Source organism: Tamandua tetradactyla, chromosome 11 (genome assembly GCF_023851605.1).
Source record: "Tamandua tetradactyla isolate mTamTet1 chromosome 11, mTamTet1.pri, whole genome shotgun sequence".
Lineage (NCBI taxonomy): Eukaryota > Metazoa > Chordata > Mammalia > Pilosa > Myrmecophagidae > Tamandua > Tamandua tetradactyla.
The window spans coordinates 84,763,892-85,048,112 of record NC_135337.1 but is presented as its reverse complement, the minus strand read 5'-3'; the positions used below and the strand labels follow the sequence as shown (position 1 = coordinate 85,048,112).

The following is a 284,221-nucleotide window of genomic DNA, read 5'->3' as shown; positions in this document are numbered from 1 at the left end:
CTTGGGGTGGAGGAGGGGAGAAGGAATTGGGCTGGAGACCAGGGTAGAGGTGGAGAGGGAGGTAGGGAAGGGCAAAGGAAGCTGGGGGGAGATAATAAGCTGGGTCGGTTTGGTGCCTGCTGGAGGAGTGGGCAAGACCACCGAAAAGAGACCACTCGGCTGGGGAAGGCTTAGGAGCAGACCGGCAGTCGTCATGGAAATCTGGTTGGGGGGTGCTGTATCCTCAGGAGGCGTTTTCTTACCACTGGGAAGGTCAGCACACAAGCCAGGGGCTTAGTTCAATCTGAGTTCCAGAGTAAGAGTCTTGGAGACCCACAGGGAGGCACGAACAAGTCTGGACCTAGAAAGAGAGAATGTGTGTCCATGAAGTTAAACTGAGGAAAGCTGGGGTCAGATAATAAGCTACCCCTCATACAAACTATGCCCAAATTGTATCCCAAGATTTCCTCATTCTGTGGCCAGAGTTTCACACTTACCCATCCATCCATCCATCCTCATCATTCACCTACATTCATCTACCTAAGTTCAACCACCTACACTCATCTTGTCATGCATTCACCCATCCACTCACTCAACTGGTCTATTTACTTATCCACTCTCTCATCCAGGCACCCCTCTCTCCTGTCATTAAAACAACTCATATCCATCCATTTATCCATTCACCCGCCATTTTATTTATTTTTCCATCTACTCATTCATGTATCCATCCATCCCCCCATCCAACTGAAACATCCTCCATTCATCTCTCCAAATGTCCATGCGTTCACCCATAGAGTTATTATATATATGGTGCTTTTACTAAGAACCAGCCCTTTCCATTTATATATTCATTCATTAGTCCCACCCATGCACCCACCCACTCTTCCATTCATCCAACAAATATCCCTACACTTTGCCAGTCATTCTTCCATAAATCCATTCATACATCTGTAGGTTCATCCATGGGTCCATTCATCCAATCAACAAGAGGTAATTCTTGCAAACTTCTCGTTTGCCTAATGTGGAGAAGAGTATTAAGAATGTAGGTAAAGAGGAAAATCAAAATCATTAGATTCCCAGCTCCTAGGGTGGAGCGCAGAAAAGATGCCCAGGAGACATCCCCATCCCCAGCCGCCAAGGATGATGACCACCTCCTTTGCCTTAGCCCCATTTCTTGCATTTGCTGTCCTAAAAATTCTAACACATGGTTGACTCTACCATTCACATGGGTCCCCTGTAACTAGGACATTATCACCTTCTGTGATTTTGACACAAAACAGTGGTGGAGAGCAAAATCACAAATACCACAAGGTGTGAAGATTCTGCTTAGAAAGTCAAAACAGTCTTCAAGAAAGAGAAGACATGAAAGGCTGGCCTCTTTGTTCTGAAAAACCCGTAACTGTAACTTCCCATCAGCGCAGGCATGTGTCTTTCTTGTTTAACACTGTATCCTTGGTACTTAGCATTGTGCTTGTAAATAGGAGGTGAAATAAACATTTGTTGGAGAAGTAAAGGCATGAATGAACAGATCAATGAAAACAGAACTTTGTTCAGCTGGGGAGTGCTTTGCCCTTCTGTGAAACTGCTCTGTCCCCTGAAAACTGTGAAACCCAACGTATTTCCCTATTTCCTATAGCCACCAGGAAACTCCACATTTAGACTCGGGCTAACCTGCAGTAGCTTTCTTGAAGTATGCATTTTCTTCCCCAATGCATATGTTTACAGCAGCATTATTCACAGTAATCAAAATGTGAAAGCAACCCACATGTCCATCAACAGATGAATAAATAAATTCAATGTGGTATATACATACAGCAGAATATTATTCAGCCATAAAAAATGAAGTTCTGATATACACTACAATATGGATGAACCTTAAGACATTATGTTGAGTGAAATAAGCCAGACACACACACACACACACACAAAAATATATTGTATGATCTCTCCTATATGAAATAGCTGGAATGACAAATTTCATAGAGACAGAAAGTAGATTATAGGTTACCAGGTGCTGGGGAGAGGGAATGGATAATTATTGCTTAATGGGTGCAGAGTTTCTGTTTGAGTATTATGATAAGTTTGGGTGATGGATTGTACAATACTGTGAATGTAACGTTTACTACTGAATTGTACACTTGAAAGTGGTTAAAAGGGAAAATTTTTAGTTATATGTATACAATAAAACCTTTAAAGGAAAGTAAAGAATGGGTGTGATGATAAGGACAGAAAGAGACCCAGAGTTTGTCATCTGCCCAAATCACACGGTAAGGCAGTGGCAGGACTGAGACTTGAAACTGATTTGTCTAGGTGTGCATCTGTTCTGCCACACACATGGCCTGCCCATATCTCTGAGTGATCACTGTGTCTGCAATCTGGGCTGAGCTTGGAGAATAAAAGGCTGGTGCATCTCTGCAGTCATCCATGTGGGTGAGAATTCCTGGTCACGGGGACTTCAGTGCCCATGCCTGGGACCCCGTCTGAGGTCTGGGGGCCCTCCCCACCTGCTGGTGTTGACCTGAAGCAGTGAGCACCCCCAGACCTACCCACAGGACAGAGGCTGGGGAAGCCTCTGCCCCCACGTGGGGGCTGGTCCACAGGAACCAGGAGAGCCCTGGAGCTCCCACCTGTGCTTTGCTCCCATCAGCTAGACCAAGTGAAATCATCTTGCCCGGATGTTCAGGCTCACTGACCTCTTTCAGACACCTAAGGCCATCCCCAGCCAGGAGTGTATCATCCCCACGTGCACTCAGGAAAACTGAGACTCAGGCAAGTGAAGTGCCTGCCGCAGGGAGGCTCAGCAATTCCAAAAGTAAACCCACCATCTCCCTCCCATCCTTTGCTTCCAAGGTTGAAAGTGCCGTTACCAACCCAGAGCTCCAAAGCTGCCATGAGCATCCTTTGCATCTTCTTCCCACTCAACCCCACCCCACTAACCCCCTCACTACACAACATCCGGCCCCTCTTCTGTCCCCACCACCCTGGCCCCAGCCCATAGGGCTTGCTCCTATTCCACCTTGACACACACCAGCCTCCACCTTTTCCCTCTACCCCACCCCTCCTATGGTCCAGATGTGTCTTTTAAAGCCCCATTTATCAGGTTATCAGTGGCTGAGAAAGTTCAAATAGAGTTGAGAGGCCACTCTTCTGGAAACTTCAGCTAGGTATTGCTATTTATCATGGTTTGCCAAACTCCAAACAAACCATTCCTGCCAACCCCCCCCCCCCAAAAAAAAACCCTAGAGCTGCATCTGGGACTCCACAAAGCTTCCATGCGTTATGATTATTTTCCAGAAGCCTACAACCTCCAGATGGGTTCTTAGGCCGGAAAAGTCCTAAACTCCCAAAGGGACCGGCCTCTCCAGAATATCAGCTAGTTCCATCCCCCATCCTATATTATCCTCACCCCTTTCCCAACATGAAAAAGTTAGAATGGGCATAACCAAAATACCCCTAAAGATAGGGGGAAAGATCAAAGAAGAAGGTGGCATTATAACAGAGAAGATAAAACTTAACAAATGAGTATGACTGCTGACTCATTATATTGATATTTCTTTTAGTCTCCAGTGTCTTGGAGCAGCTAGAGGGAAAAAAAAACCTAAAACGGTGAAACTGTAACCCATACCAAACTCTGAAATCTGTTCTATAACTAATTGCAGCGATGTGCTTTAAAATGTATTGCTTTTTTTGTATATATGTTATTTTTCACAATAAAAAAGTCATGTTCAAAAAAATTAAAGGTCTATCCCTGGCTTAAAAATCTCTGGGGACTGCTCATGAGTATGCGAGCTTCTTAGACTCCTAAAAGCAGCACTCATCTGCTTCCAGTTGGCCCCTCTCTCCACCCCCGGGCCAAAGGATAAAGAAGACACTGCACTCATATTTTCTAGAAGGAACCAATGAACACCTGAGTGTTCGAGTGAAGTAAAGAATGAGTGATGCCTACCCTAACACACAAAAAAAAACACATCTTTTTTACCTTTTGCAAGTCATATCAGTACACAATTCCACGAATTAAAGCAGTTTCCCTTTATATACATAGTTTAGCCTGGTAAGCTACTAAATTACTAAAAGCAAATGTTACAAATTAAATAGGAACAGTGACCACTTATTTTTATAATGGGGATAAGAAAGAATAGTCAGCGAATTTTCCAGCAAATGAATGAATGGGATGAGTACCTCTATTCTCACATTTTAACAAACCAGGTAAGAGATGAGAACTTTTTTTTCCCCTCACCTGAATTAGGTCTATCCATTCTTATTTGCAGGATCAAAAAGCACAGTACAGTCTGATTCAGAATAGAAATTTAAAACTATATCAAAATAATTCATGTTAACACACATAAATTCACATTAAGGAATATCATAGAATTAACTTTTGTATCAGAAGAGAGACATACTGATGCTTAGCTTCAGAAGACACTATCATCTATTAAAAGAGTCAAACCTCCTAAAAACGAGAACAGAGTCTTTTGTTTTTTAATCTTTGAGTTTCCTTTAAAAAAATATTTTTTATCACAATTGTCATTCTGTATTGGCTTTTCTTTTGATCTGATGTTCAAGTTCAAGCAAGGGACACACTACGCGTGCAGCTGAATTAAGATGGTGATGCCGAATGGAAAGGGGCCATCCCGAATGCAGCAGCAGAATGGAGCTCAGAGCTCACACACCATGTGTTCTCTAGAGGGAAAGGAGGAACACTTTTCAGCAACTGTACTGGCAAAAAAATGTATTTTTACAATATTTTGTTTGTGTTTTAGGGGAAAATGTGTTCCATGAAGCATGTGATATGCTTGCTTTGCAGTTATAGGCCATTAATGTTTTTATTTAAGGACTAAATTAAAATGGAAATGTTTATTTCACTTTTGGTTGATTTTCAACTTTCCTTAGTTATTAAAATAACAATGGTGGGTAACATTCCCTGTTCTGCAAAAAAAAAAAAAAAGAATGAGTGATGTACAAATCAGTAAATGAATGATGAGCAGGTGGAGCCGTGCTGAAGTGGTCCAGGGGCGGGGGCTGTGAGAGGGGGCTGCTGCAGGCGAGCCCGAATGGGTCCTCTAGCCCAAGGAGTTAGTCTTCTACAGCCAGGACAGCTCATCTAAGCCTCAGCTCCCTCTCCCCAAGACAAGTCTTCACTCGGAGACCCTTGTCCCACTGGCCACAGCTCCCTTCCACAGCCTGCCTGGCCATGCCTTAGGAACCTGCGGAGTGGTTTCCAAACACCATCCCAACCAATATCCCAGAGCCTGGACACTGCGTCCAGAACCTCAGCCATCACTCTCACCCGGGTTTGTGAAGAAGGACAAGTGGCAGGCAAGCCCAGAGATGTCTGGACCAGCTGGACTGGACAAGAAAGGGACCTCGGCCCAGGGGTCTTCAAAGAGCAAGCCAGAGTCAGCAGATACTTGAAGAGGGAGGTTGAGCGTGGGATGGTGGTCAGATAGAAGAGGGACTGGCCAGATCCACTCTGGGGCAGAGGCTCTCACGCCAAGTCAGAGAAAGAGAGGACAGCTTGGCCGTGGTCTAACACACCCTGCTCAAGTCTCTCCTTGCCCTGGCTGTCCTGAGTTCCCCCTAACCACCGCCCCTCACACCTGCACAGGAACCCAGAGGGAGATGAGGCAGCAGATAGCTATCCTGCCCACATTTATTTAGAAAAGATGCAGTCAGGGCTTTTCTAAAAAAGCCTGGGCTGAGCCTTCCTGTGGTCACAGAGGAAGTACTAATGGAAGGCTGTGAGTCAGGGGGCACTGCTTAGGAGGTGGCAGCCCGGGAAGGGGAAAACAAGCAAAGAGACATCTCCCTCAGAGATGTCCCAGGCCAGCTCCACCCTGGCCCTATCAGCCTCCACAGCCTCTCCAGCCAGTGGCAATCAAGGGTCTTCTTGGTTCTCTTAAGTGACGGGGAACTCATTCACTCTAAATCAGCCCCTGTCAGGCTGGGTGAGCTCTCCTAGCAAAGAAAGTTTTCGTGGAATAGAACTAAACTCCACCTTCCCTGAACTCTTCCCTGTTAGAATGTGTTGTCTCTTCGCATCTGTGGAGAACCTCTCCTCCCTCAGCCCTGGAACTCTTTGGGGATTTGACAGATTGGCATCAAACCCACCCTATCCCGACCCCAGTCTGCTTTCCTCCAAAGAAGAAACTGATATTTATTGAGCACCTACTATGTGCCAGGCACACTCAATTGCTCACTTCGCATTCACCCCCACCCAGAGAGGTAGGTACAATTATTATGCTGTTTGTCAGATGAGGAAACTAAGACTCCAAGAGGTCAAGTGACCTGCCTGAGGCCACAGGGCCACAGGCCCCAAATCTACTCCTTTCAAATTCAAATACACCGCATTAAACCTTCCCTGATTTTTTTCACTTCTTCTACTCAGGATATAGTTTTGAGTTAATCTGTTCTATCACTACTCATTACAGTGTACTTCAAAATCTATTGCTTCTTGTACATATATTTCACAATAAAAAAATGTTTTAAAAAAGACCATCCACAGAATGCAGATAGTAATAGAAGCTATGTTATTAGTTATGTAAGGAAGAAATGGGGTAGTGTGTGCTGAGAGTCTGATATACAATAAAACAGATGATCAACAATGGCTATTTTTATTTGTTGTTATTATTTTTTTTAGATTATTTGGCAAGAAGCACCTACCACTGGGCTCCTTCTGATGACAGACTCTGTGTTTACCTGTGCTGACAATATACATGAGGACCCTTGGAAATCATGCCAGGCAACCGTTTCAATTGACAGATAAGGAGATAGAATTTGCACTCAAGATGGCAGATCAACCACATACTGAAACCTGCCCATCTCTCCAAACACTTAGAAATGTCAGGAAGACTCTAACAAAGCAATGGTGCCTGGGACATGGGTCAAAGTCCCCTAACCATGGAAGGGTGGGACCCATGAAGGGCAGTCAAATCTGTGAAATTAAGAACACACACTCTCAGAAAGCCTGACCAGAATGCCCATGGGGAAAATGTCTTGGGGTGATGATGACCTCAAAACCACTTCATGAAGTTCCCACGAACTCCCCTACTAGAAGAATTGACATCTGATGAAATAGAGAATAACAGTGCAATCTTAAAAGAGCATCACAATGAATACATTACACGACTCAGAAGGACAGGGGATTACAGCCAGAAAACAAGAACAGAAGATTGTGAAACAAGAAAAGAAAGTCACTGAAAAAAAAAAAGTTGGCACTCAGATGTGAAATTACAACCGCAAGAATAATGACTAATGGAAGGGGAAACTGAGTTATAGAGCTGGAAAGGGACTTACTGACATCACATGGGATTTTAGTGGCAGAGAAGGAATTAGAATCTAAATTTCAGAGTTCAGCTACCCAAAACCAAGGCTTAACTCGGCAGTTTAGCCACCCAAAGCCAAGGCTGAGCTCATGAGTTGAGCCTTGGGGCTTTCATGGCTCTCCAAGGGTTATCTGTGGTTTACCCTTCCTCCTTCCTGTTTTTCTTTTCTTTCCCTGCATTGTAAGATTGGTGCTAAGCTAGACTCCACAATCCCTCCCTAATGAAAAACAGTGCTTGCATTCCCTGACCAAGCACAGCAGGCCAATAAGTATGGAGAACTGGCCAGTCCTGTCCTCCAAAATTAGAGGTAAACTAAATAGAAGCTTAATGTCAGAAAAGGACTTGATTGAGTGAAGCCAAAAGGAACAGCCAATATTAGCATTAGATGTTGGGTCGGACTTCATGTCTCTGAGCCTCAGATTCCTCATATATAAAATATATATATTCTTCATATATAAAATATATGTATATATATAATGGGTCAAGGTCGGTGCACTGATGGTTCAGTAATAGAATGCCCACCTTCTATGCAGGACCCAGATTTGATTCCCGGACCATCTACCCCCACCCAAAAAAGGGGGGTGGGTCAAGAGTCCCCACCACATTCAGATATTCTGATAACTAAATGGTAAGTCATAGGTATAAGAGGCCCAGCATATTAGGATAATCTCACACAGGACACCTCCTTGGGACTTGGCAAACATTTTCTTTGAGCCCAAAGACCCCAGTTGAAGAAGGAGCTGCAATCATGTAAGAACTGGCCTCTAACAGAGGAAAGAGAAATTAAAAACTGTAAAACAGCAAAAAAGGTGAGAACAAAGACATATAAAAGGAAAAGGGAGAGGCTGCATCACAAATTCCCCACCCACATGGCCAGAGGGCAGCCCACAAGCTTTCCTTTTGTTCCGTGCAAAGAAAGGAGCCACAGATGACCGCAAACTCTCCAGTGGATGAGACTATGACACTCACAGACAAGAAGTGACATTTGTGTGGCCAATGCATATCTGCAAATATCGCTCAACCTTCTTACTTACCAAAAAAAAATGTTGGTTTGTTTTAATTTACACAATAAGATACCAGTTTTCCATGTGAAAATGACAAAGTTTTTTTTTTTCTTTAATGATTGCACCCAATGCTAGCAAAGATACGGTGAGATGGGCATTCATGGAACTAAAATGCTTCCTGGCAAAGCAATGAGGAAATATGAAATAAGGTGAATCCATATTGTTTGAGGACCTCCTTCCTAGGTCACTGTGCCAGGCTTTCTCCTTTTCCTTTCTCTGACCTTTGCAGCCCCCATATCCTTCTTCAAACACATCCTTCTAGCCACTTAGAACCTCTTTCATTCCCTGAGAAGAGGTTCTTTCACCCTCGCATACTGTTCTATCTGCTTGGAACACCCTTCTCTCACCTCTTCCCCAGTCAAATCATATTCATCCCACAGAACTCAGCTTTTATGTTACCTCCTACAAGAAGTCTTCCAGATTGATACCTCTCCGACAGCTCAGGAGGCCTCTTCTGGGCCCCATGGGTTTTCACCATCCCTACCGTGATTTCTGGGTCTGTGGACACCCCTCCACTTCTGACACACATCTCCAGAAAAGGCACTCCATAGACACAGGAGTGAAGTATTTGGAGACAACGGGTGAGCCCTGCTGGTCCCCAAGCCAAGACCATGGAGAGGGGAATAAGGGTACAAGTTGGAGGTCAACATCTGAAAGAATTTTCTAAGAATTTCAGTTCACTAATCCAGCAGGTGCAGGGTTGATAGGTAATGAGTTGCCCGTCATGGGAGGTATGCAAGTAAGATTCTTGGGTCCCTCTCTCTGACTTCTCAACACTTCCCTGCCAGATTCTGGGAGCCCAGGCTGAGGCCAGTCCTCCTTCAGCCCTTTGTCAGGGGCCCTCCTCTTCAAGCTGTTCTATGTGTTTCAAACCTCCTCTGACTCAAAGAGCACCCAGGGAGGATGGGGGACCCGCAGCAGTTGTTCCCACGGCCCCAAGAAGCCCAGCCTATTCCTCAGAAGACCCGGGGTGCCCTGAGAGGCCACTCTCTCACAGGACCATGAAAGCCCCCGCAAAACCGATCTTTAAAACCGAGAACCCTCTGTGGGAAACTCAGATTTAAGGGGAAAATGCAAGGCACTCTGGGACTGCGGCAGGCCCTCTTCCTCCCCCCAGCCCCCTCCTGGGGCCGGAAGTCGTTGGCACCTCCCGGGGCCCAACCCACAAGCCTGCTGGAGTCCCCGGCACCCAGGAGCAGGCGGGGTGAGCAGGAAGTGGGGAGCAGTGATGTCTGCAGCCACATGGCTGGGGTCCAGTCCCCCCAGCTGGGATCTGAGACAAGTGGCTACTTTCCCTGAGCCTCGATTTTTCTTGACTGTCAAGTGGGCACAGGGCAGGTGCAAGGGATGAGCAGGTGCGTGCTTAGCAAAGCCAGGGAATGTCGTGGGTTCACTTCCTGAACTCTGTGAGCTTTGGGGAAGTACATGGAACACACGGGGGCTGGTCCAGTGGCAAGACCGTGTCATGTGTGAGCACCAAGGAGATGGAAATTCACCTCCCGCAACTCCAAGTGAGAACTGAATGCATCCCAGGACCTCAAGCCCCCAGCTCCTGAGCAGACAAGGCCCCCTGGGCTCTGCCTCCCCTTTCTCTAGCCCAAACAGGAACAAACTTCTACAAGGAGACACGCCTACCCTCCCCTTTTTCTTCCTGGGTGCCAAGGGTGGACAGGCTGGAAACCTCGGAAAGGCCATTAGTAAACTCAGCCTGGGGTCCAGCTGCCTGAGGAAGCTGGGACACCCCTGACCAGGGGAGTAGGGGGTGCTTGGCCACAGTCCCCAAACAGCCCCAAAAGAAGCTCAGAGGTGCTCTGTGTCCAGCCAGGGGCCAGGACGCGCCCAGCCCCTGCTTCGGCTCACATGGGACTTTCTCCCCCTCCTGAGCCCACTGAGCCCCACAGGTACCATCATATTAAATCCACACCAACCTCAACAGCCTACACCTGTAAATTCCAGCGGGCCTCTTCCCCAGAACTCGGCATTCATGTGACATTTGCCTTCTCTGAGACCTGGGGTTCTCATGGGGATCTCACGGCCAACATGGGGGTGTCCAATCTCCACCCCACCCCACACCACCCCCGAACCGACTTCTCCTCCATCTTCCCCATCTTCTCCTCAGTTAACAGCCCTCCCAGGCACTCGAGGTCACCCTTGAGTCCTCTCTTTCTCTTTCCCACACATCTGCACCCACATCAGAAAACTGTTGGCTTCACCTTTTAAACCTACCTTTGTGAAATCTATCCACCTCTCCCCGCTCCTCAGCCCCAACCCAGTCCAGACCCTATTTTTTTTGCTTACTGGGACCAGTATAGTCACCAACTCCCCGGTTTGGGGGGCTTCCAGCCTCCCTCACTCTGCACCAGACACAGGGAACTCTTTGCTGTTCCCCTAACTCGCCCAGCCTGGTACAGCCTCAGGGCCTTTGCACATGCTGTTCCCTCTGCCTGGAACACTTTTTCCCAGACACAAAGATTTCTCCCCCTTCTTCAGGTCTATCCTCAAAAGTCACCTCTTGGAGTGGCCTGCCCCGATGCCTAAGCTAAAATTGCCACCCCCACCCCATTCACCCCCTCTCTTCCCTGTTCTTTTTGGGTATTCAGTCCACTTAACATTACTTCCATCTTATCACTGACTGATCTGTGTAAATCTGTCTCTGCCTTTAGAATGCCAACCCCTTGAACACAGGGATGGTTTCCACTATGTCCCCAATGTCTAGCACAGCACCTGGTATACAGTAGGTGCTAAATAAATATTAGTCAAGTGAATGAATGGATGCAACCAATGCTGCTTTATCCTCACAACACCACAGGAAGGCAGGTTCTTTACCCAACTCATCACGTGCAGGTTTGGGAATCGGGCACCCAGTCCCCAGGACCCACCTTCTCAAGCCCTGAGATGGGACACAGAACTGTGAGCAGGACCTTTGAGGCCAGGACACAACTCCTCTGGAAATGGACAGGATTCGGTGCCTCTGGAGCTCAGGGCCTAAGTGAGTCCCTTTTGTGAAACAGGCCTGGTTATCTCAGAGAAGGAGTGCACGGAGACAAGTGGCTTCCGGCCCTTCCCCTATGCCGAGGAGAGGCCACCCCTTCCCCCGTCTCCAAAACTGCACTCAGGGGCATCCCACTTTCCCACCCCAACCCCTTCCAATCCTGGGAACCTCCACGCCTCCTGCCTTCAGGCCAGGTCCCTGACAACCTCGGGAGGCCCAGGCCCGGACCCAGTGATCCTCTGCATCCTGAAAAACCCGCTGGCGTCATGCAAGCCCTTTCAGGGGTGCCCAGGACTGCCTGCAACTAAGCATTTTACAGCCATTATCTGCCAGAGGAATCTTCTCACCATGCAAATCAGATTATGCCACTTTCCTGCTTAAAACCCTCAACGGATCAATACCGCACTCTCTCTCCCCACCCACGGGGCCCCACACGGTCCAGCATGAGCTCATCCCCTAGGCATTCCAGTCACGCCGGCCTTCTGACTGCTGGGGCATGTCACAAGGCCTTTGCACATGTGGGCCCTGCTGCCTTCATTCTCTGCTTGATCATCACTTCCTCCAGGAAGCCCTCCCTGATTTCCCTGGAGCACCAGGGACCTATTGAGCACAGGGGACTTCTACTTCTTAGCATTTATTACTGTAGTAATTTTACATTATTCTGTGTAATTATTTGACTAATATCTCTCCTACTCCTACAACGCCAGGGGCTGTGTTTCTTCTCCCCAATACATTCCCACCATGGTGCCTAGCACACAGTAAGTGCTTGACGAATACTTGGTGCATGGATGAGTGAATGCACTGAATCTTTGCATCATCTCCAGATTCCCATTCTACAGACGAGGAAACTGAGGCTTGCTTGCCTGAACCTGCACCAGAGCCCGTGACTCCTCTCCCTGTAGATCTTGTCCTCTATGTCTCCCAGGCAACAATCTCCCACCCACTCTCCTGCTTTGGAATAGTGGTTCTCACTCTGGTCAGGGAATGTTCGGTAAAGTCTGGGGAAATTTGGGGTTGTTCCTACTGTGGGAAGGGTGTGCTACTGACATCTCATGGGGCGAGGGCAGAAATGCTGCTAAACATCCTAAAATGCACACCAGAGCACGCTGGACAAAGGTTTATCTGGCCCCAAGGGTGGGAAACTGCTTTGTGAGTTTATGCCCATATCTGACCCTGAGTTACAAAGACATGCACCCCAGTAGGCCTGAGCCCAGGAGGTGCCTGCCCAGAAATGGTAGGGGTTGTAATACTGGATCCCCAGGGTGTCTCCCCTGGGTCCAGCTGCCACTGTGCGAGCCATAAAAAAAGGACGCCATGCAGGGGACCCAGTCTGGAGCATGTACTTACGGTTCCACAGAGCCCAGCACATGTCTAGCCTCCCACCTCTCTCAGATTAAAAGCCAGAGTCCTCCCCGTGATCCAGAAGGCCCAGCATGATCTGTCCTCTCACCTCCTCCCACTCTCTCCCCTTCTCTCACTCCGCTCCACTCACTCACCCATGTTTCTCCAACTCCCCAGGCATGGCCCAGCCTCAGGGCCTTTGCACTTGCTGCGCCCTCTGCCTGAAATGCTCCTCCCCCAGATATCTTTATGGCTGATTCCCTCTCTCAATGCCCAGAACCTTCTCTGTGCCCCCAGGGGAGAGTCCCACAACCACCCAAGCCCACGCACCCTGCCAAAATTGTCAGCCTTGGCCTTTACGTTTGGGGGAAAAGGCGTGGCTGATCAGATGGTCTCTGAGACACAAACAGCCAATCCTTTTGCTCCTGGTGAACTGGTGATTCCTGTCGCAATGTCAGCCACAGTGGGGGAGGAGGGAGGGCTCCCCTTCTCTTCCCATCTGAGCAGGACCCCGAACCCCCTGCTGCCTGTAGAAGCTCAATATGTTTGAATAAAAGTGCAGTATGAAGGGACAGGGAAAGAGAGGTACAGATGGGCGGAGACAGGGAGAAAGGAACAGAGAGAAAGAGGCAAAGAAAGCAGGAAGGGCAGAGGGGAAAGAAAGAGGGAGACAAGCGGAGAGAAAAAGATTGTCGATGTCCACCAATCTATAAATGACAGCCCCACACCCAACAGTCGGACTCCAGATGTTTGCAACCACCAATAAGCTGCAACAAATAACCCATTTTCCAGGGCCACAGCGACCTCACAGCAGTCACCCCAGTGCCCAAATAACCATCCTGGAAGGAGAGGATGCTCCTAGAATCCCCAACAGCCACCTGCAGGCAAGAACTATCTCCCCGGCAGCTTTACCCACTCACTCTTCCACAGCCAGACCCTCACAAATCCACCCCAGAGAGGTGCAGCAGCCAGACTCCTGCAACAGCTGCGGCCCAGAACTACCCCCAATTCTTTACAATCGTCAAAAACCCCCATAATGGACAGATGCAGACCACAAAGACCCCCCAGGTCAAAACAACAGCTAAACCACCAAACCACCAGAGAGCCACGACAAAGCTGTACTCGCCAATAACAAACTAAACTTCCCCAACAGCCGGACCCTAAAATTAGGGACCACGTAACAGCCAGTCTCAATGGTGCCCGAAGCACCCTCTTCTGAGACCTTCAGAGCCCTCTCCCTAAAGCCCTCCCCCCAAACCCCCCACAAAAGGTTGCGGTGACCCGGACAAGCTGCAGATATTGGGTCCTTTTCAGAATTGCAAGTTGCCTGCAGTTTTTCATTCCGTTAGTGGTAGGAAGGCAACTGCTGGCTAAGCATCAGAGGCCAGCAACTGCAGCATGTGTGGGGAACAAGCCCAGGCGGTGGGGAAGACGCCAAAAGAAGCAGCAAAGAGACAGCAGAGAAGGTCGGTAGCCTGGTGGTGAGAGAGCTTGAGGAAAGAATGGGAGAGAAAGTAAGCTGCAGAGAGAGGGTAGGTTGCAGAGAGCAAGTGAGCTGCGAAGAAGTCAGCATTGGGTTCCATGGAAGGGGCTGCACTGGACACCTGGCTCCCAGCTGTCCACTCCCCCCTCCCCCGCTCCCGGCCCAGCCAGCCCTCCCTGCCCCTTCCTCAGGGCACCGTCCTCTCTCTCTCTCTCTCTCTGGGGGAAGGAGAACCCCAGAGGGAAAGGGGGAGGAGAGGACCAGCCTGGCTTCCCCTGCCTGGAGGGTAGGGGTGGAAGGGGGAAGACAGAGAGAGACACAAAGAGGGGGGACAGGGAGAGAACCACGCAGAGAGAAACCCAGTGAGAGACAGACCCTGAGAGAACTAGAGGCAGGGAGAGAGACCAAGGAGAGAAAGCTGTAAGAGAACAAAAAACAAAAACCCAGACGGGGAGCACGAGGGGCGCGGGAGAGGGGAGAAGCAGAGGGGAGAGGGGCAGAGCGGGGGAGGGGCGGCGGCCCCCCCGGACCTGGGCCCAGGTGGGCTTTACCTGCACAGGATGTCCCTCCTGCGTCGCTGTCTCCCCAGTGAGCTGCGGCTCGGCGTGTGGCCACAGCGCTCCTCCGCGGCTGAGGGAGTCGTCCGTGCTTCCGTAAAGGTGACACCCTGGCCCCCAGCCTGCCGCTCGCGGCTTTCCCTCCACGGCTCCCCACCCCCATCCCCCACCCCCACCCCCCGAGACCAAGGAGACCCTCGGGAAGCAAGCAGCCCCACCAGGAGGGTGGGGGGCTAAGGAGGGGCTCCGGCGGAACGAAGCTAGAGCCTCTCATTCCCACCTCCCCTCTAAGAGTCCTGTGAAACGGTCACAGGCGGGGCGGGGGCAGGATTCTCTCCTTACAGGCCAGTGCACACTCCTGCTCAAGCACCCTCTGTGGCTCCCCATTGCCTTTTAGATGTTCCAACTCCTTGCCCCCCTGGATTTACTCTGCACTCTACCCATCAGAGGAAACTGAGACAGAGAGATGAGGTAACTTGCCCCCGGGGGAAACGGGAGGTAAGTCTATAAATACAATATGAATTTTCCAAATGGGCACGAGTCATAGAGATAGAAGGAAGGCCTTCCAAGCTGCGGAAACAGCACATGCAAAGGTCGAGGTGATATTCTCCATGGATATGTTTGCAGAACCCTGGAAGGGGTGGAGGGAGAAGAGGTCAGAGCTGCTTGTAGGAAATATCCCACCTGTGGTCCCCGGGGCGAACGAGTTGCAGAGGACAGCACTGGGGACCTGGAGATCAGGGAGGAGCCTGGGTCTCGCTCCTGGCGGGAGAGGAGCTGTCCTGAGGTGGGGCTGAAACGGGTCCGGATTTTAAAAAGATTTGATCCGGGTTGGAACTGAGCCTGCTGGGACTCGGGAATAGCGGCTCCTGGTGGACACTTTGTGGAACTACACCCTCCTTCCCGGGTTCCTTAGAAGACATTTATTGACAAGCGTACATGCACATGTGTTCATTGAAAGTAAATTTCTCGCGTGGAAAAGTCACACTCTGATTCTGCATGCAGTTTAATTTTGTGTATTTCCGTGGAAAGGTGAGATCAGACTGACGGCATTGTCAGCTACATTAAACCAGAGTCCTCCGTGAAAATGGTACTTTTTCGAGTGTGAGAAAGCGACTCTGAGCACTGGACTTTGGTGAAGGTGTCATCATGCTTATCTTGTTGTGCGTGTAAACCCAGAGGGGGACAGTTCCACCTGAGCTGTTGACAATGCAGCCACTGGAGTTTGTGCACGTAAACGATGGAGCTGTAGAATTCACCCAGGAAGAGTGGGCTATGCTGGATACATGCCAGAGAAAGCTGCTCTGAGATGTGATGCTGGGGAATATTAGTCATCTTCATTCATGGACCTTCCCTGTCTTCCACCGTCATTGTAGCACATGTGAAAATGGAGATGTTTTAAAGACAAAGAAGCTTGGAATACCGACCATATGGGGAGAAATCTACTTCAGAGTCACAAGGGTATAAATGAGAGGGTTCAACAATAGCATGGTCATGGTGCAGAGAAAGGTGAAGAACTTGCCATATTTTTCTTTTTCCTTTTTTTTTTTTTTTTGCATAGGCAGGCACTGGGAATCGAACCCAGGTCTCTGGCATGGTAGGCGAGAACTCTGCCTGCTGAGCCATATGGCCAGCCCACTCGCCATATTTTTAAGCAAAGTGTTCTTAGGTTCTGTGTAAACCATTGCATCTGTCCCATAAAACATGAAGAGCACAAGGAGGTGAGAGGAGCAGATTGCAATGACTTTCTGCCTTCCCTCCTCTGACTTGATTTTCCCTATGGCATGAGCTATGGAGCCATAGCAGTTAGAATGAAGCCCACTGGCATGATGGTGCAAAGGACAGCAGAGATGTTTCTCTGCCAATCATTGCAGGAAGGGTCTCCACAGGCCAGATATATGAGCACAGGCACTGCACAGAGAGAGTCAGCCATATGGTGGGGGACACAGAAGGGAAGCTGGAGTGTGATGGGGGATTGGATCAGAGATTCTTCCAGGCCAGAGACTGGACCATGAGGGCAGGTTTCCCACAGAAAAGAGGGTGCATGATGATGATGCAGTATAGTGGCTGGCAGACAGCTACACAACTGTGCCCAGAGAAACATATCCATGGAGAATATCACTTCAGCCTTTGCATGTGCTGTTTCCTCAGCTTGAAAGGCCTTCTATCTCTATGACTCATGCCCATTTGGAAAATTCATATTGTATTTGTAGACTTACCTCCCGTTTCCCCCCGGGGGCAAGTTACCTAATCTCTCTGTGCCTCAGTTTCCTCTGATGGGCAGAGCGCAGAGTAAATCCGGGGGGGGGCAAGGAGTTGGAACATCTAAAAGGCAATGGGGAGCCACAGAGGGTGCTTGAGCAGGAGTGTGCACTGGCCTGTAAGGAGAGAATCCTGCCCCCGCCCCGCCTGTGATGGTGGTGCCATCACCACCAGCAAAACACCTTCTGTATGGCACAGACAGAGAAACACACAGAGTTGGATAAGACAGCCTTTATAGGTGATAGTCTTGTGTGGCCACCACAAATCTGACAGCATCTGCAGCCTGGTGATTGTGGTGAAACAGAGCTCCAAGAAGGAATGATTACTAAGGAAGAAGTACCTGGGGGCATAGAGGTTCAGGTGTATGCAAGTAATATTCCGTAAACTGATTTTGTAGAATGGATATCCCACAATTTGTTTAGAGAGGACAATATTATTTTTCCAGGCACAGAACATATGGATATTTTCCCTTAAATTGAACCAATGAGGCATATTCTCCTTTTCATAAAGCTCTATCATGTACACCAAAAAGACATCACTAAGATACTAAGCCTTGGAATTTATCTTAAAAATCTGTAATCACGACACCCACAGTCACAGCCTCCTGATTACTTTTAGTTCACTTGCATACTTTGCCTAGTCTGTTCTTTCAGTCACATATGATATATCAATTTAAAATATTTATAAATAAATGCCAAACTCAGGTTTTAATTTTCAAATATATAGTCCCCAAGAATAAGAGGGTATTTTGCAATGTTGTGTGATGCTAATAGGACCATCTATGATGGAGATAATCTCACCTGCAAGGCCTTCTGCTCTCAGTGGCTGATGACACAGCCTCAAAATTAAGACCCTGTCCTAATATCATTCATTGAGTGCCTGAAAACACACCTTGGCATAAGAGACATACTGGCTTTTAAGTAATGCAAACCTAGGTTGGATACTTGGTTATCTTTTTTTTTTTTTACCTTATATAAGTTCATTTAAACTGCTTTTTTAAACAACTTAAAAATCCTGAATCACTATTTTCATCAGCAAAATGGTTATAATAATTCCCACTTTACTATTAAAGGCCATAATCACATAACCATTCCTGCTAACTTTCATCACAGCACACTAAACACTACTAAAACTACTAGAACAGGCATCATAATTGTTATTTAATTTGTGCCCAACAAATATCCATTATTGTTAGCCTAAATAATCAACAAAATCAACCAAGCACCATCCTTTAAAAAAATGAAATGAAAATAAAACGTCAAACACCTGAAATCTGGAATTACTTAAGGCTTTGCTTTATGAACAGGAGGAAAATGTGACACAAAGGCATTAGTTAAATATTTCATTGGACATCGGTTTCAGGGAAGATTTTCATGGAATAGTAATTTTCTATCTTCAGAGATTGCCAAAAAGTTTAGAGAAAATAAAGAGAATGGTAGGCACAAATTATGCTGTAGGTGGAAGAAATTTGAATCATAGATGGTGAAAATTAAATTTTGAAAATATTAGAGCTAGGCAAAATATGAAGAACATTACTTTGTAGTATGTCCATTCAATAGCAATTTCCTTCTTATTTATTCAATGTCTTCTATATGCAAGCATTATGCTGTGAGCTTGGCATTGACTGTGAACAAGAAAAATGAAATTCCTGCTATTATAGATTTCATGGGACCTAGAAGGCAGAAATAGCAATAAACAAACGAGCAAATAAAAAAGACAAGAATTCAACAATTTCAGATGATACGTTTTATAAAGGAAAAAAAAACACAGGGTGTTAGAATTGAAGATAATACAGGATGCAAGAACCAGAGGAGAAACATTTCACGTATAATGAAGAGGTAAAACAAAAAGCCTCTTGCAGTAAGTGTGTGTCAGTGATAATTTGCTGGTATGACTGGGGAAAGCGAGTGCATCCGATGAGTGCAGCATCTCTGTTCTAACCTCCCAAGACTATTCTCCTGAACTTATTTCATTTTTTTCACTGCAGGGTATGCTGAATTAATTAAACAGTGTCCATTCTGACTCCATCGGGCACTTGTTCCTTTTACTCAGCTTCTACACACGCATTTACTTCGTTCACTTACCTAGCCTGGCTCATAGTGCAATATTGTACTAAATTGTAGAGTTTGGGCAAAAATATTTAAGTTGTACATCTGTGATTTTGTTTTAAAAATACAACATTTTTAGGATATTTCTTGTGTAAAGAAAAAATAAACTCAAGCCAGTGTAGTGTGGTATTTTGGGGTTAAAATTAGACTGAATTATATTTTTAAATATTTCTCTTTTTTTTCACTCCACAAATGCATTTTATAAGCACTGTAGATCATTTAAGATACATATGAAACAAAAAGCAGAAACTAAAAAGCAATCCATAATCCCATCATTGATTATATCTACTATGAATATTTGGTTTCTTATTTTCAACATATTTTGATTAATAAATAATATACATTTACATGTAGACATAGTATTTCCTATATGTGACATATGAAATGTATAAGATTTATCATTTGTATCAGTCTGTATATGGCACTAAATTTACCTAAATATTGTAATTATGCATATGTTCTTACACATTAAAGTAGTTTGAGAAAGATCTCTCTTTTGAATATAATTTAGTTTCCTAACATTCCGTCTTAAGAAAACTTATATACGAATTTCCTTCCTATTTTGAATGTAAGTTTCCAATATTTTTTGTTAATCTAAATCATTACTGAAATGAATAGCTACACAGAATATTCCTGTATGTATCCATAAGCACATTTTTCATTATAAAAGGTAGTAAACCTGTTTGATTCATGCACTCAGCTACTTTCCATCAAGGGTTTACCAAAACCATATATCACAGACATATGTACCTGGGAGCATCTTTTTTTACTTGATTCACAACATCTCCAATGATCATTGATTTTTCTTTACTTAAATTCAGCAAGTAAAATATATTACCTCATTTTTGGTTTAATTATTTGTACTTTTACTGTTAATGCATTCTTTTGGATTTACTGGTTATGTACAAATTCTTCTTTACTGATATGCTTCCTTCTGCCAAGTTTCTTTGTTCATTGATACGTTCATCCTTTTCTGATTAAGTTGTACGAGCTTGTAATAAATTAGTAATGTTTACCCCTTGCTTTTTTTAAAAAATGTGGCCCACAAAAATACCCCAATTAAAAAACATCTTATAAATTTTTTAAAAAAAGACATTTATTGCACACTCAGTTGAAGATACTGGGGCATCAACACATAGAGGGGATCATTTTTTAATACCTTCTTCCTATAAAATATAAATTATTTTCAATTGTAATCATGAGATGAAACAAATCATAATAATGACTGTAAAAGAAACTCGGAGAGTGGAAATTTGGTTACTATCTCATGTAATAATTAAAGAATCATCCAGGGACAATAAGTGAATGTTTAGAAAACTGAAATATCAGCGAACAGCACAATTTGAGCAGCTGCTAAATCTTACCACAGAGGTAACATTTTTTTTTCTTGATTGATTCTTTAGTGTTAAAACAATGGACGATTTTAAAAATAATGTTTCCATCTAAAAGATAATATTCAAATTCAGTACCGTAGCTGAGCTATAAACTAAAATTTACACTTGCCAACAGAAAAATATTGCATGTCACAGTTTTCAGAGTTTCACTCTTTTAAAAATCTCCAAGTGGTCAGACAGAAGGATAAGACTGAAGTGACTCAAGTTTTGTGCCTCTCTCATTACAATAACTGCTTTCTCATTAATTATTTCTAATCTAAATGCAGGAAGATAGAGTATGAAAGGAGTAGAGTAGGAAACACTCAACAATTCCAAACCACTGGGTTTCTCAAAACAAAAGCATGTATCTCAGTCCAAGTGCGTTTGGGACTGATAATATAACTGGAGGTTCTCTTGAATTAATTTATATGTAGAACACAAAGTACATGAAAAAATAAGTAAGAAAAAGGTGCGAATTTGAAGTTTATATAAAAATTATTAAAACGCAACAATAACTGGTGAAATCCCAATAAGGTGGGTACCTGAATTAATAGACTAGTAATATCAGTGCCTGGTTTTGACAAAAGACTGTAGTTATATAATATCATTACTGGAGGAAGCAGGATGGAGGATACGTGGAAACCTTTGTACTATTTTTTCTTTAAACTTTTTATTTTGAAACAGTTCCGAGCTCATGGGAAAGTTGCAAATGTAGTACAAAACCCATGCAGAGAACTCCAAATACAACACCCAGATCCACCAATGTTAAAATTTTACCACATTTTGCCATATCATTCTATCCATCTCTCCATCTATCGTCTGAACATTTATTGTCGGACATCATGCGCCTCCAACACTCTATACATCCATGTACATTTCCTAAGACCAAGGATATTTGCTTACATAACCACCTTAGGTGCAGTTATCACATTCATCAAATTTAACATTGGTATAAAGTTTGCAGTCTATAGTCCCATTTCTTCATATGTCCCAATAATTTCTTTTTGGGCTTTTCCTCCTTCGTTATTCAATACCATCTAATATCATGCACTCCATATAATTGTCATTGTCTCTTTAGCTGCTCTTTCTTTTTCCTTTTTTTACTTGTGGAGACATATATACAACATAAATTTTTCCCTTCTCAACTATAGCCAAGTATACCATTCAGTGGGATTAATCACATATAACGTGTTGCAGAACCCTCACCCCCATCCATTACCAGAACTTTACCATCCTCCCAAACAGAAACCTGACACCCAATTTGCATTAACTCCCCTTTACCCCTGACTTCTGTCCTGGTAACCTGATCTCTACTTTCTGACTCTGAAAGTTTGCATATTCTAGCTATTTCAATAAGTGGAATCCTATAATATCTGTCCCTTTGTGTCTGACATTCCAGTCAACATGACATCTTCAAGGTTCATCCATGCCTCAAAACTGCGCTCTTTTTTGAGGCTGTATAATATTTCTTTGTATGTATATACATTGTGTTTATCATTCGTCAATCGATGGGCACTTGGGTTACTTCTACCTTTCTGCTATTGTAGATAATGCTGCTATGAACATCGGTCAGCAAATATTTATTCGACTCTTAATATTCTCACAAGCAGTGGGGACAACCAAAGCAATAGGCTGAGCCTCCAATCTTGGGGTTTGTTCATATGAAACTTAACCCCACGAAAGATAGGCTAAGACTACTTAAAATTAGGCCTAAGAGTCACCCCCCAAGAGAACCTCTTTTGTTGCTCAGATGTGGCCTCTCTCTCTCAGCCAACACAACAAGCAAACTCACTGCCTTCCCCCTCTCTACGTGGGACATGACTCCCAGGGGTGTGGACCTTCCTGGCAATGTGGGACAGAAATCCTAGAAAGAGCTGGGGCTCAGCACCAAGGGATTGAGAAAACCTTCTCAACCAAAAGGGGAAAGAGAGAAATGAGACAAAATAAAGTGTCAATGACTGAGAGATTCCAAACAGAGTCGAGAGGTGGCCCTGGAGGTTATCCTTATATATTAAATAGATATCACCATTTTAGTTAAGGTGTAACAGAGAGATTGGAGGGAACTGCCTGAAAATGTAGAGCTGCGTTCCAGTAGCCATGTTTCTTGAAGATGACTGTATAATGATACAGCTTTCACAATGTGACTGTGTGATTGTGAAATCCTTGTGTCTGATGCTTCTTTTACCTACCTTATGGACAGATGAGTAAAATATATGGATTAAAAATAAATAAATAATAGGGGGAACAAATGTTAAAATAAATTTTGTAGATTGAAATGCTAGTGATCAATGAAAGGGAGGGGTAAGGGATCTGGTATCTATGAATTTTTCTCTGTTTTCTTTTTATTTCTTTTTCTGAATTGATGCAAATGTTCTAAGAAATGATCATGATGATGAATATACAACTCTGTGATAAAAAAAGAATTTCATATTGTATGTTGATTGGTTTTATTAATAAAAATTAAAAAAAAAAAACATTTAGGGGTGAGCAATAGTGGCGCGGTGGCAGAGTTCTCGGAGACCCAGGTTCAATTCCCGGTGCCTGTCCATTCAAAAAAAAAAAACAACACTTAGTAGATGAGGTGAGGATCTTGAAGGAAAGGACAAAGTTCCCTAGAATTTTATTATTATTATTATTTGCTGCCTGTGTAACTTAGCAGTACTGGTCTAGTCACTTTACACATCCTAACCTCATTTAATCCTTCCTCAAAACTGTGAGTTATATACTATTCCCATTTTACAGATTAGGTCACTGAGGCACAGAAGAAACAAGGTACTGGCCCAAGATCACACAGAAAAGAAGTGACGGAGCCAGAATTTGAACCCAGGTCAACTGCCTGCAGGGTCTGTATTGTTGACACCTGGGCTCTGTCGGTCTACAATGGGGTGGAGAGGGACAGGTCAGGGACCACTTCCTTGAGGACATGGCATCTGCTCTGAGCTCAGGAGGAAGAGAGGAATTAGGCGGGAGGAGTGGAGGGAGGGCATTCCAGGCAGAGGGAACAGCAAGTGCAAAGGCCCTGAGGCAGGATTGAGCTTGGCAAATTGGAGGAACAAGGAGCCAGCCCATGAGGCTGGAGCACAGGGAGGTGGGAAAGCAGTGGGAGGTCATAGAAGGGGCTGCATTGAACAAGCTGCTGACCACAGCTTGTCTTTAGTCCAGAAGCTTCAGGGAGCACTAAAGGCTCTAAACCAAGAAAGAGCAACCCTGATTTCTTCTAGCCTGTTGTGCAGCCTCAAGAATCACCTGGAATTAGTTGAGGCTCCTTTGAGCATACATGACAAAAATAGGAGGTGGAATTCCATACAGTGTGATGGATCTTTGGGCAAGTTGCTTGACCCTTCCGTGCCCCCGTTTTCTCATCTGTGCAATGGAGATTATATAGCCCTTACCTCAGAGGACTGTTGTATCCAGGGCTTAGAATGAGAGTCTGAGGGCTAGTAAGGGTTCCATAACATCACATGCTATTATCTTAGTTATCATGAGTGTTATTAAACAATAAATGTGGACTTGCTTTCCTGAAAAGCCCAACAGCTTCAGGTGAGGTTTGATCCAGCAGCTCATATGACTTGACCGAGGCTCCTCTCTGCTATCATGAGTTGCCTGAGCTTTGTGTTCTGGTTGTACATAACTTCTAAAGCCCCAGTCCTTCCCCTGTTGTCCCCAGAACAGCCACGGCCACTTCTCTCACTTTCAATTTGCACTATATAGAGCCAGAATCCCCAGCCAAGTCTGCTTGCCTCTCATTGGTTCTGAGTGGGTTACACACCCACCCCTGAGCCAATCCATGGCCAAGAAGAAGAGGTCTTGGTGGGAGTTGAGGATAGGGAGAGTTCATTTAGAAAAGAAATACAGAGTTTTAGCTTCTCTTCACCTGACCTGTCGGGTTCCATACTGGAGTCAGAGAGGCTCCAACATTCTAATTTTCCAAGTTGGGAAACCAACACCACAAGAGTTTGGGGACTCAGTGGAATTGATGAAGCATTTGGAGATACAAGGGGTGAAGAACCCAGCTGCAAATGTCAGGGCCCAGGGACCAAGCTGGGGGCAGGCAAGTGCAATCTATGTGCTGGTTTAGAATCTATTATGACCCCCAGAAAAGCCTGTGCTCTTTTAATCCAGTCTTTCGGAGGCAGACCTACTGTTGGGTGGGGCCTTTTGATTAGGTTGTTTCCATAGAGATGTGGCCACATCCATTAAAGACGGGTCTTAATCTGCTTGCTGGTATCTTTTAAGGGAGAGACATTTTGGAGAGAAGCTAAGAAAGACAGAAATGCCCCAGGAGGAACAAACAAGGACACATAGAAGCTCAGAGACATTTTGGAGAGAGCGGCCAGCAGATGCTGCCATGTGCCTTCCCATGTGACAGGGGGATCCCAGATGCCAGCAGCTTTTCTTCAGAGTCAGGCATCTTTCTCTGGATGTCTTAATTTGAACATTTTCATGGCCTTAGGACTGTACATTTGTAACCTAATAAATCCCCTTTGCAAAAGCCAATCCATTTCTGGTATACTGCATTCCAGCAGCTTTAGCAAACCAAAAGAGCAGTAGAGTCTCCAAAAGAGACATTAAAATGCACCAAAGTATTTCACTTGGTCTGGGAAGGGGTGGGTGGTTACATTTGCCAACACCCCTCTAGGTGACCCTAGCCTGAGGCCAGCATGTAGAACCACCCACGCCACGCTCATGTGCTCATGATTGTGCACATTTGAGGCAGACCCCTGGTGAGAACACTCCATCCACTTGCCCTGTCCAATAAAGACCATGATCTTGGCCCTTCATCCTCTAGACTGGAGCCAGGACCTATTCTCTTGCACCTCTCCTTTCCACGCCATCCACACCTGCCTTGCGGGACTTCTGCCCACAAGAGGAGCCCTCCCACAAAGCTCCAGCCCTCACTGCAGCCAGAAGTGAGTTGATGGCAGGAGACCATTTACGCAGTGGAACAGTCACCTCCCTCCGAACGGGCTTGGGAGGTACAGCAGGAGGTGATGCCAGGGCTGAGGATGCCTTTCCTAGCTGGCTGTGAGTTGAGGACCATTCCCAGCTTCTAGAGGGGCATCACATTCCTTGGCTTGTGGCACCCTTTCGACATCCTCAAAGCCAGCAGTGGCAAGTAGGGTCCCTCTCAAGCTCTAATTCTCTCCTCCTTCTTTTTCCATTTCATCTCACTTACCCAGCTAGGAAAGGTTTCTTGCTATAAGGACACATGTGATGGCATTGGGCCACCCACATAATCCAAGATGAGAAACTCAGCCAAAGTTTGAGAATTGGCCTCATTAACAGAATTAAGGGGGAAAAACACATGGTCATCTCTATTGATGCAGAAAAGGCATTTGACAAAATCCAGCACCCCTTCTTGATAAGAACACTTAGAAAAAGGGGAGTAGAAGGAAACTTCCACCACATGATAGAGGGCATATGTATTAGTCAGGGTTCTCTAGAGAAACAGAACCAACAGGAGATATCTGTAAATATGAGACTTAAAAGGTGTCTTATGTAACTATGGGGATAAAAGAGTCTAAAATCTGTAGGGCAGGCCATGAGCTGGCAGCTCCAACAAAGGCCCCCAATGAACTCGTAGGAGAGGCTGGCTGGCTGGAGTGGAAAGAGGGATTCTCTTTTCTGAATTCTCCTGAAAAGCCTTTGGGTAAGTGATTTGAACAGTGAATAAAAAAGTATTTGCGTTTTTAATTAATTAATTATTTATTTTTTTTAAGTATTTGCAAAATCCCCTTTGGGGAATGTCAAGAAAGGGGAAAAATTCAACTTCCATATTTGGAGAAGGCCTGATATTTTTGCAATCAGTGTGGACAACCAAAGCAATAGGCTGAGCCCTCAATCTTGGGGTTTGTTCATATGAAACTTATATCCCCACAAAGAATGGGTTAAGCCTACTTAAAATTAAGCCCAAGAGTCACCCCCGGAGAACCTCTTTTGTTGCACAGATGTGGCTTATCTCTCTGCCAACACGATAAGCGGACTCACTGCCCTTCCCTTCTCTGTGTGGGACATGACTCCCGGGGGTGTGGACCTTCCTGGCGGCATGGGACAGAAATCCTAGGATGAGCTGGGACTCAGCATCAAGGGAGTGAGAAAACCTTCTCGACCAAAAGAGGGAAGGGAGAAATAAGACAGGATAAGGTGTCAGTGGCTGAGAGATTCCAGAGTCAAGAGGGTATCTTGGAGGTTTTTCTTATGCATTATACAGATATCCCCCCTTTAAGTTTAAGGTGTATTAGAGAGGCTGGAGGGAAGTGCCTGAAAGTATGGTTGCAGCACTTTTTAATTTGTAGCACTGTGTTCCAGTAGCCACGTTTCTTGAAGATGATTGTATAATGATATAGCTTTCACAATGTGACTGTGTGATTGTGAAAACCTTGTTCTGATGCTCCTTTTATCTACGGTATGGACGGATGAGTAAAAAATATGGATTAAAAATAAATAAATAATGGGGGCGGGAAACAGCCTTTGGTGATTATATTAAGTGTCACTCATTGCCGAAGGCACGCCCCTTCGCCAACTGCAGATGTAATCAGCCATGGATGCAACCAACGTGCTCATGTTTTAAGTCCATGAAATGTCCTCACAGCAATAGGCCAGTACTTGCTTGACCAGACAACTGGGTACCATCACCTGGTCAAGTTGACACATGAACCTGACCATCATGGCATATATGAAAAATCCACAGCTAACATCATACTTAATGAAAGTATTTCAACTCAGATCAGGAATAAGTCATGGATGCCCACTGTCACCACTGTTATTTAATATTGTGCCAAAAGTTCTAGCTAGAGCAGTCAGGCAAGAAAAAAAAAAGGCTTCAAATTGAAAAGAAAGAGGTAAAACTTTCCCTATTTGCAGACAACATGATCCTATATATAGAAAATCCCATAAAATCCACCACAAAGCTACTAGAGCCAATAAACGAGCTCAGCAAAGTGGCAGGGCACAAGATAAACATGCAAAAATCAGTAGTGTTTCTATACCCTAATAATGAGCAACCTGTGGAGGAAATCAAGAAAAAAAATGCATTTCCAGGGATAACTAAAAAAATCAAATATCTAAAAATAAATTTAACCAAGTATGTAAAGGAGTTGGCATCTGGGGTACAGCACAGGCTTGCACCAGCACAGCAATCAGAACAGCTCGGGTCTGGCAGAGGGACAGATGTACAGACCAGTGGAATCAAATTAAGAGTTCAGTAACAAACCCTCACGTTTTGGCCAACCCATCCTTGACAAGGGTGCAAAGTCCACTCAATGGAGAAAGAATCCACTCTTTAACAAAGGGTACCGGGGAAACGTGATATTTGCAAAAAAAAATGAAGGTGCGGCCCCTACCTCACCTATACACAAAAATTAACTCAAAGTGGATCCAAGACGTCAATATAAGCATCAAAGCTCCCTCCCCAGCAGCCCATGGAGCAGCGCCTCTGTCTCACTTTTTCTTGTTTTCTTCCTCCCCTTTCCCCTTCCTTCCCTCCTCCTCCCTTTTCTTCCCCTTCCCCGCTTTCGCCATTTCCTCTCCGAGGTGCTTTCTCTGGGCAGGGGCAGAACCGGTCCCCTCCACCCCACCCCACCCCCGCCTCTCCCCCGCCCCGGCACCCTAAGGCGAGAGGGAGCCCCCTCTCCACTCGGGCACATGCAGCGGCGGTTGGGGAAATGGGACAGGCTGTGGCGGCCTCAGGTCCAGGAACTAATTCGCTGCCCGGTCCACCCGCCCCAGCCGCGCGTCCTGCTCGATCCCCAGCACCCGGGTTCCTCAACGGGGTTCCCCCCTCTTCTCCCTCCTCGGTCGGCCGCGTCCGCGCCCCGCGCGCCCCTCCGCCGCGCGCTTTGGAAAATGAAGTTCGGGCCTTTGGATGACTCTCAGCGGAGAGGCAGTCAGTTCTGAGGAGGGGGAAGGGGAGGAGAAGATAGCTGGGTGGCAGACAGACCAAAGGATATCATGAAGTTTCCAGGACTTTGGAAAAGCAGAGATTGTCCTCCTGTTGAAAAAGGCAAGCTCTAGGGAAGCCCAGATGTGAAAGGTGAATATTTTCCATCAGGGAGAGGCGAAATGATTCAGTGACTGGGCGAACTCAAGTACCAATTCACCCTTTACCCAGAAACATTTGCTCAGGCTAGCAGTCTTTTGGACAGGTTTTTAGCTTCTGTAAAAGCCTCACCCAAAATACTTGAGTTGTGTTGCAATCAGCTGTTTTAAGTAGCTGCCAAGGCTGTTGCAGAGGATGAGAGAATTCCAGTTACCCAAGGTGTTGGCAAGAGACGGTTTCTGTGGATGTTCTTCCTTTGAAATTCTGAGAATGGGGAGAATTATTCTGGATAAGTTGAACTGGAATCTTCAGACAGCTACAGCAATCTTCCCATTTTCCATGCCATTGCAGTGTCCAGTCTTCAGTTACTCTTCAATCTACCCAAACTGAGCCCATCTCAACATTTGACAGTTCTTCCCAAGCAATTACCTAGGTGTATGACTGGCAACCAACTCCTGCGATGCAAAGGATCTATGTTTGCCCCGGCCATGGCTAATTTGGAAATGGAGAAACTCATTCCTGATTGGCTTTCTCTTACTGCTTTAGAAAGCATCGATGGATCACTCCCAGCTGACCCACTATCAGAAGATTGTGGCACTTCTCCTTTCTACCCTGAGTCTTCTCTGCCTCTAAATTCCGTTTGTTTACTGTCCCTTCAAGCACACCCCAGTGACCTGTGACAAAGGAGTGTTCAGATCACATCCCTTCTCTGTCCCAAGTTCAGATTTCTCCAAGGGCAATGGCAGACCAGAACTGCCCGTCAGAAGTAGAGCAGTCTTCAACCATCATCTCCCACCAGTAGGTGGATGCAAGCATCCCTCTGCTGATCGCAAAATAGATGTGCATAATTTCTATGATGGAAGCAAATGGCTCTATAATGAAGATGATGCTTCAGAAAATGTGGGTTCTGCGTGCAGCACTGATTTATTAAGGCAAAAGGGACATGCTTCACCTTGCCCACCTCTGCAGCCTGTTTCTGTCATGTAATTTCAATAAATGTTACCTTCACATGCAGAACTAAGGTTGTCTACTGTGGGAATGGAAACATGTAAAACCAGGAAAGAGGCTGTATAAGGATATAAACCTTAACAGGCTAAATTGAAGTGAGCCACAAAAAAAAAAAAAAAAGCCTCATGTTTGCTTGTGCAGCTAATTATAATTCAACATTATTTAAGCACTTAAAGACAAAAAAAAGTGTAAAAATTACAAAAGACCCAAAAACTAAAAAAAAAACTTGAAAAGGGGGCAAAAAAATCATTTGTAGCATTTGCCAGTACCACTGTTTTCTCCACTAAATTGTTACTTACCCCCCATAAATTCATATTTAATGTTTTTTTAAAACGTTCCAAAATGTATAGACAGCAAACCTTATCCCCAGCATCCTGATTAGTTTTCCTTATGCTTTTGCTTGTTCATTGAATACTCAATGAATTTTATGCATTTTGATCTATATCCTGACCTCCACCAAATAGGAAATCCCCACAATGAGTTTTAAGCAATTTAGTGAACAAATTATTTCAGCGTGACAGCTACATTTAATCCATGATTCAAATTCAAATTGGTCTGAAAAGGGTACTTTGAAATTGCCCCATATAAATCAGAGATAATAAAATTTAAAAAGGACCACGTTGCATTGATTTTTCATGTTTGTCTCATTTTGATCTCTAGAGTATAGAGACAAAATTACTGTTGTCATGTTTTGTTTAAGGTGAAACTTAGAGGCATGTAATTAGGAGTCTCAAACTTGTTGAATTTTTACCTTTGTATAAAATAACTTGTGATAAAGTTTATATATATCCAGGGGTTCACCAAAGAAACATGTAACAACTAAAATTAACTTTTTAACTGATCAGAATTTTCACTCATTTATAAGCAGTAGGAAACTGTTTAGAAGGTGGGGCAGTTCTATGATTTGAGTCTATAACACGTAATAATTGAATTCAGTACACAAGTTTTATGTTGAGCTAAGCTATTAGGCTTTTTTTTTTTATAAAAGTCTCTTGCCCCCACCCTCCACCCCAAATTTCTCTGGATGACTTCTGATGATAAAAGCCTCTGGAAAGTAATAAAAAACGGTCTTAAAAAAATAAAAAAGAACCAAAGCTAAAAACTTAAGATAGGTAAGTATCTTAAGTACCTTGCTTTAGGCAAAGCTTTCTTAGGCTTGACACCAAAAGCCCAAGTAAGAGGAAAAGTAGATAAATGAGAATTCATCAAAACCAAAAGTTTTTGTTCATCAAAGAACTTTATCATGAATGTAAAAAGACAACCTACAGCATGGGAGAAAATACTTGGAAACCACATATCCAACAAAGGTTTAATATCCAGACTATAAAAAGAAATCTTATAACTCAACAAAAAGACAAGCAACCCAATTTAAAAATAAGGAAAAGACTTGAATAGACATATCTCCCAAGAAGATACACAATGACCAATAAACACATGAAAATTTGCTCCACATCATTAGCCATTAGAGAAATGCAAATCAAAACCACAATGAGACACCACTTCATATCAGTAAATAGTTACTGCTTAAAAAATGGAAAATAACAAGTATTGGAAAGTGTGCCGGTTTGAATCTGTTATGTACACCCAGAAAAGCCATGTTTTAATCCTGATCCAATCTTTTGGGAGCAGCCATTTCTTTTCATCCTTAGTCAATATTGTAGATGGAAACTTTTGATTATGGTCTCCGTGGAGATGTGAATACCCAGCTGTGGTTGTGAACTTCTGATTAGAGGGTCATGTGACTCCACCCATTACAGGTGGGTCTTGATTAGTTTACTGGAGTCCTTTAAAAGGGGAACATTTCGGGGAGAGCAGAGCAGATGCAGTCACTTGGAGAACAGCTACTTAGAGACTCCGATGTTTGGCGATACTTGGAGCGCCCACAGAGAAGATGGCTAGACACAGGCAGAGCCCAGCAGATGTCGCTATGTGCCTTCCTATGAGTTGCTAAGTAAGCCAAACCCTGAGTTATGTCCCAAAGAAACTGAATGAAGACCCACAGAACCTTAGAGAGGAAACCACTGGTATCAGAAGCTGGAAGCAATGAACAGGAAACAAGGAACAGCAAATGCCAGCCTTGTGCCTTCCCAGCTGACAGAGGTATTCTCTTGTCGGTGCCTTAATTTGGAAACCTCTCGTCGGTGCCTTAATTTGGAAACTTTCACCTCCTTAGAACTGTAAACTTGTAACTTATTAAATTCCCTTTTTAAAAGTCATTCCATTCATGGTAGATCACACTCCGGCAGCTTAAGCTAATACAGAGAGGACATGGAGAAATTTTGGAACCCTCATCCATTATATGGCGATGTAAGATGGTGCAACTACTGAGGGAAACAGTTTGGAGGTTCCTCGGAAAATTAAGTACAGAATTATCATATGACCCAGCAATCCCACTACTAGATATACACCCAAAAGAACTGAGAGCACAGACGCGAACAGACACTTTCACACACCGATGCTCACAGCAGCATTATTCACAATTGCCAAAAGATAGAAGCAGCCTAAGTGTCCAGCAACAGATGAATGGATAAACAATGTATATACATATGTGCTGTTTTTAAAATGCTGTGTACTCCAGAAAAGCCTTGTTCTTTAATCTTGATTCAATATTGTTAGGTGGGATCATTTTTATTAAGTTATTTCCATGGAAATGTGACCCATCCAGCTGTGGGTGGGACCTTTTGATTTGGTAGTTTCCGTGGAGATGTGTCTCCACCCGTTCAAGGTGGGGTTGTTTACTGGAGTCCTTTAAGAGGGAACTATTTTTGGAAAAAGTTTCAGAGCCATCAGAGTCAACCCGAGACCCAGACGTTTGGAGATGGAGAAAGTAAATGCCCTCGGGGAAGCTGTTGGAAACGAGGAACCACACAGCCCGCAGCAGATAACAGCCGTGTGCCTTCCCAGCTGACAGAGGCGTCCTGGCCCCACTGGCCTCTCTTGAGTCAAGGTATCTTTCCCTGGATGCCTCAGTTCAGACAATTTTATAGCCTTAGAACCGTAAACTTGCAACTTAATAAATTCCCTTCATAAAAGCCATTCCATTTCTGGTATATTGCATTCTGGCAGCTAGAACAGACCAAAACAACATATAATGAAATACTATTTAGCCATAAAAAGGAATAACACCCTGCTACATGCAACAACATGGAGAAACCTTGAGGATGTCCTGCCAAGTGATATAAGCCAGCATAAAAGAACAAATAATGTATGATCCACTGCTATGAAATCATCAGAGTAAACAAATTCAGAGTTCAGAAAGTAGCACAGAGGTTACCAGGGGTTGGGGGAGAGGTAAGGAGTAGGGAGTTAATACTTCACTGGGACAGAACTTCTGTTTGGGGTGATGGACAAGTTTTGTAATGAATGCTAGTGATGGTATCACAACATTGTGAACATAACTAACAAGACTGAATTACTTATTGGAATATGATTAAAAGGGGAAAAGCTTAGAGTGTATATGTGTTACCAGAATAAAGAATTTTTTAAAAACCATATGGGGCAGGCCACGGTGGCTCAACAGGCAGAGTTCTCACCTGCCATGCCGGAGACCCAGGTTTGATTCCTGGTGCCTGCCCATGCAAAAAAAAGAAAGAAAAGAAAAAAAACATACGAGTTATTAAGAAAAAAAAGTCAGGAGGTTATCCTGGAGGTTATTTTTATAAATTATATAAATATCTCTTTTTAGTTTATGGTGTATTGGAGTGACTGGAGGGAAGTACCTGAAACTGTAGAGCTGTGTTCCAGTAGCCTTGATTCTTGAAGATGATTGTATAATGATATAGCTTTTACACTGTGACCGCATGATTGTGAAAACCTTGTCTGATGCTCCTTTTATCCAAGATATGGAAGATGAGTAAAAATCAATAAATAAGGATAAAAGGGGGGAGGTAAAGGGTAAAATTGGGTAGATTGAAATACTGTGGGTCAATGAGGGAGGGGTAAGGGGTATGGGATGTATGAGTTCTTTTTTTATTTTTATTTCTGTTTCTGGAGTAATGTAAATGTTCTGCAAATAATCATGGTGAAGAATACACAACTATGTGATGATACTGTGAGCCACTGATTGCATAATATGACTTGATTGCATGTGCGTGGTTATTTCCCAATAAAAATATTGGGGAAAAAAATATGACCACACAATGCAAACAGTGAACCTTAATATAAACTATGAACTAAAGTTAATAGTACAATTATAATAATATTGGTTCATCACTTGTAACAAAGCTACCACACCAATGCAAAACGTCAATAATACAGAAATCCAGGAGGGGGAGCGAGGTTTTTATGGGACCGGTATATTTACTGCATGACTTCTCTGTAAATCTATAATTTCTCACATAAAACAAAAAATGTAAAGTTTGTGTAATGGATGTTGGTGATGGTTTGTGATGGCAGAACAATGATGAACGCGCTTAACACCACTGAATTCTATACTTAACAGTGGTTCACAGTGGAAATTTTGAATTGCCTATGCTTTTATTATAATACAACGTAGTTCTCTGTATGACAGGTCAAAGCTGGACAGTTCTGGTTGAAGCACGGATAGGGGCTCAGAATCCCACTTCCTCAGTCCTCCACTCACTTCCCCAGTGGAACGGGGGAGACCGTGTTCAAACCATCAAAATGTCAGAATCTTAGGGAGGGGCGCTGCCTCTTCTTACAGGGGCCAACGGGCCATTGGGGCACACGTGCAAGAATCACACACATGGGTGATCTCGGGAAATCAAGTAAACAAGACCGGTTCCCCAATGGGCTGACTCGGGAAAGGTGGGCCTGGGTGAGGTTTCAGCAGCCAGGAACTCAAGCCAAGAAGCAACCATGGGAATAGAGGGCCTGGGAACCCACAGATGGCTCCAGGAGGGCACTGGGCTCCCTGCAGGTCATGGGAGAGAGGCAGGCGCCAAATCTCCGAGGCCTGAGTGACCCCAGCTGACATCTGGATAACATCTGTTAAACAAAGGAGCCATGTCCCAGCCAGAGCAAAGCAACCCCAGCAGGGCTTCCAAACACCCAGCAGGGTTTTTTTTGTTGTTTTTTTTTAATCGCTTTAGAGGATTCTTTCACAACCACAGTCTTGCTTGCAGCCACGGGACTCAGCTGCAGCTCAGACACTCACGCCTGCCCACACATTATAATACCCTAATATTGAATGCTTGTTTGGACACTGTGCTATCACTATATACATATTAATTCATACATCCCTTGTAACAACTCCCTGGGGAAAGTAGTATTATCAGCACGGCAACCAGAGGAAGCTGTTTCAAAAGGCTCCCAGGTTTCCCACCTCATTCAGGATAAAAGCCAAAGCTCCAACCCAGCCTACCCAGGGGCACACACGGCCCTGCATTATCTGCCCTTTCCTGCCGTCCCCACCTCTCACTACCCCTCTTACTCACTCTGCTTCAGCCACATAGGCCTCCTCGCTGTTCCTCCAACAAGCCAGACAATGGTCCTGCCTCAGGACCTTTGCACTTTCTTGCTGTCCTCTCTGCCAGGAAGCCTCTCCCTCCCAAGAGCTGCATAGCTCATTCCTCACCTCCATCAGCTATTTATTTTGTGGGGGAGGCCTCCCAATCTGAAATTGCAACCCCCTCTCCACGCACACATCCCTTACCACCATCTGACATGATTTATTCTGCTTGATTGAGGATTTGTGTTGTTCCATTCATTTCCTGCGACCCCAGGGCCTGGAACGGTGCCCCAAATGCAATAAGTGCTTAATAAATATTTGGCGAATGAATGAATGCACATCATAAGAAGAAATCCAGGCAGGGAGAAGGTCAGCAACCTGCCCAAGCCCTGAAGTAGCAGAAACTCAATTTGAATCTGGACCTGCAAATCTGCAGGCTTCCTAACCACTGCACTTTTCCCTATATGCATCTCTTTGCACACCCACAAATGCACATAACAGCTAACATGTATACACTCATGCACACAACCACTTGGGCCCACAGGCACCCGTGCAGGCTCACCCACTCACATCTGCCCTCACCCACCCTACACATTTAGGCTTGTCCCCAGCCTGCCAGCCCCAGGCTCCAGACCTCCCAGCCCTGACCTCCCCAAGCCCCCGGGCCCCAATCCCTCCCAGGCACTGGCTGGTTGGTCTGCCTAGAGGAGTAATTTTTTCTCATCCTCCAGGCACATCAGGCTGCTGTGGTATCAGGGAAATGAGCCTTTTCACCCAGTGTGGCCGACTGAGTTATGCACCCCAGAAAAATATGTTCTTAATCTTAATCCATTCCTTTGGCTGTGAACCCGTTGTAAACAGGACGTTTGGGAGATGTTCTTCTTAGTTAAGGTGTGGCTCAGCTGAAGGAGTGTAGGCTTTCATCCAGTTGACTGGAGACTTTTATAAGCAGAAATTCAGAAATAAAGAGAGAAAACCAGAGACAGAACTGGAAGTCAACAGAACCCGGAAGAGAAAGGAGAAAATGCCGCCACATGCATTGCCATGTGACGGAAAGGCCAAGGATCCAAGGATCGCTGGCAAACAGCCCCAGGAAGCCACAGTCTTTGGGAAGAAAGCATGCCCTCAATTTTGGCCATCTCCTAACCTCCCCAAGCCATCAGTCAATACATTCCCATTGTTCAAACCAACCCATTTCATGGTATTTGTGATTGCAGCTGGGAAACCATGATATACAAGGTCCAGCTTGATGATGGGCAGGTCCAGTTCCTCGCACTGGGAGGGGAGGTAATGGGTGAGCATTGCAAGTGCAAAGGCCCTGAGGCTGCAACCAGTTTAGCCATCAGAGGGACCTTGCACCACAATCATTCTTTCTTCCTTTTCAATTTTTACTCCCAGCCTTAGAAAATACCCTTCATAATGAAAATCCCTTCCTCATCCTGCTTCTCAGTTATCATGGACAAGTTTCTAGAAAGTTACGAACTAACCTAAATGTCCATCAGCAGGGGACTGGAATAAGGCGTGTAATAGGGAGTTGACATGAAAACACATCCACATCTATTTGTAAGAGAAAAATCAAATGGGGATAGGGAATGAAAGATACTTAAATATTCAGATACGTATCTGGTAAGGCAGGTGACTTAAAATTGTCTAGTCTCCACTTGGTGTTCTAGATTTTGATCTGGATGGGTTACACAGGTGTTTGTATTTCTCAGAACTTAGGGAATGTACACTTCAGATCTCCTCACTTCTTGTATGTAAACTTCACACTTTCTCCAATTATAAAGAAACAGAACATACTGAGCTCTAGTTTATGACGTGCATACTGACATATTTAGGGATAAAAGCTACTAATGACCCCAACTTACTTTGAAATGCATCCAAAAATAACATGGATTGATGGGCAAATTGGAAGATGAATGGACGGATAGTTAAGTGATAAATCGAATAGCGCAAAATGTTAACTGCAGAATCTGGAAGGTAAGCACACGGGCGTACAATTTTTTTCATTCTTCTGGATATTTGGGAGTTTTTATAATGTTGAAAGTTTTTGTCTTCCCATAGCAGCTACCAGCCATTTCTTTACTAAAGTGAATCCAGCAGGAACACTCGGGCACAGATCTGAGTTGGGGAAGGGTCCTTGGGGGCCCTCCTGAGTTATGAAAGTGAAAGGGGAAGTGGGTTAAGGAAGCCTTTGTGGATTGAGACTTGCTGCCACTTCCCTGAGTGCCCAGATACACACAGCGTTGGGTACTGGGATGAAAGGGACGATATCGGGGTGGGAATCGGGCAAGGTCTGTGTCAGGGCAGCTAGCGTTGGAGCCAGAACCTGCATTTTAACCATTCTCAGTTCTGACCTTGGAGTTGGAAAGGTGGGACTGAAGAAAGGTAATCCTAGAGAAGGGGTCTGGAAGTCTCAACAGTTAGAGGCAGCTGGGCAATCCACTGATCAGTAGGGAACTGCATTTGTGTCTTCAGCACCAGGAGAATCAAGTCCCCATTCCAGGAGAACCAGCAAAAAAGCATGAGCAATCAAATAAAAAAGTAGATTGGACTTCATCCAATTTAGAAGTTCATTGCTTCAAAGGACACTATAATAAAGTGAAAAGACAACCCACCGAATGGGAGAAACATTTGCGAATCATACATCCGGCAATGGATTTGTATCTAGAATATATAAAGAACTCTTACAACTCAACAATAAGAAGACAACCCAATTTTAAAATGGTCAAAGCCTCTGAAAAGATACTTCTCCAAAGAATATATATATATATATATAAACGGTCAAAAAAAAAAAAGCATATGATTAAATGTTCAACATCGTGAATCATTCTGGAAATGCACATCAAAACCCCATGAGATAGCACTTCACCCACTCCAGGATGGTTATACTAAAAAAGACAGACAGACCAGTGTTGAAGAGGCTGTGGGCAAACTGGAACTCTCAATTACTGCTGGGAGGAATGTACAATGGTTCAGCCGGTGTGGAAAACAACTTGCAATTCCTCAAAATGCTTAACAAAGAGTGACCATGTGACTCCACAAGTCCACTCTTAGATAGATGCCCAAGAGAAATAAAAGCATAAGTCCATACAAAAACTTGACCATGAATGCTCATAGCGACATTATTCACAGTAGCTGGGAAACGGAAACTACCCAAATGTCAATCAACTGATGAATGGAGGGGAAAAAAATGTGGTCTAGCCATACGATGGAATATTATTCAGCAGCAAAAAAGAATTAAGTTCCGATATATGCAACAACGTGGATGAACCTTGGAAACATTATGCTAAGGGAAAGAAGCCAGTCACAGGAGACCACATATTATATGATCCTAATTATATGAAATGCCCACAACAGGCAAATCTATAAAGACAGCAAGCCTAGGGCTGGTGAAAGAGAGGAAGGAAGCAACTGCTAAAGGGTATGGAGATCCATTTGGGGTGATGGAAATGTCCTAAAATTAGATAGTGGTGATAGCTGCACAACTCTGTTAATTTATTCAAACCTTTGCACTGTACACTTTAAATGAGTGAATTGTATGGTATATGAATCATTCTCAAAGCTGTTAAAAAAAAAAAAAAGAAGTTGGGAGGGCTCCTAGGTATTCACCCAAGTAAAATGAAAACTTACACTCACCCAAAAACTCACACATGAATGTTTACAACAGGGCTATGCACAGCCGCCAAAAATTGCAAAATGTCCCTCAACAGATGAATGGATAAATGTAGTACCTAACACGAAATACTCCCCAGCAGTAAAAAGAAATGAAATACTGAATAGGAAACATGAATGAATCTCAAATGCATTATGCTGAGTGCAAGAAGCCAGGCTCAAAAGACTACATAATAGGTGATTCTATTTACACAAAATTCTGGGAAAGGCAAAATTATGGTGATGGAAAAAACAGATCAGTGCGTGCCAGGAGCCGGGGGGGAGGGGAGAGGGATTGACTACAAAGGGGCGTGCAGGAATTGGGAGGAATATTCTGATTCATTTAGGTGGTGGTTACAGAGCTGTGTGCATTTGTCAACCATCACAGAATTCTACACTAAAAGGGGGGGCGGATTTTACTGCATATAAATTATACCTGCATTTTGTAAAAGGCAGAAAAGACACACCATGCATTAAAAAGAATAACAGAATGAGAAAAAGAGGGCTATCGACCTTCCCCAGTTTCGCTTCCTCCCCTGAATAAGTGGTTCATGTTTCCTTTGCTCCCCTGTCCTCTCCACCCCCCTTGCTTCTCTGGCTGCTGCATCCCCTGAGCACTGGACAATGGTGAACTCTCTCTGCTGCTTGACACTCACAGCTCTCCCGGGTCCTGTTCCATTTCCCGCTCCTGTTCTGTCTCCTTTTCCATCTCCTCCACCCCCTACCTGATTTTCACAGGCTGCCAACATGCCGACCACCCCCACTTCTCCCCACCCCCACCCAGCCTCGGATCTCTCTCTCTACAGGTCAATTTGTGCTGGCAGCCTTTGATCTCCACACAGTTTCGACAAACGCAACTCGGGATCAAATCCAGGACTCACCCACCCCTGCACTTGTGGTTGGCAGAAGCCCCAGTCTGTTTCCCACATGACCTGGGCCCTGGCGTCTCAAGAGGCTGCTTGGCAATTCTTCCCCAAGGCTGCCCTCACTCCAGAACCAGCCGTGGCTCCCATCTGCCCAGCTCACTGAATTGAAACTCCTTAGCCCACTGTTCCAGCCAGCCTGGGCTACTCGCGTTCCTTATAATGAATTTCTCTGCCTTTACCCGTGCAATGCTCTGCACCCAGGGTACTCTCCCCAACCCCCTCCACCTTCCCAAATCGGTCCAGCTCTGCCTCAGAGACCCGCACTGCTGTTCCCTGTAGTTGAGGACCTAGGGGAGGGATGGGAATCCCTGCTAAGCAGCTCTCCAGGCAGGAAGCGCTCACAGAACAGTCTGATGAGCTCTTAGCCACAACAGCCACTGGTAAAGCTTAAGTAGCCAGTTGTCCCAGTTTGCTAGCTGCTGGAATGCAACATACCAGAAACGGAATGGCTTTTAAAAGGGGGAGTTGAATAAGTTACTAGTTTTCAGTTCTAAGGCCAGGAAAATGTCCCAATTAAAGCAAGTCTATAAAAGAATGTCCAATTTAAGGCATCCAGGGCAAGATACCTTGGTTCAAGAAGGCCAATGAAGTTCGGGGTTTCTCTCTCAACTGGAAGGGCACATGGCAACGTCTGCTAGCTTCCTCTCCAGGCCTCTTGCTTCATGAAGCTCCGCTGGGGGCGTTTTCCTTCATCTCCAAAGGTTGCAGGCTGGTGGACTTTGTACTTCTCGTTTCTCTGGTGCTCTCGTCATTCTCCAACTTTTCTCCAAAAAGCTTCCTCTTTTAAAGGATTCCAGTAAAGTAATCAAGACCTACCTGGAATGAGTGGAGCCACAGCTCCCTCTAACCCAAGATTAATACCCACAGTTGGGTGAGTCACATCTCCTTGGAGATAACCTAATCAAGTTTGCAACACACAGTCATGAATAGGGATTAAAAGGAAGGGTTGCTCCCACAAGCTTGAGTCAGGATTGAAACATGGCTTTTCTCGGGTACATAAATCCTTTCAAACCAGCACACCAATGGTGGGTGACAGCAGTGGGGAGGGGGGACTGACTCCAGGAGCCCAGTCAAGGACGCATGGCTTAAGACGTCCCAAATCCAGGTTTGCCCCTTGCGCGTCCTTGGTTTTATCCCTGCTCTCCTGCCAAAAACAACGACAACGGTGATAATAACAACCACTCTGCCAGTGCAGCCAGGAGCAGCCAGCTCTGAGTCCACCCACCACCTCCCTGCACCTTTCTGAACCAGTCCCATTGGTAAGACACAGGGACAAAGCCTGGGGTGAACAAGTCCCCAGGACCCCCATGGCTAGAGGTGTTGGAGAGGCCAGAATGGGGGCTGGACAGAAGGAGGCCAGGGGGGCTGAGAAGCCAAAGCAACCACAGAACAGGGCAAAGACTTGGCAGCTGGACTGAGGGGAAGCGGGGCCAGCATCGTGGGTGTTTACTTTCGGAAGAGCCGGTCCAATCTGTGGTTTCCCACCGTGACCCTGGCCTCGTGCCCTAGGGGATCAGATGTTTCTGTCCTGAGCTAATCCCTGGACTGTGTCCTAAGGGACTCTGCAGCCTTCCCAGAAGATACACCCGCCCTGAGACCCTACCTCCCCACCCTCACCCAGAGATCAAGGAGGCTTTATCCCAGGGTGGTTTGGTTTCAGAATCCTGCTTCCTGCTTCTCAGTCCCCCATCAGCAAATCCATCCACACTCGAGCCCAGCCCCCAGGCCTGGCTGCTGACCCCAGCTAGCCTGCTCTTGAGTGCACAGTTTAAGAGATCCTAATTTGGCCTTCCCGGAGCTTGCAACTGCACTAGGCCACCCCAGACAGAGTCATGGGATACCAGTCTTGTTCTCCGAAGTCTAGATCCTGGGAGGAGGAGAAAAACCTTTAATGCTCGGCCAGAAGTATCTGCCTCAAATTCCACCATTCAAGCTTCCCCTTTGGAAGCGGAAGTCGTGTTTCCACTATTAAGGTAATGTTTTTCTTTGTCTGTTCCAGAGACCCACAGTACACCTCAAAAATGCCTCACAGGAAAAAGAAAAGCATCTAGAGGTCAAACAAGTGTGGGAAAGCTGCTCAAAGCCCATGAACGTATTAAAGGCTCCTAGAAGATCTGTATGGAAAGACCCTATTTAGCTTTGCTTAACCACCACACTCATTTCACGGGGTCTCGAAGGACCACTGTTCCATGGAACACAGTCTGAACATCAAAGCCCCAGTGAACCGCCCATAATGAGAGGCTGGAAGGGAGATGGGAGGCGATCAAGCTGCAGAAGGAATGGGGCCTTGGTAGGAGAGGAAAAGGGTGGCATAAACCAGGCCAAACACATGTCAGCCTAAGGCACTGGAAGGCGGGCCCAGCCACTCACCCGCCACCACCTTGGTCCCCAGCCCCACTCGTGCCTCTCTTACAAATCCCCAAACTTCTGCCCAAGACCTCAAGTCTCCCCTGAGTGTGATGTGACCTCAGGACCTTTGCACTTACTGTTCCTACTGTCTAAATGCTTTTCCCTTAGATGACCCTCACTTCTGTCAGGTCTCTATTCACATGTCCTCCAAGGGGTCTCTCATGTCTTGTTGGATTGTCCAGGTTAGTGTAAAGCCCCAAAGTATTCCAGAGTTGTTTGGCAGAGAATAAAAATATACATTTTTATTCAGAGTTCCCTTGGGGGACTGGGGAGAAAGGAAGAAATATTCAACTTTCCATCTGGGGAATTCCTGATATTCTTGCAAGCAGTGAGGACAACCAATTCAATAGGTTAAGCCCTCATTCTTGGGGTTTGCCCCTATGAAGTTTGTTCCTGCAAAAGGAGAAGCTAAACCTACTGATAATTATGCTTAAGAATCACCCCTTGAACAAATGTTAACATAAATTTAGTAGAGTGAAATGCTAGTGATCAATGAAAGGCAGGGTAAGGGGTATGGTATGTATGAGTTTTTTTCTGTTTTCTTTTTATTTCTTTTTCTGAATTGATACAAAGGTTCTAAGGAATGATCATGATGATGCATATACAACTATGTGATGATATTGTGAATTACTGATTATATATGCAGAATGGAATGATCACATGGTAAGAATATTTGTGTTTGTTGTTACGTTTAAAAAAAAAAAAGAGTCACTCCCAGAGAACCTCTTCAGTTGCTCAGAGGTGGCCCCTCTCTCTAAGCCAACGTGGCAGGTGAACTCACTGCCCTCCCCCCGCCCAGACGTGGGACATGTGTTCCAGGGGTATAAATCTCCCTAGAAACGTGGGACCTGACTCCCAAGGATGAGCCAGGACCCGACATCATGGGATTGGAAGAGTCTTCTTGACTTCTTGACCAAAAGGGGAAAGAAAGAAATGAGACAAAATAAAATTTCAGTGGCTAAGAGATTTCAAATAGAGTTGGGAGGTTATCCTGGAGGTTATTCTTACACATTACATAGACACCCCTTTTTAGTTTGTGGTGTATTGGAGTGGCTAGAGGAAAGTATCAGAAACTGCCGAACTGTGTTCTAGTAGCCTTGATTCTTAAAGACAACTATATAACTATACAACTTTTACAACATGACTGTGTAATTGTGTAAACCTTGTGCCTGATGCTTCTTTTATCCAGGTTATGGACAGATGAGTGAGAAAAAAAAAAAAGAAAGAAGGGTAATAAATAAATAAATAATAGGGTGAGATAAAGAGTAAAAAAATGGGTAGATTGAAAGATTGGGGGTCAAGGAGAAGGTGGGGTATGGAACATATGAGTTCTTTTTTTTCTTTTTATCTATTTTTCCTGGAGTGATGCAAATGTTCTAAAAATGATCTTGGTGAAGAATATACAACTATGTGATGATATTGCAGGTCATTTTAATATGGTTGGACGGTATGTATGTAGATATTTCCCAATACAAACGTTTTAAAAAGAGGCATCTCACGACCTTCCTGTCTAAAACAGCCTCCTCTCCCCTCTCTGTCTCCAACCCAACTTTTTTTTTTCTTCTCAGCATTCATCACCACCTGAAATGGTACAGATGTATTAGTTTATTGGCTCTTTGTCTTTTTCCCTGCATATTAGTCAGGATTCTCAAGAGAAAGAAAATTGATGGGATATATATATATATAAATATTACTGTTAAAAGATTTATTATAGAAACTGGCTTACATGACTGTGGGGACTGGCAAGCCCAGATTCTGTAGGGCAGGTCCAAGTTGGAAATGCCAATGAAGGTGAAGCTGAAATTTCCCAGGAGAAGCCGACTGGCTGAAACAGAGGCAGGAATTCTCTTTTCTGACTTCTGAAATCCTCAGTTCTCCCTTTAAGTCCACCGACTGATTGGACGAGCAGACTCCCATCTTTGCTGAGGACAATCTCCCTTGTTAATTGTAGATGCAATCCGTTGTAAAGGCAATCAACTGACTCATGATGTGAAGCCATCTATAAAATACTTTCACAGTAACAATCAGACCAGTGCTTGCTTGACCAAACAACCATCACCAAGCCAAGCTGACACGCGAAACTAACCATAACACCCTTCATAACATAAGAGCTATGACAGTGGGGACTCTGTCCTGTTCTTCACCCTGTACCAGCAAAGCATATAGTAGGGACCCATAAGTGTTTGTTGAATTGATTAATCAATATAAAAAGCATAGACCTGGGGCTTGTCGAGATGCCCAGGGGTGGGAGTGGGGGGTGGCTAAGAATCAGAATATCTTTGGGCAGGGGCTGCAGACATACAATACCTGGAAAGGCTTACCTTTGCAGCCTACTTTGAAGAGCAAGGTCACCCGTGGGTCTCCCTGGAACCTGGGCCAAAGGGAACCTGTATGGTCATAAGGGTGGGAGGTCATGTGGGTTTCCCTAGGATAGGGGGATGAATGGGGCAGGGGAGTGGGGCACTAATCTGGAGGAGCTTCTGCACACAGGCTGTTTCCCCTGCCCAGAAAAGCATCCATACCCCCTTCTCACACCCAGATGCTGGAGGCCCTAACTCAGTTGTCCCCTCTTCCAGAAAGCATTCCCTGATTCCCACTCCCAGGCTGAGTCCACATCCCAGCCAAGAACCCAAGAATACCCAATCTGCCCCATCACAACCCTGACGGCCACATATGCTCAGAGCCCTTTTACTCCTCTGTCTCCATCCAGGCTGAGCACCCCGAGGCAGGGCCCCTGGCTGTCCTGTTTCCCACTGGCCGGGGCTCCGAGCTGGACTGCCAGGGCTCAGGGGCAAGTCCCTGCACCCAGACAGAGCTCAGAGTGTCTGCTGACCGACTGAACCGCATCCCCTGCTTGCAGCAGGGTAAGCCCCTCCCTCCCACCTCTGCTGCCTGGATTCAAGGGGCCATAGGACCTCAGCCGGGAGCTCCCCTCTCTGGCCCTCAGTGGCTGTGCCTGAAAGGGGGAGATGGAAAATAGCTAGGGACCAGGGATGAGTCAGGAGGACGGAGCCTTTTGCAGACATGGGGGCAATACGAGGCTGAGCCCCACCAGAGCTCATCTAAGACGCAGCAGGGGAACGGAGCGAGGGGCTCCAGGGAAGGCTGGGGTGAAGGCAAAGAGAGACAGATTCCGTCTGGAGGCCAAAGGCACTGGACAGAAGCCGCCAGGCTCACGGCCTCGGACGATCTCCAACGATGGCCAAGCCAGGGGGTTGCCCCGAGACAGAGGGATGCCAACTGGCCAAAGCTGACCGAATGGGACCACGTGAGCCAAGGGGCTTCAAACAGAAGGCTCTGGGTTCTGTCTGGCCCCAGCAGGAAGGATAAAACTTGCTGGTTCACATGCTCACAGGCTCATCCATTGCCTGTGACCCTGGGCAACTTACAACCCCTGGGAGCCTCCAGGCGTCCGCTGGGAAAGTACATCAATGTCAACAGGTTCACTGAAGCCCTTCTTACCCAGGGATTTCCACTTATCGGAACCCCTTTCTTCATCTGGGCATCGGCCAGACTTGCAGTCAGCTTCCACTATCTTAGAGAGAAGCTGTTTCAGGAGGAAAGGGGGAAAAAAAAAGTGTTTGCATTTCTAAAGTTAGGTCACTGAAAGAATCAACGACCCAGGGCTGGAAGGGACACGGTTCGTCCCTGTGGACAGAAGACAACTGGACATCCGATGAGTGGTTCTCACCCCAAAACGATCCTGCAACGCCATCCCTATCCCCAAGAGACATTTGGCAATGCCTAAGGATGTTTAGGGCTTCCCTAATCGCCTACAAGAAGGAATAAAGTTCTGAGGCATGCAACTAGGGGAATGAACCTAGTTGCATGTTGAATAAAATGCCAGAAACAAAAAGACAAATATTATCATGCTTCACTCATATGGAGTAACTGTAATATAAAAACTCAGAGAATTGAAGTGGAGAGCATGGGTTATCAGGTTGGAGGCTATTGTAAAGGTTCCTAGATCGTAAGCTCTTATAGCAGTCATACCTATTTAGGAGTTGTAACTGATATTTCTAAATTCTGAAAAACTGGGCTATTTGTATATAACCTGGTCATTCCCTGAAACTCTGGGTATTTATGTGACAGCTGAGACTCAGAGTGAGAGCACTGCAGCTATGAAAGCCAGTATTACTCCATTCAGCAACTGTTTAAAAAGCTGAAAAAGGGATCAGACTTTGTCTAGAGATATGAATGAAGCTGGATAATACTAAGGTAAATCAGAATACTGGGTAAAGGATGATATGGCCCATATTTTTAAACTTCAACCTCTGTGTGAGACCAAAAGGAGATGTTTATTTGGTGCAAAATTTATATTTTGGGTAACACATTATCGAATTTAACTTGCATTGTCAGTTTACTTAAACACCACAATTACAAGGTCTTTTGAACGGGGCTGAGATCTTATTGGTTTGTACAGGTTGGTATGATGCCCTGAGACATCCCAGAGTATTTTGGGCAGAGAGTAAAAAAGTACTTGCAAAGTCCCCTTGGGGGACTGGGGAGAAAGGAGGACATATTCAACTTCCCCATCTGGGGAGTTCGTAATATTCTCACAAGCAGTGGGGACACGCAAATCAATAGGCCAAGCCCTTGATCTCGGGACTCGCCTCTATGACACTTATTCCTTCAAAGGAGAAGCTAAGCTTACTGACAAAGTATGCCTAAGAGTCGCCCACGGAGACTCAGATGTGGCCTCTCTCCCTAAGCCAACTTGGCAGGCGAACTCACTGCCCTCCGCCTACATGGGACATGACTCCCAGGGGTGTAAATCTCCCGGGAAACATGGGACCTGACTCCCAGGGATGAGCCAGGAGCTGGCATCATGGGAATTGGAAAGCCTTCTTGATCAAAAGGGGGAAGAGAGAAATGAGGCAGAAATAAAGTCTCAGTGGCTGAGAGATTTCAAACAGAGTCGAGAGGTTATCTCGGAGGTTATTCTTACACATTAAACAGATATCCCTTATTAGTTTATGGTGTATTGGAGTGGCTGGAGGGAAGTGCCTGAAACTGCTGACCTGTGTTCCAATAGCCTTGATTCTTTTTTTTTTTTTTTTCTTTTTCTTAAAAAATAGTAGCCTAGGGCAGGCCACGGTGGCTCAGCAGTAAGAGTGCTTACCTGCCATGCCCGAGGACCCGGGTTCGATTCCCGGTGCCTGCCCATGTAAAAAAAAAAAAAATAGTAGCCTTGATTCTTGAAGACCCTATAACTAAACAGCTTTTACAGTGTGACTGTGTGATTATGGAAACCTTGTATCTGATGCTCCTTCTATCCAAGACATGGACAGACGAATTCTCAAAAAAGATTAAAACAATAAATACATAAGAGGGGAAGATAAAGGGTAAAAACTGGGTAAAGACTGTGGGTCAGTGAGAGGGAGGAAGGGGTATGGAATGTTTATTTTTTTTCTTTTTCTGGAGTGATGCAAATGTTCTAAACTGATCATGGTGAAGAATACACAGCTATATGATTATAATGTGAGCCACTGATTGAATAACATAGTTGAACTGTACGCATGTGGCTATTTCTCAATAAAAACATCTTCGGGAAAAAACCTTTCCTCATCCCTTGTCCTTTCTCCCCAATTATTTACCCCTGATATTGCTGCAGTACTGTTGCTTCTTCCTGTTAACTACAGGCCATAGCATGCAATATTAGTTTTCCCCTTAGACAACTGCTGACTTCTATCTTCTCTTGTTCTTTTTTTTCAAGTTCTGCCACTCCTAGCTAGCTGAGCCATCTTGAGCAATTTACTCAGCCTCTCTGTACCTGTTTCCTTACTTGGGATATGGGGATGATAAGGGTTTCTGCCTCGTAGGGCTGTTATGAAATTAGGACGGGCCTCAGAGATTGTTCAGCACCGTCATCATTTTGATTGTCGTTTTCACTTTCCCTGTTTCTACCAACTAAATGAAATAATAGGATTCCGTCGCGCCCTCCTGTGGCCGGGCTGGAGTACTGCATCAGCAGTCTGCGCCTCTACTTTATCCTTGGAGTCAGCTTCACTGGCTCCCTACTTAGTCAACACTGAACACCAACTGTACACCAGGCCCTGCTCCAGGGTTATGCATACTGCTTTGGACAACACAGATGAAAACCCCTTCCCTTGCAGAAATTATATTCTGGTGGAGGAGACAGAGAATAAATAAAAATAAATGTCATAGAATATGCCAGTTGGTGACTTGTGCAAAAATGCAAAATAAATCAGAGAAAGGCAGAAGAGGCATGTGGGTATGTAATCTTGAAGCCGGGGAGTGGGTCAGGCCAGGCCTCCCTGAGGGGCTGATGTCTAAGCCAAGATTTGAAGGATGAAATGGAGCCAGCACCGAAGTACCAAGGGAAAGAGCATTCCAAGCTGAGAGTTCAGCAAGTGCAAAGGCCCTGAGGCAGACCTCCATGGGGTGGGGGCTGGGCCGATCCTGGTTGTGTCTCCAGTATTTGGAGAAGCACATGGCACAAAACGGTGCTCAATAAATACTGCACGGATGGGTGAAAAGCCTAGCCATGGGTTTCAGGAACAGCTTGCTCAGAGCACAAATGACAACCCCAGAACCATTCCCGGCCTCTGCCTGGTGTCTCCCCATGCTGTAGATGGCGACTCGGCTTCAAATCGCATTCAAGGGACAACAGTCTGTTTCCCAGGATGCAAATTCCCATCCTGTTACTCAGGCTAAATGGGTCATATGCCCATCCCCTATCCCATCCCCGAGGCCAGGGGATGGGTAGGAGTGGCAAAGGGCCAAGTCACATGCCCCACCCAGACTACAGACCCACGGGAAGCCTGGATCTGTGAGCACAAGGAGGAGAAAGGATACTGGAAGGGCCAAGAGGCAATATTCGGCAGAAGAATTCTATGAGCTAAGAGTCTTTGTTTACCTTTATACTGAGCATCTACTGCATGCCTGGACCCAGTCCAGGTGCACTGAACCTTGTCAACAACCCCCAAGAAGTAGCTACCTACCCCCCGCCCCCCAGTTGTACATATGTAGGAACTGGGGTCACAAAGAGGCATCCAATCAACTTGAGGTTTCACAGCTAGTAAATGGCAGAGCCTGGGAGTCCTGGCTCAAAACAGTCCTGAAAGCTGCAGTGCTGTCTGGCAGCCGGCTACCAGGCTAGGAACAGGTGGCTGTACCAGTCAGTAGGCTGGGGGCAGGAGCCCTTAGCATTACTGCAAATTGAGAATACAAAGGCTGTCATCTCTCTGATGGGGGAAGAGGGAAATGGAAGAGAGCCCAGAACAGGCTCCCAGCAGGCCTGCAGGTAACGGAGGGACTGCAGACAGAGGACAGAGGCTGTTTAAGTTCCTCAGAGGGCAGCTAGGAGGCCCTAACCCTGTGGTGGCTTGAGGTCCCCAAAGTTTGGGGTGAGGACGAAGTGAGCCTGGGGGTGCAACCTGGTGGGAGCTCCAGAGAAGGAGTCTGGTATTAATGGAGCCCCTACTGTATGTGTGAGCCCTGACACATCACACCACATTCAGGAGGAAGGTGAGGGCAGGAGGCTGCTCTATCCAATCGGAGCTGAGTCCCCTGCAGCCAGCACGCAGCAGGCATTCAACAAGTGTATGCTACTGCGTAACAGTCCAGTGGTCCAGTAAAGGCTGCTATTGCCCGCCCTGTGAAAGGCCGAGGCCAGGATCTGCCCAGCATCCTGGGGCCATTCCTTGAAAACGTCCACTTCAACCCCACTTATTTACAGAGTCCCCACCAGGAGTGATCACGACCCCCAGGCCCTGTTCTCACCGAGCTCTCACTCTCACCCCCTCTGGCCTCAGTTTCCTCCTCTGTAAAATGGGAAAATGCATGGTCCCACAGCACAGCGCAAGGGTTAAAGCAGAGGCCACGGGCAGACCCAAGGCAGGTCTGAACACCCCCCAACCCCTCCAGCAGAAACCTAATTATTCGCGGTCCCCCACCCCCACCCCCACCCCGGGGCACCGTGCCAGGCATACGCGAAGCGGCCAATTAATGCCTGTTTGAGAGCGGCCCACCGGCAGTCAGATAACGGCTGTGGTAGGGGCCGCGGGCGCCCGGGAGGGTGGGCTCTCCCCTCCCCCAGGCCTTCACCTCGTTCCCCCATCCCCCTCCATGGCTCCGTCCCCTTAACCCCTCCCAGATTCCCCTTCTCTTCCCCGTGCCCCGCCTACTCCAGCCCTCTCGGTTGAAATCTCCCCTCCCTCCAACCCCTCCATTCCTCTCTCCCCCCCCATTTCCCCTCACCGCCCCCCCCCAATTCTTCCTCTCTCCTCCTTTCTCCCCATCCCCCCACTTTAGCCTCTCTCCCCCTCCCCCACTCTCCCTGCCCCACCCACTCCCCGTGCCCCACAGCCCCGACGCGGGGCTCCCGTCCCGGGCGGGGCCGCCGCCGGAGCTCCCGGATCCCTGGCTCCGGTCCAGCCCGTGGCCCCGGCGCGGGCCGGGCGGCGGCGGCGGCGGCGGCGGCAGCGGGCGGGCGGGGTTTGCAGCGGCGCGCGGTCCGGGGCTTTTTTATAACCCTGGCAGGCTCCTCAGGAAGTGCTTTCCCCGCGCCCCCTCCCCCGGCCACGCCGCCGCGCTCGCTCCCTCCCTTCCTGCGCGCGCGGGGCGGCGAGACGGCGCGGCGGACGCGGCGGACGCGGGGCCCCCGGAGGCCGCAGGTAGAGGCGCGCGGCGGGCGCGGGGAGGGCCCCGGGGTGCCGGCCACCCGGCCCGGCGCGCCCAGAGTTTCCGGCGGCTGCGAGCCGGCCGCGAGGGTTCGGGGCGGGGCGGGGAGAAGGAGGGAGGGAGGTGATGGGGGGGACTTGGGGGGACTTTGTGTGTCTGCGTCGGGCGGCGGTGGCTGCGGGCCGTTGCACGGTGCCCGGTCCGGTTGTTGAGTGGGGGTTGTGTCGGGGTGCGATGTCCCTAGGCGGGTGCGACGCGCTGTGCGCCTGAGTTTGCTTGAGCGCCTGCCTGGGTTTTGTTTGCTGTGTCTGTGAGTGTGTGTCAGGGTGGGTGTGGGTATCCACGTATGTGACGTATGTGTAAATGGTTGTGTGTCTGTCTGCCTGTGTATGTGTGTCTGTGGAAACGTTTGGGAGAGTGTGAGGTGTTTTGTGGGTGTCTTGGGAGAGTCTGGGCTTTGGGAGATGAGGCCGTTGTGTGTCTGAGCATCTTGGGGTGTTGTGTTTGTGTAAGGATGAGTATAATCTAGTGTGAGTACGTGTTTAAATCTCGACCGCCTGGGTGTAAATGTCTGGGCGAGTGTGTGCCTGGATTTGTGTGTGTCCAAGCATCTGCGTGTTTGTCCCTGGGTGTATCTAAGTGTAGTGAGTGTGTAAGTGTCTGGTGTGTGTATGTAGGGCTAGGTTGGTGGGGCTTTGTGTTTGTCCTTGCCTTGTGTGTGCGTACATGTCTGGATACGTGTACTTGTGTGCCTGGGTGTTTGTGTCTGTGTTGCCTGGGTGTATGTATGGAAATGAGTGTGTATGCATGTGGGTCTGTGGGAGTGTGTAATATGTGTGTGTCTGGAGGTGGCAATGTCTTTTGTGGGTCGCCGAGCTTCTGCTCTTGGTCCTTGGATGCCCAGGTGTGGTCCCTCGGGTGTGTGTGTGTGTGCTGGTGCCGCTGTGTTTGTGTCTCTGAATGTTGGAGTGGCGCCGCCCACTTCTCCTGAGTTGGACAGAAGCCGCAGCGGTCTGTTTTGGGGTGTCTCCACCCGTCGGGCTCAGGGCTTTTAATTGGCAACTGGATCGGTGGGTTGGTGGGGGGGGGACCCCCTTCTTCCGCCAGCCTGGCCTTTGTCTGCGCTCCGGGCAGGATCTGCCTCCCGCCGGCAGCCGAGCCAGATGTGCAGCCGGTGAGTGGGGGGCTGGCGGCGGGCGGGGAGTAATCCCGTGGGGGCGCCGCGGCCTGCGTGCGCCCCAGGAGGCCCCAGGGTCGGGGCGTGCAGCCGCAGGTCCCTCCAGGATCCCCGGATGGGACAGAGACATTGGCGCAGGGCATTTCCTTCTCCAGCGACCGTACCCTCCCCCACGCCCTGCCTCCGCCTCCCTCCTGCCTTCTGGGAGGAGAGACCGGGGTTAGGATGGCCAGGGCTGGGTGCATGGCTGGCGCACACGCGTGTGCACACACACACACGTGGTGCACATGCACAGTCACACAGGTACACACACATTCACATGGGTACATACAGTGACGTGCTCACAAACCCAGTGCATAGATACACACATACCCAGTCACATGGGTACACACACCCAGTCACATGGTCACATGGATACACACACAGTCATGCACTCACACACACACATACACAGCTTCAGACACACACATACATATACATGCGCTCGGTCACCCGTTAAGCACCCATCAACACAACCATACATATACACACAGTCACAAGCTCACACAGTCACACAGCCTCACACCCTCACTCACACACACTGGCATTCACACTCACTTGCTTACATAGTCACATGCATTCTCTCTCACATACCCACTGCAGCATCCATCGCCTCATCCTCTCAGGTCCCTCTCTTGGCAGCCCTGGACAGACAGACTGACACCCTGCCCCCACCCCAACGCACCTCTGCTGGGTCCCTCTGCACTGTCCTCATCTGTGCCCAGGCCTGTTTCCCCTGCCCCCACCCCAGGGCTGAGCCTACAGCATAAGACAGGTGTGTGTGAGGCTGTGGGGAGTGAGAGGCCCAGCCAGGACAAGAGACAGATGGACAGACTGGCTGCTGAGAGAAGAGTCTGTCCCAGGGCTGGCAACGGGAGGAAGAGAGGGACAGGGCCGATGCCGGGGGTTTCCAGCCTGGCTTGAAAGGCGAATGTTGTCATCTTGGGTGGGGGTGGGGGTGAGGAGGAGAGCAGGCTGGAGGACGGCAGGGGTCACCCATCAGGAAGGCCCTTGGTTCCAGAGTCGGGTGAGGCCACAGGGAAGGAGTAGCTGAGTCGAAGCTATGCCTGAGAGGCAGAGGAGGCTTTCGGGAGTATGAGGCACAGGTGTGGACACCTACCAGGGGCAGGGAGATGGACACACTTTCCTCGGTGAGCCCTGAATTCCCAGACCCAGCTCGGCCCTGAAGACCAGTTGGTCCCCTCCTTTTAGTTCACTCCCTGTCCACCTCCTGCAAAAGAGGCAGCCAAGGCCCACAGTGGCTCACGCAGCTGAGCAGCCAGGGAAGGGTCTACCCAAGAAGCAAATACTGCGCTATCAACTGAAGCCCCCGAAAGGTAAAGAAAAAAAAATCATGGGGTCCATTCCAGCTCAGCTGAAGGGAGCAGCAAGGTCAGGGAATATCTGGGAGTGAGCTCCCCATCGCTGGAAGGATCTAAGCAGAAGTGGTACATGTTTGCTCCTGAGTCGGCATCTTGGAGTAAATCTGGCTCCCTGCTCAGGGGCTGAACTTCTCTGTTTGGGGCTCGACTCTTAGACTTGGCCAGGCTGCAAAAAAAGCAAGACAGCCTGTGATTAAAGGGGAAATGGCATGGAGGAGGAAGGCGGAGATGGAAGGCCTCGGGAGGAGGGCTTGGCACAAGGCGGTAATCCAAAGCAGTGTCTGCAGCAGGCTGGCCCCTGCTGGGCAAATGCCAGAGAAGCCAAGGCCTCCCAGGTCGGCCTGTTAAAAATTCACACTTGGACCTCAGCCTCCCTATTCGGTTGTTCTGCTCTTCCCCTACCCCTGCCCCTGGGTCACTGTGCTCCAGCCACACTGGCCTTTATGGACTAGAACGTCACTGCCACGGGGCCTTTGCACGTGCTGTTCCCTCTGCCTCGTGCATCCCTCTTCTGTCTGTTCACCCAAAGGGTTTCCACTCATCCTTTGCACCTCAAACCTCAGCTTCAGAGCCTCCCCGTTCTGTTATTTCCTCTGGAAAATGAGTCACAGTCTGAACCACTCGCATTTTGCCTCCGTGGACTTGTCTGTGGCCTGTCTCTGAGCTCCTTATGGGTCAGAATCTTCCTACCAGGGCAAGGGCCTTCAGGGTCCTCAGGAGTGAGGTGGTGAGACAGCCTGGGTGGGGGTGCCTTGGCTATGCTCGGCAGCAAGACCAGCCCTCCACCCCCCTAACCTGGCTCTCCCTTCCCAGGAACCCCAAGATGCTGCTCCGGCTGTGAGCAGAGCAGGCGGCACTGCAGAGGCTGCTGGCAGCCGGGGCTCGGAAAAGACATGTGGACACCTGGTCTCCATGGCTCCCGCCTGCCAGATCCTCCACTGGGCCCTCACCCTAGGGCTGGGCCTCACGTTCGAGGTCACACATGCCTTCCAATCTCAAGGTAGGGAGGCATCCGTGGGCGTGGGGAGGGATCAGTAACTGAGAAAGCCAGTCAGCCCCAGCAGAAAGAGGAGCCACAGGATCAGGACATGCAAGCAGAAGGGGACATCAGGAGAAGGTCCTAGGGTTCAGTTAAAAGCCAGAGTCTTTTTATAACCCTTGACCTGGATCCAGGGTTCAGGGAGGCCAGCATCACCATTTCCAATAGCCAGGCAGCTAGGATACAGGGGTCAGCCAAGTTGGTGCCATGGGTCAACCCCAGGGGTCTGCCTTTGCCCCTCTCCCGTAGATGAGTTCCTGTCCAGCCTGGAGAGCTATGAGATCACCTTCCCCGCCCGTGTGGACCACAATGGGGCACTGCTGGCCTTCTCGCCCCCTGGCCCCCGAAGGCATCGCCGGGGTGCGGGGGCCACAGCCGAGGCCCATCTCTTCTACAAGGTGGCCGCACCCAGTACCCACTTCCTTCTGAACCTGACCCGCAGCTCCCGCCTATTGGCAGGCCACGTCCTAGTGGAATACTGGACACGAGAGGGCCTGGCCTGGCAGAGGGCCGCCCGACCACACTGCCTCTATTCCGGCCATCTGCAGGGCCAAGCTGGCAGTTCCCATGTGGCCATCAGCACCTGTGGGGGACTGGTAAGCCGAGGGTCCTGGGAAGCAGGGAAAAGCACCCCATAGTTTGGATATTAAGAAATAAACTTCTGAATATCTCATAGATCAGAGAAGGAATCAGTGGAGATTTTTTTTAAGTTTTGTGAACTAATTGATACTTTCAAGATGTACCTAAAGCAGTACTTAGAGGAAAATTCATAGCCTTGGTTATGGACAGCTGAATATGGATGAGCAGAACATCCATCTCACAAGATGAGAAAAGGAACAGCAAAATGAACCCAGGAAGAGTAGAAAGAATGAAATCATAGAGATCCTGGGAACTGGAATCTGACCCCTGCCCCCACCCCACTCCCCAACCCCCAGCATGGCCTCATTGTAGCCGATGAAGAAGAATATCTGATCGAGCCCCTGCAAGGTGGGGCCAAAGGTGCCCGGGCCCCAGAGGAAAGTGGCCCCCATGTGGTGTACAAGCGTTCCTCCCTGCGCCACCCCCACCTGGACACAGCCTGTGGAGTGAGAGGTACGCATTTCTTTCTGGGGATGGGCAGAGGGGCTGCACAATGCCCGTACCTGGAGGCACAGGTAGACAGCAGGTGAGTAGGCAGGTATGCAGTGGGAGGAATGGAAGAACTGAGAAGGAAATAGAGGGAGTCCCATCAGTTCTCGGGGCAGGAAAACAGCCCGGAGCTGTACAGACAGCTAAGTGGAAAGCCAATGGAATGGTCCTTTCCTGCCACAGTGCTTGAGACAGGCAGGTGGTCAATCGTAAAACCATTCTGTCTTGCTAGGATCATTATATAATCATTCAGTTAGGCAATGACATGGTGGTATCAAATCCTCGAGCAGTTTTACCATCAAAATGCCAGGTGGGAAAAAAAATGACAAAAAGACAAAAAATTAAAAAAAAAAAAAACAGGTGGAAGAAGTGTCATGCCACCATCCAAAGGATCAGAGTTACAACCAGACTTGTAGGGCAAGAGTTGTACAGTTGCACATTTTGGAAACGGGAGAATAGGAGAGCCTCACAGCCAGAAAGTACTTAGTAGGACAGCCATCTGGTGAGAAAATCAGATAGATATTCAGTGGAAAAACAGCCGAGACGTGAAATCAGCTGTATAATCTGATAGTCTGTAAATTGAACATTGTGGCAACACCCTAGTCATTTGTACAGACGGAGTCAGATGGTGTAACAGCCAGACAGTTGTACTCACCGGTTGGGCTGTGGGGCAATCAGGTGGTAAGACAGTCGCAGAGGGGACAGTTGAATTGCTGTACAAACAGAGTTGGGAATACATTGGCCAGAAAGTTGCTCAGTTGGAAAAACAAGAAGTTGCACAACCCCACGGTTCAGACAGAGGGACAGACTGTAGCACACCAGTACATCTGGGCAGTGGGAGTGTCAGGAAATTGTACAACCATGCTGACTGGTAATGGAACACTGGAAACTGGAACTGGTGCAGTCAACCATTTTGGCAATGGGACAGTCATCAAATTGTTCAGTAAGACGTTTGGGCATGGGGATAACCAGACTGCCGAACAACTGGACATTCAGCCAGTGGGATGGCTGGCCTGTTTTATAATCAGACAGTGGGAATGTCAGGCTGTTACTCAACCAGACCACTTGGCAGTGGGCCAGTTACACCCACTCTGGTAGAATCAGGTGTCCAGGTAATGGGACAACTAGACACATGTATATTCAGAATGCCCGATAGCAAAACAGTTAGGTGGTTGACAGCCATCAGGCCAGTGTATGTCCACAGGTTTCAGAAGAATAATAAAATAACAGGCAGCAGAATGAATGGGTAGAGGGACAACCAGAAAGTCAAGGGGTGTCAAGACACGTGTTGGGGCTCAGTTGCCATACTGGGTCCCACAGACGAGAAGCCGTGGAAGGGGCGGCCCTGGTGGCTGCGAACCCTGAAGCCACCACCTGCCCGGCCCCTGGGGAATGAAACAGAGCGTGGACAGCCGGGGCTGAAGCGCTCTGTCAGCCGAGAGCGCTACGTGGAAACGCTGGTGGTGGCTGACAAGATGATGGTGGCTTATCACGGGCGCCGAGACGTGGAACAGTACGTGCTGGCCATCATGAACATTGTAAGTGGCTCTCCCTCCCCGGCCATGGAGTCCTGGGGGCCTGGAGGGGGTCTGAGGGAGGAGGGCTGCTCTTGGCATTGAACTTAACATGGCACAGATCTGGAGCCAGGCTGGCTTAAATCCCGGGTTCCCCCTCTCTAGCTGTGTACCATTGGGCAGTTTGCTCCACCTCTGTCCCTTGGTTTCCTTATCAGCAATACCTACCTCCGAAGGCTAAGGAACCTTTAGTGCTTAGGGCAGTGCTCGGCACACAATCTGTGTGTTAGCTACATAAAAACAAGCACACTTCCTGCAGGCACTCAACAAACTTGGCAGTTCACACATGGACACACATCTGTACACATGCAGAGTGGTTGCACAAGCACCCACTGGTAAATTCATACAGGCTCACCTCCTTGACCCACAAGCAAGACTCTTGACCACTCTGAACCTCAGTTTCCTCCTCTAAAATGGCGTTCTAACACCGTCTACTTCATAGGGCAAAGCAGGGTTGGTGGTAGTGAAGCCAGAAAGGGCATGAGGTTTGACGAATGGTGCTTGTTTCACTGCAGCAGAGAGGGAAGACAAAAAGTTTAGCAGACATGCAGATGACCCAGTCTGTGATACCAGTATGTTCCATCCCAGCGCTGACATCCTCCCTTGGGCTTTGAGAGTTTCCTAAAACCTCCCACTAGGGTTTCCCAGGGAAGTCCAGATAGAACAGCGTATTCATTTCTCCTGAATTGCAATGACAAACACCACACAGTGGGTTAACTTCAGCAAGCATGGTTTGTTGGCTGCCTCACCATCTCAGAGGCCAAAAGTCCAACTTCCAAGATATTGGCAAGATCTGCTTTCTCCTCGAAGACTGATGTTCTGGTGCTGGCTTGCTGGCAATCCTTGGGGTTCCTTGGCTCTCCCATCACACGGTGATGTCCTCTTCTTTTCTGGATTCCATTGGCTTTTGGTTTCTGCCTTCTCCCCGAAGTTTTCTGTGGCTGTACTTGAGTTTCTTCTCTTTATCAAGGACCCCATGAATCCAAATTAAGACTCAAACTCATTCAGTTGGGCCGCCTCTTAACCAAAAATAACATCTACAAGAGAACCTCCTTATATGTCCACGCCCACAGGAATGCAGGTTAGGATTAACAGTACATCTGAAGTGGGTTACATGATTCAGTCTTCCAGAAGGGATGACAACCCAGAGCTTCCAGACCTCATCACACAGCTTCCATCTGTGCCCCCCCACGGTCCCCTGATCCACTCTCTCTTTCCTTCCAATCACTCCGTCAAGTGATGCCCAAATTGGTACCTTCAGATTAGTGATGGAATGAGGTCAGATCTGCATATCTCAGGCTGCCTCTGGGCGGCCAGTGGCAGGTGGGCAGATGGGACAAGAAGACAGACCAGCCGAGCAGGGTAAGTCATAAAGATGTGTGCCAGGAGGCAACCAGGGCTTTGCAGACAGTCTTACCCAGACATGAATCTCACTTCTGCCACCTACCACTTGTGTCTTAACCTCTCCATGCATCAGTTATGTCCTCCGTAAAAGGAGGGTGATGATAGCACCTATTCATGAAAACCTGTGCAGTAGGTTCTTTTGTTCTGTTTTGTTTTGTTTTCTGGGGGTGCATGGTCCAGGAATCAAACCTGGGTCTCCTGCATGGAAGGTGAGCATTCTACCGCTGTAGGTTCTTGATTGAAGCAAGCTGCTGTCCTTGTTGTCTGGGTTTTTGTTTTTGGTTTCTGTTTGTGTTTTTTTCTTTTTTGCCCTGGACTCCTCTTAAGACTCGTTCTCTCTTGTTTCTTGGAGGTCAGGTTGCCAAACTTTTCCAGGACTCGAGTCTGGGAAGCATCATTAACATCCTCGTGACGCGTCTCATCCTGCTCACGGAGGACCAGGTGGGGCACCCCACCCCTTCCCCGCCACATCCGTGTTGCCTCCCGCCCTGGGGCACCTGGCACCCTTGCAACCTTGCTCTGTCCACCCCCAGCCCACCCTGGAGATTACCCACCATGCTGGGAAGTCCCTGGACAGCTTCTGCAAGTGGCAGAAGTTCATCGTGAACCGCAGCGGCCACGGCAACGCCATACCAGAGAACGGCGTGGCCAACCATGATACGGCTGTGCTCATCACGCGGTGAGGGGCGGGACGCAGGGTCGGGGCCTGCGGGGTCCAAGCAGGGGTTGCTTCTGCGGAGAGATGGGAGGGACGGGGAAGCTTCCGTCGCCCTTGGGGGAGCCAGAGGTAGGGAGGGGCCGCTGGGTGTTGGACCATTTGAAAACTGATGTCCTCCTGCACTTGCTCCCATTCATTCATTCATTCATTCACTCACTCACTCATACACTCATGTACCTCCAGCATCCCCAAGGTCAGCTGATTAGCTCCAGCTGGGACAGTTTGTGAGGCTGGGGGGCCGGGAGGTGGGGGGAACAGGCACCAGTACCTATGCAGAGCTCAACCCCAGAGATGGCTGTGGTGGGATCAGCGGGGCTTGGGGAAGCAACCCCAACCCTCTCACTGCCCTCGTCTCATTCCGCAGCTATGACATCTGCATCTACAAGAACAAACCCTGTGGCACACTTGGTACCCAAGCCCCACCTGTTTCAGGCACCTTTGAAGGCAGCGGGCTGGGTGGCCCTGGGCGGGGGGGCGGGGGAAGGGATGGAGTACAGCCCTGAGCCCCCAGCCCCAGCTCCCATCTGCCTGTTTCCCAGGCCTGGCCCCAGTGGGTGGGATGTGTGAGCGAGAGAGAAGCTGCAGCATCAACGAGGACATCGGCCTGGCCACAGCCTTCACCATTGCCCATGAGATCGGACACACGTGAGGACAGAGGAGGTGGAGGACAGGAGGGGCGGGGGGGGACCTCCCAGCACCCAAGCAGAGCCTGCACGCACCCCTCCCTAGGTTTGGCATGAATCACGACGGTGTGGGGAATAGCTGCGGGGCCCGGGGCCAGGACCCGGCCAAACTCATGGCCGCACATATCACCATGAAGACCAACCCGTTCGTATGGTCCTCCTGCAGCCGTGACTACATCACCAGCTTTCTGGAGTGAGGGCGACCCTGCCTGTCCTGCAGAGAGGGGGTCGTTCTCACGTGGGGGATGCTGGGGTGGGGTGGGGGGGCGCTCCAGAAATCAGGGCTGCCTCTGAGAAGGGTCCCGTCGCCTGGAGAGGTGGAGGGTGCTGCAGGGTGGCTCCCCGGTGTGACCGCTGCCTTCTCTTGCCCCCCTGCAGTTCAGGCCTGGGGCTGTGCCTGAACAACCGGCCCCCCAGACAGGACTTTGTATACCCGACAGTGGCACCCGGCCAGGCTTACGATGCGGATGAACAGTGCCGCTTCCAGCACGGAGTCAAATCGCGTCAGTGTAAATACGGGGTAGAGAGAGCCTTCCTGCTTTCCTTCCTGGGAGGGGAGGGTGTGGGGAACTCCACATGGGCACCCACCCCGGGCAGTGGGCGTGGGAGAGCCGGGAAAGGGAGGTTTGCCCACGTGGGGGGTTGGCAAGACAGAGGTGCATGGGGAGTACAAATGTCACAAGCAGCCGGACCCCCTTTGGGTACCTAGGATCGGATGCCTGATTTGAGGCCTGAGCTGGGGGGGCCCGCTTTCTGCCCAGCACATCAGCCACCTGTGGACTGTAGCAGGGCCATCTTCCCTGCCTGGCAAAGAACTCGAAGAACCTTCCCAGGGACACCCTGCCTTCCCTCCCCACGCCCCCCCAAGGACGGGTTCACACGCTGTCCTGGCCCTAGTCCTTGACTGGGTGGCCTCTGGGTTCCTTGGGCACGCTCCCTCTTTCCCATATTTCCATTGCACGTGGACAGAGCCAGGTTCCCACTCCCAGCTCCCCCCAGGAAGCTGAAGACCTTCCTGCCGCAGCCACCAGGGGTCCCCTGCTCAGCCAGGGTCTGCCAATCCATTGCCCACATTCCCCAGTTTCTTAAATACCACTCCCCCACCCCTCATGGCCTCAGCCATGGTGGCCCGAGGCCGAGCCCCACTCAAGACCCAAAGAAGCAGGGTGAAAGTTTGCATGGCTGTATCCAAGCTGATGCTGTGTCACCCCCAAAGAGGAGGGTGGGCAACTGTTAAAATGCCCACACTTCATTTCTCTTTGAATGGCTGCCAATGCAAGACCAGGAGACAAACCCTGCCAAGATTTATATTTAACTAACATTCCACTCTTGCCCTCCACCCTAATTTGGCAGATTACTATAGGGCCCTCTAATGAATTTCTAAAGAATTCTGAAGCTACTCTGAGCACCTACTGTATCCTAGATATCCTAACAACGATGACAGCTGACATTTACTGATCGCTCGCTATGTGCTAAGCATATCATCTCAAACTCAAGACCTATCCTTTTATCCCTATTTGCAGATGAAAGGACTGAGATACAGGGAGGTTGACTCACCCAGGGTCACAATTTGAGAATGAGGCAGGGGTGGGAAGGGATTTGAATCCAGGGAGAATTCAAAGTGGGGAACTGAGACGTGCAGACCTGCCATCTACCAATTGTGTGCTGGTGCTGGCTATAGGTGGAAATGCGACTTCTACTTTCCAAGGCAGCATTTTCAAGTCCCTCCTGCAACGGAAGATATTATTTACTACATGTAAATGTATTGATACATGCAAAGAGCTGGACCTCGTACCTGGTCCAGGGATAGTTGTGGTCCTTGTTGCCCAAATCGCAGGGCATTTATGCAAGCCCTTTCTTGCCCACTCTGTAACATGCCCCTCACAGCCTTGTAATGTAGGCAGGGCAGGCATTAGGCTGCCCATCAAGCAAATGAGTAAACTGAGACCCGGAGGAGGGGGATGCAGTGTGAGTCAGTGGCTCATTCATAGGTACCGTAGTACTTCCTTGGGGAGAGAAGGCCAAAAGCAGAGCCAAAGCAGGCTGTTCTCTTTAAGAAGTTTCACAAGTGGGATCGGGGCTGGGCTAAGGTGGTATTTTTAGAAATGACCAGGAGGATAAGGCCAAGTGAAGCCGGGAAACCAGGCTGAGTTTTTAGCTGGGAAGTAGCCCCTGCAGAAAGGAGCAGGAGGCCAGGATCCTCCGAAGGAGATGTGAGGGAACAGCTCTGAAGGTAACCCTCCACGTTTCTTGTGCGCAGTTGTCATTTCACAGGCTGACCCAGTGCGGGTCCCTTCCTACAGGCGCCAGTTATTCTAATCCCATATTTGCAAAGTTTAGAAGGTTTAGGTTAAAAGCGGACAGAAGGCTCTCCCTTTTTCTGTGGGAAGATGCTTGCAAGTGGCAGGATCTTATCCAGGGATATTAATCTATATCTAAAGCGTTCAGAGTGACTCCCCGGGGCTCCTGCCAGGAACAGGGCCTGCTGCCGGGGCCTGGACCAGCCAGCCCAAGAGGAACTAGGGCTGGGAGAAGATGGGCTGATATTTCACTGGAGGGGAGGAGAGGAAGTCCCACACAGACCTGTCTTGGCTATGTCCCCTCCCCAGTACCCGGTATCTGCAAAGCTTTGGGAGGCCTAACTGGTTTAGGTAGGGGAACAAAGACCCTTCAGATGGGTAGAATAGAGATGGGGGGCACTCATCTTGGGTCATTTTCCAGACCTGGGAGCGTCACTTATCCCCCATGCTGCTTCACCCATCTCAAAGAGGACACCAGCATTCTGCATGCTTTAACAGATCCCAAGGCGAGACCCCTTAGGAACTGCGAATTAGAGCCCAGTTCCTGCAACCGAATGTCTGGGTTAGAATCCAGGCTACTGCGAGTTACCTTCTCCTATCTGAGCCTTGGTTTTCTGCAGTAAAACAGGGATGATAATGCCTAAAGGAGTTTATGGCTCACGTAGGTGTGGGAGAAGTGCGGCTTACTGCCAGAGGAGGGGGCCCCCAGACCATGCCCCACGTGGGGACCCGAGAAGACGCAGGAGAGGGGCGCTGCTGGCCCGCTCCTGGCTGCAGCGAGTGTGGGCACGCCTGGGTGCTCCCCGGCCGGCCGGGCGGGCTGTCCGAGGTAGGAGGGAGGGAGGGCGAGCCTGAGCAAGGCGCCTCGGCCCGCAGGAGGTCTGCAGTGAGCTGTGGTGTCTGAGCAAGAGCAACCGGTGCATCACCAACAGCATCCCGGCCGCTGAGGGCACTCTGTGCCAGACGCACACCATCGACAAAGGGGTGAGCGGCCGGCCACGGCCCCTGGCCGGGCCGCACACCCCTCCCCCTGCCCTTGGCCAGCCTCCCGCGGCGCGGCCTGCTCCGGCCACGCCCCCCTCTCGGTCGCGGACTTCCAGGCCATGCCCCCAGGGTCCCGCAGCTGCCTGGCTGCGCCCGGGTCCCCCACGCCCCCCACACCCCATCCGCCCCAAACCAGAGGGCCTGGGACCTCGGAGGGGGAGCGGGGCTCACCTCTCTCCTCATTCACCCCCAGTGGTGCTACAAGCGAGTGTGCGTCCCTTTCGGGTCGCGGCCGGAGGGCGTGGATGGGGCCTGGGGCCCGTGGAGCCCGTGGGGTGATTGCAGCCGGACGTGTGGTGGCGGCGTGTCCTCCTCCAGCCGCCACTGCGACAGCCCCAGGTCAGCCTTCGAGGACCCCCTCCCAGGAGAGAGGGGCGGGTCCCCCCGTCTCACCTCTCCCTTTGCCCCATCTCGCGTCTGCCTGCCCCCACTTCCAGGCCAACCATCGGGGGCAAGTACTGCCTGGGCGAGAGACGGCGGCACCGTTCCTGCAACACCGACGTGAGTCCCCCCGGCACAAATCGTGCGCCCTTGGCGCCCCCTCGCCCTCGGAAGAATAGAAGCATGCATAGAGATCAGCTACAAAATAGCTTCAGTTGCTACTGGAGCGTGCAGCGGGCACCCTTTCCCTCCTGGACCGGGGTCCCTCCTGTTGCACCTCCCCACTCTCCTTGTAGTTCTCACGTTCTTTCAGCAGAGGGGTCTCTCACTTTGAAGCAATTCCTTGGCCCCCACAACCCTCTCCAGCTACAGCCCAGTCTTTCCCCTTCTCATCACAGCCCAGATTCTCACCCCCATTGCCCTTTGTCACCCCCCCAAAACTGTCACTGAGCTCCCTCTCACCAAGCCTACTAGCCAGTTTCATCCTCTGCGTCCTTATCTGACCGCGGACCCTCCTGTTTGAAACCAGCTCCTCACCTGCTCCTGCCACCCCACCCCAGCTACACCTGTTGTCTCTCCTTTTCTGTTTCTCTGCTGCCTCTCCCTTGAATATAGGGGTTTCCCACAGAGGGAGGAGGTGCTCAGATCTCTGGGAGAACCCACAGGTCCCTTACAATCATGAAGTTCAAAGGAGAACTGGACACCTTCCCCCAAAGCCTGCTTCTTTCTAGCCCCCCACCCCATCCCCACCCCATTCTTCAAGAATTGGCTTCGTGTCTGAACTCAGAAACCTAGCCACCATCCTGTAGCAGGCCATTTAGTCCCATCTCCAGTGCACCTGCCAGTCACGCCCTGCTGCATGTTCGCACCTGGACCTTCCCAGCCTCCCCCCTGGCTCAGTCCCCTCTTTCCCACCCATCCCTGCTCAGTTGCACAACTGGACTTCCAGATTCACCCCCACCTCGCTCATCTCCCTTTTGGAACCCCAGGACTGTCCCCCTGGCTCCCAGGACTTCAGGGAGATGCAGTGTTCCGAGTTTGACAGCGTCCCCTTCCGTGGGAAATTCTACACGTGGAAGACCTACCGGGGAGGTGAGCAGGGGCTCAGGAGGCACTGGGGGAGCGGAGGGAGTTGTAGGTGCATCCAGGGAAAGGTGGATACCCCAGCATGGAATCTGCCCCATCCCTCCCCTCACCAAGGAGAGCCCAGGTTGTGGCTCGACTGGCACGTCCACAGGACGCTGGGGTCCCCCTGCTCACCTTGCCCATCAATATTGGGTCTGGGGTCTGCCCCTCTCGGCCGCCCCCTCCGTGGTCTGATGGGGCCGTGCCCCCCAGGGGGCGTGAAGGCCTGCTCGCTCACCTGCCTGGCAGAAGGCTTCAACTTCTACACGGAGCGGGCAGCGGCTGTGGTGGACGGGACGTCCTGCCGCCCTGACACCGTGGACATCTGTGTCAGTGGCGAGTGCAAGGTGGAGGGAACGCCTGGGGAGAGGGGCCGGTGGGGGGCAGGGGCAGGAGGGCTGGGTGCCCAGCACCCCCCCCCCCGCAACCCCCTAACCGCCACCCTTCCCAGCATGTGGGCTGCGACCGGGTCCTGGGCTCTGACCTGCGGGAGGACAAGTGCCGGGTGTGTGGAGGTGACGGAAGCGCCTGCGAGACCATCGAGGGGGTTTTCAGCCCAGCCTTGCCCGGGACTGGTGAGAAACTCCAGGTTCCCCACCCCCACCGCGCCCTTGCCCCACTTGGGCTGGAATAGGGAGTGCCAGGGTGGGCCAGCGAGAGAGGTGAGGTGGGAGGGCCGCCGGGCCACCAGGGGTGGGTGACAGACGTGGACTTTGTCCCACGGGGTTGGTCAGATTAGGAGTTTGCAGCAGCCAGCCTGGGTGAGAGGGGTGGTGCCCCGGAGTGGGGGTAGGTTGGCGAAGGGGGACAAGAGAAAGAGGGGGGATCAAGCCCAACTCAGGAACTAGAACAATAGGCCTTGAGGACCCGTTGGATGACAGAGAGGGAGATGTCCACACTGACGTGCAGGTGGCCGCTGCTGGCCGACGGGGACGGGGACTGGAGGTGGGTGTAGGGAAGGTGCCGAGCTGGGCTCCAGGGAAGTCGAGGATGTCGTGATGAGACGGGAGAGGTAGTTGAGTGGGAGACAGAGATTGGGGTCCTCAGGCCTGGGAGTCGCCTCATCCTGTCGTCCGGGGCTCAGGAGACACAACTGACCCCTAGAATGGAAAACAGGAACGTATAGGGGAAGATGGGGCTTATAGGACCAGACACAGATGCTTGGGTGTGTGGGTTCAGGAGACAATGTGGGGGTCCAGACAGGCAAACCAGAACTCATCAGGGGGATGCAGGTGGGCTGGGTGAGGTTTGTGGGGGATCCAAAATCATCCGGGGGGGAGCCAGCTGCACCCCTAAATCAACAGAGCCGGGGAGTGGGTGACAAACACAGAGAGAGCTTTTATGGTTATCTGTTAAAACTGGGGGCCAGAGATGGTGGGTGGAGGCAGGGGGTGCGGGGGTGGGCTGGGGGGCGCAGTTACATCTGAGCACTGCTCTGCAGGATATGAGGAAGTTGTCTGGATCCCCAAAGGTTCCGTCCACATTTTCATCCAGGACCTGAATCTTTCCCTCAGTCACCTGGGTGAGCCGAAGCTGGGGTGGGGGGGTGCCGGTTGGGGGTCTGGCGAGGAGTAGGTGTGCCTGAAGTTCTGACCTCCGCACTTTTCCCCCAGCCCTGAAAGGGGACCGGGAGTCCCTGCTGCTGGAGGGGCTGCCCGGGACCCCCCAGCCCCATCGCCTGCCCCTGGCGGGAACGACATTTCAGTTGCGGCAGGGACCAGACCACACTCAGAGCCTAGAAGCCCTGGGACCCATCAACACTTCTCTCATCGTCGTGGTAAGGGCGGGGCTGGCAGCGAGGTGCAGGGGGACCCAGCCCTCAATTTGGAGGGCTTGACGGGAACCGCCGTGTGATTTCTCCGTTGCCCACCCCCACAAGGTGCTGGCGCACACAGAGGTGCCTGCCCTCCGCTACCGCTTCAACGCACCCATCGCCCGCGACGTCCTCCCCCCTTACTCCTGGCACTATGTGCCCTGGACCAAGTGTTCAGCTCAGTGTGCGGGAGGTGAGCTGCAGCGGGGCGGGGCCGGGGCCGGGCGCAGGCGCTGGTTATCTGGCTGGGGGGCGGGGCCCCACAGGGCTGAGCGAGGGGGACCCCCGTCACCCCCTCCCCGCCCCCAGGCAGCCAGGTGCAGACTGTGGAATGCCGCAACCAGCTGGACAGCTCAGCCGTGGCCCCGCACCACTGCAGCGCCCACAGCAAGCTGCCCAAGAGGCAGCGCGCCTGCAACACAGAGCCCTGTCCTCCAGAGTGAGTGCCCGCCAGGGGCCGGGTTGAGGGGATGGGGGGGGGACGGTCCTCCCTAGCTCGGGGTGAGTGTCCCGGGGGGTGGGCAGCAGGGTCAGGGTGACAGTGCACCTGGAAATAGGGTGATAGTGTGTTGCTGCGATCAGAGGGGTGAATGCTTCTCGGGTTGGGTAGATGGTGCTCCTTGGAATGGGGTGACAGCCTTCATGGGGGTGGAGGTAATATTGTGCCCCAAGGTGGGAGGGGGGTCTCCCGAAGTGACAGTTAAAATGTTGGTACCTCAGTAAAGCTAATAATCCAGGTAATTGTCTTCCCATAGGGTCACGCACCTACTCCCCTCCTCCCACAGTCTGGATGAGGGTGCAGGTTAACGAGGTGCCAAGGGTGAAGAGGGAGGGGGCTGTTCTCTTAGGGTCAGTAACGGTGTTCCTTGCCGCGGCAACAGTTCCCAGTGCCAGTTTGGATAACGAGGGGACCCGGGGAGGGCCCTCCCACCTTCTCCCACCCCGTGACTTCGTCCCCTCCTCCCAGCTGGGTGGTAGGGAACTGGTCCCGCTGCAGCCGCAGCTGCGATGCGGGCGTGCGCAGCCGCTCGGTGGTGTGCCAGCGCCGCGTGTCGGCTGCCGAGGAGAAGGCGCTGGACGACAGCGCGTGCCCGCAGCCGCGCCCACCAGTGCTCGAGGCCTGCCACGGCCCGGTCTGCCCGCCCGAATGGGCCGCCCTGGACTGGTCTGAGGTCAGCCGCCCTGCCAGTCCGCGCGCATCCCACTCCTCTCGCCAAGGCAGGCAGGGACGGGGGAGGGGGTGGAGGGTGCAGGAACCAACCTGGCGGTCCACTGAGACCCTCCTCCCGCTGGCCCTAGAGGGCCACCTAAGACTGGTGCGACCTGAGCCGTCCCCTCCCCGCTGCCCGCTGGGCCAGCACCCTCCTTCCACATTCCCAGCGCATGCAGGGCCGCGGCTGCCCAGTGAGGCATGAAACGCCCCCCTCCAACTGCAGTGCACCCCCAGCTGTGGGCCAGGCCTCCGCCACCGCGTGGTCCTTTGCAAGAGCGCCGACCACCGCACCACGCTGCCCCCCGCACACTGCCCGCCCACAGCCAAGCCGCCGGCCACCATGCGCTGCAACTTGCGCCGCTGTCCCCCAGCCCGCTGGGTGGCGGGGGAGTGGGGCGAGGTAAGCGGGCGCGCCCGGGGGTGGTGGGCGGCTGAGGGCGGGGAGGTGGGGACGCGATGGTGGCAGGGGCAGCGGCTCAGCGGCCACTCCTGGCAGTGCTCCGTGGAGTGCGGCGTCGGGCAGCAGCAGCGAGCGGTGCGCTGCACCAGCCACACTGGCCAGCCGTCGCGGGAGTGCGCGGAGGCCCTGCGCCCACCCACCACGCAGCAGTGCGAGGCCAAGTGCGACAGCGCGCCCCCTGCCGACGGCCCCGAAGGTACTTAGAGGCTGGGGGCTGGGCCGGGTGAGTCCAGGGCGCAGGATCATTCGCCCCATCTCGGGATTCTCGAACCACCGAAAGCTTTCCTCTCTCTCTGCCGGACCATGGGTTCACCATCCCTTCCCACAAACATTCCCACTGTGTGCCAGTCCCTAGTTCTAGTTCAAACGTTCCAGGCACCCATTCTTTCTGGGTGCACCAGCTTGGGTCATTCCCTCAACTACCTCCAGAACTTTTTGCTCTGTTGGTCTCTACCTGTAGAATTATTTGCCTAATATGTTTGCTTTAAGTGAGGGTTTCTCGACCTCAGCACTGTTGACGTTTGGAGGGGTCAGATGAATTCTTGGTAGGGACCGTCCTGTGCATTTTAGGGAGTGGAGAAACATCCCTGGATTCGACTCTACTGGATGCCAGAATCCCCTGGGGGCCGGCAGCATCTCCCTTTGAAAACCACTGCTTAAATACCCCCATTTTTTCTACCTAGGTAATTTTATTTTTAAAAGAGAGCAATAGATAAGCTCTGGCTGCTGAAACCAAACTCTGTGGGTTGCCATTTCCACCTTTCTCCCCTCCACCCCTGTGCCCAGATTTTCTCATTTAAAAGGGAGACAAGCAAGTATGTAAGCCCCAAACAGATAATCTCTCTTGGGTCTTATCAAACGGGTAATTGAAAAGGGAGCTCTTTTCTCACTTTTTAATACTGTGCCCGAATCTAGCCCAGACCCGGTGTTCTGCCTAACTCCTCAGAACAGCCTGATGGCGTAGGTATTTTCAGAAGCCCCCTTTAACGGTTGAGGAAACCTGAGATACAGAGAGGCGAAGTCACAGGCTTGGAAGCACTGTGCAGGCAGTGGTACGCGCCCCTGCAGGGAGGGGCGCTGAGACCTGATCACCCCCCAACTCTTTGTCCCGCCCCTAGAGTGCAAGGATGTGAACAAGGTCGCCTACTGCCCCCTGGTGCTCAAATTCCAGTTCTGCAGCCGAGCCTACTTCCGCCAGATGTGCTGCAAAACCTGCCAGGGCCGCTAGGTGGCGCGCAGTACTCGGAACCGCCGCGGGGCGCAGGCTGGGGGCGGGGCCTGCCCCTGGCCAGGCACCCCGCCATCCCCTCCCCGAGGGGACCCCAGGGGGCCGGAACTAGGGGTGAAAGGGCGAGATGGGAGCTGAAAGTTATTTATTGGGAACCCCTGCAGGACTCCTGGCTGGGGGCTGGAGAGGGACTGGGGAGGGATTGGTTCACCCCTGGGGGCTCCCTTCTCAGCCCCTCTCCCAATTCGCACAGTGAGACCCCCTCCAGGGTGGGTTTGGTGAGGGGACATCTGTTTACCCCAGCGCCCTTTTCACACACTCCCCCAAGGGGGCCGCCAACACTCCCTGCCTTTGATGGGAATATGTACTGTGAAGAGTGGGGGTGGGGAGGGGGCCTGTGGGTGCCCTGCCCCCCAGCACTGCCCTACCCCCCTTTCTGATCTTGGGGAGTGGGGGTCTACACCCACCATGGAAGAGGGGACTTATACCACCTCCCTGACACCCTCCCCCTGATCACGCCAGCTGCGGGGGTGGGGGGGGACATAGGACTGGGAAAAACCATCTCAACCTCTGCCCTGCCTATCCAGGGGACCCCGACATCCAGGCCACCCTGTCATGGTGCTACAGGCCCTGTCCCGGGGCCCACACTCCTCTCGCCAGGAAGCCCCACATCAATAAAGTTCCGTCTTGTGTACATTTCCGCGCGTGGGTGGGTGTGTAGCTGTTTCTGGTTCGCCTCCAGCCCACCCCTTCGCCTCCACCCCCCCCCCCCGCACAGCCTGAGCTAGGAAGCAGCCCACAGCCCCACAGAGGTCACCCCAAACAGCCAGAAAGGAGGTGGGGGGTCTTACCAACACCAGCAAGAGCTCAGTGATATAAGGGCAAATGCACAGCTTCTCACAGAGGTTCTCAAAGCCAGCCCACTGTGCACCCATTCCCTCTGCGTGCTCCAGGCACACTGGTATCTTTGTAAGTCCTCAGTTTCACCTCCCTCTTCCCATCTCTGGGCCTTGGCTTGAGCTGTTTCCTCTACAGAAACACGCTCCCCTCTCCTCTTCACCTGGTTAACGCCAACTCACCCTTGCATCTCAACGCAAAGGCTGCCTCCTCCTAGAAGCCTCCCCTGATGTCCCCAACACGATAGGGCCAGCCCGCCCCTTTATTCGCCCTTAGCTTCTGAAGGCATGCTGTGGTTTTGCAGGCACCAAGTTCGTTTGCAAACTGGCCCAGGTGATTCAGAGACAGGCGGAGCCCTCCCAGCTGTGGCCACCAGGGGGGCCCCTCATCTTGGCAGGATGTGGGTGTGCCATCCGGAGAGCCAGGATCTCCCTATCCTGTGCTGGGACCAAAACGCTTGTCTGAACACCGGTCCCTGCCAGGCTTTCCCAGGGTCAGGTTCTGGCTGGGCTGCCTTACTTTGAGACATGGGAAATGACACGTCCTCAGATGTTAAGAAAAGACTAGTGCCTGGCTTCCAGAACATGGAGCCACACCTAGGAGCTCCCACTGTGTGCTGGGCATCCTGGGGTGCCAGCACCCTCGTTCCACAATGGGCTCATGCTGGTTCAGGGAGACCAAAGCATACAGGAAGTAGCCCAGCTAGGGGTTCAGTCCAGATCTGACATTCCAAGTTGCCCCCAGCATCCTCCCCCCAACACAAACCTAGCTCCCACAGACCACCCTGGAGGAAGGGTCCACAGAAATGACTCTGGAACAGAGGTCTCCCAGAAAAGCAGGGATGCTCCGAAAAGACACATCGGAAATGCTGCTTCCCTCCGCTGTCCCCTTTGCTTCCTGCATTTGCCCTGAAAAGAGCCATCAAGCTCAGGAGCTAGCAATCTCTTGTCACTGCAGTCCCTGTCCACAAGAAACTGGAGAGAGGGGCTTCCAGGGCCCAGAAGCACTTGCAATCAACCCCGAAGCCTCTCCCTTAAAGCCCAGAGCCCCAAACAGCCAGCTCCCCAGGACCATGATGCAGCCTGGGCTCTCTCCCTGCCCCCATGCCCAGCTTCCCTCCACCGTGGCCACAGCCCCTCCCCGCCAAAGGAAGTGAGAGGGGGCTGGCGTAAGAGGAACTAGGGCTGGGAGTTGGGTGAAGGAACCAGGCCATGCCCCAGCCGCCCCCCGGAGCTCCTTGAGCCCGTACCCCGACCACGACTCATCACGTGTCCCCTCCACCCGGGACTCAGGTGCCAAACTCCAACATGGTAAGTCCTTCATAGGTGGCCCTGGAAGTGCAGGGGGTGGAGAGTGCTGGCCAGGTGGAGGTGTCCTGGAAGCCATCAGAAAGTGGGGTGATGGGGAGGGGTATGGCTGACCCTTAGGCGGTCCCTTCTCTTGCCTTAGTGCCCGCAGTTCGGGTGCCCCAGAGTCCCCTCCCAGGGACCAAGCTCCCATCCGATGGTGGCCAGGATGCCAGTGATGGGGATGGAGAGGAACTGGGAGAGAGAAGGTTCTGTGGCCCTGAAGGATAGCCCAGCATCCATAGGGGACATATGCCCCTTTCCTGGGGGTCAGGGGGCCCAGTTTCCAGCCCTGTTCAGTCCCTCATCTCACTTGGGCAAGTCACTTCCCCTCTCGGGCTGAGTTTCCACATTTGTCATATTTAGAAGTCAGTCTAAATGTGGAAGATGTTCATTCTCTGGGCGCCTCTTCAGTTGCACCTTTCAGAGGGTCTGTGGATTCGGCCACTCTGAGTCTACAACTGGGCAGGGTGATTGTCAAATGGACTCTTGTGGAGCGGTGACAGTGTAGTGGGTGACATCCCGCAGATGTCAGGGATGGTGTCGCTGTACCAGTTACAGAGGCAGGAGCTGGTGAGACCTAATGTGTCTACACCAACCCCACCAGTAACTGGGACAATGGCAGTGGAGACACTGCAGCCAGAGGCATCACTGCCTGGTGAGATGGAGGCCGATGGTGACAGAGAAGGGTTTGGAGAGGCTGTCACAGCTGTCAGTCTAAGCTCAGGAGCATCTGGCTTATTCCATAAGGGGCTGCCTGACCTGGCTATAAGAGTCACCCCCACGGCTCCACACACCCTCGGGCCACTTCAGCTTTCACTTTTTGTCATCCTGTCAATGAGAACTGGGGGTTGGAACTGGGTCCATAATGGAAGTGGTGGTGAAAATTGCAGTTGCAGCACACAGCAGATGCTCCTTATTTCAGAAAGCCGGTAACAAACTGGACATCGCTGGTCAGGGACCTCTTGGGATAATTCAGCTCTCCGGGCTTGGAACTGAAACTCTGCCAAGCCAGGAAGGATGGAGGGCTCTTATAACTTTGATTATAAGAACACCGGAAACGATTTGCTACTTGAAAGAAAATCAGCCCCTCCTAAGGAAGCCGTACAAAATGCTTAGTCAACAGTTTGCGTGGCAGGTGGGATTTGGGAGGTGAAAAACTCATCCAAGAGGACACTGGAGGAGAAAATGAGCAGAAGGCAGGATGTCTGGGACGCCAGTACCTCTGTCTGGGGTGCTGAAATCTTCGTGGGGGGTGGGGACAGGGGAGAGATGGATGCCAGGGAAATGGCTGGAAGATTCAATGAAATCATGTTCATAAAATCCTTTATGGACCATGTAATATGCACTCAGTTCTCAGCAGCTGCTACTGAGAGTAGTGATTGTTCGTTGCTAGGTTTAACAGCGGGGCTAGAGAGTGGTGACTCGCTACTGTTTATTGTAGAACAGTCGCTGTTGGCTGTTCATGGCTGCTGCTTCACATTGAGTTGGTGTAGTTGGTGGTGAGGTGGAGGCTGCTGGGTTTTGCAGGTTAAATGTAGGAAGGCTTGTGGGCAGGTTGGCATTGCTGGTTATTTTGGGTGACAGCTGTTGTGTAATGGTGGTGTTTGGTTGTCTTCACTGGCAGGGTGATGCTTGGCAATTGGTGACATGACAGCAGTTGGTGGCGGGTCACGGTGGTGGTGTTCCTTTGCCATCATTGTTGGTTTCTGGCGATGGTGATGGGTGATGGTGGTGGTGATTCGTTGCTTTGATGGTGGTATTGATAGCTGTTCCTGTTTGAGGCTGGCTGGTGGTGTTAGCAACGGGGTTCACCAACCGTTGTTTAACGTGGTGGATGGCGGTGGTAGAAGCAGCGATTGGTTGTCCTTGGTTATTGGTGGTGTCGTGATAGAACGGGGGTTGTTTTTAAGGTACAGACATAAAGCAGGGCAGCCAGGGAGGTGAATGGTCCGGGGCCATTTGCCATGGGGACAGATAGAAGAGAATGGGAATCAAAAGAGATTTGGGGGGAGAAATCAATACAATCTGATTGGAAGTAAAGACTGAGGAAGAGAAGCAGTCACAGATTCGGGGTTTCTAACTCGTTCATTCTTTCCTGATAAGCTGAGGGAAGAGGGAGGTCACAGAGTCAGGCCAGGGTTCCTTGGCAGCTCAGGGTCACCGCTCCCCAGCTCTAGACAAAGGGCCCAGCTCCAGAAAGACAGGGATCCCCACATGTTGGATAATAACCTCAGGCAAAGCCAAAAGGAAATCTGGGGTTGGTAGGGGGGAGACCCTGGGAGCCTTAGGAGGTGAGAATGATGCAAGGTGCATCCTCAGAACCCCCTGGGCTGGGGGGAGGGCAGGACTGACACTCCAGGGGTACCCTGAGGGCAGTGAGCTGGGTCCGGCAGCCACTGCAGCAGCTTCACATCTCCTCCCAGGCAACCACAGCTCTCATTGTGGGGAAGGAAGTGGCTGTTTTCTTGCTCTTTCCAGCCTGGGTCTCTGCTTGTCACCACCCAGAAGTGAGGAGGCTGGAGCATTTGGGGAGAATTGCAAAAGCACTCGTCCAGCCAGCCATTTCTCCTGCCCCCTGAGCCCTGGGCCCCGGGGACCAGCAAGCATCTAGCATTGCCTCACTGAATCTCTACAGTAGCACCCCGAGATCTGTGGCCCTCAGTAGTCCCATTTTGAGGAAACTGAGGCAGGATGGTTAGGCAGGTCGCCACACAGCCTAAAAGTAGCAGAGGATTTCCACGCAGTGTGACTCCCAAGGTCACACTATAAGCTGTTACCTTGGCCACTACTTCCCCCCACCTCCTGCAAAGTGAGAGGTCCCCAGGGACCCCCTCCCCACGTCCCAGACTGCCCGATCCCATTGTGAGCATTCAAGGCCCTTCAGTGACCCCGCCCATCCCTCTAGCCTCATTTGGATGTGGACTCTCCATTCCAAAGGAATCAAAATCCCGGTGTCCCCTCCTGGCCCATTGATCCCGCTGCCTCCACTGATGATGCCTGGAAAATTCATGTTGCAAGTTCCACCTCCTTTCCGGGAGCCCTTCCTGAGCCCTCCACCTCTCTTGAACACCCTCCAGTGTGGATCCAGTCTACACTGGCTCCCCTTTTCACCCGCTCAGGGCGCACTGAGCACTCGAGAGCAAAGGTCTAAGCCTGGCCCACCTCTTTACCTCTCCCCGCCCCACTTCCCCCACACAGAGCAGGGGCTCAGGAAATGTGGTCGCTGCAGAACTCGAATGCCCCAGCCCCGGAGGCAGCCCTTGCCTTGGCTACAAATGGCCCCTCCTTCCTTTGGCACCAGGGAAGCCCTCCCCTCCCCCTCCACTTGCCCTCTGCCTTGTCATGGGAGGACCTCTCTGAAGAGCTGAAGAAAGAAGCTACCCTCCTCCGTCCCACCCCAGCCACCTTGAACCTCTCACTGTCTTTCACAAGAGCCTCACCAGGTTGAGTCATACTTGGCTTGTGGTCAACGGTGACCACAACCTCTTTGTTGCACCCCCACCCCCCAAGGAAGGGACAAACAGTTTCAACTTGACCCGTGGAGGCCTGGGGGCCACAAAGAGAGAGAGACCCATGAGACAGTACAGGGAGCATTCTCCTCTGGATGGTACTTTTTTTTCATTCATTCATTCATTCCTTCACTCACTCAAGTATATATTGACCAGCTCCTATTTCCTAGGCCCTGTGTCAAATTCTGGTGATATCAGTTAAATCCTCTCAGGGCCACCAGCCACCATTTCCTGAGGCACTTTGGTTCACCTTTCTCTGCTCACTCAATCTCCTTGGAGGTTCTGTTCATTTTTGTTAATTGGTTGGTTGGTTTTAGTTGGTTTTGGTTAGTTTTAGTTTTAGTTTCAGTTTTTTGTTAGTTAGTTTTAGTTTTTTGGTTGGTTAGTTTGGCTAGTTAGTTTTAGTCAGTTGGTTAGTTTTAGCTTTGGTTATTTGGTTGGTTAGTGTTCATTTTAGTTGGCTTTAGTTAGTTGGCTTTGATAGATCTGGGAAGTCTATTTTACAGACGGGGAAACCGAGGCTTGAAGAAGTAAAGTGGCCTCCCCAGGGACACACAGTTGTTGATCTGTCATATGTCCAAATCCTGGACTGTCCTCCCACACACTTGAGCAAAACCCTCTCTCACTCCAAGGCAAAACACTCCTGGCCTGACAACTCATGGTTCTTGTGACCAGACAGAGCTAGGAGTGCATCTGGAGAGATCAGGGGGCCTGGGGGAGAAGAGAGAAAAGAATGGCAGGGGCTGGAAGAGGGAGAGGGCTGCCCCGCCATATCAGAGAAGGGGGAGAGGGACAGAAAGAGGAACCGAGTCCTCAGGGCCAAAAGGACCAGATGGAGCCGGTAGGAGGCCTCAAACCGAGGAACTCGGGAGCACAGTAGATGAGACAGTGCTCATCTACTCATCTATCGGGACACCCTAGATGAGACAGTCTTGTCCCCTCCCCATCTTTGTCTGGCCTGGAAGAAGCACCAACCCCAGCCACCTCTGGCTCAGACTGGGCTGGATATGGATAGCTTGATGGGTCCTCCCCCAGTTTCCCCTTCCTGCAGTGCCACGCTCCTGCTCTGTGACATTGGGAAGGGCACCCAACCTCTCTGTGCCAGAGCTTTCTCTCTGTAAAACGAACCTGATGGTAGCACTGGGCTCCGCCTGTGAGGTGATTCACCTAAAACCTTAACCCAGCACCTAGCAAAGGGTAGGAAAGGGGGTGTTAGCTATTGCTGCTGTTGTGCTAATTAGTTAGTTGCTTGGCTGGTTAGTTAGTTGGTTTTAGTTAGTTTTACTTCATTTTACTTTAGTTGGTTTTAGTTAGTGTCAGTTTTCATTTATTAGTTAGTTTTAGTCAATTAGTTCGTTAGTATTAGTTGAGTTTTAGTTAACGGGTCAGTTGGTTGGTTACTGTTCATTTTTGTTAGTTGATTGTTTGGTTTTAGTTAGCTTGGGTTAGTTTTAGTGTATTTTAGTGTCAGTTTTTTGTTGGTTAGTTTTAGTTATTTGGTTGGTTAGTTTGGCTAGTTACTTTTAGTCAGTTGGTTGCTTTTAGCTTTGGTTATTTGGTTGGTTAGTGTTCATTTTAGTTGATTTTAGTTAGTTGGCTTTGATTAGTTTGTTTTAGTTGGTTTTCATTAACTGGTTAGGTTTAGTTCGTAGATTAGTTGGCCAGTATTCATTTTGGTAGGCTAGTGTTCTAGTTTGTTAGCTGCTGGAATGCAACACACCAGAGACGGATTGACTTTTAATAAAAGGGGATTTATTTTGTTAGTTCTTCAGAGGAAAGGCAGCTAACTTCCCACTGAGGTTCTTTCTTACGTGGAAGGCACAGGATGGTCTCTGCTGGTCTTCTCTCCAGGCCCCTGGGTTCCAACAACTTTCCCCAGGGTGACTTCTTTCTGCATCTCCAAAGGCCTGGGCTGAGCTTCCAGTGCTGAGATGAGGAATGCCAAGCTGCTTAGGCTGTGCTACATTACGCTCTCTCATTTAAGCACCAGCCAATTAAGTCAAACGCCACTCATTGCAGCAGACACGCCTCCTAGCTGACTGTAGATGTAATTAGCAACAGATGAGGTTCACATACCATTGGCATATGTCCGCAGCAACAAAACTAGGTATGCTCACCTGGCCAAGTTGACAACTGAATCTAACTAACACAGCTAGTTTTCATTAGTTTGGGTTGGTTGGTTAGTGTCCATCAGTTTTAGTTAGTTGGTTGGTTTTGGTTAGTTGTGTGGTTTGCTAGTTTAGTTAGTTTTAGATGCTTAGTCAATCATCTTTACCCTCCAAGGCCCTAGCACTCTAACCCCAGGGAGACTCCACTTTCTGACCTCTCACCCACTTACACAGCTGTACTTCTGCCCCCTTCAACCACTAGGTCAGGAAATGGGCAGAACCCCCACCTGCCACCACTGGGGTTGTGAATAACATCTTTTTTCTCCCAACTTTCACCATCTCTTCTCAACAACACCCTCTCCTCTTCCCGTATTGAGAACAGGAAACACACCCTCCCCTAACCCTACCTCTCCCTCCAGCCTCTTTCCCTCTTCCCCTTAGTACCCAGATTCTCCAAGAGTCATCCTCCCTCTGTCTACAGAGGCCTCACCTCCCACTCCCACTTCTGACACATAGTAACAGTGTTCCTGGAAAATGCAGAAGGCATCAACCGTGCAAAAAAAAAAAAAAAAAAAGAGAGAGAGAAAGAAATTCTGTTAATGTATACAATAGAGTTTAGTTCTGGGTTCCAATGGTCATCAACAGGTTTATCATGTGTGTAAATGGCTGGGAGGGGGGTGGGATGGTGAGCTCCAGGCTGGACAGTGATTTGGACGTAAATTTGGCACCCAAAACCACCTACACCAAATGCCAGCCATGCCCTTATCATTGTGACATCCCAAAATGCTCTCACAGATTCCTAAACTGTCCCCCAGAGCATTTTGCTCCTGCTGAGAGCCACTGGTTTATACCATCTCACCCTCCCTGCCTGTTCTAATTTGCTAGCTGCCAGAATGCAATATGCCAGAAACAGAACAGCTTTTAAAATGGGAAATTTAATAACTTACAAGTTTACCATTCTAAGGCCATGAAAATGTCCCAATTAAAGCAAGTCTATAGAAATTTGTCCAATCTAAGGCATCCAGGGGAAGATACCTTCATTCAAGAAGGCCGATGAAGTTCAGGGTCTCTCTCTCAAGTGGAAAGGCACATGGTGAACATGGCTTCTGCTGGGTTTCTCTCCAGGCCTCTTGTTTCACGAAGCTCCCCGGGAGGCATTTTCCTTCTTCATCTCCAAAGGTCACTGGCTGGTGGACTCTGGTTCTCTCGTCCTTCTGACGCAGTTCTGCAGCTCTCTCCTCGTTCTCAAAAGGCCCCCTCTCCAAAACGTCTCCTCTTTTATAGGATTCCAGTAAAAACTAATCAAGACCCACTTAGAATGGGTGGAGACGCGTTCTCTGTCTCATAAAGTTTAATATCCCCCCAGTTGATTGAGTCACGTCTCTGTGGAGATAACCTAATCAAGTTTCCAGCCTATGATACTGAATAGGGATTAGAAGAAACCGTTGCTCCCACAAGACTGATTAGGATTAAAACATGGCTTTTCACTTAACCCCACAAAGAATAGGTCAGGCCTACTTAAAATTAGGCCTAAGAGTCACCCCCGAGAGAGCCTCTTTTGTTGCTCAGATGTGGCCTCTCTCTCCAGCCAACACAACAAGCAAACTCACTGCCCTCCCCCTCTCTACATGGGACATGACTCCCAGGGGTGTGGACCTTCCTGGCAACGTGGTACAGAAATCCTAGAATGAGCTGAGACTCAGCATCAAGGGATTGAGAAAAACCCTAGAATAAGCTGAGACTCAGCATCAAGGGATTGAAAAAACCTTCTCCACCAAAAGGGGGAAGAGTGAAATGAGACAAAGTGTCAATGGCTGAGAGATTCCAAACAGAGTCTAGAGGTTATCCTGGAGGTTATTCTTACACATTAAATAGATATCACCTTGTTATTCAAGATGTAATGGAGAGGCTGGAGGGAACTGCCTGAAAATGTAGAGCTGTGTTCCAGTAGCCATGTTTCTTGAAGATGATTGTATAATGATATAGCTTTCACAATGTGACGGTGTGATTGCGAAAACCTTTTGTCTGATGCTCCTTTTATCTACCTTATCAACAGTCGAGTAAAACATATGGTATAAAAATAAATAATAGGGGGAACAAATGTTAAAATAAATTTAGTTTGAAATGATAGTGATCAATGAAAGGGAGGGGTGGGGGTATGGTATGTATGATTTTTTTTTCTGTTTTCGTTTTATTTCTTTTTCTGAATAGATGCAAATGTTCCAAGAAATGATCATGATGATGAATATGCAACTATGTGATGATATTGTGAATTACTGATTATAAATGTAGAACAGAATGATGAAAAATAGGAAAAAAAACCAAAAACATGGCTTTTCTAGGGTATATAAATCCTTTCAAACCAGCACATTGCCCAAGCTCGTCCATCCCCCTCCCACCCGCCCCTCTTCCTTTACTTCTAGTCCAGATGACAGCTGTCACCTCCTCTCTGGCTTCCCCACCTACGGAAGACAGGGGCAGCCCTGCCCGGGTCTCCTCGCCTTTGAGGACTCAGTTTTTCTACCTTCCTGTGCAGCTCCATCTCTCCCACTAAACACCCCAGACTCGTTAGCCCCTCTCCCCTGCTCTAAGCTCATACCATGCACAATCCTGGCCACTTTCCCTTGCTTGACATTCAAAGCCCTGGGAGCCCTTCCTCCATTCGTGCATTCCTTCCCTCGTTCACCCACCACGTGACCCCAACACCTTCCTGCCCACAGGAGCTCGCAGACTGCAGGGTGAGATGGGTGGGCAAACCCAGAGATGCCAGAGGGTGGTCAGGGCTGTGTGTGGGGGTTCACCTGGGGCGCTGCAGGGGACCCAGAGGAAGCACTTGAACTGACTTGGAGGTCAAGGTGGTCTTCCCTTGAGTCTTACACAGAGGTTGGGTTTAAGAAAGCAGAAAGGACATTCAGGGCAGATGGCTCAGCATCTGCAAAGGCTTGGAGGCGACACAGCGGAGGGACTGAAACTGTCCTTCCTGGAGGCCTACTAGCTACTGGCACACAGCAGGGGCTCAAGGATCCTTTGTTAGTTCACTCATGCCGGAGCAGAATTCGAACCCTGCCTCCTCCCGCTATCCCCTTTGCCCTGTGTTCTGGGCACACTTCCATCACACAGTCACACCTCTGTCCATCCTGAGGGCCTTTCTCCCCTATCTCAGCTTTCAAGTCCCAGCCCAAACACCCCTATGGGGTCCCAGATACTTCTGGGTATGGCGGCAAGAGCCTTTGCTGTCAGCGACCCCCTTGGAAATAAAATAGCTGTGTCCTTAGTCAAGCCACTATGCCTCTTGAGCTTCGGTTTCCCTCTGAGTCTACGCAACACTGAGATGCCATGAGGACTCCTGATGATATTCGTGAAGGGCTAGCCCAGTGCCAGACAGGGGTTCTTGGTGGATGTTAATGCCGTCAAATGACTCCCTGCCCAGCCCATCCTTATAACCGCTCGGGCTGGAGGGAAGGCATAGAAGAGGGCATAGTTTGGACAAACCTCCCTCCCTGACCCCGTGCTCTCTTTCACGCTTCCCAACTGAGGGCACTGGGGAGCCATGGTAGGAGTCAAGCAGGGAAGAGACAAGGTCAGGTCTGGCTATGTGATGAAGCCATGCTGGGAGGGGTGCAGGGAGGGGGCTGGGTAGTCATCAGCCAGGACCAGGCTGAGGCTGCGTGACCCCAGGGAGACTCAGGAGTTCAGGGGGCAGGATGGTCATGACTTAGTGACGGGACCATACCAGGCGGGCTCAAGACAGAGCTGAAGGTGGAGACCCAGGAGAGGTAATTACAGGGAGGAGGACGCCAAGTGTGAATAGCCTGCACAGTGTCCGGGGGGTAGGAAGATGCATGGTGCAGCTCAGGAGAAATGTCAGGCCAGATCCAACCTCCAAGATCATATCTGCCCCTTCCGCAAACCTCCTCCACTGAACTAGCGTCACCAGAAGGCACCAGCCCACCCTTCAAAACATTTAAGCCTTGAATCAACCCTGGGAAGTAGGGCTGCTTCTCCCCATTTTACAGATGAGGTTTTGGAGGCTCGCGGCAGTGTGAGGGAAATTGTTCCAGGTCACCTAGCCAGGATTTGAACCCAGATCTGTCCCACGCCAAAGGCTGGGTTCATTGAAGGTCCATGGGCATTCTTCAACCAATGCCACCCCCCCACCCACCCCTGCCAGGCTTTCAGCATGCTCCTGCTAAATCCAGAATCTGACCATGTACCTCTCCTGCTCAAGAGCTTTTCATGGCTCCCCAGTGCCCCAGGAGAGTCCGGGTCCTTAGCCAACCCTTCATAACTAGCCCTGGACTCATCTCCACTTTTACACTCAGCCATCTGGGCCCTTAGAGTTGCTCACACCGACCCTCCCACTTAATCCCAGCCTATGATCCTTCTGCCCAGAGCCCCCTTCTTTCCATTGGATCTGCCTGGCAAACATAGCCATCTCTTGTAGATTCGGCTTCAGTGCCCAGCATCCTTGGGCCTTTGGATTTTCCTCTGCAGCTGGCCTCTTTCTTTGCCCTTATTCCCGGTTCACTGGACAGACCTCCCTTCTGCCCCTGTCTTCCAGGAACCCTTATATTCAGAAGTTTCCTGAAGGAGACCATCTTATCTGAGAATGAGGTCTTAGGGTCACAGCCAGGCAAAGAGGGCAGAGGTCACAGCCACGTGGTGGCCAGGAGGTGCTCAGAGGGATGGGATGAGATGCATGACCATGAGTGAGGAGGAAGAGGGCAGTAGGAGGAAGGAGGATGCCTCGTGGTGGAAGGCGTGGGCAGGCGGGTCAAATGTCCTCGCTAAGTCGGGGAATCAGCGTGGGCCTGGGAGCAAGAAGAGAGTCGGGGAAGTATGGCTGGGAGTCTGGAAGGGAAGTGAGAACCAGGGAAGGCGGGATCTCCATAAAACTTCCCCTGGCTCCCTCCTCCCCTCTCACAACCTGCTGGAGCCCCCAACCCCACTGGGCCCCGCTGGGGCTGCCATCGCCGCCCCTTCCGCAGTGGGGTGTACCAAGTCGAGGAAATAAGTGAACAGAGGGGCCCAAAGAGAAGGCTCAAAAGATGGATCTGAGATGCTAGAGTCCAGCCATCCAAGGGTTCCCCGATCGGGCCTCCTCCGGGAGGTGGAAGTGAGGCGTGGAGGTGAGGATGGATGGGGTGGCTGCAGTGGGGCAGGATGAGGCGCCAGTGATGAAGGTGAGCCAGATGGACGGTCTTGGGGCTCCAGCCCACCCCCACCGTGCAGGGGCTGACCCCCTCCCCCATCCCACGGCCCCCACCCCCAGGGCAGCAAGGAGCGGTTCCACTGGCAGAGTCACAACGTGAAGCAGAGCGGCGTGGATGACATGGTGCTGCTGCCCCAGATCACCGAGGACGCCATCGTGGGCAACCTCCGCAAGCGCTTCATGGACGACTACATATTTGTGCCCTTGGCCGTGGGCGGGGGTGGGGGGGCGCAGGCAGACAGGTGGGGCAGGCGCGGAGGAACAGGCGGACGCAGGGCAGAGGGATGGGAGGGTGGCAGATGAAGGGATTGAGGGATGATGTACGGATGAATGGAGGGGAAGTGGGGGCAGAGGGATGGCAGCACACAGGGGCAGGGACACCTGAGCAGTAGATGGGGACATCCGACAGGAAGCCCCTGCTCCCGGGGGGGGGGGGGAGACTCACTTCCTGTTTACGGTCCATTTGTCAAAGTATCCTCCACTGGCAGTGAGTGAATGAATGGTGAGAGGAGAGAGAGAGTTCTAGACAGTAGAGTAGAATGACGTAGAACATGGGGGGTAGGGTGTCATCTGTGGTCTCCACTGCTCCCTCTGTCCTGGGGTAGCTCAGCCACAGCATATCCCATATCCCCGGCTCTGGCCCCAGCCCTGTGTTCTTCCTAAGAGAACTGGGGCACATCTAAGTATCTCCGTTTCTTCCTCTGCACAGCAGGGCTCTGGGAAGCCCCCAGGGTAGGGGGGTGGGGAGTACAATAAGGGGACAGAGGTCCACAGGGGACAAAGCCTGCCTGATCGCTGCGTGGTCCTTAGCCTCCCTGTTCCAGACCTACATTGGCTCCGTGCTCATCTCCGTGAACCCCTTCAAACAAATGCCCTACTTCACTGACCGTGAGATTGACCTCTACCAGGGCGCGGTGAGGCTCAGGGCTGGGCAGGGAACACAGCCCCGGGATCCTTGACCTCCCCTCACCCCACCCCAGCGCTGGGCTGAGACCCAATGTCCCCCACCAGGCCCAGTACGAGAACCCCCCGCACATCTATGCCCTCACAGACAACATGTACCGGAACATGCTCATCGACTGTGAGAACCAGTGCGTCATCATCAGGTATGGGGCAGGGGGCCCTGGACCCTCCTGGACACACCTTGCCCAAGCATCACTGTTCTAGTTTGCTAGCTGCCGGAATGCAATATACCAAAAACAGAATGGTTTTTTAAAAGGGGAATTTAATAAGTTGCTAGTTTACAGTTCTAAGACGGAGAAAATGTCCCAATTAGAATAAGTCTATAGAAATGCCCAATCTAAGGCATCCAGGAGAGATACCTTGGTTCAAGAAGGCCGATGAAGTTCAAGGTTTCTCTCTCAAGTAAGAAGGCACGTGGTGAACACAGTCACAGTTTCTCTCTCGGCTGGAAGGGCACATGGCGAACACGGTCAGGGTTCCTCTCTCATCTGCAAAGGCACGTGGTGAACACAGCGTCATCTGCTAGCTTCTCCTAGCTTCCCGTTTCATGAAGCTCCCTGGGAGGCATTTCCCTTCTTCATCTCCGAAACATTCACTGATGGCCTCTGCTTCTCGTGGTGGTGTCATTCTGTCTGCTCTCTCAGAATCTCCCGCTTTCTCCAAAATGTTTCCTCTTTTATAGGACTCCAGAAACTTATCAAGACCCACTCAAATGGGTGTACACACCTCATCACCTAATCCAGTTTAACAACCACTCTTGATTGGTTGTATCATCCAGGGAGATAATCTGATTATAGCCTCAAACATACAGTATTGAATAGGGATTATTCTACCTTTATGAAATAGGATTTTGATTAAAACATCCCTTTTCTAAGGGACACACATCCTTTCAAACCAGCACGATCACTATCCCACTCCTCCCCCATTCCTATTTCATTTTCCCTGTCACCACGTGACCCACGTTATATTTTACATCATCATTCTGTGTTCTTCATCTGTCCCCTCTGAAAGTTAGCTCCACAAGGGTTGGGAATTTTATCTGTCTGGTATACCCCCTGCTAGGGAAAGTGTCTGGAACATATTAGGTGCTCGATAAATGAATGAATGAATGATCAGGACAGAGACCAGTGAGGCACTAGGAAGGGCCCCGCCCCTTCCCGGACCTCTGGCCAATCCTTCCCCGCCCACCCCCAGCGGAGAGAGTGGCGCAGGAAAGACGGTGGCAGCTAAATACATCATGGGCTACATCTCCAAGGTTTCCGGCGGGGGCGAGAAGGTTCAGGTGAGGAGGGGAGGCCAGAATGAGGGGCTGGGTCTCCCCACTTTGGGGTAGTTCGCCCGTCCCCCCAACGTGCGCCAGCCTGAACGCTCTTCACCCCCGCCTTCCGCAGCACGTCAAGGATATCATCCTGCAGTCGAACCCGCTGCTCGAGGCCTTTGGCAACGCCAAGACCGTGCGCAACAACAACTCCAGCCGCTTTGTGAGTCTCTGCAGCCCCACTGGGGGCTGCCCTCCCTCCGTGCTGACCTGGGCCTCGATACACACGCACATGGCCCCGTATTCCCTAGACAAGAGCCGCAGAGCGCTGCAACAGGAAACTCCGCTCCTGGGTAGGAGACACACTTCCTGCCTCTGGTCCGTCTGTAAAAGTGGCCCCCAGAGGCAGAAATGCGGAGGCCATGACTCTTCTGTGCAGCATCCTAAAACACTCCTTCGGCTACAGCCCTGACACATCTGTTCCTATCACACATTTCAGGCCCAATTTATTCCTTCGTTCATTCTTTCATCGAAAATTCTTAGCCTCCTTCTTTGTGTCAGGTGCTGTGCTAGGTCCAATAGGAAGCAAAATAGATAAACAGATATGCATTTCGGTCTGGTTCTGCCACTGGTTAGCTGTGTGGCTGGGCAAATAAGTGATGTAACCTCCTAAGGCAACTCTGTTTTCCCATCCAAACAATGAAAATGGTGATAATATCCATCTCACAGGCCTCTGTAATTTCAAGCATATAAAATATAATGCCTACATGTGGAAAGGGTTTAATAAATTCAACCCACCACAAGGATTTTTTATTTCCCTAAATATTATTGTTTGTTATTCAAGAGTCTTGTTTTTCTAATAAACTTATATTGTGAGAACTTTTCCCAACATTTTAATATGAAAATTTTCAAATATCCAGGAATGTTGAAAGAAAAAATTGTTGAAAGAAAACTGTGTTCCCCAGCACTTAGATTTTACCATTAGCTTTTTACTCTACGTGCTTTGTCATGTCCATCCATCCATCTCCTTTTGTGATTCATTGCAAAGTAAGCTGCAGACATCGTATCTGTTCCCCCAAACACTTCAGCATGCATTTCATTAATTACAGTTCAATATAGGTTTGCAGTTACCTTTTGTTTCCTTTAAGTTAAAATTTGCATGCAACAATATACCTAAACCTAAAGCCCACCTGCTTAGTTTTTAAAAATATTTTTATTGATAAAACAAATACAAACATACAAACATTCCATACATGGTGTACAATTAATGGCTCACAATATCATCACATAGTTGTGTATTCATCACCATGATCATTTTTTTTGGACATTTCACCCACTGAGTTTTGACAAATGCATTTGCCTGTGCAACCCAAACCCCTATCGAAAAACAGAGCATCACCATGGCCCCCTGGAAAGTTCCCTCTTGGACTTTTCCAGTCAATCCCTGCCCCCACCCCACCTCAGAAGCAAGCACTTGTCTGATTATTTTCACCATAGATTCATTTTGGCTGCTCTAGAACTTCCTATAAGTGGACATAAACAGTATATGTTTTCAAACTACTGATACATCATACAGAAACAGGGATAGATCTCAAAAACATGATTTTTAATTTTTATATATTTTATTATGCAATAGACTAAGTGTATGTGATATATTGTAGTTCTTTAATTGTGTAGCACTATGATGTACTTGTATTGTTGATTACTTATGAAGAGATGAATGGAGAAGGCAGAAATGAGAAGTTAGAGGGCTTCTCTGCCCTCTGGCTTCTAGCCTGATCAGAAGAACCCAAAGGAGGTCAGAAACCAAAGAAGGAGTCTGTGGGGCCCTTGCAGAACATATGAGAGACGTACTGGAATCAGTCACATCCCATAGACGCATGGAGGCCTCCATGTTGTAATGAAGGGATTGAGAAACTGGTCAATAAAACATGATGCTTCCATGCGCCTGGCACAGGGCTGGGTGCACAAGACGCCGATTCACTGTTGAGGTCTTGGATCATTTGATGAGGGAAGAGAAGGCATTCCTGACCAGACGTGCAGCTTGAGCAAAGGCTGGAGGGAAGGAGATGATGAAAATAGCAAGCAATAAATAAGTGGAAGATGGGAAGAGAATACTAAGCTGAGCTCACACAGGGGAGAGGGAGAAAAAGACTAGCTTCATAAGACCCACCCCCTCTCCTTGCTCGGCCCAGCCCGGGGACCCTCGGTGGCTGATTGTGGCTCTCTGGGGCTCAGGGCAAGTACTTTGAGATCCAGTTCAGCCGTGGTGGGGAGCCGGATGGGGGAAAGATCTCCAACTTCCTGCTGGAGAAGTCCCGGGTGGTCATGCAGAATGAAAATGAGAGGAACTTCCATATCTACTACCAGGTATTGGGAAGAGGGTGCTGGGGTGGAGGGAGCCCCATTTGGAGCCCGGGGGAGACTTTATGAGGGGCGATGCCTGGGAGCCCATGGTGGGGTGGGTGGGGTGGGTGCCCATCCAGGCACCTGGTCGTGACTGTCATCTACCCTCCAGCTGCTGGAAGGGGCATCCCAGGAGCAGCGCCAGAATTTGGGGCTGATGACCCCCGAGTACTACTTCTACCTCAACCAGTCGGACACCTACAAAGTGGATGGCACCGATGACAGGAGTGACTTTAGTGAGACGCTGGTGAGAACCGGCCGCCACTCCAGCCTCCGGCCAGACCCCTCGGTCCCAGGGCTCCCCCTCATGTTACAGATCAGGAAACTGAGGCCCAGAGAGGAGCAGGGATTGGTCCAAGGTCCTGCAGCGGGTGGGTGGAAGGGGCAGGACAGGGGCCCGAGGGGCGGGGTGGGGTGGGGGTCAGGACGCGGGGCACAGGCTGGGGCCCCTCGTGTCCGCAGGGCGCCATGCAGGTCATCGGGATCCCACCCACCGTCCAGCAGTCCGTCCTGCAGCTCGTGGCTGGAATCCTGCACCTGGGGAACGTCAGCTTCTGCGAGGAGGGGAATTATGCTCAGGTGGAGAGTGTGGACCGTAAGTGTGGGTGCTGGGGAGGGGTCCCCAGAGGTGTGCACAGGGGGTGGCATGTTGGGGTGGGTGGGGGTGCGGAGCTTTCTGTGAGCAACACCGGGGTTTGTGCACGGGGGCCGGGAGTCTTGGGTATGGGGACTTGGGGGGGTTGTATTTGGAGATCGGGGGGCCTGTGTATGGGGACCAGAAGAGCTTGTGTATGGGGACCAGAGGGGCTTTGCATGGGGACCTGGGGCTTGTACATGGGGACTTGGGGCTTGTACATAGGGACCAGGGGGCTTGTGCACAGAGCGCTGGGCGCTTGTGTACAGATGGTTTGGTGGCTGCATGTGTCATATCAGCGTGAGTGGGGCACATCTGCCAGGTGGGGGCGTGTGCAGGGGAACCGTTGCCCCTCATTCAGCACCAGACCTGGGGGGCCTGGGGGCCACAGACCCGCGAGGACCAGATCTGGGTCTCTGCGCATGAAGGTAGGGGGCAAAGGGGTCTCCTGCGCCGGGCCCCTCAGCAGCTGCCCCCGCCCCCCGCCCTGCTGTCCAGTCCTGGCCTTTCCCGCCTACCTGCTGGGCATTGACAGCGTGCGGCTACAGGAGAAGCTGACCAGCCGCAAGATGGACAGCCGCTGGGGCGGGCGCAGCGAGTCCATCGACGTGACCCTCAACGTGGAGCAGGCGGCCTACACCCGCGATGCCCTGGCCAAGGGGCTCTACTCCCGCCTCTTCGACTTCCTCGTGGAGGCAGGTGGGGCCAGGGCTGGGGGCGGGCCGGGAGCTGCAGGGCCGAGTAAGGAGAGAGGCTGCCGGAGCCTTCCCGACCTGGGTGGGGGATGTAGGAAGACTGAAGAAGGGCGGGTGCATTTGCCCGCAGCGAAGAGGGCTGCCGAGGAGCAAGGCGATGGGATCATTTGGGGGTGGCTGGGTGCGGGAGGAGTCAAGTTCAAGGATGGTAGGAACAGTATGAACATTTATAGAGTGTTCGGTGTGTGCCAGGCACTGTTCTAAGTGTTCATGTATTTAATCTTCACAACAACCCATGAAGTAGTTGCTATTGGTAACCGATTTTGAAGAGGAGAAAACAGAGAGGCTTGGCGGCTTACTCAAGGTCACACAGCCAGGAAGTGGTAGAGCCAGCTCCTGAATCAGGAACCCCAGTGCTGTCTGGCACCTGGGCTTCTAGTCAGGGTGGGGGTGAGTTGGGGGTGGGGGTGCACACAGAGCTGGGGAAGGCGGTAGAGAAACTGGTGGGAGGGGACACAGCCCCATGAGGTTGGCCGGGGAGCACATCAAGAGTGCGGCAGGCTGGGTGTGAGCCTGGCCGACACCCACTGTCCCTCTGTCCCCATGCGCAGGCCATCAACCGTGCCATGCAGAAGCCGCAGGAGGAGTACAGCATCGGCGTGCTTGACATCTATGGCTTTGAGATCTTCCAGGTGTGGCTTCTGCCTCCCCGTGCCCGTCCTCCCACCTCCCGGGTGGCCCAGCAGCCGCTGGGGTCACAGTGCGCTTAGGAAAGGACCCTCCCTTTCGTTCTGCAGAAAAATGGCTTCGAGCAGTTCTGCATCAACTTCGTCAATGAGAAGCTGCAACAGATCTTCATCGAGCTCACCCTGAAGGCTGAGCAGGTGGGCCGGAGTTGGGGCGCACAGTGGTGGAGGGGGGCATGGAGAGGGGGCCCATCAGGGTCGCTGAGCAGCCGGGAAGCCTCTGTACCTGCCCCGCATCCCCACCTCTCTCTGTCTTACCCATCCAGGTTCCATCATAAGATTTCCTTCATAAGCTCCGACAAGGGCTAGGAAATGCCCTCTTTTTTTCATTCACTCAGCAATTGTTTATTGAGCACCTGCTGCATACCAGGGACTGTTTTAGGTGCTTAGAACAAGATACACAGAAATCCCTAGGATTCTAAATACGGACACACCCAAAGCACAGCCTAAGACAAAGATTATCTGGGAGGTAACCCCCGGAAGCAGCAGGAGGGGAGCGAGGTAGTGAGACTGGGCAGAGAAGGAGGCCAAATGGGAGTGTGGTGAGCAGGTGTCTTGGTTGCCCACACGATGGGTTGGCTGAACAATGGAAATTTGTTAGCTCATGGTTTCAGAGGCTAGAAGGCTTGTTTCTCCTGGGTTTGGTGGCATTCTGGATGGCTGGCAATCCTCGGGTTCCTTGGTTTTCCTATCACATGGCAACGTCTTCCCCTTTCTCTCCTGGGTTCCGCTGACATCCACCTTCCAGCTCCCCTCCACCCCGTGGCTTTCTCTACGTTGGAATTTCTTTTCCTTATATAAAGTCCTCTAGGCATCTGGATGAAGACCCATCCAGATTCCATTGAGCCACACCATAATGAAAAATCACATCTTCAAGAGGTCCTCTTTTCAGTGGGTTCACACCCGTGGAAATGAGATTAAGAGGATGTAGATTTTTGTGTGTCCAGGGTACATGACTCAGTCGCCATCGCAGGTTACATGGCAGGGGCTCAATTCTGCTCAGATCCTTAGCACAGTGTGTACGATCCCAGAGGAGGGAAAGAGCGTCATCCATTGTCAAGAGCTTCCCTGATATTTCCAGCCTGCTCCACGCCAGAAAAGTTCCATTTTGTTGCCAGAGAGGGTGAGATGAGATTGAGATTGAAGTGAGATGAGATTGAGGTGAGATGAGATTGAGATGAGAGGAGATTGAGATGAGATGAGGTTGAGATGAGATGAGCTTGAGATGAGATTGAGATGAGAAAATTGAGATTGAGAGGGAGATGAGATGGTATTGAGATGAGATGGAGATGGGATTGAGATTGAGGTGAGATGAGATTGAGATGAGATGAGATTGAGATGAGAGGAGATGGTATTGAGATGAGATGTAATTGAGATGAGATTGATCTTGAGATTGAGATGAGATGAGGTTGAGATGAAATTGAGATGAGATAAAATTGAGATGGAGATGAGATGGTATTGAGAGGAGATGGAGATGAGATAAGAATGAGATGAGGTTGAGATAAAATGAGATTGAGATTAGGTTGAGATGATATAAAATTGAGATTGAGATGGAGATGAGATGGTATTGAGATTAATGAGATTCAGATGAGATGAGATTGAGATGAGGTTGAGATGAGATGAGATTGAGATGAGGTTGAGATGAGATGAAATTGAGATGAGATAAAATTGAGATTGAGATGGTATTGAGATGAGATGAGATTCAGATGAGATGAGATGAGGGTCTTACAGGTGGGGCACCAGCCCTGTCTCCTTCACCCACCCCTGTGGAGCTTGCATTCTAGAAACACATACACGCATACCTTTGCCCAAACATCAACCCCATCCCTGCCCCCTCTCCTGCCCCCAGGAGGAGTATGTCCAGGAGGGCATCCGCTGGACCCCCATCCAGTACTTCAACAACAAAATTGTCTGCGACCTCATCGAAAACAAGCTGGTGAGGGCTGAACTGGGCAAGCTGTGGGGGTCTCTCTGGGCCCTGATGCTGGGAGATGTGGGCAGAGCGGGCTTGGTCACATGCTCTGGGCACCCCCATCTGGGAGGGTCACATCTCCCACAGGCCCTTCCCTACTCCGACTGCCAACCCCCAACTTGGGCAGATGGAGCATAAATGAAATACCCCACCCCTCCCACCAGCTCACCATTCATTCATTACCTCCCAGAGGAGAGAGCTAGCGGGCTTCCCGCCAGGTACTCAGTCTGGGAAGGAACGGAGGCCTGAATGCCTTAGGGAGTACGTCCCCTCTGTCCTTGCTTCTACAGCAGTCCCCAACCCCCCGTCCCCCAAAACACACACACTGCCCCTTATCCCCCATCCTTGCCCCTGCCATGAGCCCTCCCTGCTCACAAGCTGGAAGGGGCCAGGGCAGGCCCAGACCAGACCGAGCCCCCCCCCCCCGCCACCATGCCCCTCTACGCAGAGCCCCCCGGGTATCATGAGCGTGCTGGACGACGTGTGTGCCACCATGCACGCCACAGGTGGCGGCGCCGACCAGACGCTGCTGCAGAAGCTGCAGGCGGCTGTGGGCAGCCACGAACACTTCAACAGCTGGAGCGCCGGCTTCGTCATCCACCACTATGCCGGCAAGGTGCGCCCCCGGCCCAGGCCACAGCCCCCCAACCCCATCCAGAGCCGCGGAATTCCACCTGACCTGCTGGTCCAGGATCAGCCATTTCCCTGCCCCCATCCGGCCCCTGGTCAAAGCCACGGTCCCCCTAGAAACCCCCACTGACCCCAACCTGGACAGCAGACCACCAGGAGACCACCTGCAGACTTCTGGCCTCTGCTGCAGACCCCCAAGCCCCCCAGTTGGAGCTGCAACCCTTTCCAGCCTTCTGATCCTAACTTGGAGAGCAACTTCCTAGGGAGTCCTGCCCCATGATGCTGGTCCCTGCCCTGCAAAACGGGCTGGAGCTCTCCTCCCCTCAGACCTCTACCCAAGAGCCCACTGACCACACACACACACACACACACACACACACACACACACACACACACAGTGTCTGGACTGTAGACTTTCCCACTGGCCTCAACATGCCCTGGGGACCTCCTGCCTAGGCTGGAAGCCCCTATTTCCGGCAGCCAGGACTACAGCAGGTTCCCACACTCCATAGCAGACCCCTGCTGAAGGCCTCTGACCACTGTTACAACCCCCCTGCCACAGCCCACAGCCCCACAATTGACCGGGCCATGACCACCCAATCTAACCTTCTGTCTCCAATGGAACAGAAGACCCCCGGGGATCCCCTGCCCAGGCTGAAGCCCCTGTCCTCCGACCTCAACTTGGGCATCAGACTCCCCAGGGACCCCAGGCCTGTACACCCCATCCTGAACCATAGCCCTCCACAGACCCTTCCTCCAACCCAGGCCTCGAGCCCTCACTCCTCTCGATGCCCCCCGCCCCCGTCCCGCCAGGTCTCCTACAACGTCAGCGGCTTCTGCGAAAGGAATCGAGACGTGCTCTTCTCTGACCTCATAGAGCTGATGCAGGCCAGTGAGCAGTGAGTGGTCCCGGGTGTGGGGGCCTCTGGGTGGGACCCGGTCCACCTCATCTTCTCCAGAGCTCCCATCACGGCACGGACTCTGGGGGTAGGGCTGCCGTCTATGTGGCTGGGTCAGTGTTTCATCGACTGGTTCCGATGCAAACGGTCACTCAAGGCCAGTGGCATTTTTTTTTTTTAAAGCCAGAACGACCCACAGATCCTTCATTCTTGCCTGACACGGCCCCTGCCCAGAGGGAAACCCTGGGCCCAGTTTCTTATGTCCCTTCAGAGCTCCACGACAAATGCAAGCATCCTTAAGGGGTGGGCCATTTCCTTTCCCCACATCGCACGACATGCAGTTTTCTCTAAATCCACACCTACGGGCCCACCTCCCTGTCCACAGGGACATTCCACATCGTTTGGCTTTCTACACCTCCACATTTTATTAAAGCCCTGCTGTTTTCCTGGGTGCCTTTTTAACCCCCAAGGGTGGGGGAGGGAACAAATCAGAGGATGCTGCTGCCCGCATTGAAGTGAGAGTCATGTGGGGAGGCGGAAGTCAAATTAGAACCCAAAGACAGAGAGAATGTAACACCAGGTGGTAAGAAGGCAGCGTTTGTCTCAAAGTGGGGTTCCAGGACCAGCAGCATGGGCACTGCCTAAGCAGAATCTCGGGCTCACCCCAGAATCACACTCGGCATTTTAACAGAATCTTGCTGGAATCCACATGCAATGCGCATTCGGATTTGAGAACCAGTGGACTAGAACAGCGTTGTCCAACAGAAATACCATTCAAGTCACATATGTAATTCTTGATTTTATTTATTTGTATGCTACAAGGTGGGGGTCACATTCCATTTTTTTTTCCATGTGACTGTCCCCTAATCACAGCACCATTTGTTGATTTTTTAATTTTTATTATTATTTTTTTTTTTTTGCGGGCGAAGTGCATGGGCTGGGAATCGAGCCTGGGTCTCCCGCATGGCAGGCGAGAATTCTACCACTGAACTAATATATGTAAGACTTTAAAAACGGTTTTATTGGGGATATAAATGCACCCGCTTTAAGAAGTATAGAATTTGATAATTTTTAGGGAATTTAAAGAGCTGTGCAACCGTCACCACAATCCAATTTTTGGACATTTCCATCACCCCAAAAAGAACCCTTGTGCCCATCTGCTGTCAAGCCCCACTCCCGCCACATGTATAATTTTAATTTTTCTTGCAAGAACAGTCAAAACGTACAAAGGAATAGGTGAAATTAATCGAATGTTTTATTTAACTCAATTTGCCTCAAATGATCATTTCAACATAGTCAAGATTTAAAAAAAAAATTCTTAATGAAGAATTTTTAATTCTTTTTTTCCATACTAAATCTTTGGAAGCCAGTTCCAGTTTGGAATAACAGTTATGACACATCTCAATTTGGACTGGCCACATTTTGGGGGCTTGGTAGATGTGCCTCCAGCGGCTACCGTCTTTGAAAGCATAGAACTGGAGATGTGGTCCTCAACGGGGCTCTGGGCCCAGTGTAATCAGCATCCCCAGAGAACTTGTTAGAAGTGACTGGGCCGCATCCCAGATCTGTAAGTGGGAATCTCCAGGGGGTGCAGCCCAGCCATTTGTGTTTCAACAAGCTCTCCAGTTGATTCCAGTGCCCGCCAATGTCTGAGAACCACCGGGATGAGAGCTATAAAGCAAAACCAAGCAGAGAAAGGCCTAGAGAGGGGAGAGAGCGTTCATCCTTTTGCTTTTAACTTTTTATTTGATTGGGGGAAAAATACTCATAGCATAAACATTACCTTGATGGCCATTTCAAAGTGTACAATTCAGTGCTATTAAATACATCCACAAGTTAGGCAGCTGTCACTTCTGCCTGGTTCCAGAATGTTTTCATCGCCCCAAATGGAAACCCCGTGTCCCTGGAACAGTCCATTCATTCTAACTTAGGGTGGGCAGGGAAGGTCCATTAAGATCGGAAAGGAGCCATGAAGGTACCAAAATGTGTGCAACCATTTGTCCCCCTTTGATGGGCAGTTGGGTTGCCTCCACCTTTGGCTCTCGGTGACAGTGCTGTGGCAGCGAGCAGTCTTATACCGATTTCTTTGCCCACACGTGCGATGATACGCGTGTAGGCTAGTTCCAGTCGCCCAAGATGCTGCATTACGTGATACATCTTAGTCCTTACTTTACCTTCGTTCTATTTGACTCGCTACTTGAGTCATGTAGGCTCATGGAGGAAAAAGTACAAAAATGCAGATACATCAGAGTACCGAAAGGTGGGAGTCAGTGCCCCCCTGCCTCCCGTCACCCCCCCCCCCCCAGCAGGCCCTAGGCAGCCTTCCTCCAGGAAGGGCGCTCTGGGGTCCAGCTGCAGTGCTGACTGCGCCCCCACCCCCAAGGGCCTTCCTCCGGATGCTCTTCCCCGAGAAGCTGGATGTTGACAAGAAGGGCCGCCCCAGCACCGCTGGCTCCAAGATCAAGGTGGGCTTGGGGTGGACGGGGGGTGGGGGGTGGGGTGGGGCAGTTGGACGTGAGGAAGTTGACTCTCACCTTGTCCAGGCCCCTGGGTACATTTCTCTCCTCCTACAGCCTCTCCCCCATCCCTGGGGCCTCTGTGCAGCCGGGCTTCCTCCAACCCTGGGTTGGGGACCTGGAATGGCTTCCTCAACATGCTCCCCCAGCTCCCTAAATCCAGAAGTGAACCATCACTTGTCATATTTTAATAGCTATTTACGGAGCATGTACTCCATGTGGGCAACACACACAGGGCCTATCCTCGTTTCCCGGCAGCTGAGACAAACATACACGATGGGTTGGCTTCAGCCAAGGGGAGCGATTGGCTTGTGGTTTCAGGGACTAGGAAGCTTGCTTCCTCCGGGGGCCAATGGCATATTCTCCTTGGGTTCCTGGGCTTTCTCATCACATGGCGATGCCCTCTCCTTTCTCTTCTGGGTTCTGTTCACTCTTGGCTTCCAGTTTCTTCCCTTGTTTGTTTTCTGTTGTTGTTTTCTCACTATGTCTGAATTTCTTCTGCTTATAAAGGGTCCTAGTGAACCAGGTTAAGGCCCAACCTCATTTGAGTTGGACCCCATCTTAACTAAAAATAATATCATCAAAAGATCCTATTTACAGGGGTTCACACCTACAGGATGGATTAAGATGTATAACTTGCTTTTCTGGGGTACATAACTCAACCTGCCCCGGGACCTGTGTGGGTCCTATTTTAGTCCCCTTTAGATGAGGAGAGCCAAGTTCAGAGGGGGGCAGTCACCTGTCCCCATGGCACAGCAGAGCCGGGATCCATGCTTGGGATGTTCTGGCCCCTTGAGTCCTCCTGCCTGGAGCAATGAGCCCCCTGGTTCTCCCTGAGGGCTGGAATGCAAACCCAAGCCTCAGGAGTGTGTCCTGGGCACCCAGGCACACACACAATGGAGCTGTGCACAGGCCACGGGCCCCTGACACAGGTGGCAGCCCCTGCCCCCAGGATGCTCTCCATCTCCTGGGTCTCATCTCTGTCCCCCCCCCCCCCCGCCCATGCCGCCCTCTGTCTCACCTCAGAAACAAGCCAATGACCTGGTGGCCACACTGAGAAGGTGCACGCCCCACTACATCCGCTGCATCAAGCCCAACGAGACCAAGAGGCCGCGCGACTGGGAGGAGAGCAGGTGACCCCACCCTCTGGCCACCCACGCAGCTCGGCCCTCACCCCGAGCCCCAGGGCCCACACCAGAACGGACCCGGCTGACCTCCAGATCCAGCCAAGACCCTGGAGTTCTTCCTGGGACTAAGATCCCCCCAAAATCCAGGCCAACTGTGCGATGACCCGGGGACCAGCACAGCCCCCCAACTCCCCAAATCCCGTGACCCACACCCCGCAGAACTGACTCCCTGGCTGATCCCCCCACCCCAGACCTCAGAACTCACCCCCCAAACTGCCTCCCCCCCACCCCACCCCCAGTTCCAGCTTGCTCTTCCCAGCCTCCCGGGTGCCCCCACCCACCCCGGAACTGTGCAGACCCCTATCAGGGGACTCAGGCCACCTTCCCCTCCAGGGTGAAGCACCAGGTGGAATACCTGGGTCTGAAGGAAAACATCCGCGTGCGCAGGGCGGGCTTTGCCTACCGCCGGCAGTTCTCCAAGTTCCTGCAGAGGTGAGGTGCCCTCTGCCCGCCCCCACCCCTGGCCGCCGCGCCCCGTGACTGCCGGCCAGTCCTGTCCGCTCCAAACCCTCTGTCTCCGTTTCCCCGGGAGGCTGGAAGGAGCCCCCACAAGCCGGGTGGCTTCGAACCATGGGAGTTTGTTCTCTCATGCTCCTGGCGGCCAGAAGTCCGAAACCCAGGAGTCAGCAGGGCCGTGGCCCCCCTCAAGCCTTTAGGGGACCCGTCCTCATCTCTTTCAGCTTCGTGGTGATCCCAGGTGGTCCTCAGTCTTTGGCTGCATAGGTCCGACCTCTGCCTCTCACTCTAGAAGGCCTTCTCCTCTCTGGGTCTCTGGGTCCAGATACCCTCTTCTTTTAGGGCCCATGTATCATCTGATCTAATTACATCTGCAGAGCTCCTTTTTCCAAAAAAGGTCACGTTCACAGGCAGCAGAGGTTAGGACTTCAGCATATCTTTGCATGTGTGTGATAAAATATGAAATTTGTCAATTTAACCATTTTTAAAGGTACAGCTCACTGGCATTCGTTACATTGATAATGTCGTGCCCCCATCACATTTCATTACCATTTTCATCACCCAAAACTGAAACTCTGCACTCAAAAAGCAGTAACTACCCGGTCCCTCTCCCCTCAAACCCCTGACAGCCTCTCATCTTTCTCTTTCTATGAGTTGACTTTTTCTAGATACTTCATTTAAGTGGAATTGTACAATATGTGACCGTTTGTGTCTAGCTTCTTTCGCTTGGCATATTTTCAAGGTCCATCCTCTATGTTGTCGCACATATCAGAATTTCATTTCTTTTTATGGCTACGGATTATTCTGTTGTATGGGTGGGCCCCGTTTTGTTCACCCATTCATCTGTGGATGGACAGTTGGGTTGTTTTCACCCCTGGCTATTGTGAATAATGCTGTGATGAGCACTCATGAACAAGCATCTGTCCCTGTGCCTGCTTTCAATTCTTTGAGGTCTGCATAGAGGAGCAGGATGGCCGAGTCATACGGCAATGCTATGTGTAACCGTTTGACGAGCCACTGAACTGAAAATATCTTCCTGGGGCCCACAATTCAACCTGCACCCTGCCCCGCGCCCGGGCCTCTGCCTCTAGGTACGCCATTCTGACCCCCGAGACGTGGCCGCGGTGGCATGGAGACGAGCGCCAAGGGGTCCAGCATCTTCTTCGGGCGGTCAACATGGACCCCGACCAGTACCAGATGGGGGGCACCAAGGTCTTTGTCAAGAACCCTGAGTCGGTAAGCGTGTGTGTGTGAGAGAGAGAAAAGGAGAGAGAGAACGTTGGGGGTAGTGTGTATAGGGGGGGTCATAGAGACAGGAGCAGGAGCTAAAGGCCATGAGACAGAGAGATGGAGAGTCAGAGATCCAACAGGTCCAAGAGAGGCAGGAACTGGGGGCCCCAGAGTAAGGGGAGACCACAGAGACAGAGGGTCCAACTGAGAGAAACAGAGAGAGGCAGGAAGTGGTGGAGGTAATAGAGACAGAGAGAGAAACCTCCCTGCATGGGCTGGACCCTTGCTCTTCAAGTCACCATGTGACCTTGGGCAGACATCCTCACCTCTGAGCCTCGGTTTCCCCGTTAGAGAAATGGTAGAGTAACAGCCACCAAGCAGGACTGGAGTGAGAATCAGACAAAATGGGAAGCACCCTGCCCAGAGCATGGCACCCAGGTGTTCAAAAAAAGCTAAATTAATTCTACAAAGATTCCACACACTAGGGTAACTTTCCAGAAACTTATAACCTCCAGATGGGTCCCTGATCCAGATAAGTCCCGAAACCCAGAGGGCCCAGCCTCTCCAGAACATCAGCTAGTTCCATCCCCCTATCCCATATTATCGACAGCCTCTTCCAACATGAAAAATTTAGAATGGCCATGGCCCAAATACCCCTAAAGAATGGGAGAAAGATCAAAGGTGGAGTTATACAGAGAAGATAGGGTTTAAATGAATGTGATTGCTGAATCATTATATTGATATTTCTTTTAGTCTCGAGCAGCTAGAAGTAAAAAACGAAAATTGTAGAATTGTAACCCACAACAAACTCTGAAATCTGTTCTACAACTAATTGTGGTGCTGTGCTTTGAATTTTTTTGGTATATATGTTATTTTTTACAAAAAAGGAAAAAAAGTCAATTGTAGTGATAAAAATATATATATTCCTTCTAGCCTCCTATATTCTGGAGTAGCTAGAAGGAAAAATCTGAGAGCATGGTATGGTTGTCCATGACAAACTCTGGGATCTGTCCTGTAACTACTTGTTGAAGAGTGCTTAAAAACTACTGCTTTTTTCTTTCTTTGCTTAGTATATATGTTATATTATACAATTTAAGAAGTTAAAAAAAAAAAGCCCCCGAATTAGTTCTGAAGAGGAAGTTAAGGGTGTTTGTTTTCCCTCCAGAACTAGTAATTCAAAATTTTTTTTAATTGTGTCTTGCCAAGTTTTGAAAACACAAATGCTTGAATTATAGTACTACAATGGACTTAATTTTTTGACATTTTTTCTTTGATATTTATGAATGAAGTGTTTTTTAAATTTAAAACTTTGAGACGTTACAGTTCATTTTATAAATTTTAATGATTAAAATATCCAAGTACAACCAAAAAAAAAGCTAAATTAGCTGGGCAATTGTGGTGTCCAGAAAGTCAGGTATAACAATGCATGGCAGTCAGTGTGTGGGTGACACAACATCTTGAAAGGGATAAGGATATATGGTTTCTCCAGAACATCTTTTTTCCCTCTTTCTTTCCTTCCTTCCTTTCCTCCCTTCTTCATTTTACCTTACCTTCCTTCTGCATTTTCTTTTCTTCTCCTTCCTTCCTCCTCTCTTCCCTTCCTCCTTGACTATTTTCTTTCCTCTTTTCTTCCTTCTTTCCTTCCTTCATGAACACATGGAGCTCCTGGACCTGAGACTGATGTCGAAGTGAGAATCGTCTTACCCCAAGACCAGACTCGAACCCTTATATACCAAAGACACACCTCAGCCCACAAACTCCACTTGCAAATTGTCCCTCCAAAGCATTAGCGTTTGGTCTTTAATAAAAAGACTGGAAACCCTACTGAAAATGCAGCCTCTACTTTTAGGGGGGAAAAATGAATAAATAAATAACAAGAACAAAAACTAGAGCAGGGAATTCCTTAAGGGCCAGCAGGGACATGTGCTTCCCGGGAGAGCACATCCCCAGGTTCCTGTCTCATGAGGCATGCTGCCCCACCAGACTCCTAGGCTCCAGCAGTCAGGACAAGCTGAATACTGGGGAAAGGTTTGCCAGGGACAGGGGTGGACAGCCAGACCCAGCCGGATGCCCCAACACACCTGCATACGCACGCCTTTCCTGGCACCTGTTCTAACAGGTTCTAACAGGGGCTGTTGAAGACAAACAGGAGATGGTTGAGATGTTCCATGTAACTTAAAAAAACATCACCCAGTGGGGTGCAGAATCTAAGATATTTCATAGCCACAAAAATGTCCTCTGTTTTGAGAGGCTGGGGTTGTCTCCTAACCTTGTTATATATACACCCACCTCCTAGCCCTTTTCCCCACCGATGCACTTGTCTCTGATAAAGTCACCTGGAAGTGCATTCAAAGTAGGTATTACTGTTAGGATCAGAAATCAGAATTGTTCCTGAGTACAAACTGCACGTGGTACAATTCCATTTGTAACAGACAAGGGAGAAAGGAGGCGGGTAGAGACTGGAGGGCAGAGAGGGAGTGAATGAGACAGAAGCTCATCCTGCCGGTTAACTTGCAGATTGCAAAATGTGACTCTGAAGACAACAGTCAAAAATTGACTCTGGCAGAAACAGACAAAATTATCACTAGGTAAAATGATGGAAGGTAAATTCAAATCTTGACAAAAATTTCAGGCTGCAGATTTTAGTCTGGGGAAGATGGACTTGGTAGAAATAATGACACAGTAGTGACATTTTATAAGGACAAGAAAAAAAAGAAAAAACAGATCCTGGTATAAAAAAATAATTGCAGTAAAATGAAATAGACAAAAATAGAAACAGTTTAGCCACTGTTAAAAAACTCATCAAGGAATTAAATTATCTTGATGGAATTGGAGCTTTCCTCAAAAAACAAAAAACAAAAAAAAAACCACCACCACACTGTTGTTGGAATGATTCTGAGCTGGATTCTGTTTCTTGTAAACATGCGCTCAAAGCATCCTCAGGGTTTAACATCTTACATGTCTGTTGTTATCCTTTGCTGCCCTTGATCCCAGGATGCATGCACCTGCCCCTGCCCGCTGCAGCCTGAAGAAAATGCATTTTAAACCCCTTTAGGCAGGAAGATTCATTTCCCAAATTGAAAAGAGATTCTCTTCTCTGGACAGAAAGAAATACAGAGGTTGGGTGCACTTTCTTGTCCCACCTTCTCTGCACCCCCAGTTTGGCTGGCCAGCGTCCCTGCACGGCCACGTGTTTGCCAATCACATCACAATCCTATACATCAGATTTCCACGTTTCCTCTTTTTTTATTGGTTGTCTAAGATGCACATTGGTTCCCATTTCTAACATCTCTGAAACTGAGGTACACCTCCCGTTGGAAGGCATGCAGGAGTTTAATAGCAGTGTTAAGAACTGGGATGTTGGCAGGTTTTGGGCAAAGAGCAGTGAGGTTTCTTATTCTAGCAGAGTACATTTGGGTCTTCCAACAGATGGATGTAAAATGTCTCTAAGAAAGGGGCACAGTGGACACTGCAAGCCCCCAAACAGAGAAGGTTAAAGGTAACAAGAAATACCTGGGGGGAAAAAAACACTACTTCATTCTTGAATTACTGCTTTAATAGCACAAAGTATCATCTTGGCATATGGTCATTACTCTGAATTTTATGTGGCTCCTTTCCTGAATTTCTTTCTCAGGCTAAGGGTTATTTTCATTGGCTCTCTTGGTTTTTCCTTAGCAATAATAATAATACTTAAAAGGCATTTCTGGGGCAGGCCACAGTGGCTCAGCAGGCAAGAATGTTCGCCTGCTGTGCCTAAGGACCCGGGTTCGATTCCCGATGCCTGCCCATGTTAAAAAAAAAAAAAAAGGTATTTCTGAAAACATTAACACTGAGTTAGGGTTAATGTTTTTAAAGGGGAGGTGCTGTTATCATTGTAGAGGTGGGGAAACCGAGGCACAGAGCAGTCAAGGCAGCACAGCTAGCAAGAGACAGAGCTGTGAACGTAGCTAGACAAACCCCCAGTTAGAATTTAAATTCAGAAGCTCTGCACTGAATGAGGTGGGCCCTCTGGGACCATTCACTGGGAGGAAGAGAGAAAAGTGAGGCCACAGTGCGGGAGTGTGTGAGCAAAAGCAAGTGAATGGGGCGGCCCTAGGAGAAACGTGAGACTCTGAACCTCCTGGGAGACCCCAGGATCCACCGCTCCTCCCCACCTGCCCAGCTCTTCCTCCTGGAGGAGATGCGCGAACGCAAGTTCGACGGCTTTGCCCGCACCATCCAGAAGGCCTGGAGGCGCCACGTGGCGGTGCGGAAGTACGAGGAGATGCGGGAGGAAGGTGAGTGGCTGCGGGTGGGAGGTTGGGGTGGGGATGGGAGGGGCCAGAGGATGCTGGGCCACGACTTCTGTTCCCCCCCACCACCCCCACCACCACCGCCCCCCAATCCTGCACCCCACACAGCCTCCAACATCCTGCTCAACAAGAAGGAGCGGCGGCGGAATAGCATCAACCGGAACTTCGTCGGGGACTACCTGGGGCTGGAAGAGAGGCCGGAACTGCGGCAGTTCCTGGGCAAGAGGGAACGCGTGGACTTCGCCGACTCGGTCACCAAGTACGACCGCCGCTTTAAGGTGAGGCACTAGCATGTGGACATCCCCCCCACCCCCCGCCGCAGGTACATCCTCACCTGTCTGCACAGATTCACATCGCTCAGACATATACCTGGCACGTACTCCGTATCATGACCTTGAGACATCCTGTCCAGCTATACATCTGACCACCTCACCTCAGCATCCTCACCTGAACCATCCTACTTCACATGGCACACCTTCATCTAATCTGTACCTGTTCCCTGGTTCAGACGCTCCTTCTAATAATATAGTCTCACTTAACCTCCTTCTTTGTTTCCTATATACCTTCACCTGGAGGGACGCCCTTCCTGACCCACCCACCCTATCCAGTCTGAACCCCTATCCTGACGTTTCCACCTTCACCTGTCCTGCCGCACTACCTCTCTGCCCCAGGTGCTCCCCTGAGGCCAGGCTGCCCTCGCCCGGGGCTCCAACCACCACCCTCTGGCCCTGCATCCCCACAGCCCATCAGGCGGGACTTGATCCTGACGCCCAAATATGTGTATGTCATCGGGCGGGAGAAGGTGAAGAAGGGGCCTGAGAAGGGCCAGGTGAGGGAGGTCCTGAAGAAGAAGCTGGAAATCCAGGCGCTGCGAGGAGTCTCCCTCAGGTGAGGTCAGGCCTCCACCGGCCCCACAGTCATCTCACCTGCCTCCTTGCTAATCCTCAGCTGCCCTCATACCTGTGACCCCTTCTCCTGCGCTGACAGTCTTACCTGCTGCTATACCTGTCCCCTTCACCTGTGCCCAACCTTGAGACCCTTATTTGTCAACAACTTCTCCCTCCCACTCCCCAATCCATGCCCACCCCAGCCCCCAACCCTCTCACTAGAGTTCACCTGGCCCTTCTCTGGTACCACCTTTCTCAGCCCCACCTGTCACACCTCACGTGTCCCTTACCTGGCTCTCCCTTGCATCTCGCACGTCAGTTCTCTGCCACCCTTCCCTGTCTCCCTCACGTGTCCCTCTCGCTGCTTTTCCTCCTGCCCCTTTCCCAGCACGCGGCAGGACGACTTCTTCATCCTCCAAGAGGAGGCCGCGGACAGCTTCCTGGAGAGCATCTTCAAGACCGAGCTCGTGAGCCTCCTGTGCAAACGCTTCGAGGAGGTGGCGCGGCGGCCCCTGCCCCTCACCTTCAGCGACACGTACGGGGGTTCCTGCCACCACCCCCACCCCATCCCCCACCCTGCGGACCTGGCCGACCTGCGCCCCTGCCCTGCCCTGCCCCCCCCCCCTCCCCAGGCCCACCCGGCCCGTGCCCTCATAAGCTGCCTGCTCTCCCACAGACTACAGTTCCGGGTGAAGAAAGAGGGCTGGGGCGGGGGCAGCACCCGCAGTGTCACCTTCTCCCGCGGCTCCGGCGACGTGGCGGTGCTCAAGGCGGGAGGCAGGGCCCTGCTGGTCAGCGTGGGAGACGGGCTGCCCAAAAACTCCAGTGAGTCTGCGCGGACAAGGCGGGGGTCGGGGGACGGAACAAGGGGCAGGAAAAGGCGGGGCCGTGGAATGCGGCGCGAGGGAAGGGGCGGGGCCTGCGTGGTGACTAACGAATGGGAGAGAACCGCGTGGGGGCGTGGCAAGAGAGGCAACCAATGAACAAATAGATGGAGGCGCGTCCCAGAGTGGACGGACCTAGGGGCGGGGCCTGTTAGTGGGCGGAACGAGGGAGCCAGTAACTGATGGAACGGTGAGCCTCGGCGGCGGAGTCCTAAGGGGCGGAGCCACAGGGAGCTGGACTTATGGGCGGGGCCAAGACCTGGCCTGTTCGTGCCACCGCTCAAATCCATCCTTTTCTGCCCCTTTCAGAGCCTACACGGAAGGGAATGGCCCAGGGAAGACCTCGAAGGTCAGCCCAGGCCCCCACCCGGGTGGCTCCCGGGCCCCCCAGAGGTGAGGAGAAGCTCCTACTAATTGTCATCTGCCTCTTGAGACCTTCAGCCAACCGGCTCTAACAAGCAGAGTTGACCACGCTCTTCTCTCTCCAGAGCTCTCTATAGCTCCCCATCGTCCCCAGAATAAAGGCTAAACCTAGTTTGGTATTCAAGGCCCTTCAGGATCTGCCCCCCAGCTAACCGCTAACCTCTTTTTTTGTCCCACCCTAGATATATCTTGCAAGCTGCATCTTACTGTGTCAAATTTGTTCCCATCTCCAGGCCTTTGATTGATCTGTTCTCTCTGCCTGTTTCTCCTGTTCCTCCTCCACTTGTTGAGCTTCTATTCATTCTCCAAGATCCACCTACAAAAACCCTCTTAGCTTCCCCCTGTTGAGTCTCCCTTGTAGACCCTTCTGATCCCCCAGATCCCTTCCTCGGGCCCATTCCTTACCATATTAGGCTGAACAGTGCGTCTGTCTCCTTCCTTAGACTGGGAACTTGGAGCTGAGTCCTCCCCAAATCCTCCTAAGCATCCCCCTAATAAATGCCCTAATCCTTGCGCAGCCACAGGCCCGGACCGCAACTGGGTACCCCCCTGTGGCAGAGGGGGCAACTTGCCCCTGGATTTCCCATCTGGAGGGGGCTCCCAGCGGCCCCCCCGAGGCCCACCGTCCTCGGCACTGGGGGCCAGCAGACGGCCCCGGGCACGCCCCCCCTCGGAGCACAACACAGAATTCCTCAACGTGCCTGACCAGGGCGTGGCCGGGTAGGTGGGGTGGGAGGGCAGTCCCGGGAGGCGCGCAGGGCCCCAGGGAGTATCCGGAGCTGTGATGTGTGCCCCCTGTGCCCGCAGCATGCAGAGGAAGCGCAGCGTGGGGCAACGACCCGTGCCCGGCGTGGGCCGGCCAAAACCCCAGCCCCGGATACATGTCCCGCGGTGCCGGGCGCTGTACCAGTACGTCGGCCAGGACGTGGACGAGCTGAGCTTCAACGTGAACGAGGTCATCGAGATCCTCATGGAGGGTGTGTGTAGGGGCATCAGGGTTGGAGGGGATCAGAACTATGACAACATCCTGGCAGCCCACCCCCGCCTCCGCCCTCAACCCCCGTTCCTGCATCTCCTGCCAATGGGACTGCAGAAGGGACCAGCTCACAGCCCCCTCTTCCGTGCCAGTGGCTACATTGGGTACAAAGTCGTGGGAACGGAGGTCACCTCCTAAGCCACCCCGAGGGGGTGGGGGGCGCCTGGCCTTCCCGTGACACATCCATGGCCCAGGCTTCAGTTTTCTCACCTGTCAGATGCACAGACCCCTCGTGGGTAGGAAATACGTCATGCCTGGATGGCCCAGGTTACCTCCCACTTAGCCCCCTTGGCTGTACTCTGGGACTCCACCGCACCCCCTGCAGAGGGATGTGGAAGTCTTTTGGGAGTCCAGCAGTCCCGCACATTCCTGGATCCACCCTGGGGCCTGGGAATGGGTGGGTGAGGGTGGGGCGGAGCTTGTGGGAGGAGATGAAAAAGGGAAGAACACCGGAGAATGGCCTAGAAAATGACAGAGTGCGAGCCAGTGGCTAGGAAAAACAGGCGTCCTTCCTTCCTCCTGTCTGTTCATCTGTCCGTCCATCATCTCAGATGAATAAGACACAGAGCGGGTCTCCCGCACCCATGAGCCCCTTCTCTGGGGCAGGCCGAGGACTGGTTCACACGTGCCCTCCTCTCTCCTTTAGATCCCTCGGGCTGGTGGAAAGGCCGGCTGCACGGCCAGGAGGGCCTCTTCCCAGGAAACTATGTGGAGAAGATCTGAGCTGGGGGCCCAGGAGTCTGCCCTCCCCACCCGCCTGCCCAGGAGCCAGGCTCTGTGGGCGGGAACCTCGTTGGCCCTGGCTGTGTCAGCCAGAAGGTCCTAGCCCTGCAGCCTCAGCCCTGAGTCTGGGAGTCGCCACTGCAGCCACCCCCTGGGGGCTGAGCTCCCCACACATCACACCCACTGCCCAGGCCTCCATTTCCTTGTGTCCAATGGAGCTAACAGCAGAACCTACCTCCGGGTGCCTTCTGAGTACAAAATGAGTCGTTGACCTACCAGCAAAGTGCCAGGCACAGTTGGAAGGAGTGTGGGGGGGGGCACTTTCAAGTTTGGCTTTCCTCCTCCTCCTCTCATCACTGAGGCAATAAACATTTGCCAGATGAACGTGTGAATGAGCTTAACCTGGTGCCTGCCACAAGGCTGAGTGTTCCATTTTACAGATGGGAAAACGCAGGCTCGAAGAGGTCTGGACCGTGGCCACAGAGCCAGACTACAAACTCATGTTGACCGCCACCCCAAAGTTCAAGTTTGTCCCCCCACTTTCCCCTCCAGAAGCTGTATTCTAGCCTTCTTGTGGAAAAATGGTCTGGCGGGTTCTCTCAGCCCTGAATCTGCAGCCCCCAAACACATCTGGGACCTGGCTAGATCCTGCGGAGAAGGCAGGTTCCCCATGGCCCCCAAAATGTCCATTCTGGGCTCCCCCCGGCCCCTCTCCCTGCTCCCATCTCTAGGACGTGGGTGCTGATCTGCTGCACTTATGGGTGAAGGGGGGTCAGCCTGGCAGTTGACCTCCCCAGCTGGCTCCAAACCAGTCCTGGAGTTTGAGCCTTCCAGGGCTTCCTGCAGAGACAGCTGAAACCATCTGAGGTCCTGCACTGGGTTGCACCAAAGGCTCCTAATTTTCTGATATGGACACCCCATCTCTACTTTCAGTCCCTCAAAGAGCAGCCAGTCTGGGAAAGAAAGCCAGGCACAGACCCTCACATAATGGGGTCAGGAATGGGCCAGAGAAGGGACAGGGGTTGGGGGAACAGGGTGGAGAGCGAAAAGGAGCACTGCTGGAGGAGCCAGGAAGGCTGAGGAGGGTCGGTCTCGGCTGGAACTTAGTGGCAAACACAATATAGAATGGTCTAAACTGTGATGGGGGGGACGGGGGATGAGGTAACAAAAACTTTGCACCAGTGCCTCAGGCAGGATCCACGTGTTCTCCCTTGCACACTTAACCTTGGGATGCAGAGCATGGCTGGAAAAAAAAAACCACCCAGCCTGCAGACTGGGTCTCAACAGTCCTTTTATTGGGTAATTGTTACCCAAAAGGATTTTAACAAATTCCTTGAATATCCCTGGTCCTCGCCATCTCTGGTTTTTCTTCACTCCTTTGCCCCAATCACTACCTGTGCTGCTCTCTCTGCAATACTTAGCTGTGCAGACAGGCCTCAGTTTCCCTTCTCTGCACCCCAACTCACACCATTGCAGGCTGCCACTCCTCCAGGCACTCTGGGGTATAGCTGGAGGACATGCTGCAATGGCTGGCACTGCCCTCTGCAGGAAGGAGGGGCATCCATGCAGATGGACAGGCATGATGCTGGGGCGGGAGAAGAGACTGGGTTGGATACATATTCTAATGGGCTGTGTCATCTGTCCAGGCTCTAGGGCTTCAGTCCTCTACCGTTTCCCAGCCCCACAGCCTGTGACTCCTTGATACAATTTCTCTAACCAGGCCCCTCCTCTCCCTTCCTTGGGTCCCTGTCCTTTCTGAACCTCACCCCACCCTTCCCCAAATGATCGCACATCTCCCCTCCATATACCTCTCCTCCCTGCCTCAAAATTAATATCTTTTTTTAATTGACGAACTAAAACAACATACAAACACGAACATTCTTAAGATACAAACATTCCATACATGGTGTACAATGAATGGCTCACAATATCATCACATAGTAGTATATTCATCACCATGATCATTTTTCAGAACATTTGCATCACTCCAGAAAAAGAAAAAAGAAAAAACTCATACATACCATACCCCTTACCCCTCCCGCTCATTGACTACTAGTATTTCCATCTACCCAATATATTTTAACCTTTGTTCCCCCTATTTTTTTTCTATACCCCTTACCACTCCTTTTCATTGATCACTAGTATTTTAACCACTCCCTTTCATTGGTCACTAGTATTTCAAGCTACTCAATTTGTTTTAACATTTGTTCCCCCTATTATTTATTTTTAATCCATATTTTTTACTCATCTGTCCATACGTAGATAAAAGGAGCATCAGACACAGGAATAGCAAGTCTTTAACTGAATGAATGGTCACTAAAAAAAAGAAACAATTTTAAATCCACACAGCACAGAAGTGTGAAAAGTTAATATCTCTCACTTGATTAGAGAAGTTTTAAGATTACATGCGTACAATGTGACTGTGTGATTGTGAAATCCTTGTGTCTGATGCTCCTTTTTATCTACCTTATCAACAGATGAGTAAAACATAAGGAATAAAAATAAATAATAGGGGGAACAAATGTTAAATTTAGATTGAAATGCTAGTGATCAATGAAAGGGAGGGGAAAGAGGTATGGTATGTATGAATTTTTTTCTGTTGTCTTTTAATTTCTTTTTCTGAATTGATGCAAATGTTCTAAGAAATGATCATGATGATGAATACGCAACTATGTGATGACATTGTGAATTACTGATTATATATGTAGAACTGAATGATCATATGTTAAGAATGTTTGTGTTTGTTATATTTTTTAAAAAATTAATAAGTGAAAAAAAAGATCACGTGCATAAAATACAGTTCCCATATGCCACCCTATTATACCTTGCATTATTGTGGTATATTTGTTACAATTTATGAAATAACATTTTTATAATTCTACTGATAACTATCACCTATCATATACAACAGGGTTCACTGCTTGTGTTGTCCAGTGCTGCGCTTTCCTTTAATTTGATTTCCAGTAACAAATATACAACCTGAAATTTCTCCCTTTTAACCATATTCACATATATAATTCAGGATTTGTGTGTGTCCCTTTAATAATATTCCCTGCATATGAAAGCACATATGTATATCTTGTTTGACACAGATACGGTGCACATGAAATCTGTGCTAACCCAGAACTCAGCAAACGCTTCTTAAATGGTTGAATAATGTATTATAGAGATCTGAGATATAAGATCGACTTTGCTAACCCACCCCCAACAGCCCATCCTCAGGACAGCCAGTGTGCATGATGAGACGCTATACCTCCCATGCTAAAACTTTATCAGTGACGGGAATGGAAACCACACTCCACTCTGTCCACGGTACACAAGACCCTACGTGACCTGCCCTTTGCCTAGTTTCCTTTTTGACCCCCAAATCCCTCTCTGGTCCGGCAGTGCGCAGGTCTCCTCATTGTTCCTTGTAAAAGATAAGCTTGTCCCTCCCCCGCCAGGACGTTTGCGCCAGCTAACCTTACGAGGGCTACCAGTGACAGGGCATACCCAAGAGATGAAGGTGCCCATTTTGCAGACAAGGAGACTGAGGCCCGGAGAGGCTCCCCACCCGGGATCTCTGCGCACGGTCGGTCTTAAAGGTGCCTTTTGCGACTGCCCCCGGCTTGCAAGCTCGCGCCAGAACCCACGCTGCGATCCAAGAGGGGGTTGGTTCTCAGGCCCCTCCCCCTAGCGGAGTGCCCGATTAGGCCCCGCCCCACCCACCCGGTCCCGCTCCAACTCTCGCGAGAGCTAGTGGGCGGAAGATGGCGCCGACGTAAGGTCGCTCTCGCGCCGCCGAGAATCGCCACCACCGCCGCAGGAGCCACCGGAGCCGCCGGACAAAGAAGCCGAGCCGGGTCGAGGATGGTGAGCGCGGCGCCGGGGAACGTGGGCGTGGTGGAACAGCGTGGACTGGAGGGGAGTGGCTCCGTCTCGCGCGCACCCTGTAGTCGACCCCGCCCCCACATCCGGGCACTCTCCTGCTGCTGGCTGTCACTCGACGAGCACCCTACCCCTACTTCCGGGCCTGCTTCCACGCCCACAAGGCCCGAACTCCGCCCCCAAGCTTAACATCCGGTCACCCCAGCACCACCAAATTCGTCTGCGCATAACTTGAGCGCAAGCTGTGTGACACGTCCCCAGACGCTCCACTTGGCCACTCTGGTCCTGCCAGTATCTTGCTAGTCCCGCCCAGCCAGAGCCCCGCCCTCATCGCTCTTGCCATGCCTACTACCTCTAGGCCACGCCTCTGCTGCGTATGGCGCCCCCAGCAGCACAAGGAGGTGGGCGGGGAATACTTTCCTCATAGGGGTGATTAGCTCTCGCCAGGGGATAAGGACATAAGTGGTGCCCTCTCTTGATGGTAACTTCTTGCGTTGGGGGCTGGCTGGGTAATGTCTCAGGGGCAATGACTGTTTCTGGAAAGTTGAGCCCAGTGGTCTTGGCGGGGCGGTAGGGATTCTCTGAATAGTCCACACAGAGGGCTTCTTTCGCCTTCTTCCTTCTACCAGGAGGAGGAAACCGTGGGGCCCAGTCTGGACATGCCTGCCACTGCTGAGCCTAGCTCCAGTGACACTGAAAAGGAGGTGTTGTCCCCACTTGTGGCTGCAGCCGCCGCCGTCATCTCCTCCATAGGGGAGGAGACAGGCCTTGATCAGACAGCCACACCCCCAGCATGGGGACGTGGAGGACCTGGGGGGACCCAGCAAGGTGCCTCCCCAGTCCCAGACAGAAGCCAGCCTAGCCCTGGAGCCAGCCCTGGCAGCACAGTCTCCGTCACCATTGAGGACCTGCGGCCTCCCAGACGACGCCCACCACCAGGTGTCCTGCGATGGGACCTTCTGGGCTTGGGGGGTAGAGGTCACAGGCCCTGAGACAGTAGGAGTTAGGAATGCAGGATCTCTCCATACTTGGGGCCCATCCAGAGAGATGTGTATCACCATTTATCAAGCACAGCTGTATGCCAGGCTGGGGTACAGACATGGGTCAAGCCAACCCAGCCCCTGCCCACTGACAGCTCAGGTGCCTGCCGGGGAAGGCAGAGGGTAAAGGTCTCAATAGGCAATGAGCAGGGTAATTCCAGTCTCATCTGTGCCTGCTTGGGTCAAGTCCAGTGATGGGGGGGCGGGGGTCAGCATCAGCAGGGAAGAGATGGGTGACCCCCTTGTGCGTCCTGTAGGAAAGCAGGTACCCTGTTCCAGTCCTGGCTGCTGCCTCAGTTTCCCCAGCGTGCGTGATCTGGCACAGCACCTGCGCACCCACTGCCCACCCACACAGTCCCTGGAAGGTAGGGCCGGGGCAGGTATGGGGAGGAGATAGGGTGGGAGATATTAGGGTGGGGGGTAGGCAGAGGCGCAGGAGGGTCTGGGCCATCCCACCCACTGATTTGCCTTGCCTCTGGCCAGGTAAGCTCTTCCGCTGCTCTGCTCTGAGCTGCACGGAGACCTTCCCCAGCATGCAGGAGCTGGTGGCACACGGCAAGCTTCACTACAAGCCCAATCGCTACTTCAAGTGAGACCCTGATCCTCACCCCCGCCACCCCGCCCCACTGTTATGCCCCAGGCGGCTCCGCCCAACCCTGGTGTAACTAGCTACCGAGACTTGGGGGCTGGGGTGGGGTAGGTCCGGCGGTGGGTGAGGCCTCGGGCAAGCTCCGCCCTTACCTGCCTAGAAGAGACTTGCTTCCTGTGATTCGACCTGGTCTTTATTCTGGGAACCTAGTGCAGTGGCCGGGTGGGCGGAGCCCAGAAGTGGGGAGGCCATGCGTGGATGGAACCCCGCCCAATCCCGCTATTACCCCCAAGTGGAAAGTCTTAAATCAAGCTTGAGACGTTCTCATTTTCTCAGGGCTACAACCCAGAGGGTCCGGAAGGGTCACAGCCATAGTAGCGAGGGGCGATTAAGGCAAGACCCCCAAACCCTGCTCGGAGGTGGAGGAACTGCCACCTGGAAATTGGGTCCAGGTTCCCTTCCCACGCTTCCAAGGGAGGCCCCCAGGTGGCATCGGATAAACCCCCCCTTGTCGCCCAGGAAACTGAGCCCCACCCTGTGCCCTGTCTCCAGGTGTGAAAACTGCCTCCTGCGCTTCCGCACACATCGCTCGCTCTTCAAGCATCTGCATGTTTGCGCCGAGCATGCGCAGAGCCCAGCCCCGCCACCACCCCCTGCTCTGGACAAGGAGCCGCCAGCGCCCGAGCGCCCCCCGGAGTCCGACCCCTTGTCGGCGCCGAGCCTGCAGTTCCCGCTGCTCGAGCCCTTCACGACCCCCGCCCCTGCCCCTACGGGGCCTTTCCTGCCCTACTTGAACCCCACACCTTTCGGCCTAAGCCCCCCACGCCTGCGCCCCTTCCTGGCCGCCGCGCCTGGGCCGCCAGCCTCCAGTGCCGCTGTCTGGAAAAAGAGCCAAGGTGAGTGCGGGGACGGGCCGCCTGGAGGCGCGGGGGCAGGAGCGCGCCCACCTACTCCTCCCAACTCTAACCTCTGACTTTGATCCGTCCTTTTCACTTCAGGTGCTGGGGGCAGCCCCAGAAGACCCCAGGGCGGTTCCGAGGTGCCCTCAGGTGCGTGCAGGTGACCAGCAGGGAGGGATGGAGGGGCTCTGACGTGCCTGGCTGGGCCTTGGTGTATGCTGCGAGGTTGGCAGGGCCCGCGCCTTTGCCAGATGACCGGGAATGCCCCCGAAATACAGGATTTAAAAATTCCCGACACCTGCGCTTTCCTCCTCGCCGACTTTTCTGCATAAAACGCGCGCCCGGTTCAGCTCGGAGCCGTTCTTTCCCGCTTCAGTGAAACCGGGGATGGGGGGGGGGGGCGCGCGAATAAGCTAGGCTTGGCACCCCCTAGTCCCAGTAGTAAACAGCCAGAGATTCGGATCCAGCCAGGCCAGCCCCGGCGCCGAGGAGCTGGCAGGGGGAGGTCTGCCTCGCCCAAGTCCACCATCCTCCCGGGTAGATGGGTCCTCCGGGTTGGGGTCCCTGAAATGACGGGTCCCGCCTGCCCACAGGGCACGCGGCCCCAAGCCGCATCGTGTGGGAACACACGCGCGGCCGCTATTCGTGCATGCAGTGCGCCTTCTCCACGGCCTCGCGCCCTGCAATGACGCTACACCTGGAGGACCACCGCCCCACCGCCCTTGTGGCTCCAGCGCCTGGGCCGCCGCGCCCTGAAGCCCCGGCGGGTAAGGTCCTGGACCCCGCGGGTGGGGAGGACATGAGGGCTGCAGCGCCAAGCGCCGCTGAGACCCAGGCACCCCCTCTTCTGCCCCATCCAGACCCAGCCTCGCTCGCACCCATGGTATCGCCACCGCCGCTGCTGTCCGAGGGAGAGTGTCCAGTTTTCTCGCCACTCTGAACAGGGCCGCATGGATGGGGGTAGGGGGGGACAGTGAAAGGAGAGACGTCATGGTTTGTGGGCAATTTTGTAATTTGAGGGGGGCTGAGGAGATGAGGGAGGGGGGCACAATAAAGGAGCTGATGAGCAGGGCTGTGCCATGTTTGGGTCCCTTGCCTTTGCAGTCTTCACCCACACAGTGGGCCACGGTGTAGCAGTCCTGGGGAGCTCATGGCTTGGGAGAGAGCTCCTCGAGGCCATTCTGTGGGTACAGCTGCATCCTCACAGCCCACCTGTGTTGCACCTCAGCACTGGAGCCCAGGTCTCCAAGTCCCATGCCACCCGCTTCATCTGGGCCACTGTCTTGCCCTATGATTTCCAGAAACCAGATAGGATGGAATTTCCAGTTTTTTTTTTTTTTTTAATTCCACGACTCAGGAGGATATGGTAGGCGGCTGGTGCTGAGAAAGTGCTGGGGTTGGCCCAGGCTGCAGCTCCCCATATCCTAAGGCCAGTGCAGACTCCTAAGGAAGGGAGAATCCTTTGCTGGGGTCAGGCTGGATGGGGTTCAGGCCTGGTCTTCCTGCTGCTCACATCCTCCACGCCCTTGTCCCCTGCTGCCTTCTTCTGTGTTCCCCCACTGGCCCAGCTCTGAGGAGGGAGAAGGGAAGGGGTCAGGCCAGTCCTGGGGAGCCTTGGCTCCCTCCTTCCCCCTCCCCAATCTGTCCTCTTTCCAGTCATGAAAGCCAAGCCAAGATGACATGAAATCTGGTGCCACACTGCTGCCCTAGCCCTGCTTCAGCAGAACCCAGCTGGCCATGGCTCCTGAGCATGGAAGTCCTGTGTACCTGCTGGATGGTGGTTTTACCTCTGCCTCTATCTTGTTCCCATCCATCCCCTTCTCACCAGCCCCCATGGCCCCCCAGCCTGGGCCTGAACTCCCCCTCTTCAGGTACCCACAGCTACCCCTCATGCCCTTCTCCAGCCTGAGAGCCCCTGGAAACACAGGGGTCTCTTCTGTAAAGGATAAATCCAGTTGCACCCCTCCCCTGTCTTGTACCATCCATTGGCTCCCCGTGGCCCTCCAAATGAAGACACGGATCTAGTAGACCACAAGGCCCCTGGTTGAGTCTCCTCACCCACCCACTCCCAGGACCACACTAACCATCTCCTTCTATGTCCTCTTCATCTCATCCTCCTAAGGAGCAGAGACACCCCTGAGCAAGGACCTGAGCACCTCCCCAGCCTCTCCCCACCTCATCCAATCCCTTTCCTTTCCCCTGACCTCATTTTCTGAGGCCTCCTGAGTTGTCTATTCTTGTCTTCAGCTTCTGTGTCTATAGCTAACAAGACACCTGTCATCCCTGGGCTGGATCCGCAGCCCCACCCTTCCAAACTCTTCTTGTCTGCCCCTTACCGTACTGCCTGTCCTCTGCTAATGTGTCAGCCTCAGCCTCAGAGTTGGGCACCTCACAGTCCCCAGCATCGAAGCCAACCAGGTAGACGAGCAGGGGCAGCAGCTGCAGCATTACCTCGCGGTTGAACAGGTCCAGGCTCCACAGGCCCCTCCATTTCTGTGAGGAGCAGGACAGGGGATCCAGGTGCCCTTAGGACATGGCCTACCTGGTCATGGGGGCTGCCTGCCATCCCGCTCCACTCTGAAGGCCTCACCCAGGCCTTCAGGGCTGTGATAGCTGCCTCTGAGATTCAGGTGTGTCAGGCCAGGTGTCCATTCTGCCCACACCACCAGGTCCCTTCTAAAGCAGTTGTCACTCAACCCCAGCTTTGGGGCTGAATGGGCCATAAGACCTTCTGATTCTGAGCTCCTGCCTTCTCAGCCAGAGGCTTTGGAGCCATGACTGTGCTACCTTGAGGAAGATCAACCCTCCCTAGTCCTGAAAACTTGGTCCTTGTAAGGGTTAAAAAAGGGGGGTGGTGTCTGGGAGAGACGGAGAGGGGTTGGGATATGTCTGCTGAGTTAGTTAGCCACATCCCTCACTCACCCAACCAACCCATCCTGCCTGGGATCCTCCCAAGAACTGGGAGAGGAAGGGAAACAGGCTCAAGGGCCCATTTGACCAATGGGGTGAGGCCAGAAGGGGAAATTAACTAAGTAAGCCCTGACCAGCCAGGTCCACTTCCATGTCAGGCAAAACTCACCCACTGGGCACCACCCCAGAAGCTGGGCACATGTAGCCCTGCTGACTCTCAGGCAGAAAGGCCTGTGGGGCTCCTTCCCCTCTCCCGGACTCCCACGGGCCTGGGATTTTTGTTCCCCCGGTTCTAGCCCCAGGTTCTTCGTCATCTCCAGGGGATGGGCTCTGTGTTTCTTGTGCACCAGGCCTCCAACCCTGATCCCTGCATCAGGCCCCTCTTTCAGGCACCCAAAAATCCGGGTAATGCTACTTCCCAAATAACCTGTCTGTGCCTTTCCAGGGAGACCCAGAGTCAACACCTTGGTCCAGGACCCTCCCCTGCACCTGTGTACACAGAGCTGCCCTTCCCTCGGGACTATGAGTTCCCAGCTCCCCACTGCCCTTGGAGCCAGCTGGAACTCTGCCTTGGGAGCTGGGTCATGACCTGGACTCCAGCAACCACCCCATCCACTCCAAAAACTACATCCAACCTTCACCCCATCCTCACTCACTCCTGCCTTTGTATGCTTCTATGGGAAGCCTTCCTTTCCTGACCCCAGCACTCCCTTCTGGGCTCCTGCAGCCCTTGCCCTTCCTCTGGCCAAGCCATGACCCTATGGAGAGACACATCCCACCACCAACTCCAGGATGTCCCAAAGGCTGAGTCCAGGAAGGGGCGCCCTGGAGAACATGAATGAGAGGCGAGTGCAGTCCCGATCCCTGCATACACCAACCTGCTCCATGCATGGGAAGGCTGGCCAGAGAAGCAGGTTCATGTTGATTCGTGTGCCTCACTGAGCAGGTGTCCAGGACCAGCTCCGTCACCTGTGGGTGGTGGCTCGGTTACCTTCACCCCGGGCTGGAAGGGAGAAGGTGGAAGCTACTGGGCACACATCCCCAGACCCCGCTCCTGAACTTGGTCCGACCTCCACCCACCCCCACTAGCCTCAAGCCCAGCAGGTGCTGGGGCTCCTGCGCGGGGATCTGTCATGCCGGCTTCAGCTCTTATGCACAGTGGACCTTCTCACACCGAGGGCTCAGATCCCAGGCACCCCAATACCCAGACCCCTCCCCAGCCCGCAGAGTTCCGAACCCATGCCCCACACAACCTCCACTTCCCAAGGCAGAGCTCAGCCTGCGCTCACTTTTCTGGACTTCCGGGAACACAGCTCCAAATGGAGCCGCTTGTTCTTGCGGGAACTGCTGTCCACACAAAGAGGAGGTGAGGGGGAGCCTGCGCAGCCACCCCCACCTGCTGGGGCCCCTGCAGGCAACACAGGGACTTGCCCCAGGGAGTCCTGTCTGGAAGCAGGGAGTGGGCCTTGAGGGACGCCATCCCTATGAGTTTGGAGCTGGAAATGCCCAGGAGTGGCTGGGCTGGGAGCCTGGGAAGTCGCCAGCTATCATTCTGTCCCCCAGCTTACCTTCACTGAGCACCTAATGTATGCTCTCAACTACTAATTGCTTGTTCTTTCATTCATTCCCTCTCTCACCAAACACTATATGCTGTCCTCTTATGATCAGCCTGTGCTAGCTGGTGCGACAGATCCCAAGAGGGCCCAGACTTCGTCTTCCCTGCCTTCATGGGTCACCCCATGCAGTGCAGAGGCTCCAGAATCCCGAAGCTGTGCTTTTAAAGCAGATTTCCAAGCAAAAAGGCACATTTGTTTTCCCTTCTGCAGAGCAAGCAGTTGAAGGGCTCCTGCTCAGAATGCAAGTTCCTCAAGACAACCAACCCACCTTCCCTGCCTCCATGTTTAAATAAGCTCAAGAAAGCCCTTGCTGGGAGGCACCCCACCCCCACCCCAGCACTCTTGGGCCCGGGAGTCAGAGTTGTGCTGGGCTGTTTGGATGCAGTGTTCACAATCACATGCTGAAATGCCCTTAGCATCCACGACTCCTCAACTGCTGCCCAAGCCGAAAAGAAAAGGCTTTGTAAAGAGGCTTGTGCTTGGAATACCGTATCTCTGATTAAAAAGGCAACGACTTCAAAATACAAGGAGACAAAAAAGAAAGCCAGCCTCCATTCTCTAATAGTACTGGTCTTAATCACTGCCATCACTTCTTTGCTGACCTCCCACTCTGTCTCAGTTTTCCTCCCAATCTTCTTGTCTTTTGGAGTGATGGGGTGTCCTCAGAAACCCCTCCCCAGGGTCAGGAATTTGACACCACCCACCCACCACCGAGTCTGCCAGCCCTCTGTCCCGCGTGCCAGCCCTGCCCCGCTGCGGCTGGCTCATCTGCTGAGGGGCCTCACAGGCAGTTCCTATAACAGGGAAGTCCAGCTCAGATCTGGGAATTGGCCCACGGGGAAGTGTTGAAATGAGGCAGGCAGATGAAGCAAGAAGGGCAAACAGATGGGGCCTCCCCATCAGACCCCCCCCCCCCCCTTGGATCTCCCAGCCTCCCCAGCGGCCTCCCAAGCCCCAGCTCTGACCAGGTCCTTTCGGAGGTCCCCCTTGGGGGGCAGGAAGCCATCACGTCTGGCATCCAGTTCTCCCTGCCATCCCCAAATCCAGGACAAGCAGGGTATGGGGAGGGGGATAGCAGACAGTCAAGAAACTTGCGACTCAGTTGAGGCCCGAAGCTCAGGGTCAGTAGCAAGTGGGACGGGAGCTCAAGGGGGTTAGAAGCAACCAGCAGTATCTGGCAACTGGCTAGGGCAGTCCCCACCCCCTTTCCTTCCTCCTCTGCCCGCCCCACTCCACCGGCAGCCCCCACCCTGTGTGCTGGCCGGTGAAGCAGAAGCCACAGTTAACTTCCTGAAGACAGCAGACTCAGCTTGGGTCCCACTCACCCCATCGCCCATCACCTACTTGCAGCCATGGTGAGTGAGTCCCCAAGTTCCCAATCCCTAGGAGATCTCTGCACCTGCCAGAGGTAAGGGGTGGAGCACATGGAAATTGGATTGTCCAAGACAGGACAGGCAAAAGAGAACTGGGAACGAAGTTCAGCAAACAGGGATGCCTCATGAAAAGGCCCAGAGGCACGGAGCAGTGGAGACACCCGCCCCGCCCCCTCCCCCAGGACAGCTCGGGTTCCAAAGGGCCTATGGTCCAGATGGGACAGTCTGAAGCCACTCCCCTGCCCCCAGGCCAACATGAACTGATAGCAGGCAGATAAGCTTCCTCTGTGGAGTCAAAGTGGGTCAGGCTCCCACCACCCCCACCTGCCCTTCCCCAGGGTCATGACCCACTGACCGTGACTTATCTGACTGTATGGTCACCTCAGAGTCCTTGCCTTGACCCACCCAGTAGGGAAGTAGCCTTAAAAGGCAGTCTTTCCAAGGGGTGACCCTAATCCATCCTCTGGATGGGGAAAAATGCACAGAGGAGCAAAGGCCTGGTGGGTCCTTCCGGCACATTTCTGTCCTCTTCCCCCTAACTCGCTGACCCCAGGCGAAGCCACGTGTGGGAGAACTTGTAGGTCAGAGAGGACCTGGCCTACTTGTGCATCTGCCTGTCTCTTGGCATCCATGATCAAGCTCACGGGGCTGGTTGCGAGGGTGCCTGGGACATACATACTCAGTGTACCACAGTTGATGCCTATGTGTCAGTCTGTCTACCAGTATGTGTGCGCATGTGCATGTGCGTGTAAAAGAAACAGTGTGTGGAGTGCTGAGAAGAGGGAATTGATTTAAAGTAGGGTAACTGAGGATGGCACATCTAATAAGGACATTTGGAGCAGAGAGATGAAGGAGGAAGAGGAGAGAAGCACAAGGTGGGGAAGTTATGTCCCAGGAGAGAGGAAGGTCAAGTGCAGAGACCCTGAGATGGGATGGGGAAGTGCTCAAATGTTCAAAGACCAACAAGGAGGCAGGAGGGGGAACTGAGATTGGGGTTGGGAGAGACCTTTATGAAATCTGGGCTTTTACTGCGGGGAGATGAGGACCCCTTGCAGGATTCTGAGCAGAGGCACGAACCAACTAGGGGCTTCCTCTGGCTGCTGTGGGGGGGACTGAGCAGGGATGGTGAGAGGGAGGGTGGGAGCCAGGGGCTAGGAGACCGGGAAGGATGCTGTTAGGATGATCCTGGGATGATGGCAGTGGCCGAGGTGAGAAGCGGTTGGATTCCAAATAAAGTTAGAAGGGGTTGGGGATTTAGGGTGCAGAAGAATGAGGCAGTCAGGGGAGCTCAGAGGTTATCCGACAAAAGGAAGGACTGAGGGAGCAGCAGTGTTGGGAGGCATATGGGTAGCTCAGCACCGATGGAGAGGTTGGGATGTATTGGACACCAGAGTGGGGAGGGTAGGGGAAACTGGGGGGATGTAGTTTACAGGAGCCTGGAGATGAAACTGTGGGAAACCTCAGCCAAAAGCGATGAGGCCAAGGTCAGGGAAGAGGAGCAAGTCTAAGGGTGGATGTGTGTGTGCACACGCATGTATATTCCCACATCTGCCTCTCAGTGACCCTCGATGTACAGGAGTCCCAGCCTGACTAGCTCCCTGTCCTGCAGGAGAGCCATCAGGGCTTCCGGAGCCTCCAAGCAAAGTTCCAGGCCTCTCAGCCCGAGTCCAGTGAACCCCCCAGGAAATCTCTAAAGCCCGAGTTCAACAAACTCCCAAAGAAGTTTCCACAGCCTGAGTCAAGCGAGCACCCCAGGAAACTCTCACCACCTGAGTTTGGTGCAGTCCCCAAGAAACCCTTGCAGCCCGAGTTTGGTGCCTTCCCCAGGAAGCCCCTGCAATCTGAGTTCACTGATCTTCCCAGGAAGCCCTCCAAACCCGACTCCCGTGAACTCTCCAAGAAGTTCCCACAGTTTGAGGCCAGTCCATTTCCCAAGAAACCCCCACAGCCCGAGTTTAGTGAGGTTCCTCAGAAGCCCCCAGAGCCCAGCACGTTTCCCCAGAAGCCCCCACAGCCGGAGTCCAGCACATTTCCCCATAAGCCCCCACAGCCGGAGCCCAGCACATTTCCCCATAAGCCCCCACAGCCGGAGCCCAGCACATTTCTCCAGAAGCCCCCACAGCCGGAGCCCAGCATACTTCCCCAGAAGCCCCCACAGCCGGAGCCCAGCACACTTCCCCAGAAGCCCCCACAGCCGGAGCCCAGCACATTTCCCCAGAAGCCCCCACAGCCGGAGCCCAGCACATTTCCCCAGAAGCCCCCACAGCCGGAGCCCAGCACATTTCCCCAGAAGCCCCCACAGCCGGAGCCCAGCACATTTCCCCAGAAGCCCCCACAGCCGGAGCCCAGCACATTTCCCCAGAAGCCCCCACAGCTGGAGCTCAACGACTCCACCAGACCACCCACAGAACCTAAGTTCAGTCCATTCCCCAGGAAGTTCCGGCTGCCTGAGGCCAGCGAAGCCACTCCAAAGCCCTCACTGCCTGACTTTAGTACTTTTCCCAAGAAGCCCCCACAGCCTGAGATCAATGAGCCTCCCAGAAAGCCCCCTAAGAAGTCCCTGACACAGCCCAACTCCTGTGAGGTCCCCTCAATGCCCTCGAAGCCCGAGTCCACTGAGCTCCACCCCCCATCCTCAAAACCCGGGTTCAGTGCATTTCCCAAAAAGGTCCTACAGCCTCACCAGAGTGACTTCCCCAAGAGGCTCCTGCAGCCCGAGTTCGGTGACCTTACCAGGACATCCTCAGAGCCTGAGTTCAGTGTATTTCCCAAGAGGTCCCAACAGCTTGAGTTCAAACCACTCCTTCACAAGAAGCCCCCACAGCCCGAGCCAAGTACCCTCCCCAGGACATCCTCAGAGCCCATGTTTAACATACTTCCTGGGAAGTTCCCACAGCCCGAGGGCCGAGGGCCACCCCGCAAGTTCTCACAGCCTGAGGCCAATGCACTGGCCAAGAAACGTCTGCAGGCTGAGTTCTTTGGTGATGTCCCCAGAAAGCCCCTACTCCCTGGTTCAGTTTCTGAGAGCTCCCTGCCCGCTGCTATCAAGGGCTCCGGTCCCAGGTTCCCGCTCAGCCCTGGTCCTGGAGTCCCTGGGATGTCCCACTCATTTGGGCGACGGAGTTTAGGGGCCCTTGCTCACAGTGGAGGGTCCAGGTTGGGCCTCAAATCCAGCTACCCACCCCGGCGGAGGCCTCTGCCCCCTGCCAGCAGTCTGGGACCCCCTCCAGCCAAGCCCCCGCTGCCCCCAGGCCTTGCAGATGTCAAGAGCTTTCGGAGACCCTTGGTGGCAGCTGCAGGTGAGTCAGGGTAGCACAGACCAAAGAGGGAGGTGGGGCTCCCTGGCGGTGCCTGCCTCCCTCTCTCCTGCTCTTCTCTCCAACAGCTCTCCAGAGGACTCGCTCTTCTGCTGGGACCATATTCCAGGCCCGACAATCAGAAGACATCCCGCAGTGAGTGTGGGAGAGAAAGGCGGACAGGCCCAGGCAGCGGGGCTGGAAGAGGCCTCATCTCTGTCTCCTTTCAGGGATCCAGATGAGATCTATGAGCTCTATGATGACGTGGAGCCCACAGATGATACAAGACCCAGTCCCAAGAGCACAGGTTTGTTGGGTACAGGGCCTGGGGCACCTCCTTGTGGCCCACAGCCAGACCCAGCCTGCCCCAGGCACCTGTGAAACATTCTCCCTGGCTCCTGGTGTAATGCCAAGCAACCATTCATCTCCCTGACAGCATCTGGGGAGAAAGCAGCAGGGGAGGGAGCCTATTAGAAAGGCCATGCCAGTTCCTGGTGGGAGGAACGGGTTTGGAAGGGGAGCCCAGAACCAACAGTCAGTGGGAAGGCTCTTGTTAGACTATGGTTTGGCACAGAGTGATTTGGCAGAATTCAGGGAGAACTGTGGAAGAATCCTGAGGTAAAAAGCCACTAGCAAGACTTGGAGTGGATTTAGGCAGGAGGGAGCTATCCTCCTTATCCATGTGGATAAGCCCCAAGTTTTGAACCTAACACTTGTGGATACAGGGGGGAACCAACTCTGAGCTGGGAACACAAGAGAAAAGAGCAGTGTGCAGGAGAAAAATGCCCGGTTCCATGTGTAGAACAGTTATGTTCAGGGGCCTGAGGAATGTCTCCCACTCTTCCAGTCTGTGGCCCCAAGTTCCAGGTCACCAAGTTGCTCTCTCCCTCTGCCCAGCCCCCTATGAAGACCTGCTTTCCTGAGCCATAGTCTCTGCTGGGTCTCCCAAGGGCCCTCCTCTTCCTTGTCCTGAGTCTCTGTCCTGGTGGGGACCACTTTACATGCCTGTTGCCATATTGGCACCACCACCTAGACACATCTTACAGATCATCTCCATTTTACAGAGGCGGGAGCTTGAGGAACTGAGAAGTGTCTTGAGCAAGCTCACATGGCCAGGAAACAGCACAGCTGAAACTCAAGCTGCTCCTAGATTCACTCTTGCCCCCATTCCCCCTCCTGCCCTTTGTCCTTCATATGAGTTTTCCCTCAGCCTTTGGAATACTACCACTCTCCCCACACTGACCCCAAAGGTCCTGATACAGAAAAGGAACTCAGCTGCCTCCTTAGTTCTAAGGCTCCTTCCTGGGCCCCTTGTGCTTCTCTGGGGCCTTTCCCCAGGAGCTTTGCAACACCTTCCAGTTAGCACATAGCCTAAGATGGGCCTCCAGGCAGGGCTCCCTTTCTCCTTCCGCTTTGGAGGAGGCTCTGTGGCTTAGTCTGGGGACCGATCTTGGAGATGTAGGACTATGGAGAAGGGAACAGTTCCAAAAGTCCCAGCCTTCTCCTGGACACTCTAGTTCCTGCAACCCTGGAGGCTCAGTAGGCCCACCCCCTACTGAGATTAGGAACAGCTCATCCCCACCTCTCCTCCACCTCTCCAGAACAGGCAGAGCAGGCCACCAGAAGGCAGAATGTAAATGGCCTACTTGGGATCACACTGCCACAACAGGGCCATAACTGCACCACAGTGCCAAGGGACACTTTCTTTCCTGCAGCTGATTTGAAGCACCAGGGGCCCAGGAAGCAGTCTTAGAATTAAAAGAGGCAGCCAGGTTCTTTCTCTGTACCAGACCTCTGGAGTGCAGGAGTTGGTCTGCTCCTGGTTGTGTGACTCCCATGGCTGGGGCAGCCTCTGAAAGTGGTGGGAGCAGTGGGAGGAACAGCATTCTGGGTGAGGCCAAGTATCCTGCTTAAGGCCTCGAGGGGCAGAAGAGCGTAGCATAGACACCAAGCATATTACAGCCCATGCGGGCACTGAACAAAATCTTCCAGGACAAAGACTGAGTCCAGAAGTTGGAATGTGATCCTGGATTGAGGCAAATAAGTTAGATTTCTGTCCTCCGTGTTTTTTCTCCGACTTGGGCCAAAGGACTGGATATCAATCTTGGTTTTCAAGACCCACTACTGGCAGGCTTATTTGTGACCTTGAATGCTGTGGAGAGGTGGGGAGCAGGTGCTGCAGCGGCTCCATTGGGTTGACTTAGCCAATGCAAGGGTGAATTGCAGTGAAAAGTCTCAAAGGTGGGAATAGCAGAAACTGGTTCTTGGATGACTTCAGGGTCTCTATAGTGTTCCAAGTCCAGGCTTTGCTAACAGACATTCAGAATGTCTAGCACCATGGTTTGGGACGATAAGAGCAAATTGACCAGTGAAGTTTCTAGGTGGCAGGTGGGTAGAAGAGGTCCAATATTCCCAAGCCTCGCAACTTCAAAGGGCAGCAACTCCCATCTTGCCTGAAGGGAGTTAGGTCTGTGCCCCCAACAGGGTACACTCACCATCCCTTTGAGGATACAACTAGGGATTAGGTCCCGAAGAAACAAGATGCTGTTTTGAGAGCCTAAGTCTTAGAAACGAAAGTGAACAGGCCTTGCACCCTCATGACTGGTAAGCCAGGGCCCTCAGAAACACACTATTCTTCAGTGGGCCACTGGTTCCTTGTCAGAGGGAACTACTGGCCTTAAGTGATGAGAGTGATGCTTTGAGTTGCTCACAGAGGAAACTAAAGCTGACGCCGTAAGTTCCAGATCCTTCACACTCAGGGTTCGAGGCTCTCGCTATAGGCCCTACCCTTGGACAGTAGGGCTCATATCCTAAAGGCTGGTCACTTGCTGGGAGGTGACATAGGACAGTCCTGACCCTGGGAGTCCCATCTTCAGCCATGCCAAGCCAAGAATCCCACCCTTCTCATAGAGAAGGCCCTTTTCACAGAGGCAGGCTCATTCGCCTGTAGGGAACACTTTTCTTTGTTTTATTTTTCACCCAAATCTCATTACAATTCCCAGAACTCAACCTGCCCTAGGAAGCAGAAGTGAAATGGCCTCAATCGCCTGCCAGTAAATGCCACCTCTACCATTTACTGCTGTGTGAGCCTGGACAGTTGGCTTTCCCTCTCTAGGCCTTTATTACTTCATTACTAATATGGAAATGCTAGTATCATATACAATCACATACAGTGGTTATGAGGACTGGAATGCATTAAGCACTTCCCACTATATCTGAAAATGTGACCATAGCTAAAAAAAAAAGAAAGGCAATCCACTAGACTCCGTAACCCGAGAGGAGTTGGAGAACAATCAGGGTAGGACTAAAAGGGGACCTGGCACCCAAAGGCTCGGGATTCTGGGGGCTTTCTTGTGAACTAATCCAGGGAAAGCCTTAGTACAGACTAAATCACCAGAGTAGAGAAGGGCTGAGCTTAGTCCCTGCCTGACTCAGTGTTCTGCCTGCCGCCAGATGAAGTGCCATCTACACAGCAAGTCTCCAGGAGGCCGCTACAAGACCCAGAGCCTAAGTAACGTGGGGCACAGGGGATGGGTGAGGGCAGAACAGGGTGGGGCTAAGCTCTTGGGAGGAGAGTGAAAGGTGGTCCCAGAGAGGAGCTCATCTTGCTCACCAGTAACCCAATTCCTTAGAAGAAAGGAGAAGGTCCCCCAGCCTCAGCAGTTGTTGCCTGCAGACCTGAAGAAGATCAGGAAGGCGGAAAAAGCTGAGAGGGAATTTCGGAAGAAATTCAAGGTTTGGGCACTATGACAAGCAAAAGTCCTGGGTGGGTTGGGTTCAGACTACCAATGCCCCATGAATTCCACCCTCAGACAGAGGACAAGGGTTCCCAGGGTGACTGCACAAACAAAACCACTCTCTTAACATCTTACCCCCAGTTTGAGGGGGAGATTGTGATTCATACGAGGATGATGATCGACCCCAATGCCAAAACCCGTCGTGGGGGTGGCAAGCACCTGGGGATCCGCCGGGGGGAGATCCTGGAAGTGATAGAGTTCACCAGCAAGGAAGAGATGCTGTGCAGAGACACGAAGGGCAAGTGTGAGTGAGTCCAGTCCAAGCAGTGCTGGGGAGGTGGGGGCTACTACTGGTTCTCCCAGAACTTACCTTCTGTCTTCTCTCTTCGCAGATGGGTATGTGCCTAGAACAGCTCTCCTCCCCTTGTGAGTGCTAGGCCTGGTGGGGGTGGGTGGGTGGGAGTGCAGTAGGCTGGGCTGGCCCTCGCTGACCCAAATATGCTCTTTCCCAGGGAAACGGAGGTGTATGACGATGTCGGCTTTTGGGGTACGTAGCCGCTCTGGGAAGACTGGAAGAAACCATGGTACCTTAGGAAGGATTAAGCCCATGTCCCCCATCCCAGACGAGGGCTGCTTGCTGTCCTGCTTATGGGGGAGGGAAGGGATTACTGGAAGCCATCCTTCCTCTGCAGACCCTCTGGAGAGCCAACCACTCCCCCAGGGACGATAAGGCTCGTAGGAGTGGGGGCCAAATCAACCCACCAACCCAGGAGTCCTGGATCCTAGCCTGGTATTCACTGAGCTGTCCAGGCTCCCATCTGCAGGCTTATCGGCACAAACCACATAAAGCCTCTCTTTAAAGTCATCTCTGCTTGTCTTTTTTTTTTTCCCTGCCAGAATGGTACACTTAGAGAAGCAAAACTGCAAGAAACTTACTAATCAAACTATTAAGTGTTCTGCAAGGTCGTCCCCCGCCCCATACTCCATAACTCTCATTCCTCAGGAATAAAAGCAAGGAAGAAGAAAAGTGCAGCAGGAAGAGGGTGGTGAGGGATCTGTTTCCAGTCTAGACTTCAATGTGGAACTCCTTGTAATCAGACAACCATGTCTGGCAAGGAAAGAGCCACCAGCAGTAGCTGTGGAACCGTGGTGAACTTAGCTTATCTATAATATAGTTAATGCCTAAGAGTTACTTCCAGAGGACCTCTTGAACAACAACAACCTTTTGTGGTTCAGATGTGGCCTCTCTCTGACCCTAAATCTGCAAGTGAAATCACTGCCCTCCCATGTGGGACATGATGTCCAGGGATAAAAGTTTCCCTGGCAGTGTGGGAGATGACTCCCAGGGATGAGCCTGGCCCTGGCAGCATGGGGTCAACAATATCACCCTGACCAAAGGGGGGAAAAGAAGTGTAACAAATAAGGTATCAGTGGCTGAGAGAGTTCAAATAGAGTTGAGAAACTGTTCTGGATGTCACGCCTATGCAAGCTTCAGTAAGATACTGCTACCTACCAAAACTCGCTAAACACCAACCAAAACCATTCCTGCCAACCCTAAAGAACACCTAGGCATTATAAAAGATTCTACAAAGGTTCCATGCACTTTGATTACTTTCTAGTAACCTATAACCTCCAGATGGGTCCCTGGACCAGGGAACTCCTGAAATGCAGAGGGCCCAGCCTCTCCAGAACATCAGCTAGTTCCATCTCTTTATTCCATAATAATGACAGCCCCTTCCAACATGAAAAAGCTAGAATAGCCATAGCCCAAATACCCCTAAAAAGTGGGAGAAAGACCAAAGGTGGAGTTATACAGAGAAGACAGGGTTTAACAAATGAGTATGAGTTTTCAATAATACTGATCTTTTAGTCTCCAGTATCTTAGAGCAACCAGAAGTAAAACCTAAAATTGTGGAATTGTAACCCATACCAAACTCTGAAATCTGTTCTACAAACTAATTGTTGAGATGTGCTTTGAAGTTTATTGTTTTGTATATACGTTTCCACAAAAAAGGAAAAAGAAAAAAGCTGACTGTGATGATAAATATACAGCCATATGACAGTATTATGAACCACTGATTGTACACTTTGAATGATGAATATATAATACATACCAATACATCGTATGTGAATATATAATATATATTACATAAAAAATTTTAAAAAGCCAGCTAGAATGCAGATATAGATGAGTAGGATACTCCCTACTCTCTGCAACCCTCCACATCCACCTAAGAAAACCAGCAAGAGCTGCTCCTCACAGGCCACAAACCCATCCCAAGTGCATGTGCGTGTGCAGAGTGGGACCCAATTCTTGAGGGAACACACACACACACACACAGAAACTCACCCACTGCTTGTTATGTTTTAAAGAAAAACAAAACTGGAAACAAGCTTGGAGACAGGCCTTTGCCCTGCAATATGTTACAAGAAGGAAATGGGAACACATTTTCCCCCATAGGAGCCACAGACAGGAGTGGGAGAACACTGGTGATCATGGCTCCAAGGAAAGAAAGTGGCTTGAACTCCCAAAACTTGGGGTGGTTGCCCCACAACACACACAAAAGCAAGCAGCTTTTCAGGAACTGGTATTTATTATCAAAGTCATATTCGATGTCAACAAGATGCCACAACTACAAAAAAAATTGCGCACATTGCAATCTCAATGCAAACAGTCAAATGGAACCCCAGTCATTAAAAAAGTAATTCAAATTACCCCAAAAAGCAACTGAATTTCTCAAACATCTTTATACATCCAGCCAACAAATTAAAATGGTTAACAAGAAAAAATACAAATTCAGAGGTCTGGTATCGATGTTTAGAAAAGGCAACTGCTTAAGCATTTCTATCGATTCGAACATCAATCTCTCGGCCACTCAGCTTCATCCCATTCATCATCCGGCAGGCTCTCTCAGCCACCTCTGGCGACTCAAACTTAACTACACCGCACCCCTTGGACTTCCCATTCTCCATCTTGATGTCAGCATACAGCACGTGGCCTGGGCACAGGGAGGGAAAAAGAGACCACAACTCATCAGGTAAACCCATAGCTCAGGCACAGTCTGGGCTCCACTCAGTTGGCACAGACTGGGCTCCACTCAGTTGTATTTTGGTTGACAGAATCAAAAAATGAAAGAGACCCTCATGCCTGGAGCCTAAATGTTCAGAAGACACTGGCTGGAACCCAGCTACTCCAAACCCTTCAGCTGTGTTGCCATTCTTCTGACCATACCTGCTGATAAGCCTTCCTGGCAGCTCCAAAAACATGTCTTTACGCTCCAGAAAGTTAATTAAAAAGTGACCGTGAAAGGCAATCTTCAGAGAAGTAAATTTTACAAAGGCTTGGTTTTCAACCCTCTTCCCCTTCACAAAGCCAGGGCCAGTAACACTTGAGTTTCTGTTCTGTCCAAATATAAGCCACGCCATATAATTAGCAAGCAGGTGATACATATTCATTCAAGCCTTTATTAAGCACCCAGGTATGTGTCAAACACTGTGGAAACAGCTGACAAGGTAAGAGCTACAGAAGCAAAGGGCTCTACTTCCATGAGTGCTAAGTATATGATAGTATAGACTGTGCTAGGAGCATTAACTCTGACTGGGAAAGGGTCTGACACCCAGAGGGCTTCTCATGGGAAAGTTCTGAAAAAGACTAAGTACAAGCTCATCAGAAGGGAGACACTTGTTGATAACAGCGCGCACACGCACGCACACACACACACAACAGAGCCTATCTGGGGACAGGAAGAAAATGAAATAGGAAGGGGCCAGGTCTTAACAAGGGCTTATGAATTCGAACTTTGTCTTGTAGGCAGTGGCATGATCTAATTTTGACTTTTTGGAATATCTAGCTACAAGTGCAGAAAATGAAGAGTAGGCAGGCTAAGACCCAACAGCTTACTCCAAGAGAAGAACGAGGGAGGAAGAGCAATAATGGCAAAATCAGAGCTGCTATAGAAAGAGGAGAACAGAGAGCCCCAAGGAAGACTTGATCTAGAAAGCCAACCAAACCTCTGGCATAGGGCTGTGGTCTCATTTGGTATGATTAAAAAACCAGAGGTTGTTGGGAAAGGGGTGGGAGTTCGCTTTAGAGGGGAGGGAAAGAAGACAGCCAACTTCTTATTAGCCACAGGGTGAGCTCTCCACAGTGCTAGACCAGTGTGCTCCACAACACAGGGCAAGGAGCAGCCCAGGAAACCACAATCCTTAACCTTATTCACACACAAACTGCTACATGTCTGGAGCCTGCAAAACCTCATACTTGGTACCTGTTGGGCAAGTTAAAGCACTCAGAGGCACTGAACCAACTGTGGTGTTGTGGAGCGCAGCCTTGTTTCGGATGTAATTATTTAGTCCCCACGTACCTGGGAACCTGACTTTGCCTAATTCATCTGTAAAATGGGTATACTACTGTCTCTTTTCAAAAACCAAAAAAGGAGAAAAAGAGAAAAGGATTAAATGGGAACACAGATGGAAGTGTCTGACACATAACAGGAAACTCAATAATCTGCTTGAATAGCTACATAGACAGAAAAATGGCAAGTCCCACCAACCCTCTAGATGGAAAGTGGCTGTGAAGACTAAGAAGTTTCACGGCTCAGCTCAACAAACTCAATCACCAACAAACTATAACTGATGAAAGTACAACATATGAAACCACCTAGAGACCTTTCTCAAACACTTACCACATTCGTTGAATTTGTCTTTTAACATTTTCCATGTAAAATCAAATGGAAGCTGAGGGAAAAAAAAACAAAAAACACCATTGTGTGATTCCATCAAACCCTAAAGCATTATTAACATTGTAAGTGTCTCTAAGGATAATTTTACATCTTACTAAGCAGAAAACTGTACAACTGACCTTTATAAACACTGACAAAAATGAGGTGAGCAAGTCTATGTGAAATGAGGTTCTATTCTAAACCAGCTACACCAAGTTCACTCCTGTGTCTGAGAGTATAATGCAGAGAGTAGAACATACCGGTGACCTGTACAGCGCACAGAACCACTGAACAGTGGCTCAAAGGGGCCAATTTCATAAAGATAACTCAGTTAAGACATTTTTTCTCTGCCAACATTTAGTTGTTTTTCAAACGAATCTAGAGTTTTTCTTGACAAGTCTGCTCATCCTAACATGTCTGTGCTTTCACAAAACTCACCCTCTTCTTGTTGCAAAGGTGCCCTAAACTGGCATACAGCCTCCTCCAACTTTCACCCTACTATTATCAAACTTTAGGGACAGTGGCAAGGTGTGCTCTCCATGCCACTCAGCTCTTCTGAGGGTAGGGTCTCTGCGATGACCTGCCACCCTTCGGTCTGACTTCCTGTCTCCCACCTGCCGTCAGGTATAACACCCCCACGAAGTTTCCAAAGAGCCACTTACATTTCTTACAAATATCTGGCAGGCCTTCCTGGCTACCCCTGGGGCATGGGCTCCAGCTCCACCAAAGGAACCAGCAAAGCTTCCTCCAAAATTGCCACGCTCCATCTCAATGGCACGGTCAAAGCTGGCGCCGCCACCGCCACCCATGGCCAGGCCCATGCGCTCAATGCCGGCGCCCAGAGCAGGGCCCAGGGCAGGGCCCATGCGCTCCAGGCTGTTGGCGCCCATGCGCTCCAGGCCCATACGCTCCAGGCTGTTGGCGCCCATGCGCTCCAGACCCATGCGCTCCAGGTTATTGGCACCCAGGCGCTCCAGGCCAGTGGCCATGCGATCCATCACAGGGCCCATGCGCTCCAGGCCAGCCCCCATGCCTGCAGGCACCATCCGCTCCATGCTCAGGCCCATGCGCTCGATGGCAGGGCCCATGCGCTCCACGCCTGAGCCCATGCGCTCGATGGTCTGGCCGACACGGTCAATGGGTGCAGCCATGCGCTCAAGGCCAAAGCCCATGCCAGCGCCCATGCGCTCCACGCCTGAGCCGATGCGCTCCATGGTTTGGCCCATGCGCTCAATGCTGGAAGCCATGTGGTCAAGGCCCAGGGGGCCCATGCGCTCGATGCCAGAGCCCATGCGCTCCACCGAGCCCATGCGGTCCATGACCAGGCCCATGCGCTCAATCTCAGAGCCCACGCGCTCCATGCCATGGCCCAGGCCTGCACCCATGCGCTCCATGCCAGCGCCCCCAATGCGGTCAATGCCGGGGCCCATCCTCTCAATGCCAGGGACACTGCCTCCGCCTCCACCTGAAATAGGGATACACAACAGAAGCATAAGTCAGAACTTTATTTCCTTTGTGCAACCCTTGCCAGGGTCATCAGAGTTCATAAGTACAAAACAGGGCAGGAAATGAGTCTCACCAATAATCTGTCATTCAACATAATCCTCAAATGCTGATAACTGTTAAAGCTGAGCCATGAGCTCAGGGGACTCCTTACATCTTACTTCTGTGCCACAAATGAAATATCAGTAATAAAATTTAAAAAGAAAACCCAACCTAGAGGACTTGTATTGACAATATTCTCCAAGTTGTTTCTCAAGTGCCAGCCCTGGTGACAAGCTTTGTGAGCCATAAATGTCAACTCTCAAAGCCGTTACAGCTTCTCCATCACCAGACATCAAGAAATGCTCTCGGGAGGGAAGGCACAGAAACCTCACGCTCAGCTGCCCACCCAATGTGGTGGTCATTATAGCTTTTATCTTACTTCTAACTTGCCCCTCCTCTAAGAAACCCTGCTAGTGTCCAATATGGCTGCATTTCCTGAGTACTTCCCGGGCACAAAGATTATACAGACACCCAAGAAAGCCAAAAAACCACACACACAAATGCACTGCAGAGTGAATCCTGGAGGAGACCCAGGATCAGTCTCTCATGCCCATGGTTCAGGCTGGATATATGCTGGAGAGCCAGCAATGGTGACCCCAGGATGCAGGCAATTTGGACACAGAGGGTATGGTATGACCACTACTTTCCACATGCCGAGCCTGAATGTCCCTCTTTCTCCAGCTTCACTGCTGCCACCTGCCTCTGCAACTGGGCAGTTGAGATCCTCAGCTAGTGCATTACTGACCAGTCCAAGAGGCAAAATGAAAAGAGGAAACTCAGCAGCTTCAGTAAGTGACCAACACTCTGACCTTGCATGAGTCACTCCCTCTGCTCAGTGCCTGTTTCCTGAGCTGAACAACAGTATATGAAGTGTTAAAAAAAAATAAATACATAACTTGAAGAGGCTTAGACTTTTAGAGAAGAATTCTCAAAAACGTTCTAATTTCTACACATTATAAAAGTAAAAGACCTAGAGAGGGTAGCTAGTTGGCATCAGAAACAAGAATGAAAGCCAGATGCCAAAAGCAGCGGAGGACAAGGAAGGAATGGTGACCACGAGGAGTTCTAAAACAAACCCAATACAGAAAGAACCAGCATGTGCAAATAACAAGAAAACACCATGAAACTCAGGGCCAGCAGGGCTGACAAAGTACATTAGCTTAAGTGCTTTTAATTAAAATGTGTATCAACAGAAGGGCATATATCAAAATGTTTACAGCATTTATCACTGGGCAGTGGGATTTCACATTATTTACTTTTTTATTCATTTTTTGAATTTTTATAAGTATTAACATGTATTTTAGAGTTAATCGATGTATTTAGTATGTACTTAGTGATATACTTTTATAATAAAAAAATTTACTATGGGAAAGAATATGAAAATAAGAGAGCCCTTCAAATTATATGAACATTATAATAATGACGTCAACAGTTATACAGCACTTATATGTAGAACTCTTTTATATACATTAACTCATTTACTCTTCACAACAACCCTATGAGGTAGGTACTATTAAATCCCCATTTTACAGAAGAAGAAAATGAAAAAGCAGAGAGATTAAGTAATTTGCCAAATGCCACAGAGGTAGCAAGAATTAGAGCTGGTTCTCAACTGGGCAGTCTGTCTTAGAGCTCATGCTTTTTACCACTACACTCCACTACCTCCTGTAATAATAGCCCGTTCTAAAAAAGAATTTTAAAATCAGACTAAACGTTTCCTACCTCCTCCCTGCTTTGCAATGATCTCTCCTCTCTTCAATGCATTACTTAGGATTTCTAAGGAAATCGGGAAAGAAAAAAAAAATTAGCTAAATTTCTCTGTGGTAACAGAAATTTGCTTATTACAGATTCCAGAAATACTACTACTAAGATGTGTGCATACACACACACACATGCACGCACACACACACGCACGCGCACACACGCACACACGCGCACACACACACACACAGAAAGGGGGGAGTTCAAGAAATATGCACAAAGAAAACCATTGTACTGGAAAACTAGAATAGTCCTCGATGACACGGTTATGATGCTAGGATAGAACGTTGCTCCGGAGCCTGAGGCCCAGATCTTCAGGGTGATCTGGGAATGCACCCGCAAAGGAGCCTGTGTATCCATAAATTGAACTTAGAAAGCCAGAATAAGAATGTGAGCAGGGGAAGCCATCAGCTCTTGCTCAGGGAACAGCTTTCTAAAGCTGTTCTAGACTCTCAGTACTGAGACTTTACTCACCAGGGTAGGAAACTGAGGCCTCTCCCTAGGATTTCCAGTTAAGACTGGAGCCTGGATGCATCTATCCAGATCTAATCAATACCTCATGGCTATCATTTAGAAAATGAAAATAAATACCCCCAACACACACTCAACTAGTCCAATACATAAAAGACTACTTGCCTGCTTGCCAACGGCACTTACAAACCATCTTAAAAATCTAACGCTATCTTAGTGTTCTCTTTTAAAGGCTTATTTTTCAGCTTTTTGTTATATAAAAGAAACTTCTATCCACCCCTCTCTCTGGTAGTAAAGCATGTTCAACGGCCACAGAGCCTATCTCACTCATACTATGACAATAGCCACAGAGATTAAAAAACTACCAAATCTATTCCCCACAGTGGTTTTTAGTACTGAAACTAACTGCCAAAGAAAGGAGATGGGAAAGTACATCTGGCCTGAACCAGGAAGTACGGGACTTATTCCTCCAGGCCTGCAATGCTGTTCACCATGCACAGGCCTGGGTTCATTCACCCCTTCAAATGGCACTTAGATCAAACTGTTTCCTGCAAAAGCCTCCAGCAGAAACACTAGTCTCAAGAGAAAAGCCAAACTCTTTCCATAGGCATTCACAGGTCTCCTGTGAGGACTCCAAACTCTAATCTTTTCTTCTGCACCTGATACCGCCTGATACACCCTCCACCTATGCCAAATCCTCCAAGATACCCACCCCCAACCCCCACCCCAACTCAGGTCACAGAGCTCCTGCTCTCTGATCACGTCTCCACCAGCTATCTAGAGCAGGATTTTTTCAAGTCTTGGCACAGAGAAAACAGTAACATCTGTGTGGTGCACATGGCTCCAGGACTAGGGAAATCCACAGCACCACACACAGCACCATATCTCCACACCTGCACTAAGTCCTTCAAGGTCATGGACCACAAACTGATTTGGAAGCACTGAGTACAGTTGTTTGTACTAAGTGTAAAGAAACACTGACTCGATAAAAGGGATACTGAGTAGGTTAAGCACTAAGAAAGTAGCAGCAGTATGATTCCAACTGTTAAGCGAAACTACACAAAAAAGAAATACCAAGAGTTGAATCTGAAAACCCAATCTAAACAAGTCTCCTCTTAAAACCTGACAAATATTTCTTGGCACACAGACCATTTTACTAATTTGGGTGTGATCACAAAGGAGGAGCAGGGAATTCCAGGGCAAATTCCTTTGCTTTTGCCTCGTCATTACTCTGTGAGTCCTCAGGAGAAACCAAGCCCCACAGATGATGTTTCTATTCAAAGCATGATAGGAACACTTTCCTGTTGCCAGATAAAGTAGCCTCATAGGCAAGAAGTTCACTTCCATCTCTCTGGATGCCGCTCATGTGCTACTGCAGGAACCTGGACTGAAGCTGATAGACAGCCTTATCCCAGAGGTGAGGGACACCACAAAGCCGGAGAGGACTGAAGGCTCAGAACAAGAAAAAGTTCCCAGGTAAAGTCATGGGTCATTCTGTTCTCATCACAGGTATTTACAACTTTTGGTACGTGAAGCCAAAAAATAAGTTTTAAAATATATTTTGAAATACCTTACACCATTCCAAGACACAAAAATGAAATCAGTTATATAACAATAAAAAACCTTTTATCCAACTTAGTAAAACATACTCACCCCCAAAATTCTACACCTTCAGCCCAAACTAAAGCCACAGGTAGTTATATTAAGCAAGTCCAGAACAAAGTAAACTTTACTAGTAGTCTATTATCAATTAAGTGGACTGAGTTTCTGTTTGGGGTAATGGAAGGTGGCAATGAAAGCACAACATTGTATTAGTGCCACTGAACTGTACACTTAAAAATGGTTAAAATAATAAACTTTATGCTGCTACAATAAAAATCCAATCATTAATTGGATAAAATTAAAATCATTCAAACATCATCAGGGAAAAAGAGATACAAGAATCTCAACCAAGTAACAGATTCTTTTCTGTGGGAAACAGCTTCCAATAGTTCCTGATTTTACTGGAGGACACAAAGATGGGCGTTCTGAAGATAAAGAATTAAGAAATCTATTCCACTGATGAGCTGAGAAAATAACCAATTTGAAGACTATCTTTCTAGAACCATCATAAGTTCTAGGAATATAGTTATATTATAAAATGGACATAAGTTTAAAATCCTCTTCTAGTCCCCAACGACAAAGTCCCATGAAGGTACTGCAGCTCTGTGAGGAAGTCATCTAGAAACCTTACAATCGAATAGGATGAGAAGCAAGAAGAGATGGGGAGGGAGGAACCTAGGCACCCATGCTCTAGTCTACCTTTCATAAAAACAACTTCAGAGTGCAAGAATGGACAATCTTCATGCTCTAAACTAATGAAGGAAAATTATGTTGACAGATTCTCAGAAACATCCGAATGCAAAAGAAAAAGATGACATGCAAAGAAAAATAGAGACTTTGCTCTGAAAACTAACCAAAACAGAAGAATTTTTCTGCATTTAGATATGCCCAAATTCCCACGGTCTTTCAAAATGTTAGAAAACGTCTCTCGTTAATCTAGATCTTCTCCAAAGGGATTTTTGAGACATGACAGATATTACAACGCATCAGCAAACACACAATTCCATCCCTGGATGCTACAACAACCAGAATAAAGAGAGACCCACGTTCCTACTTAGCACAGCCTTGGTTCACCCTACTACAGACAAGAGTCCCAACAGTGCTATGCTGGTGCAGCCATCTTGAGCCCCACAACACCTCACACCAATTTAAAAAATAAAAAAGCAACTTCAAACAGCTAAAAGAAAAAGGGTGCTATTGATAATTGAAAACTAAAGGACCAGAAGTTCTTATCTAGGTCTAAAAAATAGTTTTTTAAAAGCCTAAGGAAAAACAGTAGACTTTGCCTGAGAAAGAACCCCCAACATCCAGGGTGAGCCATGGCAGCATTTCAGTGAGGCACAGTGCCGGCACCCCAGGGGCCGGACCCCACCCTTGTGGGGCCCGCAGGGCCTTCTTACCCATTCCTCTGCCAAGGGGCTCTCCAAAGCTTCGAGACATTCCCATCTCGTTTCTGGCAAAGTCTCTCTCAAATCCTCCACCCATGCCACGCTCCATCTCTGTGGAAAAAAATATTACCCTAGGCCTTTCCAGAAACGCCATTTATATTATAGACATGAAAAACAAAAACTACAGACACACAACAACTACCACCAAGTCAACATTATTTATTTTTTCTAAAGGAAACCGTTATTCACCCTTCATTCCTTTAAAAAAGGAAAAGAGTCACCTCAAGTGAATCCTTGAAAACCTACCTTTACTCCATTAAGAGAGGACTAGATCACAATCTACATTACAGCAAAACAATGGATACACCAAAAAAAAAAAAAAAAACCCACACCTGCAGTCACTAGTGTATGATGGCTGCAACGCACAGAGTAAAGACAGGCTGCAAAGAGACTGCTTATGTAACAGCGGCAGCAACAGGTGCTATCAGCTGGGCACGGAGTACACGCCCAGTATACTGCCAGTGCCTTATGTGCATCATCATTTCACTAGATCTTCACAACCAGCCCACAGGCCTACAAGATTCTTCTCGACCATCACTCCCTTTATAAAGAAACTGAGGCTAAAAAAAAAGAAAGAAACTGAGGCTTTTTAGTAACTTGACCAAAGCCACCTACCTAGCTAGGTCCTAACATTTACTCTAAAGCCCATGTTCTAATACACAAGGCAGGCCCTAAAAAGGATATAAAAGGACTCCCATGCAGAAAAGATTTCTCTACTGACAACAGGAGTGGTTTCGCCTACAATATGAGGTTTTGGTAACTTCTTTCTTCTTTGTATTTTCCATATTGGCAGAAGTATTAGTTGCTTTTACAATATTTTTTAAAAAGAAAACAAAGCACTTACAGCTTTTGTGGGGAAAAGCCCACATGAGCTGTCATCTGCTTGAGAAAGCCTTTCATGATTCCTATCACTGTCTACTTCTTTCCTCATATACCCATGTAATGCAAAACTCAAAATGTGTGTTACACGTAGTCTCCCTCCCATACAGAGAGGTCCCTGAAGAAATTCTATTTTTTATTAATCTTGCGTCTTAGAAATATCAGGTAAACAGGTGCTATAACAAAGGACATCTTTTATTTTACAATGGCAACAACATTTTATATGCAGTCTGAGTGCCTAATCCCTTCAGTGATGTAAACCCATCTATTAAAGCTACCAACCACTCATTAATCATTTCAATTCAGTAGCTTTGGCAATAGTGGACTTTATATTCATGCCCTGAATCAACCAAAAGTTGGTGGAAAAATCCCATAGGTTGATGGCATGCATTCTGATGAAATATGTAATTCTCCCATGCCTGCTGGTATTGGGCAGGGATCACTCAGTTTCAAGTGGGCTAACAGAAATCCCAGCCTGGCATCTGAGTGGACCTCTGCTGCTCTCTGTTAGCACTTAAGCCGAGGAGTTAAATATCATTCTCACTCTTCAGATAAGGGATTTATATGCAGGCAGTATTAATGCAATGACAAAGGCCTCGATCTCATCTTCCCAGCTGCCAATACGGCACTAATGTACAGAGAACCCAAGTACGAACTCCAATCTGTGAAACTTAAGAGTTTCACTGTCAAATTATGGCAAAAAAAAAAAAAACACTCTGTAAAACGTGTCAACCTTGTAATTTCAAAAAATCTTACAACCATTCTATCAAAATGTGACCTTTACTGATTGGGCCAGAGACTGCTTTACTATCAGTCTAATGTTGCCAGCACCTGTGACCATAATGAACGTACTAGTCATTAACTAAACATCAAATTAAACCCAAAATTTCTTTACCAACTCCTTTTCTGATGTGAGTTAAACTTTCCTTGGATCTGAGGGCCCCAGGGCTCTAGAGTTCCTACATCTAAGAACAGAAAGTAAAAACACATACTCCATTTTGGCTCCTCACAGAAAATCAGCACTTTGAACCTTCTATTACCAGGCTCAGAATCATAACCGCTGGATTTCACCTGCCAGTTTACCAAGGACTTTGTACCTAAAGTTGAGCACAGCAACCACACCCACCCACTGCCTTGTTTCCACCTATTTTCTAAATCACACCATTCCACTCGTCAGAGTCACTACCCAAATCTCCTTTCAAAATATCCTGTTCTGAATAAACAAGTTGCAAAAGACAGATTTCTCAAAATCTCACTTTTTATTAAAACCCATTCATTATAACTCAAACTCTGAAATCTGTAACTATTTGTTGAAGTGTACTTTGAAAATTATTGATTTTTCTTTCCATACATTTCACAGTAAAAAACTTAAAAAGCAAAACAAAGCAAATATTCACACCTGAGCTACAGCAAGCCTGAAGAACACTGGAAACACAGATCTTTGTCTATTTATTACCAACTAATGTCAGAATCTTCTTACATCTTTTTACCATCATCAAAAAAACGGCATACCCCATGAAAAAGACAAACATGCTGTCTTCCTACTCCCTACTCTTGGAAAAAGGGCACTTTGATCAACAGGACTATCCCCTCAAGATTGCCAATATCTACCCCATGAAAGTACTTGCTTGCTCTGTACTACTTTCACTTTATGTGTTATTGCAGACCAGCAAAAAAACATTTAAACCCAAATTCTAGTGACTTTCATTCCAGGCAAAATTTTACCTATAAAGAAAGCAACGTTCCTGTAGGTAGAGGTCAAAGAATCAACCAAAATACAAAGGATTTAAAAAGAAATGCAAGTCCCTCTCTGTGCCTCAATTTCCAATGAAATAAATGGGGATAACAGCACCTACATGTCATGTGGTTCTTGCAAGGACTAAATGAAACAACACATTGTTATCACTGCTAACTATTATTAGTACTTCTATGAATAGGTTGGGGGCTGTAAGATTTGAATGATAGTATACCCAGAATTGGTAATGTTTGTGCAAATCTGCATTCCCATAATGCCTCTGCCCAAAACTCAGAGTCATCAGGGCAAATGATCAAGAACTCATCAATTACAGCACTCCTGGTAGACAAGAACTTCAAAAACTCCAAAGAAACTTTCATCTCTTACACTTGGAGACATTTTTTTTTAAGTGTATAAAACATACCCACAAATGTCTACAGGATGCTTTCTAGTGCTGGAGGCAATAAGAAAGCTTTAAAATGGTATTAGATAATTATTGGGGTGATTTGGGACACCACTTCTCAAGATTTTAGTGACTAAGAGAGTTAAGAGTTACCTATTAAGTCTACTTAAGTCTAGCTTTTGAAATACATATTGAACATCTGCTAAGCAATTCAAAGGCATCTGATTCAGTGAAAAGGGGGAAATCATTATTAAAAGTGGGCCTGAAGCATAAACACCACCCGACAGCCAACAGTCAGCAAAGGGTAGGTCTAAGCAATAAGAGGATAGAATTCTTACCATTTATTCTGCCCATGTTCATCCCAGATCCAAATCGACCCATGTTTTCCATACCACCACCAAAGGGTCCCTCCATGCCTGAAACATAAGTCAGCATTTTAGTATCATCTCAGCAAGAATGTTTAGATTGATGATAAAAATAAAAATGTTTTCACATGTTTCACACCTTGGGCATTTTCTAACAGGAACTTAATCACCAAATATAAGGGAGTTTGAAAAACAAAAATATTGGTGCCCATTTTTAAACAGCCATCTTTAAAAAGCTGATCTGATCCAACCCCCTCAATAGAGACAAAGAGAGGCCCAGAGAGATGGAGTAATTTGCCCAAGGTCACAGAACTAGTTAGTGAGAAAGCCAGAATCAAAAGCCAAAACACCCAATGGAAGGACTGACATAAGAAAAGTAATGGGAAACCAAACTTTTTCCAAACTTCTCAGAAACCGAAGCAGAATTTCATGCAGGGCTTATGAGATAAGGAAGAAAACAGAAAAAGAAAGAAAACCATACCTAAAAAGTGATTGCATTTGGACTACATTTGAAATTTCTTACCTCCCATTTTATTTATTCCAAATCCTATGCCTTCCATTCCCATTCCTTAAAAAGAAAAAGTCAATGCAAACTAAAATTATGTCAAAGCAGTAAGTAATGTATATTGTTTTAAAAGCACAAGAAATTCCAAGCCAGAAAATAAAAAATACCTCTGATGAAAAGGAATATATTTTAATTATAAAAAAAAGAAAAAGTCTCTACAATTCAACTGTCAAAAGATGACATTCCAAGAAAATTATTAAGCTTTTAAAATATGAGTCATCTTTTAAAAGATGAGTCTATGTAGATGAGCCTACACAGTTTATTAAATGACCAAGCCAGACAGCATTAAACATGAAACAATTATCAAGTACAGTCTAATAACAATCACTTTTTTGATGCTTACCACAGGGAAGAGAAATTTGATGAAAAAATTTACTTTTAAAAGTAAAATCCTCAAAATAAAATGCAGTTCCTAAAAGCACCAAAGCTCTCCATGCCCCCTCCACCCCAGTCTTTACACTTAGTGCTGTGGAAACACGGGGACAGGGACAGTCAGCTAGATAGAGCCAACTCGGGTGGTGGGTCAAACGGCAAGTTTACTGAGGGATATACAGATATCACAACGGTGCGGTGGCAGAGCATCCATCAGGTAATTCAAAGGATTCCAAAAGAGAAAAAGCTAAGTCTGCCATAAAATGCAGTCTTTAGTAGAGAAATAATCTCACTGCACAGAACTGAAAATGCTAAAAAGCAAAGTTTATTCTATACATCAAAACTTTCATTAATTAGCGATTCCCTGTCTTCTTGAACAGGACAAAAATGTTCATCACTTTTCTTTGTGATCTATGACAGGTATCCTGCCATGGAGAGACGCCCTGGATATCTTTTTGCACCAACTGATGCCCGCGTCCCCAGAACAAGCCACACCAACACCAGGTGAGAACCCATGGGGTTTTGTGTAACAGAAATATCAGGGCACCATGGCAGTGCTGTGGTCCCATGGGCAGGAAACCTGCAGTCTTTGTCACTAACCGATAGCGTGACCTTGAGCAAGACCAACTCTCTGGATTGCCTCCTTTTATGAAACGGCATAACTATCTCAGCTCAGAAGGTCATATAATGGCTTTGGAAAAAAAAGGTTTCAACCCAGGAAAAATATAGAATACTGTGCCTTTGTCAAATGGAAGCTGAAATGAAGAATCTTTCCTCCATTTTAACTATTCAACGTGCAGTTACCCCAATAATTAACCAGAATAACTTCAACCTCCCCAATTCCTGATGAAAGTGAAGTGCAATTCTAACCTGCAGGTCCTATGTTTCCCATTCCAATGCCTTTATTCAGGTGATTGGCATCAATAGGCTGCCCTCCTGGTCCTAATCCCATGCCAATACCACCAAGTCCATCTGAAAGGAAAGAGAAACTGTGAACTCCTTGTACTTAGAAACCTTGACCCTCACAAGCAGAAAGTCTTTGGTTACTGGCTTGCAGCTGTCACACTCCATCACACCCACCTCCACCAGTAAGCCCACAGCTTAATTCATAATTTAACACTGAAACACTTAAGAATCTCTTTTAGGGCATAACATTTTATATGCAAGCAGAGACTGGAATTTATGGTATGAATGAAGCAAAAGCAGTTTAAAAAAAAAAGCAGTTCATTTGAAAGTTACAGAAAAGAACCTAGGAACAACCCATTAACACAGGAGTCTCTGAGTGCACTTTTTTGTTTCCCTAAACGCGAAGTGAGGAAAGTTTGATCAAAAAAGACTCAAGACATCAGCGGCAAGCAGCACAAATAAGCAAAAGGACCTTTACCTTTCTTATGTGGAAAAAAAAAATGTTATAAACCAGCCAAAAGGCATATACTATTCTCTGAATCTGCTATGACTGGTTTTAATGATAATGAAGCTAACCCCATCAAGGAATGCATCTTCCTACCCATAAAGCTTACTAACCCAGCCCACACTCAACATCATGCCCACCAAAAAAAAAAGGCAGGTGGGGGTAGGGACACCAAAATACATATTGGTCTTTGGAAAGAGCTTTGAAATGCTCTTGGTAACCATGGTCTTTTGGGGGGGTAGGGGGTGGGGCACAGGCCAAAATGCTAGAAATTCATTTAAAACTCTGACTGCAGGTCCCAGGGATTTAATCTGATTTAACATTCTGTTTTGAATTGCATAGAAACAGTGGCAAGAGATTGCCAAGGTTACTTACTCCCCAAAGCATTTAAGGCTTTGAAGTCAACCCTTTGAAATGTGCCAGGAGACCATGATAATGGGCTCCCTAGGAACCAGACAGTACTGGCAGGGGTTATCAAGCAGTTCTTCTCAACATGTAAGTCATCAAGAGCCATCACCCTGACCCTGGGTGACCACTCTAAGACATCACACTGACAATATACATGGAAAAGGGGTATGTTACAAGGAAATGAGGTACTAACTTTCAACAGATAAGCTCTCTCCCATTCTTGAGACTTCCCCTCACCCCAAAATCTGCCTCAATTATGCTGATACACTTCAAAAGCATTGAAATTCAATTCAATTTCTAACAGACTTAAGTCCTAGACTTGAGTGGCTGTTCCTCACCAAGGAAGGCACTGCCTGGCCCACAGGCCCCTCTTATTAGGCTTCACTGTCTTACCTGACCTGACAGGAGATACTCCCTTGCACAACACAAGCAGGTCTCCCACCCCCACCCAGCCTTCCTTCTAGAGACTAGCCTGGCCTGTGAACTAACCCTTCACACTGCTTACAGGCTCTCTCTCACTGCTGCCCATGCTTGGGGTCTAGCAGACAATATCCGCTTGCCAGATGGAGTGCCTACCTTTTTGCCTACAAGCACCATCTCCGTCTAAGTGGTGACCAAACAACTAGACTTGCCTGCGAGAGATTTTCACATAAATGTAACAAATAACCAAGCTCTTTTTTCTCATAAAATGATGTTACTGATATACTTCACGTATCATAAAATGCATTCTTTTAAAAGTGCACAATTCAGTGGTTTTTAGTATATCCACAAAATTGTGCAACTACCAGCATTATTGAATTCTAAGAACATTTTCATCACCCCAAAAAGAAACCCTTTACTAGTTTGTAGTCACTCTCCCCTCCCCGCAACCTCTGGTAACTACTAATCTACTGTCTATAGATTTGCCTATTCTGGACACTTTCTATAGATGGAATCAAAAGTACATGGTCTTCTGGTTCTGGCTTAGAATTAGCACAATGTGCTCAAGGTGAAGCCAACGCTGTTAGCATGTTCCTTTGTATGGCTAAATATTATTCTGTTGTCTGGATATACTACATTTTATTTATCTATTCATGAGTTGATGGACATTTGGGTCATTCTACTTTTTGGCTACTATAATCATACTGTTATGAACACACATGTACAAGTTTTTGCGTGAGCTTTGTTTTTCATTTTCTTTGGTATATTTCCTAAGGGAGGAATTTGCTGGGCCATATGGTAACATCCAATCTATTTTGAACGTCAGTGCAGCTTAGCTTTAATTTCCTTTCCCGTTTCTGGTTTATCCTTTCTTCATGCCCTTTCAATATGCCCAACTACGTCCTCTACCATCCTCAACAGCCAATCTCACCCAGAAGTTAATTCTAACAATACATGTTCTTGATCTTGAGCTAATTAATCTCTCTGCCTATTTCCAATCCTGAATATCTACAGAAAGAAAAAAATACTTTGAATCTTTTCCTCAAGAACCTTACTGCTTTAAAAAAAAAAAAAAAGAACCTTACTGCTCAAAAGAACAAACTGCAAAATAACATGGCACAAATTCAGTGTAATTATAGAGTTATCTGTTTAGTATTAATCAAATAAAAGCTGAGACACTCACGGGGAAGTTGCTGGGGACGTTCGGGTGGGAAAAAATCCCCCTTTGGTAAGGCTCTCTCATCCTGAAAGAGAAAGAAAATGAGTAAATCTCAAGATTAACCACAGCATTGCTTGTGAGAGCAACAGATGGAGACAAGTGCCATCAACAGAGAACTGGTTATATTATGGCACATCTGTGCAATGGAATGATATGCAAATATAAAAAGAAATGAGAAAAGCAGTGCTAGCTACCTCATGTGTAAAGGAGGAAGATAAGATACACACACGTCAATAGGGGAAATGAACTGGACCTGGGCAAGAGTCAAGACTCTCACACTGTCCATTCTTTTCATTTCTGTACATGAATCAATCACTACCCCAAAAACAAAACTGAATGTTGAAGTAAATGAAACAACTACTTTGTAGTCCCTTTTCTCCTTTTCCTAAATTTGGTCCTAATTATATTACCCTCAGTATGCTCCAGTTATGATTCTATTAACTCTTATCATTGGCATAACCACAGTTGGGCTGTTTATAAAGACTGATGACTTTAAAAGTTGTCTGGATCAAAGACCTAATTATAAAAACTTGAAACCCGTGTATATAGTCATTCTCTGCAACTGACCACTTACTCAAGCAGGACAATCAACTACTTCCTGAGCATGCCAGTAACTAATGGAATAAATATTTGAAGTAGCAAGAGCTACAGAGCAAACTTATTTCACTCACAAATCTGCTCAACACACTGTACCTACTTAGTTAGATCTGATTCACAAATTTGGTATGGTAGCTATGTGCTCACTTTTTTTAATTAGAGAAATTATGGATTTACAGATCATGCATAAAATACAGCATTCAATAATCTCATATTTTTGCTAGATTTAAATTTGTGTATATTATGGAAAAAACATCCTATTAACTTACCATTTTCACATGCATTGGTCTATCAAATAGCAGCTGGCCATTAAACATAGCTGATTTGATAATTAAGGCTATTTCTTCCAATTCTAAAAGTATGCACAGCAGGAGAAATATATAAAGATGAAAACACTTCAACTACTAACCAGTCCCCTCTAAGTGGTAAATACATGAGTAATTTTTATTCTTCATTATGCTTTCAAGTACTCTTATTTTTACAATAAGCATAAAAGGAACAATAAGTGGAGCTTAAGGAAGAAAAAAGTTAGCCTCAGCATATTCCTCTTCAGTGTAAAGCTTCATTCATGTAATCAAACTTCTGAGTAAACCATCTTCTAACGTAGGGGCATCAGCATCAAGGTATTCTACGTGTGGCCAATAAACCAGGTGTCCTACTATTTATTTGTCATGCTTGCTAGGTAAGATGCTCCATGACAAACTTTCTAAGCTTATAATTGTGCTAAAGTGTAGTGCTCTACACTGATGAGACAACGTCTAGGGCAGGCAGCCTAGTGGTAAGTAGGGCTATCAGGACTAAGTGCTTCTTTAGAATGAGGCCTACCCGCTGGAGATAGAGGATCCTCTAAAGGTTTCATATGCAATAGTGTCCAAATTTCTCTCTAGTAGAATATTCACTGGACTCTCATTTTCAAATCTAAGACTCCCCTAAGCTAAAACACTGGAAAATGTGCCTGTTTTCTATCCATTCCTTTTATCAGACAGATTTAGAAAACATTAAATACATGCACACAAACATGTATTAATGACTACAACAGCATTTGGGCCAGACTGTTCACACTGAGTTGAATTCCTATAAAAGGATACATATAGCTTGCACGGCTTCAATCGACTGTTCAAAAGTAACAGTGCCTATTCCACGACTTTTTCCATCTTTATCCTCAAGAATGTCTGCTCGGACCACCACACCAGCCATACTAAATACTTCCTTCAGCTTCTTCCAGCCAACTTTATAATCCAGCTAATCAAGAGAAATGGGAGGGGGAAACTTCAATGTAGACATCATAAGAAAAACTTAAAATATTTTAAATACTTGAATGAGACACGCTCTGATTGGAAACAAGCATTAGAATATAAACTGCCACAAACTAATCGACTGCAGTAGCATTTTTCAAGTATGATTAAAAAGCTTGATCTAATCTCAGAAGGAACAGCTTAAGTCACCTCATACCTTCAAAATACTTATTTCCTGATGATTACAAAAAGATGATTCCCAGCTAAGGTTTACCATCATCCCATCCAAACTACTTTGTTTTAAAAATATCTCTCTTTGCAAATGGCAAAGGTATCCCAGACACAACAGGAAGAGGAAGGTGTTTGCCCACACAATTTTATCCTGTACCTAAACTGTACAAAGTTAACACCAAGCTGCTACTTAACACCTGCAAAACTCAGTCAACATGGCCACAATGGGCCCACGGTCCAGCCTGTGACATATGCAGACTATGACTGCAGTGATAACTAGGAAAAAGGTTTCCATTTACTTACATTTGCTACAAATACTGTGCTTCCAAGTCTTCCAGCCTGTAATGCATGGATAATCTCATTTGGGATGTTAGGATTATTTAGGATACTGGGTGGGATATTAATCATTCCTGGGCCACCAGGTCCCATACCCATCCCACCAGTCGTAGCCATCACCTTTTGCATTGCTCTCCTGGCATGTTCACCATCAGGATCCTAAAGCAAGCATAAAAGCATTACATTTAACAGACCCATTAATAACTAAAAGCATGTTTTGCACAATAACTGATATTCTCATTTCAGAAATTGAGATACTGTTTGGAAAGGATTTTTTAAATCTATAAGAAGAAACTCGAACTAACCACCAGCCTAGGAAGAGTTCCAGCTAAAGGAATGAGGAAGAATGTGTAAAATTTAATGCTGTAAACACACCCTCCATTTAACTAAGTAAAAAAAAAAAATGCAAGTCAGGGTTACAAGATTAGGTAACACAGTGTAGAATTTACAGCTTGAAATAAGATCTTCATGGATCTGTCATACTGAATCTTACAAATTCCACGGGGTTTTGTGATTTCTGCAAACCTCGTCAGTGATTTTTCCAAATGAAAACTCAGTTACAGATCACCAAGGTGTCCACATTCCTGTTTTTTCAGATGCTTAACACTTGTATGTAATGTGTGGACAGGTCTGTGAAACTCTGATGTTGCCATTATTCTTGAAATCTTTGTCATATTATTTACTGCCACCATCAACACACAGAGGCCTTAACCCTGCCATTCTTTCCCCACCAGTTCTGAATATACTGACTGATCTTCCTCTCCCAAGAAATAAGGAGGTATGTACAAGTTGAGGAAGGATTTAACCAGCAAAAAAGCCCAAAGAGAGAGAGAGAAGGAGAACTGATATGAGTTAGATATGAAAGGACATTCAAATTTACTTTAAAAAAAAAAGAAAAATGATGGGCTAAGAACAAGATTCAGAGTGGATAGAAGTGTGTGAGTCCCTATTTGCATTAACCAATCAAAAACCAAGGGCTGAGTTTGTATGTCCCTGAAAAAAAAAAAAGGCCGTTGGAAGATGAAACACAAATATTAAGGTAGCCAGGAGTCATTCAAAACATGCTCTTACAGGATCGACTACTGAACACTATGGCTGACCCTTTTCACAAAAACAGGTTGGTCTGTAATACACATAAAGGACTACTATTCTCTTTACCAACTCCAAAGAGGGACAACTTGGCAATTACAAAAGGTATCCACAAAATGTTAATTAAAACTTAATCGTTTTGTGATGATATTGTGAGCCACTGATTGTACACCATGCACAGAATGTTTGTTGTGTACAATAAAAATATTAAAACACTTACTTCTTTGACTTTCAGTGGTCGTCCACTCAGACTATGCTTGTTTAGAACTTCAGCAGCTTTTTTCATGCTCTCTTCCATCTTGAATTCAACAACACTATGAAGAGTCAAAAGGAAGTAAGTAAAAACAGTCCTATATCTCAGAAGACTCAATTGACATTAAGTAACTAGGCAATACTTACGCACATCCCTTTGGAAGAAACCAAAGACCAGTCAGAAGAGCAAGGAAAAGGGAAAAAGAAAAAAAAAAGAAAAAAAAATAGTAAGTATCAATGACAGTTAAAACAAACTTAAAAATATGATTTAAGTAACAAGGTTAGTTTTTTATTAATTGGCCCTTCTATGGGAAAGCTGACAAAAGTGTCTTGCCTAGCCATCCTTATTAAAAGATGGGCTCCTCATTTTCCTACACATTACACCAGCATTGCACTATAGTTTCTGAAGTTATAATAAGCAGACCTAAATTCAGGTTCGCCAAGAAATCGCACAAACTTTAGATCTGCTTCCCTCTGTACTCAATCAATTCCTTACCATATTCCTCTTAAATCCATCCCTTCCATAAATTAAGCTCATCCTACTGATTATTCTAAACCATTCTATTGCACGACAGAAAATAAGTTTATTTTCTCTTTAAACTCTGCCAATTTTAAATGTTCAGGTTTTAAATATTTGATTTACAATTTACTGGTACAAAGGCAACTTTTCTGAATCTTTGGTTCACACAACTTTCAAATTCAGCAAACAACCAAGAGTAACATTTTCTAGACAAGAACACACGTTTTACATTAATATACCACCGCTAAAATTCCATGCATAATTCACACACAGCCAATTCCTCTGTTAACAAAGAGACAATGCTGCTATTGGTCCCCAGTTATCCAAATTGGGCATCCAAACAGAATACCAAAAAGCTCATTTTTGGCCAGCCATTTGGAAAATCGGGACTCCCATTTGCAAATACCCTCCCACCCCACTCAAATGTTTGGCAAAATCAAACATAACTACTATAACGTGAGCACTCACTGCCTTCCTGATTTCATTCGATTCCACACTACCATACAGTTACATTTTTCATGTAGTAAATCCACAGAAGAAATTCTCTCAAACACTTACCCTTGACTTTCCTTCAGCGTCCATTAAGAGCTCCACGTATGTTACCTCACCAACTACAAATCAGTTTCCAGACGACACATAAACCAAGGGAGAAAAGCCAAGAAAACAATGGGAATTTAGAACAATCATCAGCAACCTTGTATGGAGCCTCTGCCTTATAAAGAAAGCCCAGAAACACTCCATATTCTCTAAACCACCAATCTAGGCATTACAGGTGTGCAGTAAAAATAGGTGAAAACTCATTAATAATATGTCCTTGATTTTCCTCCCACCACAAACAAAGCTATTTCCACGCCAATTTCCCTGTCTGGAATACTCATTCATGACTAGAGGCAATCCAAATCTACAGGAAATTAGTCTGCATGGTTGACTTTTTGGGGGAAGGGAGGAAAACAGTTTTTTTACACATATACTCTTACTGGTGAAAGAAGGTGAAACATCACACAAATTTCAAGGCCATTGAACTGAGCTCAAATGCTAAAGTACAATGTATATATGTCCATATATATGCTCAAAGACACACACACACACAGCCAAGGCCAGCTTCATGGGTGTGCAAACTATTCAATCACAAAGGGCCCCAAGCTCAGTTTAATGCTCTGCTGTTGCCATCTTAAGATTCTTAATAATTCTTTTTAACACAGGCCCTGTATTTTCATTTTACACTGGACCCTGCAAATCACATAGCCGGTCCTCTACACCACACTAGGCTTCACCATTATTAGAAGTAGGATGTTTGATTATACAAACACAAACCCAGAGCAGCACCTGGATTCCCTTCAGTGAGTTACACTAGGCTTTAGACTTGCTGCTTTCTAAATCTCCCCATTAAAGGACACAAAATCAAAATTAGGGCTCAATTTTTATCTATAACAGTTATACAGACTCTCATAATTCTAATCTACCTAAAGGGAAAAAAATTATCTCATAAGTTCAGCAGATTTTCCTCAAGGTTTGGATTGCCAATTCATGACCACCATAACCAGATTTAAGAATCCATCAAAAATACAACCACCAAAATGGCTGCTGAACTTGAAGATGGCAAGCATACAAAACACAGAAAACACAAAGCATTAACCTGGAGAAAAATCTCTGAATAGCTCTCCAAAGTCAAGGAAGGGCTTTTTTCCTCAGGAATATTTTTAAAGGATTATTTTTATGATGTTAAGGCTTTCTCCAAATGAGTTTTTAAGTTTAGCAGAACAAGGGTAAAAAAAAACAGCCCAACACTTAATGGGCCTTGACAGACCTGTTACCACTCCTGTGTTAAACTGATATAAAATTATGAGGTATTTTAAATTAACATGTCAGGGAGGGATTAAAATGAAAGATAAGATTAAAATCATTTTATTTTTAACAAGATTAACAATTTTAAGGGCATATTTATTAGTGTCTTTGCATGGTGCTTGAAGGTAAGAAGGCCAAGTGTTCAAAGTTTTAAGTCTTACCTTCCTTGTCCTCTCCTGAAATGTTACAGAACCAAACTGGCACTTTGCACAAACAGGAAGGAGAGAATTAGTGCAAAGAAACAATGAAAAGAAACAGGAGGGACCAGTAACGTTTAACTTTTTAAGTATGCACTCCTATAGGGCAAACTGAACAATAATCTGACATGATCAAAACTAAGTGACAATTGTACAAATTGGCCTTATTTTACCCTTACAAAAGCCAAGCAATTCCCAACAAGTGGCAGCTATTCCTGAGGTTATGTTAAAAGCCATTTATTTCAACAGCAGCAGCCATTCAAGGACCAACAACCCTTATCTCTACTTTGATGAAAATACCAAGTAATTCAAAATCGTGAAGACCATTCCCAAGCTTATTTCCTACAAGCTGTGAATCAAGCCTAATAATCTTTTAAAAATAAAAATCATACTAACTCAATACAGCTGTAACCATGTTGCCAGACCTCAAATACTGTTGCACTTCAGAAGTTTCTAGCCTGTGCCAATAAAGACACGTTACAAAAAAGCAGTTATTGCAACCTAGAAACCAATCAAGCAATACTGAACTTTTTCTCTGGTCATAACTATTTTAACAAAAAGCCAGGTTTAGAATTTAGCTCTTTTTCCACTTAGTCTAGTGATGGCACATACTCGACTTCAATGCTCTGCACCAAAAATTGCTTAAAATGTCCTTTGTCCCAATAATAAGAGTTGTCAAGTATAAACAAAAAATTACAACATAAAAACTCACTTGCTATCAGTGTGACCCAGAGGCAGCTGGGGGTTAGGCAGTCACCTGTGGCCCCAGCCTGAGCAGTGCTGCCGCTACACACCATCAGTCACATCCCTGACCAATTAATAACATCTCTATCACTGTCCTGACAGACCTCATCAGTCCCCAGACTTAAGTAAAACAGTGTTAGAGGATCTGCAACAGCTGCGAATCCCTACTCCCTTATAGGAAGATGATATGAAGTCTTTAAGAGACCACCTCTTCTGGGTCTACTGAAATTAAAACAAATGCACCTGTTAAGAAAAGTTAGTACAACTACCAACAAAAACTTGAAGGCAAAATTTGCCAAGTATAGAAATGCGGTGCAATGAAATTTAAGAGAGCAAACTCTCCAAAACAGACTACAGTTAAGATTAAGAGGCAGAGTCAACAACTTGGCAGTAATGCTCTCACAGAACCTGAACTCAGTTTTGAATGAAAATTAATACGGTCCCCCTCCCTTCCTGAATAGGGATGGACTCCAAAAAGCAGGCTGCTGAGGTGGATTCTAGTGTTCTTGAAACATCAAAATATCTAAATGAAAAATACTAAGACTTTAAAAATATAATGCCAAATGTTATCGACCTTTATCTTGAAATGCTCAAGAAATCATCTTTAACCAGCATTTAAGGGGAACACTGAAAGTATTGCCTCAGGAATGAAACCCCTCATAAGGCTTATTAGATGAGCAACTTCTCCAAAAGCAGATGTTTCCTTGGAGCAACACTGAATTTAACACTCCTGCACATACTTTTATCACAAGGAGTGTTTGTTTTTTGCATTCTCATTTACTGTTTAAGTCCGAAATGAACCCCCCAAAAAAGACAGAGAAGCACCAAAGAGTACAAAGGCCCAAGCTTCACAGAAGAAAATTCAAACATGGTAAGGCCTATAATTTTAAAGCATGTGGGGGTGAGGGGAACACTCCCCAGCAGGTCACAATGTCAAACATTTTTCACTTACAAAGATGAGCACAGAATAAATGTACATTTTAATTTGGAAAGCTTTTTTCTTTAATACGGTAAAAGATTACTCTACACAGTGAGTATTTATTTGACTTATGGGCAAGTTAGACAATTACTGAGCCAATGGAAGAGCAGAGGAACATTACCTCTACAACTCGACCAAAGGCCACAGAGTAAGCCAGAAGGGGCTCAATCTCAGTATTCACATATATACACTGTAGTGTGTCAGGCTTTTCTAAAATGCAGGCTGAATTTCCAACAAGAAAACATATGAAGTAGACTGCATAAGGACTTTATTTAAATGGAAAATAAAGTATTGCCACATAGATCCACCTGCAGGTTATCTTCAGGAGCCAACTGAAGCTTTTTCTAGGCCAACACCTGCCCTCTGGGCCTTACTTTTCTGTCAGCTGGTATGTGAAACTTAATTAAAACAATGCATTAAATAATAACAGAAGGATTAAGGGGCTTAAAGAAATCTTTGCTTACACAAGTTAAACTGTCTACTGCTAAACTTGAGATTGATTGAGAGTAAACTACATCACTGACCTTCCTTTCTTCCTCAAACTGAGCTCCATGTTTATTCACTGCTGGCACATCTCAGCCCTGCTCTGTTGCAGCTGCCCCACCTCGATGCTGCCCACTTCCTGGTTAGGCCAGGGGACAAGCAGCCAAAGGAGATTTCTTCATACGGATGTAAGAGAGGTTTCATGTACCCAAACTAACATAGCACACTATATAAGTGTAAAAATTCCCGAAATCACATTTTGCTCAAAGAAATTGTATTTCTCACCCCGTCTTTATGGTCAAACCCTTTAAAATGTGTACCCCTTTAGCCGTCAAGTGATACAAATCAGGCAGCTGTGTTAAGTCACTTTCAAACCTGGTTGGCAATCTCCAATTCAGATTTCACAATGGCTCTCAATTTTTCTTTTAATCCAGCAACTATTTGTTCACAGCAGCCATTTGTTCCATCCAACACATCTCTGTTAAAATCTAAGCATATAATGGGATGTTTTTTCTTGTTTATTGTTACTTCTTTTTGTGGAGCAACGAAAATATTTTAAAATTGATCATCGTGATGAATGCACAACTATGTGATAATACTGTGTGCCAGACTATACTTCAGATAGACTGTATGGTATGTGAATATATTGCAATAAAATTGCATTTTTTAAAAACTACATTTAAGTTGCATTAAAAAAAACTAAGCATGTATAGCATGGGCAACAGTTAATAGCATAATTATAATACCTCATCGGTTGTGACAAAGGTACCACACCAACATAAAATGTTAATAGGGAAAACTGGGGGGGGGCGGGGGAGGACATGAGACCTCTCCTTTCTGCATGACCTTTCTGTACACCTACAACTGCTCTAATTAAAAATACGTATTTTTAAAAAATAAAAGAAACTGTTATAAGCAGCTGAATACAAAAAAAATTTATAAGGTGACAACTAAAACTCACTGGGAGTTTTCTGCTCTTTGCCATTTTACAAGTATAGAGAAAGGAGATGCTTCAGTGTGAAACTAGATTTTTGTCTTTCTAATAGGTATTTCCCGGCAAAATGGCAGAGAAAAGTATTTTCTTTAAGGAGAAAAATATTTTTTCCTTTAATTAAAAGAAAAAGACAAGAGTTTAAGTCAATATAAGGGGGGAGCAACTAAGTACAATCAAAATTAGGAATAAAAATCTTTCCTTGGTGTGTGAATATATTGCAATATGCTTTAAAAAAAAAAAATTTTCCTTTGTTTCATCCTGGCAGAAAAGGAAGAGGAAAAGCAGGGAATAGGTGAATACTGTAATAGACTAAGTTCTAAGGGCTGTGAAAACTGTTTAATCCATTTCCCTGACTGATATGACAAAAAAAGGACAAAGAAAACAAAGCTCTCAGTACATTTTCTCAAAATCAACAATGCTGACTTAATGATAACGCCATTAGACAGCGGCCACCAAACAAATTCTATGAATCTATCCAGGGCAAAAGGTGTATGGTTCATGACCAATTCAAAACATATATGACTTATTATTAGTAATAGGATCTCCTAGGATGCTGTTAAATGCTTGGCTATTACAATCACTACACTTTTTAAAATAAAAATTAAACACAGAAAGATGCACTTGATGTCTAAAAGGTGAAGATGGGAACTAGGGAGGTGTACAGGAGACAATCTCAAACATGACTAAACTTTTCTAAGTTGCCACCTTGCAATCTCAAAGCTGGTGAGGACCTTAGTTCTGAGAAGCTGCAGTTAGTGCTGCAATGACAGAAGACTTCATTTTCAGATCTTTAAGTTGAGGATAACTAATTTTTGCTATTATTCTCCTAGTTTCCTGAGTGAGAAGGCAATACACTAAATCATTCTTAAAAGGTAGACCAATAGTGGCTGGATTACAAAAGATGAAATCTCTGTGGTTTGTCCCCTCTAGGGATTATTTTGAGATTAATGCCCTCAAGAGTGTAAGTGCCTCTATCTGCGGTTCTTTCTTGTGCAATAACAAGTCTTCAAAAAATTTAAACTTTTCAAGAGACTGAAAGTATTTCAAATAAGCATTTAAACACTTTTGGGGGGTATATTTTAAAGAATAAAAAAATATATTTAAAAGTTCATAATGAAAAGAATAACATTTCTTAATTAGTCATATAATACATATACAAATTTCTTAAGACTTCATACAGTGAAAATCAGCATTTCTATTAAAAAAAAAAGATTCTCTTTCCTTTATGAATCCCTTTACCCACAATCTAATACTGCTAATAATTTAATTAAACAGCAAAGCAATTGATTTTAACCAGTACAGGGGAGCTCTAAACAAGAACATTTTAAGGTTCATTAAAAAGAACTGATTTACTGCACACCTGTAATTCTAAATTAAACCGCCAAAAATACACTGAAAGGGCTGAGCCAGGGCATTCATAGCAGTATGCCAGGGGAATATGAGAACCAGTTTGGAAGTATCCAAAACACCAGGCTGGCTCCACACTTTAATACAGTGCAATAGTAAATTGTGGTGAACTGCTTCTACATCCAGAAACATCATGGCTGCTGCCACCAGCTTTAAGGCTTCCAAAACTGAATTACTGAATGGTAAAGCAGTAAAAATGTCACCTACTTTATCATGTCCCAAAACTGGTTCACACACTCTTAAAAATGAAAAAATAATTTGGCCTGCAATCTCTTACAAAATTCTAACAATTGCATATTCAAAACCACATTCCTGGTTCTTGGAACTACTATACCTTATTAGCAATAGAAATATCAATTCAGCAGTTCAACCAAATCACAAGAACACAAATTTGGGGGTTATTCCAAAAGCTAATTCGAATGAGACCCAACTGTACTGTACAGAAATTCCAAGCTTGTATTGAAGCAGCAGTCCCAAAAACCAAGAACACTGCATCTGGGATGCCACATGACACGCCCTTCAGACAAAAAGAAGAAACTTCACTCTTGCCCTAAGAGCATTTGCAGGAATGATTTGGCTGATCAAGGCAGGAAAACAAATCTCACACCAAAACGTTTTACCATCCATGTAATCTGGAGAAATACCACATGGGAGCTGCATACATGGCACTTAGACTGCATACACAGGTTCACTTTGCCTAGTGTTTCTTGCATGCCATGGTCAAACTAAGTGATGGGAAAATGATGGCAGTGGGCCATTCATAATTTCAAAACCCAATGCTGGGAGCACGAGTGCGCATACCACAATGGCCTATCCAAGTGGTATCTCTGTCACTGAAATGTTAATCATTTTACAAATTAAGGTCACATTTGTTTCATTATGAATGTTCCAGAAAACAGTGTCTTTCAGTCCTTCAAAAAGATTCCATCAATGGTAATTTGATTCTAGATTTTCCTTGAGGGGGAGACCTCAGGGCATTATACAAACTGTTTTCTAGCAATGGTTTGATCTAAACCAGGGTAGAGCAATCTCTTTAGTCCTGAGTACTACCGACAGGGCCAAGAATCAGAAAAAGACAGACAAAAGTAGAACTGGATGGAGTATGGAGGGAAAGAGGACTGCACATGGTGCACAAAGGGAGGCGGTGGCAAAGGACCTGTCAGGTGCAGCCTCCTCAGACCTCCTGGTGGCACAGAGCCTCAGTTGTTTCCCCTGCCCTAGACAAGAATTTGGACACCTGGGCTGTAACTAATGAGCATCTCAAGGCACAGCATTACAAAGCAAATAACCTTATTTTGAGCTCTTCAATTGCCAATTCCCAGGAAAAAGAGTTTAAATACTAAGTAATATTTTTATAATTTAGAACCTAAGCAGCACCGAATTCCAGCTACCAAATTTTGATCCCAGAAAGACATCCACAATATTTAAACCAACTACCTTCCCACCTAGGGAAAAGAAAAAAACAAAACAAAAAACTCTCCCACCTAATGTGAAGAATTCAAAAAATTTCCTTAGCACAAAAAGGCTCCCCTCAAGCTTAATCAAAGCCCTATTAACTATATTAAGCCAGTAAAATCATTTGTAGGCCAAAAGACCACACAAACCACCCTGTTTGAAACATAGGTACATGACCACAAAAAGGGGGGGAGGGGGCGGCCTTAACTTTCCAGCCTGGACAGAACACATGCTCCACCCAGAATAGCTTCCACTAACAAAAAAAAACCAAGGAATTAGCCACAGAAAAGATGACACACCAACCTTCTTACCCTACTCAACTACCAGTACCATTACCTTTTTCTTTAACCAGATCTTTAAGTGACTGCCATTTCACATCAAAAGGTATGTTTGTAATGAAGGCTCTGTATCTTTTAGTTGGATTGGCATATGGCTCAAAGCGATTGCCTCCTCTTTTTATGTTTTTCTCCTTCCTCTTCTCATTCTGAGTAGGCCGTTCCCCTTCACTGAATTCAAAAGACAAAAAACAAAGAAGGTTCATTGTTAGTACAACCTGAAAGAGAATATTTAACTTACCGGTTTAGAATTTCACACAAAGTGCAGTTTGAGATTAATGAGATTTGGAACAAACCAAAATGCCATACAAGTCAGAAAAATGCATTAGTATGCTCCTTAAAATTCGCATTATCAATTTGGTTTGTTAATTTTTAAATAAATAAATAAATAATTCACACATCAAGATACAATCCCCAAGAAAAGTATACACACTTCTATGGGGCCATACGTTAACAGGGAAGTAAGTGAGGGGCCAAATTCATACCCAAGCTTTAATTCTCTGGCAAATCGGAAAACAGAAGGGAAGACTGGTAAGATTTCAGAGACAGATTACATGAGGTGGCGCAAAATTTTAGTCTCACAAACAAAAGTGTCTTATGTTGCATTAGAGAGAGAGAAAGTAAAGAAAAAGCATTCTCTACACAACTGTAATATTTTGAAGCTAGGAAAACCCAATTCCGAGCAGTCCTGATAGATAAAAGACTTAGCAAACAATCTCACCTTTGGTAAAGAAGGGTGGCTGCCTTTCCGGCATACCCTTTTTTGGTTAATATTCTGCCTTCCTGCCTTTGGGTGATAGACAATCTTTTTTTTTTTTAGAGGGCAGGGTCAGTTTAAGGGCTAGAACCCCAACTCAGGTCTCTCACAAAGCAAAGGGCATTCTACCACTAAACCACCTGAACAATTAATCTTTAAACACTGTAGATACAAATCTCGTTCAAAGTAGGGAAAAAAAAAATTTCAAAAGAAAACAGATCTTCAAACACAGATCTCAACATCAGGCAATTTATAAGTGGAAGCCCAAGTGGTCACACAGAGAAAAGAGGGCAGTATGTGTCCCATCAAGTTAGGGGCCAGGCACTGGATAAATAGAGCTGTTTCCTGAGCTGTGCCCAAATACCCCCTATAACTACGAGCACTGATGAGACCTGAAGGCCAGCAGCCACAGAACACTGGCCCTGTACCCTGCACCTTCTGCATCAAGACCCCTATGCTTTCCACCACTGAGAATCCAGCAACTCCCAAGCCTTTAAGTTCTAGTAGACTTCGTGATTCATGACAAAATTGGAAAAAAAGAAAAAGGAAAAGAAACCCAAGACTACGGTATTGATGAGTTATAAAATCATGCTTATTTAATTAAAGGGGTGACCTTATTCTGGCATGTCTTCTCCCATTTTGGGAGCAAGGGGGTATTCAAACACCAGATGGTAGCTAAAGGATGTGTTTAATTTACTTACTTGGAAAAACTGTAAGTTAGCAACTCTTTCTAGCCCCCAAAGTTACTGCATTTTGTTTTTTAAAACCAGTTCTTCATATCCAAAACACAAAGGTGTCAAGAGCCTAAGCCCAGTATTTCATCCTAATATGAGTTACATTCTACTTGACACAAAACTGAGGAAAGCAAAATCTCTATGATCAAATTATACCAATTTCCAATAGACTTCTCTTCACACACGACTGGCGGATGAGGTAGTTTTAGGGCCATTCCAATCTCCAGATTCCTAAAGCTCTTTACTAGAACTCAGCCTACTCAGTTTCACAACAGACCTTCCTCAGCGTAGATGTATGCCCCAAAACAGATCCCAAAGGGAACCAACAACTGTCACACAGGCTTTATGTCTAGGTATCTCATAAGGAAAGTCTTGCGCCAAAGTCTGCAAAGACTTTGTCCATATTTGTCAGTATCTTGGCAGATGATAATGAGGATAGTGTTAGTAAAAATCCATTAAAACTGTAGATCAATCTATATTTCATGGCCCTCTAAGGGAACATGAATAGAAACTTATTTTAATTAAACTGGTTTCTTTTGAAACTCCAGTTATTTTATGGGTTACATTTAAAGCAGTAACTCAGTCCTGACACAGTAAAGGTTTAGAACCTCTGGGTGTTTTTTAAGACCACTCAGATAACCTATCAGCAGTTACCAAGTGTATTAATAACTAATTATAGCAAAAGTATATTACAAAGTGCCCAATCCATATTCTGAGGTATTTTAAAGCTAAAAATAAAATATCCAATGTAACCACAGAGGCTGGGTACTTTCTTTGAGACTAATCCACATATTATCCCTCCGAATCCCAAAGCAGCTTACTGTGTATTATGACCCAAGGTGAGGGCAGAGCACTACTGTAACCCAATCTTTCTCTGGCTTATCACTTCGTCTCTTGTAATGAAAAGGAAGGAATTAGAACCATCTCTAGTCAATTCCAGCTTAAAAAAAAAAAGTAACCTCTTTGTCAATGTACTGATCACACCAACTCCTGAGAAGACACATGCACAAATGTAAACAATGTCATAGTGTATAACAATGTCTTGAAAAAAATCACTTTTAAAATATCCAATTTATTTTCTCACTTATCTTTAAGATAAAACTAGAGGAATATAGCTCAGAGAAAATTCTATCCATAAGATATGTAGAATGCTTAATTTTGAAAGTCTTTTACACGTACATTTTTACAGCGAGATTGGAATTTGGCAATACTGATTTTAAAAACTGTTTTACCCTACATACCCTGAATTTTTAATATTATAGACATCCAAATGATGGATGCATCTGGATAATCAAGTAACATAAAGTTAAATTTTAAAAGAAGAATCCCAAATTATCAGACCTCACTTTCTAACAGGGAACACCTCTGTGGCTATCTTTACTGAAAACAAAATGAAAGCCGTATTTAAGGTATTTAGAAATTATTTAAAGCAGGATCCATAACAGAAAAAAACTGATAAACTGGACTTCAAAATTAGACCTCTGCTCTTTAAAAGATAATTAAGAGGGAGGACAGGCCACAGTGGCTCAGCAGGCAGAGTTCTCAGTGCCTGGCCATGCAAAAAAAAAAAAAAAAGAAGACAATTAAGAGAATGAAAAGACATGCTGCAGACTGAGAAAATGTTTGCAAAGCCTGTATCTGAAAAAGGACTTATAACCAAAAAACATATAAAGAACTCTCAAAAGACTCTTCATCAAAGATGTATGGATGACATATATTCAGAAGGCATAACTGTCAATTCTAAATTCTGATATTGAGCTGTTTGTAAACATGGTCTTTCCCAAAAACTAAGGGTATTTATGTAACATGACACCCGAGACTCAAAATTAAGAGCTCTGAAGCTATGAAAGTAAGCAGTACCCCACATAGAAACTGTTTAAAAAGTTGAAAAAGTGATCAGACATCAAGTAGAAACATGAATGAAGCTGATCTGAATAGGACCTAAGGTATATCAGAAGACTAGGTAAAGGACGATAGCGTCCATATTTTAAAACTTCAACTTCTGTGTGAGACTAAGGGAAAGATGTTTATTGGATGCAAAATCTGTATTTTGGATAGTACATTTCCTGTTTTAACTTGTAGGGTCAGTTTAGTTGAACACCATAAGTACATGGAATCTTAAATACGACATGAGACCTTGTGTGTTTGTCCGGGTTAGTGTAGGGATGCCCCAATAAATTTCAGAGTGATTTGGGCAGTGAATTTTTTCTATTTGCAAAGTCCCCTTGGGGAAATAGGGAGAGAGGAGGAAATAGTCAACTTTCCCCCATTTGGAGAATTTCTGATATTCTCGAAAGCAATGGGGACAACAAATCAACAGGCCAAGACTTCAATCTTGAGGTTTGCCTCTATTAAACTCATTCCTGCAAAGGATAGGATAAGCCTACTTAAAATTAGGCCTAAGAGAGAACCTCTTTTGTTGTTCAGATGTGGGCTCTTTCTCTAAGCCAACTCGGCAGGTGAACTTACTGCACTCTCTCCTACATGGGACATGACTCCTAAAGGTGTAAATCTCCCTGGCAATGTGTAACAGAAATCCCAGGATAAGCCAGGACCCAGCATCAAAGACTGAGCCTGTGTTCTTGACCAAAAGGGGGAAAAGAGAAATGAGACAAAATAAAGTTTCAGTAGCTGAGAGATCTTGGAGTCTAGAGATTATCCTGGAGGTTATTCTTATGCATTATATACATATCCCTTTTTAGCTTATAGTGTATTGGAGTGGCTAGAGGGAAGTACCTGAAAACTGCTGAGCTATATTCCGCAGTTTAAATTCTTGAAGACAATCGTATAAAGATATAACATTTACAATGTAACTGTGTGATTGTGAAAAACTTGTGTCTGATGCTCCTTATATCCAGGGTATGTACAGATGAACAAAAAATATGGGTTAACTAAATAAATAAATAATAGGGGGAACAAAGGGTAAAATAAATCCGGTAGATGGAAATACTAATGGTCAATGAGAGGGAGATGTTAGATGTATGGTACACATTTTTTTTTTCTTTTTTCTCTTCATTTTTCTGGAGTGATGCAAATGTTCTAAAAAATGATAATGGTGATGAATACACAACTACATGATGCTATCATACACCACTGATTGTGCAACACGTATAGAATGTGTGTGAAAATTTCTCAAAAAAAGGTGTATAAATGACAAATAAGCACAAGCAAAGAAGCTTATCATGAGGGATGTGCAAATAAAATCACAACCACTACACAAACTAGTAAAAATGACTAAAATTAAAGACTGACTATACCAAGTGTCAGCAAGGGTACAGAAGAATTTGTGAGTGTGAAATGGTACAATCACTTTGGAAAACAGTTTGGCAGTTTCTTCTAAAGTTCAACATATACCCACCACCTGACCTACTCCTAGATATTTACCGAAGAGGGAAAAAGCACATACCCCTTCAAAGCCCCATCACCCAATGCTCACAGCAACATTATTTATAATACCCCAAAAATCTATAAACCTAAATGTCCACCAACAACAGGTAAACGAATAAACAAACTGTACTATAGCCATACAAAGAAGTACTACTTGGCAATAAAAAGAAATGAGCTATTTGATAATATGCAATTACATGGATGAATCACACAAAAAATTATGCTGAAAGAAGCCACACAAAAAGGACTGCATACCGTATGATTACATTAATACAAAACGCTAGAAAATACAAACTAATCTGTATGTAGCAAGGGTTCTCAACCTTGGCAACCCTGTCAATTGCAGGATGCTAAGCAGCATCCTTCTACCCACCAGATGCCAGGAGCAGGCAGGCACCCACGTACCTCCATCATGACCAAGAAATGACTCTAAACACAGCCCATGCACTTCCCCAAAAACCAACCAAGCAAAAAAATTCAACAAATGGTGCTGTAATAATGGGATACTAAAATAGAAAAAGAATGAAATGTGATACCACTATACAGTATACCAAAAAAAGACTCCCAGACACTACCCAAATGTCCCCAAAGGGCAAAAATCACCTAGTGTGAATCAATGACCTATACTGGAAAGCTGACCAAGGGTTTCCTTGGGATGGAACAGTGGGTTCAGAAAGAAGTGACAGAAGGATTTCAAAGGGACAAGTGAAATATGGGAATGATGAGTACTGTCATTATTTTGACTGTAGTTATAGTTTCAAATACCAAAACGTTTCAAACGTGTATATTACTGTGTGAATTAAACTTTAATATAGCTGGCTGTTTAAAAACTCTCTTCATGTTTGCTAAGTTTTCAAACCTAACTCAATAACTTGACTTGCAACTCCAAAATATAAGAAATCTGTAATCTCTGAAGCAACTGAAGTCAAAATAGGCAATCCAGCCACATAATCTAAATGTCTTATCAATATTCTTCTTGATAACTGGCTCTCAATTCCCAAATATCAACGAAAACTGGGTCTGGTTCTGGCACTCAATCATGCACCCACGTTCTTAAACAGTTCCAATATAATAAAAACTTTTTTGACATTCTATCAACCTTTTTTATAATACACTGAAAAAGACATGCCTAAAATATATGTGTTACTTATGAGCCACTAAAATGAGTCACTACATTTAATATGGCTTTGGAATTATGCTTCATGGTCTAAGCTCTTTGAAAATTGGTAATTTATCATGTCACTGCTCCACCATATTAGAATTATACTACATTTAAAGACCTCAACTAACAAAAAAGATTGAGAGTGCCTACTGAACAGAAGGGCTGCAGTATTCACTGTGTAAAACAGGGATCCCCTACCCTCTTCATTTTCCATTAACATGCAGAAGACCCTCATTGCTTTCAAGTTTCTCAATAAAGAGTGTTGCTTGAAATGGCACCCCACTACTCTGAAGCTCTGATCACATCTGCTGAGAGACAAGTGGCCCCTCTTCTCCACGGGTTCTTCCTTGAGAACCATCCCTTACATAACGTGATTCTTTACAGAAATCCTTTAAATCCCGAACTCCTCCAAGATATTTAAGATGTGGAGAGCACTATTTATAGTGCTCCTCTAACTCCAGGCTTGCCACTGATCTACCCTAGTGCCTCTCCCTCTCTGGTTCTTTACCAGTAAAACCAGGATAACGTGTATTCCCAGCAGCTCCCAGAGTTGCTGTGAGAATTAACAAAGAAGAGAATAAGCAAAAGGCAGCTTGGCAACTTTAAAGTTCAAAATATATAAGGGAGCAGTACTGCAGGTGACTAACAGCTAAAACTTTAGGGTCACACATCTGGATTGGAACCACACATCACCATCTCTCCATTAGAGCTTAGCTTCTGCATCTGTAAATGGCGGCAACTTATCTACACTGAAAGGCTTAAAGCAACAGATTCTTGGCACACACAGCAACTGTGAAAATGATCTATTTTGGTACCAATAATTTTCTTGAGGGAGGCAAGGAGAGGGAGGGACTGATTCACTTCTGTCTTCCTAACGTTGCATCTACTGATGAAGTTTTAAAACAAGCCACCCAGGCCATGGCTGAGGAAATCTAAGGCAACGGTGCTCAATTGCAGTCTACAACTTTTAACTCCATGATTTCAAAACATGGTAATGGGAGAGCCCATCTGACAATCCTCGCACCCCACCCCCCAAAAAAACAACCAAGCAACCTAACTTTTGCAGATCTGTATCTCTTTCCCTAGCCATGAATAAAATCAAAGAGCAAAGTAAAAACTGGCAGCAAGCCTCAAATGATCAAAACTCCACTATTCTAATCCCTGAGCTCACAATCTAACACGCCCCCAAAATCCTTTTTATCAAGTATACAACCACCTTTAAAGGTACAGCAAACACTCAAATCACACAAAGCAGAAAGATATGTTTCTAAAAGCTTGTAAATGACTGTTTAGTGAGTGGTTACCAGGGTAGCACTGTGGAAGCAGTGAGAGAAAGAAATGGCTTTGGGTCAAATTCCTGAGCTTTCTCAACTACTGTGGGGGGAAAAAAAGTGTCCTCAACTATAAAAGAGTTAACACTAACATCACCTCCCCAGGGATCTTTCTGTACAACCACGAATTTCAACTTTTAAAATACTCAATCCATATGAAAACCTTGTGTCTGATGCTCCTTTTATCTATGGTATGGACAGACGAGTAAAACATAGGAATTAAAAATAAATGGGAACAAATGTTAAAATAAATGTAGAAGACTGAAATGCAAGTGATCAATGAAAGGGAGTGATAAGGGGTGTAGCTAAAAATAGGGAAACAAAGGCTAAAATACATTGGGTAGATGGAAATACTAGTAATCAATGAGGGAAGTATGTATGAGTTTTTTTCCTTTTTTCTTTTTCTGAATTGATGCAAATGTTCTAAGAAATGATCATGGTGATGAATATACAACTATGTGATGATATTGTGAGTTACTGATATATCAAGAATGGAATGATCATAAGGTAAGAATGTTCATTTTTGTATGTTGTTATGTTTAAAAAAATTTAATTTTAAAAAACCTATTTAAAAAAAAATTAAATGTGTGAAACCAAAAAACAAACAAAAACAAAAAAAAACCCAATCCATCTCAGCCACAAAGTTAATCTGGAAAGGAAGTAAGTCAATAATTTTAAATATATATGGTAAAAATATATATGATAATCTTTACAAAAATCAAACCTATAAATTCCTCTAAAAAAAGTTATTTTTTTCCCTGACTAAATATATTCTGACTTTGAATCTTGACTGGAACAGATGTCTCATCAGAGTAAAACACCACCTCCTTCCACATCCAGGAGGAAAAAACTGCAGAACAAGCTCACACCAAGGGTTCATGGCGGCCACAGAGAAGATCAGAACCAAGTTTCTACTTTCTCACTCACTTCCCATCCCTCACAGTTTTCAAGATAAAAATTCAAAGTTCTTAGCCATCCCCATCTCCTCTTTAGCTAGGATCGGGGAAACGCTCCTCTGTGCTCCTTCTCATGGCACCCCACTTGTTTTTATCACAGCATACACACCTTACTAAAAATGTGTTCCTCAGACTTGTTTCCTCTGCGCATCTTACTTTTTAGGAGCTTTACACTTCAAGAGCTTCACAATGCAAAAAAGTTCGGCCATCCTCTAGAGATGGACTTCTAAAGAGCTTTGCTTCATGAGCTACATAATGCAAAAAAAGTTTTCCACTGGTCTTACAAAAAACATCTAAGCGTTGCTAGCTTCAAACATCCTTCTTTTAAGCCAATCCTAGATTTAGCTCTACTTTAAGGCTCTAAAAGTCCACACATTATGTTTGTCAAATTTATAGGTCACAAAATACTATTTACTTGAAAATAGCGGGAAATGGAAATTTTTAAAAATGTACCCCGGATGATAAACCTGTAACTCAATCTTTGACTGGGCATAGTTCTAAACTGCACTCCATTATGAACTGCTGATAACTGCTTTAAGAGAAAAAGCAAAACAGGACATAAATGTATATTAAAGTCCTTCAAATAGGCCCTCAAAAGTTGAAATGAGCATCCGTTTCCCACGATGTCGAAAGTAAAGGTATTGGGAATAATTAAAGGACAATTCTTTCTTGATATCTGAGGCCAGTAACCACGGTGGTGGTCCAAAACAAATTTCACTTTTAGAAACATCTCGTTTCTCCCTACCTAAGGAGAGAAAGGCCCTGGAACTTTTCCCCATCTAACAACATGACTGGCATTTACTGAGCGCTCATTAACATAAGCACTTTACATTCGCTCTCTTAATTCCCAGAAATCAATCATCGAAAACCCAATTTCTACGTTAATCATACTGCAAATCTGGGGGAAATCAAATGTGCGCCCACAGTTCTCCTTCCCTCACCCCAAGACCACTGGTTGGGGCCGAAACATATTTGATATTTGGCTTCTCTCTTTCAAACGAACATAATCTGAAATCAGTGGGTTGGTGCGGGGGGGAGTCCGGGGAAACTTAAAAATCCAGGGAGACAGGAGACCGAGCCCCGATCTGGACTCGAAAAAGGTTACGGGTTCTGAATTATAAGTTCCCCCTCAATGACGAAAAATCTCTCTGCTATACGGAAGAGGACTTTTCCTCCCTTACTTTTTGTTTCTAAGAACGAACGCTAAGCAGCCAGTCCGATCACTTCACAAATACCTACTGCGCACCTGGGGAGGGCGAGCGGGAAGCAACCAGCGCCTAGCGCCTGGGCCACAGCGTGGGACGAGGGGCGGTTCCGAGCGAGGCACTTCCCGCGGGGCTGGGGGGGGGGGGGGGGGGCGAGCCCAAGGAGAAGCAGCGGAGCGCGGGGGGGCGCCCCGACCCGGCCTCGAGGCCCTGCCGGACACCATCCCCCTTCCCCGCCACCGTTCACTGGGTCTGACGGCAAGCGGGGGTCTGGGCCCTCGCGTGCACTCGCTCCCCTCCCCCCACCTTACGGATCAGGAAACTGAGACCCCGGGTGGGTGGATGGCTGAATGGCTAAACCACGCGCCCAAGGTCATCTGACCTGCGAGCAGCCGAGCCGAGCCGACCTCGGACCCTGGGCTCTCCGGCTCCGGAGCCCGCGCCATCATTGCCGCGAGCCAAGGTTCGGCCTGAGGCCTCAGCATCGTGGTCGGACCCCGCCAGCAAGGGCTGGAGGCGGGGAGGCCGAGGTCTGGGAGCAAGGGACTACCCTGGAGGGGCTCCTGGAGTCGCCTCCGCTCTCAGTAGGCCTCACGGGGAAGGGCCGGGCCGAAACCGAGGCCGCGCCGGTGGGGAGGCCGCCAACAGACCTAACGGAGCCGCCGGCGCGAGGCCGCGGGCCGCCACGATGGGACCCAACCCGGTGCAGAAAACAGTGAAATACTCACCCCTTAGGGCCCGGAGCCCCATTGCCGCTCGGCACGCCAGGCGCGCCGCTCTCTTCCTCCATTTTGGGTTCTGTCGCCGCCACCTCGGCCGCCGCTTCGACCCCTGCCGCCATTTTCTCCGCGTCTGGGCTTTGTGTGAGGGAGCGGGCTGAGCAACGCTGCGCCTGCGCGCTCACGTGACCCGGAGCGACCAGTAACGCCTGCGCGCACCGCCGCAGGCTCCCGCCTGCTCCCCCTCCCCCCTGGAGCCACGCCCCCTGCCTCGCGCAGGCGCGTACCGGCAGGTGCTATTCATTCATTCCCGCAATAAACTTGGAGTAGACACTTTAGGGCTACCCGACCCGGCCTCAAAATCTAGTAGGGGAGACATCGCCCCCTCCCCCCACCCGGACCTTGTCACTTTCAGCTTCCTGCAGAGCTGGGGTCAAAGAGACAGCGAAAGTTCTGTCTGGGGAGGGTTCCTGGAAGATTTATTAGAACGTTAAGGAGTTAGTCAAGGCAAGGAGGGCAGGACGGGAAGAGTCTGGGAAGTAGCACAGGTGTGAAAAGCGCCATCTCTCAGAGCAAGAAACATTCCGCACTATAAGTAGCTGTGCTCTTCCTGTCGCTCTCCCCGATCACGCTGGGAGCTCCTGGCTTCCAAGCCCCTCGCTTGAGTCTCTCTCACTGAACACATCGGGACTACGTGCTTATGCCTGTTTCTTTATGAATAAACAAGCAAAACTCAAAACATGATGGAAACGATGAGCCATAGACCAGAAGATTCCATTAAGCTTAATAGGAGTTCTTTGATCCTGCTACCCTGCCAAGTGTGGGACCTGTACCCAATCTGGTGTGTTCTGGACTGCTATGGGGGACTGTGTCCTGGGAGAGATAATGGTTGGTGCCTAGAGATACACTCAGAGGCCTCCGGCTCCTTTACCCAGCAGCTCCCTCCCTGGTTGGTGTCTTTGGAATTTTGAAAAGTTTCACTGGTTCTTGAAGAAGTTGCCATCCAACCACCAAACTCTTTCTAGGCTTGCCAAGGGAAAAAGATGGGGGTTTTCCCCCTCTCTCATAAGCTTCTGGAGCAGTATTTCACCTGCCACACCCTCCTAGCTGCTTATTTCTGCCTGTTGATTCTAACTCAAGTTCGGGAACTCTAGGCCTACAGATTAAATCCAGTAGTTCAGTCTGACAAACAGGCTAAACCTTTCCAGCTCCGTTCCCACTTATTTCCTAAACTCACCCTGGTAACAGAATTAATTTCCTTCTCTCCCCCTTCCTTTCCAAAATCTCTTCTCTCTTAGAGTCCCCTATCCCATCCATACCAACCCTAGACTGGAAGGGCCCCTGGGACAGTAGGAGCCCCCAAATCCCTGAGTTCCTGTGCCCAGCAGGGTCCAGAGGAGGTGGCAGAGAGCAAAGCAGCAGGGACAAAACGCCACCTCTCTCATCATTTCTCCCAGCATGGGTGTGACTGGAGATTAAGAACAAGCCAGGCCCTGGTGGAGGAGGCAAAATCTCTTCAAGGCTGAACTCCCATGAGCTAGTTGACTTAACCCAGCATTGCCCAGAGTCCTGGGTTTTGACATATCCTGACTTATTTCCTTCACAGTCACCTTTACATCAACATTCCTTTTTTTTTTCCTTAAAAGAAATATATTTGGAAATTTTGCTTTGTAACACCACACATATTGAAAACTTACTATAGATAGGTTATTGTCAATAATAAGGAAAAAAAATAAGGACAATGTTATTAAATTATAATTCTGGGCAGCACAACATCATGAATGTGACTGATTCCGCTGGATGGTATGTTTGGAAGTGGTTAAAATGGGAAAGTTTATGTTGAATATGTTTCCATAATTTAGAAAAATGAAAAAAGAGCAACTGAAGAGACAATGGCAATAAATACAACCAGAAATTCTGGAGTGAGTCTAAAAATGGAGAAGAAGAGGCTCAAAGGGACATTATCGGGACACATGAAAAATTAAATTATCATGTAGGCTTTGAATTAATGTGAAATGTCTTGAACTTGATAGCTGCATTTAAGGTGGTTACGTAAGCATATGCCCTTGTTCTTAGGAAATGGTTATGAAAATACTATGTGTTCAAAGAACATGATGTATACAGCCTACATTCAGCTCAGATGTTTAGAAGAGAGAGAGATGGATTATAGAATGATCAGAAACTGTCATCAAATGTTAACATGAACAGATCTGGGTATGCAGGAAGGTGTTGGAATTCTCTGTATTGGTTTTGTATTATTTTTACAATTGTCCTGTAAGTTTGAAATGGTTTCAAATTCAAAAGTTTAAGGGAAGGTAAACAAACAAATAAACAAAAACCCCAGCCGAGTACCAAATTAAAACTTTCTCCTTGATATAATCGAAAGCTCTAATACTGGAGATTTGCAGAGGAAATGGCATTTTCTGTTCCTGATGGCATGTCCTGGAGCCTCTTTACATCACATCCAGGAGTGCTGCACCCCACAGTTGGACTGACAGGGTGGTGGGAGGTGGTAGAGGAGACTGGGTCTTTGTAGAGTGTGCAGCTCTAGAGCAGCAGCCGAGAGATAGCAGTAGGGTGTGATTCTGTAGTTTGGCAGACCACATTGCATGGGTCACCCGAGTTCTACGGGGCTCTGCCCGCCTGTCTGGCCACGTCTCTCTGCCCTTTGGTCACACACTCCAGCCTCATGGTCTGCCACCTTCCTCCTTACTTGCCAGGCAGCGTCCAGCCTCCCAGCCTTTGCCCCTTTCTGTTGGCTACACCTGTATTACTCTTCTCTGCTGCTTCCCTCTCCCTTTCAGGTCCAGGGCAGAAAGGGGTACCAGGCTGGGATTCATAAAATGGTAGGAAGTTTCATTTCAATTATGAATAGGATGTGCTAGGCCCCTCAGGGAACTGGGACCCCACCTGCACCTCAGTTTCTCTGTTTGCAAATGGGGTGAATAACAGAACCTGAGAATTTGCCTTTCAGGGCTGCTGTGAAGCATTAAATGCAGCCCTGGGCAAGGAGGCCTCAAATGTAAAGAGCAGGGCCCACAGAAAATGCTCAGTACATGGGTACTGCTGACAACATGACCGCATTCTGCTTTGACCCCACGGCCTCTTGGAAGGCAGAGAAGCAACCCCAGCTCCACTTCCCACAGCCAGGGAAAACCTTAGCCAAATGCTTTCCTGCCCAGCCTTCTCACCTGTAAACGGAGGTAATGCCTGTTCTCTCCCCACTCCGACACCAGGGGTGGCTGTGCGAGTCAGAGGGATGGTGTATGGGAAGGCCCAGATGTGGACGCCATCCTGGAGGGCCTAATAAAGTGTGGACATCACCACCAGCAGCTATTAGCAAGTGTAAAGGGGCCGGCGCCTTATCTGGCTCATGAAAGATGCAAAATAAGTGGACACCGTTCTCTTGCATGTATTTTTAAGATTATTTATTATATAACCCCACTACCTGCTCTTCCCTTAAAAGCTCAGAGTTTGCTTCTTCCTTTTCCATGACAGATCCATCAGAACAAGCTGAAGGCCTTTTTACCTCCGGGTGGCCCAACTGCCTTTGGGTCCCACGTCCCTGTCTTGGAGACCTTGCTTCAGAAGGGTCCCACGTCCCTGTCTTGGAGACCTTGCTTCAGAAACATAACGATGAGTCCATTTCGCCGAGCATGGGTGCCTTTTATTCATTTGGGGTAGGTTTTTTCAAAACTCAGTGTGACTTTATAAAGTCGAGGATGCCAGGAAAGCGAGTCCGCTGGGTGTAGAGAAGCGCGAAAAGCTGGCCAGACCCTCCTGGCCAGGGGGAGGGGGGTGCCCGAAAAGGTGCCCAGTGGACCTCAGGATGAGATCAGGGTGCACGCTTTGTCTGGAGCTTAAGACCACATCCGTCTGTCCTTCTCGTCGTGTACAACAGAGTGCAAAAAAAGCTGAAAATGTGATTCACACAGGACCTGGTGTCTCTTGGCCCTAGAAGCGTTCTGGCCATGTGGGGAGGGTCGGGCAGTTTCCATCTTTCCAAATGCCAGGACATCCCCCAGCGCGGGGGCCCTGATGGCTCAACCTTCACACAGGCGTCTCCTCTGCCCCCTTCTTCAGGAGTCCAGCTGCGAGTGGGCAGTGCTGGGTGCCCTCGGAGCCCTCCGCATCCCGGATCTTCAGGCGGACTTTCTGATTGGTCCTTCTCCACTCCGAGTAGAGCTGGCAATGGTAGCGGAAGGAGACCTGCGGGACAGAGCCGAAGTGGACGGGGAGGCCACACTGGCCTCCACTCCCACAGGAGGGAACCCGGGACCGTGTGGCACTGGCCTTGGCCGGCACCCGGGGAGGGCTGATGCGGTCAGAAGGGGAGGCAGCCTCTGGGCATTTCTCTGTGCACCCACCACCACTCAGTCACTCACTCTCCTGGGAAACTCCCCACCGGACTTCAGCGTCCTGCCAGGGTATGGGGGTGTCTGCAGCAGGGGAACAAGGAGGACCCCCTTTGCTCAATGGGTGGGTGCGATGTGATACAGCCCCACAGGAGGGGCGAGATGGCAGTGGCTCACGATGCCGCAAAGGTGGCAAAATGTTAAAAGCTGGTGTATTTAGAGGTGGGGTGGGGGGAATATGCTGGAGTTCTCTGTAAGGGTTTCTATTAGTTTTGCAACTGTCCTGAAAGTGTGAAATTATTTCAAAATAAGTAAAAAAAAAAAAATAGAAGAAAGAAAGAAAGTTGATGGTTCATACCCTTTGACCGAGCAAGCAAGATCCAAAGAAACATTTGCACAGGTGCTCAAAGCATTGTTCGTAACGGGGAAAAAAAAATTAAGTAAACATTGGAAAGAATACCGGTGTCTGTCAAAAGGGATTGGTTGTATAAATATGGTACATCCGTACAATACTGCTAGGCGGCTGTGTGTTTTTTAAAGGACACGAGCTAAGTGCAAACAAGCAGACTGCAAAACAGTATCTATGATTTGGTCCTATTGCATAAAAATATATATACATTGGTGGGTGGTTGCATTAAAAGATAATCCTTGGCGATGGAAAGGTTTTGGCACTAGGTGATGGTGATGGAAGCACATTTTCGGGAATGCAATTCCCACTGCTAAATTGTATATTTAAAGGTGAATAAAATGGGAAATTTTAGGTTGCATATGAGTTACCAGGAAAACAAAACATAGGATTGCACAACACAAAGAGTGAACCCTAATGTAAGTGATAGACTATAGTTATTAGTGTAATAATAATGATATTGTTTCATCAATTGTCACATAGGTACCATACTCACGCCAAACGGTAATAATAGGGAAAACTAAGGTGGGGGGTGATATTTGGGAACTCTGTACTCTCTGAGTGACTTTTCTGTAAACCTACAGATGCTCTAATAAAAAAGAAAAGGAAAAACTTTCTTGAGCAGGGGACCCGACACAGCTGGACAACAGTGGTCATGTCTGGTGGGTGAGGCTTTGGGGGACAGCTATTCTCTGAGCAAGGACTCTAATGCCTGCCTGCAGCCTGGAACACTGCAACCTGCCTGCCCACCCCCAAGGGTCTGTCTGTCTCTCTCTCTCTCTCTCTCTCTCTCACTCGCTTGGTTTCCCTATCTCTCAGGCTCTCTCATTCTCCTGCTCTTTCTCTGTCTGTCTGTCTCTCTGTCTTGCTCTCAGTTTGGCGGGCTCATAGGTGGCGACTCCTGCATTCAGGATTGGTGGCCTCGGAGCAAAAGACTTCACCTGTCTCAGGGCTTTCCTGAGAAGCCTGGACCTTTGCCAGGCTTGGAACCTGAGGCTCGGGGAAAACCCAGGGAGGGCTTGGGGGGCTGCACTTGCTCACCCAGCCCCAGTTTCCCCCAGGGCCATCAGCAGGGGTAGGCACAGGGAAACCTCTGTACCCCACTCACCACCACCCCCCAAACCCTGGCCTGGCCACTTGGAGCTGGAGACCCCCAGCTGCCTGAGCTCTGGCCGGCAGCCACTCACCAGAGTCCAGAGGACGTAGATGGTGAAAAGGGCGATGGTGAGGGCGATGAGCCCCACGGCCTCAAGCCGGCTGTGGAGCCGCAGATGGTCCTGGGCCCCCCGGAGGCACAGCCAACCTGAGATGGCGGCCAACGGCGTGATGAACAGAAAGCACACCATGTCGCAGCACAGCGTCCTCTTCTCAGTCCGGGGCCCTGGGTCCTTCAGCCACTGGCAGGGGGAGCAGATGGAGGGGAAGGGAGAGAGAGGGAGAGGAGCTGCTGAAGGGGGCTGCGTACTGCACTCCTGCTGCCAGCCTGGGAATGGGGTGCAGGACTCCCGGGCCCTAGGCCTCCCTTTACTGACACCGCTGTGCCCTGCTTGGGGGCTCCAGAAGCCACTGGGCCTTGCAAACTTAGCTGCCTGCACCCTCTTCCCTCCCTCCCCCGGACCTTCCTTCTATACTTCCAGAAATGCTTACTGAATCTGCAGTGAGCCAGGCCCTTCCAGGTACTGGGGATACAGCTGTGAACGGGACAGAAAGGGTCACTGCCCACCCAGGGTTCCCAGGCTAGTGAGGGGAGGTAAGAAGCACAATGGATGGTTAAGAGAGGCCTAGGCCTTGCCAAGAGATAACACCGAGGAGAACTGAGGGACCAGAAGGAACCACGTGGAAAATGGGGAGAGACAATGTGCCAGACTGTGGGAGGAGCACGTGCAAATGCCCTGAGGTTGGCATGTGCTTTGCCTAAGACGAGGTGCAACAAGGAGGAGGCCCCGGAGGCTGGAGCATGGGTTCCAAGGGAAGGGGTCCAGGGAGGGCAGAGGCTGCATCTCCCCCCTACTACTTTCCTAACAGCCCAGATCCCAGGTGGGTTGGTGGCCGCTCAGGCCCTGGGCCTACCTGTTATGGCCCTGACCACTCTGGGGCAGTGCTCCTCTACCTCAACGTCCCGATGCCTCAGCCCAGTGAGATCTGCCCTGCAGCTCCCAGACGTCCCATGCCAAGCCACCTGGGAGGAACCCCACAGGCACCCAAGGGGCTGGCCATACTTTGGGGAGCGAGGAGGCACCTGCCACACCTGACAACCAGCCCTCTCTCAATCCCAACCATCAGTCTGACCCCCTCGACATGGCCCACAATGCCTGAAGGGGCCTCGACTGCCTCCCCTCAAGCCACTCTCTTCTTCCCTTTACAAGCGCCCACCCCAGCCACGCTGGCTTCTTCAAGAACACCAAACCCTTTACGGCCTCAGGGTCTCTGCACGTGCTGTGACTTCTGCCAGGAATGCCCTTCCCCCAGGTTCTTTGCATTGATGGCGCCTCCTGACCCCTCAGGTCTCAGCTTGGGGGTCACCTCTTGTCAAGGCCTTGCCTGAGCCCCCAAGTTAAGTCATCCTGTCTATACTCCCCACCCCTACCACTCATTGGCACTACTGCTCCCAGCAACCAGCAGGGACTGTGAACTCCATGAACATCAGCAGGCCCCATGTGTCTTACTCGCGGCTGGGTCCCCAGTGCCCATTACTGGGTCAGCCAGGGACCCAGGAGGTACTCAGGCAGGCCTGCTAAGGGAAGTATGGCTCATTATAGGGAGGCCAGAGCACAGGGCACAGCAGGCCTGGGACCTCAGGCCCCACCCCCCTCATCTACCATCAGCATAATCTATCCCAGGGGTGGGGGGTGCAGATGGGGAGAACTCAACGCTTTAGAAAGGTTTCCTCCCCACCCTGCCAGGCCTTCCCCCCTCCCCACCAGGCCTTCCTCACCCCTGCCTGCCTACCTCTGCCCACCCCAAGCTCAAGCTCCCAAGGGTACCTCTATGAGGGGCCGCGGCCGCTTCTCCACCACAAACTCCGTGTGGCACAGCTCACAGTAGCTGGTATTGGACGAAGAGAGCCACTTCTCCAGACAGCTCTTGTGCACGGCACCAAGCGTGCCAGTACAGCCACATGGAGACAGCAAGCTCTCCCCATTTGCTCCCTCGTGGCAGATCCGGCAGAAGGGACCATCACTGGACACAGAGAGAGGACACGTGAGCAACTATTGTACTTTCTGCCCACACCTGCTTCTTTACCTGCTGGATCACAAGGTCAGTGTTTCCACCACATTGCCACTTGGTGAACTCCTACTCATCATTCAAAGCCCAGCCCCAAATGTCCTCTCCTTTGGGAAGCCTTCACAGACTCCCTCCCCCAGGCTCCTCTGGCACCTCTTTGGGCCCAAGCGGAGCATCTACTGTGCCTTTCCCTGCTAATACCACTGTGATGTCCTGGGAAGCCACCCCACCCCCAACTCTTGTCCTCAAGGACTAGGGCAGAGCTGACAGCATCCCGGATGACCTCAGGCCTGGCCAATCAGAACACCACATGCACCTGGTCACAGGGACCAATTTGAGGAAGAACATGTGTGATACAATCAGCCCCTGGGAATCGATTCCTGCAATTCTTTTTTCCTTCCCCCCTAAACGCCAGAACTGCTAGTGGTAAGACTGATGGAAGCCTGGAGCTGCTGGCAGCCGTCTGGTCCCCACGTGGAGCCTGTGGATGATGCCAACTCAGAGAGAGCAGAGCCAAGAGACAGGGAGAGGTGGATTCTCAAGGACACCGCCGGAGGCACTGGATCGAGCCTCCCCTGCAAGCTGTGCTACCTGAGAAACCTGGCACCCTGGGAGAAGGGCTCACCTGCTCCTCTTACCCCAGTGAGGAAAGGAAAACAGGCATAAAAGCCCCTTGAGGAAAGTCTCCAGGCCCAGCTCAGTCTCTGGGGCAGCAGAGTCCTTTCTCAGACCTCACAGGAGGCAGGAGATGTGGCCTGGGTGAGCCCACTGGCTGTACAGCACTGAGTCCAGACACTGCTACCCAGCAAGCAACTTGAGGAACACACAAATAAAGCTCGGCAGGAAACTTGTTCTCCACATAAAGCCTGTTTTGCCTCAGCATTGCAGGGCAGCTGTTTTCTCTTCATTTCTCAGACTCTGGGCTGCGGGGTCCGAGCAGACCTCGTATGTCTGCCTTCCTGTGGATCCCATCCCTGGCCTGCTTTTTTTCCGGCAGTATCAGAAGGGCATGCCCCGGTGCCTTCACCACCGGTCAACCCACACCCTGCCCACACCCACCCCATACAACACATGAAAAGTTAACAGGAAAGAAATCCCCACCCCAAACGCCAACTCAGGGAAGTGGAAGTGATGAGAACCTTCAGGAAAGGCCACATCAGCTTGGAGTTTGTCCTGGAAACTTTGGAAAAAGCAAGCTCAGAGAAAGGGAAAAAAAAAACAACACTTACGTGTTCATGGAGCATGACATATACAGCCTATTATTGAGTGTTTACATAAAGGGAGGGAGGGAGGGAGGAAAGAGGGATAGGGGAAAGGAGAGGGAGGGAGAGAAAGAAGGAAAGGGAGAGGGGGAGAGAGAACGTCAGAAAGACAACAAAGGGAAGGAAGAGAGACAGAAAGGGCAAATGTGGCAAAAGGTTAAAAGTTGGCAGATCAGGGTATCTGGGTGGGGGCATGTTGGAGTTCTCTGCATGGGTTTGCATTATTTTTCCAACTATCCTATAAGTTTGAAGTCATTTCAAAATAAAGTTGAAAAACACAAAAACAACAACAAAAGAGCCCTTAGCATTTGAGTACTTTCTATGTGCCAAGTACCATTCTAAGTACACCATATAAATGAGCTTCTTTCATTCCCACAGCGTGCCTAGAAGAGGCACTCTTTTTGCCCCCATTTTACAGATGGAGAAAGTGAGGCACAGAGAGGCTAAGTCATTGGCCTGAACTGCCCAGCAAATTGTCCACAAAGCCAGGACTGGAACCCAGGAAGTCTCGCTTCAGGAGCTGTGTGCTCTCAGCTGCTATGCTACACCACCTCCCACGGGGGATGGGAAAGGAGAAATGGGCCACACTAAGAAAATCCTGGCAGTGGACCAATGCAAATGACATAGATGAGAAATAAATGGGGTAGGGGTGTGCATGCGATGTCTACAGACCCAAGAGGGGCTACCCAGAGAACACACCAGGTGCAAGAGAAAAAGAGAGTGTGATCAAGGGGAAAGAAACAGACGCCCAGAAGAGGGTGGCAGAGGGCAAGAGAAGGAGCTGGGCATGAAAAAATGCTGGGGCAACTGTGACAAGGGGCTGGGTAAAGTCACAGCCTGGTAGTGGGGGGTGGGGGAGGGCAGAGCGCCAGAGGCTAAGAGGGGCCAGAAGGGCCCCAGACACTGGCCCCAAGCCTTTGTGGACTGCCCCAGAGCTACCTCCTGGGCCTTCCTCACTGGTGTCTGCAGCTTTCAGAGTCCAGAACACTCCAGATGGCCTATGCTCCCCTGGGGTCTTTCCAGGGGCTGCCCAGGAAACAGAGTCCCCTTGAGGCAAATGCCACGCTTGAATCCTTATTGCCTCAACACAGGGGATGACATATTTGAAACCCGTGCCTGCTGTTCTCGAATGGCACAGGCTCACCTAGGAGGAGGAAGAGTTATAGGGCTGGGGACAGCGTGTGGCCTCTGCCAAACCCAGCGCCTCCCAGCTGCAGCGGGAGGATCCCCACTTGCTCCTGGGGAGATGGCCAGGAGGTTTTCAGGAAGGCCACGTCTGCCCCTGGATGGCTGCCTCAGTCCACTGAGCTGCGGTGGCAGCGGCGGAAACCACAAAGCCAGCCTGCCCTTGGTGGCAATGCCAAGAGACAGCTCTAGGAAGGCCCTATGGCCTCGAGGAGCATGGCTGTGCTGACCACCAGCCACCCCTTCATCCAGCAGGACTGAAGAAGGAATCCCCGGGAAACAGGCCCAAGCTGCCCACTCTGCTGCCTGCGTCTTGCCCGGGTCTCCAAGGGCTGTAGGAGAGGCGGGTGGGACCAAACGAGCTTCTCTCCCTTAAGCTGAGCCCTGGGTTCAAGCGTCAGCTGTGCTCAGTGACCCTGGCAGGTGTCCACCTTCTCTGGACCTCGGTTTCCCCAGATATATAAAGGGAGTGTGGGGCAAGGCAGAGTCAACTCACTCACTGGGTGTCCCTCGTGCACAGCTCTGCAGGAATCACATGTAGGGGGACCCCTGCCACAGTCAGCACCCCCACTCTGACCCAACAGCCCTGGCTAGGAGGCCCCGGGCCTACCAAAGGCCCTCTCACTCCCAGCCTGGCTTGACCAGCACAGATCCTGTCCTGCCTTCATGGTCAATATGGAGACATAAAAACCAACATCCTAGAGAAAGCCCACAAGAAGAAAAATCTGATCCAATCTGGAGTCAGTGAAGGCTTCTTGGAGGAGGTGACCCCAGGTAAAGACTCAGAGCATGAATGGAAGTTCTTTCCTCCACCACAATGCTTACATTGGCTCATTTTTATTTTTTTAACGAATTGCTCATGAACTATATTTTACCAAATAAACATCCTGATGCCACAGAAAATTTTGAAAACTGAAAAGAAAGAGGGATCATTTAGAATCCTATTTCCCTAACCAATCTCGTTGCTATCTGAAATCTGAGTTAAAATGAAATGAAGTTCTTGTGGGGGATTTCATTAAAATGCTTTTTCTTGGAACGAATAACAAAGGGATAAACCCAATGGATTCTGTGCATGGACAGGTCCAGGAAGACTGGAGGGCAATGGTTTTTTGTTTGTTTGTTTTTGTTTGCTTCTTTTAAAATTGTTGTTATGGTAATATATCTACAACATAAAAGTTCCCATTTTAACCACTTTCAAAAGTACAATTCAGTGGCAGCCTGGAGTTTGAATTAGACATATTTTACCACATGTTTACTGGGGGCAGACCCCATTCAAGGTACACGATGGGGTCCACCGTCACAAATTCCCAGAACGACCGAATGAGGAAGGTGTCCCCTAAATCCTGTATCACAGCTCACTTGGGGAAGAGGTGTCTGCTTGGAATTGAGCTCAGGCAGGGCGGCATGGCCTGCGCTCCTAAGAGCTTCTCGACGCTACTGTCCCAAATTGCGAGTTACTTGCCAAAGTCTGACCTTCGAATTCCACATAATAATTTGGAATTCTGGCTTTTTCCTGAAGGCTCAGAACTGCCCAAGCGGGCCTGTTTCCACATTGTGACTACTGTTTGGAGCTGAGATGTGGCCTCGTAATCTCCGTGACACCAAGCGAGGCCCTTTCCCTGCTTAACTAAACCCCCGGGGTCCCTCTGGGGCAGGGGGGAGGGTTTCCTAACTCCTGATGGAGGAGTCGTTCAGCCCACAGAGTGAAGACAGAGCAGATGGGATGCCCACTCCTGTGCCCCTTACCTCAGTGTGTCCAAGGCTCGGATGACAGTCGAGAGAAGCTGTCCATCCCTTGAGGTCACCTGAGCCACATACTGGGGTGGCTGGAGGCCTGTGGCCTCCACGACCTTGGAGAAGGCAGAGTTGCTGGAGCAGTCGCACAGGGAACCGGGGAGATGGCAGCAGTCACCCGTCGTCATGGCCACAGAGAGCCCTCACGTCCTCAGGGTCCGAAGCCCATGGTCCCAGGAGCCTAGGGAGAGGCCAGCAGGAGGGGAGGTTAAGGGACCAGGTTTCGAGTCCCAGCTCTAAGGACCACAGACCAAAGATTCACCTCTCTGAGTCTCAGTTGCCTTCTCTGTAAAACAGGGCTTCATAGGGGGCTCTGAGGACTTGATGAAATGGCACGGACAACTCAGCTTAGGCCTGGCACACAGTAGGTGCTCAGTTATTGTCACCTTTACCTCTCCTAAGCAGGGCCAGTCAGGGTCCCATCCTCCGAGCAGCTCCTTCCCAGCCTGCAGACCACCTTTCAACTGCACTTTCCAGACACAGCAATGGCACCTAACAGTTATTGACCACCTACTATGTGCCAGTCCCCATGCTTGGGGCTTTGCAAGGCCAGAGCTGCCCCAGGCTGTTCAACCATGTAGAGGATATGGATTCAGCTGCTCTCCTGGGGTTGGACTCAGAGTATCTGCGCCTGCCTCTAGGTGGAGCAGAACTGAGCTAGAAGTGTGGCCTCCCTGACCTGAATGGGTCAGTCATCTTGACTCTTGGAGTGCTCTGGACTCCTTGGCTCAGACAACTGCAACCATCAAGCAAGTGGCAGGGGCTGAGGTAGACTGAGGCAGCCTCTGCCCCCACCAGACCAGAGACTCTGAGCCATGCCTCTGCCCCCAGCAGGCAGCTGGAGCTTTAGGCAGCAGTTGTGCAATGTGCTGTGGATGGGAACTCTCAGGGCTCTGCCCCGCAACCTGGGGTCTGATCAGCAAACAGAACACTAGGCAACCTGCCCCTCTATCCCAGAGCCAGTCGATGACACATGAAAGAGAGGTTCCCATTCCCTGCATGTGTTTCCCTCTGAGAATTTCATGAAAGTGACAGCAGTTCCTAGGTGTCACCACCAGACACAGATGCCTTACACCTACGTTAAGGGCCTGCCCCCAACTTATCTACCCCCTGTGTCTTTGTCTCCAGGAGCTATGACTGCAGCGATCCCCAAAATATTCAGAAACCACAAGTGAAGGGGCTGGTCAAATACTCACTGTGGTATACCCACAATCAGCTTTTACCAACCCCTGCCAGTCAAAATCTGAGACCACAGTAAGAGGGCAAAAAAAGCAGCATCTGCTATTGACGAACTTTTTGCACCAGGACAGTCTGTAGATGCCTCAGTGCCCTTTTCATAGCCCAGCCTAAAGCTTTCCTGGCCCAACATGCCCTTCTGGGCCTCCCCAGTTGGGTTAGTGTCGGCCAGATAAGCAAGTTATCAGCCCAAAGGCAGGAGGAGCCAGGAGGAAGGCTGCAAGACTGAGATAATGCGTGGAGCCCAGCAGCTAGGCCTGTGGGGCTGTGTTTGCAGCTGTCCCTTTCGAGAGATGAATCCATAGCATGGGGGCATCTCCAAGTGAATGCATATAGAGGTGGGCCCATGCCTCCTGCCCTTGCTAAGGATCAGTCTGAACCATAGTCACTTAACATTTCTGCAAATGACTGGGAGTTACCAGACTTATCCCAGAGCCCACATATTAAGTTCTGCCATTTGTTTTACTATCAGGGTTAAAAAAAAAAACAAAACACTGATGAGTCTGCTAATGCAAATCTCCAACATAATAATAAGAGCAGCTTCTGTTTTAGCACCAAATGCTTGCCAGGTACTGACTTAAGCAGCCTGCATGTCTGTTAGTCAACTCACTGAGCTCTGAAGAGCTGTTATAAATGTCCTCTTCCAGGGTCACCATCCCAGGGAGACCTTCCCTAACCACCCTGGCAGTGCTAGCAGAGTCCAGGTTACTTTCTTCATAGCACATGCTCCTCTCTGAAATGCTGTTATTTCTTTGTCTATTTGGTAAGCTTGGTAAAGGAGGACATCATACTTGCTCCCTCTTGTCCCCAGCTCCCCAGCACTGTGTCTGGCACAGAGTTGCTACATTTACTCTTGCAGAATTAATTTCTCAGCCCCTGCTCTGCGTGAAACCAGAGTGGGAGAACCAGGTCTTCTGACACCCAGATCCTGGTCTGCCAGTCACTGGGGTGGGAATAAGAGAGGTTTAGAGGTTAGAAGGCCAAGCAAGCTGCAGAGGCTTGGGCTTGGAGAAGGCCAAACTCAGGGCTGGAAACAAGGATAGGGGTGTCTGCAGGCTGGATGCAGCTCTGGGGCTGCTGTGAAAGGAGTGGGAGCCATTGCCTTGGCCCCAAGCCTAGGAGATGTATTTCACTGAGTCTTCTCAACAAACTATGAAATAAGTCCTATGATTAACCCCAATGCACAGATGATGAGACTGAGGCTCAGAGAGGGACATTTCTTTCCCAAGGCCACACAGCAAGGAAGGGACAGTGCCAGGATCTGAACCCAAAATGTCCGGTGAGTAGGTCTGGGTTCCTTGAGTGTTAGAAGAAGTCGCTTTGCTTCTTTGGTGCTCCTCTTCCTTTGTCAAATATGCTGATGGAGTGGGTAGACTGAGTCTGCTGAGGGACCCTCTGAGAAGAAGCACCCACGATCAGTTCCTCCTGGGAAGCTTACCCCGGGCAAGGCCTGTCTGGGGAGGTGCTGAGGTACCTTTTCCCAGGCTCCTTTTCCTGAGGGCAAAGAATTAGAGGAAGATGAGTCAGAGGGCAAGCTGCATCACTCTTTGAGCCCTCAGTTTCCTTATCTGGAAAATGATAGTCAAAAGATTACCCAGATCATAAGTCAGTTAATATTAAGAAATTCAACAAATTTTAGTCATTATCACAGTCCCCATTGTCAGCTTACAGAGCTGTTTGAGAATCTTACGAGCCCAAACAGTCAGTGCCTGCATACTGTAAGTGCTAAATACATCTCACCATGTATAGGATAAACATGGAGGCTGTGAAATGCGTTCATCCCTCAGCCCTCACCAGAGCCAGCCTCCTTCCTGCATGCCGGTGGCCACAGACAGGCCGACTCCAATGCCTCCTTCCATACTTCCCTGGCCCTGCATGTGAGGCCAGGTTGTGATCCCAGCTCTGCTTCTTACTTGCTGTGTGGCCCTGGGCAAGAGACTTAACCTTTCTGAGCCTTGATTTTCTCACCTGTAAAACAGGGAACAGTTCTTAGTGCTTCCACCTCTCTGGTTCCTGGAGGACCGAATGCACTAATATACATTCTGTCCACCCTGTTTGGAGCTTCCATCACGTGCCCCACACTCTGCTAAGTGCTTTGTGCACAGTGCCTGGCAGGGTAGGATATTTACAATTTTCCAGGCAGAAAAGGGTGAAAAGGGTTGGACAGGGCACTGACTATTATTGAGCACCTACTGTGTACCGGGCGCTCTGCACATCCGCCACCTCCTGAATTCTCTTACCAACCCCTTCAGACTGGCACTGGGATGACCCCGTTTCACGGAAAGGGAAACTGAGGCTTACAGAGGCGCCTACTGGGTGCCGGGCCCCGGGAGCCTCTCGCCGTCCTCGAGATAGGCAGTGCGAACCCCGCGTCCCGGGGAAGGGCTGAGGCCTCGAACCCGAGGCGGGACGGCCGAACACGTCTCCGGCCCGCGCCTACCTGATCTGTGGCCGGGCCGGGCGACCGCGCAGGCCCCTCGGCTCACCCCGGCCCGGGTCCCGGCCCGGCCCGGCCCGTCAGCGCCGCTAGCCCCGCTCCGGCTGGCACCTGCGTCGGGGCACCGCCCGCCGAGCAGACGGCGCCGCGGGCCAATGGCGACCGCCTCCCTCCCGCCCTCGCCAATCACCATGAATGTCCCGCCCCGGGAGGTGGGGCCTGGGGCGACGGGGCCGACCAGAGCCGCACAGGCCCCGCGGCGCCGCAGCCGCTGGCTCCGCCCCTGCCGCCTCCAGGCCCCGCCCCCAGCCCCGGCCCCGCTCCAGCCCTGTCCTGGGCTCCCGCAGGGAAGACGGCGCCACCTGCTGACGACCTTGCTAGTTAATAATTAAGAGCGTTTCCCGAGTTCCGCATGCCACCTGGCAGAGCGACTTCTAAGTGTTTGTCACCTCCCTTACGCGTCTCATCGGTCCTGGGGAGAGGAAGAGACCGTGTGATTGCATGTTACAGAGGAGAAAATAGAAGCCTAGAGAGGTTGGGGGCCATGGCTCCTGTTTAAAGTCAACATTCATTCATTCATTCGTTCGTTCAATATATGTTCATTGAGGGCCTATTATAAGCCAGGCACTGCGCTAGGCTTTGGAGACACAATATTGAGTTAGACAAACATCGCTTCCTTCGTGGACCTCAATCTAGGGAGTGAGACAGACATTAAGCAACCAATTATAATGAATAATTATTAATTACAAATGTGATCAATTGTCATAAGTGAGGAGGGCGTATTGTAAGAGCTTGGAATAATTTGGGAAGTCTGAAACTATTTCCTTGAGAACCAGCAATGGAGGTGACTTTCTGAGGTATTAGTAGAGGTGAAGTAGGAGAAAAGAGAGGGAAAGAGTCCAAGACAGACAGATCAGTACATGCAAAGGCCCTGAGGTAGGATAGAGAATCATCTAGTACTCCTTTCCCCTCCTGGCCCTGCCTTCAAGGAATATATAGATCAGCTCAATTGACTCAGTTAAAATTAAATATTTATGTATTTAAATTTATATATATTTATGTGTATATATATATATGTATATATATATATTTGCCTTATCAGGCAGTCCATTTTAATTAGTATAATTTTGACTAGGCAAACATGCTGTTTTGTAATTACTCAGTTATTTATATTTTCAATGCCTTTTTTCCCCTAACCATAACATTTAAAAAATAATTACCTATAGATGGAAGAAAAAGAATGGGGGTGGGGGGACAGGGATAGAAGCTAGACTTCTAAAAATACACCTTTGTTTTAAAGATTTGACTTTGAATTATTTTAAAATATACTTAAAATAATTAAATATTTTAACTATTTAAGCATTTAATGTTTAAGTTGTTATAATGATTTCCTTTTATAATATTTTAAATATTTAATAAAATATTTAAAATAATCACCAGTTTTATATTTATAATAGTTCAATAATTTAAATCATCAAAATAAATATTTTAAGTGATTACAAAACAAAATTTTAAATGTAAATAAATTCCTATAAAGCAAAAGGAAAATAAAACAACTGAGACAGTGTACAATTTTTGGAGACTGTGTGTCCAGTTAGTGAGAAAACAACACAAGAGATGGACACCTAATAACTTGAAGGCACAACCATTTTATTTATTTTTGGTCATAGTGTTAGAATTGTTATTCTGAGCTGGTAACATATGTAGTACCAGAAAAAGCAAAGGAGTAATTACGTTGGTGTCAAGATCTGGGATTTTCAGAGGCAGCGAAAGGAGATAGAAGTGTAAGACCGATTAAGTCAAAACCTTAAACTCTTGAATTTAAATTGGAAGTATCATAATATATTATATGTTTATAAGAAAACAACCATTTCCTAGCTTTGTGTACTGAAAAGATGAGAAACAAAGATCAATCCAGTTTCAGTGAGTACTCTTGCTATCCTGACTATGGTCTCTAAATACCATCTTCAGCTGAAGGAACCAGGGAACCTTGGTTGGCCTGAATCTAGGTCCAAAGCAGAAACTGTACAAGAAAAGCCTGGAGCATCTTGTTGTATCACAAAGCATGTGAGTTACCAAAGCTTCTAGGTAGTATCAATAGGAGCCAACTGGAAGGGGTTCCCAATGATCAAAGATAGAACAAGCTGGTCTTTCAATAAGAATAATTATTGCAATAAACCAAAACTCATCAAATATGGACTTAAGTCCATGCACTTGGGTTTTTTATACTTTTTATTTTAAGATAACTTCAATGTATATAAAAGTTGCAGAAACAATACACAGGACTCTCATAAGCCCGTCATCCAGACTCCCCAGTTATTAACATTTCTGGATCCTAATTCATAAAAGTCCATTCAGAGTTTCTAATAAAGTCCTTTAGAGACTTTATTATTTTATTTATTTTATTTATTATTTTATTTATTTATCTTTATTCCTTTAGAGAACCAGATTCCATTCCAGGCTTCCATGATGTATTTTGCCATCATGTCTCTTTGGTCTCCTTCAGTCTGGAAAATTTCCTCATTCTCTCCTTGTCCTTTATGACTTTGACACTTTCGAAGATCACAGGCTAGTTTATTTTGTAGAAAGTCCCTCAGTTTGGGTTTGTCTAACAGTGTCTCATGATTTATTTATTCATTTTTGGCAGCTGATATTGTAGACCTATCAGGAGGTATATGAACCTTTCCATTGCTGGTGATGCTAACTTTTATTGCAGGGTTAAAATGATGGCTGCCAGGTTTCTCCAGTGTTACTATGTAATACTTGTCAATTAACAAGTGGAGAGATACTTTGAAGCTAAGTAAATATCCTGTTTCTCAACAAATTTGCACTCACCAGAGTTGTACCCATCCATGATTTTTGCCTAAATCAATTATTACTATGATGGTTGCCAAAGGATGATTTTCTAACTCCATCATACCTCAGAGACTTATACATTGGTGTTTGTGTGTAAGATAGAACTTTTCCATCCTCCCCCATTTATTTGTATCATCAGGGACACCTGGATTCTTATTTTACTCAAAGGGTTATATTTATTTGCTATAACTACTTATTTTAATGCCTTAAACTGTCCTTGATTTGACCAATGGAAGCTGTTCAAGATAGCTTGTGTCCTGTTGATATGCCACCATCAAATACTAACCACTTCTTATTGGCTCCACAAAATGTTCCAGGCTAACTTAACTTGTATTTTTCCCTTGTTTCTTTGTCCCAACCCTAGAATCAACCATTTCTCCAAGGACCCCTGCTTCCTTTTAGTGGAGAATTTGTAGAACCCAGGATCTGGGTGCCAAGTGTGTTTACCACGGTATTGTTAATTCTGGTCCCTCTCATCATACAGAGCTGGGAAATCTATGTATATGTATTATGTACCTATATACAGACATACCTATATTTTTTTCTCTATCTATCCATCCATCCTTCCACATCTATCTATCCATCTGTTATATCTACTGCTATTATCGGCCAACCATCTATCTATCTAACCTATCTACCTTTATTTCTCTATCTCTCCATCTCCCCATCTACTATTTATCTTTTAAAACACACCAGTACCTCCAATTCCAGTCCAAAGCCCAGGTTTACTCCAGCCCCTTCATGTTTGTAACTTCTTTCTCTGCAGTGAAAAACTTTGTTTTCCTGATTCTCAATACATTTACCCATTTGTTCAACACCACTCCCCCCCCCCCCCATTTATAACCAAAATCTCAAATACATTGGCCAAATACATCAGCCCCGGACGTGCTGCCCTACCCCATCTATCACCGGGTACTCCAACTAAGCAGCTAAATTCATGCATTAAAAAAAAAAAAATCCCTAATTGGTCACCTTTGAAGGCTCCTTGGGAACCAACTCATCATTTTGAAAATGATGAAATTTGAAAACTGGCAAGTAAAGAACTGTGTATCCATGTTGGCATTCCATATACTCTGTCCCTCAGGGTAACCACATAGCAGTTGAAGGGACATTTCTCTTTAGAGAAGTATTTCAGAAGTAAATGAAGAAAGGATCGAATTTGACTATCACCATTTTTTAACCCCTAATGAATTAAAAATCTAGGTGATGTTGACCAGCAGCTGCTACCACAAAAGTTACGTGCTTCCTAGCATAAGTACTCAGCTGTCCCTATGAAGCATTCAAGCCTGAATCTGATCATACCTCTAGATCTAATTATTAATTTACAGGAAATCCAGGGGACAAAGAGACATAGTAAATGATACCGTAGGCCCATAGAGACAGAAAGTAGATTAGTGGCTGCCAGGGTTGGGAGAATGGAGGAGGGGGTGTGGCTGCTTAACAGGTAAGATTTCTTTGGGGAGTGATGAAAATGTTCTGGAATTAGTTGTGTTCATGGTTATACAGTTTGCGAATATGCTAAAAGCCACTGTATTACACACTTTAAAATGGACAAAATGGTGAGTTTTTAAATGTTTTATATCAATTAAAAAAACACACAAAAGCAAAAAGAAAATGTCATCATGGAAATTCAGACTGACAAACTACAAGACAAATGAATCATGCCCTTAAAAACAAACAAACAAAAAAACAAAGATAAGAAAAATTAGAGATAAAAGGAAAAATCTATAAGTTTAAAGAGACTGAAGAGACATATGAACCAATTGTAATGTATGGGATGTATCCAGACACTGGTTCAGACAAGTAATAAACTATAAGACAATTAGGGAAATGTGAACACTGCTCAATATCTGAGAATATTAAGGAATGATTGTTTATTTCTTTTTATTGATTTTTGTTTCATTTATTTAGATGTGATAAATGTTGAGGTTTTATTACCAAAAAGCTCCTTTAATTTTGGAGATACATCCTTAAATATTTATAGCTGGAATGTTTGGCATTTGAAAATGGGGGGCAGAGCAGGGAGTAGAGATGGGAAGGGCCTGTCGAAGCTGAGTGGATTCCTTACACTTTTCCCCTCTGTTTTCTATATGTTTCACATTTTCCATAATAAAATTTTGATGTTAAAAACTTTTAACATTTTGGCAGACTTCTGCCCATCTCTTATTAACCGGGCATTTTCTCTCACGCAGCTCTGGGGTTGAAACTTGCTTGCTTCTAACTGATGGCGGGGCCTGGGGCAGGTCACTTCACTCCTGTTCCCCATCTGTGCAATGGGACTAGTATATTATGCCTGCCTCTCAGGGTTATTGTGAATACTAAACAAATTATGTGTAAAAGACCTAAATGCCTGGCACTGAGTGAGCATGATGTGCATATTAAATCACTAAATTAGAGAAAAGTAGCATCATTAGACCATGCCTTCCAATGTGGTGGGAACCACGTCAGTCTCGTTCCCTGGTGTGTGTCCAGGTTCTGGAAAATAGCAGAGGCTCGAAAAAGATTTGTTGAACTTTCGACTGCTTGCCTTCCGGTCCCATCTGGGTGCCTGAGGGCTCACCCTGGCTCTCCTGAAGCCCTCCATCCACCCCCATGGCTCTACATCCCACTCCGCCCCAACCCAGGGGAATCAGTGCCACTGAGTCTGTGAACAGCCCCCAGCCCACCACTTATCTTCACTGGAGTACCTGCCACCACCAGTCCCGCCTGGCTGCCCCCCCATCAGCCTGGCTGCACTTCCACTCCTACTCCCCTTTCTAAACAGACCCCTGCCTTGGTCTCCTGGGCCTTCTTCCCAGAGCTTTTTTGGTATCATCGTCTCCAGGCTTTCTGCTCAAGGGAGGGGTCTGGTTTTGCCTGATGCTGGGGCTCCAAGGAGGCAAGTGCAGAAGTGCTGCCGACATTGAAGTGAGGGGGGGCCTGCACTGAGTCACAGTGGCCATTATGAGCTGCAGGGACAGCCATGCCTTCCACCCAGGGAGGAGGATCCTGGGGAGAGACACGGGAATCCCAAGCCACTCACCCACCCTGTCCCCTGCTTCTCTGCTCCCTCCCCATCCGCATTGGGCCCGCCTTCAAATATCAGACTTGGCAGAGAGAGCAAGGGGTGGGGTGGCCCTGGCATGGCCAACACCCCCTGGGCAACTTCCCCTTCCCCCTCCTCATAGACCCTTAAGGTGAGAGGTGTTCTGTGGTACAGCCACTCCCTCCTGTCTCCACCCTGGAATGCAGCTGCAGGGTGAAGGTCTTCAGAGACCAGGAGCCTAGGCCAAGGCGTTCAAAGTCAAGGACACTCCCTTTGGACCATGCCCTCAGCTGGCCCTGCTATAGGGGCAGCTTGAAGAGACTCTGGGGCTACCCCACCTTCGTCTAGCCCCAGGACCCCACAGGGTCACACAGTGACACGTGGAAGGCCCGCTGTGCCCAGTCAGTGGGCCTCAATACCACCTTGGCAGGCAGTGGGGTTAACAGACACCCCACCCCCCACTCCCCACACCCAGGGCTAGGTCTGACTCAAAGCCATCCCGGGGGCTCAGCCAGGGGGTGAAGCAAGAGGCCTTGGGCCAGGAGGAGGGGAAAGAAGACAAAGGAGAAGCAGCAGGTTTCTGTACAGGAAGTTGGATTATACATTTTAGTAACGGGCGGGAGAAAGGAGGCATTGGGCAACAGTGCAGGGGCCACAGGAAGAAAAAGAGATCAAGAGCTAGGGTTTGGCGTAAATCTTACAAAGTGTATAAAGAATCTGTGTTTCTCTACAATAACAAAAAACCAAAGGCTACAAGAGCAGTTGTATATACAAAACATGGAGATATTGCTTCACTTGCAAACAGGTTCCTGACCAGGTGGGAAGATGAGACAGAGACGGGGCTGGGGAGGGGGCAGAGAGAGCGGTGCGTGCAAACGAGGAGGGCTAGGTGGGAAGGGGCCTTCTCCCAGCATCATCTACAGGCAGGAGCTGGAGTCGTGCACGCGCAGGCGAGGAATTGAAGGCGTGCCGGTGCTGGCTGTACAGAGGGAGCAGGTGGGATGCCAAGACCCAGAGTGGCCATCTGCTCCAGAGGGGGGTCCGGGTGGGGACAAGGGGCCAGCTGGGCCAAATGGCCAGAGAAGGAGGGAGGCCATAGCTCCCTGGAGTCTGCCGTGGGAAACAGAAGCAGCTGGCTCAGTCGGCCCATCTCCTTGCCTCTGGCCCGCCCTGTCTCTCTTGCCACCCTCCCCACCCCACCGAGATGGTCTCCGGGACCAAGAAGAGTAGGTAGCTTTCTTCAGGCCAGGAAAGGAGGTACTGCTTGATTTCTACTCTTCCTTGCCCCTGCCGGCTGCTGGAGCCACGTGGAGCTCAATGAGAGGGCAGGAGCAAGGCAGTCACCAAGGGGCAGAGAGGTGAGTAGGGCAGGGAGGACACTGCGGTGAGGGGTGGGCTGTGAGGAAGAGACCAGGCACGCACGCTCCGGATGGGGACCCAGGGCGGTCACAGGTTCTGGCAGCACTGCAGCTTGTTGGGTTTCTGTCCATCAGTGGTGGGTGGCACGCTAATGTCCACCACATTGTTGCCAGGGGACTCGTCGTGGGCAGCGCGGTCAGCAATCTGCTTCTGTGACACGATGCGGTAGATTTCTGCCATGAGGGGAGATGCAAGGTGAGTACCCAGGCTCCAAGGGAGGGGGTTGGAGGAGGGCTGCCCCCTACCCCTGCTGTCTGCCTCCCTGCAGGACGGGTCTGGGCACAACCTCCTCCTCTGAAGGGAGTCCCTGATGCACAGATGAGAGGCCCTCCCCCAGGGTTCCTGAGCACCCCTGATCACATCAGGGGTGACAACCAGCCGCCTCGCCCCTGCTGGGCTGTGTGATGGGCCAGGGCTGGCCTACATCTCTCCTGCTCACAGAGGTGACCCTCCTCACCCCAGGTGTCTTGTTTTCTAGGATCCTGGTGAACTTCTGGCTGCTCCCCCTTTCCCCACACAGAGCTCCTGGAAGCCCAGGCACCTCCCCAGCTGACCTAAGCTGACTGCTCTCTGGTGGAAGTAAAGGGGTAGGACCTAGCCTGAGCCCATGGACAGCTCCATGTTTGCCCTCGTGTTCAGACTGACTGGCAGATTTAATGAATAAAGGTTCAGGGGCTGAATTCTAGAGTATGAGCTGGGTGGTGTGCGCCCTCCTCATGTCCAACCTCGAGAGGGCCCACTGGGGTTGCCGTGCCCTGTCCAAGCCCTGTGAGCACCTGTGAGGATGTTCTTGAAAGCTTCCTCTACATTGGTGGAATCCAAGGCTGAGGTCTCAATGAAGGACAAGTTGTTCTTTTCTGGAACAGAGAATATTACCCAGATGAGCAGAATTGGGTGGGGGGCTCCTATAGCCTCCCTCAGAGGCCAAGTTCAACTGGGGAACGCTGCATACTCGCTTGCCTAATCTGAGAAGGAAAGGACAAGGCTGCCACTATGGCTATACCAAAAAGGCAGGGGTCTGGGCCCCAGTACCCAGAGGGAGATGGGAGGTCAGGCAAGAAGGCACCATCCCACCATCTCAGAAGCAAGGCCTCGGGGCCGGGCAGCCAGGCATGTGTGGTCCCACCAGTTGCCTCCAGCGCTCACTCACCAGCGAAGGCGCGGGCCTCATCAGTGGGCACGGCCCGCAGGTGACGCAGGTCACTCTTGTTGCCCACCAGCATGATGACGATGTTGCTGTCTGCGTGGTCCCGTAGCTCCTTCAGCCAGCGCTCCACATTCTCGTACGTCAGGTGCTTGGCGATGTCATAAACCAGCAGCGCACCCACTGCGCCACGATAGTACCTGCACAGGCAGGGCCCAGGCATTAGCTGGTGCCCCACAAAGTCTCTCCTGGCGTGGCCTCTCTCCCAGGCTGCTGGGTGGCATTTCCTCAGGGGATCTCAGGGGAGGCAGTGGCTCCTTAGCCCATGCAGGCACAGAGAGGGCAGTACAGGCCCTGGCCTCAGGTGGCCATGTAGCTTCAAGGGCAAGTAAGTGTCCTGAGCCCCCAACACAGTTCCCCGGATTCAACTCAGAAACATGGGGGCTTGAAGAGGGATGTGAGGAGGGAGTTACGACAACACATCAGCAGCAGAAATGGAAGAAGGAAATGCTACCCTACAAGAAAAGGGCTGTCGCTGGGCAGAAGTTCTGATGCCATCCAGTATCATTGCCTGCCAAGGCCCAGCCAGCCCTGGATGCCGGGCTCCTATGTGGAGCTCAGCGTGGATACCCAAGAAGGCTGAAGAACACCATCCACCTGTGGGACTGAGGGAATGGGGCAGTGGGCTGAGCAGCACACAGTGAGTGGAAACCACAAGGTGAGTGGCACTGCTGGTGATGGATACTGGCTGGAACCTGGGAGGGGTCCTGGGGAGAGGCAGCTGAGGGGCCCTGACAGATGGGCTGGGTTCCGGGGAGGCAAGAAGAGCCAGACCCAGCCCGGAGCACAGCCTGCACACGGGATACAGTGTGAGCTGTGGTACAGAGGACAGCGAGGGCAAAGGAAGGCTGGGAATAGGGTCAGACTGGGCAGGTAAGTGGCAGGGGTGAGGGGCCCAGCCAGGCCTGGGTAACAGCTTTCCTGAGGCCCCAGCATTGCCAGCAGGGCCACAGGCTGTGGGCACCATGGCAGTGGCCCAAGAGGACAGGGCACTGGTCTCCCCAAGGCCCTTTAGCTCCTGGGGGAGTCCACACTCAAGGACAGAGGCAGGGGCTTCCTTCCACACTGGGCTCCTGTCCTTCTCCCACCCTTTTTCCCGGGCATCCCTCGCCCATTGTCTCTGCCCAGCACATACGCGGAGGTGATGGCGCGGTAGCGCTCCTGGCCAGCCGTGTCCCAGATCTGCGCCTTGATGGTCTTGCCGTCTACCTGGATGCTGCGGGTGGCGAACTCCACGCCGATGGTGCTCTTGCTCTCCAGGTTGAATTCGTTGCGGGTGAAGCGTGACAGCAGATTGCTCTTCCCCACGCCCGAGTCCCCGATGAGCACCACTTTGGGGAAGGGGAGGGGAAGAGTGCCCTGAGCCAGGCGGGGCCCTGGAGCCATGCAGCACCACTGCAGAACCTCCACTGTGGCTCCAGGGTGCTATGTAAACCAGCCCCCCACACACAGTGGAGGAGCCCTCTACCCCACTCCCCAGGAACTTGGCTTCCTGGCTCAGATGCGTAGGGTGGTTTCAGAGCTGCTGTGGACAACAGAATACCCCTGCCCATCTTTGATCCTTCAGAGCAGAGCTGGCCCACCTGTGACACATGAACCCAAGAAGAGCAACTTGGGGATCCATCAATCCACTCCCGGAAGCTTCACCTGAAGCATGGAAGCAGGGACAGCTGGAAAAACCTCTGGAGCTGTGCAACCTCAGGCAAGTCCCTTAACCTCTCTGGGCTGCTTTTTTCCACAAGTGTGAAAAGAGAGATTCCAACTACAGCCACCTCAGGGAAGAGGCCAGCAGGCAGTAGTCAATAATGAGAGTAGCTATCATTTTGTTGCAAGGAAGAAAAGGTTGGTGTTCTGCCATGTTCTTATGTATAAGGCTCTGGTGCTTTAAGTAACAGGAAACGGGAACACACATACATATATACCCATCACTCTGCTTCCTCATGGAAAGAGCCCAGGGGAGCCCGGCTATCACTAGCAAAACCACAGTCCACTCCAGCACAGCCCATTCCAAGAGGAGCCAGGATGGGGCCCTCTGGCCACAGCTGGGAAGGGACAGAGCCTGCCATTCTTCCTGCAGGTCACCCTTGTCTCCCAACCCAGGAGCCTCCTGGGTGGGAAGCGGTGGAGGTAGGCCTGGAACCCAGGTTTTCTGGGCCCAGGGCCTGAGCTCTTTCTCTCCTGACTCACCTCCTGGTCCCCTGTTCTGCTTCCCTTAGCATGCAGGTCAGGGGTCTTGGTTCGGTCACCCCCTCACATCCCACATGGGTCAAGTTCCTGGTGGGGTCTTGAGGTGCCTGGCACTCCTGCCAGCCTGTCTCTTCCCACTGCTGAGCGGCTCAGCTCCCGCCACCTGGAGCGCCCTGCCTACTGGGGGCAGCAAGCAAGCTCCTGCCATCTTTCAAGACCCCTTGGTTTCAGGCCCCTCCACTCCCTCAGACCACAACCTGGCCTGTCCCCCGAAGCCTGTGACAACAGGGCCCATTTCCTCTCAGGAAGCCGTGGCTGCCCAATGGAAGCCTGCCAAGAGGACCTGAGTGAATGGTGGGAAGAGCTGAAGACAGACATGGCCTGTGGCCCTGTGCCGAGGACAGCCAACCATGCCAGGCCAGGGTGGATGGACCACGGGTCCCATCATCCATGCCACCCACCCTTCACCTCCTGCCCATGGCAGGAATCTGGCTTAGGCCAGGTTTGCTCACACTTCTCATGTCTCGGCACTGGAATGGGATATGAGGAGGGCCCTCTCTGGCCTTGTCTTGGTGTCCTGTCCCCCCAACAACCCTCATGCCCTTCCCTACCTTGTTCCACTGTCCAGCCTGGGTCCTTTGAGCCCCATCAGTTTGCCTGGATCAGCCAAGAGTTCCATCAGCCACTCCACCAGGCCTACTCTTACGTTTTGTGGGTCTCAGCATGTCAAGTTCTTAGGGGGAAATCTAAGTATAACATTGTTCCTGCTACCTTGTTGGAAACACTCAGCCCAGAGTGACAGAGTTCCCAGCCCCAAGTCACCCAGTGTGAACAATGGAGGTCAGAGTAAGATGAAGACCAACCAGACCCTGACCAGATGACCAGTGGGAAAGCTGGGCTGCCACAGCAGTCCCTGGCACACACTGCCTAGTGCAGAGAGGGGGCCAGTGGGGCAGTAGCCAGGCCAGCCCGAGCGCAGACTGCGAATGAACATGGCATTGTCAAGAGTATAAACAACCTGTTGTCTTGGGGAAATAAAGGGCCCTTGAGGACATAGCCCCTGGCATTTCCACAGAAGCCGGTGGGCTCACTGGCTAGGAAACGGCCCTCCTGGACCTGCCACTTGGTTCACAGAACGGGTAAACCCAGTTGGTAAAAACAAAGAGCTGCCACCTCCTGGAAGCCCTGGGTCCCCTGCCCTGCCCCATGACAGCATGGCATTCTCTAGGGCTCAGGGTTTGAGGCTCAGGTGGATTGTGTGGCAGCTATTTCCAAGGGAACTGCAGAGCAGAGGTATCCAAAGATGGGCCCAGCGGGCCCCCATTCGCAATTGGGGAAGATGATTTGCTCAGGTCCCAGGCCAGCAATCAGGACACAGGGCCTGGTGGGACTCGTCCGGGCTGGAGGCAGGGAGGTTGCCTGGAGAGTGCTCAACAGAGCTCAGCAGAGAAGGGCACGCACCAGGGCTGGTCCAGTCCCTTAGGAACCAGCAGCTATTTTCTCTTCACCCTTTTTCCCTAAAGGGCTCCTAAATGGGGCAGAGGTGGCCACAACCCACAGGATGAGCCTAGGGCCACTGTGGTCAGCTTCCTTTGCCACCCACCCTTCTTCTCAGAGCCACTGATTGGCTGGGGGATCCAGAAAGAGCTCTGAGGAAGCCTCTGGGCCCCCTGATGGTGGACCTTGCAGTCCAACTCATCAGAGGAGAGCTCAGGAGTCACCCCAGCAATCAATGAGCAACCTGGGCAAAGAGCCCAGGGCTAACAGGATAAAATGTTATGAGGATAAATGTGAAGGCCTATAATTAGGTCCAAATAAACAACTTCATTCCTCTTCTCAGGGAGGGGGAGAGGAAACAGGAAGGAAAACAACAGCACATGTTCGTGGAGAGCAGGCCCGTGGAATCTGCTGGCTGTTGAGGTCAGGGGGAGTCACTGTGGGATGTGGCTGCTCAGAACAGGGTGGCAGTGGGAGAGTGGAACAAGGAGCAGCCCAGGGTCCCGAGCAGAGAGGAATGGCTGCACTGGTCCAGGGGCTAATCCAGAGAGAGACAAATAAGGCCTAGGGGGCAGGGGACTCCAGGGTGCTGCAAGCAGAGGTCCTGCAAGCAGAGGTCCTGAAAAAGTTGGCTTTTGTCAACAGGTCTGACCCTTGCAAGGAGAGGAGAGGAGGGGGCTCAGGGCCGGTGTGTTTTCTATGTCTCTCTGGCAGGTGGGCCCAGACCTGAGCCTCAATAGCAGGCCCCCAGGTCTGGGGGTGTACATATTCACATTTCTACCTTCCCCTCCTCCATATCTGTGGCAGTGATGTAATGGTGGTGGTTTGTTTGCTGGTTTGCTTCCTTCCTTCCTTGTCTAATACACCTAACTTAGTGAAAAACTTATTGGATTTAAAGAAAAGTAGGAAAAGATATTTATTGCTGGAAGGTGAGACCTTGGATGAACAGAGTTTCAGAAATGCTGACTTTGTGAGTTAGACTTCTGCTACCACCCTAGATCGAGTTCAGCAGCTTGCTACCACTGGCTTAGGTAAACAGGGTCAGTAGAGGAGGACAGGGGACAGGTGGCCCTCACAGTATGCCCGCTACCGTAAGACCTGATCTGTGTTTCCAGGAAGTTGAGTCTATAGATGAGTCCTGAGAAGTGCAGAGCTGCTCTATTGCCCCTGACCCAGTAACTGTACTTCTGGGAACACACTTCAAGGAAATAATCCAAAGGGCAAGTAGATGATTTGTATCTGATTGTTTATAAAAGCAAAAGGGTGACAATAAACTGACAGCCCGACAAGCAAGGGAGGGCAATGGAAACCAGGATGTGGCACCTGGGGGGGAAATCCCCCTGCCCTGGCAGTGCCACATCAGACGGGTGCTCAGTTATGAGCAGGGGAGCAGCCCCCTAAGGTGATTTGAGTGAAGATGGGAAACCAGCTGGAGGAGGACCAAAGTCTCCAAGAACCCAAGGCTTGGGAGGCACGTGAGTTTTGGTGTGCCCTGCCAGCGACACATCAGCCTGCTTGCAACCCCCTGAGCCCATGGTGCTGTGGGCTGACTCAGGGCCTTGACACAGGCTCTCCTTCAGCCCGGAAACCTTTGACTAATGTGGATATCCTAGGTAGGGAGAGCTCCACCCTACTCTTTATATTCCCAAAGCCCTGGTCCCAAGGTGCTGACACACCAGGCAGCAGGGCAAAGGTGTAGTGCATGGACCCAGGGTTTAGGTCTCCAGGGTGGCCACTGCCAGCCGAGAGTCCAGCAGGCATGGCAGAGAACCTGGCCAAAGCCGAGCTCAGCAGGCAAGGTACTGCAAAGGCAGTGATCCTCCAACCTGCCCAGCAGAGAAAGCAGGGATTCTAATAATGTGAAGGGAGTCTTCCCAGCTCGAGGGGTAAAGCAAAGGCTCTCCAGCTGGCCCCAGTTCGGCAAAAGCTGCTAGCCTTGCCTGGGCCTTACTTGGTAGCCATCTGTTCCTTAGGCAGGGAAGATCCACCAGCAGGACGGCCAAGGTCCAGGACACCAGTGCTCAAGTGTTGGAGAGAGAGGGTTTAACACCCAGATCTTGGCCACAAGGCCCCCAAACATGCTCCCTAAATGATAAAGGCCACAGCCGGCCTGGATTCAAGTCTTGCTCCAACACTTTCTGGCTGGGCCTTTATTTCCCTGGGCCTCAGTCTCCTAGTCTGTAAAAACAGAGGCTGAATACTACTCACCTCACAAGGTAAGGATTTAAGTGAGCGCTTGCGTGTAAAGTGCTTAGAGAAGTGCAGGTACATGGTTGATACCATCAAGCGTTTCATTTAGTTCTTGCTTTCAATCACCACGCCTGGGTTCAGACATGGTCCCTTCCAGGAGCCCTTCCACCCGATTAGGGGTCCGCACCCCAGTCCAGGCTCCCCCTCGCACCACACACCTCCCGAGGGACCCTCACCTCGACCCAACCTCCCATTGTGCGCCCCCAAGGGCGCTGACCCTGGACCCCGCCCCCACCCAGGCCTGGCCCCTCCCGCCCACGGAGACACGCCCACAGGCTCTAGCCCCGCCTCTAATGGCCCCGCCCCCACCACGAGTGGCGCTTCAGCCCGGCCCGGCCCGCCAAATGCTGGGGCGGCCCCGCCCCCGGAGGCCCCGCCCCCAACGGATTGTCCCACCTCCTTCAGGTCTCGGTCCCGCCCCGGCGCACCCCGCGTCCCCAGACCTCTCGGGGCTGCCCGCTCCATACAGCCGTGCACCCCGGCCCGAAGCTGACGAAGCCTGGCCTTTCCCGGCCTTCCCCCCGGGTTCCAAGTCCCGGATCCCTGCCAGGGCCCAAAGGCCCGGAGCGCAGCCTCGCCGCGCCTGCCCACCGCCTCGCCCTCGCCCGGCTCTGCCCCAGCGGCCGCACCTTTGAATAGGTAGTCGTACTCATCGTCCCGGGTCCCCATTGTCCTGGCGCTTCCGGCGGGATCGGCGACTCCGCAGCCCCACCACAAACACCCGATGGGGGCGGAGCCGGCGCCGCGCTGAACTGGGGCTGGCTGGCCAAACAGCGGCGGGCGCCGTAGCGACCGACACCCGGAGCAGCCAATCAGAGGCGGAAGCAGAGCCTCCGGGGTGGGCACTGCCTGAGAGCCACCCTCCTCACCGTCCGTCTCCTGGAGAAAGGCGGAAGGAATGCGGATCTTTCTGAAGTGACGGCCGCGCCGGCCTATCAGAGCAGAACTCGGAAAGGCGGGGCGGAAGACTAGGGAAACGAAGGGGATTGATGAAATGAGCAGCCAATGAGAGGCTTGATTCAGACCCTACCCGACTACCCGAGGACCCGCCTGGGAAGGGAAAAGGGGCCACGTTCAGGAGAAGCTACGTTACAGATCGCAGCGTGCCGATGACATCATCGGCCTTTGCGGAGCGCTCGCTCCTCTTTGCTTAGATGGCGGTCTGGAGGGCGCTTGTCGCTTCTCGGTTGCATTTTCCATCCTTGTGTTGGTGACTCGCGTTACTTCTCACCCTGCGCCTCGGATTCCTCCCTCCACAAAACAGTGAAGACTTTCACCTTCTGGAAATCTTTTTGAGGATGAATAGATTTTCCTAAAAGCGTCCATAGTATATCAACCGTCGACTTTGTGTCCTTAAGTGTTTGTTATTTAGTATTTCTGAATCCTTAGTGGGTACCAGATATTCTGCAGCAAGGCCTTTCTTTCCTCTCTGTGTCCTTAACTTGTTTTATTTTGTTTCCGTAATATTTATTACCACCTGATGTGCAAGTATGCATTCCGTTTTTCTTTTTTTTCTAAATTTGATTTTAATATGGGCAGGCACTGGGAATGGAACCGGGTCTCCGGCATGGCAGACGAGAACTCTGCCTGCTGAGCCACCGTGGCCCTGTCTTCCTCCTTTGATCCATTTGCCTGTTTCGTTTATGTCCTCTGGCTCCGACTTTGAATGCCGTAAGGGTAGGGATTGTATCTGCGGTATCCTCAAGGCTCAGTGTTTGTTCAATGATGAAGAATCTAAGCCAGAATGTTAACAGATAAATTTAGTCCATGGATTCTTCTGCCCAAGGCGCTCAATAATCAATTCCTGAGACACCAGGGGTTTTAAGGAGAGAGTTCATTGTTGTGCACATAGTAGGAGAGCAGACAGCCTAACGGCCCCAAATCTCTCCCTGAACTGTGGTAATTTGGGTAGTTTTTTTTAGAGAAAAGGTGAGCAGGGTTTTGGACAATGGGCACTTTGGCCCCAGGTGATGTAATTAGGGGTGATCTGCTATTGAACATGTGCAGATTGAGTATGCATTTAGTCACACAGTGTTGGTAAGAAAATAGCGGCCTTAATATAATGACGGGCATGATTTTTAGTATTATCACGAGGGATAGGTGACTTACCCATTCAAATTTAAGCTACTGCGCATATCAGGAGGGCCCACTTTGTCTAGATCCAGTCTCAGTCATCAAGATAATTTGGGACTCGGGGGACTTCATTAACACACATTAGGGGCTATCTTTAGTGATTACAAGACTCTAAAGTTGAAAAACTGAATAATTAGGGACAGATGAAGAGTAGTCACAAGGTTTAGTCACAATCACAGGGGCAGAAGGGCTGTACAGCTATTGTCAGAGATCAAGGCAGCCGGATTGCAATTCAGAGAGGTCAGGTACTGAAATCTGCCTACTCGGGTATGCCAGAAAGCAAAAAAGAAGTATTTATGAAATAATTCGGTAATCAAAATCATTCCTTAAATCCTAACTCCTCGGTTTCAGTTGCTCATGTGCTAGTTTTGGCAGTTATTATTAACTGCTTCGTAAACCGCATTCCTGGATGTCCTTCAGGCATCCTAGGCACAAACATGGCCTCTTTCTCCAAATTCACCCTTCCTCATGGGTCTCCGTTCCTGCCCAATCACCAATGCAAGAGGTGGTGAACTCCACTCTCTCTTTCCTCCACTCCCCTCCCTTTACCTCCTCAATTGCCTTATCCTGACCCTCTTCCCTCCTAAATTTCTGCTTCTGTTGATCACGTCATCCTCTCCACTCCCACCACCCTGACTCTGGCTTCCATATCACCCGCTGGCCTCGTACAGTAACCTCCTCCCTGGTGTCTGGAATTTGGTCCTTATGTCCCACAGTCTGTTCTCACAGAAGTCAGCAAGAGTTTTTGTTTTTTTTTTTTAACATAAGTTAAATTATATAACTCCCCTGTCTAAAAACCTTTTAGGCCTTCATTCATAAGCATTTACTGAACACCTACTATGCTGCAGACAGTGTTTGAGGTCCTGGAGATGCAGCATTGACCAAGACCAAGTCCCAGCCTTCATGAAACTGACAAGTTAGTGGGGGCAGTTAGATAAGAAGCATATGAGCAACGAGCCCAGTCATTTTGAGGTGGTACGTGTGCAATAAGAAGAAACTGGGTTACGTGATGGGGAGCCCCTTAGCTGGGGAGTCAGGGACACAATGCTGGAGGACGTGGCATTTGCACTGAGCCCTGAACCATGAGAGGGATCTGGTCCTAGGACTGGGAGAAAGGAAGGAACAACAATATTATAGGCACACAAAACAACAACAGAGAGAGCCTGGTGGGTGGAGAAACAGCCAGCAGGCCATGGTGACCCCACGATGAGGCACAGGAGGGAGATGGGCCAGAGATAACAGGCAAGAGAGCAAGGCTACTCCTACCTTACGTGGGACATGACTTCCAGGGGTGTAAATCTCCTTGGCAACGTGGGACAGGACTCTGGGGATGAGCTGAAATCTGGCTCCAAGGGATTGAGAGAGCATTCCTGACCAAAAGCAGTAAGAGAGAAATGAGACAAAATAAAGTCTCGTTGACTGAGAAACGTCATACAGTCAAGAGGTTCTCCTGGAGGTTATTCTTATGCATTACATAGATATCCCTTTTTAGTTTATGGTGCATCGGAGTGGCTGGAGGGAAGTACCTGAAACTGTTGAACTGTGTTCCAGTAGCCCTGATTCTTGAAGACAATTGTATAACTATATAGCTTTTACGATGTGACCATGTGATCGTGAAAACTTGTGTCCGATATTCTTTTATCCAGGTATGGACAGATGAGTGAAAAAAATAAAAAGAGGGGGAAATAAATAACTAATAGTGGGGGATAAGGGGTAGAATAAATTGGGTGGATTGAAATACTAGTGGTCAGTGAGTGGGAGGAGTAAGGAGTATGGGACGCATGGGTTTTTCTTTGTATTTCTTTTTCTGGAGTGATGCAAATGTTCTAAAAATGATCATGGTGATGAATATACAACCACATGATGATATTGCAAGCCATTGATTGTATCCTATGGATGAACTGTACATGTGTGAAGATTTCTCAATACAAATATTGAAAAAAAAGAAGAAAGAAAGCAAGGCTGGAGGCTGGATCAGGGAGGACATCAGCAAACTCCTGGGCAGGGAGCTCAAAGCCCTAGCCATTCCAGCCCCAACCCACTGCTGTTCCCTGTCCACCGCCCCTACTTCCTGCTCCATGCTCCAGCCAGGTGGGGCTACCCACTGGTCTCCCACACACTCAATGCACTTCCCTTCACTATGCCTTTTTATAAATGTAACCTATATACAGCATTAAAGTTCCCATTTTAACCAATTTCAAGTATGCAATTCAGTGGTGTTAATATGTTCACAGTGCTGTGTAATCATCAATACCATCCATTCCCCAAACTTCTCCATTGTCCAAAAGAGAAACCATACTAATTAAGCCTTAACTCACCTTTCTCATCCCCCAGTCCTGCCCCTAGTAACCTGTATTCTAATTTTGGGCTGAATTTGCATATTCTAATTATTTCATGTCAGTGAGCTCATGCAATATTTGTCCTTTTTAGTCTGGCTTATTTTACTCAGCATGATGTCTTCAGGGTTCATCCATGTTGTAGCATGTGTCAGAACTTCATTCCTTTTTTTGTGGCTGAATAGTATTCCATCGTGGATTTTGTTTATTCATTCACTTATTGGTGGACATTTGGGTTGCTTCTATCTCTTCTCCAATTTTGGATAATGCTACCATGAACATCGGTGTGCAAATACCTTTCCGAGTTCCTGTTTTCAGTTCTTTGGGGTAGATATACCTAAGAAGTGGAATTTGCTGTTCCTATGGTAATTCTATACTTAACTTTCTAGAGAACCACCAAACTTTCCTACAGCAGCCCTACTCTGCTTTTGCTCTAGCAGTGCTCTCTTCCTCGAATGCCCTCCCTGTCCCTATCTCCCTGGTAGAATTTTCATCCTTCTTTGGAAACAACTCAAAGCCACCTCCACCATGAACCCTTTTCCACTGTCTCAGTCACTACCCACCCCCTGCCCCAGCATGGCTCATAGCAGTATAGTAATAGTATCTGTGGCTAATATGTATTGCATGCTTGCTGTGAGCCATGCATTGTACTGAGAGTTTTTCATGTAATGCTGAATTAAATCCTTACAGCACTGTGAGAATGAGCTTGGAGGGAGCGTTGGGGGGTGTTACCAAAACTGTCCCCATTTTCCAGATGCAGGGACTAAGGGCAGAGAGCTTTAGTGGCCTGTCCCTGGTCACCCAGGAGAATGCGTGGGTAAGAGCTCCAGCTCTCGCATCGGCACATCTGCCTAATTCCTGACCCCTTGGTCACTCCCTAACAGTGGTGGCTATTTTTTCTGTTATTTCCTGGCACGGTGATGCAGGAAATTCTGAGAGGGTGGAAGTAGGGGTATGGCAGGATAAGGACAGAAGTCAGAGAGCTGAGCCCTCTTTGGCTGAACCGGAAAATGAAGAGAGCAGAGCTGGCACACAACCCCCCCCACCCCACTCCACAGGCTGGACTGTTGCGGCAGAACCTACCTCCCCACCTCTTCAGCCACAGTGGGCTCAAAGGATACCCTCCAAGGCTTCCCAGCGTACCCCCCCAAACAAGGAACTTGGCCTCCAGGCTCCCTGGAGTGGCAGCTCTAGAACCTCTACAGCGCTGACAAATTCATCACCCACATTCAGCCCCAAGGAGCTACCCAGTCCCCAGCATCTCCCAGGAAGAGTCCTGGCACAGGAAAACCACAGAGATTTCTCTACCACCTCCCCAAGGGAAACTTAAAACAAATGCTTGGAGAGGGTATCTGGGAGACAGAAACAGGATATCTGCAGCAGCTGAGGCTCAGGGCCTGCATGGGTGCTGTGTTTTCCAGACATGAATCCCAGACACATGCATCAAATTATTACAGACCTCAAAGTTTGGGAAGCTTGGCATGGGTGACGTGGGTGATAGTTTTAGATAGTGCATTAAATAACATGGCACCACATAGTGGGAAAGTCCTATTCTTTTTCACTCCTTGAAACCCTTTATTACCCACTGTGCTGATTTGAAAGTATGTATGTCCCCTAGAAAAGCCATATTTTAATCTAAATCCCATTTCATAAAGGCAGAATAATCCCAATTCAATTCCTTATGTTTGAAACTGTAATCAGATCATCTCCCTGGATGATGTGATTTAATCAAGAGTGGTTGTTAAGATGGATTAGGTGACAACATGTCTCCACCCATTTGGGTGGGTCTTGATTAGTTTCTGAAGTCCTATAAAGGAGGAAATATTTTGGAGAATGTGTGATTCAGAGAGAGCAAAGCAGAATGACATAGCCACGAGAAGCAGAGAGCCCACCAGCCAGCGACCTTTGGAGATGAAGAGGGAAAATGCCTCCTGGGGAGCGTCATTGAACAGGAAGCCAGGAGAAGAAGCTAACAGATGACATCGTGTTTGTTATGTGCCCTTCCGGATGAGAGAGGAACCCTGACCGTGTTCACCATGTGCCTTTCCAGATAGAAAGAAACTCTGACTGTGTTCGCCATGTGCCCTTCCACTTGAGAGAGAACCTCTGAACTTTATTGGCCTTCTTGAACCGAGATATCTTTCCCTGGATGCCTTAAATTGGACATTTCTATAGACTTGTTTTAATTGGGACATTTTCTCGGCCTTAGAACTGTAAATTAGCAACTTATTAAATTCCCCCTTTTAAAAGCCATTCTATTTCTGGTATACTGCATTCCAGCAGCTAGCAAACTAGAACACCTACCAAGGAGAGAGGCTCACTTGGTGTTCATTTCTCTGTAACACTTTTCTAATGCTTGTTTCCCTTTTGAACAGAGGGCTGATGTAAGCTTAGAGCCTGCAAAAGGCAACAGGATCTGGCTAGAATTTCTCCCTCCACAGTTTGTTATGGAAAATTTTAGATATTTAGAAAAATGAAAAGAATTGTGCAGAAAATATCTATATAGCTACCCCCTAGATTCTACCACTAACGTTTTGGTTTATCGGATATCTATCCCTCTAGCCATCTTCCATCCATGTCATTTTTTGATGCATTTCAAAGAAAACTGAAGATATCATTTTACCTCTAACCAGTTCAGCATGCCTATCATAAGCAGAATTCAGTATTTATTTTGTGCTCTTTTCATGTTTTTTTGGAGGGTGGCAAAATTTACACACACTAGAATGCACAAATCTTAATTGTACATGCACAGCATTTTTGTTAGTCTTCTTTTAAAATTGTCTCTTTTTAAAACTTTTTTTTGTAGTGACTTACATACAACTCAAAATTTCTCATTTCAGCTGCTTTCAAGTGTACACTTCCGTGGTGATAATTACATTCACATTGTTGTGTCACCATCACCAATATCTGTTTCATCACCTCAAACAGAAACTCTGTACCCATTAAGCAATAACTCCCTCTTCCTCTCCCCCTGGAGCCTAATAACCTGTAATCTACTATCTGACTCTGAAATTTGTTTCTTCTAGGTATTTCACATGAATGAGCTCATAAAATATTTGGTTTTTTTTTGTGCCTGGCTTAATTCACTGAACATTTTGTCTTCAAGGCTCATCTATACTGTTGCATGCGTCAGAACACCATGGATTTTGTTTTTCTTTTAAAATTTTTTTCCTTTAAACAATTTTTTTGACATAGTCCATATTTTATTCAATTTTAATATAAAAGTTTCCATTATCAACTTTTAAAACAAAATGATTTCCAGTTTAGAAAACAATACACTGACCACATAATTTCTTTTTTCATTTTATAAAGTTATACAAATATTCTACATACACATTTTGTGTTCAAGATGATGACAAATAAGATTAACTGTACAGTACATAAGGAAAGAAAATATTTTAAGCATATTTAGAAGCAATACAAATGTCTATACAAGACAAGCAAAAATGGAATAAAATTTTTATCTTTCAAGTATTGCAACAGGCCCATAGGTTTGCAATAAAAATGTCTTTGCACAGTTCCTCACAATGCTGCAGTAAGAACTAAAAGCAAGACATGAGTTTTATTTATTTTATTTATTTAATTTTTTTAAAAAAATATAACAGACACAAACATTCTTAACATATGATCATTCCGTTCTACATATATAATCAGTAATTCACAATATCATTACATAGTTGCATATTCATCATCATGATAATTTCTTAGAACATTTGCATTAATTCAGAAAAAGAAATAAAAAGACAAGAGAAAAAAATTCATACATATCATACCCCTTACCCCTCCTTTTCATTGATCACTAGCATTTCAATCTACTAAATTTATTTTAACATTTGTTTCCCCATTATTTGTTTTTATGCTGTATGTTTTACCTGTCTGTTGATAAGGTAGATAAAAGGAGCATCAGACACAAGGTTTTCACAATCACACAGTCACATTGTGAAAGCTATATCATTATACAATCATCATCAAGAAACATGGCTACTGGAACACAGCTCTACATTTTCAGGCAGTTCCCTCCAGCCTCTCCATTACATCTTGACTAACAAGGTGATATCTATTTAGTGTTTAAGAATACCCCTCAGGATAACCTCTCTACTCTGTTTGGAATCTCTCAGCCACTGACACTTTATTTTGTCTCATTTTGCTCTTCTGCCTTTTGGTTGAGGTTTTCTCAATCCCTTGATGCTCAGTCCCAGCTCATTCTAGGATTTCTGTCCCACGTTACCAGGAAGATCCACACCCCTGGGAGTCATGTCCCACGTAGACAGGGGGAGGGTGGTGAGTTTGCTTGTTGTGTTGGTTGGAGAGAGAGGCCACATCTGAACAACAAAAGAGGTTCTCTTGGGGGTAACTCTGAGGCCTAATTTTAAGTAGGCTTGACCTATACTTTGTTAGGATAAGTTTCATATGAACAAACCCCAGGATTGGGGCCTCAGCCTATTGCTTTGGTTGTCCCTACTGCTTGTGAGAATATCAAGAATTTTCCACTTTGGGAAGTTGAATTTTCCCCCGTTTTCAGCATTCCCCGAAGGGGACTGACTGTTCTGGTTTGCTAGCTGCCGGAATGCAACACACCAGAGACGGATTGGCTTTTAATAAAAGGGGATTTATTTTGTTGGTTCTTCAGAGGAAAGGCAGCTAACTTTCCACTGAGGTTCTTTCTTACGTGGAAGGCACAGGATGGTCTCTGCTGGTCTTCTCTCCAGGCCCCTGGGTTCCAACAACTTTCCCCGGGATGACTTCTTTCTGTATCTCCAAAGGCCTGGGCTGAGCTGCAAGTGCTGAGATGAGGAATGCCAAGCTGCTTAGCAGTGCTACGTTGCAATCTCTCATTTAAGCACGAGCCAATTAAGTCAAACATCACTCATTGCGGCAGACACGCCTCCTAGCTGACTGCAGATGTAATTGGCAACAGATGAAGTTCACGTATTGCTGGCTTATGTCTGCAGCAACAAGACTAGGTATGCTCACCTGGCCAAGTTGACAACTGAATCTAACTAACACAGGGACTGCAAATACTTTTTTACTCACTGTTCAAATCACTCTGGGATTTATTAGGGCATCACTCTGGACAAACCTACAAAATCTTATGCCCTACTCAAGGTTCCATGTACTTATAGTGTTCAATTTAGCTGTCTACATAAGTTATATTAGGAAATGCACTAGTTAAAATACAAATTTTGTACCAAATAAACATTTTTTGCTTTAGTCTTACACATAAGTTAAAATTTTAAAATATTAATTACCATCTATTTTCAATATCCTGCAGTAATGACATTCCTTTGTTCTTCCTCATGCAAAAGCATTTTTAAATTTGTACATTTAGTCACTATCATTATACACTGTCAGCATTCCTAGATTATACCATCTCAGTCTTTATCATCTATTTTTCTTTCTGATTTCATTAAGACAGGTGTTTTAGAAAATAATGTTTCAAAATGCTACACATGGTACTAATGTTTGCACAGTATGATCAAAATAACAAATCTGGGCGGGCCGCGGTGGCTCAGCGGGCAAAGTGCTTGCCTGCTATGCCGGAGGACCTCGGTTCGATTCCCGGCCCCAGCCCATGTAACAAAAACGGAGAAACAGAATACAATAAAACAAGAAAATGTTTAAAGATGTTTCCCTTTCTTCCTTCCTTCCTTCCTTCTATCCTTCCTTCCTTCTCTCTGTCTTTCCTTTAAAAAAAAAAAAAATAACAAATCTACTTTGAGTCAAGCAAAACCTAAAGGGAATATTCCAAACAACTTGAAAATCATCTGTGTAAAATTCATCACACATTATTTTTTTATTTTATTTAAAAAATTTTTTTGCCAGATGTCTCCTTCAGTTTATTTTTTCCCATTTTCACTGAGATTTATTCACACATCATACAATCTGAAGTGTATAATCATTGGCTCGTACTATCATCACATAGTTGTACATACATCCCCATGATCGATTTTAGAACATTTTCATTACTCCAGAACAGAAATCAAATAAAAAATAGAACCCAAACCCTCCCATACCCCTTATAACCCCTGTTGTTGACCTATAGAATTGATGTAGTTAATTTTTTACTGTTGATGAAAAATATTAAAATATGACTGCTCACTATAATCCATAATTTGCAATAGCTATGTTTTTCCCATATACCCCTCTATTTCTTTTTCTTTTTACATTTATAGCAGTTCATGTGAGAACTTACTTATGTCCATTACTTGAGACAACCACTTTCAATCAAATTCACCTACAACACGTGATTATGATTTCTAATCCCAATAATGAGCTACCATCACCTCTATCCATTCCCAAACATTGAAGTTCAACCTTCTTATCCATTGTTTCTCATGACTGAATAATATTCCATCAGGTGTATATACCGTATTTTATTTATCCATTCATCTGTTGGGAACACATGGGTTGTTTTTACCGAGTTTTGACAAAGGCAGACACTGGACTAACCCAGCTGTCAAGCTTCAGGACACCACCATTATTTCAGAAAGTTCCTCAATGCCTCTTCCAGTCCATCACCAGGCCCTTCCAGTAGGTCTGCTGGATGAGGCCCTGGAACTTTTCTTTACTTAGAGCATCCCAAACTCTTAAGTAGGTTCTCATTAAATATTGGCTGAATTTATATTTTTTAAAAAGGTCAATGTAAAGGAAAACTTGAAGTGAATTCTAACCTAGATGACATGTAGATGTGGCTAAAATGGTGAGGAATTTACCCATAATGTCACATGACTGTACACACTAGAGTTGCACCTTCCAATATGGTGGCCACTGGCTGGTTCAAATCAAGATGTATCATCCATCAGTGTAAACTACATTGCAGATCCTGAAGACTTGGTGCCTCCAAAAGTGTATGTTAAAAGATCTCATAAATTATGTTTATATTGATCACATGTTAAGATTAATATTTTGGATATACTGGGTTAAAGAAAAGATTTCTACAAACTCATTTTGCCTGTTCCTTTTTTAAAAAAAATATTTTTTATTGTGAAATATATATACTTGTGAGAAAGTGATACAAGTACAGTTTAACAAACAGTTATAGAGCATATTTCAAAGTATAGTATGGGTTACAGTTCAATAATTTCAGGTACTTCCTTCTGGCTGTTCTAATACACTAGAAACTAAAAGAAGTATCTGTATGATGAGTTGGTAGTCATCATCCTAAGTTTTAGATCCTAACTTCTCTGTTACAGCAACTCCCTCTCATTGGTTGATCTCTCAATCTCCAGGGGTATTTGAGCAATGACCGTTCTAACTTCTTCCTGTTGAAAAGGGATGTCAACATTACGTGATAGTCGAATGCAACTGATGGATGTCCTCGAAGAGACTAATGCATCTGGATTGTAGGACTTATCTGGCATAGGAACAATCTGCAGGTTTTAAGTTTTTAAAAATAAGTTTATTAAGTAAAACATATATAGAGTCTGAAATAGAGCCCTGGGTATCCTTTAGGGTTTTCAGGGATACTGCTGGTTGGGCTTTCACCTCTTCCTTTTTACTTTTTTTTAAAAACGTGGCTACTAGAAAATATAAAGTTATATTTGACTTACATTATATTTCTATCAGATGGTATGGAATTAAAGAGTTAATCGTGATTCATTCCTGCATGTTTCGAAGGGGACATTTTCTCTATTACCTGTTTCGTAACAAAGGAATTATACAAGGGCTTTGTTTGTTTTGTTTTGTTTTTTAACTTTTTTATTGTTTAGTATAACATATATACAAAGCAAAGAAATAAAAAAGCAAGTTTTCAAAGCCCTCTTCAAAATGTGGTTACAGGACAGATCCCAAAGTTTGTCATGGGCTACCATACCATCCTCTCAGATTTTTCCTTCTAGCTGCTCCAGAGTATAGGAGGCTAGAGGACTTAAATACTTTGTTATCATCACAAATGACTTTTTTTTCCTTCTTTTTTTGTGAACACTAACATATATATAAAAAAAGCTATAAATTTCCAACCACAGCACCACAATTAGTTGGAGAACATATTTCAGACTTTCACATGGGTTACAACTTCACAATTTTAGGTTTTTACTCCTGGCTGCTCTAAAATACTGGAGACTAAAAGAGAAATCAACTTAATGATTCAGCAATTGTATTCATTTGTTAAATCCTATTTTCTCTATGTAACTCCACCATCACTTTTGATCTTTCCATCCCTCTCTTTAGGGGTGTTTGGGCTATGGCAATTCTAAATTTTTCATGTTGGAAGGGTCTGGCACTAATACGGGGTAGGGAGATGGAACCATCTGATGTTCTGGAGAGGCTGGGCCCTCTAGGTTTCAGGACTTATCTGGCCCAGGGACCCATCTGGTGGTTGTAGGTTTCTGGCAAGTTACCCTAGTGCCTGGAACAGGGCTTTGTTTTTGTAAATAAAAGCAACCATCGAGAGACACACCATGAACTAATAAATGAATGAAATACGAAATTGAAATGAGTTCTTGGAGGCGGGAGGGAAAACGAGTCTCGTCTCAAAGGGACCCGGCAGTGTTTAACCTCTACCCTGGCAATATGTTTATGTGGACTTTGAAACAGTTCACTTTGGAAAACAAACCACAGTCCGAGAGAACAGAATGTTCTGAGGTTGCTTTTATTCCAAAGAATTCTGTGAGCTACGCCTGGATACCATCGGTGCCGGCTCGTCCCACAGCCCCCCCATCCCCACCCCCCAGCACCCCGAAACATACATACACACATACAGCAGCACCGTGGGGTTGCCCAGAACCCACGGAGGTCCCTGGTCCCCCAGCCAGTCAATGTGACTGAGTCCGCCATGTAGGGCTGGCCTGGCTGCCCCCGCATGGTCCCCTCTGTGTCCCCCACTCCTCGGGCAGCTGAGGACTGGGACTCAATGCCCCTTGGTCCCACGTGTACAGGGTCTCTCGTGTGTCCTGTGGCCTTGCAACCCTGCCCATCTCAGAGAGCGATGCATGCAAACCCCCATGCAGCAAGAGGGCTTCTCCAATCTCAGGCTGCTCCTCTCGCGCTCTCTCTCTCTCTCTCTCTCTCTCCAGACGGCCCCTATCTGGGACCCCTACCTGGGCAGGGAATAGCTACATCCTGGACGGGAGTCAGAGTCACTGTCCCCTGAGAGCCTGGGACCAGGCCCCAGCAAGGAGACTAGGAGGCCACAGGGGCCGCTGTGGGCTGTATCAGTATGGTGGTCGCCTGCAGCGGGTAGTAGCGGCCTCGCCAGGTCTTCCAGAAGATTCCTTTCTTCCGCTGCTGCCGCTCCCGTGGGATGGAACGGAAGTACTGGCCATTGAGGTTGGAGTGGCTGCAGGTGCCGAACCACCAGCCACCTGCGGGGGGGGGGGGGGGGGGGGGTTCAGGGGAGAGGGAAAAGGGTCAGGTTGGGGGTCGTGGGGCCTTCCCCTGGGCTGGGCTTGGCGAGGAGGCTGAGCTTTGGACTTTGTACCTCTGATTCAGGAGCACTTTAGCAGAGCCTTCGAAGGGCTCCCCTCCCCTTAGCCCAGAGCAAATCTGCTTTCCCACGTGTGACCTCGGCAAGTCACTTCTCCTGGCATGTGGCTACGTTTTCTCACTTTTCACGGTCACCATCTGTATCGATGGATGAGCTCAGTCCCTGGGATCCTTATGTGGGTCTCTGGAGACCCACCAAAAAAGGCAGTTTCATTCCTGTCACTCCATAGAGCTAGGGCTCTGCCTTCAACTTGAGAAGAACGCGATTTTGTTTGCTGTAGGGTAGCTTTGCCACGTGCCAGCCACAACCTCCCCACAACAGGGTCTCGTCAAATTTTCCTAACAATCCCGTGAGGTGGTACGGGGGCGACGCCAGTAATTAAAGATGGAGAAACTGAGGCTTGGAGAAGTTACATCAGTTGCCCAAGGCACTCAGCAAGTGAAGAGAATGGGGACGGGGCAGGGCCAGGACGGAATTGGGGTGGGGGTGGGGGATGAGGCAAGACCCGGCAGGCTCACCCGACAAGTTCTTGGCACAGTTCTTGTCCCCTTGGAGGTCGTGGTCCTGGTCCCAAGTGGAGAAGGGCAGGGTGAGGCCGCTGGGCGCGACGGTGGTGGCACCCAGCTCGCTGGCCACGGGTGCTGAGAGCTGCAGGCTGTAAGCCGTGTCCTCGCCCCCTAGGCGGACCGGGAACTGCAGGGACGCGTCGTTGCCCTCCCAGTCACGCAGCTGCACGGCCAGGCGGCTGCCGCGATCCCCGGTGATGAGATGTACCTTCTCCAGGCCCAGCCAGAACTCGCCTGCAGCGGGGAGAGGCCACTGGGTGAGACCAGGCAGGCTCACCTCCACGGCACTCCCCTCCGCCCTCCCTGGCCTCTTGCCCCGGCTGGAGACACTCACCTTCAGGGTCCCCAAAGCCCGCCTTATAAGCTTCCCAGGGGCGGTTGAAGTCCACAGAGCCATCCTGACGCCTCTGAATTACTGTCCAGCCTCCATCTGCCCAGAGAGATGCAGGGTCACTCAGAGTACCCCCCCAAACGGGTGACCCTGACTTCGCCCACCCGGCCGCCAGAACCCCTCCAAGCCCGGAAGGCAATGCTCTCCTCCTCAATCCCTGGTGAGTCAGGGCTGAGAATATCCAGAGAGCTGAACAGCAGGCAGAGGGGGCCTGGCCCTATATCTTTGTCCCAAGGACCCAACAAGGATGGAGAGATAGAGGGAGGGAGGGGGCTGCAGAAATCTGTGTCATGTCTGCTAGACCTGGCCCTCTCCTGCGGTTCTTGGGAACCCATTTCTGAGCTTGGAATGGCAGTCAGCAGTGCAAGGGGCTGTATTTTAACGGGAGGACCAGAGGGCCTGCGACGGGCAGCTCCTACATCTGGAGAGTCAGCACAGCCTACCTGACGTCATCTTGCAGTTGACCAGGAATGGCGGGGACCCCTGAGGCTGGATCTGGAACAATCCACTGTGCCTCTCCCCATCTTCAAATAGCTCCTGGCAGTCCCGGGGAAGCCCTACAGGCAGAAAAAGCAGGGGGAATTGAAGCACGAGAGCAGTTCCTCCTGTCCCGATGTGTCTGGGGGCTGGGGCAGTGGGTGACAGGGGAGTGGGGGGCTCCCCATGGCCTTCCTCAGTGTGGTCTGTCTATAAGGCCCACCCTCCTCCCTGCCACAGGGACTTTGCACATGCTACTTCTTCTGCCTGGAGCCCCCCTCCCTCCCTCCTCTCTCAGCCTCATCCTTCAGGTCTCAGCTTCTGGAAGGGGTGCCTTCCCTGACCCCCTCCCTGCATCCCCAGAACAGGCCAAACCTCCCCAAACTGCCCATCTCCAACACTGGCTCTCTGGTGGTCTCTACCCTATCCCCCTACCCCACTCCACACTCCCCCACTCAGGGGCAGGGAGCAGCTCTTTGCCCACAGTTCAGCCCCAGCACCCACCCATTCTGGCTCACAGTAGGTGTTCATTAAGGAATGAATGACTGAGGGAGCTGGGCCAGAGGGCAGCCCCTTGTGGGGAAGGCAGGAGCTAAGCTGAGCTGGAGGGGGGACCCTGATTTCTTTCAGGTGGGGGATGCATCTTCAGGCTTGGATGGGGTTTGTGGGGGCACAGAGGAGCCTGTCCTGGGTCCCAGCTATCAGACGGTTAGGGAAGGGTGGAGGAGAAGAGGGATGGGGGGAGGGGGGTGGAAGGAGAGATGCTAACCCGAACAGACTGGAAGCAGCAGGAAGTCACCGCCCCCAGCCCAGCTGGGAAAGTAGGGGAAAGTTCGCCTGCTGGGGGGAGGGCCCTGCCGCAGGACTCTCAGGCTAGCCTGTGGGGGCGTGGGGGGGCAAACCCAGAGTGTGGGGAGGACACTTTCCAGCCCTCAGGCAGCTGCCCTTTCCCCTACTTTCCTGCCTTCCAATCAAGACAGGCTCCTAGCCAACCCAATGTGGACTCCATTTGTGCCAGCTGCTGGTCACCCCAGCTCTGAACTTTCCCCTGCTTGGCAGGGCTGAGCCAGGTATCTAGGAGTTCCATGCTCAAATATCTGCCCCCCCACCCCCCACACAACAATTCCTCCCTGGTGCTGTGTCTTCTCACCCCAGAAGCCCCACCTCCCAGGGCAGTGGCTTGGGAGGGTATATAGTAGCCTCATCACACTGGGATTTCTATCCTAAGGGTGGGGAGGTGGAGGGGGAGGAGGAAAAGGAGAGGGGGGAGCTGGGGGGGGCGGTGGGAAGGGCGGGGGAGCCCTCAAGGCTGGAAGCCAGCAACCAGCCCAAGGGTGTGAAAGAAACGGGTGGGGTGGGGGTGGGGGAATCCAAACTTTCACCCAGTTGGCCAGAGAGAGGCACAGATGGCTGGGTGGGAGGAGTGGGTCAGGAAAGGCACGAATTTAGGGTATGACAGAGACACGGGCAGCTGGGAAACCTCCGTCAGACACACAAGGACGCGAGGATCTATGAGCTGACATTTCAGGAGATTTGGGGCATGCATAATAAATGCCAGAGGGCTTGTGCGCCAGATCCTGGGACCAGACTTTTCCTAGTGGAGTGCAGTCAGGGGGAGTGTATCTCGAGCACTCTGGGGTCAGGGGAAGGGTGAGGGGCCAGGTGTGTTTGGCTTTGGTCAAAGATTCGTGAGAGGCAAGAGTGAATGGTGACATCTGGGGGGGTAAGTGGGGTCCCTTACTCTGGCCCACCCTCCGAGATCCACACCCCACAGACAACACAGAGGTGGGAAGCAAACCTCCCAGTGCCCACTTCCCAGCAGTCATTCTTTCCTCATCCAGTGAGAACCCCACACACTTTTGTCCACCACCACGTCCTCCCAGGGGTTCGATCTTCCAGGAAGATGTCTTTGGGCTGTGCCACACCCTCCCTTGCAGCTCAAATACCCTACGGTCCCCTCTTTCCCAGCCTGTTCTAGTTACTGACATAAAGAGGCTTTGGGGAAAGCCTGCTGGTTTGCCACGGAGAAAGGGTGGGGTGGCCTGGTTGGGCAGATTCAGGGATGAGGTGGGTAGTGCCCCCATTAGCCAGCCCTTCATCTTCCCTAGAGAGCCCACAGGGACCCAGGACCTAATGTGGGTCTGATGTGGAGGGAGACAGGAATGTCACAATATGTGGACAGTCCTCCAGAGGTGAGCTCAAGGCCCCACACTCACTGTAGAGGCGGCTGTTATTGTGAACAGCGCTGACATGCCCAGCCATCTTGGGAAGCCTCTTCTTCCTGGCAGGTTTGGCAACCCCATGGTCCAGGTCCTTGGAAGCCAGGAGTCCCACCTGGAGCAGCATGAGAGGAGGGTGTCAGGTCTGGCTGGTTCAGGCTGCCGGACTGGTCAAGCTCCACATCCAACCACCCTGGTCCAACCTGGACTTCCCTCCCCGGCCGGGATGGGACGGGACTCGGGCACCTGGCTCTGCAGATTCTGGATTCGCAGATGCTGCTTCTCCAGGTGCCGCTGCTGCTGGGCCACCTTCTGGAAGAGCTGCTCAATCCTGCTATTCTGAGCCTTAAGCTGCACCTGGAGAGGGTGTGAAAACTCTGTTGAGGACCTGGCCCTCGGGCCTCCAATCTCACCATTCATCCTCCCATCCGTTCTTCCATCTCTCCATTCTTTGGGGCGGGGATTGCGGTGGGGGGCGGCCGAGGGAGCCCCAATGCGCGCCCCCTCCCCCTCCCGTCCACATCCTTCCAGGTGGGTAAGAGCTCGCCCGGGGCGCACGGTACCTGCAGGCTATGCAGAGTCTCGGGCGCAGCGTGGTCGCCCGAGACTGGGTCGGCGGCGGCTAGCGGAGGGGCGGCGGACCCCCCGGCGTCCTGGCACGCGGCCCCACACGCGTCCAGGCGCCGTTCCAGTGAGCCCAGCTGCCCGCGGGTGCGCTCCACGTGCTCGCGCAGCCCGTGGCCGAGCTGCAGCAGCCCATGAGCCAACACGTTCATCTCGTCCCACGACGCGAAGCGCGGCGGCTCGGGCGGTGCGGGGTGACCCTGAGCGCTCAGCAGCCCGGCAGTGGCGGCGCACAGCACCAGGGCTGCGCCGGCAGCGGGCGCGCAGCGCATCCTTCCCGGGCGGCCTGGACGCGGGGGCTGCAGATGCAAGGGCTTGGAGACGCCGAAGCCCGGGCGGGCACTTGCTCGGGTTTAGAGGCCGCTGGGAGGAATCGGACCGTAGTAGGAGGCCCGTTTGGCTCGGCGTGTCCCCGCGGCGCCCGCAGTCCCCTTTTATAAGCCTCGTACGGGCGCGCGGCGGAGGCGGGGCGCCGAGAGTGCCGGGGCGGGGCGCGCGGCCCGGGGAGGGGTGTTTGCGCGCGGGAGGACGGGTAATCGTGGGACTGGTGGGGGGGATGCTCCGGGGAAACAGAAATCTGCGCACAGACCCAGCCCCCCCTCCAGCTCCTGGCAGACCTTCCGCCGCCGACCGTGGGCGACGTGACCCTCCCTCCCTCCCCGGCCCCCCCCCCCCCGTCCGGGTGTCAGAATTCCGAGCCGCCACTCCCACCTCCGCCGCGGTCAGTGGGGGAAAGGGCGCTCGCGTCAGCGGGGACCTTGCGAGCGGGCTGCATTCCTGATCTCCTCCCCAAGTCAGAAGCTGGGAAGCGGGACGGTGAGAACTAGGAATAAGAAAGTTCAGGCCAGCCCAGGCAGGGAGCCCGGGACAGCTCCGATGATCCGGGTTCATTGCGGATGTGTTTGTCGGATTGTTTAACTTCCTCCCAGTCCCCCTCTCCAAACCGTGAGCGCCCTGGCATCCGGGCCCGGGGTCTGAATTGTTCAGCCTCCGAACAGGGTCCTCCTTGTCCATCTCTTTGCCTTCCTCTAAAGCAGGAACCTCCGGAACAGAAAGAAGGACCCCAAGGAAGGAAGGCCTCATTTATTCATTCATTCATTCAACAAACCCCCTGCTGCCCTCTCAGCCTACACCCTGTCCTGGAGTTCCCAGGCTCTGGGATGGAGGGACCCCAGCACTCTAGCGGCAGGGTTGAGGCAAAGGAAAGAGGTGGCTGAAGGTTTGGACCACGATGCAATCCTCAGGGCCACGCATTCATTCAACAAATTTCCACTGACACCTCCACCTCCGCCCCACAACTACCCTATACCCCATCAGGAAGAGGAGGCTGGCATAGAAAGCTACGCTGCCGGGAAAAACCCGAGGTCGGTTGGTTCAGTGCATGGGCAGAGGGAAGGGAGTTGACTCAGCAGGGCTCCCAGCCAGCTCAGCCTCTGGAATCCGAAACTGGGCGCCCCAGGGCTTAAGTGCAGGCTGCCACTCACATGCTGGGCCCTGCCAACGCCTCCAGCTGCCAGGATGGCTGATCCCCACAGCAACGACAGGGAGACTGGAAAGGACAGGGAGTGGATCCAGATGACCGCCATCTGGCCTGGCGGCTGGCCGGCCCGGCCCCCCCACCTCCTGGCATCCTGCTGAGATAACTCAATGGGGGACACCGCTCTCACCCAAGGATGTTTTCCTCCTGCTCCCTGGCCCTGGCCTGTGTCCTTTGTACTCGGAGAAATGCTCAATTACCTTTCCCAGCCTGATGGCCTCGTGTAGTTGCTTCTCGGGGTCTTCCTCCATGCCATGCTTCAGAAACCACAAGACACGCCTGAGGCTATGGGAGGCATGAGAGCCTGCAAAGGAATTCATCCAGGTCCTGGAGAGGCTCTGGATTTCATCCTCATAACGAATGGCCCTGCAACGGCACAGGTACCTGATCAAGGGTTGCTTTCTTCTCTTTTTTTTCTTTAATTTTTTTATTTTGAACAATTTCAGACTTACAGGACAGTTGCAAAAATAACAAAAACCCATAGGGAGAGCACCAATGTACCTCCTCCCCCAGACACCTAGGTACACCAATTTTCACATTTTGCCACATTTGCTGTATCGTTCTGTCTGTTCATCCATCCATCATCTACCCATCTATCAATTCATCTATCTGTCTTCCTGTATGTTGGTCTATCTATCTATCCATCCATGCATGCATCCATCCTTCTTTCCATCCATCCATCCATCCATCCATCCATCCATCCATTCATCAATCCATCTGTCTGTCATCTGTCTCTATCCATCTATCCTTCTATATATCATTTGTGTCTTTGTCCATCCATTCATCCACCCACCCATCCATCATTCCATCTATTTTTTATCAGTTATTTCTTGAGCATCTGCTGTGGGCCAGGCACTGGGCTGGAGCCACAGTGGCATGACCTGGTCCCCACCCACACGTGGGCTATTCCAGCCAAAGTCAACGACCTTAGAAAGGTGACATGTACCTAGAATGTTCCACCACAAAAGGAAGCAGTGAAGTTCATGGTTGCTTGGGATGCCTGTTGTGGGCAGACTGAATGAAGGAGGCAAGTTCCAGACACCACATTTCAGGCTGGGATAGGACATGGTCTTGTGGATGGTGTCTTTCCATCTATCTCTCCAGGACCTCAGTCACCAGGAGCCTTCAGCGTCCCCTTACTAGCCTTGGGTTGTAGGGGGGGAGGGGAGACAGTTCCAGGAGGTGGGATAGGCAGAGCCGATCTTTCAGTGGAGGGGCTGCTTGTAATAAAAACAGCAGCAGACACCTCCTGTGTGCTTGACATGTGCCACGTATGGTTCTAAAGCGACCATCTATTCCCTTAATCCTGATAACATCTCCATAGGAGGAAGGTCTTATTATGATTCCCACTTTATAAATGAAGACGCAAGGAAAGAGAGGGCAAGTACCTGTCCAAGGTCACACAGTCTAGACAGAGGTAGATTTTGCACCTAGTCTACACCACCACCTGTGTTCTTAGCAGCCGTGATTCACTTTCTTTTACAATAATAACCCAATGCTTCTCACCTCACCAGGGAAGACCCTCCCCCTCCCTATCATATAATCAATAGACCAGTGGCTCACAGGCCACTGAGGAGATTATGTAAGTGGAGTTGAGCTTCAGTTAAATCGGTATAAAATCACGTTTGGGGCGGTGCAATGGTGGCTCAGTGGCAGAATTCTCACCTGCCATGCCAGAGACCTGGGTTCGATTCTCGGAGCCTGCCCATTGCCAAAAAAAAAAAATCACATTTGGTAGACATTTAATTGAACATATTAATTTTATTTTTTTATTTTTACTTTTTGTTAATTTTTTTATTTAAGAAAACAAACAATACATTTAGAACCACCAACAATGGATATCTTAGTTAGCTTAACCATAGGCATATTTAAATAAAGTATCCATATAATCATTGTATAGCCTGTGTTTGCACAGTAAGTTTCATAAACCAATTTAAAATTAAGGCAACAAGGAAAAAAATCTGCATATTCAGATAGCAAAGTTCTTAAATTCTAAGTATTAAACACTAACTCAGATACCATTTGATCAGCTATCAAAACTGTGAATGTTCTCAAAATATCAAGTAGGAAGTACTTACAAATATCTGCATTGCTATAGTAATGACCTGTGTTACTAAATATTTTCCTGATTTCAGGAAAATATGGAGATATGAATATTTTTACAATTAACATATGGAAATCTTAACCACTTAAAATGAATATCTAAGTTAGCTTATCCATAGGCATATTTAAAAAAAAATCTAAGTAATCATCGTAAAGCCTGTTTGTTTAATAAAACACAATTTTAGTCTTGCAGAGCTATTTGCTTTTCCTTCCCAATTTAGAAGCAGATAAATATGCTTTCATTTCACACATTTTATCCAGGGCTTGGCAAGGTGTTACAAACTCTTTGTGGAAAAAGTTCCCCAGGTGAGACAGAAAATGTAACCCCACAATTAACTTCTTTTTTTTTAAAACATCTTTAATTTTTTATTTTGAAATAATTTCAATGGACAGAAATGTTGCACGAAAAGTACAAAGAATTCCCCATCCAAGTTCACCAGTTGTTAACATGCTGCTCCATTGGCTTTATCATTTTCTCTTATTTTCTCTCTATATAATCTACACACACACATATAATATACACACATAGAGAGAGACAAATAATATATACAAATTTATAGAGAGTAATACATATAGATAATACACTGAGAGAGAGAGGCATTTATAAGACACATACAAATGTGTTTGGGAGACGTATGTATATATATATAGTACACCCATATTTATATAGATACATATATAACATTTATACACAGACATAATTAATACACACACATGTAGATATAATGCATACACATACACAGAGATAATACACACTATTTCACATACACACATTCACATACACATTGGTTTTTTCTGATCCACTTGAGGGTAGATTACAGACATATGTGCCTTCATCAAATACGAGAACTTTCTCTTTAAATAACCACAGTACAGTTAGCAACTTCAGGAAATTTGGCCACAACATCATAATCTTATCTAATCTACAGTCCATATTCCAATTTTTTTCAACTGTACCAGTAACATCCTATAAAGGATGATGTGTTTTTCCAGCTGGGATCCAATTGAGGGTCACACATTGTATTCCGTGGCCAATCTCCTCCGTTCCCTTGTTGTCAGACAAAGGTGATACATTCTTTGCCTGATGCACTTGGAGACCAATTCCCGAGACACCGGGGTTTCAAAGAGAGAAATAATTTATTGCTAGTCAGGAAGGAGGAGAGCAGATGGCCTATTGGCCCCAAAATCTGTCTCCCCAGACTGCAGCAATTCTGATAGTTTTATAGTATCAAAAGATGGGCAGGATAACGAGCACAGTGGCCCCAGATGATGTAATTAGAGGTGATCTAATTATTGAGCACGTGAAGACTGATTCCACGCTTAGTCACAGGACGTATGTAAGAAATTGGAGGTTTATTATGATGATGGGTGTGATTTTTAGGATTTTAATGAGGTATAGGTAACTTATAGGTTAAAAGTCTAACTACTACACACGTCAGGCAGGCCCATTTTGGTTAGATCCAGCTTGGGTTATCACGATAACTTTGGAATTGGGGTGGGTTAGTTCTGGGCTGACTCAAGGTCCTTTACTAATAAACATGAGGTGCTGTCTTAAGTGATCACAGGACTCCAAAGTTGAAAAACCAGATAAAACAGGTACAAGTGAGGGTCAGTCACAGGGTTTTACAATCACAGGGGCACAAGATAAAGGCTATACAATCATTATCAGACATCAAGACGATTGGATCACAGCTCAGAGATTTCAGGTATTTCCCTCTGTCTACGCCAATATACAAGAAAGCAAAAACGAATATCTATGTAATGGTCCAGCAACCATAATCATTCTTTAAATCCTAACTTCTCAGTTACAGCTAACTCCCTCTCATTTGATAATTCTCTCAATCTTGAGGGATATCTGGGTGATGAACCTTCTAACTTCTTCATGTTGAATAAGGGGAGTCGACATTATGGGGCAGAGTAACGAAACTGGTTGTTCTTGGAGAGCCCAGTACTTCTGGGTTTCAGAGCTAATCAGGCATGGGAACAATCTGCAGGCTTTAAGTCTCTGAAAAACATACTTAATAAGTACAACTTTTGTATAGGGGCGGGGGTTTCCTTTAGAGTTTTGAAGAAACTGTTGGTTGGGGCCTGCCACACTGTGCCAGTTTGCAGTATCTGGCTGAAACTTGCATAATAATAACCTCCAGAATGACGTCTTGACTCAATCTGAAATCTCTTAGTCCTTCACACTCTATTTATTTCCTCCTTTTGGTCAACCAACCCCACAATGCCAGGGCCAGAGTTATGTCCCACTTTTGCCAGGGAGACTTACACCCCTGGAAGTCATGTCTCACATCACATAGTGGAGGAGGTCAGAGTTTGGCTTAGAGAGATCACATCTCAGCAACAAAAGAGGTTCTCTGGGGGTGACTCTAAGGCATTACTTATAAGTAAGCTCAGTTTTGCCATTACACAAATAATTTCAAAAAGGCCAGCCTCAAGACTGAGGCTTATTAAATTAGGAGCACTTATTGTTTAAGAGACTATCAACCTCTAGAATAGACTCTTGACTCATTGTTTAAGAGAATATCAGGAATTCCCAAGGTCAGGAAGTTTAATAGTTACACTTTTTCTCCAGTCCCTCAAGAGACCTTGCAATTACTTTTTCATGTTTTTTGCCCAAAATACTTTGAAATGCACCAGATCAAACAGTAACTTTGTACAGTATATCAATACTTTATGCTTTATTCTAGGTCCCATGTCAAATAAAACTGAATTAGGTTGTTTAATAAACTGACTTGGACAGGTTAAATTAGATAGTGTATTACAGAAAATTTTAAATTTGGACAAAATAAACATCTCTTCTTTTGGGCTCACACAGAAGTTAAAGTCTTAAAATACACACCATATTCTATTTTACCCTGTAATCTGATTTACCTTAGTCTTAACCAGATCAGCTTCATTCACACTTTAATCAAAATCTGATAACTTTTTTCAGCTTTTTAACAGTTGCTTGCTTTAACAGTAAGACTGACTATCAGAGCTGGAGAAGTCTAACTCTGAGTCTCACGTGTCACACAGATACTCAAAGTGCCAGAGAACTGCCAGGTTATACCTAAAGAGCTCAGTACCTCGGATTTTAGAAATAACAGTTAACGCTCAACAGTAATGTGACTGTTAGAAGAGCTAACGATTTAAGACATAATTTTCTTGTAAGCGGTGGTAGTTAGATTCAGTTGTCAACTTGGCCAAGTGAAGGCACCTAGTTCTGTTGCTGTGGACACGAGCCAATGGTACGTGAACCTCATCTGTTGCTGATTACATCTGCAGTCGGCTAGGAGGCGTGCCTGCTGCAATGAATGACGTTTGATTTAATTGGCTGGTGCTTAAATAAGAGAGGGCGACATAGCACAGCCCAAGCAGCTCAGCATTCCTCATCTCAGCACTTGCAGCTCAGCCCAGGCCTTTGGAGATGCAGACAGAAATCACCCCAGGAAAAGTTGTCGGAACCCAGAGGCCTGGAGAGAAGGCCAGCAGAGACCATCCTGCGCCTTCCCACGTAAGAAAGAACCTCAGTGGAAAGTTAGCTGCCTTTCCTCTGAATAATTAACAAAATAAATCCCCTTTTATTAAAATCCCCTTTTTCTTAAAAGCCAATCTGTCTCTGATGTGTTGCATTCCGGCAGCTAGCAAACTAGAACATAAGCATTTTTAAATGAAGGTATTTTCAGAAATAAAACATATGACAGTTAAATTTTTTTTTGTAAAATTAGCATATATACAAAGCAAAGAAAGAAAAAAACAATGATTTTCAAAGCACACTCCAACAAATACAGAACAGATCCCAGAGTTTTCATGGGCTACCATTCCATCACCTCAGATTTTTCCTTTTAGCTGCTCCGAAACAGTGGAGGCTACAAGGAATATTAATATAGTGATTCAGCAGCCATACTCACTTGTTAAATCCCATTTTCTCTGTTGTACCTCCTCCTTCTCCTTTAATCCTACTCCCTGTTTATAGGGATCTCTGGACAATGTCTGTTGCGACTTTTTCATGTTGAAGAGAATATAAAATATTGATATACTGTACAAAGTTACTATTTGATCTGGTGCATTTCAAAGTATTTTGGGCAAAAAACATGAAAAAGTAATTGCAAAGTCTCTTGAGGAACTGGAGAAAAAGTCCACCCTAAAGGATAGTGGGATGTAATTAACTGATAACCCTGGAGAGGCTGGTCCCTCTGGGTTTCAGGATTTATCTGATTTAGGAACCCTCCGGGAATTATATGTTTCAGGTCCGAAAGCTTAGTGCATGAAACCTTCATAGAGTCTCAGTCCCAGACCTACATTTTCTCAAGAGTCAGCAGGAGTAATGTTGGTTGGGGGTTAGCCAACCATGGCAATTAGCACTGTCTAACTGAAGCTTGCGTAAGAGCAGCCTCCAGAGTAGCCTCTCGACTCCATTTGATCTCTCCTGGCCACTGATGCTTATTTTATTACACTTCTTTGTCCCCTTTTGGTCAGGAAAGCATTGTCAATCCCACGATGCCTGGGCCAGACTCATCCCTGGGAGTCACACACCACATTGTCAGGGAGATTTTCACCCCTGAATGGCTTGTGCCACATAGCAGGGAGGGCAGTGATCCTCCTTGCAGAGATGGGCCTAGAGAGAGAGAGCAGCCACATCAGCGCAACAAAGAAGTTTCCTGGAAGCAATTCTTAGGCTTCACTATGGTGAGTCTTAGCTTCTCCCGTACTGAAATAAGTCTCAATTTAAGTGCCAGCCTAAATATCCAGGGCTTGACCTATTTTATTGGGCGTCCCAGTGGTTGAGAGGGTACCTGGGGCTTCCCAGATGGGAGAGTTTAATAGCTCCATATATTTTATATATATATATATATATATTTTTTTTTTTTCCCTTCAGATCCTCAAGGGACTCTACAATACTTTTTAATTATCAGCCCACCATAGACTGAGATGTATCCTGGTTGTTATAATAAGCTATAGAGAAGTACAAAGCCTCGTTCCTGTTCTGGACTCCAGGAGTTAAGGTTGCTTGAATGAGCTATCCAGAAAGGTTGATTTACATTACATGTTATAGAAAATTTAGGTTCTAGACACAATAAACCTCTCTGCCTTTGATCTCACACAGTAGCTGAAGGTCTGGAGTCCACACTGTCATCCTTTACCCTGCATTCGAATTTACCTTAGACCCAACCAGACCAGCTTTGTTTAAACTCTGAGGTCTGACCTTCTTTGGTTACTCTGTTATTCTATGCAGCTACGCTAACTGTCAGGTCTGCAGCCCTCCATTTCTGGGACCCAGGTGTCACAGAGGTACTCCAAGTTCCAGGGAAATACTAGCGGATACACACAGAGCTCAGTGCCTCCGAATCCAGAAATATCCCCACAACTTCAGGCCACACGTGGCTGCTCTAAGGGGCCACAGTCCAGGCTCCCATTTTCTTATGAGTATTTTCGGGGAGAAACCTTAGCATATTTATTCTTTTCTTGCTGGCTTATTTTGCAGAACACAGTGTCCCTGAAGTTTATTCAGTTCGTTGTGAGGCCCTCAACCTCTCTCCTTTTTGTATCTGCACCAACTTCCATCGTATAAATGTATCACCGTTCGCCGTTGTGCTTCTCACCACTGCACCCTTAGGCTCCCTCTATTGGGCATCGTGGATAATGTCCAAATTAAACAAACCATGTCTTACAGTATCTTTGCTTAGTTGTACAATCAGCAGCATTCTCAATTTTAGACTATTGTCATTGGTCCATGTGCTGGTTTAAAAGGGTGCATGCCCCCTAGAAAAGCCATGTTTTAATCAAAATCCTATTTCATGAAGGTAGAATAATTCCTATTCAATACTGTATGTTTAAACTGTCATCAGATCATCTCCCTGGATGATGTGATTTAGTCAAGAGTGGTTGTTAAACTGGATTAGGGGATGACATGTCTCCACCCATTTGGGTGGATCTTGATTGGTTTATTGGAGTCCTATAAAAGAGGAAATATTTTAGAGAATGAGAGATTCAGAGAGAGCAACACTATGAAGCAGAGAGTCTACCAGTCAGCGACCTTTGGAGATGAAGAAGGAAGACGCCTCCCAGGGAGCTTCATGAAACAGGAAACCAGGAGAGAAAGTAGCAGATGATGCCATGCTCACCGTGTGCCCTTCTAGCCGAGTGAGAAACTGTGACTGTGTTTGCCATGTGCCTTTTCAGATGAAAGAGAAACCCTGAATATCATCGGCCTTCTTGAACCAAGGTATCTTTCCCTGGATGCCTTTGATTGGACATTTCTATAGACTTGTTTTAACTGGACATTTTCTCCGCCTTAGAACTGTAAACTAGCAACTTATTAAATTCCCCTTTTTAAAAGCCATTCTGATTCTGGTATATTGCATTCCAGCAGCTAGCAAAGATTCAGAGAAAGCAGAGCAGAACGGCATAGTCACAAGAAGCAGAGTCCACCAGTCAGCGACCTTTGGAGATGAAGAAGGAAAATGCCTCCCAGGGAGCTTCATGAAACAGGAAGCCAGGAGAAGAAGCTAGCAGATGACACTGTGTTCAACATGTGCCCTTCCAGCTGAGAGAGAAACTGTGACTGTTTGCCATGTGCCTTTCCAGATGAGAGAGAAACCCTGAATGCCATCGGCCTTCTGGAACCAAGGTATCTTTCCCTGTATGCCTTTGATTGGACATTTCTATAGACTTGTTTTAACTGGGACATTTTCTCGGCCTTAGAACTATAAGCTAGCAACTTATTAAATTCCCCTTCTTAAAAGCCATTCTATTTCTGGTATATTGCATTCCGGCAGCTAGCAAACTAGAACAGTCCATAATGACAAAGAACCAAAAAAAAAACAGCATCACCAACTACCAAATCAAAACTACCCCTTATCACTTGTCCCACTTTCCCCTCCCCCAGTTAGTTGTCCCTGGAAGTGCTGTGATGTCTTCCTGTTAACTACTGGCCATAGCATGCAATTTTAGCTTCCCCCCATACCCCTCTAGTATAGATTCTTTGTCTGCTATTGAACCATTGAAGTAGTTCATGCGAGAACTTATTTATCGTAAATTTAATCAGAGGAATGCAGGGCACTATACACCCCTTTCAATCATATTCACCTTCAATATGGCAATGTTACTTTTAAACTCACTAATTGGTGAGTTTCCAGTTCCCTTGCATTCAGATTCAACCTCTTTGGGTAGCCTTTCCCCTGTCTCTAGCTTCTGCATACTTCTAGGTCTGCTATGTTTTGCTGTGTAGCCTCTGAGATTACCTTCCCCAGAGTGATAATACTGAAATCAAACAGTATCTAACCTTTTTTGTCTGACTTATTTCACTCAGCCTTGTGTCCTCAAGGTTCACCCACATTATCATGTTTTGGAATCCATTTTGTCTGAATGCTGCATAATTCTCCATCAAACGTGTATACCACAAAAAAAAAAACAAAAACGTGTATACCACATTTTGTTAACCCACTCATCTGTTGATGGGCACCTGGGTTTCCATCTCTTGGCAGCTGTGAATAGTGCGGCTATGAACATCGGTGTGAAAATGTCTGTTCATGTCACTGCTTTCATCTCTTCTGAGTATATACCAAGGAGTGATATTGCCGGGTCATAGGGTAACTCAATATTTAGCTTTCTGAGGAATTGCCAAACTGTCTTCCACCGTGGCTGAACCATTTTATATTCCCACCAACAGTGAATAAGTCCAATTTCTCCACATCCTCTCCAACATTTGTCGTTATCTGTTTCTTTAATATCAGCATTCTTATAGGTGTGAGGTGATATCTCATTGTCGCCTTAATTTGCATTTCCCTTATAGCTAATGAAAATGAGTATCTCTTCATGTGCTTTTTAGCCATCTGTATTTGTTCATCAGAAAAGTGCCTATTCATTTCCTCTGCCCAGTTTATAATTGGGTTGTTTGTCCTTTTGTTGTTGAGCTGTATAGTTTCTTTATGTACACAGGATATACAGCTTTTATTTGATATGTGCTTTCCCAATATTTTCTCCCATTGAGTTGGCTACCTCTTCACCTTTATAACAAGGTCCTTTGAGGCTCAGAAGCTCTTGGTCTTAAGGAGTTCCCATTTGCCTATTTTTTTTCTTTTGTTATTTGTGCTTTAGGTGTAAAGTTTAAGAAGCCACCTCCTCTTACTAGATCTTGAAGATGTTTCCCTGCACTTCCTTCTAGAAGTTTTCTGGTACTGGCTCTTACAGCTAGGTCTTTAATCCATTTTGAATTATTTTTTGGATAGGGTGTAAAGTAGGGGTCCTCTTTCATTCTTTTGGCTATTGGTATCCAATTCTCCCATATGTATTTATTGAAAAGATTATTCTGTCCCAGTTCAGGGGATTTGGGAGCCTCATCAAAGATCCGTTGACCATGGATTTGGTGGTCTCTCTCTGCACTCTCAATTTTATTCCATTGGTCAATATTTTGCCAGTACCTTGCTGTTTTGACCACTGTGTCTTTATAGTAACCTCGAAAGTCAGGAAGTGATAGTTCTCCCACTTTGCTCTTCTTTTTTAGGGTACCTTCAGCTATTTGGAGTCTCTTTCCATCCAAATAAATTTGATAACCAGCTTTGCCAAGTCTTCAAAGCAGGTTGTTGGGATTTTGATTGGTATTGCTTTGAATCTGTCGATCAGTTTGGGTAGAATTGACATATTAATGACATTCAACATTCTGATCCATGAGCATGGAATATCTTTCCATCTATTTGGGTCATTTATATATATGTATGTATACATATTTTTTGCATAGGTGGGCACCGGGAATCGAACTCAGGTCTCTGGCATGGCAGGCCAGGACGCTGCCACAGAGCCACTGTTGCACAGCCCATTTTTTGTTTCTTTTAGCAAAGTTTTGTATTCTCTATGTACAAGTCCTTGACATCCCTGGTTAGGCTTATTCCTAGGTACCTGATTCTTTTGATCACTATTTTGAATGGGAATTTTTTCCTTAATTGGTTCCTCAGATTGGTCATTGTTTGTGTATAAAAACATTACTGATTTTTGTACGTTAATCTCATATCCCACCGCTTTGCTGAATGTTTATTAGCTCAAGTAGCATCACCATTCATTTCTCAGGGTTTTATAAGTATAGGGTAATGTCATCTGAAAATAATGTAAGTTTTACTTCTTCCTTTCCTAATTGGATAGCTTTTATTTCTTTCTCCTGTCTTATCACTCCAGCTAGAACCTCTAGTACAATGTTGAATAACAGTGGTGATAGTGGGCACCCTTGTCTTGTTCCCGATCTTAGGGGGAATGCTTTCAATCTCTCACCATTAAGTATGATGCTGGCTGTAATTTTTCATATATGCCCTTTATGATATTGAGAAAGTTTCCTTTGATACCTATCTTTTGAAGTATTTTTATCAGGAAAGGATGCTGGATTTGGTCGAATGCTTTTTCAGCATCAGTCAATATGACCATCTGATTTTTCCCTTTTGACTTGTTAACATACTGTATTACATTGATCAATTTTCTTGTGTTGAACCACCCTTGCATTCCTGATATAAACCCCACTTCATGATGTATAATTCTTTTAATGTGTCATTGGTTTCAATTTGCTAGTATGTTGTTAAGAATTTTTGCATCTATGTTCATTAGGGAGAATGGTCTGTAGTTTTCTTTCTTGCAGCATCTTTATTAAGTTTTGGTATTAGAATACCAAATTGATGTTAGTGTCATAAAATGAATTAAGTAATGTTCCTTTTCCTTCAACTTTTTGGAAGAGTTTGAGTAGGATTGGTGTTAATTCTTTTTGGAATGTTTGATAAAATTCCCCTGGGAATCCATCTGGTCCTAGGTGTTTTTTGTGGGAAGATTTTTGATAACTGATTACATTTCTTTATTTGTGATTGGTTTGTTGAGATCTGTGTCTTCCTGAGTCAGTGTAAGGTGTTTGTGTGTTTCCAGGAATTTGTCCATTTCATCTAAGTTGTCTAGTTTGTTGGCATACTGTTGTTCATAATACTCTCATGATTTTTAAAATTTCTTCATAATCTATGATAAAAGTCTCCCTTTCATTTCTGATTTTGCTTATTTGCATCCCCTCTCTTTTTTTTTTTCAACTACCCAATTTTTCAATTGGGTCTATCAATTTCATTAATTTTCTCAAAGAACCAACTTATGGTTTTATTGATTCTATTTTTTTTTTGTCCTCCAATTCATTTATTCTGTTTTAATCTTTGTTACTTCTTTTCTTTTATTTGCTTTGGGATGAATTTTCTTTAGTTCCTCTAGTTCTCTAGTTCCTCTAGGTGAGCAGTTACGTCTTTGATTTTTGCTCATTCTCATTTTTTAATACAGGCATTTAGGGCACTAAATTTCCCTCTCAGCACTGCCTTTGCCACATCCCGTAAGTTTAGATATGTTATATTCTCATTATCATTTGTTTCCAGATATTTATTGATTTCTCTAGGAAGTTCTTCCTTGACCCACTGGTTATTTAAAAGTGTGTTGTTTAATCTTCATGTATTTGTGAAAGCCCTGGTTCTTTGGTGATTATTAATTTCCAGCTTTATTCCATTGTGTGATCAGAGAATATGCTTTGGATAATTTCAATCTTATTAAATTTATAACGACTCAGTTTGTGTCTCAGCATATGATCTATCCTGCATAATATTCCATGTGCCATAGAAAAGAATGTATATCCTGATGTTTTGGGGTATAATGATTTATATATGTCTATTAGGTCTAATTCTTTTACCCCATTATTTAGGTTCTCTATTCCCTTGTTGATCCTCTGTGTGGTTGATCTATCTATAGCAGAGAGTGGTGTATTGAAGTCTCCCTCTATTACTGTTGAAACATCTGTAGCTCCCTTCAGTTTTGCCAATGTTTGCCTCATGTACTTTAGAACTCCTTGATTGGGAGTGTACACATTTATGATTGTTATTTCCTCTTGGTGAATTTTCCCTTTTATTAATATGTAGTATCCTTCTTTGTCTCTTATGATGTCTTTACATTTAAAGTCTATTTTATCTGATATTAGTAATAGCTACTTCTGTTTTCTTTTGGTTACAGCTTGCAGAGAAGATCTTTTTTCCATCCTTTCATTTTCAATCTTACTGCCCTCCCCCACTACAAGGGACATGACTCCCAGGGGTGTAAATCTCCCTGGCAACGTGGGACAGGACTCTTGGGGATGAGCCAGGACCCAGCATCAAGGGATTGAGAAAGCCTTTTCAACCAAAATGGGGAAGAGAGAAATGAGACAAAAGAAAATCTCTGTGGCTGAGAGATTTCAACCAGAGTCTAGAGGTTATCCTGGAGGTTATTCTTATGCATTATATAGCTATTCCTTTTTAGTTTATTGTGTAGTGGAGTGGCTGGAGGGAAGTACCTGAAACTGTTGAACTGTGTTCCAGTAGCCTTGATTCTTGAAGACAGTTGTATAACTATATAGCTTTACAATGTGACTGTGTGATTGTGAAAAACCTTGTGTCCTTTTTTTTTTTATATTTTTACTGGCAAATCTTCACACACATACAGTTCATACAGGGTGTACAATCAATGGCTCACAATATCATCACATAGTTGTGTATTCATCACCATGATCATTTTTAGAATATTTGCATCACTCCAGAAAATGAAATAAAAAGAAAAAACTCTTATATCCCATATCTTCTCATTGATCACTAGTATTTCAATCTACCCAATTTATTTTACTCCTTATTCCTCTTATTATTTATTTAATTTTTATCCATATATTTTTACTCATCTGTCTACATCCTGGATAAAAGGAGCACCAGACACAAGGTTTTCACAATCTGATGCTCCTTTTATCTAGAGTATGGACAGATGTGTGAAACAAACAAACATGAAACAGGGGCTAAAAAACAAATACAGAAGGAGATAAAAGATAAAAATTGGGTATACTGAAAAACTGTGGATTGATGTGAGGGAAGGATAAGGGGTATGGGATGTATAAGTTCTGTTTTTTTTTTTTTTTTTTGCTTTTTATTTCTTTTTCTGGAGTGTTGCAAATGTTCGAGAAATGATCATGGTGGTGAATACACAACTATGTGATGATATCATGAGCCACTAATTGTATAATGTGGTTGGACTGTATGTGTGTGGATATTTCTTAATAAAAATTAAAAACAAAAAATTACCCTTACTGGTACTCTTCAATTCTGTGTCCTTCTCCAGACTTCCCTCTCCTGTCTTTTTTTTTTTCCAGCTGATAAGTCTCCCTTTAGTACTTCTCGAAGGTAGCTGTCTTGTTGACTGGTTCTTTCACTCTTTGCTTGTCTTTTAAGATTTCAATCTCTTCCTTAATTTTGAAGGATACCTTGGCTGGAGAAAGAATTCTTGGTTGAAAGCCTTTCTCATTCAGAATCTTAAGTATATCCTACCACTGCCTTCTTGCTTCCATGGTGCCTGTTGAGTGGTCTAAACTGTCTCATGTGTTTTCCCTTGTATGTAGTAGATTGCTTTTCCTGTGCTGCTTTCAAGACTTTCTGTTTCTCTTCAACATTTGACAGTTTGATTAATATGTGTCTTGGAGTAGGTCTATTTGGATTTATTCTATTTGGAGTTCATTTGGCCTCATTAATTTGTCTATTTATGTTTTTTATAAGGGTTGGGAAATTTTCTCTGGTTATATCTTCAACTAACTTTCCCCGCCCTGTACTCTTTTCTTCTCCTTCTGGGATACCAGTGATACTTATATTTGGGTGCTTCCTGTTTTATTTCATTTCCCTAAGATCCAGTTGCATTTTTTCCATCTTTCTTGCCATTTGTTCTTTTGTGCACTCTAGTTCAATTGTTCTGTCTTGCAGCTCACTTATTCTTCCTTCTGCTTCTTCAAATCTGATATCATGTGTCTCTAGGATACTTCCAATTTGATTGACTATCTTTCATTTCTGTGAGATCTGCCATTTTTCTATTTAATCTTTCAAATTCTTCTTTATGCTCTTCTGGTGTCTTTCTGATATCTTTTATTTTTTCTTTAAATAAATATCCTTGAGTGAGTAGTTGTTCCATGTTCTGTATTCCCTTTGGAGTTTTGGTTTGGTCATTTGGCTGGGCCATTTCTGCTTAGACTTCATATGCTTTGTGATTTTCTGTTGTGTTTGGGGCATTTGATAATCTTAATATGGTTATTTTGCAAGTTGGTGTGTGTTCTAGTTTCTAGCTGCTGGAATGCAACATACCAGAAACGGAATGGCTTTTAAAAGGGGAATTTAATAAGTTACTAGTTTACAATTCTAAGGCCAAGAAAATGTCCCAATTAAAATGAGTCTATAGAAATGTCAAATCTAAGGCATCCAGGGAAAGATACCTTGGTTCAAAAAGGCCAATGAAGTTCAGGGTTTCTCTCTTTGGTGAGAAGGCACGTGGCGAACACAGTCACAGTTTCTCTCTCATCTGGAACGGCACATGGTGAACACGGTGTCGTCTGCTAGCTTCCTCTCCTGGCTTCCTATTTCATGAAGCTCCTAGGGAGGTGTTTTCCTTCTTCATCTCCAAAGATTGCTGGCTGGTGTGCTCTCTGCTTCTCGTGGCTATGTCGTTCTTTTCTGCTCTCTCTGACTCTCCATTCTCCAAGATGTTTCCTCTTTTATAGGACTTCAGAAACTTATCAAGATCTACCCAAATGAGTGGAGACATGCCTCCACCTAATCCAGCTTAACAACCACTCTTGATTAAATCACATCTCCAGGAAGGTGATCTAATTACAGTTTCAAAGATAATGGCTGCCTTTACAAAATGGGATTAGGATTAAAACATGGCTTTTCTAGGGTCCATACATCATTTCAAACCAGCACAGTGTCCTTCACCCATCTAAAGTTTAAATTTACTTGGTTTTGCATTGAAGGGTTTCTTTTGCACTTAGTTTGTCAGTTATTCCCCACCAAAGTCCAGATCTCATATAGGGGATGCAATTCAACTTGAGGGGTATTAGAAGCTAGGACGGGATGTACAGGTAATTTAGTGGTAGAATGGACACCCATCATGCAGGAGAGCCAGGCTTGACAACTAGACCATGCAACCCACCCCCTCAATAAAAAAAAAAAGAATACAACAACAACAACAAAACACATTGTCATGGTCAGGTTCACGTGTCAACTTGCCAAGTGGTTGTACTGTTTCTCTGGTTGGGCTAGTGCTGGCCTGTCTGTTGCAATGAGGACATTTCATAGAATTAAATCATAATCACGTCACCTGCATCCACAGCTGATTCCATCTGTAATCAGCCAAGGGGAGTGTCTTCGGCAATGAGTGATGCTTAATCTAATCACCAGAAGCCTTTTAGGGAGGATTCAGAAGAGACAGGCTCTCTTCCTGCTTCGGCTGGGGAGCCTCTCCTGTGGAGTTCGTCCAGACCCTCCATCGGAATCGTCAGCTTCACAGCCTGCCCTGCGGATTTTGGACTCTACATTCCCATGGTCATGTGAGACACTTTTATAAATTTTATATTTGTGAGTGTTCCCTGTTAATTCTGTTCCTCTAGAGAGTGCTAACTAATACAACTTTGTACCAGGAGTGGTTCTTAAGAAACAGAATCTTAAAAATGGGTTTTTATGAATGATTTTCTACTCTGACTGGACAAAAAGGCACTAAGGACTCTGATTCTCATAATCAGAATGACACTCCCAATCCATGGAGTGAGTTGGCAAAAGAGATAGTCAAAATATCCCCATTCGATTCTCCTAATGCTTTGCTTGTATGAAGCCAGGCTCTGGGGGATAATGTTTTTGACACCTTTACAGAGTTTTGTGGAAATGAGAGGTATAGAGATGTTGGCTGGTTGTTGTTAGATACACTGGCTACATTAAGGAATGAAAGGATGGGCTTAAGTCTTTGAACCAGAGCTTAAGCACCGTCTGACAGATGTAGATGTTTCTGTGAGTATCCTGAAGAAAAATTTTATTTCCTCTAACCGTAGACTTGAGATCTCTGAAAATCAGACTCAGAATCTTATTGTTAAAGTAGCAACTTTACAATGTAAACTGAAATCTCAATGTTGCATGGTGTCTGCTGTTAAAATGAGGGCATTGATTGGAAAGGAGTGGGACCCTGAAAAATGGGATGGTGACATATGGATTGATAATGATGTCGGGGGTGAGGTTGAAACCCTAGATCATGCTGAATCTTCTCTAGATAACCCTGTAATAGTCTGCCCTGAGGATATAGCCGCCCTACCTCCAGCCTGCTTTGAGGAATTAGCCACCCAACCTCCTTCTGAAGAGATGAGTGATTAATCCTGTTTCACCAGATGAAACTGCAAATGAATGCCCTGAAACAAATGGCTTGGAAGATATTTATAATTCTTTTCATGACCCACTCCCACTACCCCTCATTTCTTCCAGACCTATAACTAGACTAAAGTCCCAACAGGCCCCTAAAGGTGAGGTACAAAGTATCACACATGAGGAGGTACATTATACTCCAAAGAACTGTGTGAGCTTTCCAATTTACGTAGACAGAAATCAGGGGAATATGTGTGGCAATGGATTTTAAAGGTGTGGGATAATGGTGGGAGGAATATAAGGCTGGATCAGGCTGAATTTATTGATATGGGCCCACTAAGCAGAGATTCTGCATTCAATGTTATATCTCGAGGGGTTAGAAAAGGGATTAACAGTTTGTTTGGATGGTTGGTTGAAACATGGATCAAAAGTTGGCCTATGTTACCTGAGTTTGAAATGCCAGAACTTCCCTGGTATAATGTAGATGAGGGGATCCAGAGGCTTAGAGAGACTGGAATGTTAGAGTGGATTTATCATGCAAAGCCTGCTTTTACACCCCAGGAATGTCCAGAGGATGCACCTTTTACCAGAACAGTGAGAAATAAATTTGTGAGACTAGCACCATCATCCCTGAAGAGCTCTGTGGTTGCACTTCTCTGTGGGTCAGATATTACTGTAGGAACTGCTGTCACTGAGCTGGAATCCTTAACACAATGGGGATGACAGGATCCCGAGTTGGCAGAAGCCAGGTGGCAGCACTTAATCATCAAAGACAGGGTAGACGCGGCTATTATAATAGACAGCAAACTCAAAGCAGGAGTCAAAATTATATGACTCACAGACATTTGTGGCATTGGCTAGTAAATCATGGGGTACCTAGAAATACAATAGAAGGACAGTCTACTAAATTCTTGTTCGAGCTGTATAAACAAAAGAGTTCTAGGTCAAGTGAACAGAAATCTAACCTGAATTACAAAAACACAGAGTCACGGCCCCTTAACCAATTTCCAGACTTGAAACAGTTTACAGACCCTGAGCCCCTTGAATGAAGGGGAGGCCAGGTCCCTTTGGGGGAGAAACCTGTTACACTGCCACAAATTTATACTGTTAATCTTCCTCTAAGTCTTCCCCAAGGAGACCGACGGCCTTTTACCAGGGTAACTGTATTGGGGAAAAAGAAATAATCAGATATTTCGGGGATTATTAGACACTGGTTCAGAAGTGACATTAATTCCAGGGGACCCAACATGTCACTCTGCTCCACCATCAGAATGGGGGCTTATGGAGGCCAGGTGATCAATGGAGTTTTAACTCGGGTCCATCTCACAGTGGGTCCAGTTGGCCCCTGGACCTATTCTGTAGTTATTTCCCTAGTTCCGGAATATATAATTGGCATAGACATACTGAACAACTGGCAGAATCCCCATGTTGGCCCTCTAACTCGTGCAGTGAGGGCTATTATGGGGGAAAGACCAAGTGGAAGCCACTATAACTGCCCCCTACTGAGCAAAATAGTAAATCAGAAGCAATACTGGGTTCCTGGAGGGATTGCAGAGACAACTGCCACTCTTAAAGACTTGAAGGAAGCAGGGGTGGTGATTCCCACCACATCCCCCTATTTGACCTGTGCAGAAAACAGATGAGTCTTGGAGGATGACAGTGAAGTATCATAAGCTCAACCAGGTGGTAACTCCAATTGCAGCAGCTGTTCCAGATGTGGTATCATTGCTTGAGCAAATCAATACATCCCCTGGTACCTGGTATACAGCTATTGATCTGGCAAGTGCTTTTTTCTCAATAACTGTTAGTAAGGACCACCAGAAACAGTTTGCTTTCAGCGGGCAAGGTCAGCAATATACTTTCACTGTCTTACCTCAGGGGTATATCAACTCTCCGGCCCTTTGTCATAATCTTGTCTGCAGAGATCTTGATCGTTTCTGCCTCCCACAAGACATCACACTGGTTCATTATGTTGATGATATCATGTTGATTGGACCTAGTGAGTAAGAAGTAGCAACTACTCTAGACTTACTGGTAAGGCATTTGTGTGTCAGAGGATGGGAGATAAATCCAACAAAAATACAGGGGCCTTCCACCTCAGTAAAATTTCTATGTGTCCAGTGGTGTGGGGCATGTCGAGATATCCCTTCTAAGGTGAAGGAGAAGTTGCTGCATCTGGCCCCTCTTTATAACCAAAAAAGAGGCACAATGCCTAGTTGGTCTCTTTGGATTTTGGCGACAACATATTCCTCATTTGGGTGTGCTACTCTGGCCCATTTATCGAGTGACCAGAAAAGCTGCTAATTTTGAGTTGGGACCTGAACAAGAGGAGGCTCTGCGATAGGTCCAGGCTGCTGTACAAGCTGCTCTGCCACTTGGGACGTATGATCCAGCAGATCCAATGGTGCTGGAAGTGTCAGTGGCAAATAGAGATGCTGTCTGGAGCCTTTGGCAGGCCCCTATAGGAGAATCACAATGCAGACCCTTAGGATTTGGGAGCAAAGCCTTACCATCTGCTGCAGATAACTACTCTCCTTTTGAGAAACAGCTTTTGGCCTGCTACTGGGCCTTAGTAGAGACTGAATGCTCAGCCATGGGCCACCAAGTTACCATGAGACCCGGGTTGCCTATCATGACCTGGGTGTTGTCTGACCCACCAATTCATAAAGTTGGGTGAGCACAGCAGCACTCTATTGTAAAATGGAAATGGTATATATGAGAGGGCTAGAGCAGGTCCTGAAGGCACAAGTAAGTTACATGAAGAAGTGGCACAAGTGCCCATGGTTTCCACTCCTGCCACATTACCTTCTCTTTCCCAGACCAGAGCTATGGCCTCTTGGGGAGTTACTTACAGTGAATTGACTGAGGAAGAGAAAACTCAGGCCTGGTTTACAGATGGTTCAGCACGATATGCAGGTACCACCCGAAAGTGGACAGCTGCAGCACTACAACCCCTTTCTGGGGTGTCCTTGAAGGACAGTGGTGAGGGGAAATCCTCCCAGTGGGCAGAACTTTGAGCAGTGCACCTGGTTGTTCATTTTGCTTGGAAGGAGAACTGGCCAGAGGTCCATTTGTATACTGACTCATGGGCTGTTGCTAATGGTTTGACTGGATGATCAAGGATTTGGAAAGACCATAATTGGAAAATTGGTGACAAAGAGGTCTTGGGAAGAAGTATGTGGATAGACCTTTCTGAGTGGGCTAAAAACATGAACATATTTGTCTCCCATGTGAATGCACACCAGAGGGTGACTTCAGCAGAGGAAGGTTTTAATAATCAAGTGGATAAGATGACCCATTCTGTGGATACCAGTCAGCCTCTTTCCCAGCAACTCCTGCCATTGCCCAATGGGCTCATGAACAAAGTGGTCATGGTGGTAGGGATGGAGGTTATGCTCAGCAACATGGATTTCCACTCACCAAGGCTGACCTGGCTATAGCCACTGCTGAGAGCCCAATCTGCCAGCAGCAGAGACCCACACTCAGCCCCTGATATGGCACCATTCCCCAAGGTGACCAGCCAGCTACATAGTGGCAGGTTGATTACATTGGACCACTCCTGTTCTAGTTTGCTAGTGGCTGGAATGCAATATACCAGAAACAGAACGGCTTTTAACAAGGGGAATTTAATGAGTTGCTGGTTTATAGTTCTAAGGCCGAGAAAATGTCCCAATTAAAACAAGTCTATAGAAATGTCCAATATAAGGCATCCAGGGAAAGATACCTTGGTTCAAGAAGGCCGATGGAGTTCAAGGTTTCTCTCTCAAGTGAGAAGACACATGGCAAACACAGTCAGGGCTTCTCTCTCGGCTAGAAGGGTACATGGCGAACACGACGTCATCTACTAGCTTTTTCTCCTGGTTTCCTCTTTCATGAAGCTCCCCGGGAGGCGTTTTCCTTCTTCATCTCCAAAGGTCACTGGCTAGTGGTTCTCTGCTTCGTGGTGCTGCAACATTCTCTGCTCTCTCCGAATCTCTCTCTCCAAAATGTTTCCTCTTTTATAGGACTTCAGAAACTAATCAAGACCCACTCAAATGGGTGGAGACATGTCATCCCCTAATCCAGTTTAACAACCATTCTTGACTAAATCACATCAACCAGGGAGATGATCTCATTACAGTTTCAAACATACAGTATTGAATAGAGATTATTCTACCTTTATGAAATGGGATTTATATTAAAACATGGCTTTTCTTAGGGGGTGTGGTAGTTAGATTCAGTTGTCAACTTGGCCAGGTGAAAGCACGTAGTTCTGTTGCTGTGGACATGAGCCAATGGTAGGTGAATCTCATCTGTTGCTAATTACATCCGCAGTCGGCTAGGAGGCGTGTCTGCTGCAATGAGTGACGTTTAACTTAATTGGCTTGTGCTTAAATGAGAGAACTCAATGTAGCACAGTCTAGCAGCTTGGCATTCCTCATCTCAGCACTTGCAGCTCAGCCCGGGCCCTTGGAGATGGAGAAAGAAATCACCCCGGGGAAAGTTGTTGGAACCCAGGGGCCTGGAGAGAAGGCCAGCAGAGACCATCCTGTGCCTTCCACGTAAGAAAGAACCTCAGTGGAAAGTTTGCTGCCTTTCCTCTGAAGAACCAACAAAATAAATCCCCTTTTATTAAAAGCCAATCCGTCTCTGGTGTGTTGCATTCCAGCAGCTAGCAAACTAGAACAGGGGGCATGCTTCCTTTCAAACCAGCACAACTCCCTTCATGGAAGGGGCAACGATTTGTTCTAACTGGAATAGACACGTACTCTGGATATGGGTTTGCTTTCCCTGCACGCAATGCTTCTGCCAAAACTACCATCTGTGGGCTTACAGAATGCCTTATCCATTGTCATGGTATTCCACACAGCATTGTTTCTGATCAAGGAACACACTTCACAGCAAATGAAGTGCGGGAATGGGCGCATGCTCATGGAATTCTCCGGTCTTACCATGTTCCCCAACATCCAGAAGCAGCTGGATTGATAGAATGGTGGAATGGCCTTTTGAAAACTCAATTATGGTGCCAACTAGGTGGCAAAAACTTGAAGGGCTGGGGTAGTGTTCTCCAGGAAGCTGCATATGCTCTGAATCAGCGTCCACTGTATGGTGCTGTTTCTCCCATAGCCAGGATCCATGGGTCCAGGAACCAAGGGGTGGAAATGGGTGTGGTGCCACTCACTATTACCCCTAGTGATCCATTAGGAAAATTTTTGTTTCCTGTCCCTGCCACCCTGAGCTCTGCTAGTCTACAGGTTTTAGTTTCAAAAGGGGGGAGTGCTTCCACCAGGAGAAACAATAATCATTCCATTGACCTGGAATCTAATATTGCCACCTGGTCACTTTGGGCTGCTCATGCCCCTGGATCAACACACCAAGAAGGGGACTGCATTATTGTCTGGGGTGATTGACTCTGACTATCAGGGGGATATAAGACTGCAACTACACAATGGAGGTAAAGAAGAGTTTTCCTGGAATATAGGAGATCCCCAGGGCGTCTTTTAGTACTACTATGCCCAGTGACTAAAATCAATGGAAAACTGCAACAACCCAATCCAGGCAGGACTATCAATGGCTCTGAAAATTCAGGAATGAAGGTTTGGGTCACCCCATCAGGCAAAGAACCACGGCCAGCTGAAGTGCTTGCTGAGGGTAAAGGGAACATGGAATGCGTAGTGGAACAAGGTAGTGATAAATATGAACTATGACCACATGATCAGTTACAGAAACAAGGACTGTAATGCTGTTTTGTTCCTGTTATACTATTTAAGTTGTAAGATATCAAGTTTAAGAATGAATATTACCCAAGGACTTGCACCCTATTCTGGAGAGATTTAATGTGTTTCCAGTTTATGCAGGACAGTTGAGTATTGTTAGGTGAAAGAAAAAAAGTGTGTTTTATTGTTTTTTATTTAGAAATTAGGTATGGTTTAAGGTGGTATGTATAGCTGCCAAGTTGACAAGGGGTGGACTGTCATGGTCAGGTTCATGTGTCAACTTGGCCAAGTGGTGGTTGGTTCCTGTCTGTCTGGTTGGGCAGGTGCTGGCTTGTCTGTTGCGATGAGGACATGTCATAGAATTAAATCATGATCATGTCGGCTGTATCTACAGCTGATTGCATTTGTAATCAGCCAAGGGGAGTGTCTTCTGCAATGAGTGATGCTTTATCTAATCACCAGAAGCCTTTTAGGGAGGATTCAGAAGAGACAGGCTCTCTTCCTGCTTCGGCTGGGGAGCCTCTCCTGTGGAGTTCGTCCAGACCCTCCATCGGAATCGTCAGCTTCACAGCCTGACCTGCGGATTTTGGACTCTGCATTCCCACAGTCATGTGAGACACCTTTGTAAATTTTATAATTGTGAGTGTTCCCTGTTGATTCTTTTTCTCTAGAGAATCCTAACTAATACACACCTCAATAGTAGTAGACCCCAGAGTCAGGAGGAGGCACTGCAAGATACACTGGGAGTGAAGTCAGACTGGTACCCATTAAAGGGAGAGAAAATTTAAGAAAAAAATAAAAAGAATCAATAAAAATATATATATAGTTAAAATAATAAATAATAAAAAGCATCATACTACTAATTAAACTATAGAGAAAAAATAAAATACATAGGAAAAATACATTTTAAAAAGAAGGGAAAAGAATAAAAGATATTAGGAAAAAAAATAAAGACCTAGGCAGATGGGGTTAGCCAGCTGTCACTTACCCCTTCTGTCCAGCAGGTGGCGATGTCGAGGCACCTTCCTCGCTCAGGCCCCCAGCCTCCCCAGCTGAGCCGCCGCCTTGCACTTACAGCTTCTCCCCAGCAGGTGGCAGGTCCGAGGCCCCTCCTCCCTCAGGCCCCGCCCCCAGCCCTCAGGTCTGGGGAGCCGTCCAGCACCCCGGGGATCAGCTGACCTTCAGTGTCCGGCACCCGGCGGGTCCCCTGGACCCCACGCCCACCGGGACGGCTATTCCCTGGCACCTGGCTGAGCGATGGCTCCCCGTGGTGGATGATGGGGTCCGCCTCTGGGCTCCCCGCGGGCGCTGTTGACTGCAGCCCACTCAGGGAGGTCTCCGCAGCCGCTGCTGGATGGGCTGGGGCGGAAGGCAGTCAGATCCCTGCGAGGGCACCTCCCCTCGCTGCAGCCTGCCCTCGCCTCACTGCAGCCCACCCTCCCCACCCAGCCGGCTCTCCCTGTCCCCATCCCCCCATCTCTCTCCTCCCCAGACACCGTGGAGACTCGTCCTCACTCGCACATGCATTCGTGCCCATTTTCTCCCTGTGCCTACCTTGTTCCGTGAAGCAGGAGTGAACTCACTCCACTCTGCCCACCCATCTTCCCGGAAGTCCCTGGACAGCTGTTTTCTGTTGGGGTCACCCACATGCCTTAGCAGAGGTTTGTCCTGACTCACCTTTACACACTTAACTAGAGTTAGGTTAATTCACAGGTAAAACATAGTTTATGTAGTTTGTCCTGCCTCTCTTTTAAAGTTCCTTCTGGTTGCAGATGATGCCTGAACACGTGTACTTTAGAGAAGCATTGGAGCAAAGCAGTGCAACTGACAAGCAGATTTGGTTGTGTCCATGATCTGCAGCTTTTCCTAAGGATAAGTAAAGCCATAATTAGCAAAACCACACCGTTGCCTAACATACAGGTCAATATCAGGATATAACACGGACAATCTTCAGAAATTTTTATACGATCTCAAAACATAGAAATAACGTTTTACCCATACAAATTTGGCTAACAGAATGTTAGGGAATCCCTTTTGATTATTTTAACACTTCCCATTACCTCCTGTGTAACATGTTCAACTATTTTAGCACCTCACTTTTACAAAGTGAAAGAGAAAATCTTTATAGTTTTCCTTTAAAAGTGAACAAAGTTGTCTTCTGAAATAATGGATGATAAAGTCAACATAAATAGTCACAAATATATTATTCTGACTGTATTAGTTAGGTCTCTTTAGAGAAACAGAATTAACAGGGACACTGCAAATATAAAATTTATAAAAGTGTCTCATGTGATCGCAGGAACACAGAGTCCAAAATCCACAGGGCAGGCTGTGAAGCCGATGACTCTGATGGATGGTCTGAATGAACTCCACAGGAGAGGCTCACCAGCCGAAGCAGGAATGGGACCCGTCTCCTCTGAGTCCTCCTTAAAAGGCTTCGCGGGATTAGATTAAGCATCACTCATTGTAGAAGACACTCCCCTTTGGCTGATTACAAATGGAGTCAGCTGTGGATGCAGCTGACGTGATCACGATTTAATTCTATGAAATGTCCTCATCGCAACAGACAGGCCAGCACTTGCCCAACCAGATAAATAGGTACCACAACTTGGCCAAGTTGACACATGTCCCTGACCATGACACTGACATTAGATCTTTGTCTTCTAGACAGAGTACTTAGATGGTTAAGAAAAACTTTTTAGGGCTTTTCATTAAGAGCAGACTAATGAGGGGCAACAGAGCCCACATGGCCAGAGACCTTTGGAAATGCAGAAGGAGATCACCCATGGGGAAACTTTAAGAAACAAGAAGCCAGGAGAGAAAGCTAGCAGACCTCGCCACATGCCTGCCCAGCTGACAGAAGTGTCCTGGATGGCATCAGCCTTTTTCTGAATGAAGACATACACAAAGAAGTGGGACAGCGGTACTCTGACTTCTAGGTTGCAGTTAGGTTGCAGTTATTTCCACAGCAGCATCCCATGTAGACAAGCTGCAACATCTGCTGAACTGATCCAGCAAAATCACTGGGGGCATTTTTCCTGACAGAGCCCAACCCTCCAAGTACAGTTCTCCGCTGTCCCAGAGATTGTGTGAACGACACAATGTTCTACTAATTAACATTATTCAATTCCCAAAGCAGCCAAAGTCATTTTCCATTGCTTTACACCAAGAACATTGATTCAGAATGTGATGCCAGGAAGAAGGTGCTAAGGTGTGGCTTTGGCTAAGTGGTGAAGACGGGACTGGAGGCAGTGAAGATCCTATTATTACAGAATGGGAAGTTGGTAAACTTTGCTATATGGTTGCAAACTGCTTACAAAGGTTGTAAAATTAAGGGGAAACATGGGCGATGCAATGGTGGTGCAGTGGCCGAGTTCTCGCCTGCCATGCCAGAGCCCTGGGTTTCATTCCAGGAGCCTGCCCATGCCAAAAAAAAAAATTAAGGGGAAACATCAGAAAGACCTTTAGCATTCGCAGGAAGTTATATTGCCTATAATAATACCCTAAAAAAGTCACAAGCTTAGGCTGAAGGTGATCCCATATGGCTAGCAGAGGGGAAGGTTGCAAATTTAGCAGGACATAAACCTGGGATGAGTATAAACGAAAATTCACAAGTACTTCCTATAGGCATGGGGTGCGATTTCTTTCTCAAAAAGGGGCCAGAGACATCTTTTCAAGCTGTCTCGGAAATAAGCCAGTGAAATTGTTAAAAAGAAAACCTCTTAATTTCAGAGGATCTGTATTGCCACAACAATCTGTAACTATTCAAACCCAAAGCAAACCCCAGATTCCTGAACTTGAAGCAACAGGAAGGGGTTGCTTAAGATATGCATCTCATGAAAAAGGCATCCTAATGCCTTCCGTTACCAGTTAGGGTTCCCCAGAGCAGTGGCAGTGGGATATATATATATGGATATGGAAAGAGTGAGATTTATTCAAAGGAATTGGTTCATGTGATTGTGGCAACTGGCAAACTCAAAATCCGTATCATAGGCTGGCAGGCTAGAAACCCAGGCAGGATTTGATGACTTGAGGCAGAATTTCTTCTTCTCTGGACATCTTCAGTTTTTGATCTTAAGTCCTTCAACTGATTGGATGAGGTCCATTTTCATTATTGAGGGTAATCTTTTTTACTTAAAGTTAACTGATTTTAGATGTTAATGACATCTACAAGATTTCTTCATGGCAACACCTAGATTAGTGTTTGATTAAGAAACTGGGTCCTATAGCCTAGTCAAGTTCACACATGCAATTAACCATCACAACACCCTTGTATATGGGCAAGGAAATGTATCCTAGAGAATAGAATCAAAAGTTGATACATCGGCTGTTCTAGTTTGCTAGCTGCCAGAATGCAATATACCAGAAACAGAATGGTTTTTAAAAGGGGGAATTTAATAAGTTGCTAGTTTAGAGTTGTAAGGCTGAGAAAATGTCCCAGTTAAGGCAAGTCTACAGAAATATCCAACCTAAGGCATCCAGGAAAAGATACCTTGGTTCAAGAAGGCCAGTGAATTTCAGGGTTTGTTTCTCAAGTGGAAGGGCACATGGTGAACACAGTCAGAGTTCCTCTCTCATCTTGAAGGGCACACGGTGAACATGACATCATCTTCTAGCTTCTACTCCTGGCTTCCTGTTTCATGAAGCTTCATTTTCCTTCTTCATCTCCAAAGGTCGCTGGCTGATGGACTCTGCTTCTTGTGGCTATGTCGTTCTGCTCTGCTCTCTCTGAATTTCTCATTCTCCAAAATGTTTCTCTTTTATAGGACTTCAGAAACTAATCAAGATCCACCCACATGGGTGGAGACACACCTCTACCTAATCCAGCTTAACAACCACTCTTGATTAAATCACATCTCCAGGGAGATGATCTAATTACAGTTTCAGACATATAATATTGAATAGGGATTAGAAGAAACAGCTGCCTTTACAAAATGGGATTAGGATTAAAACATGGCTTCTCTAGGGTCCATACATCCTTTCAAAACCATTCTTAAGTTTTTTAAGAAAAAACTTAAATTTTTCCCAACATTATTCCCATGTGATAAATAATACCGGGAATATGTTAGTTCACAAAATTAAGTTATTGCTTTTAAGGAAAACTAGTTCAGTGCTCTATTTATTCAAAAACTATACTCTTATATAAAAGTCTTACAAGGGCAGGAAATGGTGGCTCAATGGCAGAGTTCTTGCCTGCCATGCCGGAGTCCCAGGTTTGAGTTCCAGTGCCTGCCCATGCAAAAAAAAAAAAAGAAAAAAAAGTCTTACAAATGTCATCTTTTCTATGAGGTCTTCTTAGGTCATTTAAAAATCTTTCTACCTGTAAAAAATTTCTCCAGCATTTTTATTCCTTTATTAAGATAATCAGCAGATACTTTAAATACTACTGTCATACTATGCCCTGGTACAAATATATTTTAACTAGAATATAATCTCTTTAAAGCTAAAAATTACATCTTTCCCATTCATGACAGCCCTTCCTAACCTGAATTATGTAATATGCTCACAAAGCATACTGCCTGACATTAACAAATCGAAATTCTTTCACATACTGGAGTAACAAACGGCAAAGTAATTAAAAAGTCAGATCCTTTGAAATCCAGATCATCAAGCTTACAAAAAAATCTCATTTATATTTCTTATTAACATAACTGATTTATTAAATGGGATGTATTCAAAGGATCAGCATATCTTCATTTTTATTTTTTTTTTAATATGTGTCATCATTATCAGGTATCATCATTTCCAGGTATATTATAAATATACAGCAGTTGTTTAATTTGTCCCAAGCCTAAATCCAGGAAGACTTTTCCATAGCTCTCAAGCAGCTTTCATTTTACTTACCAAAATTGGCTCATTAGGTTTTTTTCAGATACCCCTCTTCTAAGGCTATTCATATTTTATTAATGATTTGTTTACCACAGTTACCACTGCAAAGGTATCATTGGAAAAAAATAATAATTTTCACAAACGTGGCCTATTCTACGGCATTTCTTCTATGCCTACCATTTCTAAACTGCAGGCCCATGGAAAGAATTCTCAACCACACCCATTTCTCTGCACCCAGCCCTTCCCCCATAGCTGCCTTAGGTTGCTAAGCCCTGGGGGCAGGGGGAGGTGAGACGGAAAGAATGAGGCCTGGCCTGTTGATTTTGGATTTTAAAGTTTTAGGTGAGGGCTGGGGGATTTGAGACTTCCTACACCCTCATTTTCAGTATTTCCAATGATTTGATCTTTTTCACTTGAAGCAGTGACCCGGACAATTGGAAAACTTGTTTGCCTTTTCCAGAGGCAGCCCTCTGGAAGCCTTTTGCTGTCTTAGGGAAATTCCAGGGCTGATTTCTTTCTAATGTCCAGGTTTGTTTCTAGGATTTACAAAACTAAGGCTTTGGACCCTGCTGCCCAGTGGATTTTTTATTCTGGGACTCCAGGAGTACTATAAAATATATATTATAATATATAATATAATATATATATCTGTGTGTGTGCTTATTCAATTTTAAGCAATTCAAGTAGCTCTTTAAGTTTTTTTTTTTTAATTTGCTATCACCATCCGAAGCTGTGAGAATATAGGTTAAACAGGCAGACATACCCCAATAGAAAGTTATTCACAAGAAACAAAAGCACAGACATACTTTTGAGAGGGACAGATAAAAGATTGAATACACATTACCTTATCCCATTTCTACCCTTTCTCAGAACAATTATAGTGCCATCCTAGGCCATTTCTCCCCTGATTCTAAGTCATATTGTACCAGACAAAGGCGGTGGATTCTTTTGCGCGATAGAATAGGACTCAAAACCAATTCCTGGGACACTGGGGTTTCTAAGAGAGAGAGTTTATTACTAGGCACATAATAGGAGAGCAGATGGCCTAACAGCCCAAAATCTGTTCCCTGAACTGCAGCAATTCTGATAGTTTCATAGTATAGTGGGCAGGCCAACACAACAAGCAAACTCACCGCCCTCCCCCTGTCTACGTGGGACATGACTCCCAGGGGTGTGGACCTTCCTGGCAATGTGGGACAGAAATCTTAGAATGAGCTGAGACTCAGCATCAAGGGATTGAGAAAACCTTCTTGGCCGAAAGGGGGAAGAGAGAAATGAGACAAAATAAAGTGTCACGGCTGAGAGATTCCAAGCAGAGTCAAGAGGTTATCCTGGAGATTATTCTTACGTATTCAGTAGATATCACCTTGTTATCCAAGATGTAATGGAGAGGCTTGTGGGAACTTCCTGAAAATGTAGAGCTGTGTTCCAGTAACCATGTTTCTTGAAGATGAGTGAATAATGATATAGCTTTCACAGTGGGACCATGTGATTGTGAAAACCTTGTGTCTGATGCTCCTTTTATCTACTTTGTCAACAGATGAGCAGAACACATGGAATAAAAATAAATAATGGGGGAACAAATGTTAAAATAAATTTAGTTTGAAATACTAGTGATGAATGAAAGGGAGGGGTAAGGGGTATGGTATGTATAATTTATTTTTTTTCTATTTTCATTTTATTTCTTTTTCTGAATTGATGCAAATGGTCTAAGAAATGATCATGATGATGAATATGCAACTATGTGATGATATTGTGAATTACTGATTATATATGTAGAACAGAATGATCATATGTTAAGAATGTTCATGTTTCTTTCTTGTCATTTTTTTAAATTTAAAAATTAAATTAATTTTTATTTTTAATTCATTAAAATTTTTAATAAATTAATAAATTATTAATTTTATTTATTTAATAAATTAATAAATTGATAATTTATTTAATTTATTAATTTATTTTTAAATTTTAATTTAAAATTAAAAAAAAAGATGGGCAGGGTTTAGGGTAATGGGCAACAGTGGCCCCAGATGAACATAATTAGAGGGAATCTAACTATTGAGCATATGCAGATCGATTCCACACTTAATCACAGGACACGTGTAAGAAAATGGCAGCTTAATATGATGACGGGCCTGATTTTTAGTATTATAATGAGATATAGGTAATTTACAGGTTATAGTCTAAGCTACTGTGCATGTCAGGGGGCCCAGTTTGGTTAGCTCCAGCTTAGATTATCATGATAACTTTGGACTTGGGGTGGGTTAGCTCTGGTCTGACCCAAGGCCCTTTATTAATAAACATTAGGGGTTGTCGTCAGTGCATCAGTGATCACAAGACTCCAAAATAAAAAAACAGCTAAAATAGGTACAAGTGAGGGTCAGTCACAAGGCTTTTACAGTCACAAGGGCACAAGATAAAGGCTATACAATCATTACCAGAGAACAGGGCAGTTGGATCACAGTTCAAAGATTTCAGGTATTTCTCTCTGTCTACTCCAATATACAAGAAAGTGAAAAAGAATATCTATATAGTTGTAAGGCATGGTGCATTGTTTCCACTCAAATAACAAAGTGACTTCAGACTTGAACTTCTAACATGGCCCACGTCCCCCCAAAGAACATATGATAATGAAGGACTCAACATACCCTCATACGCGATTGGCCAAGTATGAGACTTACCTGATTGGTCCTCTCTAAGGGCAGCTAAACATGCAAATGAAGGATTCAACGTACCTTTACCTGTGATTGGTCAAAGCAAGTGAATAATTATGATATTAAGGTGTAGAAAACTCACTTTTTAAAAAAGATTTTTATTAATAAAACCAATCAACATACAATATGAACATTCTTTTTTATCACATAGTTATATATTCATCATCATGATAACTTCTTAGAACATTTGCATCAATTCAGAAAAAGAAATGAAAACAAAACAAAAAAATTCATACATACCATACCCCTTACCCTTCCCTTTCATTTATCACTAGCATTTCAATCTACTAAATTTATTTTAACATTTGTTCCCCTTATTATTTATTTATTTTTAATCCATATGTTTTGCTCATCAGTCCATAAGGTAGATAAAAGGAGGATCAGACACAAAGTTTTCACAATCACACAGTCACGTTGCGAAAGCCATATCATTATACAATCATCTTCAAGAAACATACATGGCTACTGGAACACAGCTCTACATTTTCAGGCAGTTCCCTCCAGCCTCTTGGTTATGCCTTAACTAAAAAAGTGGTATCTATTTAATGCGTAAGAATAACCTCCAGGATAACCTCTTGACTCTGCTTGGAATCTCTCAGCTGTTGACACTTTATTTTGTCTCATTTCTCTCTTCCCCATTTTGGTGGAGAAGGTTTTCTCAGTCCCTTGATGCTGAGTCTCAGCTCATTCTAGGATTTCTGTCCCACGTTGCCAGGAAGGTCCACATCCCTGGGAGTCATGTCCCACGTAGACAGGGGGAGGGTGGTGAGTTTGCTTGTCGTATTGGCTGAGAGAGAGGCCACATCTGAGCAACAAAAGAGGTTCTCTTGGGGGTGACTCAGGCCTAATTTTAAGTAGGCTTAGCCTATCCTTTGTGGGGTTAGATTTCATATGAACAAACCCCAGGATTGGGGCCTCAGCCTATTGCTTTGGTTGTCCCTACTGCTTGTAAGCATCCCAAGAATTTTCCACTTGGGGAAGTTGAATTTTCCCCTTCTCACTTTGCAAATACTTGAAAACTCACTTTTTAATTGACTAGTTTCTCTTAACTGACTTTTTAATTGACTAGACTGTAACTCCTAAATAGCAAGCCAATGGTAAACCCGGGAGGGTTTCCTTTGTTAGGGAAGAAAATAAAAGAAGCCTGCATATTCCCATACTTTGCCCTTGCTTACCCCTTGCCCCTGCCAGGGCCCTTTCTCATGAGAAGGAAATGAAAGAGCTTCTGCCATACCACGTGGAGCGTCCGAAGAACTAACTTTAGCTGGAAGCACTTTAGCTAATAACACTGGGCTGGTCACCCTGCCCCATCCATAATGAACGGTTCAGTCATCAATATCATCCCTTAAATCCTAACGTCTCGATTACGTCCTTGAATCTGGAACAGCTCCTCGGTCTTTCTTAGTTCCCCAGGACACTGATATTTCCAAGCGCCCATAGCAGTCTTTTGTAGAAAGTGTCTCACTTGCGATTGTCTCATGTACCCCATAATTAGGTTCTGGCCATGCATTTTTGGACATGAGGTTGCCTCCTTCTTACTGCACGTATGAGGGGGCATAGGGCATCCTTCGGCCCCTTAGTCATCATGTAAGTTATGAATCATTTTAACTATGTCATTTTAAGGAGGTGTGATCAGCTATGGGGAGGAGGGGAGGGGTCCGAGAAGAACCTCGGAGAGCGCCATTCCCTTTGGGTGAGGCTTCCCAGAGCAGGAATCTGAGTCTAAGGGATTGCTAAGAGTTGTCCAGGGAACAGGCGTGACCCAGGTCAAGAGAACAGCGTGAAAAATGCACCCTGGGCTGGGATTGGTGCCCAGTTCTTCCCAGAGGAGCCCAAACGAGTCTCCGTGTTATGTAAAGAGTTTGCTGAGCCTCTGGCCACGGAAACACCCTCACTGTCCGTTCTTCCCACACCTAGCCCCCACCTCCCTGAGAACTGATTGCATCGTCTTCCGCCATCCTGTGCTGACTCACCTCCAGGAAAGGTCAGCCCTAGGGCAGGGATCTCAGAGGCCCCGGACAGAAAGGGTGACTCAGAGTCTGGGCTGCGGACCCCAGACAGGGACGGAGTGGCCTCTCCCTGGTGTGCCCTGCCAAGTCACTGCGCCTCGCACAGGCCCTTCCATCCCAGGAGCTTGTGTGGGGGTGCATTTGGCAACTTCTGCACCCCAGGGCAAACAGCCCTGAATTACTAAGGAAGTAATGACTGTGAATGTATTTATTTAACACTCCCCTTTACACCATGAGAGAGACACTTGCACAATCAATCTTTGTCATCCTTCAATCAGCCCTGGAGAGGAGATCTTTCTCCTTTACCTTTACTGATGCGGTTCAGAGAGGTTCAAAGTCACACAGCATAGAAGGCTCAGGGTTTGAACCTAGTTCTGACTCCGAACCACTGAATCTTTTTTTTCCCTTGTAATTTATGGTTTTGAATGGATAATACATTTACATGATTCCAAACCCCAAAAGTCTAAAATGCAGAGATAGAAAATCCTCTCTCCCCAAATCTTCTCAAAGCCGCATAGGAAAATGTTTGTCTAGCTTTATTTGTTATACTTTTCAAGCAATTTGCATGTTCAAAAACTTGCATATAAAATGATGGGGGCTTTTTTTTTAATTTAAATCTTCTTAGCCCTTCTACCTCCCATCTGCCCAATTCTCTCTCTCTCTCTCTCACACACACGCAGACAGCACTGCCAATAGATTTTTTTCTCTGCCCTCAAGTTAATTTATACAGACATAAACATCTCACATGGTTTTCATTTTCACTTGTCTTAGTTCAATATTTAATATTTAAATATTAATATTAATTACATCAATAATTAACAATATATTAATTAATTATATTAATATATTAAATGCTTAATAGCTGTCTGTATTTCTCCACTGTTTTTATTAGTATAGTTTTCTTATTGATTTCCAGACGCTTTTTTTGACTGTGAAAATTTTTCTTTACCGAACTTCATATATAGAACAATGCAAGGAAAACACAAATATTACAGTACTAAGAAGGCTAGAAGTAATAGATTACTTTCTCAATGTTCTCAATTTACATAAGGTTATTTTGGATGAAAAAAAGATAAAAATTCTCTCTCTCTCTTTTGGTCTGTCACAATAATTAATAGTTAACATTCCAGTTTCTATTTTTGAGGCTTAGCTTCTGAAATCTTTTTAGTTTTAAACATAGAGAAAAACTTCTGGTGGTCACATATAATAATAAAATTAAAGTAACTCAAGGTCTGTTTCATTTTGTTTGCAATCATTATTTATAATCTACAGTTTAAATAGACACTTTTTATCAAGGAGATTAATTCTTAGTGATATGAATTGTAAACATCTTCTTTTCCAGCTTGTCATTTATCTTATGACTTTTCTTTGCTTTTTTTTTCCTTTTGCTGGATAGAAGTTTTATATTTCTTTCCATAGTGTTGCACTATTTTACACTCCCATATTCATGAGCGTTCTGTTTCTCCACATCTTCTCCAATACATGAAATTTTCCATGTTTTTAATTGTAGCCATCCTTGTGGGTGTGAAATGACATCTCATTATGATTTTGATTTGCATTTCCCTAATGGTTAATGATGTTGAGCATCTTTTCCAGGCTTATTGGCTATTTGTATGCATTCTTTACTCATCTGTTGGTATAATAGATAAAAGAAGCATCAGATACAAGGTTTTCACACACAGTCACATTGTGAAAGCTATATCATTACACCATCATCTTCGAGAAACATGGCTACCGGAACACAGCTCTACATTGTCAGGCAGTTCCCTCCAGCCCCTTTGTTATACCTTAACTAAAAAGGTGATATCTATTTAATGTATAAGAATAACCTCCAGGATAACCTCTTGACTCTGTTTGGAATCTCTCAGTCATTGACACCTTATTTTGTCTCATTTCTCTCTTCCCCCTTTTGATTGAGAAGGTTTTCTCAATCCCTTGATGCTGAGTCTCAGCTCATTCTAGGATTTCTGTCCCACATAGCCGGGCAGGTCCACACCCCTGGGAGTCATGTCCCATGCAGAGAGGGGGAGGGTGGTGAGTTTGTTTGTTGTGTTGGCTGGAGAGAGAGGCCACATCTGAGCAGCAAAAGAGGTTTACTTGGGGATGACTCTTGGGCCTAATTTTAAGTAGGCTTGACCTATCCTTTGTGGGGTTAAGATTTATATGAACAAACCCCAGGATTGGGGGCTCAGCCTATTGCTTTGGTTGTCCCCATTGCTTGTGAGAATATCAAGAATTCTCCACTTGGGGAAGTTGAATTTTCCTCCTTTCTCACCATTCCCCCAAGGGAACTTTACTTTGCCCAGTTTTTTAAAAAATTTATTTATTAATTAAAAAAATTAAGAACAAACAAACAAAAACATTAACATATAATTCTGTTCTACATATATATTCAGTAATTCTCAATATCATCATGCCCAGTTTTTTAATTGGATTGTTTCTCTCTCTCTCTCTCTCTCTCTTTGCTTTTCTTTTTGTTGTTGAGTTATAGGTATCAGGTTTTAAAAATATATATATTCTGTATGTTAAGCCCTTATCAGACATATGATTAATGTATCTCTGATGTGAGATTTCCAAATATTTTCTCTTATTCTGTAGGTTGTCTGTCTTGATAATGTCCTTTGATGCACATGCTTTTAAAAATTTGATGGAGTCCAATTTTTCTGTTGTTTCTTTTATTGTTTGTACTTTTGGAGTCATATTGAATCTAAAACCATGAAGATTTTCCCCTATGTTTTCTTCTAAGAGTTTTGTGATTTTACCTCTCATATTTTTGTAGGTCCTTGATTCATTTTGTATATGGTGTGAATAAAGTAGGAATTTTATTTCACTTTTGCAAAACATGTTTGTTTTTGGTTTCTCTTTAATTCTTTGAGTCTAGCCATGGCATCTTAACGAACCAGCTACCCCACCTCCCTAATTAGTGATTTATGATGGTGACACTCTGGAAATAACCTAAGTATCCCACATTAGGAAATAGTCATAGAGGGCAATGTAGTTTCAATTTGAAAATTATTTTAAAGAAATATTTCATGAATATACACAGGATGTGTAAAACCAGAAATCCAGAAATCCAAACCATGTATCCAGTAAAATTTCAATTTATCTTTTTAAATGTATGTGTGAGAAAAGAGACTTATGAGAGACAACAAATGGTGGAATAATCTCTTAGGGGTTCTGTGGGCATTATCATTCATTCACCATTCAAGTATTTATTGATGGTCATATCACAAAAGATATGCAGCCAGAAGTTGCATGCCCCTTATTGGAAGTAAACACAATCACCGATGAATATAACTCAAACCTGAATCTAAAAAAATGTCTAGGCCCGCTTTGTCCAATATGGTAGCTATGTGTTACATCTGGCTGTTGAATACTTGAAAATGTGGCCGGTACGAATTAGATATGCAATAAGTGTAAAATACACACTAGATTTTGAAGACTTGGTACAAAGGAAAAAAAAAAGAGGGTAAAATACGTGAGCAATTTTTTATATTGATTACATGTTAAAATCATAACATTTTTAATATGTTGGGTTAAACAAAATATATGAGTAATGTCACCTATTGTTTTTTTTTTTTTACCTTTAGTACTGTGGCCAGCAGAAAACTTAAAACTATGCATGCTTTTTGCATTCATGGCTCTCGTTATTTCTATTGGACTATATCATTCTAGATCTACCTACCAGTTTATAGGACAGAGAATAGTGGAGCATGTTAAATAACACACAGGGACACATTTAGCTAATCCAGCTGTGGGAGACATTACAGGACCAACCTGAATTATTTAACAAATAAATCACAAGAATAATACATTTTAAAAGATGGCACTCAATTCTTGATATTCTCATAAGCAGTGGGGACCACCAAAGCAATAGGCTGAGTCCCCAATCTTGGGGTTTGTTCATATGAAACTTAACCCTGCAAAGAATAGGCTAAGACTACTTAAAATTAGGCCTAAGAGTCACCCCCAAGAGAACCTCTTTTGTTGCTCAGATGTGGCCTCTCTCTCCAACCAACATGACAAACAAACTCACTGCCCTCCCCCTGTCTACGTGGGACATGACTCCCAGGAGTGTGGACCTCCCTGGCAATGTGGGACAGAAATCCTAGAATGAGCTGGGACTCAGCACCAAGAAATTGAGAAAACCTTCTCGACCGAAAGAGGGAAGAGAGAAATGAGATAAATAAAGTGTCAATGGCTGAGAGATTCCAAACAGAGTCGAGAGGCTATCCTGGAAGTTATTCTTACACATTAAATAGATATCACCTTTTTAGTTAAGGCATAACAAAGAGGCTGGAGGGAACTGCCTGAAAATATAGAGCTGTGTTCCAGTAGCCATGTTTCTTGAAGATGATTGTACAATGATATAGCTTTTGCAATGTGACTGTGTGATTGTGAAAACCTTGTGTCTGATGCTTCTTTTATCTACCTTATTGACAGATGAGTAAAACATATGGATTAAAAATAAATAAATAATAGGGGGAACAAATGTCAAAATAAATTTAGTAGATTGAAATGCTGGTGATCAATGAATGGGAGGGTGTTCTAATTTGCTAGCTGCCGCAATGCAATATACCAGAAACAGAATGGCTTTTAAAAAGGGGAATTTACTAAGTTGATAGTTTACAGTTCTAAGGCTGAGAAAATGTCCAAATTAAAACAAGTCTATAGAAATGTCCAATTTAAGGCATCTGGGGAAAGATACCTTGGTTCAAGAAGGCCGATGACGTTCAATGTTTCTCTCTCAGTGGAAGGACACATGGCGAACATGGCGGCGTCTGCTGGCTTTCTCGTGGCTCTGCCAAAAAGGGACTCTCTTCAAAATGTTTCCTCTTTTAAGGAATTCCAGCAAGCAACTCCACCTTCAGTGGGTGGACACACACCTCCATGGAAATCATCTAATCAAAAGTTACCACCCACAATTGGGTGGGTCACATCTCCATGGAAACAATCAAAATGCTCCCACCCAGCAATATTGAATGAGGATCAAAGGGCATGGCTTTTCAGGGGTCCACCACAGATTCAGACCAGCACAGAGGGGTAAGGGGTATGGTATATGTGCTAGTTGGAAATGATGTATGTGCCCTAGAAAAGCCATGTTTTTTTTTTTTCTTTTCTTTTTTTCTTTAATTTTTTTTATTAATCAAAAAAAGAAAAGAAATTAACACAACATTTAGAAATCATTCCATTCTACACATGTACTCAGTAATTCTTAGTATCATCACATAGATGTATGATCATCATTTCTTAGTACATTTGCATCGATTTAGGAAAAGAACTAGCAAAACAGCAGAAAAAGATATAGAATGTTAATATAGAGAAGAGAATTAAAATAATAATACTAATAAAATATATATATATATAAAAAGGAAAAAGAAAAAAAACAAAAACAAAAGATACAAACACACAAACAAACAAACAAAAAACCATATTTCAGGTGCAGCTTCATTCAGTGTTCCAACCTAGTTACATTACACTTAGGTATTATTGTGCTGTCCATTTTTGAGTTTTTGTATCTAGTCCTGTTGCACAGTCTGTATTCCTTCAGCTCCAATTACCCATTATCTTACCCTGTTTCTAACTCCTGCTGGTCTCTGTTACCAATGATATATTCCAAGCTGATTCTCGAATGTCGGTTCACATCAGTGGGACCATACAGTATTTGTCCTTTAGTTTTGGGCTAGACTCACTCAGCATAATGTTCTCTAGGTCCATCCACGTTATTACATGCTTCATAAGTTTAGTCTGTCTTAAAGCTGCATAACATTCCATTGTAGGTATACGCCACAGTTTGTTTAGCCACTCGTCTGTTGATGGACATTTTGGCTGTTTCCATCTCTTTGCAATTGTAGATAATGCTGCTATAAACACTGGTGTGCAAATGTCCGTCTGTGTCTTTGCCCTTAAGTCCTTTGAGTAGATACCTAGCAGTGGTATTGCTGGGTCGTAATCCATTCTGCCATTCTATGTCTTTTGATTGGGAAATTCAGTCCATTAACTTTTAGTGTTATTACTATTTGGATAATATTTTCCTCTACCATTTTGGCTTTTGTATTATATATATCATATCTGATTTTCCTTCTTTCTACACTTTACTCCATACCTCTCTCTTCTGTCTTTTCGTATCTGACTCTAGTGCTCCCTTTAGTATTTCTTGCAGAGCTGGTCTCTTGGTCACAAATTCTCTCAGTGACTTTTTGTCTATAAATGTTTTAATTTCTCCTTCATTTTTGAAGGACAATTTTGCTGGATATAGGAGTCTTGGTTGGCAGTTTTTCTCTTTTAGTAATTTAAATATATCATCCCACTGTCTTCTAGCTTCCATGGTTTCTGCTGAGAAATCTACACATAGTCTTATTGGGTTTCCCTTGTATGTGACAGATTGTTTTTCTCTTGCTGCTTTCAAGATCCTCTCTTTCTCTTTGACCTCTGACATTCTAACTAGTAAGTGTCTTGGAGAATGCCTATTTGGGTCTAATCTCTTTGGGGTGCGCTGCACTTCTTGGATCTGTAATTTTAGGTCTTTCATAAGAGTTGGGAAATTTTCAGTGATAATTTCTTCCATTAGTTTTTCTCCTCCTTTTCCCTTCTCTTCTCCTTCTGGGACACCCACAACACGTATATTTGTGCGCTTCATATTGTCATTCAGTTCCCTGATTCCCTGCTCAAGTTTTTCCATTCTTTTCCCTATAGTTTCTGTTTCTTTTTGGAATTCAGATGTTCCATCCTCCAGTTCACTAATTGTAGCTTCTGTCTCTTTAGATCTACCATTGTAGGTATCCATTGTTTTTTCCATTTTTTCTTCTTTGTCCTTCACTCCCACAAGTTCTGTGATTTGTTTTTTCAGATTTTCTATTTCTTCTTTTTGTTCAGCCCATGTCTTCTTCATGTCCTCCCTCAATTTATTGATTTGGTTTTTGAAGAGGTTTTCCATTTCTGTTCGTATATTCAGCATTAGTTGTCTCAGCTCCTGTATCTCATTTGAACTATTGGTTTGTTCCTTTGACTGGGCCATATCTTCAATTTTCCGAGCGTCATCCATTATTTTCTGCTGGTTTCTGGGCATTTGATCAGATTTCCCTGGGTGTGGGACCCAGCTGGTTGAAAGGTTTTTCTGTGGAATCTCTGGGCTCTGTTTTTCTTTTCCTGCCCAGTAGGTGGCGCTCGTGGCGGTCGTTTGTCTGCGGGGCAGTCGGCCCGGGAAACCATGCATGGAGGCGGGGGTCGCTGGCCGCGGCTTGGGGGAGTGCCAGTCCAAATTGCCCAGCTGGCCCGAGACGCCAAGCGTGACGGGAGGGCCCCGCTATCCAATGTTCCCAGTCAGACCGGGGAGCCACATGCGTGGAGGGGACCCCAGTCGCCAGCCGCCCCGGCCAGGAAAACATGCGCCCCTCGGGTATCTCACCGCAGCGGATTCTCCCTGCCCATTCAGCCGTTCCAGAATGGGGTACGCTGTCTTTTTGGTCTCTGTCGTGACTCTGGGAGCTGTTTCGTGTTGTTTCTGTTTCTTTAGTTGCTTTTCTGGAGGAGGAACTAAGACCCGCGCATCTTACTAAGCCGCCATCTTTTCCGGAAGTCGAAAAGCAATGTTTTAATCTTAATCCCATTTTGCAAAGGCAGCTGTTTCTTCTAATCCTTTTTCAGCATTGCATGTTTGAAACTGTAATTAGATAATTTCTCTGGAGATGCGATTTAATCAAAAGTGGTTGTTAAACTGGATTAGGTAGAGGTGTATCCCCACCCATTTGGGTGGGTCTTGATTAGTTTCTGAAGTCCTATAAAAGAGGAAACATTTTGGAGAATGAGAGATTCAGAGAGAGCAGAGCAGCACGACATAGCCATGAGAAGCAGAGTCCACCAGTCAGCGACCTTTGGAAATGAAGAAGGAAAATGACTCCTGGGGAGCTTCATGAAACAGGAAGTCAGGAGAAGAAGCTAGAAGGTGATGCCCTGTTCACCATGTGCCCTTCCAGATGAGAGAGAAGCCCTGACTGTATCGCCATGTGCCCTTCCACTTGAGAGAAAAACCCTCAACTTCATGGGCCTTTTTGAACCAAAGTATCTTTCCCTGGATGCCTTAGATTGGACATTTCTATAGACTTGTTTTAATTGGGACATTTTCTCAGCCTTAGAACTGTAACCTAGCAATTTATTAAATTTCCCTTTTTAAAAGCCATTCTTTTTCTGGTATGTTGCATTCTGGCAGCTAGCAAACTAGAACAGTATGTATGAATTTTTTTTTCTGTTTTCTTTTTCTGAATTGATGCAAATGTTCTAAGAAATTATCATGATGATGAATATACAACTATGTGTTGGGGAAAAAAAAGAATGTTCATATTGTACATTGATCGGTTTTATAAATATAAATAAATAAATAAATAAATAAAAAGATGGCACTCATGCATCTACGGCCGATTGATTTTGTTTTTCATTCCTATGGAGTCCACTCATTTTATGGAAAGCATAAATAACAAATTAAGTCAGTCCCAAATTGAGTACAGACATAGAATTCCTCACATGTGATTTCTCTGTCTAACTTTCAGAGAGGTAGATTAGTACTTTCCACTTCTACTAGATTTATACTGTGAGTTCTCTCAGCTGGTGTATCATCAGATCAACTAGCAAGATGACACTCATATGGATTTTCTTCTGTATAAGTTTCCTTATTTTAACTGAAATAGTACGGACAACAAAAGGAAATACCATGTTGATTTCAAACCATGTTTCTTCAGTATGTGAGTTCTCTGGTGTGTTGAAAGATTAGAGCTATGACTGAAATCTCTTCCATATTCCAAACATGCAGTGTGAGTTCTCCCATTCTAACTAAGGTCAGAATATTGCCTGAAGGTTTCCCCACATGGAGTCATAGGTTTCCTCTCAAGTTTGAATAATTTCATGTTGTCTAAGACTAGAAAAATTAAGCTGTTCCCATACAGATGACATACTTATGGCTCTGTCCACTGCACATTCTCTCATGTTGCCTGAGGGAAAGTTTTCCCCCATAGATAACATTCATGGGGTTCTCTCTAGTCCGAGATTGCTCACGCTGGCTGAGGGTAGAACAATGACTGAAGGCTTTCCCACATGTGTGGTAATCATAGTTCTCTCTAACGTTTTCTAAGATGAGTATTGGATTAGTTAGGGTTCTCTAGAGAAACAGAATCAACCGGAAATGTCCGTAAATATAAAGTTTCTAAAAGTGTCTCACGTGACTGTGGGAACATAGAGTCCAAAATCCACAGGTCAGGCTGTGAAGCCGACGACTCGGATGGAGGGTCTAGACGAATTCCACAGGTGAGGTTCACTGGCCAAAGAAGGAAGAGAGCCTGTCTGTTCTGAATCCTTCTTAAAAGAATTCCAGTGATTAGATTAAGCATCACTCATTGCAGAAGACAATCCCCTGGGCTGATTACAAATGCAATCAGCTGTGGATGTAGCTGATGTGATCATGATTTAATTCTATGAAATGTCCTCATCGCAACAGACAGGCCAGCACTTGCCCAACCAAACAGGTACCACCACCTGGCCAAGTTGACACATGAACCTGACCATGACAGTCCACCCCTTGTCAACTTGGTAGCTATACACATCACCTTAAACCATACCTAATTTCTAAATAAAAAATAATAAAAGACATTCTTTTTTCCCCTCACCTAACAATACTCAACTGTCCTGCATATAATTGGAAATACATTAAATCTCCCCAGAATAGGGTGCAAGTCCTTGGGTAATATTCATTCTTAAACTAGATACTTTACAACTTAAAAAGTATAACAGGAACAAAACAGCATTACAGTCCTTGTTTCTGTAACTGATCATGTGGTCGTAGTTCATTTTTATCATACCTTCTTCCACTACCCTTTCCATATTCCCTTTACCCTCAGCAAGCACTTCAGCTGGCTGTGGTTCTTTGCCTGATGGGGTGACCCCAACCTTCATTCCTGAACTTTCAGAGCCATTGGTAGTCCTGCCTGGATTGGGTTTTGCAATTTTCCATTGATTTTAGTCACAGGGCATGGTAGTACTAAAAGACTCTCTAGGGGATCTCCTATATCCCAATAAAACTCTTCTTTACCTCCATTGTGTGGTTGTAGTCTTATAACCCTTGACTGCCAGGGTCAATTACCCCAGACAATAATGTAATCCCATTCTTGGCTGTTGATCCAGGGGCATGAGTAGCCCAAAGTGACCAGGTGGCAGTCTTAAATTCCAGTTCAATGGAATCATTGTTGTTTCTCCTGGTGGAAGCACTCCCCCTTTTGGAACAAAAACCTGTAGACCAGCAGAGCTCAGGCTCGCAGGGACAGGAAGCAAAAATTTTCCTAGTAGATCACTAGGGGTAATAGTGAGTGGTGCCACTGCCATTTCCACCCCTTGGTTCCTGGACCCATGGATCCTGGCTATGGGAGAAACAGCACCATACAGCGGATGCTGATTCAGAGCATATGCAGCTTCCTGGAGAACATTACCCCAGCCTGTCAAGGTATTGCCACCTAGTTGGCACCGTAATTGAATTTTCAAAAGGCCATTCCACCGTTCTATCAATCCAGCTGCTTCTGGGTGATGGGGAACGTGGTAAGACCAGAGAATTCCATGAGGTGGTACCCATTCCCGCACTTCATTTGCTGTGAAGTGTGTTCCCTGACCAGAAGCAATGCTGTGTGGAATACCATGATGATGGATAAGGCATTCTGTGAGCCCACGGATGGTAGTTTTGGCAGAAGCATTGTGTGCAGGGAAAGCAAACCCATATCCAGAGTATGTGTCTATTCCAGTTAGAATAAATCACTGGGAGGATTTCCCCTCACCACTGTCCTTCAAGGACACCCCAGAAAGGGGTTGTAGTGCTGCAGCTGTCCACTTTCGGGTGGTACCTGCATATCGTGCTGAACCATCTGTAAACCAGGCTTGAGTTTTCTCTTCCTCAGTCAGTTCACTGTAAGGAACTCCCCAAGAGGCCATAGCTCTGGTCTGGGAAAGAGAAGGTAATGTGGTAAGAGTGGAAGCCATGGGCATTTGGGTTACTTCTTCATGTAACTTACTTGTGCCTTCAAGACCTGCTCTGGCTCTATCTCGTATACACCATTTCCATTTTATGATGGAGTACTGCTGTGCTCACCCAACTTTATGACTTGGTGGGTCAGACAACACCCAGCTCATGATAGGCAACTCAGGTCTCATGGTAACTTGGTGGCCCATGTTAAAGCATTCAGTCTCTAGTAAGGCCCAGTAGCAGGCCAAAAGCTGTTTCTCAAAAGGGGAGTAGTTATCTGCAGCAAATGGTAAGGCTTTGCTCCAAAATCCTAAGGGTCTGCGTTGTGATTCCCCTATAGGGGCCTGCCAAAGGCTCCAGACAGCATCTCTATTTGCCACTGACACTTCCAGCACCATTGGACCTGATGGATCATACGGCACAAATGGCAGAGCAGCTTGTACAGCAGCCTGGACCTGTCACAGAGCCTCCTCTTGTTCAGGTCCCCACTCAAAATTAGCAGCTTTTCTGGCCACTCAATAAATGGGCCGGAGTAGTACACCCAAATGAGGAATATGTAACCTAAAATGGATCAAGGACCTAATATAAGAGTTGAAACCATAAAACTCTTAGAAGAAAGCATGGGGGAAATTTTTCATGACCTTGGGTTTGCAATTGACACTTAGCTATGACACTCAAAGTACAGGATTAAAAGAAACAATAGATAAATTGGACTCCATCACAATTTTAAAAGTTTGGGCATCAAAGGATATTATCAGGAAAGTGAAAACAACCTAAAGAATAGGAGAAAATATTTGAAAATCACATATCCAATAAGGGCTTAATATCCTGAATTACTAAGAACACTTACAACTCAACAACAAGAAAGAGAAGCTATCCAACTGAAAAATGGGCAAAGGACTAGAACAGACATTTCTCCAAAGAACATGGCCAATAAGCCCATGAAAATATCCTCAATATCATTAGCCATTAGGGGAAACACAAACAAAACCACAATGAGATATCACTTCACACCCACAAAGGATGGCTATCATGAAAAATCAGAAAATAAGCAGCATTGACGAGGACCTGGAGAAATCAAAACTGGTGCATTGTAGGAGATGCAGCCATTGTGGGAAACAGTTTGGCTATTCCTCGAAAAGTAAAATATGTGAACCAGCCTCTCCACCCGAGGTGTATACCCCCAAAGAACTGAGAACAGGAATGTGAGCAGGTATTTGTAAACTCAGGTACCTAACAGCGTTATTCACAAGAGTCCAGTAGAAACAGCTCCCATGTCCATCGACAGATGAATGGATAAACAAAATGTTGTACATCCACACAATCAAAGTTATTCAGCTGTAAAAAAAGGAATGACTCTCCGATAAATGTTGCCCCATGAAGAAACTGGAAAACATTATGCTGACTGAAATAAGCCAGACACAAAAGGACAAATAACATTTGAGTCCATTTATATGAACTATCTGGAAACAGCAGATTCGTAGAGACAGAAAGTAGATTGCACTCACAGGGCAGGGGGTGGGAGGAGGACAGGAAGTTACTGTTTATTGGATATAGAGTTTCTGTTTGGGGCATGAAAAATTTTGTTGATAGGTGGTGATTATGCCATCACGTCATAAATCTGACTTCTGCCCCTAAATCGTACACTTAAAAATAGTTAAAATGCCAAATCATGTATATATAAAGCCACAGTAAAATTTTTTAAAGAGAAAGAGCTCGTGACAGAATTTGTAAATCCAAAAATTTAAAAGGCATTTCAGAGAAATGCAAGATATGAAGACTTTGAGATCCTGATTCAGATAAGCTCTAAAATAATAAAAGGAAACATAAAACAAATTACAGCATGTATGGCACAATTGAAAATCTGAACACTTCCTGGAAACAGCCGATATTAAGGTTTTTTGTTTTTGCTTTTTTAGTTATCAAGATAGTGCATGTTTCTTTTTAATTCAAATATTTTAATAATTTTTTAATTTTTAATTTTTTAAATTGTATAGTATAACATATATATAAAGGAAAGCAATAAAAAAAGCAATTGTTTTCAAAGCACTCTTCAACAAGTAGTTATAGGACAGATCCCAGAGTTTGTCATGGGCTACCATACCATCCTCTCATATTTTTCCTTCTAGCTGCTCCAGAATATAGAAGGGTAAAGGGCTTAAATATTTTTTATCATCACAATCGACTTTTTTCCCTTCTTTTTTTGTGTGAAAAATAACATATATACAAAAAAAGCTATAAATTTCAAAGCACAGCGCCACAATTCGTTGTAGAACATATTTCAGAGTTTGACATGGGTTACAATTTCACACTTTTAGGTTTTTACTTCTAGCTGTTCTAAAATATTGGAGACTAAAGTAGCTATCAATTTAATGATTCAGTATTCATATTCATTTGTTAAATCCTATCTTCTCTGTATAATTCCACCATCACATTTGATCTCGCCATCCCTCTCTTTTGGGGTGTTTGGGCTATGGCAATTCTAAATTTTTCATATTGGAAGGGTCTGTCACTAATATGGGGTAGGGAGATGGAACTGTCTGACGTTTTGGAGAGGTTGGGCCCTCTAGGTTTCAGAACTTCTCTGGACCAGGGACCCACTGGAGGTTGTAGGTTTCTGGAAAGTTACTCCAGTGCATGGAACCCTTCTGGAATCTTATATTGCCCTGGGTGTTCTTTAGGATTGGCTGGAATGGTCCTGGTTGGGGGTTGGCAGGTTATGATAGGTAGCAAAGGTCTAAACTGAACGACATTAAGTTTTAAAAATAAAATAATGATATTAAGGTTACTCTTCAGAAATTGAAGTGGGGAGTGAAAACAGATTGAATTGATAATTGTTGAAGCTACATAATGGGTACACGACGTTCATTATACAATTCTATTTTTTGTTGAATTAAAATAAATTCCAAATAAGCAGATAACGAGCAAAATCAGTAAAATAGGTTGGTGGATCTAATACTGAGTTCCTAAGGATGTTAGTGCCACGATTTTTATTTTCTTTCTTTAGAGTTTCCCAATTTTCTTTAAGTAATGTTATTTTTATATAAATTGTTTTTATAACAATAAGAAAAAGTTAGAAATGGTATTTTTCCCCCAGAGGGAAAATTTCTTCTCCAAAGAGGACAAACGCAGGGCCCTAGGGTTTGGCTGGGAGGAGGCGCGCCCTGGTGGTGAGCTGAGAGCAGCTGTCCAGCTGCTGAAGCGCGCACGTCTTTCTCGCTGTTTCCGGGGCTCCGAGGAGGGGGCGTCCCCCGTGGGCGGCTCCCTGAGACGGAGGGGGGACCCACGGCTGCTGTGAGGTCTCGTCAGGAAAAGGGCAGTCTGTTCCGGGGTTCGGAGAAAGAGCCAAGGTGGGTGGGTTGATGAGCAGCAGCTTTTCCCTTCCCTTCCTTCCTCCTGCCTCCTTTTATTTTTTATTTATTTTTATTTTTTAAAAACATAACAACATGCAAACACGAACATTCTTACCACATGATCATTCCCTTCTTGTTATATAATTAGTATAACTCACAATACTATCACATAGTTGTATATTTCTTAGAACTTTGCCATGATCATTTCTTAGAACTTTGCACCAATTCAGAAAAAGAAATAAAAAGAAAAAAAACTCATACACCCCATACCGTTCACCCCTTCCTCTCATTGATTGCTAGTATTTCCATCTACCCAATATATTTTAGCCTTTGTTTCCCCTATTTTTTTCTGTACCCCTTATCACTCCCTTTCATTGATCTCTAGCATTCCAATCTACTAAATTTATTTTAACATTTGTTCCCCCCATTATTTATATTTTTTTAATCCATGTGTTTTACTCATCTGTCCATACTGCAGATAAAAGGAGCCTCAGACACAAGGTTTTCACAATCACACAGTCATACTGTGGGAGCTATATCATTATACAATCATCATCAAGAAACATGGCTATTGGAACACAGCTCTACAGTTTCAGGGACTTCCTTCTAGCCTTTCCAATGTATCTTTTTTTTTTATGTTATCTTTTTAAAAAATTTTATGAATAAAACCAATCAACACACAATATGGACATTCTTTTTTATCACATGGTTGTATATTCATCATCATGATCATTTCTTAGAACATTTGTATCAATTCAGAAAAAGAAATAAAAAGAAAACAGGAAAAAAAATTCATGCACACCATACCCCTTGCCCCTCCCTTTCATTGATCACTAGCATTTCAATCTACTAAATTTATTTGACATTAGTTCCCCCTATTATTTATTTATTTTTAATCCATATGTTTTACTCAGCTGTCCATAAGGTAGATAAAAGGAGCATCAGACACAAGGTTTTCACAATCACACAGTCACATTGCGAAAGCTTTATCATTATATAATCATTTTCAAGAAACATGGCTACTGGACACAGCTCTACATTTTCAGGCACTTCGCTCCAGCCTCTCCAATATACCTTAACTAAAATGGTGATATCTATATAATGTGAACGAATAACCTCCAGGATAACCTGTGGAATCTCTCAGCCATTGACACTTTATTTTGTCTCATTTCTCTCTTCCCCCTTTCTGTCAAGAAGGTTTTCTCAATCCCTTGGTGCTGATTCCCAACTCATTCTAGGATTTTTGTCCCACATTGCCAGGAAGGTCCACACCCCTGGTAGCCATGTCCCACGTAGAGAGGAGGAAGGCAGTGAGTTTGCTTGTCGTGTTGTCCTGCCTCTTTTTATGCCATTTTACTCATTCAACAGCAATTCATACATTCATTCATCAAATATTTATTAAGTACCTACTGTGTGCCAAGATCAGATCCAGAGAGGGGACAAAGATCTTTGCCCTAATGGAGCCGACATTCTAGTGGGAGAGAAAAGTAGCACAATATACAGTGTGTGACATGACATGGTGATAAGTCACTAAGGGGACAAATTAATCCAAGAAGGGGAATATATTGTAGAGGGGAGGGATATATATGTGTGTGTGTGTGTGTGTGTGTGTGTGTGTGTGTGTGTGTGTGTGTGTGTGTGTGTGTGTGCGCCTGATCCTGGACTCAAATTCGGGTCTCCCACATGAAAGGTGAGCATTCTACCACTGAACCACCCATGCACCCCAGCATTTTTAAACAGAATGATCAGGAACAATCTCCCTGAGAAAATGGCATGTGGGCAGTGGTCTGGAGGCAGGGAAGGAGCGAATCGTGCAGATATCTGGGGAAAGAACATTCCAGGCAGAAGTGATGGCAGGTGCAAAGGTCCTGAGACAGGAACATGCCAGATGTTGCTTGAAGAACATTAAGGAGGCCAGAGTGGCTGAAGCAGAGGGAGCAAGGGGCAGAAGGAGAAGACAAAGGGAGGGAGGTGACTGGGAAGGTCAGCTTATGGGCTGAGGGAAGGACCCTAGGTTTTCACTAATGGTGGGAGCCATGGAGGGGTCCCAGCAGAGGAGGGACACATATGGCTTAGGTGTTAACAGGCATCTTTTGGTTGGTATGCGGTTGAAAGCCAGGAGATAAGGGAGAAGACAATTGCAAGGGTCCAAGTGAGCCTCAATGGGGACTAGACTGGGATGGGGGGCAGGGAGGTGGTGAGAAATGGCTGGATCCAGGACAGATTTTGAAAATGCAGTTGATAAGATTTGCATGTATTCGGACATGGAGAAAGAAAGAGGACACGAGAGTGACCCTAAGGCTGGGATATTTGGTCTGGGCAGCAGGAAGGATGGCGTTGCCTGAACCGAGGAGGGAAGACAGGGAGAAGGGCTCATTTGTGGTGTCTCCACTGGGTCAGGCAATGTTTTCAGAGCTGAGGCTTCATGTTAGCGGGGAGACCCTATCAACTGGTCGATAATGATAGATGATTACTGACAACAACTGGGTTGAAGATTACAGGTTATTATGAGAACATATAAGGGTGGGGAGAGGCAAACCAGTTTTTATATGAGTTGAGGAGTGCTTTCCTGCAGGAAGGATCCAGGTGATAACTTTGGGTCCACTTGGACAATCTCCCCTGCCTCAGGATCCTTAATCACACCTGCAGAGCACCCCACCCCCACCTCTTTTAAACATTTTTTTAATTGAAACTATAACATATATATATATATATATATGTAATAAATTTCAAAGCACATTGGAACAAGTAGCTGTAGAACAGATTTCAGAGTTTGGTATGGGTTACCGTTACTCAATTTTAGGTTTTTCCTTCTAGCTGTTCCAAGACATTGGAGACTAAAAGAAATATCAATATAATAAGTCATTGATTAAATCCTATCTTCTCTGTTATAACTCCTCCTTCTCCATTGATTCTTCTCCCAGTCTTTAGGGATATTTGTGCTATGCCCATTCTAATTTCTTCATGTTGGAAAGGGATGCTGACAATGTAGGTCAGGAGGGTGGAACTGGTCGATATTCTCGGAGAAGCTGGCACTTCTAGGTTTCAGGACTTATCTGGCCTAGGAAGCATCTGGAGGTTGTGGGTTTCTGGAAAGTAATCTTAGCGCATGAAACTTTTGTATAACCTCAGACAGAGCCCTAGGTATTCTTTAGGGTCAACAGGAATGGTGTTGGTTGCGGTTTGGCAAACTGGCCATTAGCAATTTATCTAGCTGAAGCTTGCATAAGAGTAGCCTCTCGACTCTATTTGAACTCACTTAGCCATTGATACCTTTTTTGTTACTTTCTCTTCCCCTTTTTGGTCAAGATGACATTGTTGATCCCACAGTGCCAGGGCCAGGCTCATCCCTGGGAGTCACATTCCATGTTGCCAGGGAGACTTTCACCCCTGGATGTCATGTCCCATGTAGAGGGGAGGGTAATGATTTTCCTTGCAGAGTTGAGCTTAGAGAGGAGGCAGGGGGGAGAGAGGCCACATCTGAGCAACCAAAGAGGTTTTCTGGAAGTAACTCTTAGGCACAACTATACATAAGCTTAGCTTTTCTGCTACGAAAATAAGCATCACAAGAGCAAGCCTCAAGATCAACGGCTTGGCCTATTGCCTTGGGAGTCCCTAATATTTGAGATAGTTTCAGTTTTCCTGGTGGGAAAGTTTAACAGTTCCATATTTTTTCTTCCATCCCTCAAGGGACTTTGCCAGTACCTTTTTTTTTGGGGGGGGGGGTGCATGGTCCAGTGCCAGTACTTTTTAATAACCTGCCCAACATACTCTGGGATATGTCTGGGCATTACATTAAGCTATACAGAATTACAAGCCCTCAATCCCATTCTGAGCCCCCTGTGTTAAAGATCTATCCAGACAGGTTGAGTTAGATAATGTGCTACAGAAAATTTAGGTTTGGGACAAAAAAAACCACAACTCTCTTCTTTGGTCTCAAAGAATAGGTGAAGTTCTAAAACAAAGACAATATCATCCTTTACCCTGTATTCAGATTTACCTTAGTCCCAGCCAGTTCAGCTTCATTCTTAATTCTAATTGAAGCCTGATCTCTTTTTTGGTTTCTTTATCAGTTGTTGAGAGCTGCAGACCTCCAAGTCTGAGTCTTAGTTGTCATGAAGGTACCCAAACTTCCAGGGGAATACCAGGTTCTACATATATAGCACAACATCTGAAGATCTAGAAATCACATTTACAACCTCGGACTAAATATGACTGCTATAAGAGTTTACAATCTAGGCCGAGTTTTCTCATCATTTTTTTCTAAGAGAAACCATACAGTATTTGTTCCTTTGTTTCAGGCTTATTTTGCATCACATAATGTCCCCAAAGTTCATTCACCTAATTGCATGCCTCACGACTTCACTCCTTTCGGTAGCCACACAATATCCCATCGTATGTATACGCCACAATTCACCATTCTACTTCTCAGTCAATTAATACCTCAGCCACCTTCATCCACTGGGCATCAAGGATAATGTCCGAAGTAAAAAATCCACGTCCCATATTATCCACATATAGTTGTACAACCATCAATACTCTCAATGTTAGACCATTTTTATTGCTCCAAAGAGAAAAATAACAGATAAACACACCCTCACTACACAGAAAATCCAAACTTCTTAACTCTTGTCCCCCACCTCCCAATCATTAACCCTGGTATTGCTGTGGTACTGTTGATGTTTTCCTGATAAACATAGCCCAGAGCACGCAACAGTAGTTTTCTCCCTATGCCCCTCTATTATCGACTGTTTGTACAAGAGTCATACCTTTGAAGTAGTCCATGTAAGAGTTTATTCATATTTGTAATGTGAGTCCATGAGACACATGGCCCTATGCCACTCCTTCCAATCATGTTCACCTTCAATTTGGTAATATAAACCCACAAATGAACGGCCTTCACTTGTATCCCATTCCCTTACTTTTAAGTTCAACCTCATTAGCTAACCGTTCACCCATCTCTCCCTTCTGTGTCCGCTATATTGTACATTATAAGCCTTTGAGTTTACCTTTACCAAAGTCACAACAGCGAAATCATACAGTATCTGTCCTTTTATTTCTGGCTTATTTCAGTCAGCATTATGTCCTCAAGATTCATCCATGTTGTCATATGCTTCAGGACATCTCATTTCTTCTTTCTTCTGCATACTTGTTGCATCACATGTATAGAGCATTTTGTTAATCCACTCGCCTGCAAAACACGTGGACTGCTTCCACCTTTTGGCAATTGTGAATAGTGCCGTTACATACATACATAGGTGTGCAAATGTCTGTTTGTGTTACTGCTTTCAGCTCTTCTGGGTCTCTATACCAAATAGTGGTATAGCCAGGTCATAGGGCAGCTCAATACTTAGTTTCCTGAGGAACTGCCAAACTGTCTTCCTCAGTGGCTGCACAATTATTCATTCCCACCAGCAGTGCATAGGTGCCCCAATTTCTCCACATCGTCTCCAGCATTTGTAGTTTCCTGTTTGTTTAATAGCAGTCATTCTTATAGGTGTGAGGTGGTATCTCATTGTAGTCTTGATCTGCATTTCCCTTATAGCTAATGAAAATGAGCATCTCTTTATGTACTTTTTGAGCCATTTGTATTTGCTTTTCAGACAAATGTCTATTCATATAGTTTGCCCATTTTATAATTGGGTTGTTCTTCTTTTGCTTTTCCTCTCTTTTGTTTTGTTTTTAGCACGGGCAGACTCCAGGAATCGAACTCAGGTCTCCGACGTGGCAGGTGAGAATTCTGCTACTGAGCCACCATTGCACTGCCCTCTTTTGTTTTTGTTTTTTTTTTTTTTTTTAGAGGGAGGAAGGGAAGGAAAGACAGAGAAGGAAGGAAGGATGGAAGGAAGGGAAACATTTTTAAACATTTTCTTGTTTTATTATATTTTGTTTGTTTGTTTGTTTTTTTACATGGGCTGGGGCCGGGAATCGAACCGGGGTCCTCCGGCACGGCAGGCAAGCACTCTTGCCCGCTGAGCCACCGCGGCCCGCCCCCTTCTTTTGTTTTTGAATGGTAAAATTTCTTTATGTGCACAAGATATCAAGCCTTTATCTGAATGTGGTTTTTAAATATTTTCTCCCCTTGAGTTGGCTGCCTCTTCACCTTTTTGACAAAGTCCCTTGAGACACAGTAGCATTTGATTTTGAGGAGTTCCCATTTATTTATTCTTTCTTTTGTTGCCTGTGCTTTAGGTGTAAAGCACACCTCCTATTACTAAGTCTTGAAGATGTTTCTCTGTATTTTTCTGTAGGGATTTATGGTACTGTCTCTTAATATTTATGCCTTTGATCTATTTTGAATTAATTATTATATAGAGTATACAGTAGGGGTCCTCTTTCATTCTTTTGGCTATTGATATCCAATTCCCCCATGCTTATTGAAAATATTCTTTTGTCCCAGTTCAGTGGATTAGGGGGCCTTGTTGAAGATCAGTTGTCCATAGATTTGGTGGTCCATCTCTGCACTGTTGACATGCCAAATCCTATCCTTTCTGTTATACCTCCTTCTTCTCCCAATGGGCAATGCCCATTCTGACTTTCTCATGTTGAGAAGAGGTATCAACAATAAAGGGTAGGGGGATGTAATTATTAATAATCTTGGAGAGGCTGGTCCCTCTGAGTTTCAGGACTTAACTGACCAGGAACCTTCTGGGAATTATAGGTTCCAGGAAGACAAACCTAGTGCACAAAACCTTTATACAGTCTCAGTCCCAGCCCTAGATGCTCTTAAGAGTCAACAAGAGCAGCCCCAAGAATAACCTCTTGATTCCATTTTGAGTTCTCTTGGCCACTGATGCCTTATTTTACTACAGTTTGTTACATTTCTTTTCCCCTCTTTTGGTAGGAAGGCATTGCCAATCTACAATGCTGGGCTACACTCATCCCTAGGAGTCACACCTGATGTTATCAGAGAGATTTATACCCCAGAATGGCTTGTCCCACATCGTGGGGAGAACAATGATTTTCCTTGTCGAGTTGCACATCTGAGCAACATAGAAACTTCCTGGAAGGCACTCTTCAGCTTCGTTATGCCTAGTCTTAACTTCTCCCCTAGAGAAGTAAGTTTCATAAGAGTAACCCTCAAAATCAGGGTTTGGCCTATTTTCTTGGGAGTCCCCAGTGGTTGAGAGAGTACCTGGGGTTTCCCAGATGGGAGAGTTTATTAGTTCACATATATATAAAACTAATAACTATATATATGACAAATATATAATATAATAAAGTTTATTAGTTTCATATATATATATATATATATATATATATATATTTTTCCCCCTTCAGACTCTCAAGGGGCTCTACCAATACTTTTTTTGTACGCTGTATGGCGGGGGTCACATTTCATTCTTTTTCCATGTGAGCATTCCATTATTGCAGCACCATTTGTTGAATTTTTGTTTCGTTGGTTTTTTATTTGTTTTGGGAAGTGCACGAGCCGGGAATCAAACCTGGGTCTCCCGCATGGCAGATAAGAATTCTACCACTGAACTACCTTCGCACCCCCTCTACCAATATTTTTTAATTATCAGCCCACCATCGTCTGAGATGGAGCCTTAATGTATTAAGCTACAGAGAATTACAAGGCCTCGTTCCCATTCTGGACTCCAGGCATTTAGGTTGTTTAAATGAGCTATCCAGAGAGGTTGATTTAGATTGTGTGTTACAGAAAATTTAGGTTCTAGACATAATAAACCTCTCTGCCTTAGATCTCACACAGTAGCTGAACATCTAGAACACATACAGTATCATCTTTTACCCTGCATTCTAATTTACCTTAGACCCAGATTGGCTTCTGTGCTGGTTTGAAAGGACGTGTGTCCCCTAGAAAAACCATGTTTTAATCTAAATCCCATTTCATAAAGGTAGAATAATCCCAATTCAATATTATAATGTTTGAAACTGTAATGGGATCATCTTCCTGGAGATGTGATTTAATAAGAGTGGTTGTTAAGATGGATTAGGTGACGAGATGTCTCCACCCATGTGGGTGGGTCTTGATTAGTTTCTGAAGTCCTATAAAAGAGGAAACGTTTTGGAGAATGAGCGATTCCGAGAGAGCAGAGCAGAACGACATAGCCATGAGAAGCAGAGAGTCCACCAGTCAGTGACCTTTGGAGATGAAGAAGGAAAATGTCTCCCAGGGAGCTTCAAGAAACAGGAAGCCAGGAGAAGAAGCTAGCAGACGACGCCGTGTTTGCCATGTGCCCTTCCAGATGAGAGAGGAACCCTGACCGTGTTCGCCATGTGCCCTTCTCTCTTGAGAGAGAAACCCTGAATGTCATCAGCCTTCTTGAACCAAGGTATCTTTCCCTGGATGTCTTGGATTGGACATTTCTATAGACTTGTTTTAATTGGGACATTTTCTTGGCCTTAGAACTGTAAATTAGCAATTTATTAAAAGCCATTCTTTTTCTGGTATATTACATTCCGGCAGCTAGCAAACTAGAACAGCTTCATTTTAAACTCTAATTGAGGCCTGATCTCTTTTTCGGTAACTCTGTTATTCTATGCAGCTACGCTAACTTTCAGGTCTGCAGCCCTCCATTTCTGGGACCCAGGTTTCACAGAGCTACTCCAAGTTCCAGGGAAATACCAGCTGATACACAAATTGCTCAGTGACTCCGAATCCAGAAATACCCCCACAACTTCAGACCAAACGTGGCTGCTCTAAGGGGCCACAGTCCAGGCTCCCATTTTCTTTTAAGTATTTCCTGAGAGAGACCTTAGCACAGTGGTTCTTTTGTTTCTGGCTTATTTTGCAGAACACAGCGTCCCCAAGGTTTATTCAGTTCTCCGTGGGCCCCTCGATGTCCTTAGCTCCTGTAGCCTCATATAAAGGTATCACAGGTCACCCCTGTGCTTCTCAGTCATTGTAACCCTCAGCTCCCACCATCCATTGGGCACCATGGAGAACGTCCACAATAAACAAACCATGTCTTGCAGTGTCCTCACTTGGTCATACAATCAGCAGCACTCTCAATTTTAGACGATTTTCATTGGTCTATGTTCTAGTTTGCTAGCTGCCAGAATGCAATATGCCAGAAACAGAATGGTTTTTTAAAAGGGGAATTTAATAAGTTGCTAGTTTAGTTCTAAGGCCAAGACAATGTCCCAATTAAAACAAGTCTATAGAAATGTCCAATCACAGGCATCCAGGGAAAGATACCTTGGTTCAAGAAGGCTGATGATGTTCAGGGTTTCTCTCTCAAGTGAGAAGGCACATGGCGAACATAGTCAGGGTTTCTCTCTCAGCTGGAAGGGCACATGGCAAACACGACGTCATCTGTTAGCTTTCTCTCCTAGCTTCCTGTTTCACAAAGCTCCCCAGGAGGTGTTTTCCTTCTTCATCTCCAAAGGTCGCTGACTCATGGACTCTCTGCTTCATGGTCCTGCAGCATTCTCTGCTCTCTCTGAATCTCCTTCATTCTCCAAAATGTTTCCTATTTTATAGGACTCCAGAAACTTATCAAGACCCACCCAAATGGGTGGAGACATCTTGTCACCAATCCATTTTAACAACCACTTTTGATTGAATCACATCTCCAGGGAGATGATCTGATTACAGTTGCAAACATACAGTATTGAATAGGGATTATTCTGCCTTTATGAAATGGGATTTTGATTAAAACATGGCTTTTCTAGGGTACATACATCCTTTCAAACCAGCACAGTCTATAATGACAAAGAACCGGCAAACATAACATTATCTACTATCAAATCCAAACCACCCCTTATCACTTGTCCCTCCCACCCCCAAATTAGTTGCCCCTGGTATTGCTGTAGTATGGCTGATGTCTTCCTGTTAACTATTGGCCATAGCATGCATTTTTAGTTTTCCCCCATATCCCTCTACTATTGACTCTTTGTTCACTATCGAACCTTTGAAATAGTTCATGCACGAATTTATCTATCTATGTCTATTTATTTATTTTTACTTTCCCATTAAACACAGCTTTATTGTTTTCATAGAGCTACATTAAACTTTTAAAAAATATTTTCATTGACAAATCTTCACATACATACAGTCCAATGTACACCATCAGTGGCTCACAATATCATCACATAGTTGTGTATTCATCACCATGATCATTTTTAGAACATTTGCATCACTCCAGAAAAAAGAAATAAAAAGAAAAAAGAAAAAACTCATATATCCCATACCCCTTATCCTTCCCTTTCATTGACCACTAGTATCTCAATCTACCCAATTTATTTTACCCCTTATCCCCCTATTATTTAATTATTTTTAATCCATATTTTTTACTCATCGGTCCATACCATGCATAAAAGGAGCATCAGACACAGGTTTTCACAATCACACAGTCACATTGAAAAAGCTGTATCGTAATACAATTGTCAGGAATCAAGGCTGCTGAAACAGTTCAATAGTTTCAGGTACTTCCCTCCAGCCTCTCCAAATACATCATAAATTAAAAAGGGATGTCTATATACTATATAAGAGTAACCTCCAGGATAACCTCTCGACTCTGTGTGACATCTCTCAGCCACTAAAACTTTATTTTGCCTCATTTTGCTCTTCCCCTTTTTTCTCCCTCACTTTTTTTTTGGGGGGGGGGGCACGGTCCGAGAATCGAACCCAGGTCTCCCACATGGAAAGCAAGCATTCTACCACTGAACCACCCATGCACCCTTCTCCCTCACTTTTGAAGGACAGCTTGGCTGGATAGACAATTCTTTGCTGGATGTTCCTCACTTTCAGAATCTTAAATATATCATACCACTGCCTTCATGCCTCTCTGTTGCCTGTTGAGTAACCCAAACTTAGTCTTATGTGGCTTCCCAAGTATGTGGTTAAATACTTTTCTCTTGCTGCTTTCAGGACTTTCTGCTTCTCTTCAGCATTTGAGTGTCCAATTAGTATGTGTCTTGGAGTGGGTCTATTTGGATTTATTCTATTTGGGGTTTGTTGGGGTTATCTGATTTGCATATTTATCTCATAATTATAAGGATTAGGGAGTTTTCCCCTATTATCTCCACAACTATTCTTCCGAGCCCTTTTCTCTTCTCTTCTCCTTCTGGGATGCCAATGATTCTTATATTTGTGTGCTTTATATAGTACACCATTTCCCTGAGATCCAATTCCAATTTTTCCAACTTTTGTGCCATTTGTTCTTTTGTGCATTATAATTCAGTTGTCCTGTCCTCTAGTCCACTTATTCTTTCTTCTGCCTCTTCAAATCTGCTGCTGTGTGTCTCTAGCATATTTTTAATTTGGTCTACAGTATCTTTCTTCTCCATGAGAGCTGCCATTTTTCTATTTATTCTTTCAAATTCTACTTCATGCTTTTCAAGTGTCTTCTTGATATCCTTTATGCCATTTGCAAACCCACTGAATTTATTTAGGTGACTTGCATGAATGTCTTCCACTGGTTGTTCCAAATTCTGTGTCTCCTCCAGTATTTTAATTTGGTAATTTGGCTGGGCCATATCTGCCTGCATTTTCATGTTCTATTTGATTTTCTGTGGCTTCAAGGCATTTGATTATCTTGACAAGGTTATTTTCAAAGTTGATTTCCCTCAACTTGGGTTTGCATTGAAGGTCTCCTTATGCTCTTGGATTGTCAGTAATGGCCTGCCAAACCAAGACTGCCAATCTCATGCAGGAGCCACAATTCTACTTGAAAGTATCTTGAATGCTAGGCAAATAGGCAGTTTGCTGGACTGCACTTTCCACATTTTCCCAGCAGATGGCACTCTTGGTTCTCTTCCCCTCAGGCCTGCTCTCCCCAGTTTTTGCAGCTGCTGGCTGAACAGAATGGAGACCCCATGCAATTCCAGCCAAGGCCACTGGTCTTTGCATGCTGAAAGCTGCCAACCCCTGGTTTGGGGGGTGGGCAGTGTGCACCTCGGCAGAGAATCTGTTTGTGCACCCCATGGGCCTGATGGTCGCCAGGTTCTTGATTGGGATGACCTTGGGCTGTGGGGCTGAGTATTTCAACTGACTTTGCCCACAGCCAACCTGGAAAAGACTGGCAGTGCGATGCAGTTTGGCTGGCTTCCTCGGCCACGCCTCTTCACCTGTGCATGCCTGAGGACTCCAGGCCTCCGTGGGGAAAGGTAAGTGGTAGTGGGACCCAACCAATTTCTTTGACCACTCAATTGTCAGACCACGCTATGTCCCCCCTCCTCCCAAAAGGAGGGCCCCAAGTCTCTTCCCAAACCAGGCACCTTCAGAGGCCTGTCTCAGGAGTCGGGGGCAGGCATGTGCACTGGCTAGAAATAAAATCTGGTGGCCTCCAGGTTCCCCACAGGAGCTCTTGGCTGCTGAGCTGAGAGGGGAGCTCACCCAAGCTAGCTGTGGAGGCTGGCCCCTCTCCTTCCTGCATGCCATTGCTCGCCCCAGGTGGAGTTACAACCAAACACACTCACCCCATTCCTTCCATCCCAATTTCTCCCCTCTTTCACCCAGGACCTCCCTCTATGGTGTAGAAGGCCCTCTCTGGCCACGCACACCCTGGAACTGCTGTCCTGGTCATTTTCCATCACTTCTCTAGTTGTTCCACCAGGCAGGGGTGACCTCAGCCTATTCTATTCTGCCATCTTCCCTGAAGTTTGATGGGCAACTTTTAATAATTTTTTTAAATAAATGCTGATGGGGCACAAAAGGCTGCTTTTAATGCATGAGAGGTGTGAAATATGACAATGAAGGCACATCCATGTCACCTTCACCAGCCTAAAAAACACTCTGGACATAGGAAACCCTGGCTCCATCCTACCTGTTGACACATGTAAATGGTTCAAAATGGGGAATGGGGTTGGACAAGAGGGTAGCTGGGAAGCGAGAGAGGGTGGAGGCTTGGGGAGGTAGAAATTGGAATTCCAGGGCTCTTTAGGTGGTGGAACTGACCGGATGTGGGACTAACTGGACTTGGAGACTGAGAAAGGGAGGGGAGGGACTGCCCAGATGGGGGGATAGAGGAGAGGGGCATGATGGTGCATGTGGGGTGGGTATTCAGCACTCAGAAGTATAGCTGGATGTGTTGGTTTGAAAGGATATATGTACCCTAGAAAAGTCATGTTTTAACCCTAATCCCATTTTGTAAAAGCAACTGTTTCTTCTAATCCCTTATTCAGTACTTTATGTTTGAAACTGTAATTGGATCATCTCCCTGGAGATGTGATGTAATCAAGAGTGGTTGTTAAGCTGGATTAGGTAGAGGCGTGTCTCCACCCATTTGGGTACGTCTTGATTAGTTTACTGGATTTTATAAAAGAGGAAACATTTTGGAAAGAGATTCAGAGAGAGCAGAGCAGAACAACATAGCCATGAGAAGCAGAGTCCACCAGCCAGCGACCTTTGGAGATGAAGAAGGAAAATGCCTCCTGGGGAGCTTCATGAAACAGGAAGCCAGGAGAAGAAGCTAGCAGATGACGCCGTGTTCGCCATGTGCCCTTTCAGATGACAGAGGAACCTTGAACTTCATCGGCCTTCTTGAACCAAGGTATCTCTCCCTGGATACCTTAGATTGGACATTTCTATAGACTCATTTTAACTGTGACATTTTCTCAGCCTTAGAACTGTAAACTAGTGTGCTGGTTTGAAATGATGTATGTTTTAATCCTAATCCCATTTTGTAAAGGCAGCCATTTCTTCTAAACCCTATTCAGCATCGTATAGAAACTGTAATTAGATCATCTCCCTGGAGATGTGATTCAATCAAGAGTGGTTGTCAAGCTGGATTAGGTGATGACATATGTCCACCCATTTGGGTGGGTCTTGATAAATTTCTGGAGTCCTATAAAAGAGGAAATATTTTGGAGAATGAAGAAGATTCAAAGAGAGCAGAGGATGCTGCAGAACCACAAAGCAGAGAATCTCTGAGCCAGCGACCTTTGGAGATGAAGAAAGAAAATGCCTACTGGGGAGCTTCATGAAACAAGAAGCCAGGAGAGAAAGCTAGCAGACGACGCTGTGTTCACCATGTGCCCTTCCAGATGAGAGAGGAACCCTGACTGTATTCACCATGTGCCTTCTCATTTGAGAGAGAAATCCTGAATTCCATCGGCCTTCTTGAACCAAGGTATCTTTCCCTGGATGCCTTTGATTGGACATTTCTATAGACTTGCTTTAATTGAGACATTGTCTTGGCCTTAGAACTGTAAACTAGCAACTTATTAAATTCCCCTTTTTAAAAGCCATTCCTTTTCCAGTATATTGCATTCTGGCAGCTAGCAAACTAGAATAACTAGCAATTTATTAAATTCCCCTTTTAAAAGCCATTCCGATATTTTTGTTCATTATTAATTTTTTTATTAATAAATAAATTTTAAAAATGAAATGAAAAAAAAAGCCATTTCGTTTCTGGTATTTTGCATTCTGGCAGCTAGCAAACTAGAACACCGGCTAGTCCAGACTTGGGTGGGGGCTCTGGAGACTCCAGGATGCCCTTGAGCTGGCAAAAGGGCTGAAAGTGGCTCCCAAGGAGTTCACGTGGGTCCTGGAGTGGCTGGAGTCTCCCTCTCCCTCCTTCCTGCTTCGATTTAAGCCTTGCCCTGGACAGAGTCACAGAAGAGAGTCACATTTTCTATCACTAGCATGTATGTTGTTAGGAACCTGGGAGGAAAAAAGTCATTTAAGAGGTTGCAGATAATTTTATCTCCCCCTCAGCTACATCATGAAACTTGCTTGGCCCTGGCACTCATCTCGCCACCAGCTGGCAAGGCTGGGACAGTCTTACAGGGCTCTGTGGAAGCCCCTGGCGTTCCTGGCACTCCACTTCACCTTCCATTCCTTCCACTTAAGTCAACAAATATGTGCCAAGTGCCTTCTGCGTGCCAAGGTGCTGGGGACCAGGCAGCAAACAGACAGACAAAATTCCCTACCCAATGTGGGGCTGACATTCCAGCAGGGAAAAGATAGATGGTGATCAAGGTGAAATAGGAACGTCATGAGTGCTAGAGGAAAACAGAATAGCACAGGCTACGGGGGGTCTGGAGTGGCAGAAAGTGAGGTCAGTTTAAAGAATTAAATAAGGTGACCCAGGCAGGCCTCATTGTGACATCGAAGCAGGGGCTTGAAAGAGGAGAGGAGGGCTCCACGCAGAGATCTGGGGGAAGAGCATTCCATGCAGAAAGAACAGCCAATGCAAAGGTCCTGAGGCAGGACTGGGCCTGGAGTATTTGAAGAATAGGCTTAAGTACTCCAGCAGGGTGAGCGAGCAAGAGAGTGGGAAGAGAGATGCGTGAAGAGGCAATGGGGCAGGTCAGGGATGGCCTTGGGGCCACTCTAAAGATTGATTTTTACACAAAGTGAGGTGGGAACCATGCAAGGGTTCGAACAGAGAAAGGACATCTCTTCACCCCAAATCTGGCCCTTCCTGCATCTCACATTGTGGTTACAGCTCCACCCATGCTGACAACTCGTCTCTCCCACCTCCCAACTCCAACTCTCTCACACACATCCAATTTTAATTTCCTCCACTGTTTCTAGAAGAAAAAAAGCAAAGTAGTACACCACCAATGAATGCTAATGTACAATACAGTAGTATTCCTGTATGGCAAAAGCGATCAGTTAGGAAATAATAGAAAACAGAGCTTCTATTTACAAAAGTAAATACACCCCCCCAACCAAAGAGAGTAAACTTAAGGAGCAGGGTATGACCTGATTTAAAAAAAAAATCTACAACACTTTATTGAGAGATTAACTTGAGGCTTCGGTGGGGGTTTGGAGCTGTATGCAGCCCAGAAAAACATGTTCTTAAACTTAATCCATTCCTGTGGGTGTGAGCCTATTGTAAGTAGGACTTTTTGATGAGACTAACTTCAGTTAAGATGTGGCTCATCCAATCAGGATGGGGCTTAATCTTATCAGAATGAAGTTCAGACATAGAACGAGAAAGAGCCACAGAAGGAGCAACTGGAATTAAAATCAAGGAAAACTGGAAAAGAAGGGAGAGGCCAGGAGACACCACCATGTGCGTTGCCTTATGACAAGTTAAGGGTCAAGGACAGCCAGCAGCCAGCCCAAGAATGTCAGAATTTGGGGAGAAAGCATCACTTTGATGAAGACTTGACTTGAACTTTCTCTTAGCCTCAAAACTGTGAACAAATAAATTCCCCTTCTTTAAGTTGACCATTGCATGGTATTTGCTTGAGCAATCAAAGGGTACTAAAACAGCTTGGATTAATTAACAGCATGTCATGCTTATGGACAAGATGACTGAATCGGATTTTTTAAAATGTCTATTCTTTCCAATTTAATGTAAAGGTTTATTGCAAACTCTGTTGTTTAAAAAGTCAATGGAACCTGAGAACTTTAACCACAAATGACCAATACCCAGACATATTTTTAATAAAAGACTAGACTTTAAAAAGAAAGGAAAGACTCCATGAGTATCTGGAGCAAGTGACATCTAAGGGAAAGAAAATCAGCCTCTCATTTTTGGCAGCAATGCTTTGTGCAAAGATAAAAGGGAGTAACGTTCAAGGATACTCAAGGAAAGAAAACGTGAGCCAAGGGTTTTATGTCCAGCAAAAATGACTTTCAAATATAAAGGACACAAGTTGTTTTGACATGTAAAAACTTGGGAATATCATTCTCAGGAAGTCTTCCTGAGGTCTCTACTTCAGAACAGAAATGATTAGAAAGACATTGGCCTAAGAGCCAGTGGAGCAAATGAAGCACACTACTCATCAACCAAGACTAAAGAGGGTTAAAAGGGAAAAGTATGGTATCTAATGGTGAAATGCTTTCACTATGTAGATGGAATATAAGTATTTTAAAAATGGGTGGGCTTGAGACATAATCCTAAGTGAAATGTCAGACACAAAAGCATAGATAGTGTATGATTTTGCTATTATGACTCTGGTTAAGATTATTTCCAAGGTTTGCACTCTAGATGCCCCGATGAATCGCAGAGTGATTTGATCAGTGAGTGGAAAAATATTTGCAAAGTCCCCTTCGGGGAATGGTGAGAACGGGGGAAAATTCAACCTCCCGAAGTTGAATTCTTGATAGTCTCACAAGCAGTGGGGACAACCAAAGCTATAGGCTGAGCCCCCAGTCTTGGGGTTTGTTCATATGAAACTTAACCCTGCAAAGGATAGGTCAAGCCTACTTAAAATTAGGCCTAAGAGTCACCCCCAAGAGAACCTCTTTTGTTGCTCAGATGTGGCCTCTCTCTCTCCAGCCAACACAACAAGCAAACTCACCACCCTCCCCCGTCTACGTGGGACATGACTCCCAGGGGTGTGGACCTTCCTGGCAACGTGGGACAGAAACCCTAGAATGACCTGAGACTCAGCATCAAGGGATTGAGAAAAACCTTCTCGACCAAAAGGGGGAAGAGTGAAATGAGACAAAGTGTCAATGGCTGAGAGAGTCCAAACAGAGTCCTGAGGTTATCCTGGAGGTTATTTTTATGCATTAAGTAGATATCACCTTGTTAGTCAAGATGTAATGGAGAGGCTGGAGGGAACTGCCTGAGAATGTAGAGCTGTGTTCCTGTAGCCATGTTTCTTGAGGATGATTGTATAATGATATAGCTTTCACAGTGTGACTGTGTGAATGTGAAAAACTTGTGTCTGATGCTCCTTTTATCTACCTTGTCAACAGACAAGTAGAACATATGGAATAAAAATAAATAATAGGGGGAACAAATGTTAAAATAAATTTAGTTTGAAATGCTAGTGATCAATGAAAGGGAGGGGTAAGGGGTATGGTATGTATACTTTTTTTTTCTGTTTTCATTTTATTTTTCTGAATTGATGCAAATGTTCTAAGAAATGATCAGGATGATGAATATGCAAAAAAAAGAATGTTTGTGTATTTGTTTGTTGTTTTCAATAAAAATATTTTCTTAAAAAGGTTTACACTCTAAAATATAGGGAACCTAGAGGTACATAGAAGCTAGAGGTGGGGGGAAGGTTACCCAATGAGATTGAACTTAAATGTAAGGAATGGATAGAAGTGATGCTAGGAAGTTAGTCAGGTTTTAAGTAACATTGCCATATTGAAGGTGAATAGGGCTGCAAGGAGATTGAACCATGTATCCCACTGATTCACTCTACAATTATAAATAAGCTCTTGCATGAAATCCTTCAAAGGTTTGAGTTCGTAGAGAGGGTCAATAATAGAGGGGTATGTGAGGAAGTTAATACTGCATGCTATGGACTACAGTTAACAGGAAGACATCAACACATCAATACCAGGGGTAAATAATTGGTGGGGGGTGGGGACAAGAGATTAGGGGAGGTTTCAGTTTGATATTTGTGGATGCTATGTTTATCAATTCTTTGACTCTTTGGACCAAGGAGAATTGTCTAACATTGAGAGTGCTGCTGATTGCACAACCAAGTCAGGACACTGTAAGACATGCTTTGTTTATTTTGGACATTATCCATGATGCCCAATGGAGGGGGCTGAAGGGTACAATGACTAAGAAGCTGAAAGGCAAACTGTGATGTGATATATATATGATATATATATATATGATGGAATACTGTGCAGCTACAAAAATGAGTTTTTTTTTTTGTTTTTTTTTTTGCATGGGCAGGCA

The 284,221-nt window shown here is 47.1% G+C and overlaps 9 protein-coding genes and 1 pseudogene across 43 annotated transcripts; 5 read left to right on the top strand and 5 right to left on the bottom strand.

Moving 5' to 3' along the window:
* Positions 1 to 28,419: 28,419 nt before the first annotated feature.
* On the top strand, positions 28,420 to 29,506 carry LOC143649643 (cyclin-I pseudogene; annotated as a pseudogene).
* A 21,009-nt stretch (positions 29,507 to 50,515) lies between these two features.
* ADAMTS10 (ADAM metallopeptidase with thrombospondin type 1 motif 10) lies at positions 50,516 to 69,969 on the top strand. 4 transcript variants are annotated; one of them, XM_077121575.1, is made up of 24 exons: positions 51,766 to 54,170; positions 54,459 to 54,805; positions 55,145 to 55,301; positions 56,658 to 56,875; positions 58,673 to 58,756; positions 58,849 to 58,994; positions 59,398 to 59,441; positions 59,573 to 59,678; positions 59,763 to 59,909; positions 60,095 to 60,236; positions 62,893 to 63,000; positions 63,254 to 63,399; positions 63,498 to 63,561; positions 64,431 to 64,533; positions 64,780 to 64,913; positions 65,018 to 65,141; positions 66,008 to 66,088; positions 66,180 to 66,343; positions 66,446 to 66,572; positions 66,689 to 66,818; positions 67,347 to 67,551; positions 67,816 to 67,992; positions 68,089 to 68,248; positions 69,171 to 69,969. In XM_077121575.1, exons 1-24 carry the CDS (start codon positions 54,083 to 54,085, stop codon positions 69,278 to 69,280), a joined length of 3,312 nt encoding a protein of 1,103 aa, XP_076977690.1. In that variant the 5' UTR covers positions 51,766 to 54,082; the 3' UTR covers positions 69,281 to 69,969. The 4 variants fall into 4 exon arrangements, with proteins under 4 accessions (XP_076977688.1, XP_076977687.1, XP_076977689.1 ...); XM_077121573.1 differs by lacking the exons at positions 67,816 to 67,992; positions 68,089 to 68,248; positions 69,171 to 69,969 and adding an exon at positions 50,516 to 50,565 and having other exon boundaries at positions 53,984 to 54,170; positions 66,693 to 66,818; positions 67,347 to 67,458; XM_077121572.1 differs by lacking the exons at positions 67,816 to 67,992; positions 68,089 to 68,248; positions 69,171 to 69,969 and adding an exon at positions 50,516 to 50,565 and having other exon boundaries at positions 53,984 to 54,170; positions 66,693 to 67,481.
* A 1,255-nt stretch (positions 69,970 to 71,224) lies between these two features.
* MYO1F (myosin IF) lies at positions 71,225 to 106,758 on the top strand. Of its 2 annotated transcripts, XM_077121570.1 has the most exons (28): positions 71,226 to 71,487; positions 82,416 to 82,553; positions 83,180 to 83,269; positions 83,367 to 83,461; positions 84,513 to 84,600; positions 84,710 to 84,799; positions 86,815 to 86,946; positions 87,095 to 87,229; positions 87,445 to 87,577; positions 88,115 to 88,311; positions 88,923 to 89,003; positions 89,109 to 89,195; positions 90,907 to 90,993; positions 91,478 to 91,645; positions 92,473 to 92,558; positions 94,942 to 95,023; positions 96,101 to 96,207; positions 96,595 to 96,693; positions 97,809 to 97,953; positions 102,110 to 102,224; positions 102,348 to 102,517; positions 102,982 to 103,127; positions 103,515 to 103,661; positions 103,803 to 103,951; positions 104,320 to 104,403; positions 104,952 to 105,153; positions 105,241 to 105,410; positions 106,116 to 106,758. In XM_077121570.1, exons 1-28 carry the CDS (start codon positions 71,485 to 71,487, stop codon positions 106,190 to 106,192), a joined length of 3,303 nt encoding a protein of 1,100 aa, XP_076977685.1. In that variant the 5' UTR covers positions 71,226 to 71,484; the 3' UTR covers positions 106,193 to 106,758. The 2 variants fall into 2 exon arrangements, with proteins under 2 accessions (XP_076977686.1, XP_076977685.1); XM_077121571.1 differs by lacking the exon at positions 106,116 to 106,758 and having other exon boundaries at positions 71,225 to 71,487; positions 103,515 to 103,623; positions 105,241 to 105,355.
* A 3,149-nt stretch (positions 106,759 to 109,907) lies between these two features.
* ZNF414 (zinc finger protein 414) lies at positions 109,908 to 114,292 on the top strand. The gene is made up of 8 exons (XM_077121562.1): positions 109,908 to 110,044; positions 110,689 to 110,998; positions 111,357 to 111,464; positions 111,583 to 111,688; positions 112,241 to 112,584; positions 112,687 to 112,737; positions 113,181 to 113,354; positions 113,448 to 114,292. Exons 1-8 carry the CDS (start codon positions 110,042 to 110,044, stop codon positions 113,525 to 113,527), a joined length of 1,176 nt encoding a protein of 391 aa, XP_076977677.1. The 5' UTR covers positions 109,908 to 110,041; the 3' UTR covers positions 113,528 to 114,292.
* Positions 113,582 to 127,985, bottom strand: LOC143650594 (acidic leucine-rich nuclear phosphoprotein 32 family member B-like). 11 transcript variants are annotated; one of them, XR_013159615.1, is made up of 6 exons: positions 125,655 to 125,882; positions 125,396 to 125,460; positions 118,079 to 122,221; positions 116,376 to 116,500; positions 114,924 to 115,080; positions 113,582 to 114,157 (listed from the first exon to the last, which is right to left on the bottom strand). XR_013159615.1 is itself a non-coding variant. In XM_077121567.1 (4 exons), the coding sequence occupies exons 2-4, from the start codon at positions 116,415 to 116,417 to the stop codon at positions 114,075 to 114,077; spliced, it is 282 nt and encodes a 93-aa protein (XP_076977682.1). In that variant the 5' UTR covers positions 116,418 to 116,500; positions 125,890 to 127,985; the 3' UTR covers positions 113,582 to 114,074. The 11 variants fall into 11 exon arrangements, 6 of the variants coding, with proteins under 6 accessions (XP_076977682.1, XP_076977681.1, XP_076977683.1 ...); XR_013159614.1 differs by having other exon boundaries at positions 125,396 to 125,882; XR_013159613.1 differs by having other exon boundaries at positions 118,079 to 125,460.
* PRAM1 (PML-RARA regulated adaptor molecule 1) lies at positions 118,284 to 126,568 on the top strand. 5 transcript variants are annotated; one of them, XR_013159610.1, is made up of 10 exons: positions 118,284 to 118,468; positions 120,096 to 121,785; positions 121,872 to 121,938; positions 122,013 to 122,089; positions 125,236 to 125,293; positions 125,415 to 125,517; positions 125,661 to 125,827; positions 125,912 to 125,945; positions 126,032 to 126,066; positions 126,212 to 126,567. XR_013159610.1 is itself a non-coding variant. In XM_077121549.1 (10 exons), the coding sequence occupies exons 1-10, from the start codon at positions 118,466 to 118,468 to the stop codon at positions 126,247 to 126,249; spliced, it is 2,262 nt and encodes a 753-aa protein (XP_076977664.1). In that variant the 5' UTR covers positions 118,284 to 118,465; the 3' UTR covers positions 126,250 to 126,566. The 5 variants fall into 5 exon arrangements, 4 of the variants coding, with proteins under 4 accessions (XP_076977664.1, XP_076977663.1, XP_076977662.1 ...); XM_077121549.1 differs by having other exon boundaries at positions 125,661 to 125,817; positions 126,212 to 126,566; XM_077121548.1 differs by having other exon boundaries at positions 125,418 to 125,517; positions 125,661 to 125,823; positions 126,212 to 126,564.
* A 109-nt stretch (positions 127,986 to 128,094) lies between the features above and the next one.
* Positions 128,095 to 167,968, bottom strand: HNRNPM (heterogeneous nuclear ribonucleoprotein M). 10 transcript variants are annotated; one of them, XM_077121561.1, is made up of 17 exons: positions 167,804 to 167,968; positions 157,545 to 157,714; positions 149,663 to 149,715; positions 148,732 to 148,739; positions 148,553 to 148,646; positions 147,364 to 147,402; positions 147,211 to 147,246; positions 146,530 to 146,683; positions 145,711 to 145,760; positions 144,809 to 144,869; positions 142,257 to 142,358; positions 140,973 to 141,017; positions 140,423 to 140,500; positions 133,508 to 133,561; positions 130,903 to 131,705; positions 130,205 to 130,256; positions 128,095 to 128,518 (listed from the first exon to the last, which is right to left on the bottom strand). In XM_077121561.1, exons 1-17 carry the CDS (start codon positions 167,914 to 167,916, stop codon positions 128,355 to 128,357), a joined length of 2,076 nt encoding a protein of 691 aa, XP_076977676.1. In that variant the 5' UTR covers positions 167,917 to 167,968; the 3' UTR covers positions 128,095 to 128,354. The 10 variants fall into 10 exon arrangements, with proteins under 10 accessions (XP_076977676.1, XP_076977675.1, XP_076977670.1 ...); XM_077121560.1 differs by having other exon boundaries at positions 147,211 to 147,402; positions 167,804 to 167,967; XM_077121555.1 differs by lacking the exons at positions 149,663 to 149,715; positions 157,545 to 157,714; positions 167,804 to 167,968 and adding an exon at positions 137,020 to 137,118 and having other exon boundaries at positions 148,553 to 149,517.
* A 3,239-nt stretch (positions 167,969 to 171,207) lies between these two features.
* On the bottom strand, positions 171,208 to 183,797 carry MARCHF2 (membrane associated ring-CH-type finger 2). Of its 7 annotated transcripts, none has more exons than XM_077121539.1 (7): positions 183,698 to 183,785; positions 183,052 to 183,225; positions 182,696 to 182,751; positions 179,974 to 180,202; positions 175,540 to 175,735; positions 173,743 to 173,952; positions 171,208 to 172,003 (listed from the first exon to the last, which is right to left on the bottom strand). In XM_077121539.1, exons 4-7 carry the CDS (start codon positions 180,147 to 180,149, stop codon positions 171,845 to 171,847), a joined length of 741 nt encoding a protein of 246 aa, XP_076977654.1. In that variant the 5' UTR covers positions 180,150 to 180,202; positions 182,696 to 182,751; positions 183,052 to 183,225; positions 183,698 to 183,785; the 3' UTR covers positions 171,208 to 171,844. The 7 variants fall into 7 exon arrangements, with proteins under 7 accessions (XP_076977654.1, XP_076977658.1, XP_076977657.1 ...); XM_077121543.1 differs by having other exon boundaries at positions 182,732 to 182,751; XM_077121542.1 differs by lacking the exon at positions 183,052 to 183,225 and having other exon boundaries at positions 183,698 to 183,797.
* Positions 183,798 to 190,152: 6,355 nt separating this feature from the next.
* On the bottom strand, positions 190,153 to 198,937 carry RAB11B (RAB11B, member RAS oncogene family). Its single transcript, XM_077121538.1, has 5 exons — positions 198,762 to 198,937; positions 193,334 to 193,529; positions 192,145 to 192,338; positions 191,771 to 191,851; positions 190,153 to 191,167 (listed from the first exon to the last, which is right to left on the bottom strand). The coding sequence occupies exons 1-5, from the start codon at positions 198,799 to 198,801 to the stop codon at positions 191,022 to 191,024; spliced, it is 657 nt and encodes a 218-aa protein (XP_076977653.1). The 5' UTR covers positions 198,802 to 198,937; the 3' UTR covers positions 190,153 to 191,021.
* Positions 198,938 to 209,098: 10,161 nt separating this feature from the next.
* On the bottom strand, positions 209,099 to 216,713 carry ANGPTL4 (angiopoietin like 4). 2 transcript variants are annotated; one of them, XR_013159609.1, is made up of 8 exons: positions 216,242 to 216,713; positions 215,925 to 216,035; positions 215,676 to 215,793; positions 213,426 to 213,539; positions 212,926 to 213,021; positions 212,544 to 212,825; positions 211,640 to 211,903; positions 209,099 to 209,863 (listed from the first exon to the last, which is right to left on the bottom strand). XR_013159609.1 is itself a non-coding variant. In XM_077121537.1 (7 exons), the coding sequence occupies exons 1-7, from the start codon at positions 216,572 to 216,574 to the stop codon at positions 211,722 to 211,724; spliced, it is 1,236 nt and encodes a 411-aa protein (XP_076977652.1). In that variant the 5' UTR covers positions 216,575 to 216,713; the 3' UTR covers positions 209,099 to 211,721. The 2 variants fall into 2 exon arrangements, 1 of the variants encoding a protein (XP_076977652.1); XM_077121537.1 differs by having other exon boundaries at positions 209,099 to 211,903.
* Between the last annotated feature and the right edge of the window lie 67,508 nt (positions 216,714 to 284,221).

Bases quoted from the DNA above. Each gene is read 5' to 3' on its own strand.
- ZNF414 (XM_077121562.1), top strand. The intron at 110,999-111,356 runs GTGTCCTGCGAT...TGCGTCCTGTAG, and splicing joins CAGACGACGCCCACCACCAG to GAAAGCAGGTACCCTGTTCC. The intron at 112,738-113,180 runs GTGCGTGCAGGT...GCCTGCCCACAG, and splicing joins CGGTTCCGAGGTGCCCTCAG to GGCACGCGGCCCCAAGCCGC.
- HNRNPM (XM_077121560.1), bottom strand. From the start codon at position 167,916: ATGGCGGCAGGGGTCGAAGCGGCGGCCGAGGTGGCGGCGACAGAACCC. The intron at 144,870-145,710 runs GTAAGTTAATAG...TTTCTCTTTCAG, and splicing joins GACCAATGCATGTGAAAATG to GATGAGAGAGCCTTACCAAA. The intron at 128,519-130,204 runs GTAAGTGTTTGA...CCCTGTGCCCAG, and splicing joins AGACAAATTCAACGAATGTG to GCCACGTGCTGTATGCTGAC.
- ANGPTL4 (XM_077121537.1), bottom strand. From the start codon at position 216,574: ATGCGCTGCGCGCCCGCTGCCGGCGCAGCCCTGGTGCTGTGCGCCGCC. The intron at 215,794-215,924 runs GTGCCCGAGTCC...ATGCTGCTCCAG, and splicing joins TCCAGAATCTGCAGAGCCAG to GTGGGACTCCTGGCTTCCAA. The intron at 213,022-213,425 runs GTAGGCTGTGCT...CTCTCTGGGCAG, and splicing joins CAACTGCAAGATGACGTCAG to ATGGAGGCTGGACAGTAATT.
- MYO1F (XM_077121570.1), top strand. The intron at 96,208-96,594 runs GTGACCCCACCC...CTTCCCCTCCAG, and splicing joins CGCGACTGGGAGGAGAGCAG to GGTGAAGCACCAGGTGGAAT. The intron at 97,954-102,109 runs GTAAGCGTGTGT...CCACCTGCCCAG, and splicing joins TTGTCAAGAACCCTGAGTCG to CTCTTCCTCCTGGAGGAGAT.
- RAB11B (XM_077121538.1), bottom strand. From the start codon at position 198,801: ATGGGGACCCGGGACGATGAGTACGACTACCTATTCAAAG. The intron at 192,339-193,333 runs GTATGTGCTGGG...CTGCCTGTGCAG, and splicing joins TACCGCGCCATCACCTCCGC to GTACTATCGTGGCGCAGTGG. The intron at 191,168-191,770 runs GTGCTCACAGGG...CCCTCATGGCAG, and splicing joins TTTCAAGAACATCCTCACAG to AAATCTACCGCATCGTGTCA.
- LOC143650594 (XM_077121567.1), bottom strand. From the start codon at position 116,417: ATGAACCTGCTTCTCTGGCCAGCCTTCCCATGCATGGAGCAG. The intron at 115,081-116,375 runs GTTGGTGTATGC...TGCTCCTCACAG, and splicing joins CCTTCCCATGCATGGAGCAG to AAATGGAGGGGCCTGTGGAG. The intron at 114,158-114,923 runs GTAAGGGGCAGA...CTCCCTCCTCAG, and splicing joins AGCAGAGGACAGGCAGTACG to AGCTGGGCCAGTGGGGGAAC.
- MARCHF2 (XM_077121542.1), bottom strand. From the start codon at position 180,149: ATGACGACGGGTGACTGCTGCCATCTCCCCGGTTCCCTGTGCGACTGC. The intron at 173,953-175,539 runs GTACCCTTGGGA...TCCCCCTGCCAG, and splicing joins GGCCGCGGCCCCTCATAGAG to TGGCTGAAGGACCCAGGGCC. The intron at 172,004-173,742 runs GTGAGTGGCTGC...TCTGTCCCGCAG, and splicing joins TCTACGTCCTCTGGACTCTG to GTCTCCTTCCGCTACCATTG.
- ADAMTS10 (XM_077121575.1), top strand. From the start codon at position 54,083: ATGGCTCCCGCCTGCCAGATCCTCCACTGGGCCCTCACCCTAGGGCTG. The intron at 58,995-59,397 runs GTGAGGGGCGGG...CTCATTCCGCAG, and splicing joins ACGGCTGTGCTCATCACGCG to CTATGACATCTGCATCTACA. The intron at 66,344-66,445 runs GTAAGGGCGGGG...CACCCCCACAAG, and splicing joins ACACTTCTCTCATCGTCGTG to GTGCTGGCGCACACAGAGGT.
- PRAM1 (XM_077121547.1), top strand. The intron at 121,786-121,871 runs GTGAGTCAGGGT...TCTCTCCAACAG, and splicing joins ACCCTTGGTGGCAGCTGCAG to CTCTCCAGAGGACTCGCTCT. The intron at 126,067-126,211 runs GTACGTAGCCGC...CTTCCTCTGCAG, and splicing joins TGACGATGTCGGCTTTTGGG to ACCCTCTGGAGAGCCAACCA.